The sequence below is a fragment of the Scyliorhinus canicula genome, chromosome 15 (genome assembly GCF_902713615.1).
Source record: "Scyliorhinus canicula chromosome 15, sScyCan1.1, whole genome shotgun sequence".
In the NCBI taxonomy this organism is placed as follows: Eukaryota; Metazoa; Chordata; class Chondrichthyes; order Carcharhiniformes; family Scyliorhinidae; genus Scyliorhinus; species Scyliorhinus canicula.
This window is the reverse complement of record NC_052160.1, coordinates 4,584,680-4,814,566: the sequence shown is the minus strand read 5'-3', so window position 1 is coordinate 4,814,566 and position 229,887 is coordinate 4,584,680. Positions and strand designations below refer to the sequence as shown.

General features: G+C 46.3%; 2 protein-coding genes across 5 annotated transcripts; one reads left to right on the top strand and one right to left on the bottom strand.

Annotated features, from left to right (window-relative positions):
- The first annotated feature begins 23,615 nt into the window (after window positions 1-23,615).
- On the top strand, window positions 23,616-127,918 carry bmerb1 (bMERB domain containing 1). The gene is made up of 6 exons (XM_038820742.1): window positions 23,616-23,846; window positions 40,618-40,741; window positions 71,995-72,068; window positions 95,462-95,576; window positions 101,632-101,714; window positions 126,337-127,918. Exons 1-6 carry the CDS (start codon window positions 23,741-23,743, stop codon window positions 126,453-126,455), a joined length of 621 nt encoding a protein of 206 aa, XP_038676670.1. The 5' UTR covers window positions 23,616-23,740; the 3' UTR covers window positions 126,456-127,918.
- A 5,899-nt stretch (window positions 127,919-133,817) lies between these two features.
- LOC119979124 (meiosis regulator and mRNA stability factor 1) lies at window positions 133,818-194,842 on the bottom strand. 4 transcript variants are annotated; one of them, XM_038821135.1, is made up of 27 exons: window positions 194,812-194,842; window positions 187,858-188,071; window positions 185,466-186,131; window positions 182,535-182,706; window positions 181,041-181,264; window positions 180,526-180,643; window positions 180,008-180,180; window positions 178,891-179,325; window positions 175,417-175,577; window positions 174,387-174,545; window positions 173,953-174,136; window positions 170,765-170,943; window positions 168,125-168,205; window positions 167,183-167,419; window positions 166,720-166,845; window positions 153,792-153,967; window positions 151,029-151,249; window positions 149,690-149,832; window positions 148,863-148,996; window positions 147,218-147,420; window positions 143,883-144,110; window positions 143,558-143,788; window positions 141,138-141,350; window positions 139,563-139,623; window positions 139,135-139,278; window positions 137,754-137,924; window positions 133,818-136,094 (listed from the first exon to the last, which is right to left on the bottom strand). In XM_038821135.1, exons 2-27 carry the CDS (start codon window positions 188,008-188,010, stop codon window positions 135,853-135,855), a joined length of 5,235 nt encoding a protein of 1,744 aa, XP_038677063.1. In that variant the 5' UTR covers window positions 188,011-188,071; window positions 194,812-194,842; the 3' UTR covers window positions 133,818-135,852. The 4 variants fall into 4 exon arrangements, with proteins under 4 accessions (XP_038677063.1, XP_038677062.1, XP_038677065.1 ...); XM_038821134.1 differs by having other exon boundaries at window positions 194,732-194,840; XM_038821137.1 differs by having other exon boundaries at window positions 133,818-136,076; window positions 194,732-194,840.
- Window positions 194,843-229,887: the final 35,045 nt, after the last annotated feature.

Here is a 229,887-nt window from a genome sequence, read left to right as displayed (position 1 = left end):
TGTGTGGGGAGTGTAATGTGTGTGTGGCGGCTGGGATGAGTGTATGTGGGGAGTGTAATGTGTGTGTGCGGCTGGGATGAGTGTGTGTGGGGAGTGTAATGTGTGTGTGGGGCTGGGATGAGTGTGTGTGGGAGTGTAATGTGTGTGTGGGGCTGGGATGAGTGTGTGTGGGGAGTGTAATGTGTGTGTGGGGCTGGGATGAGTGTGTGTGGGGAGTGTAATGTGTGTGTGGGGCTGGGATGAGTGTGTGTGGGGAGTGTAATGTGTGTGCGCGGCTGGGATGAGTGTGTGTGGGGTGTGTGTAATGTGTGTGTGCGGACTGGGATGAGTGTGTGTGGGGAGTGTAATGTGTGTGTGCGGCTGGGATGAGTGTGTGTGGGGTAGTGTAATGTGTGTGTGGGGCTGGGATGAGTGTGTGTGGGGAGTGTAATGTGTGTGTGCGGCTGGGATGAGTGTGTGTGGGGAGTGTAATGTGTGTGTGGGGCTGGGATGAGTGTGTGTGGGGAGTGTAATGTGTGTGTGGGGCTGGGATGAGTGTGTGTGGGGAGTGTAATGTGTGTGTGGGGCTGGGATGAGTGTGTGTGGGGAGTGTAATGTGTGTGTGGGGCTGGGATGAGTGTGTGTGGAGAGTGTAATGTGTGTGTGCGGCTGGGATGAGTGTGTGTGGGGGGATGTAATGTGTGTGTGCGGCTGGGATGAGTGTGTGTGGGGAGTGTAATGTGTATGTGCGGCTGGGATGAGTGTGTGTGGAGAGTGTAATGTGTGTGTGTGGCTGGGATGAGTGTGTGTGGGGAGTGTAATGTGTATGTGCGGCTGGGATGAGTGTGTGTGGAGAGTGTAATGTGTGTGTGTAGCTGGGATGAGTGTGTGTGGGGAGTGTAATGTGTGTGTGTGGCTGGGATGAGTGTGTGTGGGCAGTGTAATGTGTGTGTGGGGCTGGGATGAGTGTGTGTGGAGAGTGTAATGTGTGTGTGTGGCTGGGATGAGTGTGTGTGGGGAGTGTAATGTGTGTGTGCGGCTGGGATGAGTGTGTGGGGGGAGTGTAATGTGTGTGTGGGGCTGGGATGAGTGTGTGTGGGGAGTGTAATGTGTGTGTGGGGCTGGGATGAGTGTGTGTGGAGAGTGTAATGTGTGTGTGCGGCTGGGATGAGTGTGTGTGGGGAGTGTAATGTGTGTGTGCGGCTGGGATGAGTGTGTGTGGGGAGGGTAATGTGTGTGTGGGGCTGGGATGAGTGTGTGTGGGGAGTGTAATGTGTGTGTGGGGCTGGGATGAGTGTGTGTGGGGAGTGTAATGTATGTGTGCGGCTGGGATGAGTGTGTGTGGGGAGTGTAATGTGTGTGTGCGGCTGGGATGAGTGTGTGTGGAGAGTGTAATGTGTGTGTGTGGCTGGGATGAGTGTGTGTGGGGAGTGTAATGTGTATGTGCGGCTGGGATGAGTGTGTGTGGAGAGTGTAATGTGTGTGTGTAGCTGGGATGAGTGTGTGTGGGGAGTGTAATGTGTATGTGCGGCTGGGATGAGTGTGTGTGGGGAGTGTAATGTGTGTGTGCGGCTGGGATGAGTGTGTGTGGAGAGTGTAATGTGTGTGTGTGGCTGGGATGAGTGTGTGTGGGCAGTGTAATGTGTGTGTGGGGCTGGGATGAGTGTGTGTGGGGAGTGTAATGTGTGTGTGGGGCTGGGATGAGTGTGTGTGGGGAGTGTAATGTGTGTGTGGGGCTGGGATGAGTGTGTGTGGGGAGGGTAATGTGTGTGTGGGGCTGGGGTGAGTGTGTGTGGGGAGTGTAATGTGTGTGTGTTGCTGGGATGAGTGTGTGTGGGGAGTGTAATGTGTGTGTGCGGCTGGGATGAGTGTGTGTGGGGAGTGTAATGTGTGTGCGGCTGGGATAAGTGTGTGTGGGGAGTGTAATGTGTGTGTGCGGCTGGGATGAGTGTGTGTGGGGAGTGTAATGTGTGTGCGACTGGGATGAGTGTGTGTGGGGAGTGTAATGTGTGTGTGGGGCTGGGATGAGTGTGTGTGGGGAGTGTAATGTGTGTGTGCGGCTGGGATGAGTGTGTGTGGGGAGTGTGTGTGGGGAGTGTAATGTGTGTGTGTGGCTGGGATGAGTGTGTGTGGAGAGTGTAATGTGTGTGTGTGGCTGGGATGAGTGTGTGTGGAGAGTGTAATGTGTGTGGGGCTGGGATGAGTGTGTGTGGGGAGTGTAATGTGTGTGTGGGGCTGGGATGAGTGTGTGTGGGGAGTGTAATGTGTGTGTGCGGCTGGGATGAGTGTGTGTGGGGAGTGTAATGTGTGTGTGCGGCTGGGATGAGTGTGTGTGGGGAGTGTAATGTGTGTGTGCGGCTGGGATGAGTGTGTGGGGGGAGTGTAATGTGTGTGTGCGGCTGGGATGAGTGTGTGTGGGGAGTGTAATGTGTGTGTGCGGCTGGGATGAGTGTGTGTGGGGAGTGTATTGTGTGTGTGGGGCTGGGATGAGTGTGTGTGGAGAGTGTAATGTGTGTGTGCGGCTGGGATGAGTGTGTGTGGGGAGTGTAATGTGTGTGTGCGGCTGGGATGAGCGTGTGGGGAGTGTAATGTGTGTGCGGCTGGGTTGAGTGTGTGTGGGGAGTGTAATGTGTGTGTGCGGCTGGGATGAGTGTGTGTGGGGAGTGTAATGTGTGTGTGCGGCTGGGATGAGTGTGTGTGGGGAGTGTAATGTGTGTGTGTTGCTGGGATGAGTGTGTGTGGGGAGTGTAATGTGTGTGCGGCTGGGATGAGTGTGTGTGGGGAGTGTAATGTGTGTGTGTGGCTGGGATGAGTGTGTGTGGAGAGTGTAATGTGTGTGTGTGGCTGGGATGAGTGTGTGTGGGGAGTGTAATGTGTGTGTGTGGCTGGGATGAGTGTGTGTGGGGAGTGTAATGTGTGTGTGCGGCCGGGTTGAGTGTGTGTGGGGAGTGTAATGTGTGTGTGGGGCTGGGATGAGTGTGTGTGGGGAGTGTAATGTGTGTGTGCGGCTGGGATGAGTGTGTGTGGGGAGTGTAATGTGTGTGTGGCTGGGATGAGTGTGTGTGGGGAGTGTAATGTGTGTGTGCGGCTGGGATGAGTGTGTGGGGGGAGTGTAATGTGTGTGTGCGGCTGGGTTGAGTGTGTGTGGAGAGTGTAATGTGTGTGTGCGGCTGGGATGAGTGTGTGTGGGGAGTGTAATGTGTGTGTGCGGCTGGGATGAGTGTGTGTGGGGAGTGTAATGTGTGTGTGGGGCTGGGATGAGTGTGTGTGGAGAGTGTAATGTGTGTGTGCGGCTGGGATGAGTGTGTGTGGGGAGTGTAATGTGTGTGTGCGGCTGGGATGAGCGTGTGTGGGGAGTGTAATGTGTGTGCGGCTGGGTTGAGTGTGTGTGGGGAGTGTAATGTGTGTGTGCGGCTGGGATGAGTGTGTGTGGGGAGTGTAATGTGTGTGTGCGGCTGGGATGAGTGTGTGTGGGGAGTGTAATGTGTGTGTGTTGCTGGGATGAGTGTGTGTGGGGAGTGTAATGTGTGTGTGGGGCTGGGATGAGTGTGTGTGGAGAGTGTAATGTGTGTGTGCGGCTGGGATGAGTGTGTGTGGGGAGTGTGTGTGGGGAGTGTAATGTGTGTGTGTGGCTGGGATGAGTGTGTGTGGAGAGTGTAATGTGTGTGTGTGGCTGGGATGAGTGTGTGTGGGGAGTGTAATGTGTGTGTGTGGCTGGGATGAGTGTGTGTGGGGAGTGTAATGTGTGTGTGCGGCTGGGATGAGTGTGTGTGGGGAGTGTAATGTGTGTGTGGGGCTGGGATGAGTGTGTGTGGGGAGTGTAATGTGTGTGTGCGGCTGGGATGAGTGTGTGTGGGGAGTGTAATGTGTGTGTGTTGCTGGGATGAGTGTGTGTGGGGAGTGTAATGTGTGTGTGCGGCTGGGATGAGTGTGTGGGGGGAGTGTAATGTGTGTGTGGGGCTGGGATGAGTGTGTGTGGGGAGTGTAATGTGTGTGCGGCTGGGATGAGTGTGTGTGGGGAGTGTAATGTGTGTGTGGGGCTGGGATGAGTGTGTGTGGGGAGTGTAATGTGTGTGTGCGGCTGAGATGAGTGTGTGTGGAGAGTGTAATGTGTGTGTGGGGCTGGGATGAGTGTGTGTGGAGAGTGTAATGTGTGTGTGCGGCTGGGATGAGTGTGTGTGGGGAGTGTGTGTGGGGAGTGTAATGTGTGTGTGTCGCTGGGATGAGTGTGTGTGGAGAGTGTAATGTGTGTGTGTGGCTGGGATGAGTGTGTGTGGGGAGTGTAATGTGTGTGTGTGGCTGGGATGAGTGTGTGTGGGGAGTGTAATGTGTGTGTGCGGCTGGGATGAGTGTGTGTGGGGAGTGTAATGTGTGTGTGGGGCTGGGATGAGTGTGTGTGGGGAGTGTAATGTGTGTGTGCGGCTGGGATGAGTGTGTGTGGGGAGTGTAATGTGTGTGTGTTGCTGGGATGAGTGTGTGTGGGGAGTGTAATGTGTGTGTGCGGCTGGGATGAGTGTGTGGGGGGAGTGTAATGTGTGTGTGGGGCTGGGATGAGTGTGTGTGGGGAGTGTAATGTGTGTGTGCGGCTGGGATGAGTGTGTGTGGGGAGTGTAATGTGTGTGTGCGGCTGGGATGAGTGTGTGTGGGGAGTGTAATGTGTGTGTGGGGCTGGGATGAGTGTGTGTGGGGAGTGTAATGTGTGTGTGCGGCTGGGATGAGTGTGTGTGGGGAGTGTAATGTGTGTGTGGGGCTGGGATGAGTGTGTGTGGGGAGTGTAATGTGTGTGTGCGGCTGGGATGAGTGTGTGTGGGGAGTGTAATGTGTGTGAGGCTGGGATGAGCGTGTGTGGGGAGTGTAATGTGTGTGTGTGGCTGGGATGAGTGTGTGTGGGGAGTGTAATGTGTGTGTGGGGCTGGGATGAGTGTGTGTGGGGAGTGTAATGTGTGTGTGCGGCTGGGATGTGTGTGTGGGGAGTGTAATGTGTGTGTGCGGCTGGGGTGAGTGTATGTGGGGAGTGTAATGTGTGTGTGCGGCTGGGATGAGTGTGTGTGGGGAGTGTAATGTGTGTGTGGGGCTGGGATGAGTGTGTGTGGGGAGTGTAATGTGTGTGTGGGGCTGGGATGAGTGTGTGTGGGGAGTGTAATGTGTGTGCGGGGCTGGGATGAGTGTGTGTGGGGAGTGTAATGTGTGTGCGGGGCTGGGATGAGTGTGTGTGGGGAGTGTAATGTGTGTGCGCGGCTGGGATGAGTGTGTGTGGGGAGTGTAATGTGTGTGTGCGGCTGGGATGAGTGTGTGTGGGGAGTGTAATGTGTGTGTGCGGCTGGGATGAGTGTGTGTGGGGAGTGTAATGTGTGTGTGGGGCTGGGATGAGTGTGTGTGGGGAGTGTAATGTGTGTGTGCGGCTGGGATGAGTGTGTGTGGGGAGTGTAATGTGTGTGAGGCTGGGATGAGCGTGTGTGGGGAGTGTAATGTGTGTGTGTGGCTGGGATGAGTGTGTGTGGGGAGTGTAATGTGTGTGTGGGGCTGGGATGAGTGTGTGTGGGGAGTGTAATGTGTGTGTGCGGCTGGGATGTGTGTGTGGGGAGTGTAATGTGTGTGTGCGGCTGGGGTGAGTGTATGTGGGGAGTGTAATGTGTGTGTGCGGCTGGGATGAGTGTGTGTGGGGAGTGTAATGTGTGTGTGGGGCTGGGATGAGTGTGTGTGGGGAGTGTAATGTGTGTGTGGGGCTGGGATGAGTGTGTGTGGGGAGTGTAATGTGTGTGTGGGGCTGGGATGAGTGTGTGTGGGGAGTGTAATGTGTGTGTGGGGCTGGGATGAGTGTGTGTGGGGAGTGTAATGTGTGTGCGCGGCTGGGATGAGTGTGTGTGGGGTGTGTGTAATGTGTGTGTGCGACTGGGATGAGTGTGTGTGGGGAGTGTAATGTGTGTGTGCGGCTGGGATGAGTGTGTGTGGGGTGTGTAATGTGTGTGTGGGGCTGGGATGAGTGTGTGTGGGGAGTGTAATGTGTGTGCGGCTGGGATGAGTGTGTGTGGGGAGTGTAATGTGTGTGTGGGGCTGGGATGAGTGTGTGTGGGGAGTGTAATGTGTGTGTGGGGCTGGGATGAGTGTGTGTGGGGAGTGTAATGTGTGTGTGGGGCTGGGATGAGTGTGTGTGGGGAGTGTAATGTGTGTGTGGGGCTGGGATGAGTGTGTGTGGAGAGTGTAATGTGTGTGTGCGGCTGGGATGAGTGTGTGTGGGGGGGATGTAATGTGTGTGTGCGGCTGGGATGAGTGTGTGTGGGGAGTGTAATGTGTATGTGCGGCTGGGATGAGTGTGTGTGGAGAGTGTAATGTGTGTGTGTGGCTGGGATGAGTGTGTGTGGGGAGTGTAATGTGTATGTGCGGCTGGGATGAGTGTGTGTGGAGAGTGTAATGTGTGTGTGTAGCTGGGATGAGTGTGTGTGGGGAGTGTAATGTGTGTGTGTGGCTGGGATGAGTGTGTGTGGGGAGTGTAATGTGTGTGCGGCTGGAATGAGTGTGTGTGGGGAGTGTAATGTGTGTGTGGGGCTGGGATGAGTGTGTGTGGGCAGTGTAATGTGTGTGTGGGGCTGGGATGAGTGTGTGTGGAGAGTGTAATGTGTGTGTGTGGCTGGGATGAGTGTGTGTGGGCAGTGTAATGTGTGTGTAGGGCTGGGATGAGTGTGTGTGGGGAGGGTAATGTGTGTGTGGGGCTGGGGTGAGTGTGTGTGGGGAGTGTAATGTGTGTGTGGGGCTGGGATGAGTGTGTGTGGGGAGTGTAATGTGTGTGTGGGGCTGGGATGAGTGTGTGTGGGGAGTGTAATGTGTGTGTGGGGCTGGGATGAGTGTGTGTGGGGAGTGTAATGTGTATGTGCAGCTGCAGCTTGTCAGCCTCCCGAGCGTCAATCACGGACCCAGCGAATCCCGCACCGTTTCTCATTGGAATGGATTGTGTTCCACGCGGCACCAGTGCTAACCCCTCAACGGTAGCGGGATCGGTCCAGGTGCAGCACCGGTTTCTCTGTCGTAAAAGTTCACGGATTCTGCGTTGGCATCAACACCTAGTCTCAGAAATGGAGAATCCCTCCTTTAATTACCGACTCACTTCCAACTCCTTCACAGATTGCTTGCTGGCACGGCCCCTGGGTTTGTCTGAACTGGCTGCACCGAGCTGTAAATGGCTCCCTGGACTTTGCTAAACCCTCAGGGTTTCCATCATGGAATCAGAAACCTTCTGCCGCCTTCTCCCTAACTGCTCCAAGTGGCTCTCAGGCTATCTCTGAGATCTCCAAAGCAGCTGAGGTCCAAGGTGCAGCTAATAGCACCTCTCCGACAAAGCACACAGGTAAATTCAAGCCAGGAAACCATTTTAAACTCCTCCCATCTTAATGATGATATAACTTGCTCCGGTCTATCCTGCCGCTTACCTCCAAGCCAATTATCCCTCCTTACCCCAGCAAAGTCAGAAAAGCAAAATGATTTATAATATCTCTTTTATACTTTAACATTCAGAATTAACATGAGGTACATATGTTCCAGTTTTACAGCTGTGGAGGGCACAGCGTAGTACGACAAAGCGGGAGACCCTGTAGGCAGTGTATGGCAATCCACCTTCACAGGGGTCCAGGCATTGGAAGCGCTCTCTGAGCAGTCTGCTGTGCCGCTTAATGACCACACAGGGGCAACATGGGCCTCGTTATATTGGGTTTCCACATTGGTCTCCGGCCTCTGCATTGGTGACATCAGCGAGGATCACAGCGGGTACATTTATCCCCCATGAGCCAAATCGTCATCCTGAGGTGGTCCTCAAAGTGGCTGGGGATCTCCGAGTGTCCCAGGATGTAGCTGTCATGTACGCCCCCTGAGAAGCGTGCACAAGCGTGCATGATCCGGAGGTGGTGGTCACACACAATCTGAACCTTCAGCGAGTGGAACCCCTTCCTGTTAATGAAGGGCACTCACTATTAACCCCTTGATCTGGAGCATCCCAGTGATAGTGGAGACTTTTGCTGCCCGGCCATCTTGGTGGGCCTGGTCCAGCTCGAAGTTGATACAGACAGCTGCCTGAGCGATAGGGCATCCACGACCTCACGGATGCACTGGTCGGCTGTAGATTGAGAAATGCCACAGAGGTTCCTGCTCGAGCCCTGGAATGAAATGGTGGCATAAAGGTTCAGGGCTGCAGTGGCCTTCACAGTGAAGACATGGCACATGTGCCACACCATCTCCTTGTGTAACATGGTGTCTCCTGAAGCTATCCACCATCTCCTTGTATGACCAGCGATGTCTGCACACCTTGGGCCAGCACCAGTGTCCCCCTCTGGGTCCCTCCTCAGCCTGATGGGGGGCTGGGTCATCAGGGTATGTGGCTATCCCTGCACATGGGGTGTCTCCTCCAGTCTGCGTTGACACTGGTGCCTCATGTGGCGTCTGGCTGCCTGGGCTGCCACCAGAACCTTAATGGCTGCCGCTGCAGGTTGACAACACCAGTTATTGTTATGTCTGTAAGGATTTGGAGGAGAAAGACCAATAATCAATAGAGTTTCCACTCGGGGAGCCTCACGGTAGCATTGTGGATAGCACAATCGCTTCACAGCTCCAGGGTCCCAGGTTCGATTCCGGCTTGGGTCACTGTCTGTGCGGAGTCTGCACATCCTCCCCGTGTGTGCGTGGGTTTCCTCCGGGTGCTCCGGTTTCCTCCCACAGTCCAAAGATGTGCAGGTTAGGTGGATTGGCCATGATAAACTGCCCTTAGTGTCCAAAATTGCCCTTCGTGTTGGGTAGGGTTACTGGGTTATGGGGATAGGGTGGAGGTGTTGACCTTGGGTAGGGTGCTCTTTCCAAGAGCCGGTGCAGACTCGATGGGCCGAATGGCCTCCTTCTGCACTGTAAATTCTATGATATCCCTCAAGCCTCCCCCACCCTTGCATGTCCCGCCTTCCCTCAAAGCGCCAACCATCGAGCCAGTTGTGCTGGAGAACCCCGTCCACAGCAGGAGCCCCAGACCCCTGCTGGAAACATTAGGGTGACCGTGCTTGTGTACCCTTCCCTGTTCCACACACTCACTCTCTGGTTGCGGGGATATCCCAGTGCTGCGGCCCAGCTCCTGTTGGTCGCTGTGGTGTTGACAGCCCCAGGGTTGATGCAGAGTGTCCAGGCCTCACAGTTTGATTGGAATGCTCGTCAATAACACTCGTCTGAGTCAAGGCACATGCACACGCAAGAATACACTTGAGTATATTTTGTTTATTAAAAGGTCAACAATACCTTAATACAAAAAGATGAAAACAAACTACTGAACAATCCATATAGCACACCAACCATTGATCAACAAGGAAAGGCACCGTCCCACACACACAAATACTTGTTCAGTTAAATACTGTTAAAGGCCATTATGAATTTCTCCGCTGTTTTTGGTAGGGTATGCCATATCCTAACCACACTTTTCATAATAAACGCACCGCGTTGCTCCAGGCGCGATGGGTGAATCCCGAGAGAGCCCCAAATCATGCTTTGTGTTGGGCATGCGACTCGCTACACCTGGCACGATCTGGATTTCGCCCTCACTGGGCGTGATCCAGATGATGATGTTCAAGTGAACCATTAGGCTCATTTAAATATCCCAACGCCGCTTTCACCTGGTGCCCGAGAGTCAACGGTCACACCTGCAAGGCCTCAGCTCGATGCCATTTAGCACTGGTTTCCACAATCGTGGGCCAGGCTTGATGGCACTTTGTGGATTCTCGGAGGCTGGGAACAGGGCAGTGTAGTACCCTGTCACTCCCCCGGCACCCAGGCAGTTCTATGGTGCCCGGGTGCCAGGTTGGCAGTGCCAAAGGTCAGTGCCTGGGGGGTGGGGCCATGCCCCTGAAAGTGGGGTGAGGGGGTCGCAGAAAGGTTGGTTGGTGAAGGGGAGGCCCTGAAAGCAGGGGGGCCTGAAAGAGAGGGGTGTCGAGATTGAGGCAGCCTTTCAAATGCTGCCCCGATCTGTGAGGAGCCGGTACCGCTGCCGAATTCAGCTCTCTGTGCTGGAAATATTTCATAGTGTGGTCTCATTGGGAAGAAATTCCCTGAGACCCAAAGTAATGTCTGAGTGCTGGTGAATAGCAGCCTCCATCTCGACATTACAGCCATTATAAAACACCCACCAAACTCTCCCAAAACCCGACTTTCACATTTTTCCAGTGAATCACGCCCAAAATCTCCTGAGCTATCTCTATATTTTGGTTATCTTAAATGCATGTCCTCCAGTTACCAATACACTGGCCCTGGAAAGACATTTTCCTCACTTACCTTGTCAAAACCCTCTCATGTGTTTGACCACGTCTCTAAGATCTCCTTTTACCCCCTCATTAATTCCAATGAAAACAACTCCTAGTTTTTCAATCTCTCATCATGACCTAAAGACCTCACTCAGCCTTTGTAACATCTTAGTGATTACTGACACTCCTTCCAATGCCTTATGATGTTTAGTAAAATAACTTGCTGAAACTTGGATACCAAACTGTGGTATTGATGTGCACTGTTTTCAGATTGAAAGTACACAGGTGTATTAATGTTAGGGAAGACGCCATTGCTGTGACGCCCCGGCAGTTAACTAGCCTACCTAATGCAATTGTCCAGACTTACAGGTGTGATGATATGATCTGCATACTCGTCTGCCATTGGGCCAGAACGTCGGCTTACCATTGGCCCTGGTCGGTCATGTGCCTCTCGACCGATTGGCCGAGAGGCTGAGTTAACCACGCCTCTATTAACGAGGTATAAATGCTCAAACGCCTGACGATCGTCCCTTTCCACTGTAGACGATCGCAGAGCTGTGTTCTAGTTAATTAAAGCCAGACTTTGGTAAATCACTCGCCTCGCGTGCAATCGATGGTACATCAACAGGTAAGAAAGGTCACTTGGCCACATTGCTGGGGAGCTGTCCAAGCTTTTGAATTGAACCCCAGTAGAAGATGGTATCTTCAGGAGAATGAGAGAAGATAAGAAGAGCAATCAAATTTTTAATCTTTCATGTTGTAAACTACAAGTTCAAAAAATATTTACCATCGCGTGGTAACGGGTAAGAGGACGTTTTGTGCACAGTGGGTGGCAGCCCTATCTGTGGACGAGGAGCTCATGGTTCAAGTCCCACTTCAGGAATTGGTGGCCATTGAGAATGAGAGAGAGATGAAGAGGAGCCATTCTTCATCCAGCTTTCAGTGTGTATGGTGATGACCATGCTACGCAATAGCCAAACAGAAAATTTACAAATAGCAACTTTGCCTGTAAATGGTGAAACAGGAAAACTAAAAAGCACTTTCACAGCTTTAGTCTGAGCAACTGTGCTTCTTGGGATTTGTGTTTTTTGGGAACAAATGGATGGTGTTCAGGAACTGTCGTTTTGCGGAGTGTTGACACTACACGCTGGACTTTACAGCCGTAAATCGTGAGGTCGGCCGCCACTCTACTCCCCCCCCCCCCCCCACCCCCCCACCAGCAATTCCATGAAATACGGTGTGATGGTGTCAAGCTGACAATCCAATGGCATCCTGACCATGACTGGCAACTTGCCAGGTTCCAATATTGATAACAAGATCAGTAGCTCACCGCCATTTTAAAAGGAAGAATTATTACTCATTTGAGCTTGTTAAAAAGCCAATCAGCTGCAATTTCTGATTGCCCACTCCATTTTTCGCTAGTCGCATGGGAAATCTGCTGGGAGTGTTTTGTGCCAGGTTTGAGGAGGTGGGTGAAAAGACCTGCAAAATGGAACCATGGCTGATTGTAGACTCTGTTGCTACAGCTGGCGTCTTAGATTCCCAATTGGGTATGGCGCCCTCCGTTTCACAACAGTAATTGGCCGACGTTCCCACTGGCCGGCCACTGATTGACCAGCTGTTGCGTGATTTTACGTACTGAAATGGCCGGTGGGGGGGGGGGGGGGGGGAATGGAGAAGGTCGATTCCTGCCCCACCTCCCTTACCCCAGCAGAAACTGGAAAATCCTGTCTCATGATGAGTGGATCAGTCAGCTCAGTCTTGAGCAGGTTGAATATCTGCTCAAGGTGCTGGTCATTGGAAACTTGACATTCAGACTCTGTTGCAATGTAACTAACATAAGTGACCACTTCAGCCAAAAGGACAAATTCATTGTAGGAACCAAAGGGAAAAATACATCTTTGAAACATATAAAGGTCTGGTTGGGGAGTCTAAAACATGAGAGCACAATTTCAGGATAAAGAGAATCATTTAGGGCTGAAATAAGGAGAAATGATTTCACTTAATTGTGAATCTTTGGAATTCTCTGGAATTGTGAAATCTATCATGCAGCAGTAATCCAGTAATGGAAATCCTCAGCCTTATGAGGATTGAATCAAGTAGCAAGTAATTATATTTTTCCCAGACATTTATCTCCAGACATTATATTCAAATATTTAAAGGGCAGGACTTTTAAATGCCTCAACAGCTTGACAGCTCTCTTTGACAGATGTATTTGATAGGCTCTCTTGACAGTTTTGGCAATTCATTTTGACAGGTCTGTTGACAGTTCCATTGAGCTTGACGATTAATGAGTTTATGCACTTTTTACAAACATTTATCCATTAACAATTCCAAAGGGCACCTAACCTCCCTCAAATGGCGGCTGACCTCCCTAAAGGTATCCCAGGATTATGTCCAAAGTGGTACCCTATCTCTCCAGAGGGGTACCCTGGCAACAAATGAATCCAGAAAGTTTGGATGTGCTCTTACTTGGTCTAATCTGCACACTTTGGGTTTCAGGCTCTTGGCCTAAGTAAACCCTATGTTAATGGTGGAGCTGTTGATTTATTATAAATGGCCAGCTGCCCCCTTAAAATGTGCATGCGCAAAACATGAACCGCCCCCATTCCTGCCTCTGCAGAAATAGGAAGTGTTCAGGGGCAGCACTTTCTGGGCCCATCCATCGTTTTCACCATGGTTACGGGGGGGGGGGGGGGGCGGCGGATGTCACAGTATAAGGACAATCCGCTTCCCCGTTACCTCCACGGAATATTAACTTCCCCGGTAATGGCGCGGGATTCCCCCTTAACTAGGGGAACCCCGGGCAGCATAGTGGCACAGTGGTTAGCACTGCTGCCTCACGGCGCCGAGGATCTGGTTCGAATCCGGCCCTGGGTCCCTGTCCGTGTGGAGTTTGCACATTCTCCCCGTGTCTGCGTGGGTCTCACCTACACAACCCAAAGATGTGCAGGGTAGGCGGATTGGTCACGCTAAATTGCCCCTTAATTGGAAAAAACATAGGATGCTCTAAATTTAAAAAACCATCGAGGGGAACCTTCACTTATATATAAACCACAACCTGGAGATGCTTCAGGGAGTGGAGACTTGGGGGGCGATTCTCTGAGTCCCACGCCGGGCCAGAGAATCACCGCAACCACGCCATGACGCCACAACGGCGGCGCGCAATTCTCCGAGGTGCGGAGAGTCGGCGCCATTTGCGCTGGTGCGTTTGGCGTGGCGGCGACCGCTGGAATTGGCGAGGCTGCTGATTCGCCAGCCCGGATGGGCCAAGCGGCCGCGCCGATACGACAGAGTCTTGCCGGCGCCGTTCACCCCGGTTGCTGCCGGCAAGAACACTGTGGGAATGGACAGGGGGGCGGCCTGCGAGGGGGGGGGGGGAAGGGGGGCTCCTTCACCGGGGGGGGGTCCTCCGATGGGGTCTGGCCCGTGATCAAGGCCCACCAATTGGTGGGCCGGCCTCTCTCCCCCCCCCCCCCCCCCCCCCCGGCCTACGTCTGGCGCGGCTGGCCCCTGAACACCGACCCTATCATGAGTCGGGGCCGGCGCGCTAAAGAAGTCCCCCGCGGATGCGCAGGATGGCGCGGCCCAACTGCGCATGCGCGGGTTGTCATGGCGGAAAGGAGGCTGGAGCACCGTGAACCGCTCCAGCGCCGTGCTGGCCCCCAATCGTACATCACCGGGCCCGGTTCGCGCCAGCGTGAAACTACGGCATTCACGACGGCGCAAACCCTTGGGCCCAGTATGGGAGAATCGCCCCCAGATTGTATATCGAATAAAGTTAGTTATTGTTTCCTACCTGCTGGGTCATGTGTGCTTTTTGGCAGAATCTACGGTGGGATTATTATCAATACAGATTAACCAGGGTTTTTCTCCATATGGCTTTATTCAGCAGTAGTAGCAATTATTACCAATATCAATTGCACTTTCATACAAGTGTTTCTTTTCACGAGGAAAGTTTAAAGGATTTCCATTAATTACAGTTCCTAATTGTTTTATTTCTTAGATGTGAGGTTTAATTTTCTCAAACTGTGTGTTCCTTCGCACGCATGAGGAGGTAGAATTTGCAGCTGGCGTGCAGGGATTACCACCCACAACTATTTATAATCTTTATTAATGTCACAAGTAGGCTTACATTAACACAGCAATGAAGTTACTGTGAAAATCCCCTCGTCGCCACACTCCGGTGCCTGTTCAGGGAGAATTCAGAATGTCCAATTCACCCAATAACATGTCTTTCGGGACTTGTGGGAGGAAACCGGAGCACCCGGAGGAAACCCACGCAGACACAGGGGAGAACGTGCAGACTCCGCACAGACAGTGACCCAAGCCGGGAATCGAACATGGACCCTGGAGCTGTGAAGCAACAGTGCTAACCACTGTGCTACCGTGCCATGAGGTTAGTGTTATTCCAATTTAGCACAGTGGTCATTACAGTGTGGACATAGCGTTTCAGCAGCAGCTTTTACTGCCTTCGAAATGTGACTTTGAGTTTGCTTGGGGGGGGGGGGTGATTTCATTTCATTTTTAAATGAAATTGTGCAACAACATTTGATTATGAAGCTTGCCACTCCTGAAGTTTCATTCTTCACGGGGCATTGCAATCAAATTGCAAGGACTGATCTGTGGTCGTTGAGCTCCCATATTTCCTTGCCTGAAGAAAGAAATTATCATAAAATATAACTTCATTTCCTTCTCATGTTCTTGTCAGACTAAAGGAAAATAATATTCACCCTCAGTGCAATGTGCTGCGTACTTCCTAATAGGACATAATAATTGTGTTCTTTGGTGTTTAGGTCCAGGTGGAAGTGGCCATTTCGTAACTGAATTCAAACCTGCAGAGAGCCAAATAACTTCGAGGCTCCTCTTCTAATGGAACAAATTCCGAATTTGTGTCAGAGTGAGCAATTATTCCTATTAATCATTTCAAACATTTAGTTCTGAAGCTCAAGTTAATGAAAATATTCTGAGCCATTCATCATAATGTTGTTGATTGGAAAGGAACAGAGGAACAAGGGTAGGCCATTCAGCCCCTCAAGCTTCTTCTACCATTCAATAAGATCATAGCAGACCTGCATCTAAACCAGGGGTGGGCAAACTACGGCCCGCGGGCCGCATGCGGCCCGACAAAGGTTTTTATGCGGCCCGCCAATGAGGTGCCCGGAATCATTTTTTAAAAATAAATTTAGATTACCCAATTATTTTTTCCAATTAAGGGGCAATTTAGCGTGGCCAATCCACCTACTCTGCACATTTTTGGGTTCTGGGGGCGAAACCCACGCAGACACGGGGAGAATGTACAAACTCCACACGGACAGTGACCCAGAGCCGGGATCGAACCTGGGACCTCAGCGCCGTGAGGCGGTTGTGCTAACCGCTAGGCCACCGTGCTGCCCTGGTGCCCGGAATCATAACCGGCATTTTTGAAAAGCCGCCGGGGAAAAGCCGCTGAAGTAAATGCGCTTATTCAATAAGCGCATTTACTTCAGCGGCTTTTCCCCGGCGGCTTTTCAAAAATGCCGGTTATGATTCCGGGCACCTCATTGGCGGGCCGCATAAAAACGCGCGTAGTGGGGTGGATGAGTGGGGCTGTCTCATTGGTCGGTTTAGTTGGGTGTGCGACCAATAGGAGTCCAGGTTACAAACAATAAGCCTTATTATTGTTTGTAACCTGGACTCCTATTGGTCGCACACCCAACTAAACCGACCAATAAGGCAGCCCCACTCATCCACCCCACTACGCGCGTTTTTATGGTTGACTCGGCCGGGCTGTGCTTCTGTCAGTGTTAAGGATCAGCACAAGCAACTTGACACCTGATTTCAACAAACTGGTAAATGACTGCAGTCAGATGCATCATTCTCATTGACATTGTTCTGTTACTTACTGAGTTACTTTGTTTTTCAAATAAATGTGCTTTTTTTTCTTTAAAGACCTTTTATTTTGGCTATTTAAAATATTAATTATTTTACTTAATATACTATGCGGCCCTTTAAAATTGTGAATTTCTGAATGTGGCCCTTGCACGGAAAAGTTTGCCCACCCCTGATCTAAACTCACGCTTCTCTTTGTCTAGCCAATCAAATCCTTTAATTTTCTGAAACACCTCAATTGGCTAGCCCCATAATCTTGTGTGCGCAAGTGAGTGCAAACTGTGCTCATAATGTTACCCTTTTAGCCCTGGCATGATGCTGCTAAATGTATCTGGGCCTCTCTGAGACTAATATATCCTTCCAGAGATGCCCCACCTGAATACAGTAGCCCAGATGTGGCTTAACCAGAGTTTTAAACAATTGTAACTGAACATGCGCGCCTCTGCATTCTAGCCCCATTGAGTTAAAGACAAAGGGCAGGGTTTCACAGAATTGTAAAAAGTACAATACAGAAAAAGCCCGACAGCAACCTGACTGTCTCTCCCCCTCTCCCTCTAATCCCTCACAGGTCACCGAGCGACATCAGTATGCAGCCAGTGGCTATTCTTCTTATCACTGTGCTGGAGGGGCAGCAACGCGGGGCGGCACCCAGGGAAGGTCCAACGACAGGAGACCGGGGAAAGCCGGGTTGGCCCAGGGTTAAACTCCTCATCTCCCCCTATGGGCAGGGCCGCGCGATTACACACAATCCGGTACAGAGTACAGGCTCAATACATGTGGTACAATACAGTGTGAATTACTGAGGTTTATAATTCACCACAAAGGTCACCCGCTCCTTGTGGCTGTGAAGGTCATGGCAGCTCTCAACTCTTTTTTTAAAATTTAGAGTACCCAATTCTTTTTTTCCAATTAAGGGGCAATTTAGCATGGCCAATCCACCTAACCAGCACATCTTTGGGTTGTGGGGCCGAAACCCACGCTAACACTGGGAGAATGTGCAAATTCCACACGGACAGTGACCCAGAGCCGGGATTGAACCTGGGACCTCGGCGCCGTGAGGCAACAGGGCTAACCCGCTGCGCCACCGTGCTGCCCCCCCAGCCCTCAACTCTTACACATCGGGTTGGTTCCAGGGTTCCACAGGTGACATCGCACAGGCATTCACCCATAAATGCAAGCCCAAGGTCACGGAAAAGAAAGCAAAAAATATCAGTGACTAAAAATTCAATCAGGCAGGTTTGCAGGCGCGCAATTAACCCACACTAGAACAAGCTTTGTGAGCCTGCTCATTTTCAACAGAGTGATGTGCAGCTCAGCTCTCAGCATTCTGTACACCAGCTGTGGGCTCAGCAGGAGGCCTCCATGATCTTGTGAGGCTAGAACCACTTCAAACCAGCCTGCATCTCTTACAGAACAAAAATAGAGGAAGATTCCAGCTGCAGCAATCCCTGGAAGAGGTTCAGGAAGTGTCCTAGAAAACGCTGAGAAATGGCACAACACGAGAGCAAGTGGGCCCTCCGATTTTCAGATTCAGCACTTGAAGCCCTGGTTCAGGAGAGGAACAGGAAAAGAGATGTTCTGTATCCACGGGAGACCAGGCCCTCTGAACAATGAAAGGGATATAAAAGGACCTGGTTGCGGTGCGGGAAGAAGTTCAATGACCTCACGATGAGTGGTCAAGGTCAGTAATTACCTCTTCACTTGTCATTTTCTACCCAGTGGGTGTGACACCAATCGGGGGTGGGGGTGGGGTGGGGGGGAGGGGGGGGGGGGCAACGTGGACATTAAGAATCATCAAGCATCAAGTGGGATTGAATATTGTGGTGGGTTGGACATGAGTGAGTCAAACATCCGGGAGGGCGTGGCAGTCTGGCATCGAGCGGCAGACACCATGGAGGTGCATGCATCAGGGTGTTGGGGCGAATTGGACGTTGCAGAAGAGTTGACTAATTATGTATGGCGTGGAGGTCAGTCAATCGGGGCGGCACGGTAGCATAGTGGTTAGCACAATTGCTTCAAGGGTCCCAGGTCCTATTCCCGGCTTGGGTCGCTGTCTGTGCGGAGTCTGCACATTCTCCCCGTGTCTGCGTGGGTTCCCTCCGGGTGCTCCGGTTTCCTCCCACAGTCCAAAGATGTGCAGGTTCGGTGGATTGACCATGCTAAATTGTCCTTAATGTCCAAAAAGGTTAGTTGGGGTTACTAGGTTACGGGTTAGGGTGAAGGAGTGGGCTTAGGTGGGGTGCCCTTTCCAAGGGATGGTGCAGACTTGATAGGCCGAATGGCCTCCTGCACTGTAAATTCTATGATTCTATGATTCCTGGGGTTCTGATCACATGCTTCGGGACCTACAAGCAATAAAGAAACTAAATGAAAGACCTGAACCTTCTCATCTCCCCTTAACGGCTGGATTTTCCCACAGGGAGGCGGTGGGATAATGGTATTGTTGTGGGACTAGTAATCCAGAGACCTAGGATAATGATCTGTGGACCTGGGTTCAAATCCCACCACAGCAAGTAATGGAATTCGTGCTCAAAAGAAGATCTGGAACTAACAGTCTAATGATGACCATTATTGTCAGGAAAACCCATCTGCTTCACTAGTATCCTTTAGGGAAGGAAATCTGCCATCCTTACCCGGTCTGGCCTACATGTGACTCCCAGACAATATGGTTGATGTTTAAATGCCCTCTGAAATGCAAGCCGCTCAGTGAAGGGCAGCTAGGGATGGACAATAAATGTTGGCCCAACCAGTGACCAACACGTCCTGTAAATGAATAAAAAATAAAATAAAAATCTGGTCAAATTGCTTCCTTTAAAGATTTCAGTGACTGACCCAGAGTGGATTCACCCCCCACCTCCCAACTCCTTTCAATCCGGAGGTGGTTTGGATTTGAAGATGGGTACTGTTGGGTTTGAGAAGTTTACAATTTTTACCTTCCCATCTACCCCCAGCCCACCCACCTTTGGGGGTTAAATGTTCCCACCATATTCCCATTCGGATATAACAATTGGAGAGGTTTTGCAAAAGCATTTGGAAACAAGCAGATTTGCTTCTAATTCCTGAAGATATAGATATAATCATGAAACATTTCCCTGCTTATTAACCTCATTTCTATGGACACATTTTTGGGAATGAGATTGCAAAAGCTGCAAATCCTAATAAACAGAGGTGTCAATGATACTGATGCTCATTTTGTTCAATATTAATGTCCTAGCTGCAACAATAAGTTGCTTTTTCATTACAACTGAATTCCTGATTCCAACAATTCATGCAGACAGCATTCCCTCTGGCAAAATATTACATTGCAGAATGTCACAAGCAAACTGAGAAATTACTGCTAAGGAAAACAATTTCGCAAATAGTGGGCGGGATTCTCTGATCCTCCGCGCGAAATCGCGCTCGGGAGGAGAATGACCCAAAATAGGCTCCCACGCCGGCACATGATTCTCCGGCACCCGGGGAATCGCTGGCAGTTGCACACGCGCAATCGATGCGGCGCCAGTTGGGGGCTGTTGAAAGCGGCCCCCGCCTAAATTCTCCAAGCTCGAAAGGTTGAGTGCCCGCCAAGTTCCGCCGAATACCGCCAACGTGGATGCACCCGGCGGGACTTCGGCGTTCTGGCTGCGGGGGCCGTCCTGGTTGGGGGGGGGGGGGGGGGGGGGGATCCGACTCCAGGGGGGCCTCCACGGTGGCCTGGCCCACGGTCGGTGGCTACCGATCGGCGGGCGTGCTCATTACGGAGGGGGGGGGGGGCATGTTCCTCCCCGCCGGGCCCCTGTATGCACGGGGGTAACTGCAGGGCACCGCCAGCAGCCGGAGGTGCGGGATGCACGGCGGGGCCCTGCTAGCCCCCTTGAAGACGGGGAATCACTCCGGACTTTCTAGGAAAAAGTCTGGAGTGATTCCTCCCCGTTTTCCGGTGGGTGTGGGGACTTTGTCCCCAGAAGGGAGAATCCCGCCCTAAGACTTTTAGCATCCAACAATCTTGCAGTGATGGCACCTTTATGACAACATGCATAAGCTGAAGAGAATTCACTTTTATTTCATTTTAGATCTGTGGGAGCACGGAGCACAGTGGTTAGCACATTTGCTTCACAACTCCAGGGTCCCAGGTTCGATTCCCGGCTTGGGTCAATGTCTGTGTGGAGTTTGTACGTTCTCCCCGTGTCGGCAATTTATCATGGACAATCCACCTAACCTGCACATCTTTGGACTTTGGGAGGAAACTCTCGATTCCCAAAATATATTAAAATGACATTTAACATTTCATCTACCTCTGAATTCAACTGTCCCATTTTAAATGTAGTTACTGTAATTGTGTCTTTAGTTCCACACTTTATTCCTTCTCGGCTTTTTGGCTAAGATCGAGCGTAGATTGAGCCTTTTGGCTCAGATCTGGTATGTCTCTCTTGCGGGGACCATGAATTGGATTCAATTTGAATTGGTTTTTGGAGCAGGTAAGGAGCTGGATTAGGGGTTTGCCCCTGATCCACACTCTGAGCCCTGGCTTTGTAACTCAGATAAAGTAATAAATAAAAATAGTTCCACACTTTATTTACTCTTCCTTGGATTCATTAGAACAATACCTTGTTCTCTGTTCTCTTAACTTTAGGTGTCTTAAACATTCTTTCTGTCCCAATTCCTTGGTTATCTGGACTGTAACTTGGACTTTAGGAAGCCTGTCTCTTTGCAGCTCCCTTACTATCCAGTCTTTCGTCTGGCAGGGTTAAGAGATGTTCCCTCCCCGAAATCCTCTCTCCAACTCTTCTGGCTTTCAGTTAAAACTATGAACAAAGGAAGGTTGCCTCCTGTTGCTATATTCATTCTTCACTCCGTGGCCCGCTCTAAGCACAACAGAAACACAGTTGGAACTTAACACATACAAAACACCTTTATTCAGCATGAATCTAACTCCACGTTTTACCTTTCTAATGTTTGCCGATACAAATATAAATCCCTTAAAACTACCTTTGTTTTTGCTAACAACTGCCTTTGTGTTGCCCAACTGTCAAAATTGGACAACACAAATGGATGAACCAAACCTTCCTCAAATTAAACATTGGGAAGACCAAAGCAATTGGTTTCAAACATTAGCTGTGTTCCCGACCCATCAATACCCATCGCTTTGCCTGGCAACTCTCTGAGGCTGAACCACACCCTTTACAACATTGATGTTGCACTTGGCCTTCAAGTTAAGCTGCTAACTCCAGGAAGAACATCCACCTCAGTAATATCACCTGTATCAGCATATCTGCAGCTGAAACCCTTGTCCATGTTTTTGATACCTCCAGAGTTAACTATTCCAATGATCTTCTGGCCAGTTGCTCACCTTCTTCCCTCTGCAAACGTGAACTGAAAATTAAGCAACAACACAATTTAAAAATTATTTTCTTTGACGCTACCATGACAGCTAGGAAGACTGACAGGGTGAAATAGAGAAGGAGCCCAATTCCATGTTCCTGGAATGCTTTGGGACAAATACTTTTTCAACAGAGGCCAGGACAGAGTCTCCTCTCTCTCTGCTGACTGGAAATGAAGGTTCAGTACCTGGTCGTCGTGAGTCCACAGCTCAAAGCTGTTCATGTTTGGATTCTACTTTTAAGCAAATTAGCAGATTTGGTTATTATATAAATAACTAGTAATGAGGAATGGAATATTTTTTTCATTCAATCAGGGTGCTTCATGAGATGAGCTGAAATAGTGGTCAGAAAAGTTGGAAAACGTGGGTTCAGTAATGAAAAGTCTTAGTTTGCTGAATACATGACTGACCAAGAACTTCGGAAGACTTTTGTTTTGGTCCCTGTAAATAAGTAATGAAATGAAAATGAAAATGAAAATCGCTTATTGTCACGAGTAGCCTTCAATGAAGTTACTGTGAAAAGCCCCTAGTCGCCACATTCCGGCGCCTGTCCGGGGAGGCTGGTACGGGAATCGAACCGTGCTGCTGGCCTGCTTTAAAAGCCAGCGATTTAGCTCAGTGAGCTAAACCAGCCCCAGATGAATTCTTGGTGATCAGACGCACTTATTGAGAGTTGGTTGGCAATTGTTGCCTTGATGAGTGGACCCAGTGGGACATCAACCCCCAACTTCCTCACGGACTGAACTCCCTCCCAGACTAAGCCCCCTCCAGGAATGAGCCCCCTTCAGGACTGAGTCCCTCCAAGACTGACCCTCCCCCCTGGGTGCGACTCCAGCCCCCTGCCCCAGGTCTGACTTCTGCCTGCCCCCCCCGAGTCTAACCAATCCTTCCCCCATTCCCTAAACTATAACTTATCTACTCCCTGTAAGTTGTTCCTTTAAACCTCCTCTTCACAGCAGCTAGTGCTGTAAAAAGGGGCAGTAAGTTAACTCTCTGCACCCCAGTTACTCCACGCCGATGCTTGCTGGGTGCGAACTTCACTGCTCCTATCTTTCCCAGACTGAGTGAGGAAAGTTGTGCGAGACGGGGGCTTCGGAATCCCAACATGGATAAATCCATCGGGAGGGGCAATCTCCGGCAGATTGCCCTGACCTCGAACCTATTCCTGACCTTCCCGTTTTGCTGCACAGGAACCTTCCTTCTTTTCCAACAGCCCATTTATGGGGCGATGATGGCGGACTGGTAATGTCACTGGACTAGTAATCCAGAGGTTAAGGTCCTGGGGCCATGGGTTCAAATCCCACTTGTGGCAATTAGTGGAATTTAAATAAACCTGGAATATAATGAACTATAACCGATCCTCGCAGAAACCCATCTGGTTCACTAGTGCTGCTTTCGGGAAGGAAATCTGTCGACCTTGCCTGGTCTGGCCTCTATGAAAATGAAATGAAATGAAAATCGCTTATTGTCACAAGTAGGCTCCAAATGAAGTTACTGTGAAAAGCCCCTAGTCGCCACATTCCGGCGCCTGTTCGGGGAGGCTGGTACGGGAAATGAACCGTGCTGCTGGCCTGCCTTGGTCTGCTTTAAAGGCCAGCTATTTAGCCCTGTGCTAAACCAGCCCCTATGTGACTCCAGATCCACAGCAATGTGGTTGACTCTGAAATAGCCTCTGAAATGGCCACACAAGTCATTCAGTCCAAGGGTAGGGGCAGGCAGCCAATGCTGAGCCGGGTAGGGGCGGGCAGCCGATGCTGAGCCGGGTAGGGGCGGGCAGCCGATGCTGAGCCAGCCAGGGCCACCCACATCCTGTGAAAGAACATAAGAAAAAATAAATAAAACCCATCACATGTGCGCCCAGCTTCAGAGATACTGGACTTGAAAGGTTTGGGGGAACTCTGCTGATCCCACCCCCACCCCCTCCCTCCCCATAGATGCTGCCAGAGCTGGTGAGTGTTGCTAGAGCTTTCTCCCATTGTGTTATCTTCCCCAATATGGGGACACAGGCACAGGAGAACAGGGGTGATGTGGGAGACATGAGTCTCCCTGGTCTGGGTGTGTTTCAGGGAGGTGGGTGGTACAGATGCTGGGTCTGCCCCTGCTACATCCTACACATGCGCACTGGCCAGCAGCCCTTTGCAAAAGCGCTGACATCAGCGAGGGGAGGTGGGTGGCAGGATGGAGTGAGAGAGAGAGGGAGCAGAGAGAGAGAGAGAGCAGAGAGAGCAGCGCTGCCCACACACACTCACAAAGCCACAGCAGCAGCAGCAGCATGGAGCTGAAAGCCTCACCCACAGCATCCCTGGACAGCCGGAGCTCACTGAGGAGCTACGGGGCAGTGCAGGAGACAGAGTGGAACAGACTGACCGCAGCCCAAGGCAAGTACTCGCTTCCCAGCTGCTGGGGGAGGGTGGCAGCTTGCTGCCTGGGGGTGGGGGCAATAGGTGTGATACAACCTGGGGTGGGCAGGAGAGGCAGGTTGCATCGCTATCCCTGTACAATCCAACAGCAATCTCTGATCTCACCTTCCCCCTGAGTGCCAGAGATAGTCACAGCGGGGATAGATGATACAGAGAGAGTGAGCATTACAGCAGAGGACTGTGCCTCAATGAACAGGGGTAGGGGGGTAGGAAAAGCTTCCCCAGCACTGTAGTCAAATACTCCTTTCCCAAGCAGACAGTCTAAGGTGCAGATTTTAAGTTGCAGTGTACAAATGCAATTATTCTGATGGGTTGATTTTGCAACAACAAAGCCACATTTTGACGCTAATTTGGGCAAAATGTTGGATTCTTTACCCATCATATCCACACACACACACACACACACATATCCAAGTTAGATTGACAATTTTAAAAAAAATCACAGTGGAGATTGCTAAATGTTCTGTTACATCTGACACGACAATGCCACCTGGGAATGGGTTTTAGATTTGGGGGTTTTGCTGACTAAGATTGTACAAAACCTTCCCCCAGGGTAGTTGCTTCAATAGAATATTTATTGCATTTAAAGTGAAGTAGAAACAAACAAAGATTGCCGGAAATACACATCAGGACCACCAGCATCTGTAAAAGGACAGGTTAACATTCCGGGGTTAGATATTCCCAGTGCTCATGAGGAATACAATATGGTCATGCCAACATGGAAACTGAAATTTTGCACAAACTTATTCTGATAATTGAAATGAGCTCATTAATTTCCATCACCCGGTTCACGTTATGTAATAGTAAAACGGTCGAAGCATTCAGCAACATCGGGTGATGAGAGGCATACCTGAGTCAACAATTATTAGTCCATTTAAAATGCTGGCACACTTCATGAATAATCCAGCTCCACGGTCAAATCCCTGCTGTATCCCGGGGCACAATACATACATAAAACAAAATAGTAACCAAATTATTGTTGAGTGACATTGTGCAGTTGTTTGGTCCAGAGCAGCTTGATAGAACAACAATAGAGTTTACTTTAAGACAGTTGTTTTGCAAAGGTTTGCAGAACAATGAATTTCTCTGCACAAAATCAAACATTGCATCTCTAAGATTGCCAGCTTGAATGATTCCACATCCTTCTAGAACCCAGTGTAATAGAAATATAGGGAGGAAATTATTGCTAACGCTAATCCATAAATTACCATACTGCTTATTTACATGAAATCGAATCTTATGCAAGTGTAATTTTTTTCAAAAGTGGATGTATTTTGAATTGCCTGCACATGATATTGAATTTTACATTAGGTGGATTCCTGTGTAACTTTCTCAATAAGGGTAGCACGGTGGCGCAGTGGTTGGCACTGCTGCCTCATGGCGCCGAGGACCCGGGTTTTATCCCGGCCCCGGGTCACTGTCTGTGTGGAGTTTTCACATTGCCTGCGTGGGTCTCAACCCCACAACCCAAAGATGTTCTGGGTAGGTGGATTGGCCACGCTAAATTGCCCCTTAATTGGAAATTTAAAAAAAAACTTTCTCAATAAACCATTCAAATAAAATTAAGTGTAATACCTTAAATCTAGTGTATAGTAGATCTCTAACAAAGCGTTATTTTTGCCTAAGGCCCAGTGTTTGCGTGGGTTTCGCCCCCACAACCCAAAGATGTGCAGATTAGGAGGATTGGCCACGCTAAATTGCCTCTTAATTGGAAAAAATGAATTGGGTACTCTAAATTAAAAAAAAAATTTTTTTGCCTGAGGTGACTTTATCTACATGTCCCTACCCAAACAGTTTGATTAAAGTAAAATTATTGCAGCTCCCCCCCTAATATAGTCTGCAGTGTTAGACAATGCTGAATGTTGCGACTGGCAATGACCAATTGTTTCACACATTCAATCTGGATCAAATGAAAATTTCTGGTCAAGTATCATTTTGTAACATGCTGAGGAAATGCACACACAGACCTAGTCAGTTTTTAATATAGTCTTATCTCAGATGGAAATTCACTTCCTTGTAATATATTGATGTAATAATCACATTTTGCCATCTAGATATTTGAATAGAAAAATGCTAATTTATAGCACAGAAGGAGGCCATCTGTTGCTGACCACTAAGAAGCTAATCAGCCTAATCCCATTTGTGCTAACCAATAAGGAGCTCTCCCGCTTACTCCCACTTTCCAGCTATTGGTCATTAACCCAGTAGGTTACAGGTCTTCAAGTACATATCCTTTTTCAGAACACACTGATGATTTCTGCCTCCACCATCCTTGCAGCTAATTCCAGACCCCAACCATCATCTCAGCATTCAAAATGCCTAAATAAAATGGAATAATCTTTCTTTTTTATGCTGCAATTGTATAAGGTGTTAGTGAGGCCACACCTGGAGTATTGTGTTCAGTTTTGGTCTCCTTACCTGAGAAAGGACGTACTGGCACTGGAGGGTGTGCAGAGGAGATTCACTAGGTTAATCCCAGAGCTGAAGGGGTTGGATTACAAGGAGAGGTTGAGTAGACTGGGACTGTACTCGTTGGAATTTAGAAGGATGAGGGGGGATCTTATAGAAACATTTAAAATTATGAAGGGAACAGATAGGATAGATGCGGGCAGGTTGTTTCCACTGGCGGGTGAAAGCAGAACTAGGGGGCATAGCCTCAAAATAATGGGAAGTAGATTTAGGACTGAGTTTAGGAGGAATTTCTTCACCCAAAGGGTTGTGAATCTATGGAATTCCTTGCCCAGTGAAGCAGTTGAGGCTCCTTCATTAAATATTTTTAAGGTAAAGAAAGATAGTTTTTTGAAGAATAAAGGGATTAAGGGTTATGGTGTTCGGGCCGGAAAGTGGAGCTGAGTCCACAACAGATCAGCCATGATCTCATTGAATGGCGGAGCAGGCTCGAGGGGCCAGATGGCCTACTCCTGCTCCTAGTTCTTATGTTCTTAGGGAGGCTGGTTACCTCATTGGCTGGGTGGCTCATGTGTGGTTCGGAATAATGCCAACGGCATGGGTTTGCTTCCTGCTCCAGCTGGGATACACTTGGAGGCTGCCGCCTTACCCAGCCCCTGAGAGTGGAAGGCAGTGGCAAACTGCCACTGATGAAAACTGCCAAGAAGACGGCCCAGGATGAAGTATTGATTGATTCACAGATTAATAGCCGTTTACAGCACCATGGGAGCCATTCGACCCACCCTGTCCATGCCAGTCGACAAAGATCTGATTACACCAGTCCCATTTTCCAGTGCTTTGCCCATAACTTTGGCAGTCATGGCAGCGCACATGAATATCTAAATGCTTATTGAATGTTACGAGAGTTTCTGACTCCAACAGCCCTTTCAGGAAGGAGTTCCAGACCCACACTACCCTCTGGGTGAAAGAGCAGCAGCAGACAATGAGCTAAGAATATCCCTCTGGGCAGAGGGAATGGAATCTATTTTACATATAATCGGAAACAGATAATCAGTAACAAAGCCAAGGAACATATTTATATGATTTGTTTAAGTCATTAATGGTGAAAGCACTCACACAAGTGGCTCAAGTCCCACTTCTGAGACTGGAGTACAAAAATCAAAGTTAACTCCCCAGGGAAGTGCTGACCAATGTTCCCCCTAAGCTGCTTGGCAGTGCAGCAACTCAAACGGCCTCGCGCAAGCTTGGCACAAGTTGGCTCCTTTAAATTAACCATAAGTTAAAAGATAACAGTGGCGCACACTTAAACAACTCGCCCACGCATCTGAAATATATTGGCGGGAATGTTGGTACTAAGGGAGCGTTGCACTGTGGGAAGTACCGGCTATTTACGAAGGCCCCGTCTTCTCAACCTTGCCCCTCGCCTGAGGTGTGGCGATCCTCAGGTTCAATCACCACCAGTCAGCTCCCCCCCTCCCTCAAAGGGGAAAGCAGCCTATGGTCATCCAGGACTATGGTTACATTACTTATATTTTACCTGTAGGAAGTGCCATCTGTCAAATGAGATGTTAATCTGAGGCCCAGTCGTCTCTTTCAAGTAGATGTAAAAAGATCCCAATGCTATTATTTCTAAAAAGCTGAGGAATCATCCCTGGCGTCCCAGCCAAAATTTAACTCTCAACCACAATCTCCAAAAGCGATAATCTGATCATTATCACATTACTGAAAAGCGCCTTGGGACATTGAGATCTTGCAAGGCACAAGTCTTTTCTTTCTTGATAACATTTCTTATTCACTTCCCTCAGTGATGATATATATAAAAGCAAAACTCGAACATTATCTCTTTTTAAAATAAATTTAACGTACCCAATTCATTTTTTCCAATTAAGGGGCAATTTAGCCTGGTCAATCCACCTACCCTGCACATCTTTGGGTTGTGGGGGTGAAACCCACGCAAACACGGGGAGAATGTGCAAACTCCACACGGACAGTGACCCAGAGCCGGGACCGAACCTGGGACCTCGGCGCCATGAGGCAGCAGGGCTAACCACTGCGCTACCGTGCTGCCCAAAACTCGGAACATTATCAACAGTCAGCTGGTGGTTTTAATCGTGTGTTTTGAATAGGTCTATATTTTTGCCAATTGCACTCATTGTTTCTGATAAGAACATCAATTTACGTTAGCAACTTCTGCTTTGTACCAGTCAGTAAGAAGCGACAGTACATCGCAGTACACAGTTATATGATGAAGCAGGCAAAGTACCTTTATTACTTCAAAAAGTAACTGAATGGTCATTTTCAGCACAGTGGTTAAGAAAATATGCTTCCTTGCCTAGACTTTGAAAATGCAAGTTGCTGTGGAGCAAGATATCCACAATTTGCACACTTCTTACAACAGATATTAATGTCAGAGAAATTCCCAAAAGTGGTTGTGAGGAAGACATCGAGACCAGGGTGCTTTGGCAGAGATGGTCTATTGCTCGCAACTCCTCCGCTCGAACACAATCTCCTCCTTGTGCTTGCTGACACTTCTTTATATACATATATGAGTATTATTAACTAATCAATACCAACACCTGTTCACTTTACTACCTTAAAGTACAAGGGATTTAACATCCATGAACAGAACCTATTGGATACTAACAGTTAATAACATGGACACAAAGCAATAACAGACATCAGGAAGATGCAGCCATACTGGTCAAATGGGAAGACACATGACATGTGAAAATGAATGTAAAAAGTGTGAAGTGATTCATTTAGATAGGGAGGATGAGAGGTAATATAAACTCAGTGGTATAATTCTAAAGGGAGTGCAGGAATGGAGAGAGAGCTGGTGGACAGATCATTGAAAATGGCAGGAGATGTTAAAAACGTACAGGATTGAGATTTTCTTAAGAGCACGATTAAGTTCAAAAACAAGGATGTTATGCCAAACTGGCCCGAGCTGGAGTAGTGTGGCCAATTCTGGGCACTACATTTTTGGAAGGATGCCAAGACCTTGGAGAGGAGATTTACCAAACTGGATACAGGGATTTAAGACTTCTGCTATGTGGAGAGATTAGAGAAGCTGGGGTTTTTCCCCTTAAGAGCAGAGAAAGTTAAGGGGAGATTTGATGGTGCTCACAGCCATGAAATGTTTTGGTGAGTAAGTAAAGAAAAAGTGTTTCCAGAGGCAAAATGATTGATAACCAGAGGTCATAGATTTGAGGCAGTTGGCAAAATGGCGAGAGGCGTCATGAGGAACAAAATGACTAAGTGTGTTGTCATGATCTAGAATGTACTGCCAGAAAGATGATCAATAATAATAATAATCTTTATTGTCACAAGTAGGCTTACATTAACACGGCAATGAAGTTACTGTGAAAAGCCCCTAGTCGCCACATTCCGCCGCCTGTACACGGGGAGAATTCAGAATGTTCAATTCACCTAACAAGCACGTCTTTCGGGACTAATGGGAGGAAACCGGAGCACCCGGAGGAAACCCACACAGACACGGGGAGAATGTGCAGACTCCACACAGACAGTGACCCAAGCCGGGAATCGAACCTGGGACCTTGGAGCTGTGAAACAACAGAGCTACCCACTGTGCTACCATGCAGCCCAAGCAGATCCCATAGTGACTTACAAAAGGAAATTGTTTTGATATCTGGAAAGGAAAGAGTTAAAGGACTGAGGGAAAGAGCAGGGGAGTGGGGCTAATTGGACAGCATTTTTCAAGAGCAGGTATAGTTAGGATGGGCCAAACGATTACCTTCCAAGTTATATTGTTCTATGATTTTATGAGATCTGATATAAATACAACAAGTGTGTCAAAAACATTCAGCTTAAAGGGCATGTGTATTAGCCATTACAGCAAAGGCTGAAATCTGAGCATGATTGAGAGATAAATATTCCAGATTTTGTAAAGAATCTTTAAAAAGGTTAGGGGAATTGGTAAAGGAGCAGTATTGATAAAATACACAATTACTGCCGTGGAAAGTAGCGATCTCAGTAAAGCTGATTTAACAACTCAAACAGTGTAGGCCACTAATGGGCAACCTAGGCTGGTGTGTGATCCTCCTTCTACTCTGTGAGCCACAAGATCAAAATCAGCCTTGTTCACTAACCATGACCCCGTGAATAAGACTCGATACGTTTTAGACACGCCGAATATTTCATGACGAGCTGTGGAAAATGGTTAATTATTTATATATTGATAGAATTCTCAGCAACTTCAAATGGTAAAAACAGCAGGTATCTGCTGTCCTTCAAGATGTTACCAGTCTTGGGTTTGGTAGGTATTGTCTGAGGAGCCATGGTGAGTTCCTGTAGTACATCCTGTAGTTGGTACTCATGGCTTCCATTGTGCATCGCTGGTGGAGGAGGTTGTGGAAGGGGTGCCAGTCAAGCGGGGCTACTTTGTCCTGGATGGTGCCGAGCTTCTTGAGTGTTGTTGGAGCTGCATTCGTCCAGGGAAGTGACTTGCAGATGGTGAAGAGGCTTTGGAATTGAGTTACGTGCCACAGGATTCCTAGCCCCTGACCTGGAGTTTGATTTCTCGGTGTCAGTTCAAAGATACTGCTTGATAATGTTTGTTTGGTAAGGGTACCGAGGGATCTGGAACAAAGGCAGGTGGTAAGTACAGTCGAGGTACAGCGTAACGATGAGCAGCCTCAAGGTTCCTATATTAAAATCCTTGCATTGATAACATCAATGTGCTTCCAGATTGAACACTTCCGTTACAGTTACTTATTCCTAATTAGTTGGAGCAGCACGGTAGCATAGTGATTAACACAGTTGCTTCACAGCTCTAGGGTCCCAGGTTCGCTTCCCAGCTGGGTTACTGGCTATGCGGAGTCTTCACATTCTCCCCGTGTCTGCGGGGTTTCCTCCGGGTGCTCCGGTCTCCTCCCACAGTCCAAAGATGTGCGGGTTAGGCAGATTGGCCATGTTAAATAGCCCTTAGTGTTCAAAAAGGGTAAGTGAGTATTACTGGGATACGGGGATAGGGTAGATATGTGGGCTTGAGTAGAGTGCTCTTTGTAAGGGCCGGTGCAGACTGGATGGGCCGAATGGCCTCCTTCTGCACTGTAAATTCTATGATACAACTATGAGTTTTCATGTTATTTCCTTTTTGTTATATATGATTCAAACTATTTTGATAGCACGCTAATGTCTGGAATTGGCAACTATTGTAAAGGTTGTTGCTTATAATTTTTCTATTGTAAAGCATAACACAGTATGTAATTATTATTGACTCATGGTGTTTTAATGTGGAGTTACAGAGTGTTGGTTGCTTTGGCAGTTTTGTATTGCAGTGCTGATCGTCAACAAAAATATGGTTAACTCTTTAGCGACCCAAATAGCAAATAATTCTCCATTTTTGTGTGCATGGCAAATTGAGATTTCTTTTCAGGGATTGCAAACACAAATATTATTCCAAATTATAGTACCAGGTTCTCTTGGGATTGTATTGCATTGCTCTGTCTGTCTAAGGCAATTGTTGAGAATTTTTTTCACAGTTGTTTCTTTTGTTGTTTCTACTAAAGTTGTAGATGGCATACTTAATTTTGGGTGCTACCGTGTCGCAGTGGTTAACACTGCTGTCTGACAATACCGAGGACGGGTTCAATCCTGGCCCCGGGTTATTGTCCATGCGGAGTTTGCACATTCTCCCCGTGTCTGCGTGGGTCTCACCCCCACAACCCAAAGATGTGCAGGGTAGGTGAATTGGCCATGCAAAATTGCCCCTTAATTGGGAAAAAAAATAATTGGGTACTCTAAATTTATATTTAAAAAAGTATACTTAATTTTTCATCATAGAATCATAGAATCCCTACAGTGCAGAATGAGGCCATTCAGCTGTCTGAAAGAGCACCCTACCTTGGCACACGTCCTCACCCTATCCCGTAACCCAGTAACCCCACCTAACCTTTTGGACACTAAGGGGGAATTTATCATGGCCAATCTCCTAAACTGCACATCTTTGGACTGTGGGAGGAAACTGGAGCACCCGGAGGAAACCCACGCAGACACAGGGAGAAGGTACAAACACCACGGTAGCACAGTAGCATTGTGGATAGCACAATGGCTTCACAGCTCCAGGGTCCCAGATTCGATTCCGGCTTGGGTCACTGTCTGTGCGGAGTCTGCACATCCTCCGCGTGTGTGCGTGGGTTTCCTCCGGGTGCTCCGGTTTCCTCCCACAGTCCAAAGATGTGCAGGTTGGGTGGATTGGCCATGATAAATTGCCCTTAGTGTCCAAAATTGCCGTTAGTGTTGGGTGGGGTTACTGGGTTATTGGGATAGGGGGAGGTGTTGACCTTGGGTAGGGTGCTCTTTCCAAGAGCCGGTGCAGACTCGATGGGCCGAATGGCCTCCTTCTGCACTGTAAATTCTATGATCTATGACCACACAGACAGTTCTTGGGAATCGAACCTGGGTCCTTGGCACTTTGAGGCAGTAATGCTAACCACTGTGCCACTGCATCGCCCCACATAATCCCTTAATAATCACCATATAATTTCTTACCAATGTTGATTTACGTGGCCTCATGATTGGCCCAAAGTACATAGAACCTTTACTCCAAAACTTTAACTGGTGATTAGTATTCGTGACAATCATGGTGGCCTTATTTACTATCGATCCCAACACTTCATTAAGTACACAGGTACATAGGGGAGGCAGCATCATAGTGGTATTGTCAGTGAACAACTAACCCAGGCGAATGCTCTGGAGACCTAGGTTTGAATCCCACCATGGTAGATGGTGAAAGGTGAAATAAGAAGAAAATTTAGAATCAAAAGTCTCACGATTACCATGGAACGGTTGTTGTAAAAACCATCTGGTTCACTGATGTCCTTGAGGGAAGGAAATCTGCCGTCCTTACCTGGTCTGGCCTACATGTGACTCCAGATCCACAGCGATATGGTTGACTCTTAAATGGCCCTTGTCCCATGAATGAATACCAAAAAGAGTCTGTGCGTGCAATCTTCATGAGAAATTAATAAAATGTTCTGTTTACTGCAAATGGAATTCCCCATTCACTAACTGTAGCTTTAAGCTCAAGCACCACTTATTTGAATATAAAGCTCTTGGCCTGTTTCTATTTATTTGGGCAAAATTTTAAAATATTTTGAGCCATTGATCACATGATTTTTCTTAACCCTGCCTTTGAGACATTTCCAGACAATCGGTGGAAGCATGTGTACCTTCAATTCTGGTTTTGGTTTATTTTGTCATTCAAAATGTTAAACCAAAACTTACGTCTCATTCATACATTGAAACTTTCCAGTTCTTTATCTCTAAAGATGTGTTGGTTTCTCACACTAAGTATTATCCATGATATTTTGGGTGCCAAAATAAGCTTTTTGGATTTATTATTAAATAACGTATGAATATTTATTGTGTTGATCATGTAGAATTTCTGAAATCCTGCCTCAGTGTTGCAGAGGTTTATCTAACTTAATTATTTTGATGTTACAAACACCATGAAAATACAACATATTTGTCACGGATAGTTTTTTTTTCCCTATGCATCTTGCACACACGATTAGATTTATAAGGTTGTATCTGTATTTTGTTTTTTGCATGTTTCCTGTTTTTTGAATACATACCTTGATTTCTATTAATATTCTGCTCCATTTTTGACTTTCAGAATCAACAAACTTAGAATTCAGCTGAAAAGTGACAATGATTGTGGGCGCGATTTAATGGCAATGAAATAGAGTGCTGTTTTGGGTGCGCTTAGCAGGGGTTTTCCCCCAGCCCTTGCAGCCCGAGAACGACCCCACTATTAAAATTTTAAAAAAATAAAAAATTGCTTATTGTCACGAATAGGCTTCAATGAAGTTACTGTGAAAAGCCCCTAGTCACCACATTCCGGCGCCTGTCCGGGGAGGCTGGTACGGGAATCGAACCGTGCTGCTGGCCTGCTTGGTCTGCTTTAAAAGCCAGCGATTTAGCCCAGTGAGCTAAACCAGCTTCATTTTCGGTCCTTGGCGCGGAGCGCACCACTGAGGCCCCACTGAGCCTCAATTCCTGCACTAACAAGCTGAGCTTACCAGTGTAGGAAGAGATCGGGCCCCCATCCCCCCCATCCCCACCGCAGTCTCCGGACCCCCGGTGCCCCAATTTGCACACATCCCGCCTCGTCGGGGAAGGGCACAACCTGGGCCTGAGACCCAGCAAGGGCAAGGTGCCACTTGGGCCCCTTGCCACTGTGAGACTGGCTCCCTGGCAGTGCCCAGATGGCATCTTGAGCACCAGGGTACCACCCTGCCCAGAGCCCTGGGGGGTCCTGTTCATCTAGGAGACTCCCTCCCCAAATGCCGGTACGCCTGGTGCATCGTTGTGCAAACCAATGCCAAACGGTGCCCGCTTGAGGTCTCCGAGGCAAGACTGTTAGGTACTGTGCCTTGAGTAACTGACATGAACATATTTATGTGAGCTTAGCTGCGCAGTTAAATATGCAAATCTGGACCCCGCCCATTGAGGCCTCTCATGAGATTAAAAAAAAAATTTAATTTAGAGTATCCAATTCTTTTTTTTCCCAATGAAGGGGCAATTTAGCGTGGCCAATCTGCCTAACCTGCATGTCTGTTGGGCTGTGGGGGTGAAACCCAAGCCGCAAACATGGGGAGAAAGTGCGAACTCCACACGGACAGGACTGGGTTTCGAACCTGGGACCTCAGTGGCGTGAGGCAGCAGTGCTAACCACTGTGCCACCGCGCTGCCCTCCTCTCATGAGACTTACCGTCCTCGTCACGTCCCGAGTCAGTGGGACAAAGCTGTGAGATCACATCCTTTATGTTCCAAAATAAGTTCACAATTTCAAGACTGCCATGTCAAAACATATTTTATAATCAAAAATATCTTTATACAATATTGCCCATTATGTTAATATCGAATTTGCTTTTAACACATTCAGTTATTTAATTAGTATTAAAATGAGGAGACTTTAAATACTTCATTGAGCTTTTAATTGCTAATGCCTTTTATATGTGATGCTTTTGAGCTTCTCATTGTTATTTGATGGCCTTTTTGTTTTGTGCAGTGTTTCCGTTTAGTGTTTACACTCGAGAAGGCTATTTAAACCACGTGTAGTCTCTGTACACCTTTTATCAGAAGAACGATCTGTCTGCTTAAGTTACAAAGACTGATGAGCTGAATGGAAAGAAATGGCGAACTGACATTTGTATTAACTTCCTGTAACTTCAGAATATTGGAAAGGGCGAGGGAGGTCTTGTGGCACAGTGGATGTCCCAAACTCTGGACCAGGTGATCTAGGTTCAAGTCCAACACCAGGACTTGTCGGCCACGGAGGGAGATTTGCAATGTGGTTCAATGGGATAATCAGCTTGGGGATCCTTCCACCATTACCCCACAGGGTAAAAGGTGTGTGAAGATAGGCTTAAAGAATCTGAAAGAGCTCTCCTTCCAATGAGTTACTTTTGAAACCTAGCCACTGTTATACACACAATCACAACCACCAACGTTGCACACAAACAACAAATAAACAAATAAGGGGCGGTTCTCCGGCCATGTTGCGCCTGGCGCAAATCCCGCTATGTTGAGAGAATTCCGGGAGAGGCCCGAAATGGGATTTGCGCTCGGTGTTAAATAGTTTCTGATGCTCCCGGCCCACTCCAGCTGGTGTGATCAGGATCTCACCCAGACTAGTGAGATTAAAATTGAGCTGGAGGGGGCTAGGTTGGGGCTATTCCCAGAATGGGATCATTTTGGCTCTGTGAAGCCTTGAGCCTGTTTTCTTTCATGTTTAACACCTTGCTGCAGCTTGTCTGCCCAAACATCCTCTCACAGGACAGAGCATTCTAAAGCCTATCTGTCCTAAAGCCCTCTCACAGGACAGAGCCATTCTGCGGCCTGTCTGTTCTAAAATCCTCACAGGACACAGCCATTCTGCAGCCTGTTTGTCCTAAAACCCTCACAGGACACAGCCATTATGCAGCCTGTCTGTTCTAAAACCCTCTCACAGGACAGAGCCATTCTGCAGCCTGTCTGTCATAAAACCCCCTCACAGGACACAGCCATTCTGCAGCCTGTCTGTTCTAAAATCCTCACACGACAGAACCATTCTGCAGCTTGTTTCTTGGAGAAACATTTTACACCGGAGGACGGGTTGCTGGGGGAACGGCGTAGTTTGCAGGCCAAACTTGACTTGTTGACCACCAGAAAGGCGGAGACACAGTGGAGGAGGTCGCACGGTGCGGTATTTGAGTATGGGGAGAAGGCGAGCAGGATGTTGGCGCATCAGCTCCGCAGGCGAGATGCGGCTAGGGAAATTGGTGGAGTGACGGACAGCGGTGGGAATGTAGTACAGAAGGGGACAGAAGTAAATGGGGTCTTTAGGGACTTCTACGAGGAACTGTACCGGTCAGAACCTCCGATGGGGAGAGGGGGGATGGAGAGCTTCATGAACAGGCTATGGTTCCCAAGGGTTCAAGAGGAGCTGGTAGAGGGGCTGGGGGCGCCGATAGAGTTGGAGGAGCTAGTCAGGGGGATTGGACAAATGCAGTCAGGTAAGGCGCCGGGGCCGGACGGGTTCCCGGTGGAATTTTATAAAAAGTATGCGGATCTGGTGGGTCCCCTGTTGGTGCGAGCCTTCAATGAGGCATGGGAGGGGGGGGGCTTTGCCCCCGACGATGTCGTGGGCACTGATCTCTCTGATCCTGAAGCGGGATAAGGACCCCTTGCAGTGTGGATCATACAGGCCAATCTCGCTCCTCAATGTTAACGCTAAGTTGCTGGCGAAGATCCTGGCCACCAGGATAGAGGACTGTGTGCCAGGGGTGATACACGAGGATCAGACAGGATTTGTCAAGGGACGGCAGCTCAACACAAATGTGCGGAGACTGCTAAATGTTATTATGATGCCGGCAGTGGAGGGGGAGGCGGAGATAGTGGTGGCGCTGGATGCGGAGAAAGCGTTTGATAGAGTTGAGTGGGGGTACCTGTGGGAGGTGCTGGAGCGGTTCGAATTCGGGGAGGGATTCATCAAATGGGTGAGGCTGCTCTACGCGGCTCCGATGGCAAGTGTAGTTACCAATGGAAGGAGATCGGAGTACTTCAGGCTCTACCGTGGGACCAGGCAGGGGTGCCCCCTGTCCCCCTTGCTCTTTGCATTGGCGATTGAACCTTTGGCTATGGCGTTGAGGGAGTCAGGGAGATGGAGGGGTCTGGTGCGGGGTGGGGAGGAACATCGTGTATCGCTGTATGCGGACGACCTGCTGTTGTATGTGGCGGATCCAGTAGGGGGAATGCCGGGAATGATGGAGCTGTTAGCGGAATTTGGGGGCTTCTCGGGCTATAAGTTAAATTTAGGCAAGAGTGAGGTATTTGTAGTACACCCGGGTGATGAGGAGGAGGGAATTGGGAGACTCCCATTTAAGAGGGCAGTGAAGAGTTTCAGATACCTGGGGGTGCAGGTGGCCAGGAGTTGGGGGACTCTCCATAAGCTTAATTTTACCAGGTTGGTGGAGCAGATTGAGGAGGAATTTAAAAGGTGGGACATGGTGCCGCTATCGCTGGCGGGCAGAGTGCAGTCCGTCAAAATGACGGTTCTCCCGAGGTTCTTGTTCCTCTTTCAGTGTTTGCCCATCTTTTTCCCTAGGGCCTTTTTTTAGAAGGGTGACTTGCAGCATCATGAGCTTTGTTTGGGCGCATGGGACCCCGAGGGTGAAGTAGGTCTTCTTGGAGCGGGGTAGAGATGGGGGGGGGGGCTGGCGTTATCCAATCTCTCGGGGTATTATTGGGCGGCCAATGTGTCGATGGTGCGCAAGTGGATAATGGAGGGGGAGGGGGCAGCATGGAAACGGATGGAGAGGGCGTCCTGTGGAGATACAAGCCTGGGGGCCCTGATAACGGCGCTGTGGCCACTCCCTCCTACGAGGTATACCACGAGTCCGGTGGTGGCGGCTACCCTCAAGATTTGGGGGCAGTGGAGGCAACATAGGGGAGAAGTGGGGGGCTCGATGGAGGCTCCGTTAAGGAGGAACCATAGGTTCATCCCAGGGAACATGGATGGGGGATTTCAGGGTTGGCACAGAGCGGGCATCAGACAGCTGAGGAACCTGTTTATCAACGGGAGGTTTGCGAGCCTGGGGGAGTTGGAGGAGAAATTTGGGCTCCCCCCGGGGAACATGTTCAGGTATCTGCAGGTAAAGGCATTTGCTAGGCGGCAGGTGGAGGGATTCCCTTCGCTTCCTGCGAGGGGGGTGAGCGACAGGGTGCTTTCGGGGGTCTGGGTCGGAGAGGGGAAGATATCTGATATCTACAAGGTTATGCAGGAGGCGGAGGAGGCGTCAGTAGAGGAGCTGAAAGCTAAGTGGGAGGGGGAACTGGGGGAACAGATCGAAGACGGGACATGGGCTGATGCTCTGGAGAGGGTTAATTCTTCCTCTTCGTGTGCCCGGCACTGGAGGAGTTCTGGAAGTGGGTGGTGAGGACAGTGTCGAGGGTGGTGGGATCCAGGGTCAAGCCAGGATGGGGACTCGCGATTTTTGGGGTTGGGGTGGAGCTGGGAGTGCAGGAGGCGAAAGAGCCGGTGTGCTGGCCTTTGCGTCCCTAGTAGCCCGGCGAAGGATCTTGCTACAATGGAAGGACGCGAGGCCCCCAAGCGTGGAGACCTGGATCAATGACATGGCGGGTTTTATTAAGCTAGAGAAGGTCAAATTCGCCCTGAGAGGGTCGGTACAAGGGTTCTTTAGGCGGTGGCAACCTTTTCTCGACTTTCTGGCTCAACGATAGGGTACAGGGACAGTAGCAGCAGCAACCCGGGGGGGGGGGGGGGGGGGGGGGGGGGGGGGGGGGGGGGGGGGGGGGGGGGGGGGGGGCGGACAATGACTATGTTTGTTTATTTAATTTTAATTTATTTTTAAGTTCTTCTGTTGTTCATTGGGGTTGGGGGGTGGGGGATGTGATACATGCGTCGATACGGTCTGGGGGTGTTACAGTTGTTATGGGTTATTTTGTTGCATTTCATTGTTTGTCGTTATGTTTTATATTTTCTGTAAAAAATTCCAATAAAAATTATATTAAAAAAAAGATAATGGGGAGGGGGAGTTGGGTCACCCTGATGCCTGTGTGTGGGGGGGGTAATGACTTGAACATTTAGTGGTGGGGAGGAGAATTCTGCCCCAGCTTTTTTCCCGCTGTTACCAGACTCCTGAATGGCCCTCGTATAGACTGAACTGATATTTCTCTGCAGCTTCTCTGCAGCTACAGCACTACACTCCGTATATTTCACCCAATATCTGTGTCTATGTATATACTTTGTGTGTTTATGTATGTCCTATGTTTTTTCAAGTATGGAATGATCTGTCTGGACTGTACGCAGAACAAAACTTTTCACTGTACCTCAGTACAGGTGACAATAAATCTAAATCTAATAGAAAGATTTTTTTAAAGGCTCCAAATTTTGCTAAATAAACTAAATGCAAACTAAATAAATGACTAAATCTGTAAAAAGTGCTTTGATTCCTTTGTGATCTGGGCAGGTGAAACATTCTCAGGGAAGTCACCATTGCTAAATTATTTGAGTAAGCCATAAATAGCATTGTGGAGTACAATTTAATTGTGCCTCTTGAGTTAGCATACTGATCTAATATGGAGCCAGACGTCACACAATTGCATGAAATTAGTGCTCCTGCCTCCCAGTCGAAGTGGCTATGTTCCGAATTTGAGCTGCAGTGTACACACCATAGGCTCCCACTTGTTTTTGCTTGTAGAGAATCAGAATGCCATTGTGTACCTCTCGGAGAATCAGCAAAGATTGGGGCAATAAGGAAACCATTTGACCCTCCTCTCAGCAAAGCAACAAGGCCTGGGAAGAATTTTAGTGAAGACTTAGAAAAAAGGCCTTCCTCAACATCCTTGCGAAAATAACTTTAAAAGATTAATTCAGAAACCTCTCACTGTGAATACACAGTGGAGCGGATTTGGTATTTGCGCCGTAAAGGCAGCATTATAGGTTTCAGGTGGATTGCGGCTACATGTGAATTTTGGTTACGTGTGAATTACAGCCTTCATTTTAAGCAATCTGATTTAGAATGTAACAGAGCAAGAGAACGACTGCTTCAATCTAATAGTGATTGATGATGCTCAAATTATTTTGAATTATTTTGGGGAAGAAAATATTCCGTTTGCTGCTTAGTATGTGCGAATTGGTGAAACTGGTTTGATTTGGTACCAGTCAACATTAGTGGGCCAATAGCCCGTGACACATGCAATAAAGATGGTTTTGGTTGATAGGCATGGCTAGAGTTTGGAATGTTTCCAGTTCATTTACTGTGGCTTCACTGTGTGTCCACACTTCCAGATCAACTTGACATCATCTCGATGGCTGACTTGACCATGATACCTGATGAAATTGAAATAGAAATGACACGAATACAGCGGCTTCGAGAGGTATTGGTCAGGAGGGAATCGGAACTCCGATTTATGTAGGTATTTGGACGTTTAATTCACTATGAAACCGTGTGAATAATGGCTGTATTGTTTGTCCACAGCATTCTGTGCACAGTGTTTTAAGGTGTGTTAACACTGAGATGCAGCATCTTCTTTATTCGTACTTCATTTAAAGATTTTACTGCTTTATATCCGCAAAACAGAATTTTTAAAAAATTTAGAGTACCCAATTATTTATTTTTTTTGTTTGTTTGCTTTTTGCAATTAAAGGGCAATTTACCATGGCCAATCCTCCTAACCTGCACATCTTTGGGTTGTGGGGGTGAAACCCATCCAGACACGGGGAGAATGTGCAAACTCCTCACGGACAGTGACCCAGGGCCGGGATTCGAACCCGAGCCCTCAGCACCGCAGTCCCAGTGCTAACCACTGCGCCACCGTGCTGCCCTGCAAAACAGCATTTTAAATAGATAGTTTAATGGTGCCGTGTTTTCAGTGTCAAGTTACTTACCGTGAAATGCTAGAACGTGAGATCGCTACTGTAGTACATAATGTTTGACATACTCAGTACTGAATGGATCCCAGCAATTTCCCTAAATAGAACCAAGTTAAAGAAATTAACTGTTGAACGTGATGAATTGTATCAAAATGTACTTTTACGGGTGGCATGTGGCGCAGTGGTTAGCACTGGGACTGCGGCGCTGAGGTCCCAGGTTCGAATCCCGGCCCTGGGTCCCTGTCCGTGTGGAGTTTGCACATTCTCCCCGTGTCTGCGTGGGCTTCACCCCCACAACCCAAAGATGCGCAGGTTAGGTGGATTAGCCACGCTAAATTGCCCCTTAATTGGAAAAAGAAAATTTGGTACTCTAAATTTATGAAAACAAATTTAAAAATATGTACTTTTAAAAAAAATGCTCAAACAAATAAGCAAAAGGTGCTTTAGGCGTACGGTTTGAACATAGTTACTTTGCTTACTGATGCGTTTATGCCTCATATGTGTCAGATTAAGGGGGCGAGCGCCGAAATGAGGAGGGATTTCTTTACTCAGAGGATGGTGAATCTTTGGAATTCTCTGCTCCCGAGAACTGTGATAGCTCAGTCACTGAGTATGTCCAAGATTGAGTTCGATAGGTTTCTACATGTTAAAAACACCACGGGATACGGGGATAGTGCAGGAAAATGGTGTTGACGGAAAGGATCAGCCACAATCTCATTAAATGGCGAATTGGCTTCGAAGGGCTGAATGGCCTCAGCTTGCTCCTCTTTCTTATGTTCTTACATCAAGTCACGCTGTTCTTTATTCTGACTGAAGCAGCTAAATTTAACATTGATGTATTTTTACCTCATCACTAACGAATAGGTTGACATATAATTAGAATCTTGAAATTTAACCTTCACAAATGGTCAGATTTTGTCATTCTAGTTGAAAGCAGACCTTAAATTGGCACAGATGTCTACTTGTACGTATAAGCCTAGACTTATTTAGTTTATTAAAAAAAAAATTTAGAGTTCCCAATTCATTTTCTCCAATTAAGGGGCAATTTAGCGTGGCCAATCCACCTACACTGCACATAACGTAAGAACTAGGAGCAGGAGTCGGCCATCTGGCCCCTCCAGCCTGCTCCGCCATTCAATGAGATCATGGCTGATCTTTTGTGGCCTCAGCTCCACTTTCCGGCCCGAACACTATAACCCTTAATCCCTTTATTTTTCAAAAAACGATCTATCTTTATCTCAAAAACATTTAATGAGGGAGCCTCAACTGCTTCACTGGGCAAGGAATTCCATAGACTCACAACCCTTTGGGTGAAGATGTTCCTCCTAAGCTCAGTCCTAAATATACTACCCCTTATTTTGAGGCTGCACTTCTTTGGGTTGTGGGGACGAAACCCACGCAAACACGGGGAGAATGTGCAAACTCCACACGGACAGTGACCCAGAGCCGGGATCGAATCTGGGACCTCGGCGCCTTGAGGCAGCAGTGCTAACCACTGCGCCACCGTGCTGGCCCTAGCCTTATTTAGTTGTCATAAATAGTAACCACATGGTGTCGTAAAGCCTCTGTTAAGGAATTTGATAAGCATTCGTAGAGTAACATCACTCTCAATAAATTCCAGACCACGTTTTTGCTTCATTCATGAATATTTTATTTCTTGAAAATATTAATCGGCAGAAAAGACACAATTATAGGATTTCAGCTCTTTATCAGTGTTGACCAGTCGTTACGACCACCTAGGCTAGTGCAGGGTCAATTCCAGTTTCATTTGACCCTGAGTTGTGACACAATTGAAATTAACAAATTAATTCTTAGAACAACACCCAAAGTCTTTGGCTGCTCAATAAGTACGTCACCAGGTTTGTAAATTTAAACACAATTAATATTTATTAATAACAATAACAGGCACCAACTACAACTGATTAACTATTCTAGTTCCTAAGCCTCCTCTTTAACTTGCCCCACCCTCTACACATACATAAGACGGACAAACACAGAGGGGAAAGAGGGGTGTAAAGGAAAATATAAGAGAAGTTAAAAGGATAATAGTCTCTTTTGCAGATGGAGTCTTCCAGTCCACCTTTTTTCAGTCTAAACCTCTAGTTGGAATTTTAAGTTTACAGTCTGTAATGGTTTTCACTGTTGATTAATCCAGGTCTCAACAGCTCTCTGCAGATTCAGAAAACAGCAGCTCGGCAATATTTCTGTAGAGAGAGGGAGAGACAGCCACTCACAGCTCCTCCTCTTGTTATCCAGAATCTGACTTCCCAATCCTAGGGGCGCAATTCCCCCCCCCCCCCCCCCCCCCCCCCCCACCACGCCGGGAGGGAGAATCGCGGGGGCGCCGGGAGAGTCCCGCCACGCCGCCCCGGCACCCGCATGTGATTCTCCCGCCTCCCCAAATCGGCACTGTGACATTTATGGCTGGCCGCTCGGAGAATTGCCACTTGCCGTTTGCAATGGGCGAGCGGCGATTCTCCGGCCCGGATGGGCCGAGCGGCCTGCCCAATACGCCGTGTTCCCGCTGGCGCCGACCACACCTGGTCACTGCCGGCGTGAACAACGCGGGAACTCTGCAGGGGCGGCCTGTGGGGTGGGGGATCCAGCACCCGGGGGGGGGGGGGTGCTCAAAAGGGGTCTGGCCCACGATTGGTACCCACCGATCGGCGGGCTGGCCTCTCTGAAGGAGGCATTCCTTTCCTCCGCCACCCCGCAAGATCGCTCCGACATTTCTTGCGGGGCACCCGCGGGGAGGACGGCAACTGCGCATGCGCGGGTGATGTCATTTACGTGGCGCTGGCCGCATAATTTACATGGCGCCAAGGCCAGGCGCGCGTAAATGACGCGGCGCCGCTCCTAGCCCCCCGGGGGTGGGAGAATAGAAGGCGAGGAGCGGCCTCCGATGCCGGAGTGAAACACTCCAGTTTTCACTCCGGCATCGGCACTTAGTCTCCCGTTGGGAGAATCCCGCCCTAGGTTCTCCAAAAACCATCCAACAAGGTTTGGACCCAATCACCGCCTGTCGCCAGGCAGAATATGACCTTTTGTCAATTCTTTGGCCACCGGCCAAACAATCAAACTGAATCCCTCCGATCTCTCGGGTGCCAGAAGGTCTGAGTTTTTTCTGTTCAGAAGCTAAACCTCCAATAGCACGGTGTACTATTTTTGCGACTTTGGAGTTCTTCACTTCCTCTGCTCAACTTAAAGCTATATGTCTATTAAATATCCATGGATCGAAATCATGACAACAAAGTAAAAGAAATAGAAAATGAGGGAATCAACAGGAAGGTCCTTACAAAGTCAGACAGTTCAGTTACTAATCTTGAGTAAACAAGCTGAATCTGTAAATCTGTCATTTTTATGTACACATTTCTACAGGTTTTGGGCCTTAGATATTCTCTTGGATTGGTCAAGCCCTCTGTCATCTTGTGTTCAGAAGTGTGCCTGGACTGCACATTATTTCATTAAACAATAATGTAACTCGGAGCGTGGAATAACAACGCACAGCGGTGCGGTCTGATCGTCCCTTTCCGATAAGTGCCCGTGCGTGCTGCTCTAATGTTTTGAAAATGGACCAAGAGGCACTTTGTAACCTGATGCCAGAAACTAATCATGGAGCTGCTTTATTTTACAGGCAGCAAGGGAATGTACAGAGTAATAGTCAAAACACATTTCACTTTTGCTTCACTCAATCCCGCCTCCCTTCTGGGGAAATAAAGAGATGGCAAACCAGCTCTGTCCTTTTGGAACTGCTAACTTGATTTGGGCATTAACTTCTCATTGCACAGATTGAACTTTTATATTGTAGCTCCTGGGCCTGGGTCCAAGACTTATTCCTTGCAATCTCTTGTGTGGAACCTGATTACATCCATTTGTCATTCCCTGACGGTTTCTAGCCAGGGGAGGGGGCTGCTAAACCAACTTACTCTTTGTTCACCTTCTGCTGTTCTCAAAGTGAATGGAGCTTTCATGGATAATAGGCTTTTGTATCAGTTTAATACAGATGGCGAGCTGTGAATTTCATAAACTGTCTGACTTGATGCCTGCAGCCTATGGCTTTTTTTTAAAGAAAACTCTGCTTGGGTTTAAAACATGTAACATTAAACTTAATGCAGCCCCAACATTTTATAGAGTATTAGAATGGTTACAGCATCAAAGGTGGCCGTTGGGTCCATCACGTCTGCGCTGTTCTCTTCAAGAGCAACTCAGCTCGTTCCACACCTCCATCCTTACCTTGTAGCTCTGCAATTTTGTTTCTTATGCCCTTTCACTGGCCCATCTGTGTCCTCTTGAAGTCTCTCACTATTCTCCTCGCTGTTCACTGAATTTAAATGAAATGAAAATCGCTTATTGTCACGAGTAGGCTTCAAATGAAGTTACTGTGAAAAGCCCCTAGTCGCCACATTCCGGCACCTGTTCGGGGAGGCTGGTACGGGAATTGAACCGTGCTGCTGGCCTGCCTTGGTCTGCTTTAAAAGCCAGCTCTTTAGCCCAGTGTGCTAAACCAGCTGTGTCACCTGCACATTTTGAAATTGTGACCCACACACCCAAGTACCGGTATTTAACATAGATGAAGAAAAGCGGAGGTCCCAGTGCCGGTCCCTGAAGAACACCACTGTATACTCCAGTTCACTGCCACTCTCTTCCCTGTCACTCAGCCATGCTGCTAGTGTTCATGTTATTCCATAGGCTTTAACTTTGCTGACAAACCTGTTGATCAGCACCTTCTCAAACATCTTTCGAAAGTCATATGCACTTGATTGTTGTAAGATGTTCTATGTAGGTCAAAAAAGGGCACAGAGCCTTATATAGCTTAACGATAAGTGTTCGTTGACTACTTATAACTATATACATCTTTATAGTATAAGGTCGAAGCTAGGAGTTGTCTCCATGCTTGCCTCTACATGCGTCTCTGTTCAATGACTGCCCTCTAGACTCAGGCCAAGGCGTTCCTTTACATCAGACTGTGGGTGGTACTGTACCCAGTGGCACATCAGTGCCCTCTATACCAGGTGCTTATCTACCTCGTTCCCCTCATCTACCCTCTCCATCATTGCAAAACAGTCGAGGTAGTTAAACACGATTTGCTTTTAATAAACCTGTGCTGGCTTTCTTGCCAATTGACAATGAAGAAAAAGATTGTGTAAACTTCTTGACATGTTGTTCAAACTAAATTGTATTATTTTAAATCCCAAAAAACTGAGTGTCAGTTTCAGCTACGAAATGGGCCTGTATCTCTTCAGCCCATAGCTATGTTTTTACTCCAGATTCTCAGGCACTCTGTGCACAGGGAATCTGGGGTTGGTTGGGATGCGGGAGGGCCTGAAAGACCGGGCAACGCTGGCTCCACAGAGATCGGGGCGCCATCCTTAAAGGACACCCCAATCTGCATTTGAAATATGCTCCCCTCCCACCCCCACGGACAGAGGTGTTGCCACCCCAAGCATCGGGGTGAGCGCTCTGTCATAACCATCGGGGGTGATCCCTCCCCCCAGGCATCAGAGCGACCCCCCCCCCCCCACACACACATAAGGAGAACCCCCTCTCAATGGGGCTCCCCAGAGGGTATAACCCTGGCACAGCCCCCTGACAGTACCGGGGGCAGTGCCATGGAATGTTCCTTTCCCCTCAGGGGCTACACTTACCTTTGCATCCCCGGCGTGTTCCCATTGACTGCCTCCAGCGAGGTATGAATATTCAGCGAGGGAGGAACATATGGCGGGGAAGCCCTTTAATTATATTTAAATTTATTACAATATATTGAATTGAAAGGTGGGAACGTCATTACATCACCGACGAGAAAACGAGACTTCGCTGGTGAGAAAGTCGTTTTTGGATTCTTGCGAGATATTGTATCCTCGTCGCCATTTGCGCTCAAGGCAAAATGCCCCCAGTATGTGAATTAGGACCCTGGGAATCCAAGACTTTACTGAGCAGTTTAGCATCGTTGGCATAAGCAGTGTTACATCGTGTAGAATGTGCATTGTTACTTTCTTTAATTCGGTCATGGACGGGGGCGTCGCAGGCTGTGCCAGCATTTATTGCCCATTCCTAATTGCCCTTGAGGGCCATTTATGAGTCACCCGCATTGCTGTGGGTCTGGAGTCACATATCGGCCAGATCAGGTAAGGACGGCAGATTTCCTGCCCTAAAGGACATTAGTGAACCGGATGGGTTTTTACAACAATCGACAATGGTTTCATGGTCATCGTTAGACTTTTACTACCCGATTTTTATTAATTTCAAATTTCACCATCTGCAGTGGTGGGATTTGAACCTGGCATCCCAGAGCATTACCCTGGGTCTCTAGATTACTAGCCCAGTGATAATACCACCAGGTCACTGCCTCCCCTATCAAAAGATTGTAAACAGGTAACGTACGTTTTCCAGGGGATACATGTTTCCATCTGGTGTAAGACAAGCGGCGATGCAGAAATTTAGGACTCTTTCTGTTACTTGTTGAACATATGAGAAACTTTTATGTTTTCTAATATATTATATAGTTCTCAAAAGTGCTGGGTAACCAGATCTTAACCATTTGTTGAAAATCAGCTGCACCAGATGGTTGCATTTGAGGAGTGTGATTAAATTTGGAGACATTAATGGATTAATGGATAATGGTCACCACATTATAGGAAGGATGTGGAAGCTTTGGAAAGGGTTCAGAGGAGATTTACTAGGATGTTGCCTGGTATGGAGGGAAGGTCTTACGAGGAAAGGCTCAGGGAATTGAGGTTGTTTTCGTTAGAGAGGAGAAGGCTGAGAGGTGACTTAATAGAGACATATAAGATAGTCAGAGGGTTAGACAGTGAGAGTCTTTTTCCTCGGATGGTGATGACCAACACGAGGGGACATAGCTTTAAATTGAGGGGTGATAGATATAGGACAGATGTCAGAGGCAGTTTCTTTACTCAGAGAGTAGTAGGGGTGTGGAACGCCCTGCCTGCAACAGTAGTAGACTCGCCAACTTTAAGGGCATTTAAGTGGTCACTGGATAGACATATGGATGAAAATGGAATATTGTAGGTCAGATAGGCTTCAGATGGTTTCACAGGTCGGCGCAACATCGAGGGCCGAAGGGCCTGTACTGCGCTGTAGTGTTCTATGTTCTATGATTTCCCTCTCCATTTAGAGTGAACGTATTTGATGCTGTTCAGTTTAACGGTCTCCTTTTTACAGTTAAGGAAAGTGGGCAGCCAGGAGAACCATGTGTATCTTTTATCATAATGATGACTTGTGGCGTTGCAGCGTTTTTTTTCTGCCCATCTTAACCCTGCCACGTTTCTCCCCATCCCTCCTGAAAATGTTAATTCCACGTTGGGGTTCAGGCACCTGAGTTCTGAGTGTCTCAACCAAGTGACCGTTCTAAGTCGAGACAGTGAATGTGGGTGGGCTATTCAACTGTGGAACCATCACAGTCAACCCTCCTCCGGTCTTCGTGCAGCAGCCGCACGCACAGATACAGTATTTGAAAACAAGCTGATTTGCCTTCCGTGAGGAGAGTCAAGACCAATTGCATCTTGTCACCCAGCAGAGATCACGTAATTCAACATTGATTGGATTTAAGCTGGGACCTCATTTATCGTATGATTCAGCAGCTTATTATCGTAATTAACTGAGCATTTGTGGGGGAGACCAGTGAAGCATTTCAACGCGAGTTAAATTACTGCACCATATGGTTACCACCAAATGGCCGTGTATTTTCTTTCGCTGAGGACAGACCTACTTTAATCACCAATTTTATTCTGCTTGTTCTTATTTTATTTGCACCACCTTGAGTGAATATTAGTAAAAAAGTCTGCACATTGAAATTTGGTGGAGATGGTGTCGCAATGGTGAGAGGTCTATCAATCCAGATTGGCAGGGTGGGTAATAGTGGGGAAGAATGTCTTAGATACCGTCGGGTTGGTCAGGTGGCAGATAGAATTTAATTTAATTTAACCCTGAAAAGTATGAAGTGATGGACTTTGGAAGGAGTAACAAGACAAGGGAATACTCAATGAATGGTAGGACTCTAACAAGCACAGAGGAACAGAGGGATCTTGGGGTGCTTGCCTGCAGATCCCAGAAGGCAGCAGGGGTGGTTTATATGGTAGTTAAGCAGGCCTACAGGACACTTGCTTTATCGGTCGTGGCCTAGATTATAAGAGCAGAGAGGTTATGTTAAAGCTGCACAAAACTTTGGTTAGACCACAGCTGGAGCACTGGGTGCAGTTCTGGTTGCTGCACTATAGGAAGGAGCTGATTGCACTGGAGGGGGTGCAGAAGAGATCCACTAGGATGTTGCCTGGGATGGAGCATTCGAGCTATGCAGAGAGGCTGGATAGGCTCAGGTTGTTTTCTTTAGAGCAGAGAAGGCTGAGGGGGGGGGGGGGGGGGGGGTGGGGACGACCTGATTGAGGTGTATAAAGGTGTGAAGGGTATGGACAGGGTGGATAAGAAGCAGCTGTTCCCCTTAGTTGAAGGGTCAATAACAAGGGGGCATAGTTTTAGGGCGAGGAACAGGAGGTTTGGAGGGAATTTGAGGAAATTGTTTTTCACCCAGAAGTTGGTGGGAGTCTGGAATGCTCTGTCTGGGAATGAAGTAGAGGCGGGAAATCTCACATCCTTTAAAACGTACGTGGATGAACACTTAGAATGTCGGAACATTCAAGTCCATGGGCCAAGTGCAGGGAAGTGGGTTTAGTGTAGATTTAGTCTAGTTTTGTCAGTACAGACTCGATAAGCCAAAGGGCCTCTTTTGAACTGTATGACTATAATCCAGAGGCCCAGACTAATGCCCTGGGAACTTGGATTCAAATCCCATCATGGAGCTGGTGGAATTTAAATTCAATTAATAAATCTGGAATTGAAAGCTAGTCTCAGTGATGGAGACCATTAAATTATTGATTGTTGTAAAAACCCATCTGGTTCACTAATGTCCTTTAGGGAAGGAAATTTGCCGTCCTTACCCGGTGAGGCTCTCTCAATTACGACGCGAGAGTGAGGTCGGTAATCAAAGGCTTTAATATACAGAGAACAGGACAGCATTCAAGAGAAGTGTGCTCGCCACATGGAGCCTTATCCTATATACTGTTTCCTGGGGGCGTAGCCAGAGGCGGAGTCCCCCAGGGTTCCAAGCCTCTTAAAGGGGCAAGGTATTAAATGTCAGGTACCGTTTACGGCAGTTATTAATACCATTCATCGCACTCGGCCTGGGATACATGTGACTCCGGACCCACAGCAATGTGGTTGACTCTTAACTATCCTCTGAAATGGCTGAGCAATTAAGCCACTTAGTTCAGGGGCAGTTAGGGATGGGCAACAAATTCTGGTCTTACCTTGAAAGAATAAATGAAAAGAAAGATTGACTTGGGTGAAAATATTTCTACGGCTGCCCATAGTGATTGATTAACTTCAAAGTTTTTATAATGGATATCAATAATAAGGCCACCATTTAATGGAGCCAAAATTAAATGAGTCAAATTCACTATAATTAACAGCTGTATATATGAACAACAGGGTTAAGCAAATGCAGTGTTTTATCTACACAAATTGGGTGCTTCTTGAGGTGAATCATTGGATTCAGAACTATTAGAGACTGATAGGAAGAAGCTGCGATACATAGAGATGGAGCTGATTACGGAGATTGCAAGATTAGACCCACAGTCAATGGGTAGAAAATCCAGACCTAATTTAATCTCTCCATGCAGTTGTGAAACTAGTCTTGTCGGTCAACAAATAGATTATGTTTGTACTCATGAGTAACCAACTGGTGAAATAAACTAGTTAATCTTGTACCAGTGAAGGAACCAGATGTTTGAGTTAAGAAAGTATTAAATTAACCTTCCAAAATCTGCAGAATGGAATATAGCAGCACCTGGACAGAGTTCTAATGTGCTGAATTAGACTGTTTGAAAAATATACCAGCTCTTAGCAGAAAGGTCCTTGTAGCTTCACCAGTTCCCAAGATTGATTGAAGTTATTGTGTATCATTTATCACTTTATCCAGACTGGAAATACAGATTCTTGGATTTACAGGTCTCTTTAGCAAAATGAGGATTTTACAGCCACTTGTTAAAAGTTCAAATGTTTGGACTGTCTTAACGTGCTGATACAACAAGGCATATTGATATGGGTAAAGTTACTGACTGCAACCAAACAATGGAAAAGGTGGTCTTTACAAGAGGAAAGGAATTGTGGGAGTGGGAATTAACACCAAGGCTGGACGAATGTAAGAATATATGGATTGTGAAAAGGCCATTCAAATTATCAAGACATGCAAGCTTTATCACAGCTTCTAATTTAATTAATCAATTATTAGTCTAACAAATAGCTTTAACTAGTAATATGTATTAGTTACTGCCGACCAGTTGTGCACTTTTTCGAAGCACAAGAGGATTCATTATGTTTTAACTGAATATTTAATCAACACTCAATATAGACTGGAGGACATATCTTATGAAGAAAGGTTGAGGGAGCTAGGGCTTTTCTCACTGGAGAGAAGAAGGAAGAGAAATGACTTGATAGAGGTGTACAAGGTGATGAGAGGCGTGGATAGCCAGAGACTTTTCCCCAGGGCGGAAATGGCTGTCACGAAGGGACATCATTTTAAGGTGATTGGAGGAAGGTATCGGGGAGATGTCAGAAGTTCTTTACACAGAGAATGGTGGATGCGTGGAATGCACTGCCAGCAGAGGTGATGGCGTCAGAGTCATTAGGGACATTTAAGCGACTCTTGGACAAGCACATGGACAGCAGTAAATTGAAGGGGTGCAGATTAGGTTGATTTTAGATTAGGATAAGTGGTCGGTACAACATCGTGGGCTGAAGGGCCTGTACTGTGCTGTACTGTTCTATGTTCTATGGTTGTAAGCTTAAGTTAGTTTAATTATCTGCTTCTATCTGCCCTGGGGGAAAAGAGAGTTACATGTATTCACACACGAGGCCCTGTCATAGAGTCATAGATGTTTACAGCATGGAAACAGGCCCTTCAGCCCAGCTTGTCCATGCTGCCCAGTTTCTATCACTAAGCTAGTCCTACTTGCCCGCATTTGGCCCATATCCCTCTATACCCACCCTGCCCAAGTAACAACTGCTAACTGTCTAACTGACATTTATGGGGAGGTGGTGATGTAGTGTTGTTATCGCTGGACTAGTAATCCAGAGACCCTGGATAATGTGATTGACTCTGAAATGGCCTAGCAAGCCACTCAGTTCTCGGGAAATTAGGGAGAGGCAACAAATGCTAGCCTCGGCCAGTGACACCCACATTCTACAAAAGAATAACAGAACAAGCTTGTGCCCTTTTCAATGGAGCACATTCCCTGGTCCGTTCCCCATGGTAATGACCTGATGAGTCAGAGTCAGCCTGGTTTGAATCTAAACAAACACTTGGCGGCTCACTGGAGCATTCTCCGTGGCAACACCTCGATCAATCAGAATCCTTTTGCCAACTAATCGGCACTCTCTTCTCATGCGGTATAAATTGTTGTTCCTTTTAGATTTGGTATTCTTTCAAATCTGTCCTGTTGAGTCCAGGATAAAAAGCTTCAGCAGCATTTCTCTTTTCTGCAATACACGTATTTATTTTAATGTTTGGCATAACTTGAGGCATCTCATATAGTACCAGTAGCTTTGACAGGGAGATGATCTTTTTAAACAGAAACAGAAATGTTGGAAATCTTTAGCAAACTTTGGAAATCTGTGGAGAGAGAAACAGAGTTAATGATTCAGGTCAAGGACCATTCATCAGAACTGAGAAAAGTCAGAGATGTAACAGATTCAGTGAAAAGGGGAGTTAACCCATGGTGCAGAGGCCAATATTTAGCTCTGACCCAATATCGCAATGGCAGATTATCCGGTCATTGTCCAATCGCTGTCTGTGGGAGCTTGCTGTGTAAAAATTGGTTGCTGTGTTTCCTACATCACAACAGTTACTATACTTCAGAAGTTCTTCTTTGGCTGCAAAGTGCTTTGAGATGTCTGGCGCCATATAAATGCACGTCTTTCTTATTTTTTGGAACAAGCTTTTGGGGGGGGGGGGGAAGTGCGGTCAGAGTGAGGTGGGGGATGAAAGAAGTGAGAGAGGACTGGGAACTCAGGGATATGCTTGTGGTCTGAGCAGACATATTCAGCAGAGTACTCATCCGACCTGCGTTTGGTCTCGCTAGTGTGGAGGAAACCACATTGTGAGCAGCAAATATCAAATACTAAATTGAAAAAAGTACAAATAAGTCATTGTTCCACATGCAATGAGTGTTTCGGGCACTGTCTAGGGAGGGGTTGCCTCTCCTGCTCTTGCATGGGTATGTGCCGATGGGAGGGGGCGCGGTGTTGGAGTGGAGCAGGTTGTGTGGATGTGATGCTGAGAAGGGACGGAAGGAGGTGGTGACACTATGCTGGTGGTGGCACTATGCTGGTGGTGACACTATGCTGGTGGTGGCACTATGCTGGTGGTGGCACTATGCTGGTGGTGGCACTATGCTGGTGGTGGCACTATGCTGGCGGTGACACTATGCTGGTGGTGACACTATGCTGGTGGTGGCACTATGCTGGTGGTGACACTATGCTGGTGGTGGCACTATGCTGGTGGTGACACTATGCTGGTGGTGGGTGGCACTGTGCTGGTGGTGGCACTATGCTGGTGGTGGGTGGCACTATGCTGGTGGTGGCACTATGCTGGTGGTGACACTATGCTGGTGGTGGCACTATGCTGGTGGTGACACTATGCTGGTGGTGGCACTATGCTGGTGGTGGCACTATGCTGGCGGTGACACTATGCTGGTGGTGACACTATGCTGGTGGTGACACTATGCTGGTGGTGGCACTATGCTGGTGGTGACACTATGCTGGTGGTGGCACTATGCTGGTGGTGACACTATGCTGGTGGTGGGTGGCACTGTGCTGGTGGTGGCACTATGCTGGTGGTGACACTATGCTGGTGGTGGCACTATGCTGGTGGTGGGTGGCACTATGCTGGTGGTGGCACTATGCTGGTAGTGGCACTATGCTGGTGGTGGCACTATGCTGGTGGTGGCACTATGCTGGTGGTGGCACTATGCTGGTGGTGGGTGGCACTATGCTGGTGGTGGCACTATGCTGGTGGTGGCACTATGCTGGTGGTGGCACTATGCTGGTGGTGGGTGGCACTATGCTGGTGGTGGCACTATGCTGGTGGTGGCACTATGCTGGTGGTGGCACTATGCTGGTGGTGGGTGGCACTATGCTGGTGGTGGCACTATGCTGGTGGTGGCACTATGCTGGTGGTGGCACTATGCTGGTGGTGGGTGGCACTATGCTGGTGGTGGCACTATGCTGGTGGTGGCACTATGCTGGTGGTGACACTATGCTGGTGGTGGCACTATGCTGGTGGTGGCACTATGCTGGTGGTGGCACTATGCTGGTGGTGGCACTATGCTGGTGGTGGCACTATGCTGGTGGTGACACTATGGTGGTGGTGGCACTATGCTGGTGGTGGCACTATGCTGGTGGTGGCACTATGCTGGTGGTGACACTATGCTGGTGGTGGCACTATGCTGGTGGTGGGTGGCACTATGCTGGTGGTGGCACTATGCTGGTGGTGGCACTATGCTGGTGGTGGCACTATGCTGGTGGTGGGTGGCACTATGCTGGTGGTGGCACTATGCTGGTGGTGGCACTATGCTGGTGGTGACACTATGCTGGTGGTGGCACTATGCTGGTGGTGGCACTATGCTGGTGGTGGGTGGCACTATGCTGGTGGTGGCACTATGCTGGTGGTGGCACTATGCTGGTGGTGGCACTATGCTGGTGGTGGCACTATGCTGGTGGTGGCACTATGCTGGTGGTGGGTGGCACTATGCTGGTGGTGACACTATGCTGGTGGTGGCACTGTGCTGGTGGTGGCACTATGCTGGTGGTGGCACTATGCTGGTGGTGGCACTATGCTGGTGGTGACACTATGCTGGTGGTGGCACTATGCTGGTGGTGACACTATGCTGGTGGTGGCACTATGCTGGTGGTGGGTGGCACTATGCTGGTGGTGGCACTATGCTGGTGGTGGCACTATGCTGGTGGTGGCACTATGCTGGTGGTGACACTATGCTGGTGGTGGCACTATGCTGGTGGTGGCACTATGCTGATTTTGGCACTGTGCTGGTGGTGGCTGTAGGCAGCAAATCCGCCCAGGACCACTGGAAAATTGCCTTATTTGGGGATGAATGTATTTTAAGCTCACACGCAGTTCGGGAGACAGCAACGTGAAATTGTTGTCTTTGTCATTGAACCTGCTCTGAGCCCAAAAGCTGAAAGTTCAAACCACTGGACTTAAATATTGCACTTTTAGTGAAAACCTCTTTCCAAATTAAGGGGGAAAAATTTGAGGGTTTGTTGCAAATTAAGGATAATGAAGTGAAAGATGGACATTAAACAAGGATGATTTTGCAGAAAGGAATATGCAATGTCACAAATGCTGTCCGTGGTGATTTAATAGAATGTGAAGAAAAAGCGATCACAGTAACATCTTAATGATAAAGTACCTCATTCCCAGTTAATGGACAAGCTGCGACTAAAAAAAGGTTATTAGTTGTTATGGTATTGGGGTTGAAAGGGTTAACGTGTAGCACTGTGTAAATAGCACCTCCCATAGTGATGATGTAATAGACAGTGTCGTGTGGAAGAATGTTTCTAGCTTCAGTATAGGAACACTTTGTTGTGTATATCTGTATAGAGTTTAGTTCATCAGCTAGTTATTGTTTCGACATACCCAATGTCTCAACAATCATTCCTCATTCAATGGCTGTGCTGTTAGCAACAAACAATGTGAGAAGGAAAGTGTCAATGGAACATTGTGGCTGTAGGAGAGACAACCTAGACTGGGGAGACAACCTAGTCTGGGATCCACGAATGGAGAATGAAACATGAATCTGCCTGGGATCTGTCCAGATTGAAATCACAGAAAACTCTTGAAGTGACTGGAAAAATATTGTTATTATCTCCTCCTCCGTATACTTAGAAACTGTGGGGTGTCTTAAGTAGATAAAACCATCTGGAAAGGTGGCTCTATCCTTAGCCAAACTTCTATCAAAGTGTACAAAGCAGTGAGATAGGTAGCTGCATGTCGAGGGGTGTGTGAACCCATCGCTGAGAAGTTATAGTTAAAGCTTTGAGGTGAACTCCTCTTTCAGGAAGATGGCTTTTTGCTTCCTAGTTGATTATTCATATCCCAGATATTGGAAATCCCTATTTTACATCTCACGATAGCCCACCTTATTCCTCAGGTATAACTGCTGCTGCATAATGATGTGTTGTGTATGCTGGGTCTGTGAGGACTGCGTTTACCAGAGCAGTGAGAGAGACAAGCTACCAATACTTGTAGAAGTACAACTCTATTTTATTTAACTATGAGCTGTTAAACATACTTGCACTGTGGGTTGACACTATGTTAAGTTGACTGGAGACCTGAGGCTAACCTGACCAGACTATACTGCAAACACATGGTAGATGTTCGTGTTGCTGATCATGGGCTCTGGCTGTCTCAGAGGCTGCATCCCAAGAGAGCGGGAAAACTAGTGCACTCTGGCTTTATAGTGGCCGTGTCCTGTCTGGTGATTGGCTGCTGTGTTCTGTGTGTTGATTGGTCATTCAGTGTGTCAGTCAGTGTCTGTCTATGCACCATCATATACTTGTGTGTATATTATGACACATAAATAGCCACGGCATCGTCAACATAAATTATGTTAATGAGTTTAAGATGGAGTTTCCAATCTAAGTTAGCTCAAGCTAGGAGCATACAAAATGCAACATTGAACTAGAGAACTATTGACATCATATATCTCCAACATGTCCACATTTTGATCAAGCTGTGTGTAGGCCAGGTGGTCACGTGGATTTTGGGATGATGTGGTTGCAAAATGGGTCATGTGTCAGGAGAGCAGAGTGTGGCAGACATTCAGCATGTAAGAGTTGCTGAGTTGCTGTTAATAAACACCTACTATTGTTAGTCCCTGGTTGCCAGTTATTGGAAGCCAATACTTCCACACTGTATAAACTGAATCGGCTTTTACTAAAATTTATTGCAATAATTAAGGGGCTAATGTTCCACTTACATGTGATGATGCTGCAGGTAGATACTAGAGAGGATCTTGGCCAGTTGCCTGTGTTCCAATGATTGGATTTTACAATGGGGCCACAGTGGGAACTCCCTGGTACATTTGTTTCAAGGTGTCGGGATTGCTGGTACCCACTGTATTCTGAAATGTCGCTCCACAGTGGGAGAACTGTTTGTGTGTCCTTAAAAGTTGGAAGTAGTTTGAAAACAATCCAGCTGACGGTTTTGATGAGATTGGTTCCCGATTGCTGCAATGTTTGGTTTCTTGCTGTTTTGACGTTGCTTCTGTTTTTCGATCGGACGCTTATTTGCCCCTATTATAGAATTTCAAAATTCTTCTGCCAGATATAGACGGTCCTTGTTACCCTCCTGTTCATTAGCAGCGCATCTCTCTATTGTACAGAAAATAACAACAAAACACCTTGCAATTATATATAGCCTTTAATGAAGTAAATGTCCTATGGTGCTTAAAAGTGCCCAATTGCAACCAACAGGAGGTAAAGATTTAGGAAGTTGCATCCACTGATTTCTGATCCTGTCTATGAATATCAATCTGTCTGCTTTCTGTGATGCAAATCTTACCGGGAGCAGCAATTTACTTGTTTGTACCATGATACTATAAGCGAAAGCTAATCAGACTATCCTGACGTCTACTTACGTTATCGTGCAAATGGCCCATAATTTACAGTCAATAAAACGGCAAGAGTAACAGCATTCACGGTTAGTTATGTACAAATGCTACAGCACTTCAAGCAAGGGCAGATGCTTAATTAGACACGGAAATCCATAGTTGCTGTCCGAGAAACTCTACTGTTAGTTTAGAGAATAGGATCTCACACTCTGCCTCACCATTTAAATGCATGAAGCTGTACATGCACAGGAGATAGATGCTGAAAATGTTATAAATGTTAGAGCTGGGTTGAGGTGACACGAGGAACCTGTTTAGGAGCCATTTACATTTCATACACACAGCGTTTAATGAAGCTGAGATTAGCCATTCTTCTATATTTTCTTCAGATCATAGTGATAGTGACTTTATAAGTTTTTTAACTTTTGTGTTAAGTCAAAAGTGGAGTGAAATAAATGGAAGTTGCCATAGTCCCCGATGTGATGAATGTAAGCAATTGTTATATTTTATATTTGTTGCAGGAATGGTATTAAAAAATGGTTTAAGATGCATCCAGCCAGTATGTCTGCTAAAGCTGTGCTCAAAGGGGTTGTAAAAGTGAGGTCATTCTTGATTTTGCATGGGGGAGTATTCTGCTGATAGATTTGAGAAACATTTATTTGTTTACAGATAGGTGGCTAATGGAATATTGTTGTGGTTTGGAGGTCCTTGGGATGTAGATAATTTATAAGAGATATTGGCCTGAATTCTTGGGTCGTTGAGATTCTCTTTTCCCACCGGCTGCGCACCCCACCTGTGGGTTTTCCAGCTGCGTGGGATGGCTTCAGTGGAAAAGCCCATGGACACGCGGCGGGAGTAGAGAATCCACCACCAGTGAATGACGCGCCACTGGGAAACACACGACTGGGGGACTAGAAAACCACCCATTGTGGTTTGGTCCTGGCTAAACATGTAATTGAACATCTTGCAGGAGGAGACAGAGAAATACCTTATGCTTTGACTGCAGGTTATGTAATTAAGGGGAGGAGCCAGGTCTTTATGTAGTTGCATAGAATTTTAATCTGAGAAGAAATGGTTTTCAATTTGCTCCTGAAAGGTTCTCTCCAAGGTCTCTACGCAGAGAAAAACAAGTAACATCTGATTGTTAACTTTATTTATAAGTGCTATTTGAACCATATTGGTTTGCTTAACTGGAATATATAATGGCAGGCGTAAGGAGTAAATTGAAGTTTTTCCTTTTGCTTGTTGTGACTTTTATCTGGTTATTTCTTTGTGCTATTGTGGTTAATTCTGTGTTTAAATTAAAGTTTGTTTTAACATAAAAGATTCCTATTGGTTAGAGTCATCAGTCCTTCCTTCACAGTTTTACAAATTGCAAATAGTTGGGTTCGCATCCGGCATCCTAACACCGAGGAGGATAGGCTGCTCTCCCCTTTTGAGAGCGAGCTGACTGATGTTCATTTAACCTGAGGGCCACCAAATCTCAGGCGGGGAGAGCAAAGGTTGAGAAGGCTTCATGAATAACTTAAGCCGGTACAGGAATTGAACCTGTGCAGTTGGTGTTGTTCTCCATGACCAATTGAGCTAACCGACCCACCAGTACTACTGGGCTATTGAGCGAGGACTGATATTAAAATAATGGCTTGCTTAGTTGTTTTAATTAACCAGTTAAAGGGCATGGCAGGGCTTAATTATTCATACATTTCAGAGCAGTTTAATAATAATAGCTTATTGTCACAAGTAGGCTTCAATGAAGTTACTGTGAAAAGCCCCTAGTCGCCACATTCTGGCGCCTGTTCGGGGAGGTCGGTACGGGAATTGAACCCGCGCTGCTGGCCTTGTTCTGCATTACAAGCCAGCTGTTTAGCCCACTGTGCTAAACCGGCCCCCTAACGAGTGCAGGAGGTGGTTCTGCAGAGGGAAACATCATCTTTTTAAATTGGTGTTTCTAACAGGACATTGGCAAAGAATATTGGTTAATCAAATTCAGATATTTAATTAGGCTTCCCTTGGTGAAATAGCAGTTATTTTTAATAAGAGTGAAACTATTGAGGAAAGAAAGACTTACATTTATATAGTGTCGTTCATGACCAAAGGTCATCACAAAGCAGTTTGCAGCCAATTAAATACTTTTGAATGCAGTCACGGTTGTAGGAAAAGTGGCAGCTTATTTGCGCGCAGCGATCTCCAGAAATGGCAATGCGGTAATGACTAGTTAATCTGTTTTTTAATGCTGGCCAGGTCACTGAAGGGATCTGCCCTGCTGTTCTTCAAAATAGAGCCATTTTACCTTTTCCATTCCCGGGAGAGGGCTTAGGTTCCACACCACATCTAACTCCCTCAGTGCTGCAGTGTCGGCCTTTTCATGCTCAGGTCCTCGTGTCACTTTGAGCTCACAACTCGCTTCTGTAGACAGAGTGCCACTCAGTCTGGGGAAAATTATCTTGTTAAACCAAAGTTATCGTCAAGGGTTATGAAAATCAAATTCTCCTTTAATCGAGCGGTATGTTAAATTTTATATAATTACAAAATGCAGAATTGTGTGGATTGTCACATGGATAGGGGAAGAGAAATGGTATGAGAGGTGACCTTATTGTGTGATGAAAGTCGGAATTTCAGATGCACCAAATACCTACAATACAATACATCTGAAATCGCTACAGTCTTTAAAGCACTGCAGACTTGTCTGAGAACAATGGGAAGCCAAAGCAAGTTGAGAAGCACCTCCTGAAGACATGGAGGCAGAGTTTCTGCATGGGTCTGACAGGAGTCAGATCTTGTCTTTAAAGCAGTATCAAAGGATCTCTACTTCTCAAACAGCATCTCTGTAAAGCAAGTATCCCTGTGCGCCAGTAGTAGTTAAAGTGGATTGAGAGCTGAGATCGTCTTTCTTGTTGTTTAAGTGGGAATAAAGATCGCAGTTAAAGCTATTGTATTCACTGTATTGAGAAGCATTAGTTATGGGGTAATTGTAAGCTATTTTCTGGTGTGATGTTAAAGATTTTAATACTGTGTTATTAATAAAGTTTGTTTTAATGTATCATGTTCCTATTTTTCGTGCAATCACGCCTGAAGTGAGGCATCCTTTCCTCATAGTCTTACAAAATTAAAATAAAATATTGGGGTTTCTGTCCAGTATCCTGCCCACAGTTGGGCTCTGCCCTCACAAAATAATAATTGAGTCTGGATGGGACTGAATGGCTTCCTCCTGCTTCTATTTTCTGAGACATGTAAGATTCTGCGGGAGCTTGCCAGGGTGAATGCTGAGACAGTGTTTCCTGTTATGGTGGCCACGAAGGACACGGGGGATTGTCAATAGATCGCCCGGTGGGCTTTGTGGGATATGAATTCCTCTATAAAGCGGGCGGTTGCTCACCCGGTAGGAAATGTATGGCGGGAGCTTAAAACCTGCTGTCCAACCTGGAGTGACATCTCCGCCTGTCCTCAGAATTGGATGTGTGAATTGTAAGTCACGGAAGCTGTCTTTTCATATCATATCACAGAATTTACAGAGCAGAAGGAGGGCACCCCACCAAAGCCCACGCCTCCACCCCATCCCCGCAACCCCATCCAAACCTTTTTGGACACTAAGGGCAATTTATCACGGCCAATCCACCGAGCCATCTTTGGACTGTGGGAGGAAACCGGAGCACCCGGAGGAAACCCACGCAGGCACGGGGAGAACGTGCAAACTCTACGCAGACAATCACCCGAGGCTGGAATTGATCCCAGGTCTCTGGCGTTGGGAGGCAGCAGTGCTAACCACTGTGCCACTGTGCTGCCCTGGTGAACTTCGACAATTCAGACAACTAACCACGACTAATATTGTGTGTCTCTGGCTACCGAGTCCTAATAAAATCGGAGAATCCAGCTCATTGTTTATGTGACCCCCATTATAACTTCTGTTTATACAATGGTGATAGTTTTAGCTGCAGTCACTTTTTAAGTTTAAATTATATATTTGGAAGTTCTTTATAATTTTGCTATTTGACACTTTAACCCAATGTGGGTTAGAATGTGCTTGGAATTGGCGTTTGGATTACTACTATAGGTTTCGTATATCTATAGATGCACAAGGTTTATGATTCCTGGAACCGTCACCAGCCTGTCTATAGTTTGAGGAACGTCAAGCATGACTGAGCGGGAGATCCTCCTGCTCTCACAGTGTGCCGTGGAATTATTGGTAGGATTTACTGGTCAACTTGTAAGGCTGCGCAATTGTTGCTCGTTATGCTTTCCTTAATTTGCTCTGTTTTAATTACCTTTGCTCAAGAGTCGCCAGGTATCTTTCTGATACCACCACAAGGTTCCAAGCCGAATACTGATCAATGACTCGGTACACCAGTTAGTAAGTTTGAAATCAAGGCACATTTATTTACACACACAGCCAATTATTACTCATGCACAAACTCTACTCACTAAACTACAACTACTACTAAAAGCCTATACTTAGCTTTGGGCGCCCACTCAGTCAGAGGAACAATGGCCATTGTCCGGTTCTGATACTGCTGGCTTCGAACTGGTATGGAATAGTAGCTAGGAGCGCCTATCTCGTAGCGTGCGTTGACCTTAGACTTACTAGGCTGGTGCTTGGCGGGCCTCTCGTCGCTGAGAGCTAAGGCCAAGGTGAAGGTGACGAAGAAGAGAGCGAGCTGACCTTGGGGACTCTGTTTTATACCCCAAAGGGTTTCGCGCCCTTCTGGGCGGTTCCTAAACTTGGCCCCAATTAAATGGACCATGTCCCAATCATTTGTATTGATTCTCTCCAATAACGGGGTCGTTCCCTGATCATTGGGCGGGCCCTAGGTGACCGTTGGTCTGCCTTTGTTTTAGTCTCCACTGGCGCCGGGGAGTCTGCTCTGGTACCGATTGCTTAAATGTTTCTCTTTTGTCCCCAGAGATAGCTCATTACTACGCTAATGGCTTGTAGTATCAGTTCTGTCTGGGATCTGCAAGTTCCAATCCACAGGCAAACCTTGCACCTGCTTGGTTTCCTAGCACTGTCCAATTTTCCCTGTACTCTTTGCGAATGTCCATTTTGGAATCGGGACGTGGCCCCCCCAGGTGGCTACACAATGCATGCACCTTCCGAGGCTGCAGTGGCTGAGAATGGGATTGGGAATTCTGCAAGTCGTTCCACGAGTGATGGTAACTATCCCGTACTTCATACACTTGTAACCACCATTTCCGGGCAAATCGAATCAGGAAGCATCGGCTTGTTGTCATCCGTAAGAGCATCGCAGTCAATCCTCACCCCGACAACACCAACTTATATTTATGCAGTGCCTTCAATACAATAAAACATCCCGGCTCTGGGTCACTGTCCGTGTGGAGTTTGCACATTCTCCCTGTGTCTGCGTGGGTTTCGCCCCCACAACCCAAAGATATGCAGAGTAGGTGAATTGGCCACGCTAAATTGCCCTTTAACTGGAAAAAATAATTGGGCAATCTAAATTTAAAAAAAAAATACAACGAAGCAACCCGAGGCTCTTCACGGGAGAACCATAAAATAAAACATGAGACTGCGGCGTAGAGGAGATATTAGAACAGGTGTCCAAAGACTGGTCCAAGAGTTAGATTTTCCGGAATGTGCTGAAGGCCGAAAGCCAGATTGCGAGGTGTAGGGTGGGTATTCCAGAGCCTCCGGCCTCTGCGACTGAAGGCGCGACCACCTGTGGTGTAGCGGTTAAAATCGGAGATGCTCAGAGATGCTCAAGAGGCCGGAATTAAAGGAGTGCAGCTATATCAGAGGGTTGTAGGGTTGGAGGAGATCAGAGAGATAGGGAGGGGTGAGGCCATGGAGGGACTTGACAGCAAGGAGTGTGGAAAAAAACATTTGATAGCTTAGGAGGAAGAAGGAAAATAAATCCGCCGTGATAATTAATCTCAGCTCCACGGATGGTATAAATTGGTTGATTACTGGACCTGCCCTGGTACCATCCCTTAGCTATTTGTGTTGGAATAAAATTCCATGTCGCAGTCACTGATAATCATCAGTGTATATCTGAGAATGAGATCATGTTCATACAGTCAACAGTGATGTCAGGTTAATATTCTCATTGGACATTCAGATCCAGCTCCAGAGAGAGCCATTTAGTCTCTCCTAAGGCCTCATGCCAATCATGGACATTGTACTGTAGTGCCTCAATTTACATCAGCCAAAGCTTAATTCAGTATGGGACCTTGGAACCTCTCTGATTTTGTACTACACTGCGATGTCCCATCACCAACTAAACTATCTGGGCGGCTAATGATGCATTTCTACATCCTTTATGGATAAAAAAAATAATTGAGTCGAATGCATCATGAACTTTTATTGAAATGACGCATGGATAACAGATTGGAGAACTGAACCAATTGTGTCATCACAGCTAATGAACTAGAACTGAAGGCTGCAGTCACTCAGAGCCCACGGCGGCCCATCACCTCAGCAATGTGCCTTGAAATGTGTTTGGAAATACCTAACTTAATTAATATGACAGGCCTGCTGTTCTCTTTGCTTGGCAACGGACGCAGAATCCCAGGTGCTCGGTGGCAGCGATGGCTTGTTGTGAATTCGTAATGAATGCGTTAGGATGGGCGTGTAAGGGACTTCTGCCACTCTCCTGGTGATAGAGAGGCAGAAACTCCGAGGACATTCTTTCTCTTGATGAAGGGTAAACACTTACTCACTAACCAATTGCAATATTGAAAAGATGTGAGCACACCGTCTGTTCATCAATCTGGAGATATATTGTTCGTCACTTCAACTGAGCGCAAACCCCCGAGGGCAAAACCATATCTCATGTGAAACGAAATGATTCCATTAAAGTACGTAAACATTTCCATTGCTTTAGGAGCTGGTGAATGTGGAGCTAATAAAGATGCAGCAACTGAGCGTTGGAGGTTTAAACAGTCGGTGAAGCATGACAGGATTATGACTGAAGTTGCATTTAACCAGTTAATTGGATGGTTTAAAGATAAGTCCGCGTTTGTTTATCAGAAACACATTTAGAAATCTAAAACTAATTTTTTTAATGTACAAACAACACAACTAACCCTCAAAGCTGGTATAGTGCTGTATAAATGCTCCTGTGTACATGAATACAGAGAAGGACAGGAGAACAGCAGCTCTTCCAGAACTACCCTGTTGTAATCTGTGTAATATCAGCCAGGGTGCTGGGCCTGTGTCGGCACTGTCATTGGGTCAGTGTACAAGGTAGGAGAGTGATGATCGCTCTCTGTGAGGAAAGCTCTGGTCCTCCTGTGGTGAATTATAAATACTAATAATCCACACTGTATTGTACAACATGTGTTGAGCCTGTACCTTGTACTAGATCATGTGTAGTTGCGCGGCTCTAGGGGGAGATAAGGAGCTTGTACTGGGCTGCACCCTTGGCTCCGCCCATGGCTCCACCCATGGCTCCTCCCCCTAACCAGTAGTACAAAGGTTGATGCTGAGAGCCTGCCTGCCAGTTCATCTGGAGTTCATCTCGTCACAGGCAGGCTCTGTTGTAAGACGATTAAAACCACTGTTCACTTCTAACCACGTATCGCGTGAATTGATGGTCTCATCAATTTAATCGTCTTAAGAAACAGTAAGGAACGACTATGGAATCAGCCCTCAAACCTTTTTATTTGACCAAGTTACCTATCTTTGAGCCAGGAAGTCCAGAAAAGGCTGCCATCGTTTATAGAACCCTTGTATTGATCCTCTCAGGGCAACTTTGACCCTTTCCAATTTTATAAATCCCGCCATGTCACTGATCCAGGTCTCCACACTTGGGGGCCTTGCATCCTTCCACTGTAGCAGAATCCTTCGTCGGGCTACTAGGGACGCAAAGGCCAGGACACCGGCCTCTTTCGTATCCTGCACTCCCGGCTCTACCGCAACTCCAAAATTCGCGAGTCCCCACCCTGGTTTGACCCTGGATCCAACCACCCTCGTCACCGTCCCCGCCACCCCCTTCCAGAATTCTTCCAATGCTGGGCATGCCCAGAACATATGGGCGTGGTTCGTTGGACTCCCCGAACATCTGGTGCACCTGTCCTCACCCCCAAAGAACCTACTCATCCTAGTCCCGGACATGTGGGCCCGGTGCAGCACCTTAAATTGGATGAGACTAAGCCTCGCACATGAGGAGGAAGAGTTGACTCTCTCCAAGGCATCCGCCCAAGTCCCGTCCTCTATCTGCTCCCCGAGTTCCTCCTCCCATTTAGCCTTCAGCTCCTCCACTGACGACTCTTCCACCTCCTGCATTACCTTATAGATGTCAGACACCTTCCCCTCTCCGACCCACACCCCCGAAAGCACTCTGTCCATCGTCCCCTGCGACGGCAGCAAAGAGAATCCCTCTACCTGTCGCCTAGCAAACGCCTTTACCTGCAAGTATCTGAACATGTTCCCTTGGGGAAGGCCAAATTTATCTTCCAGTTCCCCCAGGCCCGCAAACCTCCCGCCAATAAACAGGTCCCTCAATTTGCTGATGCCCGCCCTTTGCCACCCCCTAAACAGCCCTCAAACCTGATCGACTGGAACTCGACCCACAGGATGCAGAGGCGAAATAAATCTTTTCACACTGGCTCGGATGTTTTAAGGCCTACCTGGCTGAAGCAAGCACTACAGAAACGACGGAGGAGCAGAAACTCAGCCTACTGCACACAAGGGTGAGCCATTGTTTATCTACTCAGTTAAATTGTACCGGCTCATATACAGAAGCCCTGGCCCTACTCGACAGAATGTACGTGAGGCCCTTCAATGAGGTCTACGCACGCCACGATTTTACTACTCGCCGCCAGCGCCCCACAGAATCGCTTGAAGAATTTCTAAGAGACTTAAAAGCCTTATCCCGGGACTGTAATTACCAGGCAGTAAATGCTGCTGAGCACAGGAAACTTGCTGTCCGCGATGTCTTTGTTGCAGACCTCAGATCCAATTACATGCGCCAGCGACTGATTGAGAAGGGGGCCCAAAATTTAGAAGACACTGTTGAACTCGCTACTACTATGGAGGTCTCATTCCGCAGCCTCACCTCGTTCCCCACGGACTCCGCGACCCCGTCATGGGCCCCCGACCAGCGACTGCCCCAGGCCTGTGCCGCACGGCCACCCAGCTACTATGCTGCCCCAGCCTGCCACTTTTGTGGCCAGCCCCAGCACCCACGGCAGCACTGCCCGGCCCGCAACGCGACCTGCAGCAGCTGCGGTCGCAAAGGACGCTATGCCAGAGTATGTCTGATGAAGAGAGCTCCAGCCTCAAACCCTCCCCCAGCCCAGAGCACTCGCTCCCTGAATTCGCAGGCCCGCAGGCCCCGTAACGTGGCCTGTACTCCGACTCCGCCCCCACCCACCACGTGCGACCCATGGGGGCCGCCATCTTGGACACCATCTTCCTCGCCGCCCACCACGTGCGATCCACGGGGGCGGCCATCTTGGGCTGCATCCTCTCCAAATTCAGAAAATCTGATCGAAGACTGCGACCTCAGCGGGCAGTCATCACGGGGCCACCCCAACACAGCGGACCGAGCCACCGACTACCATCGGCGCAGTCAGGTTGGACCAGTCGCATCCAAAACACCTCCGCAACTCGATGACGACCGTTCAAGTCAACGGGTACAGTACACCGTGCCTCTTCGACTCCGGGAGCACCGAGAGCTTCGTACACCCAGATCTGGTAAGACGCTGTTCGCTCCCCGTTTTCCCTGCACGGCAAACTATCTCCCTCGCTTCGGGCTCCCACTCTGTTCACATCCAAGGGCGCACCGTCGCGACCCTAACGATCCAAGGCGCTAGTTACTCTAATTTTCAACTATACGTCCTGCCTGAACTCTGTGCCCCACTTTACTGGGACTCGATTTTCAATGTAACCTCAAGAGTCTCACCCTCAGCTTCGGCGGACCCTACCCCCACTCACCATCTGCAGCCTAGCCACGCTGCGAATCTCCCCCCCTCCTCTCTTTGCCAATCTCACTCCGGACTGTAAACCCGTAGCCACTCGCAGCAGGCGGTACAGCCTGCAGGACAGGGTGTTTATTAGAACCGAGGTCCGGAGGCTCCTATGTGAGGGGATCATAGAGGCCAGTAACAGCCCCTGGAGAGCTCAGGTTGTGGTCGTCAAGACCGGGGAAAAATTCCGCATGGTCGTAGATTAGTCAGACTATTAATCGGTTTACGCTCCTCGACGCGTATCCCCTCCCCAGGATTGCAGACATGGTAAACCAGATCGCACAGTACCGCATCTTCTCCACGGTGGATCTGAAGTCTGCATACCACCAGCTCCCAATCCGCCCGGAGGACCGCCACTACACGGCGTTCGAGGCCGACGGCCGCCTCTTCCACTTCCTCCAGGTTCCCTTTGGCGTCACTAATGGGGTTTCGGTGTTCCAACGAGCAATGGACCGAATGGTGGACCAGTACAGGCTGCGGGCCACGTTTCCGTACTTGGATAACATCACCATCTGCGGCTATGACCAGCAGGACCACGATGCCAACCTCAATCGATTTCTCCAGATGGCCCAGAAGCTTAATCTCACTTACAACATGGAGAAATGCGTTTTCCGCACGACCAGACTAGCCATCCTCGGCTATGTCGTGGAACTCCCTCTCCCTCATTGTCCCAGGGTCCTCAAACGGTGCCTGGGATTCTTTTCATATTATGCCCAGTGGGTCCCTCAATATGCGGACAAAGCCCGCCCACTCTTTAAGGCCACACTTTTCCCCCTGTCGGCTGAGGCTCGCCAGGCCTTCAGCTGCATCAAGGAGGACATCGCCAAGACAGCCATGCGGGCGGTGGATGAATCCGTCCCCTTTCAGTTTGAGAGCGATGCCTCAGGAGGTAGCTCTTGCAGCCACATTAAATCAGGCAGGGAGACCAGTCGCATTTTTCTCCCGAACCCTCTCCGCTTCGGAACTTCGACACTCCTCGGTCGAAAAAGAAGCACAAGCCATTGTGGAGGCTATACGACACTGGAGGCACTACCTCGCAGGTAGGAGGTTCACCCTCATCACCGACCAAACATTGGTTGGCATCATGTTTGACAACTCGCAAAGGGGCAAAATTAAAAATGATAAAATTCTGGGGTGGAGGATTGAGCTCTCCACCTACAAATACAATATTATGTATCGACCGGGGAAGCTCAATGAGCCCCCAGATGCCCTGTCCCGCGGCACGTGTGCCAGCACGCAGAGCGACCGCTTAAAAGCCATCCACAATGATCTCTGCCACCCGGGGATCACCCGGCTCGCCCACTACATTAAAGCCCGAAATCTGCCTTTCTCTACTGAGGAGGTAAAAGCCGTCACCAGGGACTGCCCGATCTGCACAGAGTGCAAACCGCACTTCTACAGACCAGACAGGGCCCACCTGATCAAGGCTTATCGGCCCTTTGAATGCCTGAGCATCGATTTCAAAGGACCCTCCCCTCGACCAATCGGAATGTGTACTTCCTAAATCTCATCGACGAGTTCTCCCGATTCCCTTTTGCTATCCCGTGCCACGATATGACCTCCCACACAGTCATTAGGGCCCTGCATAGTATCTTCACCCTGTTTGGTTTCCCCAGCTACGTGCACAGCGACAGGGGTTCGTCCTTCATGAGCGACGAGCAGCATCAGTACCTGCTCGACAAGGGCATTGCCTCGAGCAGGACTACCAGCTACAACCCCAGGGGGAACGGGCAGGTGGAGAGGGAGAATGTGACGGTCTGTAAGACCGTCCTACTGACCCTCCAGTCCAGGAATCTCCCGATCTCCCACTGGCAAGAAGTCCTCCCAGACGCGCTCCACGCTATTAGGTCCCTCTTGTGTACCGCCACCAATCAGACCCCGCACGAGCGGCTCTTAATTTTACCCAGGGGCACTACCACGGGGGCTTCGCTCCCGGCATGGTTGAAGACACCGGGCCCAGTGCTCCTCAGGAAGCATGTCAGGGCACACAAAACTGACCCACTCATAGAAAAAGTGCTTCTACTACACTCGAACCCCCAATACGCCTTCATAGGGTACACTGACAGCCGTCAGGACACTGTATCCCTCCGGGACCTAGCGCCTGCAGGATCGAATCCCACCACTGCCACCGCCGAGGTACCCCTCACACTACACCCCACCCAACTCGCAGCGCCCCACGCTCCCGCGCCTACCAGTTCGCTACACATGTTCCGCGCACCCACACCCGCAAGCTTCCAGCGCCCCAAGTCCCCAGTCGAACCAGACGGGTACGAAGCTCGGACAGAATCACCCCCGAAGCCCGCCATCGTACCCCAACCGACCGTGATCATCCGGCCACCAGAAGGGGCTGCAACCCCGGTGCTTCGCCGATCACAACGGACAACTCGACCACTGGACAGGCTCAATCTGTAAACCATCACCCCCGCCGGACTTGATTTTTTTTACAGGGGGTGAATGTGGTGAATTATAAATACTAATAATCCACACTGTATTGTACAACATGTGTTGAGCCTGTATATTGTACTAGATCATGTGTAGTTGCGCAGCTCTACCCATAGGGGGAGATGAGGAGGTTGTACTGGGCTCCACCCATGGCTCCACCCATGGCTCCTCCCCTAACCAGAAGTATAAAGGTTGATGCTGAGAGCCTGCCTGCCAGTTCATCTGGAGTTCATCTCGTCACAGGCAGGCTCTGTTGTAAGACGATTAAAACCACTGTTCGCTTCTAACCACGTGTCGCCTGAATTGATGGTCTCATCAGCTCCTCAGTTTATGCTGGAGTCTGACTCCTGTCTCCCTGCTGACAGCGAGTCACACCCATCCTCTGAATCAAACTTGGTTTGTGCTCAAGTCTCAGGCGTGAGACTCAAAACCACGTCTTTCTGAAGTGAGAATATCAACACTGACCAACAGCTGGCAGAAGGCACCCTTCCATGTTAGAGTCCAATCTATAAATGATGTGACCGACTTTGTTCATCAGTTCATTCAGTGCAACTTCCCTGTATGGCAATTTTTAAAAAAGCCTAAAAATTGAAACACAAAGTACATTTAAATATCTTTTCTGAAAAAAGAAACTTTTCGACTTCGACTTATCAGGACAGAAGCACAGATACCAAATCTCAAGAGTGGCACAGTGGTGCAGTAGTTATCACTGCTGCCTTGCAGCACCAGGGACCCAGGTTCGATTCCAGGCTTGGGTGACTGTGTAGAGTCTGCATGTGCTTCCCGTGTCTGCGTGGGTTTCCTCCGGGTGCTCCAGTTTCCTCTCACAGTCCAAAGATGTGCAGGTTTGGTGAATTGTCCATGCTAAATTGCCCCTTAGTGTCCAAAGATGTGTAGGTTAGGTGGGGGTTACGGGGGGTGCTCTTTCAAAGGGTCGGTGCTGACTTGCTGGCCTCCATCTGCACTGCAGAGGTTCTATGGAGCAACAATTGAGATTAAATTGGAAATTGTTGCTCCCTTTGAAAGTTGGTATTCTTGGGTGGGATTCTCCCCTACCCGGCGGGGCGGGGGGTCCCAGCGGGACGGAGTATCGTGAACCACTCCGGGGTCGGCCCGCCCCAAAGGTGCGGAACCCTCCGGAACCCTCCGCACCTTCAGGGGCTAGGCCAGCTCTGGAGTGGTTTGCAACCCATCGGCCGGCGAGTGGCCGCGCATGCGCGGGAGCGTCAGCGGCTGCTGATGTCATCCCCACGCATGCGCAGGGGGGTTTCACCAGATCGCCCCGGACCCCGGAGCCCGCCCATGTCGCCAGGTCCCGCTGGTAAGGGACCTAGTCTGATCTACTTCAGCGGGACTGGCAAAGAACCAGCGGGACTTTGGCCCATCATGGGTCGGAGAATCGCCGGGGGGGGGGGGGGGGGGGGGGGGGCTGCGAGCGGCTGCCGACCGGCGCGGCGCAATTCCCGCCCCCGCCGAATTTCCAGTGCTGGAGAATTCGGCGGACAGCGGGGGTGGGATTCACGCTCCCCCCCCCCCCCCCCCCCCCCCGGCGATTCTCTGACCAGGCGGGGGGGGGGTCGGAGACCCTTGCGTCTGTCCTGACGACAGTTTGTCTCTTTCGTTTCATCAATACTGGAGTCCTGTAGCGGCAAATGAGTATAAAATATTTTTCTTGACACGCTGACTTTCTGTAAATAACTAATACCACTTCTGTGATGTTGAACTGCAGGATGGACGACATTCAACTCTGTAAAGATATCATGGATCTAAAGCAGGAGCTCCAGAGATTAGTATCAATTCCAGGTAATTCCACACTTTAAACCTCCAACAGTATTTCCTTCAATACTTTGGTTTTCATTATAGTTGATTTTAGTTTTCCTTTAACTTCTGTACAACTATAAAAGATTGCTAACTTGCAATGAATGGTGAGTCAAGAGTCCCTGTAACATATTTATCTTCAGCTGCTGGATTTGCATGCATATTCTGAGTTATTGGCAGGTATCTAGATGGGACTGGTCGCTGGTCTGTAAACGATAGTACACTATTATAAAATGCCAAGGTATTTTCAGATGGGGTTGCAAAAGCAATTTACACCAAGGCAACACTTCTAGCACCAGTGGAGGACAACTTAGTTGAGGAAATTATTGATTTTGATCTGTTCCCCTGGAATATGACACCCCTGCCCAGTGAGATGTGAGGTGAGGCAGTGCACAAAGTGTTGATGCAGTGACATGTGAGGTGTGGAAGAAAATATTTGATGTCCCTGTGGGCTGTTTGTTTGCTAAGTTATTTGCTCAGCCTTATAGCTCTCCTCACTCACACCCAGTATCCCAATTGTCCCGGGAAATTAACATGTTGTAATATTTGAGCAGCAGTGGGCAAAAAACAATTGAGGATTATATTATCCGTTGTGGGATTTTGGTAGGAAGTGAGGTCCATTCCCTGAACCTTCTGCTCCCATAAGTGTCTGCACCTGTCTGGTGTCCCATCTGACCCTCCTTCACCAAGAATAATTCAAAACTATATACCCAAATACAAGAAAAATCCATCCAATCAGGCATCTGCTACACTACTCTGCAATCCTCCCAACCATGGGACCAGCAAGTTCTGTGTCCAGGCCTTCTGCACCCAACCTGTTCTTTAGCTGTGGCAACGAGCGTACCCTGTGCTTGTTTACTTGTCCCATGACCATAGTGCAACCCAGGATCTCGATGACATGTTACCACGGCCTCTTCGAGGTAACATTCTGTTCCCCAATCCCTACAGAGGAGAAATAAGGCTATTTAAAGCAAATATGATTTCATTCCTTTCAAGAACTATGAACTAGCTACTGTTAAACGGCAGTCAAGCGAAGCTTAATACTGGAAATTAGTTGGTGGCATATCAATTGGTCAGGTACTGTTCGATTCCCACTGAGTTAATCAGATAAAGCTGAGGCAGCTCTGAGTATCGCATGTCCTTGTCCCCTAATCGAATAAAACAAGTGACATTTTGCCAAACATTGAGCCACTCGTGAGCACCAGCACTTGCATCAACAGCAAGTTGAAGGCAGGGGCTCCCTGAGGAAAGCTTAGCTTCATTTTACCCTTATGTGGCCTGATCCCTCAAAGGTCCATACAGGTGAGGGTGCCATGCTACAACACACACCCAGAGGAAATAACTCCTGACGTTTTGAAGCAAATGAAAGAGGTTTGATTGTTTCTCTTTTAAAAGGGGGTGACTTACAATTGCTTGGATTTATCTTTAATTGAATGCCTAATTTGTCTTGTCAGCAGCTGTAACTTGCTGTGTCACAGAGCAGTTATGTAGCAACGCCAATCATGTCCTCTTTCTCTCTCTCTGCTCTCATTCTGAATTTTGGATTGTTTTAGTTGGAGGGGTTTATTCTCATCCAGCATTCGAGAATTCCAATTCCTTATCCGCACCTGGTGGTGTCCGAAGACAGACTTTTGTCTGTTTACATACGTTGCAATTCCCGGAACAGGTCGCTAGTCCGTCCCACAGCGTACGGGACCAATGTAAATGTTCACCTTTTCCAATGGTTGAAGAAAAAATTCCTCTCTGCCCATAATAAAGTCATGATGTGGAGATGCTGCCGTTGGACTGGGGTGGGCACAGTAAGAAATCTTACAACACCAGGTTAAAGTCCAACAGGTTTGCTTCAAATCACTAGCTTTTGGAGCGCAGCTCCTTCCGTTGTCGTATAACAATCTATATTGACTATTTATTAGTCTCAGCCTCCAGCCGTACCAGCCTCCCCGGACAGGCCCCGGAATGTGGCGACTAGGGGCTTTTCACAGTAACTTCATTGAAGCCTACTCGTGACAATAAGCGATTTTCATTTTCATTTTCATTATTAAAGTAAAGCAAAGACAAATACACACAAACTGAACAACTCTTCGACAATTATGGTATATAAATTACTAAACACACAGTTTATGTAAACTGTGCTCCAAAATATATCTACGATCCCTGAACTCCTTAAGACTTCACCATTTCCCCAACCAAATTTAATAAATCTCTAAGTTAAACCCAGCTTATAGTTACCACCCAATACAGGGATGATACTTAAATCTAGGAAATGTCTTGACCTAGTCCAGCAAAGATATTTAAACTGCCTTTACAAAGGTTTTCTGCACTGCCTTCTGGTCTGCCTTGACTCAAAGACTTTGAGGCTGTTGGAGGTAAAACGTGGCCTTCGGGCTTGGTGGCTGGAAACTGGCTTGTTTGCTTCTGTCTGCTCAGTGTTAATTGGCCTGTCCTGTCTCTGAGGGTCTGGCCAATTATACCTTTGGTCCACTTTGATTTTGCTTTCTGTGTGTATGTCTGCCCCAATCAAATTCCCTGACTCTAGACATCATATGTATACATCAGTGATTATCCCAATCGTCTAGGTAAACTGTTTCTTCTCAGATCTGATCACACCTAATTCTTATTTAAAATGTCTTCTAATCTCGTTACTGGGACAAACGCATCTCATCCAGCCTTTTGAATACTGGCTACTGCTGTCTCCAGGCAGATTTCTACCTGTCGCTGGGCACGTCACATCCCATTATGTTTTATTAAATTTGTTTTACTGCAGTTGCTAGGAAAATTCATGACAATTCATGTACAAGTTGCACCAGTTGATGGGACATTCCCAGTAGTATTGCTGTTTCTTTTTCTTTTTAAAAAAAGTCCAGCATCTGTATGAATGTTATTAAATTGTGGGCTTTTTCACTAAACTGCTCTTTTAAAAAAAATGTTTTTATTCCCCATTTTCACATTTTCCTTCAAAATTTACACCCCACCCACAGACAGTAAACGGTAACAAATACAAAATCAATCCCCTTAACATTAACAACGATCCCATCCTCCCGCCACCCCAAACAACGGCCCACCTGTCAATATATCCATCCAATAAAACAAACCCTCCCACGGTGGAAACAAAAAGCAAAGGAGAAAAAGAAAAAGGAGTCTGGGACCGTCCATGGTCACCATAGAGTCCACCTCCCCCCACAAACTCCACACTCAACGCCCATCCAACCTCTGAAAGAGTGCCGTACATGATACCCACGAGTTGTAAACACCCCCCCCCCCCTCTCCAACTCCTCCCCTCCACTGCCTCTTGTAAAACTCCTTCCCCCAACCTCGGTTCCTTCCCCCCAACTTTCCACCCCGGCTGGACCACTTGGACCCTGTTCTGCCAGGCTACGTTGGCCATAGCCCCTCCCCCCAACTCACTCCCGTTCACTGGCCGGCTTAAACCAGCCAGCGTGGAGGCCCCCGCCTGGGTCCCTTTCCCCCTTGCCCAGCCCTAGGAAAGCCCAGAAATCCCCTTTCAGCACACAAACCTCGCATATCCACCTACACCCCAAAGAGCCCTCACTTCGAGTGAGAGTCCCATCACTTCCCTTTTCCAAATATATACAACATTCGCTCCTTTAGCCCATACACCCGCATGCAGTGAAACAAAAAGAAAATACAGTCATGAGGTTCCATCGGCACATGACCATTTCTCAATTTCTAAGTTCTGCCACAGTCTGCCTTCGCAAACTCCTCCGCTGCTTCCGCCATCCCAAAATAAAAGTCCTTGAGCTTGTAGGTCACCCTCAGCTTCGCTGGATATACAATGCCGCACTGCACCTTGCTAATGAACAGTGCCCTCTTCACCGGGTTGAAAGCAGCCCGCCTCCTCGCCAGCTCCACCATAAAGTCCTGGTATATGCGTATACCAGCTCCAGCCCACTGCACCACCCGCTTCTGCTTAGCCCAGCACAGGACTTTCTCCTTTACACTGTACCTACGGAAGCACAGAGTCACTACCCTTGGCGGCTCACTCGCCTTTGGTACAGGCCTCCATGACCGATGAGCCCGATCCAGTTCATATCGGGAGGGATCCTCCCCCTCCCCCAATAGTTTCGCCAGCATCGCGGCAAAATACTCAGTCGGCCTCGGTCCTTCCACTCCTTCGGGCAGCCCCACAATCCTCAAATTCTGTCACCTGGATCGGTTTTCCAGGTCTTCTATTTTGCCTCGCAGATCCTTGTTAATCTCCATCACCTTCCGCATCTCCTTCCCCATCGAGGTAAGTTGATCACCGTGCTGCAGTAATGTCTCCTCCACTTCCTTCAGTGCCTCCCCTTGCTTCCGCACCTCCGCCACTGCGCTCGCCACCGCCGTCGTCACCGGGGAAATCGGCTCCTCCACCAGCACTTTCAAAACTGCCCCATCTCCTTCCTCGTTGTCTCCATGTATTTTGTAAACTGCCTTTCGAATTCCGCAGCCATCACCTTAGTTATTTCTTCAGCCGTAAGCAATGCGGCCTCCCCTGGTGCTCCAGCCGCCATTTTCCTTGGTGACCCCGCGGTGACGTTTCCACTCCCCGACGGACCTTCAGCTGTTTTTTTTACGGCCGTTTTTTTGCTCACCCTCGACATTTTTCTTTACTGTGCCTCCTCTGTGCCTTCACTGTGCCTTCACTGTGCATTCACTGTGCCTCCTCTGCCTTCTCCCTGCTTTTGCCGTCTCCGTGGACCTTGGGACCGGGCTTAAAGCCCCGACAATGCCGTTCCCGAATGGGAGCCCTCCATTGTGCGGCTGCCTCCTGCCCGCCGTCACCGGAAGTCCGCACTAAGCTGCTGTTGTAGTTTATTTGTAGCGGGGATATGAGCAGGAACTCAGTGTTCTGACTTCGATGTTGGGCAGGATGCTGGGCCTTGTCCAGTGTGGGACTTTGCCTGCTGGGCATTACCGGTTGCGCATTCCTTTGGTTCCTCGTCTATCTTGTTTTTTCGTTCTTAACTTACTCCTCGTTGCTGGCCTCGAACAGGTTTTGGAACTGGCCGACGAACTGCCCCCAAGTATCCAGGAAGCCTTCCTCTGACCCTCGGATGGCGACCTTAATCTTCTCCAGGTGGAGAAATTCCGAGAGGTCAGTGAGCCAGTCTGCAGCTTTGGGCGGTGCTGCCGATCGCCAGCCGAGCAGGATTCTCCGGCGTGCGATTAGGGAAATGAAAGCGAGGGTGTTGGCCCCCTTCCCCATGTGTAACTAGCTGCTCCATACCCCGAAGATTGCCACTATTGGGCATGGCTTCACCCTCACCCCCACAAACTTGGATATTGCCTCGATGAAGGCTGTCCAGAACCCAGCAAGCTTGGGGCAAGCCCAAAACATGTGGGTGTGGTTGGCCGGGACCCTCTGACACCGCTCACATTTATTCTCCACCTCCGGGAAGAACTTGCTCATTCGGGTTCTGTACAGGTGCGCTCTGTGCACCACTTTGAGCTGCATTAGGCTTAGCCTTGCGCAGGAGGAGGTGGAGCGCACCCTGCTCAGTGCTTCGCTCCAGAGTCCCCATCCTGCCTCTGTCCCCAGTTCTTCCTCCCATTTCTGCTGGTCTCGTCCAGTGGTGCTCGAGCTCTGTCCAGTAACTGTCCGTATTTTCCCACATAGTCCCCTGTCCGAGGAAAGCAGAGTTGACTCCTGGAAGCACAGTGCCAAGTTCCTGCTCTGCCCCTCTCCAGAAGGGCCATTGTTGATGTAGAAAATCACACTGCCCGCGAATGGCACGTCGCCGAGAAACACTTGGCTGGGGGAATGGAGAATCCTTCCCAAAGCATCTTTGGTCGGTTATTCATTAAACCCGTAAAATCCAACCGTACACTAGGTCTAACCTATGGAGCTCCAGGACAGCATTAACAATGGGACAATTTGCTTTTGCGAAGAGATTGAAAGAGAATGGGAAAGTTGGGCGCGATTCTCCGCTCCCCATGCGGCGTGGGAGAATCGCGGGAGGGCCCCCCAACAAAATTCACGCCCCCCTGGCGCCCCCCGCGATTCTCTTCCCCCCCCCAACTCGGAAGAATCGGCGCTCGCCGTTTTTCACGGCGAACGGCGATTCTCCGACCCGGATGGGCCGAGCGGCCTGCCGTTCGCGACTGTTTCACGGCGGCGGCAACCACACCTGGTCGCTGCTGTTGTGAAACGGGTGAGATGCCCGTTTGGGGCCCGTGGGGGGAGTACAGGGGAAAGAGCACCACGACTGTGCTCGGGAGGGGGCAGGCCCGCGATTGGTGCCCACCGATCGTTGGGCCGGCGTCTCAATCGGACGCACTATTTCCCCTCCGCCGCCCCGTAAGATCAAGCCGCCACGTCTTGCGGGGCGGCTGAGGGGAAAGACGGCCACCGCGCATGCGCGGGTTCGAGCTGTCAGCGTCGTGACGTCAGCCGCGCATGCGCGGGTTGGAGCCGGCCAACCTGTACATGCGCGGCTGACGCCATTAGGCGCGCCGGCCGCGTCATTCCCGGCGCGACACCCCGCGGCCGAGATTTACGGAGCGCCGCTCCCAGCCCCGTCAGGAGGGGAGAATAGGGGGTGAGGAGCGGCCTCCGAGGCCGTCGTGAAACTCGGCCGAGCTTCATGACGGCCCTCCCGATTTTTCCCGGGAGCGGAGAATTCCGCCCCATATTTTGCTGGAAGTCTTCAATCAATTCAATATAATGGGGAAGACCACATTGGTTAGAATCAGAGTTGGTAACGTAGCGTATCATTACGTCTTCACTCTGAAGGTAAGATAAAGTCACCAGGGTCCCAGATGACCTCAGGCTGCTTTCCCCTTTGAGGGGGAGAGCTGACTGGTGGTGATTTAATCTGAGGGTCACCACACCTCAGGTGCAGGTCTGAAGAATTTGAAATGTGCCAAACATTTAAACTCCTTGCAGACAAACATGACAACTTTACATTATTAAAAATGTAGTAATAGTTTGAATCTTGTTCTGTAAAGGACAAGGTAAAAGTGTACTAAAGCCCTCATTCTGCACATGAAACAAAATAGGTACCATAGTGACAAAATTGTGATACTTGAATGAGATTCTTAATTTTTTAATTTTTTAAAATAATTTTTATTAAGATTTTCACAAAACATAAACAACAAAACAATATTAACAAAACAGCCATGGTAAAAACCCAAGAACAACACCCACCCAACTACAAAAGCAACTACAAAAACAAAAAAGAAGCAAACAACAAAAAAGAAAGAGATAATACCCGCCACATCCAACAAACCCATGTACACAATTCTCCTCCCCCCCCCCCCCCCCCCCCCCCCCCCCGCCCCGGGTTGCTGCTGCTGCCGGCCTATTTCCCTACCGTTCCGCCAGGAAGTCCAGGAAAGGCTCCCACCGCCTAAAGAACCCTTGTACTGATCCCCTCAGGGCAAATTTCACCCTCTCCAATTTGATGAACCCCGCCATATCATTGATCCAGGCCTCCACGCTTGGGGGCCTCGCATCCTTCCATTGAAGCAAAATCCTCCGCCGGGCTACTAGGGACGCAAAGGCCAGTACACCGGCCTCTTTCCCCTCCTGCACTCCCGGCTCCACTGCAACCACAAAAATTGCGACTCCCCAGCCTGGCTTGACCATGGATCCCACCACCCTCGACACCGTCCCTGCTACCCCCTTCCAAAACTCCCCCAGTGCTGGGCACGCCAGAACATATGGGCATGACTCGCTGGGCTCCCCGAGCACCTAGCACACCTGTATTCACCCCCGAAAAACCTACTCATCCTCGTCCCAGTCATGTGGGCCCTATGCAGCACCTTGAACTGTATGAGGCTAAGCCTCGCACAGGAAGAGGAGGAATTCACTCTCTCCAGGGCATCCGCCCACGTCCCCTCCTCAATCTCCTCACCCAGCTCCTCTTCCCATTTACCCTTCAGCTCCTCCACCGAGGCCTCGTCTACCTCCTGCATTACCCGGTATATGTCCGAAATCCTCCCTCCTCCAACCCACACCCTCGAGAGCACCCTGTCCCATACCCCACGTGGGGGCAACAAGGGGAACCCCTCCACCTACCGCCCTAACCTGCATGTACCGAAACATGTTCCCCGGGGGGAGCCCAAACTTCCCCTCTAACTCACCCAAGCTCGCGAACCTCCCATCCACAAACAGGTCCATCAACCTCCTAACCCCTACCCTGTGCCAGCCCAGAAATCCGCCATCAATGCTCCCTGGGACAAACCGGTGGTTCCCCCGTAGCGGGGCCTCCATCGAGCCCCCCACTTCTCCCCTCTGTCGTCTCCATTGACCCCAGATTTTGAGGGTAGCCGCCACCACCGGGCTCGTGGTATACCTCATTGGAGGGAGTGGCATTGGCACCGTTACCAGCGCCTCCAAGCTCGTGCCCACACAGGACGCCATCTCCATCCTCTTCCATGCTGCCCCTTCCCCGTCCATTACCCACTTACTCACCATCGCTGCGCTGGCAGCCCAATAGTACCCACAGAGGTTGGGCAGCGCCAGCCCCCCCCCCATCCCTGCCCCGCTCCAAGAACACCCTTCTCACCCTCAGAGTCCCATGTGCCCACACAAATCCCGTAATACTCCTGTTCAGTCTCCTAAAAAAGGCCTTTGGGATAAGGATTGGAAGGCACTGGAACAGAAACAAAAACCTCAGGAGCACCGTCATCTTAACGGACTGCACCCTCCCCGCCAGTGACAGCGGTAACATATCCCACCTCTTAAACTCCTCCTCCATCTGCTCCACCAACCTTGTGAGGTTGAGCTTGTGCAGGGCCCCCCAGCTCCCCGCCACCTGAACCCCTAGGTACCTGAAGCTCTTCCCTGCCTGCTTCAGTGGGAGCCTACCAATCCCCTCCTCTTGATCCCCCGGGTGCACCACGAACAACTCGCTCTTGCCCAGGTTCAGCTTATACCCAGAGAAGCCCCCAAATTCGCTGAGAATCCTCATCACCTCCGGCATCCCCCCCACCGGGTCCGCCACATACAGCAACAGGTCGTCCGCATAAAGCGACACTCGATGCTCCTCCCCACCCCGCACCAGGCCCCTCCAGTTCCCTGACTCCCTCAATGCCATGGCCAGGGGCTCAATCGCCAACGCAGAGAGCAAGGGGGACAGGGGGCACCCCTGTCTCGTCCCCCGGTACAGCCGAAAGTACTCCGACCTCCTCCTATTCGTGGCTACACTCGCCATCGGGGCCTCGTAGAGCAGCCTCACCCACCGGATAAACCCCTCCCCAAACCCAAACCTTTCCAACACCTCCCACAGATACCCCCACTCAACCCTATCAAAGGCCTTCTCCGCATCTAATGCCACCACCTCCCCTTCCACAGCCGGCATCATAATAACGTTGAGGAGCCTTCGTATATTAGTATTCAACTGCCTTCCCTTCACAAACCCCGTCTGGTCCTCGTGAATGACCCCCGGCACACAATCCTCTATTCTTGTGGCTAAGATCTTTGCCAGCAGCTTTGTGTCTACATTTAGCAGCGACATCGGCCTATATGACCCACACTGCAGAGAGTTCTTGTCCCGCTTCGGGATCAAGGAAATCAGCGCCCGTGACATAGTTGGGGGCAAAGCCCCCCCTCCCTTCCCTCGTTAAAGGTCCGGACCAACAGGGGGCCCAACAGGTCCGCATACCTTTTATAAAATTCGGCCGGGAACCCATCCGGCCCCGGCGCCTTCCCCGACTGCATGCTCCCTATCTTTTTAACCAGCTCCTCCAGCTCAATCGGCGCCCCCAGTCCCTCCACCTGCCCCTCCTCCACCCTCGGAAATCGCAGCTTGTCCAAGAAGCGCCCCATTTCCCCCCCTCCACCGGGGGTTCCAACCGGTACAGTTCCCCATAAAAGTCCCTAAAGACCCCATTAACGTCTACCCCCCTCCGCACCACCTTCCCATCTCTATCCTTCACTCCCCCAATCTCCCTGGCTGCGTCCCGCTTTCGGAGCTGGTGTGCCAGCATCCTGCTCGCCTTCTCCCCGTATTCATACACCGCCCCCTGTGCTTTCCTCCACTGAGCTTCCGCCTTTCTGGTCGTCAGTAGGTCAAATCTGGCCTGAAGGCTACGCCTCTCCCCCAGCAATCCCTCCTCTGGAGCCTCCGCATATCTCCTATGCACCCTCACCATCTCCCCTACCAATCTCTCCCTCTCCCTCTGCTCCCCCCTCTCCCTATGGGTTCGGATGGAAATCAACTCCCCTCTAATCACCCGCCTTCAATTCCTCTCAGACCGTCCCCACTCGGACCTCCCCGTTATCGTTGGCCTCAAGGTACCTCTCAGTACACCCCCGAACCCTCCTGGCCACCTTCTCATCTGCCAGCAGCCCCACCTCCAAGCGCCAGAGCGGGCGCTGGTCCCTCTCCTCCCCCAGCTCGAGGTCGACCCAGTGCAGGGCATGGTCCGAAATGGCAATGGCGGAGTATTCAGCATCCTCCACCCTCAAAACCAACCCCCTGCTCAGGACAAAAAAATCAATCCTGGAATAGGCCTCATGCACGTGGGAGAAAAACTCCCTGGCCCTTGGCCTCGCAAACCTCCAGGAATCCACCCCTCCCATCTGATCCATAAACCCCCTCAACACCTTAGCCGCCGCTGGCCTCCTACCCGTCCGGGACTTGGATCAATCCAATGGGGGATCCAGCACCGTGTTGAAGTCCTCCCCCCCCCCCCCCCCCCCCCCCCCCCCCCCATGATCAGGCCCCTCACCTCCAGGTCCGGAATGCGGCCCAACATGCGCCGCATAAACCCCGCATCGTCCCAATTTGGGGCGTAAACATTCACCAACACCACCAGCTCCCCCTGCAGCTTACCACTCACCATCACATACCTCCCGCCACTGTCAGCCACCACCCTCAACGCCTCAAACGACACCCTCTTCCCCACCAGGATCGCCACCCCCCCTACTCTTCTCATCCAGCCCTGAATGAAAGACTTGGCCCACCCATCCCTTCCTAAGCCGAACCTGGTCCACCACTTTCAGGTGTGTCTCCTGGAGCATGGCCACATCCGCCTTCAGTCCCTTCAGGTGCGCAAATACCCGGGCCCGTTTGACCGGCCCATTCAGCCCCCTCACATTCCAGGTTATCAGCCGGCTCCCTGCCCCCCCTCTCCCCTGTCGATGAGCCATAACCCCCCCCCCGGGCGGGTTAGCTCCGTATTGCCGCCACCGGAAGTCGAGATTCTTAAATATAACTAGAAGTATGGCATTTCCTGCTTGTGTTTTTTCTGATTTCACCATTTACTCTGGAATATGGACAAATCACATCAAACATATAAATGTTTATAATACTAACATGCATTAAAGATAAATGGCAGGATTACCTTCCCTTCTAGACAGCTTAAAATTGATTTCTGAGGAAATCTCTCTATATTGATGGCAAATATTCAGCCTGGAGCCCAGTTACCAGTGGCGTACCGCAGGGATCAGTTCTGGGTCCTCTGCTGTTTGTGATTTTCATTATTGACTTGGATGAGGGAGTTGAAGGGTGAGTCAGTAAATTTGCAGACGATACGAAGATTGGTGGAGTTGTGGATAGTGAGGAGGGCTGTTGTCGCCTGCAAAGAGACATAGATAGGATGCAGAGCTGGGCTTAGAAGTGGCAGATGGAGTTTAACCCTGACAAGTGTGAGGTTGTCCATTTTGGACGGACAAATATGAATGCGGAATACAGGGTTAACGGTAGGGTTCTTGGCAATGTGGAGGAGCAGAGAGATCTTGGGGTCTATGTTCATAGATCTTTGAAAGTTGCCACTCAAATGGATAGAGCTGTGAAGAAGGCCTATGGTGTGCTAATGTTCATTAGCAGAGGGATTGAATTTAAGAGCCGTGAGGTGATGATGCAGCTGTACAAAACCTTGGTCAGGCCACATTTGGAGTACTGTGTGCAGTTCTGGTCGCCTCATTTTAGGAAGGATGTGGAAGCTTTGGAAAAGGTGTAAAGGAGATTTACCAGGATGTTGCCTGGAATGGAGAGTAGGCCTTTGAGGAAAGGTTGAGGGTGCTCGGCCTTTTCTCATTAGAACGGAGAAGGATGAGGGCCGACTTGATAGAGGTTTATAAGATGATCAGGGGAATAGATAGAGTAGACAGTCAGAGACTTTTTCCCCGGGTGGAACAAACCATTACAAGGGGACATAAATTTAAGGTGAATGGTGGAAGATATAGAGGGGATGTCAGAGGTAGGTTCTTTACCCAGAGAGTAGTGGGGGCATGGAATGCACTGCCTGTGGAAGTAGTTGAGTCGGAAACATTAGGGACCTTCAAGCGGCTATTGAATAAGTACATGGATTACGGTAGAATAATGGAGTGTAGATTAATTTGTTCTTAATCTAGGACAAAGTTCGGCACAATATCGTGGGCCGAAGGGCCTGTTCTGTGCTGTATTGTTCTATATTCTATGTTCTATGGTTGAGAAGGCGGGGCCTTCATGAATAAGGTTTTCACTCGTGTCCAGGAAGCGAGAAAGGCTAATGCCCAGCTTGATCTTTGACGTGTGGGATGGGATGAGAATCCAAGTGGAGTGTGGTAATCCAATGACATGGTCGACCTCAACTTCCAAAAGATTTTTTCGCAAAGTTGCACACAAGAGGCTGTTCATTAAACTCAAAGCTGTGGATGTTCAGGGTAACCATAAGAATTGATGGCAAACTTAAGAAGGATAACATATTCGTGATGTCAAACTGGGAGAGAGAGTATTAAGTGGGCTCATTCAGATGTCAGTGCTGATACCATTCACAAGCTCCATGCAAAGTGGTCAGTTTGACATTGATACGTGATAGGTTGATAGTAGAGGTAATAGAATTGGGAGATTCGGCTCAGAAATTACAGAATGATTCAGACATGATGTGTCAGTGGGCAGTGTAATAGGAGGTGGAATTAAATATAAATGAAACATAATGTGCTGCACAATATGAAGAAAAAGGAGATGTGACACATACTCCATGAATGGTGATGCTGTTGAAATGGTTGAAATTGAAAGGGACAGGGCAGCACGGTGGCCTAGTGGTTAGCACAACCGTCTCACGGCGCTGAGGCCCTAGGTTCGATCCCAGCTCTGGGTCACTGTCCGTGTGGAGTTTGCACATTCTCCCCGTGTCTGCGTGGGTTTCACCCCCACAACCCAAAAATGTGCAGAGTAGGTGGATTGGCCACGCTAAAAATTGCCCCTTAATTGGAAAAAATAATTGGGTAATCTAAATTTAAAAAAAAAAGAAATTGAAAGGGACTCGGGGAGCCTAAGTAAAGCCAATGTGGAAAGTCCAAACATCACACAGCAGCAATCAATAAAACTGGTTGGTGTTGAACTACAAAGTCAACTCGGTAGTTATATGAGTCAGAAGAGGTATTGACCAAACTTTATCATGTTGTAGTCAGACGACACCATGGATACAGCTAGAGTTCAGTTCTGGTCACCAGAAGAGTGATGTTTAAGTGCTGGAGGCAGTCCAGGAAGGATGCCCAAGTCTGAGCTTGGGTTTCTGCAAACTTGAGTTATGAGGAGAGACTTTTGCTTCTCAGCTTTGAAGAGATGCCTCAGAGATGATCTTATAGAAAATATCAGATTGTTCAGGCCACAAAGAAAGTTAACCTGGAATTGTTTTCCACTTATTTTTTGATGGGATGTGGGTGTCGCTGGATAGACCAGCATTTATTTCCCACCCCTAATTGCCCTTGAGAAGGTGGTGGTGAGCTGCCTTCTTGAACCGCTGCAGTTTCTGTGGTGTAGGCACAACCACAGTGCTGTTAGGGAGGGCGGTCCAGGATTTTGACCCAATGACAGTGAAGGAATGCCGATATATTTCCAAGTCAGGATGGCGTGTGGCCTGGGGGTAACTTACAGGTGGTGGTGTTCCCATGTATCTGCTACCCTTGACCTTCTAAGGTGGGAGAAATTGGAGATTGGATTGGATTTGTTTATTGTCACGTGTACCGAGGTACAGTCAAAAGTATTTTTCTGCGAGCAGCTCAACAGATCATTAAGTACATGGGAAGAAAAGGGAATGAAAGAAAATACATAATAGGGCAACACAAGGTATACAATGTAACTACATAAGCACTGGCATCAGATGAAGCATACAGGGCGCAATTCTCCGCACTCACGACGGTGCGGAGAATAGCGGGGATCGTAAATTTTTATGATCGGATGAAGCATACAGGATGTAGTGTTAATGAGGTCAGTCCATAAGAGGGTCATTTAGGAGTCTGGTGACAGTGGGGAAGAAGCTGTTTTTGAGTCTGTTAGTGCGTGTTCCCAGACTTCTGTATCTCCTGCCCGATGGAAGAAGTTAGAAGAGTGAGTAAGCCAGGTGGGAGGGGTCTTTGATTATGCTGCCCGCTTTCCCCAGGCAGCGGGAGGTGTAGATGGAGTCCATGGATGGGAGGCAGGTTCGTGAGATGGACTGGGCTGTGTTCACGACTCTCTGAAGTTTCTTGCGGTCCTTGGCCGAGCAGTTGCCATACCAGGCTGTGATGCAGCCCGATAGGATGCTGTCTATAGCGCATCTGTAAAAGTTTTGGAACGTATATCGTACATAGGGAAAGGAGAGACTGCAGAATTTAATGTGTTTTTTTAAATTTCGAGTACCCAATTATTTTTTTTCCAATTAAGGGGCCATTTAGCATGGCCACTCCACCTAGCCTGCACATCTTTGGGTTGTGGGGGTGAAACCCACATAGACACAGGGAGAATGTGCAAACAAAAGAGATTTGGAAGGTACTGTTGAAGCAGGGTTGGTGCGTTAATGTGGTGCATCTTTTCAATGGAGCAAATGATGGGGGTTATCCTCAATGTGAAGATGGGACTTTGGCTCCACAAAGATTACACAGTGGTTCTTTGTAACAATACTGTCATGGGCAGATGTATCTGTGACTGATTGGATGGTGAGTTACTTTATATTAAACCGGCAGTTGACCAACATAAACCTGTAAAAGTTAATTGTAGGAGGGATTTTAAGAACAGCTTCTTCCCTGCTGCCATCAGCCTTTTGAATGGACCTACCTCGTATTAAGTTGATCTTTTCTCTACACCCTAAATTTGACTGTAACATTACATTTTGTGGGCGGCATGTGGCGCAGTGGTTAGCACTGGGACTGCAGCGCTGAGGACTCGGATTCGAATCCCGGCCCCGGATCACTGTCCGTGTGGAGTTTGCACATTCTCCCCGTGTCTGCGTGGGTCTCGCCCCCACAACCCAAAGATATGCAGGGTAGGTGGATTGGACACACTAAATGGCCCCTTAATTGAAAAAAGAATAATTGGATACACTAAATTTAAAAATACACATTAATTCTGCAGTCTCTCCTTTCCCTATGTACGGTATACGTTGCATGCAAGAAACAATACTTTTCACTGTACAATAATGCATGTGACAATAATAAATCAAATCAAATTTCAGAGAAAAGCTATTCACAGGCAGAGTGATTGTGCAGTAAATAGCACAATGGTTAGTACTGTGGCTTCACAGCTCCAGATTTGATTCCCGGCTTGGGTCACTGTCTCTGTGGGTTTCCTCCGGGTGCCCCTGTTTACTCCCACAAGTCTCGAAAGACGTGCTATTAGGTAATTTGGACATTCTGAATTCTCCCTCTGTGTACCCAAACAGGCGCCAGAGTGTGGTGACTAGGGGATTTTCACAGTAACGTCATTGCCGTGTTAATGTAAGCCTGCTTGTGACAATAACGATTATTATTTATGTTTCCCAGGTAGCATAAAGACAACAGAAACTTTGAAATTATTTAAGAATGAAGAATAATATACTGGATGAATGTAATTGTCTCCCTAGATGGATGAATTTAGACGGACCAACTGACTGTCCTGATCTGTAAAGTGACTGCTACCTTGTGCTCAAAGCCCTGTGGTACTAAAAACTAAAAATGTTGCAAATATTGAACAGGTCAAGCAGCAACTGTGGAGAGAGGAAAACAGTGAAATAAGCCGGAATGTTAGGGGACTGTAATAGATTTTAACAGTTGTTGCCAGCCGGAGGGCTTTGGAAATTTCAAAAAGGTCATTTCAAAATTTGCTTTCTAAAGCAATAACGTTGCAACAGAAACTCATTATGTATCTGCGATGCTGCAATCCCTCATAGAAAATGGATAAATTATTGCACTGGAGAATATAACTTAGGAAACCTATATTGAATAAAAAGATACTGCAGATTTCCAGAGGTCTATTAAAACATTCCACTTCAATGATTCAGATACTTTAATCAATACGCAATGGTGGAAATGTTGAGCTGTTTACGTAAAAAATAAATTAATATCTAAAACAGGAATAAAAATAAAGGTCACCAATGTTGATGCAGCGATATCACAGTAGCAGGCCTTTGAATGAGTTTGAATAACATTCTTGTATGAGCCTTGTGCTTTAATCATTTTTTAATACATTATTGTGAATATGATTACATTTTCCCCTTGTTGTCTGGAGGCTCCTTTGAACCTAGTTCTTCCCATTCTCCGGGACCCGAGAATCGGTGTGATCGCGGAGTACGCCGCTTGGCTAGGGGCCCATTGGCAGCGATCCTGCGCTCCCAACCTGCTGAGTTCCCAACGGTGTACTGCCAGTCGGGATGTTGGTGTGGTGGCTGCGGACTCAGTCCACGGCCGCTCTGGTTGGGACGGGGGGGGGGGGGGGGGAATCGGACACCGGTGGGGGCCTTAAGGCAGCCGGGGGTTAGATCCGCGCAGTTAGATGATCAGGCGGGGCGGCGAGTCCAATTTTTCTGCCGCCTCCGCGGTCCAAGTCCGCCATGGAGCATGGCGAGGCTGCTGGAGGCCGCCGCAGTGCGAATGCACGGACTCCAAACCGAAAGTACGGGGGCCTGTATCTGCAGCTAAAGCTGCGAGAATTACTCCGGGTCCCTGCCAGCAGTCCCTGCAGGGCAGTGAATTAGCTGATCTTTTTTCCAGGCATCTCTGGAGTAAAACGCCAGCATTTATACGTCAGCGTGGGATCATACTCCCATTTTGGGAGAATCCAGCCCCAGAACTCTCTCTCTCTTTCTAAAAAGGTTGTGAGTTCTGTATTCCTGAAACTACAGAGGCCTGCATTAATCTACAATAAAAACATAGAACTGGAAGCAAAATCTGTAAAGGAGTAAGGTGCTGAAAACAAAGTTCTTTTTTCTCTTTTACTTAATTTTTTTTTAACCTCTTTCTTCCCCTCTGTGTTGGTCTGCCTTGTGTATGTGTGTAGGGTGGGGATGGGTGGTGGAAATTAAAGTGGGGAATTAGGATTAGATAAAAGTTAACCGGATTTCATTGTTGTTTTTGTTATACATGAACAGAAATTTGTGTTCATTACAAACCTGGTGACTATAATAATTGGGTAGTCAAGGGCCAAAGACTTTGAGTATTTTTCTCAGAATAGTTGGTTAATTAACTTGTTTTGCGACTTAGGGTCAAGTGGGGCTGGAATTGACCGACACTAGCCCAGGGTGTGGTAACACCATTTCCATTCAGGTGAATAGGTACAACAGATGTAATAATGAGTTCGCCAATTTCCCATCAGTGCAAACTAGCAAGTTAGCAAAACTTAATTTAAAAATTATTGGATGGGCTCTTCAGGGAAATAAACTTTCAAGGCTACAGAGATAGAATAGGGGAAGGTTACCCATTGGCTTGGTCTTCACACAGTGATGGACTTACACTGCTATGTGGAGCCCTGGAGAAAAACCATTAAAAAGGGATTTTTTTTTGGACAATTTCTTAGACCATTTCTCTTTGCCAGATACAAAAACATTGAAAATAGGAGAATGAACGGTTGTCTGGCTGACAGTCATACACCATCCTATTGGGTAATGAGTTTGCTTTCCCGTTGGTGTAGGAACACCGTACGTCACCGGGATGGATATGTTGGCCGAATAATAGCTGGAGCGTGAGGGGGTGAATCATGAGCTGAAACTTCCAGGAATACATTTAGTCACAGTTGGCAGACCTGGCCACTCCCAGTTACAGTCTATCACAGTCATCTAATAATAATCTTAGCTGAAAACAGATTTAATAATAATAATCTTTATTGTCACAAGTAGGCTTACATTAACACTGCAGTGAAGTTACTGTGAAAAGCCCCTAGTCACCACACTCCGGCGCCTGTTCGGGTACACTGAGGGAGAATTCAGAACGTCCAATTCACCTAACAGCACATCTTTCAGGACTTGTGAGAGGAAACCGGAGGACCCGGAGGAAACCCACACAGACACGGGGAGAACGTGCAGACTCTGCACAGACAAGCGTGAATCGAACCCAGGTTCCTGGCGCTGTGAAGAAACTGTGCTAACCACTGTGCTACCATGCATCTCCACTGAGAGAGCCTACCTGGAGCGCTGTTACACTTGACTATGATGTAAAAAGGGAAGCAGGGCAGCATGATGGCACAGTGGTTAGCATTGCTGGCTCACGGCACCGAGGTCCCAGTTTCAATCCTGGCTCTGGGTCACTGTCTGTGTAGAGATTGCACATTCTCCCCGTATTTACGTGGGTTTCGCCCCCACAACCCAAAGATGTGCTGGCTAGGTGGATTGCTAAATTGCCCCTTAATTGGAAAAAAATAATTGGATACTCAAAATTTCTCTTAATAAAATGGAGGGAAGATTTAACTTTTCAGGCTTATCCGTTTTGGAGAGGTAGTGGCGTAGTGGTATTGTCACTGGACTAGTGATCCAGAGACCCAGGTTAATGCTCAGTGGACACGGGTTCGATTCCCACCACGGAAGATGGTGGAATTTGAATTAAATTTGTTTTTTAAAAATCTGGATTAAAAGTCTAATGACGACCATGAAGCCATAGTTGATTGTTGTAAAAACCCATCTGATTCACTGATATCCTTGAGGGAAGGAAATCTGCCATCCTTACCTGATCTGGCCCACATGTGATCATGTCGTTGACTCTTAAATGCCCTCAGGGTTGGACAACAATTGCAGGTCCAGCCGACGACCCCCACATCGCATGAATGAATAAAGGAAAACAAATTCTTCCCCTGCTATTTTCAAAATGACAATCAATCACCAAAACAACTGCAAACAACCTGTAGATGAGGCAGTATTAAAACGACTGAAAACAGAAGGTCAATTTGTTGTCTGCTAGATATGGCGTTGTGCAGGTGGATTTGTCGCTTGTTTGTTTTGAGAATTTTACTTGACCCCTCGGGCAGAGTGTGGAGTGTTGGAAGGATTCGCTGGCTGGTTAACAACCTGATAGGTTGCATTGTAAACACTCCTTTCATGGCCATCTTCACGTCTTGGAGTTGGGCTTGACCCTGGAGCCTACTGGCAGGAATGCCAACTGAGCCATGGGACCTCCTTATTTGTGACTGATCAGAAAGCGAGTGAGAACACGCGTGGAGGAAATACCCTCAATCCCACTTTCCAAAGTGATGTCACCTCTGGGCCTTTGATTGAGGGCAGGAATACTGGCAGTGATCACCCACTCCACGTTTGGACCTTGGCTGATTTGGTTCAGAAAGCCCCAGCCACTGAGAGGCCAAGGAGGAGTTGCAGGTTCACAAGTGAAGTTTGATTCATTCTTTCGAGGACTATCAGACAATATAAAAGATCAGTTAAGCCACACAGTTCTGATCACCTCATTACAGAAAGGATGTAATTACTCAAGAGAGGGTACAGAGGAGATTTACGAGAATGTTGCCAGGTCTGGGAAATTTCAGAGTGAGGAATTGTAGCAACGGCAGAACAAATTTACCAACAGCTCACTTGATAATGTTTTTCTTCAGCGCTGCTGATGGGTCCTCCCTGCTGCTGACCTCATGATTAGCTGGGCAAGGTTAAGAGAGGGCATGAGCTGGAGAATTGAGGTCCAAAATGGCGCCCGCTGGCTTCGAACACGCGTTGTTGATTGATGTCATGATTTGTCTGCTCAGGGTGGGCATTCACAACATGTGCGCTAAAGCCTATCACAAGATGGCGTCTGGCTGACTCACCTCACAAGTGTGCACACCGCCACGGGTGCCATTTTGGAGCTCTGGGACCACTCAGCGCACCCAAAAAAATGTTATGCCCAAAATATTTTCCTGTCACATCTGTGCTCCTAATTATAAGAATTATAATTACCTCGGTACATTTCCTTTCCCACTGTGGTCAGCTCCTGATGATGTATGTGACTTCTGGATGTACTTGATTGTAAGTATATTTCTGGTCACCAATGCTTTGTGCATTGCCAGCTGCAGACTCCCTGATTGGCTGCAGGTGGCTCCTGAAACAGTCAAACAGACACAAATGCATAAGGGTAACTTCCAGCAAATACTTTAAAAGAATCAAAGTGGAGGAAGTATAAGAATTGGCTTGATGTGAAACTTTACTGCATTATGTTACGCAGGCATTGACCTTATTAAAATGCTTATGCGCCAAGCTACATGCAGCTGGAGGTGTAATTCAATCAACCTCTATCCCATATATCAGAGTTGTTTGTATGAGGCAAGAGGGAAAAATTATTTGACCAAACGTTCAACAACGTTTAATATGTTCTATTTTTAATATATGGTAACAGAGATATGGTTCTCAGGAAAGCTATTTGCTGAATCTTTTGTTTGGAGACGGGCAAAAGGAAATGAGTCAGAGGAGTGGATAAGGTGCACAATATTTTCATATTGCACAAATAACACGGTGATGATCCTTAATTCAGTTTACATCGCTGCATCATATGTTTGCACTCAGATGAAACGAGGATTGGCAAATGCATTTACAAAAAATGTATTTACTGGATGAGGGCGTCGCTGGTTAGGCCAGCATTTATTGCCCATCCCTAGTTGCCCTTCAGATAGTGGTGGTGAGCAGCCTTCTTGAACCGCAGCAGTTCTTGAGGTGTAGGTACACCCACAGTGCTGTTAGGGAGGGAGTGCCACGATTATGACCCATTGACAGTGAAGGAACGGCGATATATTTCCAGGTCAGGATGCTGAGTGACTTGGAGGGGAACCTCCAGGTGGTGGGGTTCCCAGATATCTGCTGTTCTTGTCCTTCTAGATGGTAGTGGTCGTGGGTTTGAAAGGTGCTGCCTAAGGAGCCTTGGTGAGTTCCTGCAGCGCATCGTGTAGATGGTACACACGGCTGCCGCTGTTTGTTGGTGGTGGAGGAATTGAATGTTTGTGGAAGGAGGAGCAATCAGATGGGCTGCTTTGTCCTGGATGGTGGCTTCTTGAGTGTTGTTAGAGCTGCACTCATCCAGGCAAATGGAGAGTATTCCATCACACTCCTGACTTGTGCCTGGTAGATGGTGGACAGGCTTTGGGGGGTCAGGAGGTGAGTTACTTGCTGTAGGATTCCTAGTCTTTGACCTGCCCTGGTAGCCACAGTATTAATGTGACCAGTCCAGTTCAGTTTCTGATCAATGGGGGCTGGTTTAGCTCACTCGGCTAAATCGCTGACTTTTAAAGCAGACCAAGCAGGCCAGCAGCACGGTTCGATTCCCGTACCAGCCTCCCCGGACAGGCGCTGGAATGTGGCGACTAGGGGCTTTTCACAGTAACTTTATTGAAGCCTACTCGTGACAATAAGCGATTTTCATTTTCATTTCATTTTCAATGGGAGCCCCCAGAATGTTGATTATGGGGATTCAGCGATGGTAATGCCATTTAATGTCAAGGGGCGATGGTTAGATCCTCTCTTGTAGGAGATGGTCATTGCCTGGCACTTGTGTGTCGTGAATGTAATTTGCCACTTGTCAGCCCGAGCCTGGATATTGTCCAGGTCTTGCTGCATTTGGACAGGGACTGATTCATTATCTGAAGAGTCGCAAATGGTGCCGAACATTGTACAGTCACATCCCACCTTTGACCTTATGATGGAAGGGAGGTCATTGATGAAGCAGCTGAAGATGGTTGGGCCTAGGACACTACCCTGAGGAACTCCTGCAGTGATGTCCTGGAGGGACAATGGCCCTTTTCTCTCACTACTGAAAATTAGTCTAATTGCCATGAAGCTGTTCTGTGGATGTACCCTAAATGTTGATGGATTTCATTTCAGTTTGTAGCTGGAATTCTATCCAGCTCATAATATAACGGGAAATTTCATTGAACATGGAGCTGGCTATTATTGTGAATGAGTAAGAGGTGTCTTTGGCATTTCTGTGTACTATAATCACTCCAAGACTAACTCTGCAATAGTCACTATACTTCAAAGTATTTAATTTGTTTGAGCCCTTTGGGACATACTGAGGTTGTAAAAGGTGCTGTAGAAATTCCAGTTCTTTCCTCCAATCGTTGGATTCATCAAATTCAATGCTGTAGGTGACTTCACTTTTCCATAAATGATAACCTTAAATGGGGCAGCATGGTGGCACAGTGGTAAGCACTACTTCCTCACAGCGCCAGAGACCTGGGTTCAAATCCAACCTCGGGTGACTGACGGTCTGGAATTTGCACGTTCTTGCCATGGCTGCCTGGGTTTCCTCCGGGTGCTCCGGTTTCCTCCAAAGACTTGCAGGTTAGGTGGATTGGCCATGCTAAATTGTCCGTGGTGGGTTACAGGGATAGGTTGGGGTGCTCTTTCAGAAGGCTGGTGCAAACTCGAGGGGCTGAATGACCTCCTTCTGCACTGTCGGGATTCTACGATCACACTGTCCTTTCATGTTAGTGGGAAATGACAAGTAGAAGGCAGATAAACTGCAGTCGCTTTATTCCATAATTAAGCACATTTTTTGATTGTAATCTTGGTCTTTAACATTCAAATCTAATGAAAACAATGTTTGCATTGTGGCACTCGTCATTGTCAAATGATGAACTAAATTGCATTTAGAACAATTTATATCCCTCCTGAGGAAGTAAAATGTATTTTATTTTAGGTAATTTATTCTGAACAAGTTGATGCTGACTTCACTAAACGTGGTACAGAATAGCACTGCTAACTATTCTGAGGAAGGTTCACACCTCATCTAGAAGTGGAATGTTGCTCGAAGCCTCTCAGACATGACAATGACAGTGCAAAATATCACTAACAAGACCTGAGCAGAAAAGAGTGGCGATAGGTTTAAAACATTTTTCGTGGGCGATGGGCATCATCAGCAAGGCCACCATTTGTTACCCATCCCTAATTGGCCTAAGAGTCAGCCATATTGCTGTGGATCTGGAGTCACATGTAGGCCAGACCGAGTAAGGACGGCAGATTTCCTTCCCTAAAGGGGCGTAAATAAACCCATTTGGTTTTTACAATAATTGACATGATGTGGAGATGCCAGCGTTGGGCTGGGGTGAGCACAGTAAGAAGTCTTACAACACCAGGTTAAAGTCCAACAGGTTTGTTTCAAACACGAGCTTTCGGAGCGCAGCTCCTTCCGTGAGGGAAGTTTAGAGTGGTCAATTTTGGATTTATGTTAATTTCCTCACAGTAAATTGAAGTCCGTGTTGAAGAACAGTGCTGGCATGGTCATAACTTCACCTTCTGATCAATATTTACCACAGAAAATGAAAAATACAAAGAAGATAAGGTGAAAGAGGATATACTGATCCACAAAATCCAGAAATTAGTGGAGAAACGGGATTTCCTGGTGGAAGATGCAGAGGTGGAGAGATTAAGGTAAAAGAGTTGGACACTGATAGAGCACCTTGGTTTATTTATGATTCGTTTTCTCGATGTTTGCTTTCATCACCTTCATGGGGACAGAGGTTCTAAACTGCTAAAGGAGAAAGAAAGAGATTCAGTTATTCTCAAATGATGTCATGCATTTAAACAGACACTTCAGGAACATTGAGCAGTAGGACCAGTGACTCAATCTCATGCTGTTGTTGCTCCATCGAAACTTGACATCAGTAGAAGTGTAAAGATTAGTGCTTGAATGTTATTCATGTGTAGACAGTCCAGGTTACATGTTAGAACATAGAACATAGAACATTACAGCGCAGTACGGGCCCTTCGGCCCTCGATGTTGCGCCGACCCGTGAAACCATCTGAAGCCTATCTGACCTACACTATTCCATTTTCATCCATATGTCTATCCAGTGACCACTTAAATGCCCTTAAAGTTGGCGAGTCTACTACTGTTGCAGGCAGGGCGTTCCACACCCCTACTACTCTCTGAGTAAAGAAACTGCCTCTGACATCTGTCCTATATCTACTACCCCTCAATTTAAAGCTATGTCCCCTCGTGTTGGTCATCACCATCCGGGGAAAAAGACTCTCACTGTCCATCCTATCTAACCCTCTGACTATCTTATATGTCTCTATTAAGTCACCTCTCAGCCTTCTCCTCTCTAACGAAAACAACCTCAAGTCCCTGAGCCTTTCCTCGTAAGACCTTCCCTTCATACCAGGCAACATCCTAGTAAATCTCCTCTGAACCCTTTCCAAAGCTTCCACCGTATAATTCTGGGGGCTTTATGATTTTAATTTTTATTAATAAGATTTGGATCACTTCTGAAAGATGTTGGTTTGAACATTTCTATCCTAACCAAATATTCGATTTTTTCTGACCTATTGTCAGAAAGTCCTTTATCTACAGCTACCTCATGTTAGGTTGGTGCAGTTTATTGTGAGTTCTGAACGTGTTGTTGGATTGTGCTCCCTGCTGGCGAGCTATAAATTAAGTTAGTTAAACAAAGGCTGCTTGCTCTGAATCCACATTGTTATGGGCCAGGGCGTAGAAACTCCAAAGTGTATTATGAAGCTCACCTGATCTATAACTTTTATGTTGAATTTGTCTAGGATGAGCACAACAGCCTTCACTTCAGGTGTGATTCATCAGACTTCCTCGGTACTTTTATCAAAATAAAGTTTATTAGAAGAATGTAGTTAACCTATATAAAACACAGCAAGAATTTGTTATTAATTAAAAGCATGAAAAAACACACAACAGCTACAGTAATCGATGTATATAATTCTTAATGAATCCCCTTAGCTGTTCCAATTCAATACAAAATCCAATAAACCAAAATCCCTTTCAAGGGCGTGGCCCAGCACACTGTAATCTCACTCCAATGGGACGGGTCCTTTCCCTGAGATTCTGGTCCCGTTTCCAACCAGCAGATTCAAAACTCCTCCCGGAAAGCAACTCTTATCTTTAAGGTTACCAAGGCAGTTTGCCGCACCCAAAGTGCTTTCAGTTCACTGGAACAGCTTTTAAATAAAACAGGGAAAACTTCCTGCAGCTTAACTCCGTGCTTTCCAACATTCCAGTCTTCTTCTTCAGTCCAAACCAACAAACCGGAAATGAAACCAGAAAACTAAGCCCCCCCCCTCACCTGACAGCCACAGCCCAGCTCCACCCACAAATGACATCACTCAAGCCATGCTGCAAGTCATGTGGTAAATCAAAATTAAAGGGACAGTCACATGACAACATGGTGAGTGTGTCTCAGTGCGAGACACAACAAAAAGATATTGTAATATCCCCACACTTGGTGCACAATTGAAAGACTGTAGCCATGACCCAGATTCTCCAGTCACCATTTCGAATAAAAATTTGCAATAGAATTTATTCCTGTAGCTTACTTCACAATGATGTGGAGATGCCGGCGTTGGGCTGGGGTGGGCACAGTAAGAAGTCTTACAACACCAGGTTAAAGTCCAACAGGTTTGTTTCGAATCACTAGCTTTTGGAGCACTGCTCCTTCCTCAGGTGAAATTACTTGACTCGTAAAATACGGTGTGTGTCCCGTCCTCCACGATCCCGTCTGCCCCCTGACCCATTTCCCATATTGAGTGGAGTGGTGGAGGCAGCAGGCAGCCCCTTGGACGTCTTAAAACCCTTGTGGCCAATCACTGGCCACTTGAGTGCCAGGTAAGAATGGGTTGTGCGGCGCCGAGGACCCGGGTTCGAATCCAGACTCTGGGTCACTGTCCGTGTGGGGTTTGCACATTCTCCCCGTGTCTGCGTGGGTTTGACCCCAACAACCCAAAGATGTGCAGGTTAGGTGGATTGGCCACGTTAAATTGCTCCTTAATCGGAGAAAAATTATTGGGTACTCGGAATTTATATTTTAAAAAAAGAAAGGGTTGTGTGAGGGACCTCCTTTCGGTTTCTATTTTACTCAGAGGTAATCCATCCCCCCCCCCCCCCCATTCGGTCCCAGGATCGCACTTCCCCTTTAACCCCTACCCTGGCCTCTCGAACACAACCTCCCTCTTGCTGGGGCCAGCCGGGGTCCGGACTTAACTTCGGTCGAGCCGCCATAACCTCTTTGGGGACTGACTGTAGTTCCAGCAGTGGCCACCACATTCACTTAGCGCCGTTGGGACCATAGCCAGCCAATCTGATTGATTGGCAGCTCTCCAAGGGAGGAGCCCCCCCCCCCCCCCCCCCCCCCCCCCCCCCCAAGATGGGGGTGAAGTCTCTCCCTGAACCAATTAGTTCCCACCAAGCATAAAATGGCTGCTTTAGAGTTCGGTGGGGGGGGGGGGGGGGGGGTGTCACTGAGCCCCAGAAAACTCATTGTTACAGAAGGTAATGTTGTGGATTGTTACTCTACAATGGGCTAAATTTTAAGGAGACAGGAGGCACACGTAAGATGCTTGCAGGACCCTGGGGAAGTCCTGACACAGGGACTTACATGGGAATAGCCCAGAAAATGTAAACGTCCTCTGCAATTGCCTCTGAGGTGGAGTTAGAGCTGGCAACTCTAACTCTGCAGGACTTACCTGGATATGTCAGACAGATTTGGGCGGTATGGTAGCATCATGGTTAGCACTGTTGCTTCACAGCACCAGGGTCCCAGGTTCGATTCCCGGCTTGGATCACTGTCTGTGCGGAGTCTGCACGTTCTCCCCGTGTCTGCGTGGGTTTCCTCCGGGTGCTCCGGTTTCCTCCCACAGTCCAGACGTGCAGGTTAGGTGGATTGGCCATGATAAATTGCCCTCAGTGTCCAAAAACGTTAGGTGGGGTTACTGGGTTAGGGGGACAGGTTGGAGGCATGGGCTTAAGTAGGGTGCTCTTACCAAGGGCCTGTGCAGACTTCATGGGCCGAATGGCCTCCTTCTGGACTGTAAATGCTATGATTAAAACCTAGTCTAACTCCTGGGTAACTACACAACTGGCACCCCCAATCAACCCCCATAATCTCCCGACACCCCCACCCTCAACCTGACTAACCCCTGACCAACCGACTACCTCACAGACCAGACCTGACGAGCCACCCAACCAGAACTGACTACCCCCCCCCCCCCCCCCCCCCCCCCCCCAACCATGCGATTACTCCTAACTTGTCCAGACCAAGAACCACCCAACTACCCCCCAACCATCAGGCTCCACCACCCCCAACCCAAGCCAGCAGCCTCCTAGACCCAACTACCCCTCTGGCCACACCTACCCACCCTCCTGACCACCCAACTACACCCATAACCAATCACCCCTTCACCACCCGACTATTCCTCCAACCAACCGGTTACCCCTGCCGGCCACCGACCTCATGTGACAACATCCCCCTCACAACCCACCCACCAACCCATCTACCTACTCACCTTACCCACCTGCCCACTTACTCATTGACTCATTCGACCTTTCGCTGATATTGAGACTGGATCTTTAAACTTATCCTATGGCAGCTGACGCTGTATAAAGAGGGCATGTCCTGTGTTACTCCGACTCTCCTGCATTCCGACTGAGCTTCCCGTTGCACAGTGTGTTACACATTTAGGCTCTTGGGAGAAATGCGCAGCAGCTTCGAGTCAGGGGCATTCCAGAGCGAAGGGGCAATCTGCTCATTACCGCTGTGAATTGGAGGATCTGGGCTGTTGTGTTTCTTGGGCTCAGCTTCATTGATCGTTCTGGAAGTGAACCCTCAGACTGCCTGTGAGCGGGGGTTTGTCTGCACAATACGTGGAGCAAGCGCAGAGCTCAAACCCAGAGCTGTGTTTAGGCTGACCAGGGGGTTAATGTGCTGTCACAAACTTTCCTCAACTTCAGTCAATTAACATGCTCAGAAAATGACTTCGAGTATAAACCACTGGAAAGATTTAATGATTTTTTAAAAGTGAAAATACAAATATAAGCAGAAGATTTACATTTAATTCTATTATTTGTAATTATTTTTTGTGATGATATGCCAATGGGCCATATCACAGTTGGATGGTGTGCGACCTCCAACCTACAGATGGCAGTACAGACACACCATGCGGTGTCAAGACCAAGGTCATGTGTCCTGGGGGCCTGTATATAAAGAGATGCTCATCTGGCCATCTCCAGAAGGACACGAGGTAGAAGGTAATAAGACGTATATAGAACAGGTCAGCAGAGGTTGTGAGTTGCAGAGGAGTAGCAAGACTCCATGATAATGTGCTCTGTATCAGATTGCCATCCCACTGCATGAGACACAATAAAAGGATGTTGGTTGGACAGATCAGAGTGTTTGGTGAGTTCATCATAAAGTACAAGGGACCAAACCCAACATTTCCGTTTGAAAGATCAAAATTAACAAGGTATTTAGTCGACCCTACATTAATCTTCAGTATAAACTTGATGGTGATGATGTAGATGTTCATTGTTGACTGGTCAATGGAATTTCAGGACTCCCTGCACTATAGTGAGTTCATCAATTATAGCTTTCATAAAATGCACCTCTCAAACCCATTCAGATCAGCAACTCAAACATCAGCTCAAAAGAAACATTGCACTTTTATGTTCAAACTAAGTGTCTGATCACAAATATGGCACCGCATTCCTCGAAGAATGAACAATGGCATGAGAGGACACAATGATTCTTTCTTGGATATGGTTAAGATATGAGGGAAGAGAGAAAGTTTGAACAGCGTACTTGAACTCACAATGAATTCAAAGGGAGTGTTTGGGAAAAGGGACATTGAGAAAATAGAGATGGAAGTTAAAATATAAATATATATTTATTAGAGGGTGGCCTGCTGGGAGGGCTGATTATTGGGACTATGTAGATGGCTGAAAATGTGAAATTCAGTGTCTTGTATTATCGCAACTTCCAAAGAGAACAAAGAAAATTACAGGACAGGAACAGGCTATTATGGCCCTCCAAGCCCGCGCCGACCATAGCTAATCATTCCTGAAATTCCCGAAACAGGTCACTAGTCTGTCGCAAGGGGCTTATAGCTTGAGGGACGCCACTCCACATCAAGCGTGTCTGACGAGGAGTCTGTCCCTCTCGTACCGTCATTGCTACATTTGGAAGGATTTGGCATGTTGACGTTCAACCTGTTTGACCACGTCACGAACGCACCTTCCTCAGCTGTCAAATCCTGGGGTGATACTCAAACCTGGAGCTTCTGTCCCAGAGGAAGGGATGCGACCCACTGCGTCACAAGACCAGTTTAGAGGGCTGCCACTTTCCAAAAATGAATGGAGAGTTGAGAGAGTGTTTACTGTTCTCAGGTGATGCATGGTAATTGTTTTGAGACTGAAGCAGTGGATGGTAAGTTCTAAATTAATGTCTGATCTACCTGCTTCTACAAGTGTTAAATACGTTGCTGCACTGAGCTTGGATCGATGTTTTGGCCTGCACTGAAATAAGGCAGCACCCAGCCCCACGGTGCTGATACTGGGTACAAACCGTTCCATTTACTGTCATCGATAGTCCACATCTTAATGAACAAAGAAATTCACCACAAAATCAACTAAAAAAAACACGTTCTTATATATTTTGTGAGAGGGGTAAACATGATTCACTTTCTACAGGGAAAGAGAAGAGGACAAAGAAATGGAAGAATTTCTCCAATCTAAGTTAAGACCACTGAAAAATGTAACTAAAGCACCTGCAGGTAAGTCATTCCAAGTTCTATACTTGAATTAATAAGAGGCTGATAAGAGTGGGGAACGTCAGGTCATTACTATCAATAAAGTATTGGGGAAGCTTCAGGAAACCAGACCTCCTGCACCTACTAGTCTATATCCTCAGCTTCTAAGACACCTGCAGAGATAGTGGATGCACAGATTATAATTTTCCCAACTATCCCAAATTCTCCCAGTGGAATGGAAATGAACAAATGTAACATTACTATTCAAAAATGGAGGGGGAGAAATAAAACAGGGGCTACAGGCCTGTTTGCAGGCATCAGTCATCGGGGAAAGTATTGGAATCTATTATTAGAAAGTCTTAAGAAAGTACTTAGGAAATAATAGTATGTTTAGACAAAGTTGACATGGAAATTATATTTGATTAATGTATTTATTTTTTAGAATGTAATTGGTAGGATAGATGAAGGGGAACCAGTAGATGTAGTTCTCCTCTTTCGGATACAGGCCCTAAGAGGGTGTTGGCAGCCATGGACTTCCATTGAATTGGTCCATGATGATGCATGGCAAAGTACTGCAATGCCTTGTCCTTTGCATTATGGCTGCTCTTTACTGCCTGCTGTCAGGCCTATTGGAAGGATTGACAGGCTGATAGTCAATCTATTTGGCCACATTATGAACACCCTTTCAGTTGCCAGCAAGTCCTGGAGTGGGACTTGAACCGGGTACGTCTAATCCAGAGGCAGGGACTCTACCACTGAGCCTCAAGGCCTCCTGAGTAGATGTACTGCACCTGGATTGCCAGAAAACATTCTGTGAGGGGTCACACAAAATGTTAGCATGCAAGGCAAGGGCTCATGGAATTGGGGGTGAATTGAAATGAAAAATGAAAATGGCTTATTGTCACGAGTAGGCTTCAGTGAAGTTACTGTGAAAAGCCCCTAGTCGCCACATTCCGGCGCCTGTCCGGGGAGGCTGGTACGGGAATCGAACCGTGCTGCTGGCCTGCTTGGTCTGCTTTAAAAGCCAGTGATTTAGCCCAGTGAGCTAAACCATGTATTCGCGTGACTACGGAAATGGTTAACAGACAGAAAACAACGACCGGGGATAAATGGGGCACTTTGAAGTTGACAACCTGTGACCAGTGGAGTGTCATATGGATCATTGCTGGGGCCTTAGCTAGTCACAATCAATATTAATGAGTTAAAACAAGAGATCGAGAATAATATATTTAAATTTGCAGATTATGTAAAGTTAGGTGGGAGTGTAAGCTGTGAGGAGGACACAAAGGGGGTACAAAGAGGTATGAGGAGGTCAATTGAGAGGGTAACAAGTATAGTGTGGGAAAGTGTAGGGTTATTCACTTTGGTCATAAGAACAGAAAAGCAATATTTTTTATAACGCAGGAAAGTTTTACATTTCTGAGTCTGAAGAGACTTGGGTGTATTCATACAAGGAACACTGAAAGTTAGCATGCAGGTACATCAAGTAGTTAGGAAGATCATTGACACATTGCCCTTTATTGCAAGGGGACTGGAGTATATGAAATAGGAAGTTTTGCTCCAACTGTATAGAGATTTGCTGAAATCCCACCTGGACCAGTGTACAGCATTTTGATCTCTCTATCTGGGGAAAGAGATACTTGCCTTGGAGATTCACTGAGTCAATTCCTGTGATGAGAGGGTTGTCCTATGATATGAAGCTGAGTAAATTGGGCCTGCATTCTCTGGAGGTCAGAAGAATTTAGAGGTGATCACATTGAAACATATAAAATTCTAAAGGGGCTTGATGGGGTGGACATTGAGATGTCATCTCCCCTGGCTGGGATCTAGGTCATAGGGCACAGCCTTAGGATAAGGACTGAATCATTTAAGACTGAATTGTCTACCCTGGAGGTTGCGTATGCTCCAGCATTAAATATATTTAAACTGATATCAATAGATTTTTGATCCCTCAGGGAATCCAGGGATATGGAGAGCAGGCAGGAACGTGAAGTTAAAGTAGAGGATCAGCCATGATCATATAGAATGATGGAACAGCTCAAGGAGTTGAATGGTCCACACTTGTTCCTATTTCCTATGCTCTGAAAACCATTTAACATTTTAAAATAATAAATTTAGTGTACCCAATTAATTTTTTCCAATTAAGGGGCAATTTAGCGTGTTCAATCCACCTACCCTGCACATCTTTGGGTTGTGGGGGTGAAACCCACGCAGACACGGAGAGAATGTGCAAACTCCACACGGACAGTGACCCAGAGCCGGGATCGATCCCTGGGACCTCAGCGCCGTGAGGCAACAGGGCTAACTCACTGCGCCACCCGTGCTCCCCTTACTATTTAACATTTTGATAGGAAAAACATTCAAAAGCATGGAAGGATAAGACCTCACTTAGTTTATCAATCCTGCGACTGATCAGGACAAGAGAGAGAAATACAGCACAGAACAGGCCCTTCGGCCCACGATGTTGTGCCGAACTTTTATCCTAGGTTAATCATAGAATTTGGGACACTAAGGGCAATTTATCATGTCCAATCCACCCAACCTGCACATCTTTGGACTGTGGGAGGAAACCGGAGCACCCGGAGGAAACCCATGCACACACGGGGAGGATGTGCAGACTCCACACAGACAGTGACCCAAGTCGAAATCGAACTTGGGACCCTGGAGCTGTGAAGCAATTGCGCTATCCACAATGCTACCGTGCTGCCCTTAAGAAGAAATTAATCTACACTCCATTATTCTATCCTAATCCATGTACCTATCCAATAGCCGCTTGAAGGTCCCTAACGTTTCCGACTCAACTACTTCCACAGGCAGTGCATTCCATGCCCCCACTACTCTCTGGGTAAAGAACCTACCTCTGACATCCCCCTTATATCTTTCACCATTTATCTTAAATTTATGTCCCCTTGTAATGGTGTGTTCCACCCAGGGAAAAAGTCTCTGACTGTCTACTCTATCTATTCCCCTGATCATCTTATAAATCTCTATCAAGTCGCCCCTCATCCTTCTCCGTTCTAATGAGAAAAGGCCTAGCACCCTCAACCTTTCCTCGTAAGACCTACTCTCCATTCCAGGCAACATCCTGGTAAATCTCCTTTGCACCTTTTCCAAAGCTTCCACATCCTTCCTAAAATGAGGTGACCAGAACTGCACACAGTACTCCAAATGTGGCCTGACCAAGGTTTTGTACAGCTGCATCATCACCTCACGACTCTTAAATTCAATCCCTCTGCTAATGAACGCTAGCACTCCATAGGCCTTCTTCACAGCTCTATCCACTTGAGTGGCAACTTTCAAAGATCTATGAACATAGACCCCAAGATCTCTCTGCTCCTCCACATTGCCAAGAACCCTACCGTTAACCCTGTATTCCGCATTCATATTTGTCCTTCCAAAATGGACAACCTCACACTTGTCAGGGTTAAACTCCATCTGCCACTTCTCAGCCCAGCTCTGCATCCTATCTATGTCTCTTTGCAGGCGACAACAGCCCTCCTCACTATCCACAACTCCACCAATCTTCGTATCATCTGCAAATTTACTGACCCACCCTTCAACTCCCTCATCCAAATTGTTAATGAAAATCACAAACAGCAGAGGACCCAGAACTGATCCCTGTGGTATGCCACTGGTAACTGGGCTCCAGGCTGAATATTTGCCATCCACCACCACTCTCTGTCTTCTATCGGTTAGCCAGTTCGTTATCCAACTGGCAAAATTTCCCACTATCCCATGCCGCCTTACTTTCTGCATAAGCCTACCATGGGGAACCTTATCAATTGCCTTACTAAAATCCATGTACACCACATCCACTGCTTTACCTTCATCCACATGCTTGGTCACCTCCTCAAAGAAGTCAATAAGACTTGTAAGGCAAGACCTACCCCTCACAAATCCGTGCTGACTATCCCTAATCAAGCAGTGCCTTTCCAGATGCTCAGAAATACTAACCCTCAGTACCCTTTACTTTGCCTACCACCGAAGTAAGACTAACTGGCCTGTAATTCCCAGGGTTATCCCGATTCCCTTTTTTGAACAGGGGCACGACATTCGCCACTCTCCAATCCTCTGGTACCACCCCTGTTGACAGCGAGGATGAAAAGATCGTTGCCAATGGCTCTGCAATTTCATTTCTTGCCTCCCATAGAATCCTTGGATATATCCCGTCAGGCCCGGGGGACTTGTCTATCCTCAAGATTTTCAAAATGCCCAACACATCTTCCTAACAAGTATCTCCTCGAGTTTACCAGTCTGTTTCACACTGTCCTCTCCAACAATGTGGCCCCTCTCGTTTGTAAATACTGAAGAAAAATACTTGTTCAAGACCTCTCCTATCTCTTCAGACTCAATACACAACCTCCCTCTACTGTCCTTGATCGGATCTAATCTCGCTCTAGTCATTCTCATATTTCTCACATATGTGTAAAAGGCCTTGGGGTTTTCCTTGATCCTACCCGCCAAAGATTTTTCATGCCCTCTCTTAGCTCTCCTAATCCCTTTCTTCAGTTCCCTCCTGGCTATCTTGTATCCCTCCAGCGCCCTGTCTGAACCTTGTTTCCTCAGCCTTACATAAGTCTCCTTCTTCCTCTTAACAAGACATTCAACCTCCCTTGTCAACCATGGTTCCCTCACTCGACCATCTCTTCCCTGCCTGACAGGGACATACATATCAAGACACGCAGTACCTGTTCCTTGAACAAGTTCCACATTTCACTTGTGTCCTTCCCTGACAGCCTATGTTCCCAAATTATGCACTTCAGTTCTTGTCTGACAGCATTGTATTTGCCCTTCCCCCAATTGTAAACCTTGCCCTGTTGCACACACCTATCCCTCTCCATTACTAAAGTGAAAGTCACAGAATTGTGGTCACTATCTCCAAAATGCTCTCCCACTAACAAATCTATCACCTGCCCTGGTTCATTACCAAGTACTAAATCCAATATGGCCTCCCCTCTGGTCGGACAATCAACATACTGTGTTAGAAAAGCTTCCTGGACACACTGCACAAACACTACCCCATCCAAACTATTTGATCTAAAGAGTTTCCACTCAATGTTTGGGAAGTTGAAGTCACCCATGACTACTACCCTGTGACTTCTGCACCTTTCCAAAATCTGTTTCCCAATCTGTTCCTCCACATCTCTGCTGCTATTGGGGGACCTATAGAAAACTCCCAACAAGGTGACTGCTCCTTTCCTATTTCTGACTTCAACCTATATTACCTCAGTAGGCAGATCCCCCTCGAACTGCCTTTCTGCAGCTGTTATACTATCTCTAATTAACAAGGCAACCTCCCCACCTCTTTTACCATCCTCCCTAATCTTGTTGAAACATCGATGGCCAGGGACCTCCAACATCCATTTCTGCCCCTCTTCTATCCAAGTTTCCGTGATGACCACCACATCGTAGTCCCAAGTACCGATCAATGCCTTCAGTTCACCCTTAAGACAAGGTGAATCTACGCTGTCTTGAACCCAGCCCAGGGGCGCGATTCTCCGCTCCCCACGCCAGGTGGGAGAATCGCGGGAGGGCCAGGCGAGTCACGACGGCCTTCCCGATGCCACACGGGAGCGGAGAATTCCGCCCCAGCTATTTCATCCCCTGGGGGAAAGATTCCACCATTGGAGTTCCTGATCCTCAAAAATAATCACTCAAATTTCTGGAATATTCTTTCTTCCTCGCATTTCAATCATGATTTGTTTGTCTCCGAATAGATCACCTTTCAAACGCAGACTAACAGCATAAGACACAACATTTGGGCAGCACATTGGCACAGTGGTTAACACAGTTGCTTCACAGCTCCAGGGTCGCATGTTCGATTCCCGGCTTGGGTCACTGTCTGTGTGGAGTCTGCACGTTCTCCCCGTGTCTGTGTGGGTTTCCTCCGGGTGCTCTGGTTTCCTCCCACAGTCCAAAGACGTGCAGGTTAGGTGGATTGGCCGTGATAAATTTCCCTTAGTGTCCAAAAAAAAAAGGTTAGGTGGGGTTACTGGGGGTTGCGGGGAATAGAGTTGAGGTGTGGGCTTAAGTGGGGCGCTCTTTCCAAGAGCCGGTGCAGACTCGATGGGCCGAATGGCCTCCTTCTGCACTGTACATTCTATGAACCATCTCCCGAGGAAACGTGGAAACTCAGAAAACTAGAAACTAGGACCAGGAGGAGGCCATTCGGCCTTTCGAGCCTGTACTGCCATAACTGATGCTCCATCTCAATGCCATTTTCCCGCTTTCTTCCCATGCTCTTTGATGCCAGTAAAATATCTTTTAAAATCTATCTCTTTCTTGAGTATATTCAGGGACTTGGCCTCCCCATCCTTCTGTGGTAGAGAATTCCCCAGTTCACAACCCTTCGAGTGAAGAAATCTTTCCTCGTCTCAGTACTAAATGGCCTCTCCCGTATCCTGAGACTGTGTCCCCTGCTTCTAGATTCTCCAACCAGGGAAAACATCCTCCTGCATCGGGTCTGTCCAGCCCTGATCGAGTTTTATAGTTTGTAACCTCAAACTCTCTAATGTCCAGTTCTGTTAACAATCATAGTCTTACCCGACTCATTATTGAAGGAATTGATCAAGGCAGCATCAATCACTTTTTCAGGGCGTCTGCACATGCTGCAGCTGCTCTGAAGGGCAGGAGGAATCTCTACTTCCTATCTGGAAATGGAATATACAAAATGTGACATATAAATCGGGCGTTGCATGGATTCCGAGTTCAATTCCCGTCTGTGCGGAGTCTGCACGTTCTAACTTGTCTGTGTGGGTTTCCTCCGGGTGCTCCGGTTTCCTCCCACAAGTCCCGAAAGACGTGCTTGTTCGGTGAATTGGACGTTCTGAATTCTCCCTCTGTGTACCCGAACAGGCGCCGGAGTGTGGTGACTTTCACAGTAACTTCGTTGCAGTGTTAATGTAAGCCCAATTGTGACAGCACGGTAGCATGGTGGTTAGCATAAATGCTTCACAGCTCCAGGGTCCCAGGTTCGATTCCCGGCTGGGTCACTGTCTGTGCGGAGTCTGCACGTCCTCCCCGTGTGTGCGTGGGTTTCCTCCGGGTGCTCCGGTTTCCTCCCACAGTCCAAAGATGTGCGGGTTAGGTGGATTGGCCATGCTAAATTGCCCGTAGTGTCCTAAAAAGTAAGGTTAAGGGGTGGGGGGTTGTTGGGTTACGGGTATAGGGTGGATACGTGGGTTTAAGTAGGGTGATCATGGCTCAGCACAACATCGAGGGCCGAAGGGCCTGTTCTGTGCTGTACTGTTCTATGTTCTATGTGACAATAATAAAGATAATTAAATCTGTTTTGATAACAAGCGGGAAAGGACTGGGGTAGGGGTGGGTCTTCAGCGTGTGCAGTTATCTCATGCGCATGGGGTGCCGCCTCTAGCCTGTGTCAATGCTGTTGCCTTCTCCAGCATCGGCTGCCAGATCTGTCACCAGCACAACGGGGGCATCCTCTGCGGGATCGGCACCACCATCCATTTTGGTATCTGTAAGGAATTGGAGTAGGAGAAGACCGACAATCAATTCAGGCTTACACCCGGGAACCCCAAATCCCTCAAGCCGCCCCCACCATTATTTGTCCCGTCTTCTCTCAGAGCGCCATCCACCGAGCCAGTTGTGTTAGAAACCCTCGCTCTGCACCTCACCCCCAGCCACAGCAGCAGCCCCTAGACCCCAGATCCCTGCTGGGAACATTAGGGAGACCGGGCTCAGGCGCCCTCCCCTGATCCACACACTCACCCTTTGGTTGTGAGGATATCCCCAGGGCTGAAGCCCAACTCTGGAGTGTTTGATTGTTGGCTGCAGCCTCTATGGTGCTGGTGCTTCTAGAGTTCAGGCAAACTGTTCAGGCTTCAAGGTTTGATTGAAATGCGATGCAATACTCATCGTCTGAGACATGTCACGTGTACCCACGAGAATCCACTTGAGTAATATTTTATCGGCAATGCAGTCAATATTAACAAAGATTTGAACTTAACTACGTAACATTCCACATATCACACTAACCATTAATCAACAAGGTCAGATTATAGTGTATAAGGTACATGTGGATGGGGAGGAGCAACAGAAATTGGTGGATGAGATTCTGGGGTTGGATTGTAGAAATGCGAGAGACCCAATGGTGTGCAGGAAAAAACTGCAAATGCAGTTTGACCTGCTGTCCACAGCCAAAGCCGGTCGGCCACCTGAGGCAGGTGAAAGGGCGGTTTATGGGCATGGGGAGTAGGCCAGCCGTCTTTTGGCTCACAAACTAAGGTGGTAAGAGGCGGCCAGGGAGCTTGTTGAGGGTAGGCTGATCTCCGTCCGGGTGAAGGTGAATGGAGTGTTTAGGGCCTTTTACGAGATCATAAGACACAGGAGCAGAATTAGGCCCATCGAGTCTGCTCCGCAGAGGTTATATAGGTTGGAGCTGCTGAAGGACGAGCGTGGAATGGCAGAGTTCCTGGAGGTTTGGAGTTTCCCAAGATGGGGGAGGAATTTCGGGAGGATCTGGTGCTAGGAGGAGATTCAGGTAGTGTTGAGGCTCTTACAGGCAGGGAAGGCACCGGGGCCAAATGGGTTCCCGGTGGAATTTTATCAGATGTTTTCGGATCAGTTGGGTCCCATGTTGCTGGGCATGTTTAGGAACTTTTGGTGTGAGGCACCCTCCTGGAGACGCTGGGGCAGGCATCTATCTCTTTGCTTCTGAAAAAGGATAAGGACCCCACAGAGTGGGTTGTATCGCCCAATCTCCCTATTAAATGTAGATGCCAAGTTATTGGCCAAGGTGTTAGCATTAAGGATGGAGCCTTGCCTCCCGGAGGTACTGGGGGAAGACCAGACGGGATTTGTGAGTCGACAGAAGCTTTGTCCAATGTGAAGCGATTGTTGAATGTGGTGCTTACCCCTGCGGCTGGGCTAGAATTGGAGGTAATGGTATCATTGGGGGCGGAGAAGGTGTTCCGGGTTGAGTGGGGTATCTCTTCGCAGTATTGGAGAAGTTTGGGTTTGGCACTGGGTTTGTATTATGGGTGTGGTTGGCGTGTGCAGTCCCATTTGCCAGTGTCTGTACCAATACCATGAACTCGAGGTCTTTCTGGTTACATTGGGGTATGAGGCAGGGGTGTCCGATATCTCCCTTGTTTGCATTGGGGTATGAGGCAGGGGTGTCTGATATCTCCCTTGTTTGCATTGGGGTATGAGGCAGGGGTGTCTGATATTTCCCTTGTTTGCATTGGGGTATGAGGCAGGGGTGTCCGATATCTCCCTTGTTTGCATTGGGGTATGAGGCAGGGGTGTCTGATATCTCCCTTGTTTGCATTGGGGTATGAGGCAGGGGTGTCTGATATCTCCCTTGTTTGCATTGGGGTATGAGGCAGGGGTGTCCGACATCTCCCTTGTTTGCATTGGGGTATGAGGCAGGGGTGTCCGACATCTCCCTTGTTTGCATTGGGGTATGAGGCAGGGGTGTCCGATCTCTCCCTTGTTTGCGTTGACAATTGAGCCGTTGGCCATTGCTTTGAAGTCCTTGATTGTGTGGAGTGGGATTATTAGAGGTGGGGTGGAACATAGGGTGTCATTATATGCAGATGATTTGCTATTGTATGTGAGGGACCCAGGGTCGTCTGTAGGGAATATTATGGGTATTTTGCAGAACTTCGGTGCCTTCTCTGATTACAAGTTGAACAGAGGGAAGAGTGAATATTTTGTGGTCGGTGCGCCGGGAAGGGGAGCCAGATTTGGGGGGGGGGGGGTTTGCCGTTTCGGTTAGTGAGGGCTAGTTATCGATGGTTTCTGGATGACGGCGTTGGACTAGGGTGAGCACAATAAGAAGTCTTACAACACCAGGCTAAAGTCCAACAGGTTTATTTCTAATCACTAGCTTTCTGATGAGTACAGCCTCAATCGGAATCTTGGATTCATGTTGCATTACATTCACCCCCCCCCCCCCCTCCCCCCCCCCTACTGTCTGGCCTAGGCTGGTGAAATCCTACCAACTGTTCTGGCTTGAGACAATTCACACCTCTATAACCTGTGATTATCTCTCTCTCCAGTTGCATCGTCTGGACCTGTAAAGACTTAATTACCTTCAAAGACTCGCTTTCAAAGTATCATCATGCATCTTTGACTTTGTCTATATATGTGTTTGTGGAACCCATCTCTTCATTCACCTGATGATGGAGCAGCGCTCTGAAAGCTAATGATTCCAAACAAACCTGTTGGACTTTAACCTGGTGTTGTACGACTTCTTACTGTAGTTATCGATAGGGGTCCAGGTAGCTGGGGATTGGGCGCGGCTCCAGTGGTTGAATTAAATGAGCCTAGTGAGCAGAGTTAAGGGGGACTTAAAGAGGTGGGACAGTCTTTATCTTTGGCGGGCCGGGTCCAATCGGTTACGCTAAACACCTTGCCGAGATATTTGTTTCTATTTCAGTGTCTCCTGGTGTTCCTGCCCAAGTCTATTTTCTGACAGGTCGAGCAGCTTATCTCCAGCTTTATTAGGGCAGTTAAGGCCACAAGGATTCGGAGAGGGTCCTTCAGAAGGACCGGCAGGCAGGTGGTCTGGTGCTGCCAAAGTTGCTATTTTGTTACTGGGTGGCCAATGCGAAGAAGGTATTGGGGTGGTGCGGGGTTCTGGGACTTTCTGGGTTCAGATGGAGTTTGGGTCATGTCGAGGGACAAGCTTGGGGGCATTGGTAATGGCGCCACTTCCATTGGTGCTGGCAAGGTATTCGGCAAACCCGGTGGTGGTGTCCACATAAAAAATATGGATGCAACTCCGCCAGCATTTAAGCTGGGGTCAGCCACAAGGCTGGCTCCCATTTGTGCTAATCGCCTGTTTGAACCGGCAAGTTTGGACACCCCATTTGGTGCAGGGAGTGGGTGAAATATCCCCTGGAGGGGCGGTTTGCCCACTGGAGGAATTTGTGCTGACAGACTCGGTCATGTTTAGATGCCTCAGGGTGCAGAGCTTTGTCAAGAGGTTGTTTGCGGTGCTGCCACCATCTTTATTGGCGAGGATTCTCTCCTGTTTGGGCTTGGAGGAGGGCAGCACTTCCGGCATTGGAAGGGAAGAGTCGAGTTGAGTGGAAGGGGTGAAGGCTGAATGGGTGGAGGAGTTGGGGCCGATACTGGAGGAGGAGGAATGGAGTGAGGCATTGCAGAGGGTGAACGCCACGTTACGCATGTGAGACTGAGCCTGACCCAGCTGACGGTGGTGTTTCAAATGCACCTCACTGAGGCTCGGATGAGTCGGTTTTTTGAGGGGGTGGAGGATGGGTGTGAGTCCTGGTCGAGAGGGCCCACACATCACACACACATGTTCTGGTCCAAGCTGGTGGGAATTTGGAGGTACTTTTTTACCGTCATGTTGGCGATCCTAAATATTGAGCCGGAGCCCTGACCTTTAGCGATTATATTTGGGGTTTTGGATGTGTCAGAGCTGCGGATGGGGGCGGAGATGGATATCCTTGGCTTCTCCTCATTGGTGGCACAGAGGCGGATCCTGTTGGACTGGAGTCCAGCAACGCGAGGTAGGGGACTTAATGGAGTTTTTGCACTTCGAGAAGGTCATATATACCGTGAGGGAGTCGAGTGAGTGGTTTTACAAGAGGTGGCGGCCATTTACATTGTATTTCAGTGAGATGGCCACTGTTAGCTGTTTGGGGGGGAGGGGGGGTTAAGAAAGAGTGGGGAGGAGCTACAAACAGTTACGTGCAGCACTCACCACACCAATTTTTCAATAGGTCACTCATCCTTTCCTAACATCTGCTGCCTCAGACAAAAGTTGGGGGTCTGGTGGGAGGGGGTCTCAGTTGTGGAGATCTGATGTGGGGTCTGTTGGGGGGGGGGTCTGATGGGGGTCTCTATTGGGAGGGTCTGATGGGGGGGTTCGTGGAGGCTGTAGGGTCACTCTCATGCGTGTGTGCTGTGGGGGGGTGACCGGTAATTCCCATGATGATGGGGGGGAGGATTTGCATTGTGGGTAGGGAGGGACTAGCCGCCGGTCCGCAGTACCGCGCTGCCTGAACAAAATGGTGGCCCGAAACTAGTATTCTGACAGAATCCCACGTGTTCTCCTCCATGTATAAATTTACAAGGAGAAGGTGAGTGAATCGGGGTCAGTCACCAGGGGGCATAAGTTTAAGGTCCGTGAGGCAAAGTTCAGAGGAGATGTGCGAGGCAGTTTTTTTTACACAGGGTGGTGAGTGCTTGGAATGTGTTGCCAGGGGAGGATGTGGAAGCAGATATATTAACGGCGTTCAAAAGGCATCTTGACAAACACATGGAAAGTATGGGTATAGGTGGATAGGGCACAAGGAAGTGCTGAGGGTTTTGGCAAAGGTTGCAGGCTTGGAGGGCTGAAGGGCCTGTTCCTGTGCTGTATTGTTCTTTGTAAAGCTGGGCAGCACGGTGGTGCAGTGGTTAGCACTGCTGCCTCACTGCACCGAGGACCTGGGTTCGATCCTGGCTCTGGGACACTGTCTGTGTGGAGTTTGCACATTCTCCCCTGTTTGCGTGGGTTTCACCCCCACAACCCAAAGATGTGCAGGGTGGGTGGATTGGCCACGCTAAATTGCCCCTCAATTGGAAAAACTTTAAAAGAAGAATTGACGGAAAGGATCGGTCTCTTGGTTTCAAATTTATTTAGATATCTTAAAGTTTGCAACTTTGTGAAACTGATTTTCCCGCCATTCCCCGAGGCCCCGCCAACGTCTCTAAAGGAGAGGGTTCTTTCACTCGCAGGGTCGGAGAAAGGCAGCACTTTTGGTATTTATGGACGGGTTATGTCAGAGGATTAGGTGTAAATGGAGGGGGTTAAGGTTAGGTAGGAGGAGGAGCTGCGGCCCATACTGAATGCTGAGGTGTGAACTCCATGTCGTCGTGGAGGAGGCTTGGTTTGATCCAACTCAAAGTAGTTTTTAAGGCACACCTGACTAAGTGCAGAATGAGTCGCTTCTGTGCAGGGGTGGAGGACACATGTGAGTGCTGTTCAGGAGGTCCGGCTAACCTCACGCACATCTTCTGGCCTTGTCCCAAGCTCGTGGTTTTTGGATCTCCTTCGTTAGCAACATGTTGGCCATTCTGAAGATTGACCTCAGGGGACCATATTTGGCTGGGGGACCTGCTGGAGTTGCTATACCTCGAGAAAGTTACGTACACCGCGAGGAAAGCAAGCGAGGGTTTCTATCAGAGATGGCAGCCGTTTATTGTTTATTTCAGGAATTGGTCACTGTTCATGTTGGCGAAGGGTGAAGATGGGACAGGGAAAGGGTAAGGTTGTGCCAGGGATTGCGTGGAATATTTTAATGTGTGTAAATTGTTCTGTCGTGTTATTTTGTACTGCAGAAAATGAAAAATTTGAATAATTTATTTTGTAAATTAATTTAAATGTTGAATTGAGTAATTTCGAACTAAACACCATATTATTTGGACATAGTTTGATTTTATGTTTTGCTTGCAAGAAACTCCGAGCCGGGGCAGCACGGTGGCGCAGTGGGTTAGCACTGCTGCCTCACGGCGCCAGGGTCCCAGGTTCGATCCCAGCTCTGGGTCACTGTCCGTGTGGAGTTTGCACATTCTCCCCGTGTCTGCGTGGGTTTCACCCCCACAACCCAAAGATGTGCAGATTTGGTGGATTGGCCGTGCTAAATTGCCCCTTAATTGGAAAAAAAAATTAATTGGGTACTCTAAATTGAAAAAAAAACCCAACTCCGAGCTGGCCTAGGCTGATAGAAATATGTAAATTTGCAATTAGGACAATTCAGAGACTAAACAGATGGAAGTTGATTTTGCCCAAGAGGATATTTTACAATTTTGAAACCTGATTTTCTTAAGTGGCTCGATTAAAGACACTTATCGTCTCATAGTTTTCATTCATTCTTGGGGTGAGTTTTAGTTGCATTAATAGAACTACTTTGTGATTATGTGGAGATGCCGGCGTTGGACTGGGGTGAGCACAGTAAGAAGTCTTACAACACCAGGTTAAAGTCCAACAGGTTTGATTCAAACACGAGCTTTCGGAGCACAGCTCCGAAAGCTCGTGTTTGAAACAAACCTGTTGGACTTTAACCTGGTGTTGTAAGACTTCTTACTGTACTTTGTGATTCAAATGGAAGAAAATGAAACTGAAATTATCCCAATAACGTCACAGCAAATTCGAGAAACAGACAGAAATGTTGCCGGGGATATTATGGAGCTCACAATCCACGGCCTTGCTACAATTCTAACAGAGGGCCGTCTTCCGGTTGCTGACTGACCTATGGAAGCACTTACACTCGGCACAGCGGAGTGCTGAGAAGTGTAGCAGCTGTCTCCCAGGATGTGATTTAGACTTAAGACGTTGTCAACAGCTTCCCTGAAGTGTTGCAAAAAGAACAATTAAGGTGCAGTTGTAGATCCAACTAAATCCCACTTGTTCTCCACAAGCTCTCATGTGATCCCTTCTCTCTCCATAAATGTATCGTCCCTCTGGTAAATGTATGTCTCCAGATTGCTGGAGACTGGACATAGAACCTGGACATGAAGTCCCAATCGGCTGACCTCTGTGGGAATTGCCCAGGAAGTTTGAACTTCCGATGGACGATTCCCCTGCTCCCTGGGACCCTCCGAGCAGGTTGAGTTAGAATTGGAGGCTTTGAACGGTTCATTGAGACTCAGCTGAATAGTAACCCAGGAAATGTTAGATTAAAACCTAAACTAACTCCTGGGTAATTACAAAACTGACCCTCCAATCACTCACGCTGATGCCCCCCCCCCCCCTCTCCGACTTACCCCTTGACACCCCTACTACCCCAACTAACCCCCCTACCATCTGACTACATCTGACCTGATCAACCTCCGACCTGACTACCCTTCCTAACACTGATGATGATTATGAAACCTTTGTCGATTGTTGTAAAAGCGCAACTGATTCGCGAGTGTCCTTTAGGGAAGGAAGTTAACTCTCCTTATCCAGTCTGGACTCAATGTGACTCCAGATCCATTGCAATGTGGGTTCACCCTTAACTGTCCCCTCAAGGACAATTATGGATGGGCAATAAATACTGGCACAGCCTGCGATGCTCTCATCCTGTGAATGAATAAATAAAAAACCTACCCACCGTATTAATTCACTCATTCACCCATTTAACAAAATACACGTTGAACATTTGCACTTACCTTACGGCAGCTAATCCCGTTAAAAGGGGGCGTTTCCCTCCGACGCTCCCGCGCTGGACTTCTCCGAAAGGCACTACGCTTTCACATTTCTGGAGAAGTTGGAAGAGGTAAGAAATGAGGAGCAGCATCGAGGCGGGGGAACATTCAAACAGAGCAGCAATCCGACAATGATTCCCGCTTTGCGAAAGATCCGGGCCATCGTTTACACAGATACATTTTGAATATTTGTTCTCTACTTCTGTTGTTGGGGAGAGTGTGAAACTGCTCGTCGTTGTCTAAATATCTCGTTCCTTTCGAATCCTGAAAGCAGTCAGCGGATCAACTCTCCAGCTTGTCAGTGTGAAAATGCTCAGTTTATATAATTGTTTCTTACAATCCAATCCCCCTGTCAGGATCCCTCAGTGATTGTGATCATTAAAGAGGGTTGAGTACGTGTGAAATGAAAAATGAAATGAAAATCGCTTATTGTCACGAGTAGGCTTCAATGAAGTTACTGTGAAAAGCCCCTAGTCGCCACATTCCGGCGCCTGTCCGGGGAGGCTGGTACGGGAATCGAACCGTGCTGCTGGCCTGCTTGGTCTGCTTTAAAAGCCAGCGATTTAGCCCAGTGAGCTAAACCAGCCCCTGTGATGTGTGGAGTTTGGGTATCCTTGGGAACATTAACAGGTACAGTAAGCAATGAGGAAGGATAAGGAATGGTTTGTTAACCCTTATTGCCAGGGGTTGGAGTGCAAGAATAAGGAGCTCTTGCTGCAATTGCATGGTGATTTGGTGAGACCATACCCGGAATACCGTGTGCAGTTCTGATTTCCTTGGCTAAAGGAAGATAGGTGAGATTCTCTGTTTGGGAGACTATGGGCGCGATTCTCCGCCCCCCACGACGGGTCGGAGAATAGCGGGAGGGCCTACCCGACATTTTTCCCGACCTCCTGCTATTCTCCTCCCCCCACGGCCGCCCCACGACACGAATCGCTCGCCGTTTTTTACAGCGAGCAGCGATTCTCCCCTAGCCGATGGGCCGATTTCCCAGGCCTTTACGGCCGTTTTCACGAACGCCAACACACCTGCTCTCACAGTTCGTGAAAACGGCCGCAAAGTGCTGTTCTGGAGAACCATGCCACCGATTGGCACGGCCGCACCACGGCCGTGCCAAGGGTGGCATAGGCCCGCAATCGGTGGGCACCAATCGCGGGCGGCGGGTCCGAACCCCGCGCACTCTTTGTTCCTCTGCCGCCCCGCTGGATCAGTCCGCAGGGCGGCTGAGGGGCATAACGGCCCGCGCGTGCGCGGGTTTGACGCATATGCGTGATGACGTCATCCGTGCATGTGCGGATTGGAGCCGTCCAATCCACGCATGCGCGGCTGACGTCATCATTTGCGTCAGCCGCTGTTAACCTTGGCGCGCGGGCTTAGCGGAGTTCGCTAAGCCTGCGATGCCGAGGTTCACGGGGCCCCGCTGCTAGCCCCGACCGGGGAGCAGAATCGGGTCCCGGGAGGGGGCGCGGAGGCTGAATTTGCGGAGAATCGCGCCCTATGTTCTCCTGCTGGAGGAGAATTGCAACCGGTTAAGATCCCCCTGGGAGTGTAAATCAGATAGCAGTTCTGTATCCCTGGCATTGTAAATTTATGCACGGCGAGGAATACGAAGGATTCCTGAGGGAATCCTACTATTGGGTCACCATTTTGAGTGGGTGGCCCAAGTTCATCCCGAACCTTGCGACCACGTTGGCCCCCATACACCTCCATTTGAAGAAGAATCAAGAGTGGGTGTGGAGAAAACTGCAGGAAACGGTCTTTTTGCCGGCCAAGTTACTGTCTTCTAGGTTACTGACCCAATAGTATCCCACTAAACACTTACTTGTCACGTGCAACGCATCGCCGTACGGTATTGGGACCGTCCTGTCACAATCGGATGGAGAATCATGGGGAATGGCCGATTGCTTTCACCTCTCAGAGGCTGGCTGTGGCAGAACACAAATCTGCACAGATCAAGGAGAGTCTGGTGGTGATCTACGCAGTGGAAAAATGTCACCAGTACATTTACAGCGGCCATTTTACAGACCATTAGCCTTTACTTGGTCTATTTAAGGACAAGGCCATCCCGCCCATCGACTCTGTGAGGGGCCAGTGCTGGGCTCTGCTGCTGGCCGCCTATGAATATTCTGTCAAAGCATCATCCGGGAATCCAGATAGCGAACGTCGATGCACTAAGCCGTTTGCCTTTGCCAACTAGCCCCACATTGCCCCTCCTGGGCGGACAAAGTGGTCGCTGTCGTGTTAGGTACACTGGTACTGGCTACAACTGGATGCAGCTTAGATCAAAAAGATACTCCAGACCTTGAAGTTAGTTCAATCAGGTTTATTGAACTAATAGCACAGTTAGCACAGTTCTCTGTGAGTTCGACTCTCTGCTAACTTAAGTGTTGTTACTCTATCTGACTGAACCAGACTAGCTCTTAGCCACGTGGTGGGGGTGTGAGATTGTAACAACACCTTTGACTGACTCTCTAGATGTACATCAGTGGAAAGAGGCGGAGTGTGAGTGACTTGTGTCTTTTATAGTCAGATCCCACCCCTGAGTGTCCTGTCTGCTCATTGGCCATGTCCTGTTCTCTATCCATTAGCTGCTTGTCTGTATATCATTATGTCTGTGTCTGCATATCATGACAGTCGCCACTCTAAACTTCATGGATTCTTTGTCTGCCACGGTGTCTCAGGTCTGTGAATGGACTCTGAACAGACCTGGGTCTCTCAACATTCCGGCACATTGTTACATGGAGGCCAGCATCAACAGCTACCAAAACGTCCAAACTGTCTGAATTTAATGTGGAGGATGATATCCTGCTATGGGGCGCGTGCGTTGTCATTCCAGAAAAAGGTCAGGAGTTGATATTGAAGGACATTCACAATGGACATCCAGGAGTGTCTAAAATGAAGATGTTGGCGCAGAGTTACATCTGGCGGCTGGGCCTGGATGCAGACATTGAGAAGATGGCCCAGCAATGCTCCGTCTGTCAGGAGCATAAGAAGCTCGCACCAAGGGCAGCACGGTGGCACAGTGGTTAGCATTGCTGCCTACGGTGCTGAGGACCCGGGTTTGAATCCCGGCTCTGGGTCACTGTCCGTGAGGAGTTTGCACGTTCTCCCCGTGTCTGCGTGGGTTTCGCCCCCACAACCCAAAAGATGTGCAGGATAGGTAGATTGGCCATGCTAAATTGCCTCTTAATTGGAAAAAATAATTGGGTACTCTAAATTTATAAAAAAAAAGAAGTTCGCACCAGCGATACCCCTTTACCCGTGGGAATGTCCATGGGCATGTTTGCATGCCGACTTTGCCAGCCCATTTCAGGATTCAATGTTCCTTCTCTTAATTGTCGGCCATTCAACAAAGCTGGAGGTCCACAAGATGGCAGTAACCACCCCAACGGGTGACTATCGAGAAATTGTATTTGTCGTTTCACACACACAGCAACCCTGAAGTGCTGGTCACAGACGGTGGGACCCCTTTCAGCGATGAGTTCTTGTATTTCTTGAAGGCGAATGGGGTTACGGCACATTCCTCCTGCCCCGTTCCTCCCGGCTTCTAATGGTCCAGCAGAGGGGGCAGTACAGCCGTTCAAACGAGGTGTTCAAACGAGGCCGGTGTACTTAGCCCCCTACTCTACCCGCTGTACACACACGACTGTGTGGCAAAATTTGGTTCCAACTCCATCTACAAGTTTGCTGACGATACGACCATAGTGGGCCGGATCGTGAATAACGACGAGTCCGAATACAGGAGGGAGATAGAGAACCTAGTGGAGTGGTGTAGCGACAACAATCTCTCCCTCAGTGCCAGCAAAACTAAAGAGCTGGTCATTGACTTCAGGAAGCAAAGTACTGTACACACCCCTGTCAGCATCAACGGGGCCGAGGTGGAGATGGTTAGCAGTTTCAAATTCCTAGGGATGCACATCTCCAAAAATCTGTCCTGGTCCACTCACGTTGACGCTACCACCAAGAAAGCACAACAGCACCTATACTTCCTCAGGAAACTAAGGAAATTCGGCATGTCCACGTTAACTCTTACCAACTTTTACAGATGCACCATAGAAAGCATCCTATCGGGCTGCATCACAGCCTGGTATGGCAACTGCTCAGCCCAGGACTGCAAGGAACTTCATAGAGTGAACACAGCCCAGTCCATCTCACAAACCTGCCTCCCATCCATTGACTCCATCTACACCTCCTGCTGCCGGGGGAAAGCAGGCAGCATAATCAAAGACCCCTCCCACCTGGCTTACTCACTCTTCCAACTTCTTCCATTGGGCAGGAGATACAGAAGTCTGAGAACACGCACGAACAGACTCAAAAACAGCTTCTTCCCTACTGTCACCAGACTCCTAAATGACCCTCTTATTGACTGACCTCATTAACACTACACACTGTGGGCGAGATTCTCCCAAACCGGGAGAAATCGTAAGGCTGGCGTCAAAAACGGGCGGGTTTGACGCCAGCCTCCGCCCCCCCCGACCGGGAACCGATTCTGGTCCCCGGTCGGGGCTAGCATGCTGCTATTAAGCCCGCTTGCCAGAGTTTGCGACGGCTGACGCGTCACATGACGTCAGCCGCGCATGCGCGGATTGGAAGACTCCAACCCGCGCATGCGCGGATGACGTCATCGCACATTTGCGCGAAACCCGCGCATGCGCGGGCCGGGATGCCCCTCAGCCACCCCGCGAATGGATACAGCGGGGCGGCGGAAAGGACAGAGAGTGCGCGGGAATCGGACCCACTGCCCGCGATCGGTGGGCACCGATCGCGGGCCCATGGCACCCTTGGCACGGCCGTGGTATTGCCGTGTCAATCGGTGCCATGGTTGCCAAGATCCGAAATTTACGGCCGTTTTTACGAACGGTCAGACCAGGTGTGTTTGACGTTCCTAAAAACGGTCGTAAAGGGCTTGGACCTCGGCCCATCGGCCAGCTGAGAATCGCTGCTCGCCGTAAAAAAACGGCGGCAGCGATTCGTGTTGGGAGTCGGGCGTGGGGGGGGGGGGGGGGGGGGGGGAGAATAGCGGGAGGGCGTCAGACTAGTGTGGCCGTAAAAATTTACGATCCCCGCTATTCTCCGCACCGTCGTGAGTGCGGAGAATTGCGCCCTGTATGCTTCATCTGATGCCAGTGCTTATGTAGTTACATTGTATATCATGTGTTGCCCTATTTTGTATTTTCTTTTATTCCCTTTTCTTTCCGTGTACTTAATGATCTGATGAGCTGCTCGCAGAAAAATACTTTTCACTGTACCTCGGTACACGTGACAATAAACAAATCCAATCCAATCCAATCCAATCCAAGAAGCAGTCTTCAGGTTTGATGAGCACCAGAGTGGCTCCTTTCTTATTTTGCTGCAGGATCATTCCGCACGCTGTGACCAGGATGGTTCCTGCTGAAATGTTGATGGGGCGTAGGCTTCAAAACCGCCTTCGTATGACTTTCCCGGGCATAGGTGGGAAAGTGCGCCACAACCAGGAGCGGCAATGGCGTTGCCCCATTTGGTGCCGACCACCTTGATGTTTTGTACCAGGTGATCTGGTGTTTTTTAACTTTACAGACAGCCCTGTGGGTCTCTGGGACTATTCTCCTCCAAACAGGGCCGGTTTCCGATCAAGTACAAGGGTGGGTCCTGCGAAAGCACCTCGATCATATTCGGTCCAGGTGACTGCTTCTTTTATACCTTCCTCGCGAATGCCATATCCTCAACCAGCCACCTCTGATGTCGAAGCAGATGGTAACGGGACCCCAAAGGGGGGTTCAAGACGCCGAGACGACTGAGATTGTGGACACCGTTTGAGAAATGGAGACTCAAACATCGGAAATCTCCGATGGGGAGTCAATAGCTCAGCAGTCATCCGCGGAGCAACCGCCACCATGTTCAAAGCGGAAACGTCGTTTGCCTTCCAGGTACATGCTGCCCGATCCATCACCTCTGAGAGGGCTTGAAGGGTCGATGCTGAGGGTATCTTCTCTTGGACAGTGAATCAAGAAACAGGGGGTCATATTCTCTGGATAAGAGACAGAGATATTTTCAATTGAGGTGAGGAGGAATTTCTTCACTCAGAGATTTGTGAATCTCTACCCAGAAGGCTGTGGGTGCTCAGTTGATAAGTATAATCAACATTGATTAAATACTTAGAGGTTAGGGATGTAGGATAGAGAGGAAAAGTGGAATTAAAGGTGGAAGGTCAGCCGTGATCTTGATGAATGCCAAAGCGGCTTGAGGGGTTGCAAGGCCGATATCTAATGCTTTTACTTCTTTGTCTTGAGTAGAAGTGTCTGCGTTTCTTAATTGACAGAAGCAAATTAGATGGACGCTTGAGGGCAATAAACTAGCAGGGCTGCAGAGATGGAGCAGGGAATTGGACTGACTGGAATGGTCTCGAGAGCTGGTAAGCTGCTGTGGCTTACTCTATTCCACTTGTCAGTCTGCCACCTTCATTCGCTTTGTGTCATCTGTACATTTAGCCAGTGTGCTTGAACCTCCTCGATTCAGATCACTTTTTAAAAAAGGAGGCCCCAAAATGCCCCTTCAATGCAGCCCACGTGGAAGTTTCTCCAAGGATGATGCCAATCCCTGCGCCACACTCTGGGTTCAGTTGCTTAACCCAGTACATATTGTCATGTTGGGAGATATTAGGAACTTGGATCCAGAAATGGGGTTCAAGATGTAGCGGGCAATTTAGGGGTTAAACAGACTGAGGGAAAAGACTGCCAGCAGCAGAGTCAGAGGGATGCACCCACAGCCTGAGTTACCCTTGTCCAATTCATACATAACCTCATTAGTGGGAATACATAGGATACCCGGTTCAGCCAGGATGATCCACATCAAGATCCATTGTCATTCGGGACAACTTTGTTTGACCAGCCATCAGCCCCTCACACAGACTGATTACCTATTTGTCCATCAATGGAAGGTTAGTTGTATATGAATGGCATAGCTCTGTTGTTTTGTATAAATGGGAGTCGGTAATCAGCCAAGATAACGATAATAGATTCAAGTCTGACCACCTCAGGGAAGAACCTTTGTTTGAAGGGATGAGCGGAGCTTAAAGAGAGACAGAAAATGATGTTTGAACGGTTACAGAGAAGGCTGTGGAAATCGACCAGGGAGGTCATGAATGTTGTAACCGAGGCAGGCTTTGGAAAAAGATTCTGACCAAATGTCCCGAACGGAAGAAAATGGCTTCATAAATGCAAGTAGTGCCTTTGTCTTCCTGTGAAAGTGGCATGAGAACTGTATGGTCATGTACAGTGTTGTTTAATGGGAACTTTTGTGTTAAGGTTAAGAAACTGCATGTAATCCTTAGCGTTAGAGATGCATGTTTAAAAGTTCAAACATTATTTTCTTTTATTTTAATAATATTTATTAGAAAATAACTAAGCCGTATTTCTTATGTTATCACCTCTGGAACAAATCGATCTTTCCACACTGTGTTAAAATCTAATAAACCTTGCACATCTAGTTCATTATCTTTGCCATGGTTGAGGGCTGATCAGGCGTCCGTAACAATATCCAATGTGAAATATTGCCCCTGATTCCTGCTCTTTATAATCATTAGTACCATCCTCTTGAAAGTAAGTGTATCAACGGTCTTTCTGAAATTTAAGTGCACTACCTCAACTATTTTAAAGATATTGGACCCCTGAAAGAAAAGCAGTAAATAGAATCATACAATGGTTGCAGCACAGGCCATTCAGCTCATCATGTCTGTGCTGTCCCCCAAAGAAGGGAGTGCCAGCCCCCATATTCTCCCCATAACCCTGGACATTCAGCCTTGACTGGACATGTCTCCAGCACATTCTCAGATAGGGCATTCCAGAACCTAACCACTCGCTTTTCCTCATGTTGTCATTGCTTCTTTTGCCAATTACTTTAAATCTGTGCCCTCTGCTTCATGATCCGTCCACCAATGGGAACAGTTTGCCCCTATACAAGCTGTCCAGACCCCCCTTGATTGACAAGACCCTGCACCCTTTCCGGATTAATCCAGTTTTTTGTTTCCTCCTTGTCACTGAGGCAACAGAATCATATTTGGCGTTTTTTCAGCCCGAGTAGAAGCAGCTGTCCATGTCCTCACGATTCCACTTTCAGCAACCCAGCTCCATCCTTTGCTTTTATTTTTTGCTTTGTATAAATTTTACTATAATTCACGTTTCTTGCCAAATAACTTTTAATATTTTTCTTTGCCATTTTATTTTTTTAAAATTTAGAGTCCCTAATTATTTTTTTTCCCAATTAGGATGCAATTTAGCATGGCCAATCCGCCTACCCTGCACATCTTTTGGGTTGTGGGGGTGAAATCCACGCAGAACACGGGGAGAATGTGCAAACTCCACAGGGACAGTGACCCCGGGCCGGGATTCGAACCTGGGACTTCGGCGCCGTAGGCAGCAGTGCTAACCACTGCGCCGCGTGCCGCCCCATTTTGTTGTTTTTCTTACACTCTTCACATACCTTATGGATCTGAGTTCATCCTTCGAGGTTATAAATTCCTTAAAATCATAGAATCCCTACACTGCAGAAGGAGGCCATTCGGCCCATCGCTTCTGTACCGTCCCTCCGAAGGAGCACCCCACCTAGACCCCCCCCCACCTTATCCACGTAACCCCACCTAACCTTTTTCTTTTGGACACTAAGGGGCAATCTACACCTAACTTGCACGTCTTTTGACTGTGGAAGGAAACCGGAGCACCCGGAGGGAACCCAATTATTATTTTTCTCCTTTTTTAAGAGTTGCTTGGAAGTCCTGTCCAACCGGGCAGGTGTGCCGACAAACTTTGTACCTTTCACTTTGCATGAGTACATATTGGCCCTTTGCATCCATATCACCACCTTGAAGGAACCCCATGGCTTCCCCACTCCACTAGCCACACAGTATTCACATTTGACAGACACACTTTTAACAAGACAACATAAAGTTAATCCTTTCACCTGGGAATCTATAGCAACCCTCCCGGTAATGGTCTACCTCTGTTACCATCCATTAGTTCTACCCAAAATGATCCTGTGTCTGCCTTTTTATTTTAAATCCGCACTCAGTTTGTTATCGTTGACAGGTATCCGTGTGGAGAGTTCAGGCACCAGAGGGGATCGATTTCCCAGGTGGACTATGTTGTGTTTTAGTTTTAATGGCTGTGAGAGGCTAACAGTCATTGACGCTACGAATCTAGGCTGATAACTTGGGGAGTGTTACTGTATGAAGTTGGAGATTTGGGAATGTCTGATAAGGAGAATCCTCAGAAGAGTTCAAAGTTCCATCTTAATTGATGGACTTATTTGGGGATGGCCGATGCCCCAGCATAGCAGACAGAAATCCTCAACCAGTGGCCTTTTCTGCAACCTTGCCTCCAGAATTATTGTGGGAATATGGTGGAAGGACTATGGATTTTTGCACCCGAATTTTTCTACACGATAATATATTGTGCACTTAAAAACAATACGGCATTGCTTTATTTTCATTGTTTTGATGTTGCAGAGTCTGTAAAAGAGAAGCCTGTGGTTACCGAACCTCCTCCAAACAAGCCTTCAATGACCAAAGCCGGAATGGCATTAATAAGGGATTGCTGTGGATCTACACAATGCAACATCATGTAGCGCTCACCACTCAAGTCCGACACTTGTCTGCAAAGGATATTTTAATGAAAGAGAACCTTACCCAAGATGGAAGAAAAATGTCTGAATGGTAACCGTGCTCACACAGACTATGACCTACCATATTCAGAGTGGTGATAAAGACTTATTGTCCTTCATGCATGGATCACAAACTCGGCATGCTGTAAGGAAAATGCATCACATGTTTCCACTGGTAAAATGCAAAGATTTTAATACCTGGCATGTGTGACATCAAAGCAGTTTCAGGAAATTGTTTCAGTGGTCACGATAGAATAAAACATACCACTTTTAAAATTTCCTAACTACGCCGTAAGGATTTTACAGGGTTTTTCTTGAAAAAGCTTCCCCCCACCCCCCAAAGAGTTATTTATTAACATCCTCTCGTCTCTGCCAGGCCTCACAAACAGTTGCAACCCTTTATTGCTCCAGCGCACAGGCGGGTAACAAACTTTACAAATTTAAACTCAGCGACTTTCAAACAGGGATGGAGTCAAATTCTGACTCCGAGAAAAAACGTACAAAGTTAATAGAGGTTAATGCCCGAGTGTCATGATTGTTCTAATTCTTTGGGCGGACTTCTCCAACCGTTTGGATTCTCTGTTCCCGATGGTTTCATGTGATGGCTCCGATGGGAAATCCCATTGACAAGCGACGGGAGTATAGAATCCCACTGTCAGTGAATGGCTGCTGCTGAGATACACGCAACTGAGGCAGCAGGAGTCGTGCCCTTTTGTGTTACAATCGAGTGTTTCCTCATTGATAAATAGGATATTACTAGTGTAATATAATTGTAAGTCAAGGTTTGTCAGTAATCATGTGAAGCAGATATGTTGGTAGAATCTAGCAAGTTGCGTTTAGAGAGTGTCAGTGTCACTAAAAGGTTCAAGGGGGTGAAATTCATCCTTGGCAACAGGCATTCGCAAACCAACCCACCTGTTATACACCCAGCCAAAGTTGAGTTTCATCCCAAGACCTTCAACGCACATGTGCACATTATTTGAAGCGTACACATGTCTTAACTTAAGTTTCTCATTTGGTAGGCTTATATCTTGCTCTGTTCCCTTTCGCGCCTGTTTCACGGCGTCAGATGTAAACTACCCCAGTGATACAAGCTGACAAAAAGTGGTGTTGGCGGCTAATGGCTTAATGAAAGCTGATGAATACAGAGCTGGCCAGGCCAGCACTGAACTTAAATCGCTGAATGAGATGTATAAACAGCAGCACACATCTATAGAATTTGAAAGGAAAGTAAACCTTTGTCTCTCTTCCCTGACTCAAAGTAGTCCTACATCCTGTTCACTAATCTAATATTGTCTTCATTTAATGTTGAATCTTAACCATTCGGCAGCTCAATTTTAAGTAAATGTGTAAATATTGAAATGTCACCAATTAAACAATTGTGTATGTTTAGGTCTTGAACACAATAAAGTTATTGCTTCTGAGTGTTTGTTTACAGTGGAGTCTGCAGTATTTAATTACAGTATGTTGTACCCTATAGGCATTTGTTTAGAAGTTTGGAGAAATGTGAGTTAACACAAAAAGACTGAGAAAATGACTTTATTGAATAATCACTCAGTTGCCAGAAGTTGCTCCAGAAGAGTTTTGAACATAAACTCTCAAAAATCTTGCAAACTTATTTTATTATTTCACCCAGGCCTGATTTGATCAGATTTATTGATGTATAAAAGGCTGGGAAGGAATATCCCAAAATATGGGGTTGCACACATTCAGAAAACTGCACAATTTAACAGAACTTTCAGATAAAAATAAATTACTGTAGAGGCTGGAATCGGAAACCAAAAAGAAAATGCTGGAAAATCTCAGCAGGTCTGGCAGCATCTGTAGGGAGAGAAGAGGTACCGTTTCAAGTCCAGATGACCCTTTGTCAAAGCTCTTCATCTTTAATTAAGATGTTCTGGAAACAATTTACTGATTAACAATTATCTATAACTGAGGTGGAACCCAATTTCTAGTGAAAATCATGGTGTGGAGGCTTGAGGAAAGAGTTCTCTGCCCAAAGACAGGTCCCTAGGTTTGTGATCTTTACCAAGGACATAGATCCTGAATCCACTGCATACACAGTCACGGACCCGGCCATTCTCTGGCTATATCCGCAGGTAAAGGCGGGGCCCCCTCCACCAGATGCAGGATCGGTGCAGCTTTTGCGCCATTTATTCTGGCGCAAAACGCCACTGTCCCCACGCCAGCACTTGGTCTTCAAATCGGAGAATTCAGCCTCCCCCACCCACCCAGTGTCTGCGTGGGTTTCACCTCACAACCCAAAGATGCAGGGTAGGTGGATTGGCCACACTAAATTGCACCGTAATTGGAAAAATCTTTAAAAAGAATTGACAGACATGTTGGGGGGTGGGGGGGGAAAGAGGCAGGAGGAGTTTTTGGTGCTCCTGGCAGTGTGCATGTTTTACCAGGCCACCACAGAGGGTGTCTGCTATGGATCTCTTGCAAAATTGCTCCCTGGCCACATTTGAGGATGACCATCTGGGAACCCCACAGCAGGATGCTATCTGCCACATTTGAGGTAAAAGCCCTCGGGTTCTCTGGGAGGGCATGATTGTGGGCGCCACACAGCACGTGGACTCTGTTTCCAAGTCTTTACTTGGGCCACTGTTCCCGGTCCAAGAGTCCATAAAATGGAAGGTTGCGACTACTTCATCCGATGCTGTTGGTGTTGCCGTGCTGGTGGGTAGTGGGAGGTGGATGAGAGTGTAAACGTGGTTGGATTTTTGTCCTTGGGTGACGTTCCAAAACATATTTACGTGCCGCCAAGAGGAGGAGAGCTCAATGCTGAGTGCGGGCAGACTCCACTAGGGGAATTGCCTTATCCTCTTTGAACAACGCCAATAGGGGTTATGGTCTGTATACTCTGTGAATGCATGTCCATAGCAGACTGATGGAAACGTTTTACGCTGAACACAAGCGGCAATCCTTTTTCTCTCCAAGTGTAATTACTCTGCTGCCAAAGTGCAGAATGTCAATCCCAAAGTGAACATAATGGGTCACTCAGTACCATCGCCCATCTTGTGTGCCAGGACAGCTCTGATTCCGTACGGCAAGGCGTCACATGTAACCAACAACAGCTTTGATGGGTCAAAGTGAGTCAGCAGATGTGAGGACGACAGTCGCCGTTTCACTTTACAGGTGCAGTGGGGCCAACACTGTTGCCAAGTTCAGGATGAACTTCCCATCATAGTTTATAAGGCCCACGTGGAGTTCTGTGGGATTCTCCAGCACCTTGTCTACTGGGTGTAGTCAGTGCCTGTCCACCCTGTAGTCTAAATAGACCACCACCTTTGCATGGAAAATGCACTTTTGAGCGGCAGACAAACCCTAGCTTCTTCGAACCGATGTAACAGATCCTCCAGATTTTTCAGGGGTTCTTGGTTGGATTAACCGATAATCAGCCCATCGTCCAGGTAGTCTGCCACCTGTGGCAATCCTCGGAGGATATTTTCCATCACCCTTTGGAATGTGGCACATACTGAAGAGACTCCGAATGGCACCCAGGCGTACTTATACAACCCCCTTTGCCTGTTGGTGGTCAGATATTTGCGTGAGGACAGGTCCAACACCAATTGATTTTTAAAAATAAATTTAGAGTACCCAATTCATTTTTTCCAATTAAGGGGCAATTTAGCATGGCCAATCCACCTACCCTGCACATCTTTGGGTTGTGGGGGCGAAGCCCACGCAAACACGGGGAGAATGTGCAAACTCCACACGGACAGTGACCCAGAGCCGGGATCGAACCTGGGACCTCGGCTCCGTGAGGCTACAGGGCTAACCCACTGCGCCACCAACACCAATTGATGATAAGAGTGGTTCATGTAGAGCTTGATAAAAATCCTTCCTCCGCTGAGCATCGCGCATGGGTTCTCAATCTTTGGCACTGGGTTAACGATCCAAACGGACGCTCAGTTGACGCTCCCAGCAGAGGCAGATGTAACAGTCAAGTTTCATAACTGGCGCACATTCTCCCCGTGTTTGGCACATTCTCCCCGTGTTTGGCACATTCTCCCCGTGTTTGCGTGGGTTTCGCCCCCACAACCCAAAGATGTGTGGGCTAGGTGGATTGGCCATGCTAAATTGCCCCTTAATTGGAAAAATGAATTGGGTACTCTAAATTTATTTTAAAAAAAAGTTTCATAACTGGCATGTCCGGCACAGCCCAATCCACAAATTACACTGGGCGGATGATTCCCAACTTCTCCAAAAAGCTCCAGTACTGCATCGACTTTGGGTTTTAAAGCAGAGGGAATGGGGCGGGCATGAATATAGCATGGTTGGGTTTCTGGGTCCATGATATCTTGCTGAAGGCCCCCCCCCGGTTGGTGCCAAGACCATCTGGAAAACCCACAGGAAACATGCGAATACCACGTCCAGCTCGTCAGGGTACATCTGGCATACTTGCTGCCAATAACACCCGGAGACTTTTCAGCCAGTCACACCCCAGCAAATGTGGGCTTAACCCAGCAGTGGCAAGTTTGCCGACTGAGCCCCATATTTCACCGGGAACTCTGAGGTGCCTGAGATCTCCGAGGCTCTATGGTGTATGTTGCCAGCCGGATATCGCTATCTCTTATCACCAAGACCCATATTCCTGTGCGAATATGGTCATACGTCTGATCACAGAAACTGCGGCTCCGTTATCAAGCTCCATCCGTATTGGGAAAACATTGACCTGGACCGTAACTTGGATAGGCACCACCCTTGGTGCCGAAATGCCGTAAAGGCAGTGAGCCTTCTCTGGCTTGTCATTGATGAAGGGCGTCCACCCTCTGGGACGGTCATCGGGGGGCGTAATGTTTCACTGCCGTCTGTCCTGTTGACTCCCTCTGGTTCTGGCGCGCTCATCCCATGCGCCAGGAATCTCTGGTGTGCGGGAAACACAATGTCCCTCGGCAGGAAAATGTTGCTGTCCGGCCTGGTCAGCCTACTGCAGCTCCACCTTCTCATCACCAGTGTAACGTCTCAGGCAAGTAACCACTCGGAAGCAATGACCGTGGAAACGGGGGAAGTCTTTAACTTAAATCTTCTGGAGAAATCAAATTTTGTTTGCAGTTAAAACATAGAAAGTTCTAAAGTTCACAGAAGGTTTTAACCAAGTCTCCACTGGAACAGCTTAGCTCAAACTGGTTAGTGTGCAACGGACTCCGCTAACCTCCATCTTAGCAGCAAATAGAGCCAGCTAACCTAGTGTGGCTTGGCACTTAAGTGCAACTTAGAATGCTGGGAGTTGGGTAATTAAGGGAGTTGGAGGAAAGAGGTGCTCTTTTGTTTTCTAACTTTCAGGAAGTGGTCTTCCTCTGCTACTGGAGAAGAAGCTTGTTACTTGGTGAGTGATTACGGTTCATTCTATTCCCAAGAGAGGTATGGACAAGGTGGATAGCAACAAGCTTTTTCCAAGAGTGGGGGTGTCAATTACAAGGGGTCATCATGATTTCAAGGTGAGAGGGGGAAAGTTTAAGGGAGATGGGCGTGGAAAGTTTTTTTTTTTAAAACGCAGAAGGTGGTGGGTGCCTGGAACGCTTTGCCAGCGGAGGTGGTAGAGGCGGACACGATAGCATCATTTAAGATGCATCTGGACAGATATATGAACGGGCGGGGAACAGAGGGAAATAGATACTTGGAAAATAGGCGACAGGTTTAGATAAAGGATCTGGATCGGCGCAGGCTGGGAGGGCCGAAGGGCCTGTTGCTGTGCTGTAATTTTCTTTGTTAAAGGTTCAAAATAGCTGGCTTTTAAAGCAGACCAAGGCAGGCCAGCAGCACGGTTCAATTCCCGTACCAGCCTCCCCGAACAGGGGCAAGAATGTGGCAACTAGGGGTTTTTCACAGTAACTTCATTAGAAGCCTACCTGTGACAATAAGCAATTTTCATTTCATGTATAATAAAAGTAAAATATATAATTGAATAAAATAATTAATAAACGGTTAATGAATTAGAACACATTAAAGGATGTCAGGATAGGTGATGTGTCACAGCTGCAGCATGTGGGAGCTCCTGTATTTACTGACATTGAGCCAAGTTACTCTCAGAGAGTAACTCACTGAAAGAGAAGGCATTTATTCAACTTACTGACAAGTTTACTTCTCATTCAACCTGATTAATGACTCTAAAGAGACCCGGATTGGAAATGAATGAAAATGGAAATCGCTCGTCACATGTAGGTTCAAATGAAGATACTGTGAAAAGCCCCTAGTTGCCACATTCCGGCGCCTGTTCGGGGAGGCTGGTACGGGAATTGAACCATGCTGCTGGCCTGCCTTAAAAGCCAGCGATTTAGCCCTGTGCTAAACAAGCCCCAGTTTACCAGATTTAAATGCATATATTAGTTCTAAGATTTAAAAAAAAAATGATATCAATAAGATCCTACTGGCCCCAGTGATCAAGTTAACGAAAGCTGTGCATTTTGCAGAGGGAACTTTATAATAATACGAACATCTACGAAAACGATGCAATATTCATACTGCCACTGACTACAGATATGGCTGTAAATCGTCTCAACTGAGATTGGAACGAGATGCTTAGAACTTTCTTTAGTGGCAGCTGGTGAGAATAATGCTTTGTGTTTTTGCAGTCTCTGAAGTTTCCACTACCACTCAAAACGTTTTAAAATTTGAAAACATTTTAAACATATTCAGATTGAGATCTTTAGGTGCATCTTCTGTATTTAGTGCAAATTAAAAAGTGTTTCTGTTCCATTGCCACGTTTGAAGTGGTGTTCCATGACATGCACGCAGTTCAGGACGTTTACATAACTTTGCAATGCAAAGGTGAATCCGAAATTAAATGCAGATATGTAAAAAAAAACAAATAGATACGTAAACGTATTCAGTAAATCAGAGGAGCGAACAGGAGCTGCTAGTTAAGAAGCCCCCCTGTTCCTCCCTTCATTGAAATTCAATACAAGCATATACCAATGACTTGGAACGCTGCTTACTGCAACTATCCATTCTCTAGTCTTCCCTACACACCCATCATTTCTGCAAGTTTAAGTGCAATATCCATTCTTTCAACAAAAAGGGGCCTGGAATTTGCTCTGCCCTTCACCTCATTTAACAGTTGTCCATAAACAGACTCGTCACCAAACAATTCTGGTACTCCAGCATGGTGCCCAGTACAAGGGTACAAGTGTCTGTAGTGTGTATGAACAGTTTAAAATACAGAATGCATTGTAAACGGAGAAAATTAGAACTTTGTAAACGGAGAAAATGAGAGCTACCAAGTGGCCTTCCTACAATCTCCAGAGATTCCAGCCAATCGTGTCTCATCTACCCGCCCCCGAGTAATGTGCAAATTTAAACCAAAAATGACAACAGAAATATGCTTGCTGTAAAATTTTATTCATGGCAAAATAAATTTGGTCCCAAACAAAGCAGCCAGCATTTGATAAGCCATTTTTCTTGTTGAAAATCCATCGACAGGAAACAAAGCAGGAGCCCTCGTCATATTTTCAGATATATTCAACACACAAGTCAACATAATAATGTTCCTCAAACAAACGCATCTCTACCAGTTTACATCAGTTGTACGAGGTCTGTTACTTATATCAGCCTAGAGATTACCAACACAAATTTATGCAGATCTGCATATATAAGCCACCATTTCAGAACAAGTTATAACATACTGTGGGTTTTAGACATCACAAAACCAGAAACCTACTATGAGTGACTTGATTGGCTTGTAATAAATCAAGAATATTTCTGTTCCTCTTTGCTGATGTTCCAAGCAGGAGCTATTAAAAAGGTGTTTGCCAATAGTTACTGCACATTAACTTCTTTAGCATCTAAACTGCCACCATTTAATAAGATTTTTTTAAAAAACCTTTCTGTGTACTAATGTACAGACATTAAACACCTTGTCAAAATCTTCAACATTGCAGTTCCAGTTTTAACTTGGAACAGATTTTCCCACACAATTGTTCAATTTATCCCAGTTTTGCTACTTTCTAATATTTCTGAAGCTAATATTTCAATATTTATGCACATTATAAACCTGCATGGTCACAAATGCAAGTTTGCAGAGAAAGATAGTTTCAGCAATTGCACATTTTACTAACAAACTCAATCTCCGGCACCAGTGGAGAATTCTGTTTTCCAAAAATAGGTTATTGTAATCTAGAAAGTGTGCATTCTGGCAAATACAACCCATTGTAAAAGCCAGGTTCTGCCCAGAAGGCCCTAGTGGACCTCCTGCCACACAGTATTAAATCCTTCTAACCTTGTCCAAGGTCGTCACACTGGCACGAGTCACCAACTCTGATACTTAAAACTTCCCAATAGTAACCACTCAGAACACAATGGAATAAAAGCAGTTCACATTAAAACGCCAACCTTCTGCAACTGTTAGCTTTATGTACACAGCTCCCCAATGAAACATGGCTTTTTAAAAAAAAGGTTCAACAACAAAACCTTGACATTTCCACTCTTTCAAGAGGAAATTCAGCTCCATCAACTGTCAAGTGGAAATGATAAGCTTTTAAACCGTTTTCCTCATCTGACCCATGACCTGTGATTTATGCAATACATGCATATTTCACAATGAACTCCCAATTCTACACTAGTGCCTCTCACATTAGACTGGAGGTGCACCATAAGTATAGCAGATTGCTAAGGCAAATGGTCAATTCAATTTCTAGATGTAATTCATGAAGACGAGATTACAGATAACTGATTAAACCAACTTGCAGTAAAAACTCAACATAAACCTTCTGGGAAGCCATCACATCCCAACAGAATTTGCATTATTAGGGAGGTTCTTTAGTTCCACTCTTCAACTACAGGACATTATAAACAACACAACCATGGAATGCAATCTGTTCTTTCTATAGAGAGGTGAACAAAACCAAAGATTGGATTCTAATTACAAGCCATTCAAGTGACATTCTAAACATTTCAACTACACTTGTACAGTTAGATTATACAAGACTTACTTTACTGCTGGTCTGTAGGATCAGAAAACCTCAACTATCAGATTTTGAGACATGCATTTTACTGAGAAACCTTAGAAATTGGGAGAGATAACATGAATAGGCTTTTGGTGCAAGACGACACGGCTCTGACTTTCTTAAAAAACAAAAACCTTGATCAAACATTACAAACTTTTAAATTATAACAACCTACACACAAATCTTGGAATCTTAATTGCAGCCAGGAAAGACCATGGACTACAGCAAATTAGCTCCAGATACAGACTCTGTTCTCTTCCTAAACGTTGTGGCTTTTCTTAAATATTTTAAATACAGAAGTAGAAGGTGGAGATAAAAAGGTGTTTAATTCTTTGGATTTCGCACTTTGGAATCTATTTTAGTGCTTTTAGTAAAAATCATAAGTATACAAAGCTTTTTCTTAAATTAATTTAAAGATTAATGGGGGATGCCAGTGAGAAATTTGCTGCCAACTTCACTTTACTTCTGGGCTTCTTGATAGGACTGTCAGTCACGTCCACGTGCAGTGGCCTGGTTTCGTGTACATCCTCAGGTTGACACACAGTCGCAATATTTTCCTTAATCTGGTTGGTAATACTGCCGCTGGTAAAAGCCTCTTCGGTCATAGCTGCAGGAAGGACAGTTTTCTCCTCCTCTGTCAAGATCAACATGTCTGTTTAGAAAGTTGTACAGCATTACAACACCATTTTGAAAACTTGACGATTCAATGTTAAAAGTTGCATTCTACTCCTTGGCATTAAAACTTCAGATGCCAATTAGCTAGATAGTTTGAGTCTTACATTTAAAAACATCTCTCAGCAACTGACCAGCTGCTTTTATAACTAGCCAACAGCTTAATTTATTTTTTCATGGGATTTGGACATCACTGGTAGGAACAGCATTTATTGCCCATCCCTAATTGCCCTTGAACAAAGTGCCTTGTTCGGCCACTTTTAGAGGGCAGGCAAGAATGAGGAAGGCAGATTTTCTTCCCTAAAGAACTTTAAGGTAGTCGGTAGATGATAGTTTTATGGTTATCGTGATTGAAACTAATCAATTTAAATTCCACCACCTGTTGCGGTGGGATCTACATCAGTGTCCAGAGCATTAGCCTGGGCCTGTGGATTATTTGTCCAATGACATTACCACCACATCACCGCCTCCCCCTACCTCCTCTCCAGGTGATTGTTATTGGTATTTTAAGTGCTGCAAACTACGCAAAATTTAAGTGTGTAAAAATGTAAAACCAATTTTGTCCCATGGTCACTTTCAGACAAATAACTCAATTGAGAGCTTGGGTAACAGCTAGTTATAATTCCCTGTGATTAGCTCAAATCCATATGGCAAAATGCCTGTATCTAAGACAGCACTACTGTAGTCTATCCAACACTGCTGAGGTCATCGCTTCATTATTCTGCTTCATCAAACCAAATCTTCCAACCACCCCATTGCAAAACTAATTGCTGGTATTATGTGCTACTCAGCCCATACGTCCCTTTCCTGAGCAGAGCCAATGGGCTAGATCTGGGAAATCAGAATAACTAACTAGCAAATTAGAATCCACTGAGTGTCAAGACAAGTTTTTTGAAGGGATTATTCTACAAGCATGGAATTTATACAAAGAGTTGGAGATAATGTGAGAGGGTCAGATTGAGAAGGAAAGACAGAGGTAGATAACAGCAATGAGTAAGGTGATGCAAAGTCTTTTCTGTCCAAACTGAAGTCGCATCCCAGAGCTTTGAGCACAAAATCTAGACCGATACTCTCTGATGCAGCAGTACGGAGGGAGTGCTGCTTTGTTTGACGTGCTGTCTTTTGGCTGAGACGTTAAACCAAGGCCTTGCCTTCCCACGGTTAGCAGAAAAGATCCCGTGCTACTACTCTAAAGAGGAGGCGTCCTGGCCAATATTTATCCCTCAATCAACAGCAGATTACCCGGTCAAATCTCATTGCTATTTTGCGGATCATTGCTGTGAACAAATCGGTTGTAATATTATCTAACATTAAATAGTCTTTTACTACTTATCAGTTTGTGAAGGATTTTAATGCATACTTAATACTTTGCTTTGCAGAGATTTAATCCATTGTCTGGAGAAACTTTGACAGCATCTTAAAAAGGAATGACAAGGACCCGGGTTTGATGCCGGCCCCGGATCACTGTCCGTGTGGAGTTTGCACATTCTCCCCATGTCTGCATGGGTCTCACTCCACAACACAACGATAAGCAGGTTAGGTGGATTGGCCACGCTAAATTGCCCCTTAATTGGGGAAAAAAATAATTGGGTACTCAAATTTTTTTTAAATAAAGGAAAGACAAAGGTTTGCTCTCAACCTGCAACATTAGGTGACTGTTCCTCAAACTGAATAAGATCAGCCTTTTCAAGAATAACCGGGTCTGGTCTGAGCTGAGGGGACGGCAAGCATGATGGGACGGGTCCACACAGCAAGTCAACGGGAGATTGGTTACTAAGGCAGAGAAGTTCTTGTTCAGGCTGGTTTGAACCTATGAAAAAGTGATACGTATTACAGGTTGTGCACATTACTGAACATATTTAACAGTCAACACCCCATCATGCAATAGCTTCCCATAAAAACCTCATACAACACCTGAATTTTGGAACAAAGGGTCCATTTGAAAGCTTCATATCTGTATTACATGTTACGAGTTTAAATAGCAACAAAATACCACTGTATATCATAAAACTGAGTACAACAAACATTTATGGTTTTAACAGACATTTTTCAGTCACTGCTTCGTTGAACATGTGATGATTTGGGGACTTTGCAGGATTCGGGTGCATCTAGTAGCTTCTTGAGATTTGCCTTTGGCACTATGATCCCAAAGAATATACCCGCCGTTACAATTTCAGTTACCAAAGCCCTACATTCTGCTACTTGGAGAGAGGGTTGCATATTTCCAATATCTAAGTTGCTCCACAGATTTCCAACAGCAACTCTGGTCATCATGGAGCAACTTGGCCAGCACTTTGTGTAGTAGAACTAGTGCTCTTCGTAAGCATCACCTAGTTCTCAAATAATAGCTATTGTGGGATTGCACCTATACCAGTGCTAGGAGAACTCACAGGACTAAAAAATTTTCTTTTGCATGTTTATGAGACTTACTTCCAGTTTTAAAAGAGTATTTACTTTCGGGATGTGGATGATATTGGAAAGACTGGCATTTATTACCTGCTCCAAGATGCGCTAACAGGCATCAATCTTGGAACCACTCCAGAATTCATAACAACTGTTATAGCACAAGAGGCCACCTGACCCATCGTGTCTGTACCCAGCTCATCAAGTGACCAATTCACCTAGTGTCATTCTTCCGCTTTCTTCCTGTAACAGTCCCCCATTCTTCCTTTTCACAAAACAGCCTAATTCCATTTGATTTAACCTGCCGCCACCACGAATGCGTGGTGCATTCCACACTTTACTACCCATTGCGTGAAAAAGCTTTTTCTATTGTCACTTTTATTAATTAATTTATTATTCCAGATCCTGAGCGGGAACAGTTTCTCTACTCTGTCCAGACTGCTCTGATCCAGGCTACCTGGCGAATTTGCTCTCAGAATTCTGTTTTAAGTTGCTGAGCCAGTGACAATGAGGGGTCACAATGGAGAAAGAGTTGGCGGTGACGGTATATGGGGTTCCTGAGCTAGAAGGGCAACCAATTGTTGCAACACGTTGACTATGAAATCTATTACACTTACAGGGGCTGGCAGTTTCAAACTCCTGTGTCTCGTTGTCATTGGAGTTGTTTACAGCCAAGGTTACTGGTCGCTTTGGGTCTTCTGGTGTCTGTTCATATTCTTCAACCAAAAACGCAGGGGAACAGCAAGTAGAGCTATTACGAACTGCCAGGGACAAAGGGAAGAAGAAGAAAAATAAGATCATGAAAGCACGGTTAAAAAAACACCCGAAAAATTAATTCACAGTCAGAAGGACTATTTAAATGCACAGCAATAGCATTTATTAAACACTTGATTTTGCTTTCCTGGTCTCCAGAGTTAGTAATTTTCAAGCAGAGCAGCTTTAAAATGTTTCTCCACACTTTCCTTTCAACAATTACCGTAAAACAAAAATGGAAAAAACATGACTTAAAAAGCAGAAACCTTGTTAAATTTAAAATAAACTCTACCTTTCATATCATTTTTTAAAACTACTATTCTTTTGTGTCCATGTCCTTTTATCCAGATGACCTGTTAAAAATAAGAAAATATTGTTAAGATAAAACTCCTCCGATATTGTACGGAAATATTATCTAAAAAAGGTGTTCCTTGAAATGCTGGCTGACATTTCATGTCTTATATTGGTCAGCATTGTGTTTATGTTCTTTTGTGTAGTGTCACTCTTGGCCAAGATCTAAAGGACTAAGTGGCAGAATTTGCAAGAGCTATCTGCTCAAAGTTATTAGATCTCCGGCTCAAAATGGAGCTGGTCGCCAGGGACAAAATTCAGTTTAAAAACTGCACAAAGGTTACTTCACAGTGAGGCAGGGGGCTTTCATTCCATTAAATAAGCAACTTTTGAATCCATGCCCAGGGGAGTGCATTGTAACCCACAAAAATTACAACCAGCGTGGCTTCAGAATGAGTTATAGTATCAGCCATTCCATAATGGCCCACATATTGGGGCCGAGTGATGAAGGAGTGGCTCTTGCCATTCACCTCATGTACACTCGCCTATAGGTTTAGTGCACTTCTCATCTGGCAGCACCCTCTACTGACTCGTGTCTTGAGAAAAACTAAATAGAAACTACATTCAAAACATTATACAGGAAGGATTGGAAAATACATAAGAGCAAACTAAGAAAACTACAGTGAAATACAAATCTGAGACCAGTCACATTAATGTGTCAAGGCTAGAGGGGCTGTTCCGCAGGAACCATCAATTACTTTGCCATTAAAAGCTTAAGTTACTGAACATGCCCCGGCCTTTTCAGCCATGTATAGCAAGAATAGGGGACAATTTACCATAATTTGCCCCATGAGTGTATATCAGTGAAGACTGCAACAGCACAATCTGTGTGGGGCAGCGTAGCACCGATTTTACTCTTGGATTTTCACATTTAACTGCACATCTGTGGCTGCATTTAGACCCCTGCACATCCTGTTTTACCAATGTATAAAAAAAAAAATCTCCTGAACAGGCTATTACAATGTTGCAGATTTAAATGGATCTTGATGATTGGCAGACAGCTGATGAATATAATGATCACCATTAACCCTCACAGCGGCACAGTTAGATTTGATCTGTCATATGCTATTTAGTTCAGTTAACACAGCACTTTCCAGTTTTGATGGAACCTTCTACTAACTGGCTAAAATAGCCAATACATATATTTTAAAAATGAATTCCCATCCCCAAGACCTAGTCTCACTAGAGACAGACAGAACAGTAAGAAGGATAATGTTGAGCATTCGAAAGGGGGGCGTGGGAGGAAAGAGAATAATAATAATAATCGCCTATTGTCACAAGTAGGCTTCAATGAAGTTAGGGGAAGGGATTGAATTTAAACTTTTTGTATTTTCGGGTTCATTTAAAAATAATGGGGCATTTATCACTGCAACTTGTCCCACAATCACAGTGTGCCAAAAACAACCAGCAGTCCTCAGGAGACTAACGTGCAGCAGGTCTCTGGAAAGGGTTAAACAAAAAGACTATTTCACAGTTTAAGAGCAACAGATAACTTGCAATCAATGGGCACACTTACCTGTGGTATAGCAATAAGGAGATCCTCTATGCTTGCATACCCATATACTTTAGGCTGTAGTACTTCACCTGTGTACTTGTGGTAAGTAGAGGGAAATTCTGCCAGGAAAATCTGCTGGTAGTGGTAGGTGTGTAGCAAGGCTCGCACATTTTTAGCAAACTGGTATACCTTGGTAAGTTTCACAAATTCTTCTCCTGTGTCCTCAGTGACTATCTGTCACAAATAAACCAAAAAATGTAATGTTCAATAACCAGCGTTACTCCCCATCCAAATCCTGTTTACATTGCTGCAACACTACTAAGAAAACGGGACAAACTACACATGTCAACAACCATGAAATTAATCTTTTTAAAAATTTTTTTACAGCCCTCTTTAAATGCTATATCCTTGAGGTAGACTCCAATGTTAGGGTTATGAACTTTACTTTTTAAATTCAGTGAAGATTTAATTCCAGCTCACATTGTAGAAAGGAAGATGTTTATTGCACTACATGATACAAAATGATAGCACATTCCATACAAAGCCAATGTAATTACTCAAACTGGGAGATGACACTGCAGATGACACTAAGATGAGTGGTAAAGCGAAAAGTGCAGAGGATACTAGAAGTCTGCAGAGGGATTTGGATAGGTTAAGTGAATGGGCTCGGGTCTGGCAGATGGAATACAATGTTGACAAATGTGAGGTTATCCATTTTGGTAGGAATAACAGCAAACGGGATTATTATTTAAACGATAAAATATTAAAGCATGCCGCTGTGCAGAGAAGACCTGGGTGTGCTAGTGCATGAGTCACACAAGGTTGGTTTACAGGTGCAACAGGTGATTAAGAAAGCAAATGGAATTTTGTCCTTCATTGCTAGAGGGATGGAATTTAAGACTAGGGAGGTTATGCTGCAATTGTATAAGGTGTTAGTGAGGCCACACCTGGAGTATTGTGTTCAGTTTTGGTCTCCTTACTTGAGAAAGGACGTACTGGCACTGGAGGGTGTGCAGAGGAGATTCACTAGGTTAATCCCAGAGCTGAAGGGGTTGGATTATGAGGAGAGGTTGAGTAGACTGGGACTGTACTCGTTGGAATTTAGAAGGATGAGGGGGGATCTTATAGAAACATTTTAAATTATGAAGGGAATAGATAGGATAGATAGATGCGGGCAGGTTGTTTCCACTGGCGGGTGAAAGCAGAACTAGGGGACATAGCCTCAAAATAAGGGGAAGTAGATTTAGGACTGAGTTTAGGAGAAACTTCTTCACCCAAAGGGTTGTGAATCTATGGAATTCCTTGCCCAGTGAAGCAGTTGAGGCTCCTTCATTACATGTTTTTAAGGTAAAGATAGATAGTTTTTTGAAGAATAAAAGGGATTAAGGGTTATGGTGTTCGGGCCGGAAAGTGGACCTGAGTCCACAAAAGATCAGCCATGATCTCATTGAATGGCAGAGCAGGCTCGAGGGGCCAGATGGCCTACTCCTGCTCCTAGTTCTTATGTTCTTAAGAGGAATAGCAATGTGATTTGGAATATCCTCTTCAAAACAAGGCACTGTGTAAACAAGCACTTTGATCAGGATTTCCCAGACTTGGTCACATCACTAAAACTTTGGCAACCTAAAGAAGCCAGCTTTGTGTAGATGAAGGGTACATAATTAACATCAGCACCAGTCTGGCACATCCTGACAGTCCAATGCTGGAGGAATTTGCAGGTCTATTGTTCTCTCACTTGTGCAAACTGAAACAGAAACAGTATCGTTGAGGCGATGAACCTTTAATACATAACCATGCAAAGGAAAACAGAAATTGTACTATTCATATGTCCAATGCGATTTAGATAGGAAGTGTCCTCTGCCCCCCTCACCCAAGGCAAAGCCCCCCCCCCCCCCCCCCCCCCCCCCCAGCCCGGTTGTATATCCTTAGGATACCGAAGAAAACTAACTCAAGTCAAACATTTTCAGATGGGTCAAGGTTATTCTCATCAGAAACCTCAGGAAAGGACACATCTGTTCTTCAATTTAGTCATGGAGCAGATAGGAGTATAAAATCTACAGTGTAGAAGGAGGCCATTCGGCCCATCGAGTCTGCACCAGCCCTTGGCAAGAGCATCCCACTTAAGCCCAAACCTTCAGCCCATCCCCATAACCCAACCTAACCTTTTTGGACACTAAGGGCAATTTAGCATGGTCAATCCACCTAACCTGCACATCTTTGGACTGTGGGAGGAAACCGGAGCACCCAGAGGAAACCCACGCAGGCATGGGTGAATGTGCAAACTCCACAGACACATAGGAAGTGAACATCTTAAGGACAGGGTCAGGAGGTGAATATGCAGCAATTTCTATTTGCTCTATTGTGATATGAAATAAAAGATGCTTTTATACAGTGCCAGAAATAATCCTATAACAAAGCTTAGAGAATTTCAGAATTCGTACCTCAACCAGGTACGGCAAACTCTTCAACAATTCTGACAAAGACATGAAACCATATTCAGATGGGACAAGAGGATTTCCGTATGAAGCATCAAAATGTTTCTTAAGATCGTCGACTTTGAGGGGTGAGACATCATCCAGAGACATCAACAGCACTAGAAGTTGAGCAGTTAGAGTGCGGAGGGACTTCCTGTTTATCAGCTGGAGCTGCTTTCCTGCTGGTGTGCTGGCAATCTTTTGGTTGAGGGAAGAAAAGTTATACTTAATTAGGAGATGCTCAAATAAAAATCTCAACGGGGGAAGTCACTAAAGTAACCATATAACATACCTTTGCAACATGGCAGAGTTTCTGCATAAGCTCTGCCACAGTGTTAACGTCATAGTCTTGAAGGCGCAGAGTATATCCATAAGTATTGTTATACTCCAGGAGGAAATCCGAAAGTGTCATACAATTGTCCTTTTGTGATCTGAGCAATTTAACAAGTTGGGCCGTCAATGCTTTAATTTGCTCATTTTCTGTTAAAACAAGGATTTTTTCATCCCCACACTCCAGAACCTGTAGACAACATCATTTGCATAATTAACATATTTAGAGTTCACAAATGCAGTGCGCTTTCTGAAAGTATAATCTCGGGTACTCAACTGCTCGCTATCGTCAGATTAGAACATCATCGATATTACGATGCCGGACCGGACTGACAGGGGCCTCAATCCCTTTTTTTAATCATTTGTAATACTGTGAGGAAAGAGTACTTCACTCCAGTAACGATTCCACACATAAATAGGGATATGGTATATTAAACAAACATTATTATTAACACAGTATTAGACTATCTTTAACAGCACAAAAATGTACCTTACAATTACCAATTAAACAATGCTGAACACTAAAATGAAACACTTGTAATTCCGAACTGCTACTTTCTTCATCTCCAATCAAGCAAAACCCATCATAGGTCAAAACCCATTTTTCAATAAGTTAGCAAACACAAGATTATTTGACAACCTCTGGATAAAGAATTCCTTTAAAAGACTGCTTGGAGAGAGTGGAGAAAGAGAGAGATCCTGTCAGATTAATGCTTAATCTCTGACAGCCTTCTGCAGAAACTGTTCTTCAGCTCCCAGCAATACTAACAACTATCTGCTAGAGACCTGGTTCCTCCCATTCATTACATCATCCCCATTCCACTCAAATCTTTATGATCTACTTGCTGAAGTTTTAAACACAATGTCACTAATTATCTACTCCCTGGAAATCATTTTTGTAAACATAAGCATGGCCTGAAATAACAATGATCTAACTTTCACAATACCATGATTGCACTTTCTGCAGCCAGTGTCTTTCTTTTAATCCAGGATTTTAAAAATCATTACTGCACCAGATGCACATAATACAACATATATAAGAAATTCCTACATTCATCACACCATTATGGTTAGAGGAACACACAGGGCTGAAATCTCATCTAAAAACAGCTGCATGTGGGTGTGAAAAGCATTAAATTATTATTACAGATATTATAGAATTTACAGTACAGGAGGCCATTCGGCCCATTGAGTCTGCATCGGCTCTTGGAAAGAGCACCCTTCCCAACCCCACACCTCCACCCTATCCCCATAACCCAGTAACCCCACCCAACACTAAGGGCAATTTTGGACACGAAGGGCAGTTTATCATGGCCAATCCACCTAACCTGCACATCTTTGGACTGTGGGAGGAAACCAGAGCACCCGGAGGAAACCCACGCACACACGGGGAGGATGTGCAGACTCCGCACAGACAGTGACCCAAGCCGGAATTGAACCTGGGACCCTGGAGCTGTGAAGCAATTGTGCTATCCACAATGCTACCGTGCTGCCCAGATTAAATTAGCCAACCAAAGCACCATTATGCAGTAAAATTCACATATCTTAGCATTTAATTACATCGATATTTGTATATCATTTAATAAACACATGAAAATAGTATAGCAAATGCAGCCTCTTGACACAGGATACCGAATGTGCATGTCCAATTCAAGAAAACATCAATAGAGATGGGCCTGAATCAAAGTGGACCATTTCAGAGTTACAGACACAGCTCTTGAGAAAATGAATTTAAACAAGGCCATTTTTTTTAGCTTATAAACTTTACTGGTTGGTCAAAAAATATCTGTACTCATTCTATTGTCCTAGGCTTAACCATCTTCAGCTTCTTCCCTCCACAAGGACAGAACTGAGGATATTCGCTGATGATTCCACAACGTTCAGCACCATTTGGGTGTCTTCAGATACTGAAGCAGTCCATGCATATATGCAGCATGACCTGGATAATAGGCTTGGTCTTATAAGTGAGAAGCAATATTCACAACACCCAAATGTCTGGCAATGACACCTCCAACAAGAGAGAATCCAACCAGCTCCCATATAGCATTATAGCATTACCATCACTAATCCTCCCTCCATCAACATCCTGGGGCGACCAGAAACTGATCCAGCCACATAAATGCTGTGGTTATAAAAGCAAGTCCGAGACTGGGAATTCTGCAGACAGTAACTCACCTCCTAACTCTCCAAAGCCTGTCCACCAGCTACAAGGCACATGTCAGGAATCTAATGGAATAGTTTCCATTTGCCTGGATGAGTAGAACTCCAAAAGATCAACACCATGCAGGACAAATTAGCTCACGTGATTGGCATCCCTTCCACAAACATTCACTCTCCCGACCACCAACGTACACTGGCAGCAGGATGCAGCATATACAAGATGCAATGCAACAACTTACCAAGGCTCCTTCAACAACACCTTCCAAACAGTGACCTCTGGCACATAAAAGGACAAGGGCAGCAGATGCATGGGAACACCACCATCCTGCAAGTTCCTCTCCAAGCCACACACCATCCTGACATGGAACAAAATCGCCGTTCCTTCACTGTCGCTGTGTCAAAATCCTAAACTCCTTCCCAAACAGCACTGCGAGTGCACCTACACCATATGGACTGCAGCTGCTGAAGAAGGCAGCTCACCGCCACCTTTGAGGGAAATTAGGGATAGACAATAGAAATGCTGGCCTACATACAGAGAACAATTAAAAAAAAATTATAATGAGTGGTGACCATATTGAAGCATATGAGATCCTGAAGGGACTCAATCAGGTGGGTGCTTGACCTTGTGGGAGACTAGAACTAGGGACAGATTTTAAAAATAAAGGGTGCCCCATTTAATTTGGAGATTAGGAGACATTTATTCTCTCTCAAGAGCATGGTGAATCTTTTGAACTTTTCCCCAGGGAGGGGTGGAGGAAGGGTCAATGAATATTTGTTAAGGCGGACGTAGATAGATTCTTGGCGATCGCGAGTCAAAGGTTATCGGGGGTAGGTGGGAATGTGGAATTGAGGTCACAATAATCCATGCTCATATTGAATGGTGGAGCAGGCTCAAGGAGGTGAATGACCCAATCTTGCTCCTAATTCATTGGATCATTATTACAACTTCAGGCTCCTGATACTGAGTATGCATAAATGACAAGCCAGGGTGACTTAAAAGAATGGGCATCATTTTAATTTAACTGCAATGTCAGAGCATGGTTTGCATTTCGAGAACTTGTTTAAGTCCTGTTTGAATGCCAGCATATTCCGGACTTACTGCAGTTAGCTGTCAAGTTCACATGCCCGTGCACTCACCTGCAACACATCAGGTATAGCTTCAAACAATTCCATGAGTTTGTTAAATCCGTAGTAAGTTAGCTTGCACTGACGTCCAAAGTGGTGGTGGTATGCGGGTATAAATCTACTGAAGGGCATACGGCAATGCGACTGATGGCGCAGTAAATCCACAACCTCTTTTGCAAACTGCTTTGTCCTCTCTATTTCTTCTGGTGTACGTTCTAGAATAAAATTCAATAACTTATCAAAGATTGAACCAGTTTGCAGTTTTCTAAAGCATTAAATTTTATTCAATAGCAACATTAAACCAACAGCATACTGAAGTGAAACTACAAATAGAAGATGTACAACCTGGACCAGTTCTAAAAACATAATGAGCTACCTTTGATTTAACCCAGTCAATTGATGAATGCAAATTTTTAAATTTATTTTTTCAATGTGTGTGTATATATGTATATACCATAGTACAAAACACAAATTTTGAAATAAAAGATAATTTCAAACACTTTTCGACACCATCTAGTGGTCTGAGGCTGTAATCTGCCTTGTTACAGGCATCTCAATACATTCAGATTTCCATTCTAAACGTTATATACCATTTATGAAGCTGTTTATGTAGCTGTATGGCAACTGAAATTATGGCACTGGACTTGGAATCGAGGTTGCAAATTCAAATCCTTAACAAGATGCGAAACTGAATTCATTGAACTAGTTCATTTGTGGGCATGATAAAATGAAGATTGCTAGATGGTTAGTTCGCCAATTTCCTTCAGAAAATGGAAAATTCCACCTCTACCCACGACAGTCGGCATCAGCTATGCCAGACTATATGGTTGATTCATGGCATTAGAGTAACCAGGAATGCTAATAAATCCCAACATATGAAAATCATAACAGGAAATGTGTGCATACAAGACAAGACTATAACTTCATCAGCTGTTAAGGATAGGTTGGGTTAACTTTTTTCTTCATGCCATTACAGCTCAAAATTCTACTTTTCTATACTTTCCCTGCACCCAGAGGTCCACAATCCTTTTAGAAGATGAGGAAGGCATAAAATACCATAGAGGTAACTTGGGAGTGGGCAACTGACACACGTTACCGCCCTTTTTCCACCACCTCCCTCCCTCCCCGCGGACTATGGCCACATAGCAAACTTTTCACAGAAATACAGGATTGTGAACAATCACGTGACGCAATCTACCGTTACTCCAAAATATTGTTCCCTACTTCATGAAACTCAGCACCAATCTATCCACCCATGAACAGCATGAAGTCCTCCCCAGCCTGTGTCAGCAAAGTAAATCTCAGGAGGCGGAATTAAAGTGGTCAGAGACTTGCTACTCCTTGCATTTTACACACAATATTGGTGGAGTACCTGGTTTAACAGGAACTCATTTTTATTTAAATTAAACATGCCAAACATAATTCTTACTCTTACAAGGGGCTGGTTTAGCTCACTGGGCTAAATCGTTGGCTTTTAAAGCAGACTAAGCAGGCCAGCAGCACGGTTCGATTCCCGTACCAGCCTCCCCGGACAGGCGCCAGAATGTGCCGACTAGGGGCTTTTCACAGTAACTTCATTGAAGCCTACTCGTGACAATAAGCGATTTTCATTTTCATTATGACAATATAGACCAGTTTTTAAAAAAAAAATTAGCACCTCGCTTTGGGATAGAAATCACAGTGTCATCATCTTGTTGCGATACGCAAATTGTAGTATCTGACATTTCTGAAAGAAGATCAGCCAGTTCACACACACCATAGTCGGTGACATTCCAGTCCTTCGAAAAACACCTAGCAGAATCAAGACATGTAGAAAATTTAATCCAATATAGGCTTCCCCACAGTACAATCTTTATCTCACCGTTACTTGATTGAGCACCTTCATTCAGGAAGACTGTTCTGAGTTACCAACTGCCACACAAGAGTCATTTGAAGTGTCACACAACACACATGGATGTTCGACTGAATTGCGACAGGCTGATGCTTCAGTATCACGTGGGGCCAGAAGGCCTTCTCTTGCACATACTTTGCAAATGAAGACCATCATGCCCACCCTGAGGAACAACCTATCTAACAGGTCTAGGTTCACTGTTCAACTCTCCGTCTTTCATACACAAAGGCACGAGTCAACAACATGAAAGATAATTAATTAGGTATGTGGAAAGAAAGGGCCGAAACATGTTAGCAGTCATTTAGTGACAAACTTTTTTTTTTTGAAAAGTGATTTCCATTCAGATGAAAATAAGGAAGGATTCAGAATACTAAACTGTCCAGATGTGGCACACACACACAAGAAAATGTAACAAAAAGGATATAATTCACCACCGTGCTGAAGATGATCTGGTTAGGCTGGGACAGACAGAGGCAGTTAGATGTTAAGGTGCCAAGATGGAAACATTCCATTCCTCATTAAAATAAATCACATGAAAATAACTGAAATTTAAATAACTAAACTGAATTGCAGAATTTTAGGATCACACGTACCAATGATATGCTTGTCCAAATTCTTTTATGAAAACCTGTTTACTGGCTTGAGATTTGAGAAGTTTAAGTAGATCTTGGGTAAAGCGCTTTACTTGTGCTCGATGAGTCAAGGTAAGTAGACGTTTAGCACCCAAGCCAAGGATCTATAATAAATCATACGACAAAAGTGATTCAGACTGCAATGGTTAGTTCCTTGAAGGGCAGACCCAAAAACATGCGTGACTTACATTAACAAGTTATGGTCAGAACATTTCCAAGAATATCCGCAGGTTTTCAATACATTTTGTTTATTCATTCAATTAACCAACAACATTTAGCTCAATTAAAAAATTTTTTTCATGATATCACATTGTAATCCCTTTTCAGTTTAGATACATTGTTTGTGGATTTGGGAGACTACAAAGGGCAGCAGCACAGTGGTTAGCACTTCGCAGCGCCAGGGTTCAATTCCCGGCTCGAGTCAGTGCCTGTGCGGAGTCTGCACGTTCTCCCCGTGTCTTTGTGGGTTTCCTCCGGGTGCTCCGGTTTCCTCCCACAGTCCCGAAAGACGTGTTGTTAGGTGAACTGAACATTCCAAATTCTCCCTGTGTACCCAAACAAGCGCCGGAGTGTGGCGACTAGGGGCTTTTCACAGTAACTTCATTGCTGTGCTAATGTATGCCTACTTGAGACACCAATAAAGATCATTAAAAAAAGCACATACACCTTCACGGATATCAGAAATCAAGGTCAAGCAACTCCATTACAGCCAGCTGTATTGAAGAAGTTGTCAAGAGGCCGAGAATGAGACAAGTGCACCATCAAAAAAGACGGTAGCAGTGATATAGAAGAGGCCAACCAACACTGCAGGACAGGTAGAGATGGACAAAAGCCAAGTCCTTACAATTCTAAGATTGTAACACAGGAAGTAAGGGTAAACGTGAACAGGAAGAAGTAGTGCAGGCATCCACAAGACTTAATAGACAGAAACACAAAAACTTTATAGATGGAAATTCAATTCCCTATCTTTCCAATAGTAGTTTCAGGACCAATTAGCTTCTCTTTCAATCATAAGAACCGTCTAAAATTATTCAATATATCATTTTAGATTTTTTTTTAACCTTCCAAGATTTAAAAGCTCAGACTACAAAAAGTGCAATTTTTGCCTCCACATCTTAGCTCAATCTCACCGAAAATGTGGATTACAGGAACTAGTAATACACATTTAGCATTTTTAAAAAATTCACTGCATTCATTAAAACAATAATCTAGTAAGCATTTTCAAAACTCTGCCGACTGGTAGAAAGAGCCTCGAACTGTGGTTTACGATTAAAACTAATTTCTGTGACACAAAGCTCACCTGCAAAACATGAGGTACTGCTTCCAGCAACTCCACTAGTTTGGAATAGCCATAGTCTGAAACTCTGCACTGCTTCCCAAAATGATGATGGTAGATTGGGATGAATTTATGCTGACAGATGAGACAGTGAGCCTGGTTCTTTAGGAGATCGATTACTTCTCTACTAAACTGAATAAGCTGAGGATTTCCTACTGGACTCTTACAGCGCAGCAACCAGGGATCTATAGAACAGAATACAGAGTGTTCACTGGATTCAGCACGTCAGGTGTGAGAATAGGAAAAAGTACGATAATTAAATTATTAGTTCTGATGAAATTGTTCCACAGTAATAGCTCAATAGCAGAGTTAAAAACCCCAAATTTTACCAGAGTCCGCTCAGTTTTCATGATGAAAACTGATAGCAGCATCTTGTAATCAAGACTTGGTTAACAAACAAATATATTTTCTATGCAAGGTGCTTGCCATTTTATATGGACGTTTTTCATTGCAAGTGGGGGTTAAAGTTGGAGACGGGTTAAGATATTAGACAACTTAAAAAGATCTGACAGCACCCCTTCAAATCAGGTAGCTGATGTGAGCTTGAACTAGTTGATACAGCATACGCTTGAAATCCAATTTAAAACAGCGAATAAATTCTGTAGTAACGCAAAAGCACCATAACAAAGATACCCTAATACCTTAAATTCCTGAAATGAGGTCATGATCCAGCCAATTTCAAATGCATATTCTGTCACGGCATCTAACCACACCTCGAATGTATTGGGTTTTCGTCTTCATGGTTCACCCTAGCAGTAACAAACGTGCCTTCCAATTGTGCCTTCAAGGTGGCTGTGCCAGATTTTAATCTTACTTGCCTCTATAAGGTCCTCTCCAATGTCTTAAATGGCGAAGAATCTTTCTCTATCTCCACGTAACTCAGTTTCTCTAACCGTGGGATAGAATTTTATAGCATTTTGCTGAACCAGTTTCATGCACAGGCAATTTATTGGTAACTAGAATTAATGAAACATTTTAAGATGCTCAACTAGGCCAAAGTTGCTGTACACCTTCAGCATGGTGACTTTTATAGCCTTGTTTGCTGCTGTCTAATGCAGGATATGGAATTCAAAATCACAGCCATTTAATTGTTCAGGTTTCACCCTTTAGAAGATGTTAGAATTCAGGAACAAGGGAAAATTGGACACAGCAATCCAGTGTAATGCCCAAATGAGGGGTAGGGTGATGCTCGTAATTATTCACAATAGATCAAAGCACATCCATAAATAGACGAGCATCATTTCTCTCTTCCCCACTGTCTCACAAAACCCTCTTCTAAATATAATGTTGACATGTTGGTTTGTCAAATGCTACCAGTGTCTTCTTAAAAAAAATAGCCATTACTTTAGTGATTCAATTCTATGTCAGCTAACTAATTATCCATCAATTAAATGCCTTTCATTTGTGTTTATTTTCCATTAAAGTTCCTATATCCACATCCATAAATGAAACGTTATGCTGCTGTGTCATGGGATCATACAGTGCCACAATAGCAGTAGGTGCAATTACAATGCAGCACCTCTGCTAGTTTGTTACAAAGGTGAGACTTATAAACCTATATTAGAAATATTACGATAAATGCATGGCTAAGATGGGAGTGAATTATATCCATCTTGGACCGATTATCCACCGTGCCCCAACTCTATTCTTGGTTTTGACTGGAGAGCAATTCCACAGCAGAAGACTAGTTCAAAGATTTAAGGTGAAAACTTTATATGAAAATTATAAAATTAGTACAGATGCACAGGTGGTGGAAACATTCACAGAATAAATCAGAATAACCATAGCAGTGGGGGTGGCATGGTGCGCAGTGGTTAGCCCTGCTGCCTCACGGCACTGAGAACCCGGGTTCGACCTTGGGTCACTGTCTGTGTGGAGTTTGCACGTTCTCCCAGTGTCTTCTGGGTCTCACCCCCACAACCCAAAGATGTGCAGGGTAGGTGAATTGGCCACGCTAAGTTGCCCCTTAATTGGGGAAAAAACAAATTGGGTCTAAATTTATATATATTTTTTAAATAACCAAAGCAATTATGCTTGCTCTCTGAAGACAGCAGGACAAGTAGATAAGGTGGTTTAAAGGCAGCCTATGGAATTCTTGCCTCTGTCAACTTGAATACAAGAGCGTGGAGGTTATACTGGAGCTGTACAAAATACTGGTTCGGCCCCAGCTAGAATACTGCGTACAGTTCTGGTCACCACACCATAGAAAGTGATTGCACTGGAGAGGGTGCAGAGGAGATTCACCAGGATGCTGGCCGGGCTGGACTGCTTCAGCTTTCGAGAGAGAGGCTGGAACAGAGAAGGCTGAGGGGAGACCTGGTTGAGGACATAGATAGGGTGGATAGGAGGGTACTTGTTCCCTTAGTGGAGGGGTCAATAATCAGGGGGGCAGAGATTTAAGATAATGGGGAGGAGGTTTAGAGGAGATGTAGGAAAACCTTTTTCACGTAGAGGGTGGTTGGAATGTGGAACTCACTGTCTGAAAGGTGGTAGAGGTGGGAACCCTCACAACATAGATGAGCAGTATTGAAATGCCACTGCATACAAGGCTAGGGAGCAAATGCTGGAAAACGCGATAAGAATAGTTAGGTGCATGGTGGTCGGCATGGAAGTAATGGGCGAAAGGGCCTCTTTCCATGCTGTAAAATTATATGACTATATATATCTTACAGATTAATGTATACATTTCCTTTGCTTACTTTAAATAGTGAACTAGTATCAGCTTACCTGCATTAGGAGGTGGTGGCTTGTTCTGCACCCATTTTACAACTTTAATGCCATCCTGCGTAGTAACAATGTTAACACCAGGGACACAGGTAATGAGGTGCTCCAAAGGAACACCGCCCTCCCCCTCTTCCACTGTCCTCAGAATGGTAAACTCTGCAGCATAGCAGTCCAGGAAGCTAAAGAAATCAGTTAAGTCAAATTAAATAGTATTTATATATTGTAATAAAGCTAAAATTGAAATAAATCAACATATTAATTGAACAAATAAAACCCTGCACACTTATACAGAGCAAGGAGGCTTAGAAAGTTCATGTGAATACTGAAATTAAGTATGCTCAAAGCATGGGCTCAGATATTTTCAATCCTACTCGCTGCCCCTAGTGAGCAGTTCATTCTGTAACTGAGCTGGGGAGTCAGCGATGAGACCAACCTCAAAACCACCAGTGAAGAGATAGATTAGGGGCAGAAGTTTCCCTTTTTTATGCAGAGTATGGCAGCGGGCGGAAAAAACAGCATCGACGCCACCGGCCCCGGCTTTATCTGCCATATTGCTCAGAAATTAGTTTAAACACCTTGAAGGGGTGGGTCCCAGACGACACGCTGGTGGGGTGGGCTGATCAAGCTCCCCGCCAGCAACTCAGGGTGCTGTGTTTAGAGACCACCTGTTACACAAAAGTTGGAATGGACCCCCCAAATCCTCAGGTCCTACCTAATCATGACGACGCCCCCCCCCTCAAATCAGAATTTGTGTTATGTTACTGAGGCAGCGTAGAGATCGTGACGAGACTTCCTGATAATGTAAAACACGTTTTGGGCCTCACATGAGATTTTGAAGCTCCCGTCACCAACCCGCCTGAGAAACAGGAGTGAAATCCCAGCCTAGATAAAATTTACTTAAATAGAGAGAGCTCATGGAAAGGGAAGGCTTTGCTACAGGGAATGATTAATGGAGAAACGACTGCATCTAAAGGGAAAATGTAGATAAGATTTGTAGCAACGGGATAGAAAAGGCTAGAGGGAGAAAGTGAGGCAGTGGAGAACCTTGGAACTGCCACAATGAACAGCCAGTATGCACATGGGCCAAGTGGCTCCTATGCTCTCAACTTCCATGGGTTGATGAGTGGGATTGATCAGGAATTGTAGGTTTGATTCTCAACTAATCAGCCAAGTGGTTTCAGCTGGGACTGCAAAACTGCAATAATTGGCCTCAACATTCCTGGGATTGGGGAAGATGGGAAGAGGCCAGCAAGCTCCCAGTTCCTGAGTGATTGAGATACTCGCAAAATGTGTATTAATAGTTGAAGACGTGACTGGGTCGAGTAACAACTGTTTTAACACAGAGGTGGCATTAAATATTGTCGCCAACCTTGCGTGCAGGAACACAGTGGATGTGATTTAACGGGGAGGTTCTAAGTGTCATATCAGGCGGGACTTCCCGGCTGCGAGCGGATCCGGCTGCCCCGCCGGCTGCGAGCGGATCCGGCTGCCCCGCCGGCTGCGAGCGGATCCGGCTGCCCCGCCGGCTGCGAGCGGATCCGGCTGCCCCGCCGGCTGCGAGCGGATCCGGCTGCCCCGCTGGCTGGTTCACTGGAACTGCACCCGGCAGCTCCTAGCTGGGAGAGCTACTTAAACACTCTCTCCGGACTCACTCCCAGGCAGCACACGACCATGGTACCGTGTGGACCTGCTCCACACTTCGGCGACACCAACCTGGCCAGGCCACTGGACTCCATGGAGACGAGATGTGACACCCTGTTCCTGCGAGGGGGTTGGAAGACCAGCAACAGGGCCAACAATGTCACCTGGGAGGCAGTGGCAGTTTGGGCAGCGTGACCAGGAGGACCGCTGTCCGATATCAGGAGACGATCAACAACTCCACCGGGCCACTGGGGTAAGTTAACACCAGTCCCCTGGCATCAGTCCCACCTGCCACCACCTTGACCTCCAGCCGCATCAAGCATACAACTCACAATGCCCTCTTTACCTCCGCAAGAGAACATGGCCCATAACAGGTGGGAAAGGGCCCAGATGGGCGCAGGGGTTCCGGACCTATGAGCCCTCACCTGCGAAGAATGAGCTCTGGAGATTGTGGGGTTGACCAAGGAGAGAGTGGTCACCGACAGAGGGGTTGGCCTGCACCACAGAGGTGAGGATCCATCCAGATGACCTGCCTCAAGTGAGGGAGGCTCAGTGGAGACCACCAGCGACTCATCACAGCTATCCCCAACCTTCCACCAGTGCAGAGACCCACGCCTCAGTGGGCGACATTAGTGGACAGGCTTCTGGGGCACAATCTGGTGAGTACCCCACAGTTGCAGATACACATCAGGTGGAGGCAGGAATATCCAATGGAGTCAGTAGTCAGAGGTCTGCTGGATCCCAGTACTGAAGTCCCAGTCAGATGCCGAGCCTCTGGACAGGGTTGTCCAGGAGCTAACGTAGACACTGGGGCACAGCCACGAGATTCAGGAAGGGATGTCAGTTTACTCCAGCTAGTGCATAGCTGATTGGAGGATGCCCAAAGGCTACGGGCACAGGAGATGGCACCAGCAATGAGTGGCACTGAGGCCAACACTGCTAAGGCAGTGACCACAGTGGAAAGCCTAGAGCTCGACATCAACATCATGTCCCCATCACTGAGGGACATGTCCCAGACCGAGGAGGACATTGCCGAGGCACTGCATGGCATGCCCCAGTCACCGAGGAGTATCGGCAAGGGCATCATCGCCATGGTGCCAACAACAGGGAGGGTCCCGGACCAGCTGAGCCGGATGATGCAGAGGCCTTTGGAGCTCACAGCAGTTGCCTCTCCATTCCATGGAAACCCGCAGGATTCTACGAGCACCAACCAGAGGCGGAAGAGCTAGAGGCGGACCTGGGGCCTGCCACCAAGGAGCCAACAGCGGTCTCTACCTCTCCCCTCCTGACACCAGCACGTCTTATGGTCAGCAGGAAGAACAGTGATGCCAGTGACACTGGAAAGTCAGCCGAGACTCTGGCTCCAGGCCCCCAGAGGACACCTGTTAAAGGCATCAAAGGCCACAGGGCAGGTGAAGCAGCATGCTGCCTCATCCTCTGATGTGCATCCTGGGGATACACCTAGACCTAATGGTAAAGCACAGAAGATGCAGAAGATTGAGGAGCACTGAACGGGCATGGGGGTGAGGGGTTACACCATCTATAGCTTTTGAGCAGTCTGATGCACCGCTCAATGGCACAGACACATTTTTAAAAATAGCAGCAGAAACGGTGCCTGTGCGACCTCCTGCTGGAGAGGCCATTAGATTGGCCTTCCATCTCGTTAATGAGATGGAGATTACTCTTCATTGGTCTCTATTGGTGTCTCGCAACATCTACGAGGTCCTGGAACCAGTGGAGATGGCCGGTTAGATCGCTAACCGATTCAAGCCCACTGCAAATCCAAATTTCGGTATCTCCCGCAATTTAACCGACGGGCCTGGATCTGCACCGGGCACACGCAGTTGTTGATTGCACCCAGTTTCTGTGTCCCATTTAATTCCAAGTGATCTGCTGACACTACTGGTCAGTCAGGGAACTGCAGCAAAGCTAAAATGTTTAATCATCGCCAATCTCAAGAAGGAACAAGAAATAATTGAAGGAAAGAATTATGGAACGCTTTTTGAACAGTGAACATATTTGAGCTTCAGATAGTCAAGATTTTGGCCGTATACAAAAATTCTTTCTGGCAATTGCCTGCGATGCTATACGTCACTGCTCGGGTTTTAAACAATTTAAAATGGAAAGCACATTCACCCTGTGTTTGCATGGGTTTCGCCCCCACAACCCAAAGATGTGCAGGTTAGGTGGATTGGCCATGCTAAATTGCTCCTTAATTGGAAAAAAATTAATTGGGTACTCAAAAAAAAAAAAAAAAATTTTTTTATTAAAAAGAATTGACATTAAAAATTTAGATACATCCTTTATTAATGCCTAACAAAAGTCTGCATTACTTTGCCTCGAATAAATTCAAGGACCCAACCTGCACTACCTCTGGGGAAGAGAATTTCACACACCAATAACTAGAAATAGGATAATCAGTTAATTAACTTAAAAGTTGCTGTTTGGTCTATAAGAAGGTGAATTTTGAATCAGCTTTAAACAAGGTTCTACTTGGACTTATTTGCAGCTGGAGCTTGTTAATTAGTTAATTGCATTAGGCCAGTTTTCAGAAGCTAGAGTCACAGTATAAATAGGAGCTAGTTACAGTGCAGACTTTGTTTGCACTGGAGTGCTGAGCTTGTGGCATTGGAGTGCTACAGTGAGAGTTTGGTGACTGAGGGAGTGCTGAGCTTGTGGCATTGGAGTGCTACAGTGAGAGTTTGGTGACTGAGGGAGTGCTGAGCTTGTGGCATTGGAGTGCTACAGTGAGAGTTTGGTGACTGAGGGAGTGCTGAGCTTGTGGCATTGGAGTGCTACAGTGAGAGTTTGGTGACTGAGGGAGTGCTGAGCTTGTGGCATTGGAGTGCTACAGTGAGAGTTTGGTGACTGAGGGAGTGCTGAGCTTGTGGCATTGGAGTGCTACAGTGAGAGTTTGGTGACTGAGGGAGTGCTAAGCTTGTGGCATTTGAGTGCTACAGTGAGAGTTTGGTGACTGAGAGAGTTAGGTGAGGAGGGAGTAAGGTGCTCCTTACATTTCATTTCCTATATTTATCAAAGAGCGTGAAGGGAGCCAGGAGTTTAGAGTACAGCTGACTGGAAGTAGAGTCGGAGGGCGGAGGTCCAGTTGGTCCAAGGGGCAGCTAATTCTGTAAAGTAAGAGGGGATGGAGGCTAGGGCAGTTGCATGCTCCTCCTGTAGGATGTGGGTGGTGAGGGATACCACTGGTGTCCCCGCTGACTATACCTGCGGGATGTGCACCCAACTCCAGCTCCTCAGAGACCGTGTTAAGGTACTGGAGCTGGATGAACTTCGGATCATCCGGGAGGCAGAGGGGGTCATAGAGAAGAGTTACAGGGAGGTAGCCACACCAAAGGTACTGGACAAGAGTAGCTGGGTTACAGTCAGGGGAAAGAAAACTAACAGGCAGACAGTGCAGGGATCCCTCGTGGCCATTCCCCTTCAAAACAAGTATACCGTTTTGGATGCTGTTGGGGGGGGGGATGACCTACTGGGGGAAGGCCCCAGCGGCCAGGTCTCTGGCACTGAGTCTGGCTCTGGGGATCAGAAGGGAAGGGGGGAGCATAGAAAAGCAATAGTAATAGGAGATTCAATGGTTAGGGGAATAGATAGGAGATTCTGTGGTCGCGAGGGAGACTCCCGAAAGGTATGTTGCCTCCCGGGTGCCAGGGATGTCTCTGATCGTGTCTTCAGGATCCTGAAGGGGGAGGGTGAGCAGCCAGAAGTCGTGGTGCACATTGGTACCAACGATGTAGGTAGGAAAAAGGGTGTGGAGGTAATAAACAAGTTTAGGGAGTTAGGCTGGAAGTTAAAGGCCAGGACAGACAGAGTTGTCATCTCTGGTTTGTTGCCGGTGCCACGTGATAGCGAGGCTAGGAATAGGGAGAGAGTGCAGTTGAACACGTGGCTGCAGGAATGGTGTAGGAGGGAGGGCTTCAGGTATTTGGATAATTGGAGTGCATTCTGGGGAAGGTGGGACCTGTACAAGCAGGACGGGTTGCATCTGAACCAGAGGGGCACCAATATCCTGGGGGGGGGGGGGGGGGGGGGGGAGGTTTTCTAGTACTCTTCGGGAGGGTTTAAACTAATTTGGCAGGGGAATGGGAACCGGATCTGTAGTCCAGCAACTAAGTCAGGAAGCCAAAGCACGTAGTGATGCAGTGGGGAAGGTAACAATGAGAAAGGAGAGTACTTGCAGGCAAGGAGATGGGTTGAAGTGTGTATACTTTAATGCAAGAAGCATCAGGAATAAGGTGGATGAACTTAAGGCATGGATCTGTACTTGGGACTACGATGTGGTGGCCATCACGGAAACTTGGATAGAAGAGGGGCAGAAATGGTTGTTGGAGGTCCCTGGTTATAGATGTTTTAACAAGATTAGGGAGGATGGTAAAAGAGGTGGGGGGGGTGGCATTGTTAATTAGAGATAGAATAACAGCTGCAGAAAGGCAGTTCGAGGGGGATCTGCCTACTGAGGTAATATGGGTTGAAGTTAGAAATAGGAAAGGAGCAGTCACCTTGTTGGGAGTTTTCTATAGGCCCCCCAATAGCAGCAGAGATGTGGAGGAACAGATTGGGAAACAGATTTTGGAAAGGTGCAGAAGTCACAGGGTAGTAGTCATGGGCGACTTCAACTTCCCAAACATTGAGTGGAAACTCTTTAGATCAAATAGTTTGGATGGGGTAGTGTTTGTGCAGTGTGTCCAGGAAGCTTTTCTAGCACAGTATGTAGATTGTCCGACCAGAGGGGAGGCCATATTGGATTTAGTACTTGGTAATGAACCAGGGCAGGTGATAGATTTGTTAGTGGGGGAGCATTTTGGAGATAGTGACCACAATTCTGTGACTTTCACTTTAGTAATGGAGAGGGATAGGTGCGAGCAACAGGGCAAGGTTTATAATTGGGGGAAGGGTAAATACAATGCTGTCAGACAAGAATTGAAGTGCAGAAGTTGGGAACATAGGCTGTCAGGGGAGGACACAAGTGAAATGTGGAACTTGTTCAAGGAACAGGTACTGCGTGTCTTTGATATGTATGTCCCTGTCAGGCAGGGAAGAGATGGTCGAGTGAGGGAACCATGGTTGACAAGAGAGGTTGAATGTCTTGTTAAGAGGAAGAAGGAGACTTATGTAAGGCTGAAGAAACAAGGTTCAGACAGGGCGCTGGAGGGATACAAGATAGCCAGGAGGGAACTGAAGAAAGGGATTAGGAGAGCTAAGAGAGGGCATGAAAAATCTTTGGCGGGTAGGATCAAGGAAAACCCCAAGGCCTTTTACACATATGTGAGAAATATGAGAATGACTAGAGCGAGGGTAGGTCCGATCAAGGACAGTAGCGGGAGGTTGTGTATTGAGTCTGAAGAGATAGGAGAGGTCTTGAACAAGTATTTTTCTTCAGTATTTACAAACAAGAGGGGCCATATTGTTGGAGAGGACAGCATGAAGCAGACTGATAAGCTTGAGGAGATACTTGTCAGGAAGGAAGATGTGTTGCGCGTTTTGAAAAACTTGAGGATAGACAAGTCCCCCGGGCCTGACGGGATATATCCAAGGATTCTATGGGAAGCAAGAAATGAAATTGCAGAGCCGTTGGCAATGATCTTTTCGTCCTCGCTGTCAACAGGGGTGGTACCAGAGGATTGGAGAGTGGCGAATGTCGTGCCCCTGTTCAAAGAAGGGAATAGGGATAACCCTGGGAATTACAGGCCAGTTAGTCTTACTTCGGTGGTAGGCAAAGTAATGGAAAGGGTACTGAGGGATAGGATTTCTGAGCATCTGGAAAGGCATTGCTTGATTAGGGATAGTCAGCACGGATTTGTGAGGGGTAGGTCTTGCCTTACAAGTCTTATTGAATTCTTTGAGGAGGTGACCAAGCATGTGGATGAAGGTAAAGCAGTGGATGTAGTGTACATGGATTTTGGTAAGGCATTTGATAAGGTTCCCCATGGTAGGCTTATGCAGAAAGTAAGGAGGCATGGGATAGTGGGAAATTTGGCCGGTTGGATAACAAACTGGCTAACCGATAGAAAGCAGAGAGTGGTGGTGGATGGCAAATATTCAGCCTGGAGCCCAGTTATCAGTGGCGTACCGCAGGGATCAGTTCTGGGTCCTCTGCTGTTTGTGATTTTCATTAACGACTTGGATGAGGGAGTTGAAGGGTGGGTCAGTAAATTTGCAGATGATACGAAGATTGGTGGAGTTGTGGATAGTGAGGAGGGCTGTTGTCGGCTTCAAAGAGACATAGATAGAATGCAGAGCTGGGCTGAGAAGTGGCAGATGGAGTTTAACCCTGACAAGTGTGAGGTTGTCCATTTTGGAAGGACAAATCTGAATGCGGAATACAGGGTTAATGGTAGGGTTCTTGGCAATGTGGAGGAGCAGAGAGATCTTGGGGTCTATGTTCATAGTTCTTTGAAAGTTGCCCAGAGAGTAGTGGGGGCATGGAATGCACTGCCTGTGGTAGTAGTTGAGTCGGAAAAGTTAGGGACCTTCAAGCGGCTATTGGATAGGTACTTGGATTAGGGTAGAATAATGGAGTGTAGGTTAACTTCTTAAGGGCAGCACGGTAGCATTGTGGATAGCACAATTGCTTCACAGCTCCAGGGTCCCAAGTTCGATTTCGACTTGGGCCAGTCTGTGTGGAGTCTGCACATCCCCCCCGTGACTGCGTGGGTTTCCTCCGGGTACTCCGGTTTCCTCCCACAGTCCAAAGATGTGCAGGTTGGGTGGATTGGCCATGAAAAATTGTCCAAAATTCTATGATTAACATAGGACAAAAGTTCGGCGCAACATCGTGGGCCGAAGGGCCTGTTCTGTGCTGTATTTCTCTTAAAAAAAAAACAAACAACCATTTGGGAGAAAACGTTTCTCCTCATCTCAGTCTGAAAGAGTCAGACTTCTTACTTTTAAACTAGGTTTCCTAGTTTTAATCTCCCATACCAGAAAAAACACGATCCAGATATCCACTCTATCAAATCCCCTCAGGATATTTTATGCTTCCATACGATCGCATCTCATTCTTCTGAACTCCAATGGGTACATGACTAACCCACAAGAAAACCCCTTCATCCCAGCAATGGATCCAGTGAACCTTCTCTGAACTGCTTCTGAAGCAATTATATATATTTTAATTAAGGAGGCAAAACTGCACGCCATACTCTTGATGTAGTCTCAGCAATGCCCTGTACAGCTTTAGTAAAACTTCCCTACTTTTATATTCCATTCCTCTTGCAATAAACCCCAACATTCCATATGAACATACAGTGCAGGAGGCCATTCGGCCCATTGAGTCGATTCTAGTACTCTTCGGGAGGGTTTAAACTAATTTGGCAGGGGAATGGGAACCGGATCTGTAGTCCAGCAACTAAGTCAGGAAGCCAAAGCACGTAGTGATGCAGTGGGGAAGGTAACAATGAGAAAGGAGAGTACTTGCAGGCAAGGAGATGGGTTGAAGTGTGTATACTTTAATGCAAGAAGCATCAGGAATAAGGTGGATGAACTTAAGGCATGGATCTGTACTTGGGACTACGATGTGGTGGCCATCACGGAAACTTGGATAGAAGAGGGGCAGAAATGGTTGTTGGAGGTCCCTGGTTATAGATGTTTTAACAAGATTAGGGAGGATGGTAAAAGAGGTGGGGGGGGTGGCATTGTTAATTAGAGATAGAATAACAGCTGCAGAAAGGCAGTTCGAGGGGGATCTGCCTACTGAGGTAATATGGGTTGAAGTTAGAAATAGGAAAGGAGCAGTCACCTTGTTGGGAGTTTTCTATAGGCCCCCCAATAGCAGCAGAGATGTGGAGGAACAGATTGGGAAACAGATTTTGGAAAGGTGCAGAAGTCACAGGGTAGTAGTCATGGGCGACTTCAACTTCCCAAACATTGAGTGGAAACTCTTTAGATCAAATAGTTTGGATGGGGTAGTGTTTGTGCAGTGTGTCCAGGAAGCTTTTCTAGCACAGTATGTAGATTGTCCGACCAGAGGGGAGGCCATATTGGATTTAGTACTTGGTAATGAACCAGGGCAGGTGATAGATTTGTTAGTGGGGGAGCATTTTGGAGATAGTGACCACAATTCTGTGACTTTCACTTTAGTAATGGAGAGGGATAGGTGCGAGCAACAGGGCAAGGTTTATAATTGGGGGAAGGGTAAATACAATGCTGTCAGACAAGAATTGAAGTGCAGAAGTTGGGAACATAGGCTGTCAGGGGAGGACACAAGTGAAATGTGGAACTTGTTCAAGGAACAGGTACTGCGTGTCTTTGATATGTATGTCCCTGTCAGGCAGGGAAGAGATGGTCGAGTGAGGGAACCATGGTTGACAAGAGAGGTTGAATGTCTTGTTAAGAGGAAGAAGGAGACTTATGTAAGGCTGAAGAAACAAGGTTCAGACAGGGCGCTGGAGGGATACAAGATAGCCAGGAGGGAACTGAAGAAAGGGATTAGGAGAGCTAAGAGAGGGCATGAAAAATCTTTGGCGGGTAGGATCAAGGAAAACCCCAAGGCCTTTTACACATATGTGAGAAATATGAGAATGACTAGAGCGAGGGTAGGTCCGATCAAGGACAGTAGCGGGAGGTTGTGTATTGAGTCTGAAGAGATAGGAGAGGTCTTGAACAAGTATTTTTCTTCAGTATTTACAAACAAGAGGGGCCATATTGTTGGAGAGGACAGCATGAAGCAGACTGATAAGCTTGAGGAGATACTTGTCAGGAAGGAAGATGTGTTGCGCGTTTTGAAAAACTTGAGGATAGACAAGTCCCCCGGGCCTGACGGGATATATCCAAGGATTCTATGGGAAGCAAGAAATGAAATTGCAGAGCCGTTGGCAATGATCTTTTCGTCCTCGCTGTCAACAGGGGTGGTACCAGAGGATTGGAGAGTGGCGAATGTCGTGCCCCTGTTCAAAGAAGGGAATAGGGATAACCCTGGGAATTACAGGCCAGTTAGTCTTACTTCGGTGGTAGGCAAAGTAATGGAAAGGGTACTGAGGGATAGGATTTCTGAGCATCTGGAAAGGCATTGCTTGATTAGGGATAGTCAGCACGGATTTGTGAGGGGTAGGTCTTGCCTTACAAGTCTTATTGAATTCTTTGAGGAGGTGACCAAGCATGTGGATGAAGGTAAAGCAGTGGATGTAGTGTACATGGATTTTGGTAAGGCATTTGATAAGGTTCCCCATGGTAGGCTTATGCAGAAAGTAAGGAGGCATGGGATAGTGGGAAATTTGGCCGGTTGGATAACAAACTGGCTAACCGATAGAAAGCAGAGAGTGGTGGTGGATGGCAAATATTCAGCCTGGAGCCCAGTTATCAGTGGCGTACCGCAGGGATCAGTTCTGGGTCCTCTGCTGTTTGTGATTTTCATTAACGACTTGGATGAGGGAGTTGAAGGGTGGGTCAGTAAATTTGCAGATGATACGAAGATTGGTGGAGTTGTGGATAGTGAGGAGGGCTGTTGTCGGCTTCAAAGAGACATAGATAGAATGCAGAGCTGGGCTGAGAAGTGGCAGATGGAGTTTAACCCTGACAAGTGTGAGGTTGTCCATTTTGGAAGGACAAATCTGAATGCGGAATACAGGGTTAATGGTAGGGTTCTTGGCAATGTGGAGGAGCAGAGAGATCTTGGGGTCTATGTTCATAGTTCTTTGAAAGTTGCCCAGAGAGTAGTGGGGGCATGGAATGCACTGCCTGTGGTAGTAGTTGAGTCGGAAAAGTTAGGGACCTTCAAGCGGCTATTGGATAGGTACTTGGATTAGGGTAGAATAATGGAGTGTAGGTTAACTTCTTAAGGGCAGCACGGTAGCATTGTGGATAGCACAATTGCTTCACAGCTCCAGGGTCCCAAGTTCGATTTCGACTTGGGCCAGTCTGTGTGGAGTCTGCACATCCCCCCCGTGACTGCGTGGGTTTCCTCCGGGTACTCCGGTTTCCTCCCACAGTCCAAAGATGTGCAGGTTGGGTGGATTGGCCATGAAAAATTGTCCAAAATTCTATGATTAACATAGGACAAAAGTTCGGCGCAACATCGTGGGCCGAAGGGCCTGTTCTGTGCTGTATTTCTCTTAAAAAAAAACAAACAACCATTTGGGAGAAAACGTTTCTCCTCATCTCAGTCTGAAAGAGTCAGACTTCTTACTTTTAAACTAGGTTTCCTAGTTTTAATCTCCCATACCAGAAAAAACACGATCCAGATATCCACTCTATCAAATCCCCTCAGGATATTTTATGCTTCCATACGATCGCATCTCATTCTTCTGAACTCCAATGGGTACATGACTAACCCACAAGAAAACCCCTTCATCCCAGCAATGGATCCAGTGAACCTTCTCTGAACTGCTTCTGAAGCAATTATATATATTTTAATTAAGGAGGCAAAACTGCACGCCATACTCTTGATGTAGTTTCAGCAATGCCCTGTACAGCTTTAGTAAAACTTCCCTACTTTTATATTCCATTCCTCTTGCAATAAACCCCAACATTCCATATGAACATACAGTGCAGGAGGCCATTCGGCCCATTGAGTCTGCACCAGCTCACTTAAGCCCTCACTCCCACCTATCCTCCTAACCCAATAACCTCCCCAAACCATTTCTGGACACCAACGGCAATTTAGTGTGGTCAATCCACATAACCTGCACATCTGTGGACTGTGGGAGGAAACCGGAGCACCCGGAGGAAACCCACGCAGACACGGGGAGAATGTGCAGATTCCACACAGACAGTGACCCAGCAGGGAATCGAACCTGGGACCCTGCCGCTGTGAAGCCACAGTGCTAACCACCGTGCTACCCAAATCGCCTTCCTAATCACTTGCTGTATTTGTTTACTATCTTGTGTGAACATGTACGAGGATACCTGGTACTATAAATATCTACATATTGCAATATTCCAGTATCAACTAGGATTACCTAAAGTCCCTCAGGTGCTGCAGCTGTCAATTGGGAGATACTGTCCCAGGATCTCAGCAGCAGAGAGAGGGACTGTGGGGGGTGGGGGGAGAAAGAGTGAAATAAGAATCATCTAAGAGAGAGGGCACGCAGAGGGTGAATTGCTGTGATGAGCAGCTAAAAAAAGGGGTGGGGGAAGAGAACCCTTTTTAAACATTGTTCGCCAGCATAAAGTAGGTTTACACATTGACCCAACAAAGTGAAGCAATTAGAGTACAGGAGTTCTGAAAAGTTTATACCCATCACCAGGTGGGGATGAGAGTTTTGCAAATATTTTTCAATTTTCTCCCCAATCCATCAAGGAATTGCATCATGCAAATAATAGGTTAGCAAGTACTCACCTAAGGAGGGGCACAGTACCCTCATGGATATGTAACAGGCTATGTACCTGTGGTGCAAATGTTTTCAGGGACAATATTATGAATGGCATTTTGTAAGAATCCGGATCAAATTCATTTTCACTGCAACTGAAAAAAAAAACCCAATGTTGTTTGGCATGAGCTTTCTACATTCATTTAGTTCAAAGATTGTCATTGATTTAACAGAACAAAATACTGCTAAAATGATTAAGTGGCTTTAGGATGTGCAAAAGTGAAGTCTTACTGGGCTTGTACAAAACAATTACTGAAATATTTGCTCTCATATTGTACATCTCTATTACTCCCTGAAATAGTGTGGTATATTACAGACAATTATTAAAGGAGGCAGCAAAAGCAATCATGATGCTCATTCTCAACTGTTTAATATACCTGAAGAGCTGTTGCTGGAATTATAGACAACTACGAAAGGAAACAAGATTCTTACCTATAGCTATTATTGGAGCAGTGCTGTTTGCAGATTGGTTCATGGTATTCCAGTTCTTCAAATATCACTGGGCTGCAATTGGACGACGAACCATCATGTGATAATACGGAACCCAATGGGCTCAGCCGAGCCTGACTGCTGGGCAGGAGACAAACCATTCTTCCATTTACTTGGTCGCGAATAGCCACTGTGTCCGTTAATTTATACAAATCAGACACAATTAATTTGTGTCCAAATCTGGAGGGAGGTAGATTAAAGTTACTTAAAGAGTTAACGAATTTTCGGAAATGTGTTAACCAGTTATACCAAATATTATGTATAAAATACAAATGTGCTCAGAAATTGGAACATAAATATGGAATTGAGCAAAATAATTTGGCAAGTAAACCAGCAACAGTAATAAACTTTCCATTTTGCCAAACATAATATTCATACCTCAACAAAGGGTTCACTTTTCCGTCCCCCCCTTTTTTTGCGACCCACCTCAGCAGCTCTCTCTCCTCGTGCCCTCTCTTAGGTGGTTCTTATTCCACCCCCCTCAACCAAATATGAATCGTCACACAGCACAAAACAAAATTTTAACCAATTCCCTACTTCAGAATAATTGCATTTAAAAACTTCGTATCATTCAATATCTATTAGTACAGAACTGAAGATATACGAACATTCTTGTGAAAGACAGCAGCTTGCAAATTTAGTGTAAATCTGCCAATAATAAAAATGCATTAGTTAATTTCCATGCAAAAATAAATCAATTATTTTACACTATGGAAGACAGTGCAAAAGGGAGAAGGGGTACCTGACTCCTAAATCAGTGGATGGACAAAGCAAGTCTCCACTGCTAAATTCACTGCCCTTTCCCTCATACGCTGCTCACATCAATCAGATATTGTACAGAATAATTGGTAAACTAAGTGCAAAGTTCACAGAACTACAATCTACCTTTTCTCATAAATCTCTGTCAATTTGAACAGTGGCAAGCAACATGCTGGGGAATCCTGAAGAATGGATATGGCTTCAGAGCTGTAATCAAAAATAAAATCAGAGTAAGATATTCATGACATTTCTGGACATTACACAAGCCATTATTGCCAAGTAGTTTTGTAAGATTTATTTTTGACTACTCAGCTAATGACAGCAATCCAAAAACAGGTGGTGAAGGGAGCATTTTAATTTCTGAAACTATTTTAATGAACAAAACAGCTTGGGAACGATCAAACTTCCTCATCGCACCCGACTCAGGTGATGCGGTGAGGCCTTTAGGCTCTTGCGAGATTTACGCTCGGAGCATTGCGATGTGGATCTCTCCCTCGCTGGGCGAGATCCAGAATTACATACTTAAGTGGGACATTGGGCACATTCAAATATGTGGCCGCCGAATTCTCGAGGCCCAGGGAACACCCACGCCTGGGAGACCTCGCCATGATGCGCTTAGAACTGGTCCAAAACATAAAGGGTTGAGATATCGGCGCAGCAGATAAAAATGGCGCCCCGATCTCTTTCTGCACTAACGAGCTGAGCTGGTCAGTGCAGGAAGTACGGCAAGAGCGACCTCAGTGGGGTGTTCACTGCAGAGGGCAAAAAAAAAGTCTTGTTTGATAGCAGGGTCGTTCTCAGTGTCAAACCCCACTATTTGCGCCCAGAATTTCGAGGACAGATTACTGGAGCTTTTATCAGTACTCCATTCAAACAGATGTTTCTCCTCAGAAATGTTTTGTTTTTTTCTTTGCTATAAATCTATAAAAGGTGAATTTTCCATTGTAATCTATTACAACACTATTTTGTTAAGTTAAATCAGGTCAGCATTGGCATGAAAAACACCCAAGCTTGCAGGTGTAGCCATGATGGAGTCTCAAGCACACTTTTTAATTAATTAGGGGCTGGTTTAGCACAGTGGGCTAAACAGCCAGCTTGTAATGCAGAGCAAGGCAGCAGCGCGGGTTCAATTCTTAACTGTGAAATAAGTTAAGAGCTCATGGTGTTCAGGGTAAGATCCTGGCATGGGTAGAGGATTGGCTGACTGGCAGAAGGCAAAGAGTGGGGATAAAGGGGTCTTTTTCAGGATGGCAGCCGGTGACTGGTGGTGTGCCTCAGGGGTTGGTGCTGGGACCACAACCTTTCACAATATACATTAATGATCTGGAAGGTACTGAAGGCACTGTTGCTAAGTTTGCAGATGATACAAAGATCTGTACAGGGACAGGTAGTATTGAGGAAGCAAGGGGGCTGCAGAAGGACTTGGACAAGCTAGGAGAGTGGGCAATGAAGTGGCAAATGAAATACAATGTGGAAAAGTGTGAGGTTATGCACTTTGGAAGGAGGAATTTAGGCATAGACTATTTTCTAAATGGGGAATTGCTTCAGAAAGCAGAAACACAAAGGGACTTAACAGTCCTTGTTCACGATTCTCTTAAGGTTAATGTGCAGGTTCAGTCGGTAGTTAAGAAGGCGAGAATACAAGACCAGGGATGCACTTCGGAGGCTGTATACGGCTCTGGTCAGACCCCATTTGGAGTATTGTGAACAGTTTTGGGCCCCATATCCAAGGAAGGATGCGCTGGCCTTGGAAAGGGTCCAGAGGAGGTTCACAAGAATGATCCCTGGAATGAAGAACTTGTCGTACGAGGAACGTTTGAGGACTCTGGGTCTGTACTCATTGGAGTTTAGACATATGAGAGGGGATCTTATTGAAACGTACAAGATACTGCGAGGGCTGGATAGAGTGGACGTGGAGAGGATGTTTCCACTTGTAGGAAAAACTAGAACCAGAGGACACCATCTCAGATTAAAGGGACGATCCTTTAAAACAAAGATGAGGAGGAATTTCTTCAGCCAGAGGGTGGTGAATCTGTGGAACACTTTGCCGCAGAAGGCTGTGGAGGCCAATTCACTGAGTGTCTTTAAGACAGAGATAGATAGATTCTTGATTAATAAGGGGATCAGGGGTTATGGGGAGAAGGCAGGAGAATGGGGATGAAAAATTATCAGCCATGATTGAATCGCGGAGCAGACTCGATAGGAGCAGAATTAGGCCACTTGGCCTATGTTTTATGATGGTCTTAATTCCCGTTCCGGCCTCCCCAAACAGGCGCCGGAATGTGGCGACTAGGGGCTTTCCCCAGTAACTTCATTGAAGCCTACTTGTGACAATAAGCGATTATTATAATTAATACAATACCATGGAATTTGTGTGTGCATCAAGGTTCGGTTCGGAGGGGTTATTGGGTTAGGGAGACAGGATGGAAGGGAGAGCTTAAGCGGGTCGGTGCAGACTCAATGGGCCGAATGGTCTACTTCTGCACTGTATGTTCTATGTGAAGAATGCACAGCTTAAGGTCAGGCAAAAACAATGCACAAGTAGTGTTAATTTACCACATTTATGCTGTCTAACAAGTAGCAATTTCAATTGCTCAAAAAATCATTTAAATATATTTTAAAAAATCTTTATTTTAAATATAGCGTACACTATCACTTCCTTCGCACCACCCCCAAAATAGTCAGTTTGGTAAATATAGTTTATAAATATCATGGAACAAGAAAACTTTAAACATGTGTTAGGTAAGAAACAGAAAAAAATCTTACCCAAGTAAAGCTAGAGGTTTATTGATGCTTCCGGTAGCCAATGATACTTGGACTCGCTTGCTTCCTATTTTGTACCTGTGCAGACTATTTACAGCCGAGATCGCTTCCTGGAGGTTCCCCATCTGAACTGTTGCCTTCAGCTGATAATCCGTATGAGGACTTAGTTCCACATTTTTTACCTACATATCCAGAGTTGGGACAAACAAAGATTCTGTTATGGCTCATTTTCAGGTAATTATGAAGTTTTGATGTTTTAAATTAGCCTTGCCAGAGATGTACTAATAATGAGTACATACATCTAACTGCAGTCCATTAATTAAACTTATAGAAACTCCAAGAAATAGGTCACACTTACTCCACTCATGGCTAAATGTCAAACGAACCTGGTGAGCTACTGAGTCATGTAGACCATGCTGGGCTTACATTTATGTGCCAAGCTAATGTAGCCAGTGTGGTAGCACAGGAAAAAAATGTCAGGGTTTTAGTCCTCAGCCCAGCAATTGCTCCCATTCAACAGCACATGATCAGCAACCTGGGAAGAAAACGTGCTTTAGATCCAACTTGCTTGCTCACTTCCCAAAAAAAAAAGCAGCTTGTCTGGTTAACTTGTTGAGATTAAGCAGATCAATTAAAACAGAATTAAATTCATCATTAGGAAGTTGGGAGGCATTAGGAAGTTGGGAGACCTGTTTATCGACGGAAGGTTCGCGAGCCTTGGTGAACTGGAGAAGAAGTTTGAGCTCCCCCGGGGAATATGTTCAGGTACCTTCAGGTCAAGGCGTTTGCTAGGCGACAGGTGGAGGGGTTCCCTTTGCTGCCCCAGCGGGGGGGTAAGGGATAGGGTGCTTTCGGGGGTGTGGGTCGGGGATGGGAAGGTGTCTGACATCTACCAGGTAATGCAGGAAGTGGGGGAGGCGTCGGTAGAGGAGCTGAAGGCTAAGTGGGAGGTGGAGCTGGGGGAGCAGATTGGGGAGGGGACATGGGCGGACGCCCTGGAGAGGGTGAACTCCTCCTCTTCATGTGCAAGGCTTAGTCTCATCCAGTTCAAGGTGCTGCACCGGGCACACATGTCCGGATCTAGGATGAGTAGGTTCTTTGGGGGCGAAGACAGGTGCGTCAAGTGTTCGGGGAGTCCAGCGAACCATGCCCATATGTTCTGGACATGCCCGGCACTGGAGGAGTTCTGGAAGGGGGTTGCGAGGACGGTGTCGAGGGTGGTGGGATCCAGGGTCAAGCCAGGCTGGGGACTCGCGTTATTTGGGGTTGGGGTGGAGCCGGGAGTGCAGGAGGCAAAAGAGGCCAATGTCTTGGCCTTTGCGTCCCTAGTAGCCCGGCAGAGGATCTTGCTGCAGTGGAAAGATGCGAGACCTCCGAGCGTGGAGACCTGGATTAATGACATGGCGGGATTCATTCAGTTGGAGGGGGTCAAATTCGCCCTGAGGGGGTCGGTACAAGGGTTCGTTAGGAGGTGGCAGCCTTTTCTCGACTTTCTGGCTCAACGATAAGGTACTAGGTCAGCAGCAGCAGCAACCCGATTGGGAGGGGGGGTTTTAGGGGGATAGTGTTTAAGTTAATTTGCTTATTGTTAATTTATTTTGTTGTTTATTGGGGTTGGGGGGGTTTGTTATATGCGTTGTTACGGGTGCCGGGGGTTTATTACTATTATTGTTATTGTTATTATTGTTTTGTTGATACTTATTTTTCCAAAAATTCCAATAAAAATTATTTTTTTTTAAAAACAGAATTAAATTCATAAACAGACGGGAAAACGTATGCTGAAGCAAAGCTCCTGGGGAACACCAGATTACAGAATCAATTTAGGTAAACAGATCCCTTTTATTCTGACACTGCATCTTAGCATAAAGTTAGTGATCGTAAAGAAGCATATCAACTACGGTAAAAATGATTTGCATCTTGGCTCCTCTCACTGAACACTCCTCCTGTCCCCAGGGAGAGGACCACAAACATCATTACAAGTATAGCTAATCTTTAATGTGACAGGCTGCAAAAAAATGATTGCTACTCAGACTATCAGCTTCACAGAATGTTTTAGGTGAACTTTTGAATAGGACTAAAAACAGAATCACATTCAAAATCTGAACCTGAATAATGGCAAAATAATTTGTGGCGAAGCAATTACTTTTTATTTTATTAAAATGTTTCCAATTAAGGGGGAATTAAGCGTAGCCAACACACCTACACCGCACATCTTTGGGTTATTGGGGCGAGACCCATGCAGACACAGGGAGAATGCCACATGGGGCCGGGATTGAACCTGGGTCCTCAGTGCTAACCACTGGACCATCATGCCGCCCTGTGGCTAAGTAATTACAAGATGCCACAACACAAATAACTTTTCTAACAGGGAAGAGAGAATCCATAAGGACCTGAAAAATGCAAGTCATTACGCTCACAGTATGGAGGCAGACATTAAAACATGGACATTTTAATAAGCATTGGGCAAGAGATGAAAGAATTAAGCACAATCACGAAATGCAAACTTTAAAACTTGAAATTCAGTTTATGGTCACTATCTCATTCTCTAACAGCAGCACAACCCAACAGTTAAAATGGTGCAAATCTGCAATTAATGTTATCATATTCAATGCAAAGAACAAAGAAAATTACAGTAAGAAGTCTTACAACACCAGGTTAAAGTCCAACATGTTTGTTTCAAACACTAGCTTTCGGAGCACTGCTCCTTCCTCAGGGGAATATTCACCTGAGGAAGGAGCAGTGTTCCGAAAGCTAGTGTTTGAAACAAACATGTTGGACTTTAATCTGGTGTTGCAAGACTTCTTACTGTGCTCACCCCAGTCCAACGCCGGCATCTCCACATCAAAGAAAAGTACAGAACAGGAACAAGCCCTTCGGCCCTCCAAGCCTGCACCGACCATGGTGCCCGTCTGAACTAAAACCCTCTACCCTCCCGGGAACCATATCCTTCTATTCCCATCTGAGCATTCCGGGGTTTAGTTAGAAAAGTATATTCCCAATCAATGGCTAATCAAATAGAATTATTTCAGAAATAAATCTGCCTCTAAATACAGGACATTATATCAAATAAAATAGGTCACAACTTCTACTGGCCTTGAAATTTAGAGCTCTGTAATTTCACTGTACTGGAGTGAAGGCAAAAAACAATGTTCAGCCTGAAACCTTACTCTTTAAGCAATTAGCGAATTTACCTTGCCATGCCTGAAGAAAATGTCAAGCAACGTTTGCTGTAGTTCCTTTCTGGACATCCTGTAATCCAAGTTGTTGACCTGTATGTCTGCTCCATTTGCAAATGGGCCAGTCCGAGAGTCAGAATAATGAGGTTGATTTGCATTGATAGAAGGGGATCCATTTGAAAGGCTTGGGGATAGACTCCTAGGATAAAGTGTCAAACAATGTATACATTAAACCTTTACCAGAATTATCTATCAAAGCAGTGCTCATGCAGCCAAAGTTCCCATTACTGAATTTGCACTCTCAAGCTCCTATTACAATACAACTCAGCAAGCTCAGATTTCCTGTTCTCTACCAGTGGTGGTTTTAAAGGTCTGTCTGAAACTAACTCTTTTGATGACGTATGCTTTCTTTAAAACAAAGGAAATAGAAGTTACAAAAAGTAAGCTACCTTGTAGACCAGATACCATGGCCTGGAATAGGAGGGGTGTTATGTCTTGAAACTGGCAGCTTAGAAAAAGCAGAAGGAGAACTGACATGGAAGTCAACTTTCTTCTCAATCTTATCTATGGGTGATTCCAGGGAACTTCTGGATGTTGGGGTTTCTCTCCTATTAAAAGAAAAATGTAGATTTTAAGCAGTTTGTTCAGTTTACTTCCTCCAAATATTACTTGAAACATGTCTGTTATAGCCGAGCACGTTTAACATTAGAAGCGTCTTTCAGGTTAATTTATTTTGCATACAAAGAGTGGCATTAGGAAACAGCAAATTCTCCAGAAATATTTGGCATTAAGAACTTTCCTATTTTGACAGATTTGCTGAATAAGAATCCTGTAACCGGGACTTCCGACCGACTAAATTCACAGGCAATTAAGTTAACATTTAGATACAACTAAATTAGCCATCACTACTTGCTCACTCTCAGATGCAATTAGGGTTAGTCACTTTATTTGGGTAAATTGTTGATACTAACTGCTATCCCACCCAACATACGGTCGTCAGTTTCTCAGATTCACATTTGGATAGACAAATAATAGCACTTTATCCATTGTAGTTATTATTCCTGTAGTTCACACTCCCGGGTTGTAAATTAATATTGTACCACCAATAACAGTTTGTGGCATCCTAGATTACGCATACTTGAACAGGCAAAGTGTGCTATTTAATCAAGACTTTGTTTCCAATTAATATTGTGCTCAAAATATTGATTTTCCTTCAAATACAAAATTACCTATGAATTTCCAGTATTAAGATAAAAATTAAATTGACAAAATAACAGGCAAACTAGTCCTTGAACAATGCCACTTAAACGAATTTATGCAAAGCAATTCAAACATGTCAATTCCTTAACTCAATAATGAAATTACAATTGTTTGGTTGTGTTTAAATAATTCCAGAAAGTACATTTAAAAAAGTGTTAATCAAAATTTTTAAAATCAATTAAAAGCCTGCCATTTTATAAATGTTAAATATAAACTCACTTAATGTTTCCACTGAACGAATCACCATTTTCTATATTTTTGGCAGAGGCCAGGGGGTAAATGGAAATGCAATGGCTGACTGGTGGAGATTCTGTTCCTTGCTTTTTAATCTTCTGGGTACATACACCTTGCTTTGTTTTGGATTCCATTCCACAGAGCTCCTTACAAAATAAATAATTAACTGCTTAAATCAATGCAATTTAACGCACAAAAAATGGTTTCAACAACCCAAATCAAATAGAGAATAAAGCCAGTCTTTAATTAGGATTTGCAAATAAATTGCAACTAATATTCAAAATCGAAGGAGTTAAATTTAAATAAGGCGGAGGAGGAACCTTTGTTCTCAGGGCCAGGAAGTGCAAGTAAGCAGTAAACAGAGAAGGGATTGATCCAATAACATGTTGTTTCTGATCTTATAAAGCTGGGCTTTATCAAAAGTTTAGTTTTCCAGACCAAGCTTTCAGTTACTACAAATTGCAGCAGTAAACACGGTCAAGTAATCTCCCCGTCAACTTCAAGGTTTACCTATCATTTATTAAAAGGTTGCGATAGATATTAAACAAACTTTTGCTGCCAACATCCTACTTCTACAAAGCCAAATGGCTACTTTTTCCCCGTAACCTCCTAATGCCAAGTGCCTTCACTCTGTCAAGTAAATAATTTCAGGAAATAACTCCTCAGCTTAAGAAATCAAAATACATTTTGTTCCATCTTCATGAAACTTGGCCTATACCCACTAAGCTACTCATGTGAAAACTCACAAGACCATCAGATGCATATATTTATAAACAAATATTGTCGTTGAACTGTAGCCCATTTTAGAAATCTACCACTGATGTTTCCATTTGTCTATATTATTTGGCTCAATTCTACAGTGTCAGATATACAGATACCAAGACAAAGTATCTACTATTATTTCAAAAAGACATGATTGGGAATGAGATAGCAAAAGATACCTTGCTAAAAGTATTCCATTTCTGTGTTTACTGAAACCTAATAAGCTTTAGTAAACTAGTAGAGACATTGGTAAAACTCAGTATTCCTATCCTGAAAAGCTGCTTAACAGCAACCCCTGCTAGGTTTAGCATAATGACAGGTCTCCCAGAGGACCAAAAGCTTCCAAATTAAACTGTTAAGCATTCTGCTCAAACACCACATTGGACTCTAAATTAGAGCTTAAACTTCCATACTATAGGCAAACAAGATGAACTAAGTTGCTTGACATGGATGAGCAGAAAGAAGGCTAGATTGTCTAGTCAGGCTCCTTTTCTATGCCTTGTGAGGCAGTGCACCTGTAACACATTATTAACTAATCAATCAATTACTTATGGGTTACATTCTGCATTAACTGTCTTCTAAGCAATTGTTTTGTCTGATTAAGGACTGAGTGACCTGAATTTAAAATACATCCAGATCTAAAGGAGGTAAATCAGTACAATGCTATCCTTTCTTTCAAACTATCTTCTTTTGTACCGATAGTTAATGTCGGTTTGGAAAGAAACTGGTTACTAATTACAGAAATAAAATCTGTTTAGTCATCAATACAAAAGTGATGGAAAAAAATAATGTATTTTAAAGTTACCTTCAAAAAATGTTAAATGCATAATTTTGTCCATCACAATTTACAAAACAAACTTATTTCAGTGGCCCTTCACTTCCACCTCAGTTAGGTGAACACCAATGTAGAATTCTATCCCAATTGTACCTCAACTCACATTTAAAAATGGAACTAATACTCTATGACACTAGACAGCAATCCAGTATAATGCACATTTGAAAATATTATGTACAAGATTATCAACAATATCACATCTTTTGGCAATACAAAATTGTTTCCAATCCTCTCCCAATAAACTATGAAGCTATTGGTAGCTTAGATTGACAATCAGACAACATTTTTATGGGTACCTAAGCAATAAGGTTTTCAATTTGCACAATATCCAAAGAGCTGGATGAAGAAAAGTTTCAAAGTCTGACAAACAATAAGTGATGGCCATGAATGAAGAAACTGCACTTAATGTGCCTTATCAATCATACACAATTAATTATTTTGAAGTGCAGTCATGTAGACAAATATGGCACCCATCTAAACACAGCAATATCGTGCAAAGTCCAATTTAATTTTTTTTTTTGTTGGTATGGTTTGAAGGAGGAATGTTGCATTGACACAGAACTCCAAATAGTTATTTTTAACATTCCACTGCACAGGCAGAGGCTTATTAAACATGTATTTCCTTTGAAAAAATGCAGTAAAAGCAATTGGTACTTGGCTAATCGCATCCTTTAAAAGGGACTGGCTAAATTATCTAGTTTATAGGGTTAACTATTGAGAGCCAATCAAAATAGTTGGGACACAATTGTTGGGAGTCAGGGAGAGGTCGCCAGAGTTGAGAGGGGGATGTATAGTTCAAATCTTCTACACTTCCTGGCTCTGTATCCCTCTATTCCCATCCTATTCATGTATTTGTCAAGGTGCCCCTTAAACATCACTATCGTCCCTGCTTCCACCACCTCTTCCGGCAGCGAGTTCAAGGCACCCACTACCCTCTGTGTAAAAAACAAACTTGCCTCGTACATCTCTAAACCTTGCCCCTCGCACCTTAAACCTATGTCCCCTAGTAATTGACCCCTCTACCCTGGGAATAAGCCTCTGATTATCCACTCTGCCTATGCCTCTCACAATTTTGTAGACCTCTATCAGGTTGCCACACAACCTCTTGTCGTTCCAGTGAGAACAAACCGAGTTTATTCAACCGCTCCTCATAACTAATGCCCTCCATACCAGGCAACATCCTGGTAAATCTCTTTTGCACCCTCTCTAAAGCCTCCACATCCTTCTGGTAGTGTGACGAACAGAATTGAACACTATACTCCCAAGTGTGGCCTAACTAAGGCTCTATACAACTGCAACATGACTCCAATTCTTATACTCGATGCCCCGGCCGATGAAGGCAAGCATGCCTTCATTCCACTTTCTGTGTTACTTCTTCCTTTGCCGGTTTTTCTGCCTTGCCTCTTCCTTGACAATGATGACTACTCTTTAGGATTGCTCGGCAGTGCCTTTCCCAGGTGCCATTCATTTTAACAGTGAGGGTTGAGAGACTTTGTAAGTGTGTGTGGGTGGGGGGTTTCTTCTTTCAGGTCTTCCAACTGGCTATTTGATTGCAATGAAGAGCAAGAAGTGGGGATTGAACCTGGGACTTTACAAATTTGTAAGTATCAACAACTCTCCATCAAAACATGCCCAGATTCCTCCATTTTTAACCTCCATTCCATTTCAATGCCAATTTGTGTATCATGAGAAGCCTCCGAATCACACCCAATGGTTTTGATTGCTTTTGTAATTTTGTCCAGCCAGATACACCAGGATTTTCTGTTCTTTGTCCATTTTATACAGAGATTGATCACAGTAATATTTTATTGTCTTTCCTCTGGTCCCCCATGTAACTTGAACTGCATTAGTGAACAATTTACCTGTAAACTTCTGACATTGCTGTCTTTAACTGCTGATCCTTGTGGTGTCTGTGAATTCTTTACTGTAGAACTTTTACCATTCTGCAACTGCTCATCAAGGCCTTTGTTCCGCTGTGAGGGTTTTGTCAGCTTGTTTGCCTTTTTGGGGGATTTGGCTTTTTCAACGGTAAAGCAGTTATTTTTGCTCTCACAAAAATCTTTGTTTTTTGGGATAAATGATACTAGGATCTTATTGCCAAAGACATCTTCATTTTCCATACGTTTCTGGGCACGCTCAGCACTTTCCTGGCTTGTAAAGCGAAGGATTGCGCTGCTGCCAGAAATGCTTAAAACTTTTCCACCACAATTATCAGACAAACGACGCAGTCTGTTGCTTACTTGCTTGCTGTCTCTGTTGAGTGGTAAATTGTATGCATACAAAAGTGTGTGGCATTGCTGGAAAGCAAGAAAACAGTTGAATCAGCAGGAGTACATTTAAGAAAACAAATTAAATGTGCTTTTTTAGTTAAGAATAAAAGTACAACAATACACTTTTATTGCAAATACATATTTGTATTTAATATACAAATATTGAATTTGTAGGGTCAAATTCCTACAGAAATTGACAGGTTCTGTAGGACTAAATCCTGCAGACAGGACTTGTAGGGTCTTCCAATTTAATTATTTCCATCTGAAGGGTCACCAGAACCCAGCTACCTTTCATTTCAGTGTGAAAACCTAAATCATTGTTCAATTACAGGTGTTGCAGGAGAAAGGCAGCCGTACTAATGGGAAAACAAATTAACAAGCAGCACCTGTCAGTAAAGTACTGAAATCTATGAATATTAAGAGTTCTCATTAGAATCTAACTAAATGGAAAAAGGTGGAGAATAAAAAAATATATATTTTTTTTAAATCTAACTAATCTAGCCTCTTTGGGAACAATTTAAGATGTAACATTTTATGTAAACCATTTCTGATTATGGAAACGATTTCAGAATAGGGTAAAGAGCTTGTGTTAGACAACTGAAATGCTGCAAAGAGAAGAAAGGGTAAAATTGCCTACTCGGCTAAGTCTCAAATAAGATTTCCTCATTTGTTAATTTTAGTTTAGCCCATTATTTTAGAAGTTACTTACTGGTGTTTTTTCTGGCAATCTTGGTGGTAAATTGGAAACAAATTCCTCAAATTTGATATGCTTATTTGCATGTTGTAAAAGTGCATCTGAAACTTGATTCTTATGCAGCAAAATAATGTGAAAACCATGTCGATGTCGAAGGTCGCTCAGTTCTAAGGCAAAGTTAACATCAGCTGCAAAATGATAGTCGCAAGTATTAGAGAAAATAAATTCTGACAAATCAAATTTTTACCCTTTTATTTCAAAACCCAAAGTTTCCTCAATGTTCAGTGAAATGTTTGTAAGGTACAAAGTTAAACTGTGAAACAATTAATACTTTGCAAAAATTTGGCTTGATCTCCACAAAGAGAATAAATGCTACTGCTATGTTACACATTCATCCATTATCAATACTATATTCTGGATCTCCAAAACATTTTTATATTTAATGGTGACGACATCAGAGTTGCTTTCCAGATCTGTTCCTTTCTGGTGTTTCAAATGAAAATTTAAGAGTTTTGTGGTCATCGATTACTTACAGGACACCAAAATAACAGTGGACGGAGCTGTGTGAGTGTCAGCAAATCGCCTCAAACTCTGTCTAAGTTTGTCGTCTGCAGCATTCTTTGCTGTTGCATTGATATGTGCAACAGTTACCTGCAACACAGAAGTTCTAAAATAACACACATCTTCAATTACTAAACCTCAGCTAAAAGGTACAAGTCTCATACACGTAACCCAGGGGATTGAGTCAAGAACAGGGGGTGACGGGTAGAGATAACATAGCCCGACAGATCAGATTGAACATCCATTTTACTATTTTGAAGTCAATGAAATATTACAAATTGAGGAGGTATTTACTTGAATGCGAACAACAGCATATATTTACTAACCGTCCAAAAGTCTAAAATGCAAGAAAAATCATAATCCCTTTATTTTAAAAACCCTTCATGACAAATTGCTTGTCTCTCTTATTTAAGTAAACAGCACATTATATTCCTTCGATTCAGAAAGTACAGTTTACTAGTATTAATACATTACACAGCTGTCTTACCTGGCAGTTGTTAAGTTCCTGGATAACTTCCTTGTTCTCTTTGCTAATATCACACACACACATGAATTCTGCCTCTCTATGGCCCTGAAAAAAACGTTGACGGATTCGCTGTACTATTGTCGTGGCTGATCTTCCTGTCGGGACGGAGCAGTTTTCTATATCCCAAAATACCCCAATTGGAGGTAGATTCTCCTGTTGTGCAAGCGTAACAACATCCGGTGATCCTGTAAAAATTCATCCCAGAATTAGAAGCACATTTTATAGTGCAGTTTCATTTTGAGTAACTGTTACAGCTAACAATTAAAGTTGCATTCGCCGACCATTTTATTTTTATTTAAAGCTAACATAAAAAATAGAATAGTTCATTGAACCATTACCGACACCCATTAATCAGGGTATCAGAAACATTTTGATATAAACAAAAACAATCACAACAGTATTAGATCAGTACATTGAGAAATGCAAGTCAATGTAAATAACATTCTGGAAGGGATACAAAAGGAGTAAGAAAGCCGAAAACTACTTTTAAATCAGTCTTATTTGCACATCTGAAAAGTTTTAAACTGGTAAACAGGTATCCATTTGAAAGAATTGGTAAGCAGAATTTTCCATTCTGGAGTCTAAGTTCAGTGATCGGTGCGCAGAAGTGAGAGTGAATTCCACTGTGTGGGGGAATGGCTGACCCACGCCTGGTCTTGTGCTGTTCAGCTCATTACATACACATCCACAATCCAAAGATGTGCAGGGTAGGTGGATTGGCCATGCGAAATTGACCTTTAAATCGGAAAAAATGAATTGGGTACTATAAATTTATTTTTAAAAATTATTAAAATTGACTGCACAATCTTCTTTAGCCTGCTCCCAAGATAGCTCAACAAATATCTGCACCTGGCACTGTGGAAATTAAGGTCCTACTTTTGATTCTATTCTATGCTGAGCTGTGCTCAGGCAGAGTGACAATAGAGGTGCTATAATTGCCCGACGCAATCCTGCACTGGGGCAAGGTGAATGGAATGGTAGAAATGGGTGGGTGGGTAGGAAGGTCTGTCGTGGTTCATTATTCAGTAACTTCCCTTAAAACTGTGCATATTAGGTGAAGGAGGATGGTGTTTGGTTGTGATGGCGTCCTCATGTTTGTGCTGCTTGCTTATCAATGAACAACTCTCGTTCGGCAACCACATGAAAAGTTTGGTTTCCTTGATGTATATACACAAATATATGGCTTTTCTTAGTAGTCAGTTTATGATTCAATAGCTTTGCAGATGGCTGATCATAAGCAATGTAGCAGAGTCTCCTGAAGCTTGAAATACTACATCTACCTACTTCCCAAAATGTAATTAAACTTTGTTTGGGGGGACGGGGGTGGTTTCAGCATAGATGTATACAATGGTTGATAATGAATTATCATTTTTTTAAAAAGAAAATGTTAATATCTATGGGAAAGAGTAATAAAGCATAAGTTAGGATAACACTATAATCACTATTCACACATACCATATTTTTGCGGCTGGAGACCCAAGCTTCCTGTTGTTAAAATTGGTGGCTCTGAAGTTTGACCTTCCATTTGAACACCATTACACAAAGACATGGGTACTGGAACAGGCTGAGCAGGAGGAGCAATATTTGGCCAAATCTTTGTTACGTCGATAACAGGGTGCCTAGGTGGCTGCAAAATATTTTTTTTTTTTTTTAAAACAAACTCTGACATCTCTTCAGATTACATGCAAAGCAACCTGTTTTAATTTTAAGAAATTCATACAGAAGTATTATTTCTGCAAATAAACAGGCAACGGATATTCTTTCTGCTAGCTAAGTTACATTATTCTATGCATTTCAACTTTTACAATACCGACAAAGTCAGTCATACTTGCAGAAAGAAGTTCGTATTTCAATATCAACTGCCAACTCTCGTTTGAAAGCACAATATCTGAAAATGATTTCACCAAATTATTTACCCAGTAATAGGGTTATGTATTAAAACGCATTTATCTTTTAACATGGCTCAGTACATGTTGCATATTTAAGGAGAAAGTAATTACAGATCAGGCGCTGACAATGGCACCCACTGGGTGATTTTTTGAGGGAGTTGTCATGTATGGCCACTTCTGAGAGCCAATTATGCCAGGTCCCAGATTTGTAGGGTCAATAGGAGGCAGTTCAACCCTGGAATTTCATGAGCACCACCAAGAGGGATGGGTGCTGCTACTCGAGGTAGGGGAACAAGAGGGTGCCTCGAGATGGAGACAACTTATGACTTTTGCATGTGTGAATCTAAAATGTGGCCACAGCTGTCAGGCCATCACTGGGGAGGGAAGCCACTCCAAACTGGGCCTACCGGGGCAGCTGCAGCCCTCTGGGAGCAAACTACATGATGTACACTTGGAGATGGACTGACTGGAATTCCTTCCCAGTTTCAAGAGAGGTTATCACACTTTGCTCCTGCACCTTTTTAGCATCCAATTGGAGATATATTGAATAAAAGTTTTATTGCACTAGGCTCAGCAGTGAATAGTGGCCAAAAGATAAGAAAAAATAGGGCGGCATGGTGGTACAGTGGTTGGTGTTGCTGCCTCACGGCGTGAGGTCCCAGGTTTGATCCTGGCTCTGAATCACTGTCCGTGTGGAGTTTGCACATTCTCCCAGTGTTTGTGTGGGTTTCGCCCCCACAACACAAAATGTGCAGGGTAGGTGGATTGGCCATGTTAAATTGCCCTTTAATTGGAAAAAAAAATGAATTGGGTACTCTAAATTTATAAAGAAAGAAAAAAAGGTAAGAAAAAATGTCTCTGTAAAAGGTTACGCTGCAGACTGGTGTAGTGGGTAGACATCTGGGACTGTGAAGTTGTGAAGTCACACAGAAGGGTTCTCGCAGCTAATTTCAATCCACCAGCAGTAGTCCTTACAATGATCCTTGGAATTTCTGGATCATGAAAGTTTAAAAGCATTTCAACTTGGGTTCCCACTTAATGCCGGAATTTTCTGGCCGTTTCCACGGGGTTCCCGATGGTGGGGATGCATACAACAGGAAACGCCGGCCAACAGTATGCCGCGAAACACACCACGGGGGTGCGTGGAAAATCCCGTCTGTAATTTCTGCTCCTTCCTACAAGACGTGCACATATGGACATCATCATTAGAATTGGATCAAGCTTGAACATAATGGCACCCCTACCGAGCTGGTTGAACTGCCTGCTATTAACTTGACTGGGTTGATCAATACAATTGTACACTGATGTTTATTTTGGAATAGTGGAGAATAACATGTGTGGGGGCCTGGGTGATAAAATAAGGTTTCACAAAGGCCACTGAATAAAATGCACACATTGGAGAAGGTGAGGAAACAAATTACCAATCAAAACCAAGTATTTCATGTATACGGTATTACAATTTTAATTATATCTATTTAGATAGGTATGGCTTGTGTATGATCCACATGTAACATTCATGTAATAAAGTGACTCTTTGGGGAGGCCAGATGATGTTCTCCCAGTGACAATTAAGAGGCAGCTGGGAGGAATGAGACTGCACAGAACAGTAAAAACAAGGGAAAATTGATTGTGTTTTGTTTTTGCATAACCATAATGTTGATGTGACTGTACTATTTTCTGTGCTATCATATTTTTCACATTTGCAACATCTTTTCTGACACAGCAAAGTGCCACAAATACATCATATAAATACTCCACTGGTTACCTGCAGACTGCATAAATAATGCTAGAAGTTACACATGCTATAAACAAATATATCTCAGATAAGCTGAACATTCTGCTCATGTGCAAACGCGTCAGCATTTTAAAATTGAGTTCAAGCTAGAAAGCTAAAGAATTGAATTTCTTTTTTTTTTAATAAACAATTTTATTGAGGTAGTTTTTGGCTTTATAAACAGTTACAGACATCATCAGAAAGGAAGCAAAAAAGGCTAAAATGTGCAAACATCCACGTACTTTCAATACTTCCATCGTACCGTATTGCACAAGCCCGCTCCCCTCCCACCCGTACTACCCGCCATATTTTCCCTCCTACTCTACTCTACCCCTCCCCCCTGCTGACGCTCACTCTCCCGCAAAGAAGTCAATAAATGGTTGCCACCTCCGGGTGAACCCCTGCACAGATCCCCTCAAGGCGAACTTAATTTTTTCCATCCCCAGGAAACTTGACATGTCCGCAAGCCACCACTCAGTCTTCGGGGGCTTTGAGTCCCTCCACGCCAATAATATTCGTCGCCGGGCTATCAGGGAAGCAAAGGCCAGCACATCGGCCGCTTTCTCCCCCTGGATGCCCGGGTCTTCCGAAACCCCAAAAATTGCCACCCCTGGACTCATCACCACCCTTGTTTTTAGCACCTGGGAAAGAATTGAATTTCTAAACGTTCACTTTTCATTCTTGTATATCTTTGAATCAAACAAAATGTAAAATTATACTAACCTTGTTGAAACAATCATCACAGTTATGATGTGAACCCTTCAGAAACATAGGTGCCATGTGAAAATGTAAAGCGTTAGTGCAAACACGTTTAGGTAGCTCAGATTGATTCACACGATCTTCCAAGTGCCCACTAATCCCACCTGTGAGTTCCATGCAGGAAAAGAAGCTGGATGCATTGTAGCTCTGTTTCATAGGGGTTTGATGCTGCTTGTGGACACTGCTGTGGAAAGGCTGCAGCTGTTTGAAGAGATTGCCACAACAGGACAGATGCTGGGAAAGAGGTGGCTGAAGCTGATAACCAGAGACAACATTCTCTACACAGGGACCAGCTAAACGGTCATTAGTTACAGCCACCGTACAAGATTTTGAGTGGAAAGTAGGCCTTGCACCTATCTGACATGTGACTGTTGCAGTATTTGCGTGTTGTAAAGCTCCAGCTTTTACAGAGTGAATGCAACCATCACCATTGGAAATTTGGAGGGAGCAAGAAGCCTCATTGCCACCATGAGGACAGCAGCTTACTTTAGTGCCAGTTGACTGCTGCTGTTGAAAGGCCTGAAGGCCAGATGGTGGAGCACTTGCAAATAAATTAGAAATAGCATGACAGGAGGGAGGTGGAAGATCCTTCAAATCTAACATGGGTTTGTTGCTCTCCATGCAATTTTTCTGAAAGAAAAGACAAAATACTCATGATTAGTATCTAAATTTTTGATACTGGAATGGTAGACAACTATTGCTCCCAATACAAAATACACATACGTTTCATACACTAGTTATAGAATCTGCATTTGAAAATAATGCAGTCATTTCCTTTCACATGAGCAAAGATTGTTACAAAAGGATTCACACATACTAAGATATTTACAATATTATGGAAATGATTGTAATTGTTAATTATACTGTCCTACTTTAAATGTCCATAACAATTCACCATTAAAAGTATCATTTACAAAGCAGAATATGCAACAATACAATGAAACAGATACAACAGATTAGTTCATGTTAGGATTTATTTATTTTGTTTCCTTTCAAGTTAGGGCACTGCATCTGTGTGCCAATAAATGTGCCTTCTTGCATGGGCGGGGGGACTATAATCAAAGGCCAACATTACAAAGGGTATTCCACTGCTTTCCCTGATTTTTAGCCGTAGCAATTTTTAGAACTCTTGAGGTTTCATCTAAAGAGTCCCAAGTTCCTAAATATTTTTCTACGTTGTAGAGCCCCGATTGTGTAAAATTATTCTTTTCATCGCAAATCATTATCGTACACAAATCATCTTGTGAGCATGCATCAATTTCCAAGCTTGGGCAGCAGTGCAGCCATTCAATAGCTCACATGTAAAAAATATATTCTGACCAAGTGCCCATTTCAAACTTCAGCTTTTGTTCCAGCAGATAGTACTATACGATAATTCACACTCCCAACTTCTAACACATCTGCAGGTATTACACAGAATTCTGTAACCCACTAACTTGAGATGAAATGAAAATCGCTTATTGTCACGAGTAGGCTTCAATGAAGTCACTGTGAAAAGCCCCTAGTCGCCACATTCCTGCGTCTGTTCGGGGAGGCTGGTACAGGAATCGAACTGTGCTGCTGGCCTGCTTGGTCTGCTTTAAAAGCCAGCGATTTAGCTGAGTGAGCTAAACCAGCCCCTATGGAGCAGCCAACATAAAATAAAATTTAGTCAAAACATCTAATTTCCTTGATCTATTATGTTGAGGGAATTAATGTATTCTGCTTGTGACAAGTGGAAATTTTGCTAAACAAAATCTGTTACACGGTGACAAACGCTGCCCATAAATGGACAATGTCTCTGCTACAATGGAGGAGAACGCTTACAATGACCAAACATTAATTTACACAGCGAACACCAAGGAAACTCATTAGATTTTCAACAAAATTTCAGTGATGGGCAGCACGGTGGCGCAGTGGTAGCACTGCAGCCTCACGGTGCTTAAGGTCCCAGGTTCGATCCCAGCTCTGGGTCACTGTCCGTGTGGAGTTTGCACATTCTCCCCGTGTCTGTGTGGGTTTTGCCCCTACAACCCAAAGATGTGCAGGCTAGGTGGATTGGCCACACTAAATTGCCCCTTAATTGGAAAAATGAATTGGGTACTCTAAATTTATAAAGAAAAAAGAATTTCAGTGAAACAAATTGAAAATGATCCTAGTCAATGTTGCAGGATATCTCATCCATTTAAGTGAATTATAATCAACCATTGCTATTTTCTAACTGGAGTGTGCAACTTCAAAATATGAACTTGTAGGAAGTTGAAAAGCCTTGCTTGCACTGAATACAAAATCTTACCACTATATTTTAGAAGCCAATCTATTTGCTGTTACAATGTCTGGAAAAGTAGTAAATATAATAGGCTGTAATGGGAATTACCGTTTTGCTACTCGTCGGCAATATCTGTTCAACTGTTGAAAAGCAATTGGAGATTTTCCAGAGCCACGGTTTGGAAAAGCTGCCATCATCTTCTGGTTGATTCAGCCATCCAGCTGGCCTACTGCAGACATTCTCCTTTCTGTTGCCATCCATTATATAGCTTTACATACTTCCTCAGCATCCTTTTATCTGTACTTCCTTTCATTCTTCCTTCCTGTACTTACAAAAATATAAGAAAATATTGTTCAGAAGGAAATGGTGAAGCAGCTGCATCAGCTTTTTGTCTTGCATTTAGCTTTCCTCAGTCTCCACTACTTCCATCTACATAACATGCAGCAGCAAGTCAACATTATTTGGTTAACTTCTTTACATGGTTATTAGAACCACAACGCAAATTAGTAACTAAACGCAGCTTAGACACTCACAAAGGAACAATGGTACAAATTAGTTACCTCCTCCCAGCCACAATGTTAGGATGGGAGATAGTTTTGTCCACAAGATAAACTTTTCGACGTAGATGTGAAGTAACAAATGAAGTTAGTGAGTCAACTAAATTTACGGGTGTGTGTCTATCAGGCAGTCTATCATTCAACAGGGTGTAATTAATACCAGGTTTGAGACTCTGCAATACACAACATGCAGTCTTTTTGTGATCTTTATTCAACAGATAAGAGCAGATCATATATTCCTGCAGCCCGAGAGACACCAGCAGTTTTGCAACTTGAATCAATTATATCTCGCATGTTCCCAGGGGTATATAATTGAAGCTGCTCATACGACTACTTAACAATTAAAGTCACAAAAATACATTCTTAGCACTGGTGCATTGGTTCCTCACTGGATCAGATCAAATAAGAGGCAGCCCTGCACAAGGCAAAACTAAAACTAATATACTTCAGTCCAAAGTACACTCATTAAAACAAAGACTGCTCTTGGTTTCAGTTATCTTGTCTCTGACATATTCTACAGTTAATGTTTTATTAGATTAAAGTCTGCTGATTCTTCTGCTCTGTGTTTTTTGGTAGTACATCATTCATACTGCATGAGCAAAGGGCTGTTGATTGGTTGGCATGTCGGCTGATTAGTCGAGGTGTTGCCATGGAGAATGCACCAGGCATTATTGTCCTCCACACTTTTGTTTAATTCAAAAAAGGCACAATGCCTGGAAAATGTTCTTTTAGTTTGCCAGTATCCCTTTTCTCATACAGTATAAATTGTTGTTCCATTTGAAATTTGGTATTCTTGCATCTGTCCTGACAAGTACAAAAAGAAAAGTTTCAACAGTATGTCTCTTTTTTGTGCAATACTCAAGTTCTCTGGTTCCTTGAGCCTTTATTAGGTAGTAACCAGTGGCCTGTTGACCCTTAGATGTACCGGTAAGCAAAGGATTCAATTATTTAAATATTTATTTCTCCAGTCAGCAATAAGCTGACATAACTAGGGTCTTTTTTCCTTTTTTTAATGCAGAGTGTGGCAATGGGTGGGAAGAACAGCATTGATGCCACCGGCCCCAAAGGCAGCTTTCTCTGCAGTATTGCTCAGAACGTAGTTTTTAAAAACTTGATGGGCTGGGTCTCACAACTTTGCGCTGACAGGAGCCTACCAGCTACTTTGTTTTTAAAGATCGGCGCACTATTTAAAGGCCGCCCGAGTACACAAATGCTAGAATGGGCCCAGAAAAATACACACCTGAGCTCCTCCGGTGGGTCTGCCTCCCAGCGTGGGAGACCAGTCGTAATTAATGGTGGATGGATAATCTAACGGGGGTGGTAAGACATAAAGGCCTGATAATTTGATTCAAATTTATTACAATGGAATTCCCAACATTGAACGTTGGGATTCGAAAAGTTTATCTTGTTGGGGACAGCGAGACTCCGTGTTGACGTAAAACATGATTTGGGCCTCTCACAGGATTTTCCACTCCCGTCTCCAAACCACGTAGAAGAACGAGAGCGGGAATCCTCAGCCAAGATTTTGTGGGCAACTTTGAAAATAACACAAACTTTTAATTAATGGCTTTTGTGATGCATTTACAGACATAAAGTATGCTGTACTATTCAAGCCTTTAGATGTGTTAGTGCAGTTTTAATTGAAATTCTACACTTTTCTGGGGAGTTTGCCAAGACGATCTGGCGTAATGATGCTTTAATCCTGGCAAATTAACGGAGCTGAGCCAGGGTTGGGGCTATGGAAGTGACTTGCAGGCTGAAAAGATGATTGAAGAACTTTGAAAGATTTGAAGAAAATGTAGGTGAGGAACCTAGTCTATGCAAATAAGTCTGCAGAAGCAAAAAATTATATGTGCACGATATTATTAAAAAGCCTGTTACTGAACCATGAAAATATAAAGCTGTTTTATAAACTGGTTAAGGGTGTGATACTTTAATATGAAACTGGGTCATGCTGTATTAAATGTAATGCTGGTGTAATTCCGAATCCAAATTATTGTAAATTTTGTAATAATTAAGTTGCCAATCATATTACTGTTGCCTATGTAGAAATTATAAAAGAAAGTTAATAAAATGTCAAATTATGTCCTTTAAATTCTTAACACCTTTAAAGGTGACCTAAAAATGAAGTGGTCCTTTAGCAATGTCGCATTCTTAATGATGTTCAAACTATTGCAGGATTTGTTTAATAGTGTTTGGTGTAGAACAATTCAAGAGCAGATTCAGGCATCAGAAATAAAGCTAAACTTAACAAATATAACACGGATTATGAGTGGTAGACAGCAAAGTGGAACTGAGACCACAACCAGATCAGGTATGATCTTATTAAATGTCACAGCAGGTTCGAAGGGCTGAACTGCTGCTCCTAACACCTCCAGCGAGAACCACCTTTGTGAAGACGGGCCAGAGGAATTCCAGCAATCAGACCCACAGCCTACCAAGCCATCTTTGCGGGCAGTATACTTGAATCTGGGGTATCCTCTTGTTTTATGTGGGTAATATATGGGTTAATTGTGTTAATAAATATTGTTGAGGGCAGCACGGTGGCGCAGTGGATTAGCCCTGTAGCCTTACAGCGCCGAGGTCCCAGGTTCAATCCCAGCTGAGTCCCTGTCCGTGTGGACAGGGCACTCAACCATGTTTGATCCATTTCCTGCATTTCTGCCCTCACCCCTTAACACCATTCTAGGGTTCTCCTTGTCCTCACTTTCCACCCCACCAGCTTTTGAATTCAAAGAATCACCCACTGCCATTTCTGCCAACTCCAGCATGATACCAAACACATCACCCATCAGCACTCCAAGGGGACTGTTCCCTGTGACAATTTGGTCCACTCCTCCATCATGGCCAACATCTCATCCCCTCCCCATGTAATTACAGGTGTAACACCTGACCCTTTACCTCCTCACTGTTCAAGGCCCCATACACTCCTTCCAGGTGAAGCAGTGATTTACTTGTACATTCAATTTATTGTACTGTATTCGCTGCTCCCAATGTTGTCTCGCTACTTTGGGGAGGCTAAACAGTCTGGGTCACTGCTTTGCGGAGGCTGGTTTAGCACAGTGGGCTTAACAGCTGGCTTGCAATGCAGAACAAGGCCATCAGCGCGGGTTCAATTCCTGTACCGCCCTTCCCGAACAGGTGCCGGAATGTGGCGACTAGGGGCTTTTCACAGTAACTTCATTGGAGCCTACTTGTGACAGGTAATTATTATTATCATCTTCAGTTGACAAGCATGACCCCGACCTTCCTGTCGCTTTGCATGTCAATTCACCGTCTTGCTCTCTTCTCTGTCCTTGACCTGCTGCAATGTCCCAGTGAAGCCGAGCACTAGTTGGAGGAACAGTACCTCATCTTCCCATTAGGCACATTACAGTCTTCTGGATTCAACACTGACTTCAACAAATTTAGTCCATGAACCATGTCCACCAAATTTCTCCTACTCTTATCACCTGTCATTAGCATTTGGAAGGACTGGCAGATTGACAATCAACCTATTTGGCTGCATTATGAAAGCAACTTCCTGGGCCATTAAGCCTTGGGTTGGGACTGGAACACCTTCGGATTCAGAGACAAGGGCGCTACCATGCACCACAATATCTGAACTTTAATCCATCGAGTGCCATTAAATTTATTTTCTTTACATTCAAATTTCCCCATGTCTGCGTAGATTTCCTTCCACTAGTCCCAAAAGACGTGCTTGTTAGGTGAATTGGACATTCTGAATTCTCCCTGAATGTGCCCAGACGCCAGAGTGTGGCGACTAGGGGATTTTCACACTAACTTCACTGTATTATTAATGTAAGTCTACTTGTGACACTAATAAAGATTATTATTATTTGAATTTGGCAGGACTACATTTGTGCAAAAACAAGTCAGATTTAGTTGTTACATGTTAGCAGAGTAACATATCTGATTGCTCAGTGTGTTAATCAGCTACCACGGTTCACTCCTATTAGGACACAATTTGACCTCCAGTGACCTGGTTGCCTATTGTCAAATATGAATACAGGTACTGTCCTGATCATCAACGAAGGAGGTAGAGAGGACAGAAACTGACAATGGCAGAAGTCTCAACCACGTGCCATCTATATAATTACTTTTAGGCAAATGTCTCCAGTAAGAATTGTCTTGGTCATAATCACAGCACAGAAAGAGGCTCCTTGGCCCATCATGTATGCACTGACCATCAAGCACCTATCCTAATCTCATTTTCCAGCATTTGGTTCATGGCCTTACATACTATGGTGTTTCAAATGCTCATCTAAATGCTCCTTAATTGCTGTGAGGGTTCCTGCCTCTACCACCCTTACAGGCAGAGAGTTCCAGATCCCACCACCCTCTAGGTGAAAGTTTTTCCTCAATCCTCTGCCCCTTATCTTAAATCTATGCCCGCTGGTTATTCCCCTCTACTAATAGGAAAGATTTCTCCCTATCTACCCTGTATATAATCCCTCATAATTTTGTACACAGTAATCAAACCCCCCTCGGCTATCTCCGCCCTAAGAAAAATAATTCCAGTCTAACCAGCCTCTCTTCATAGCTGTGGCACAGTGGTTCGCATGGCTGCCTCAAGAGCACCAGGGACCTGGGTTCAATTCCGGCCTCGTGTGACTGTGTGGAGTTTGCCCGTTCTCTGTGTCTGCGTGGGTTTCCTCTGGATGCTAGTTTCCTCCGACAGTCCAAAGATGTGTAGGTTAGGTTGATCGGCAATGATAAATTGTCCCTTAGTGCTAAGAAATGCTCAGGTTAGCTGTGTTGGCCATGATAGGGTGGCAGAATGGTCCTCGGTAGAGTGCGCTTTTGGAGCGTTGGTGAAGACTCAATGGGCTGAATGACCTCCTTCTGCACTGTATGGAAATGCTCCAGTCCAACCAACACCCTAGTGACTCTCCTCTGCATCCTTTCTAGCGCAATCACATCCTTCCTCTAATGCAGCGACCACACACAGTACTCTAGCTGTGGCCAACGTGCATTTTATACAGCTCCAGCATAACCACCCGGCTCTTAGAAGTACAATTTGAAAAGGAATCAGTGACACTTTGATTCTTTGACCATTATTCATGTATTAAACGTGGCAGATAGACTATGCAACTACACAAGATATCACAATTGAGCCTCATCCTGTTCTCATTAGAGATCCACATAATCTTCCCAGCACAGATCACAGGACAGCACTGCGAAGGAAAAGGCAACAACCCTGGCCAATCTTCCTTCACTAACCCAAGTTCCCAACCTGTACGGGTGGGGGGGTTGGGCGTTTATTTCTGTGATGTCCCTCAACAAGGACCTGACGAAGCTCAACTGCAGAGGAGGGCGGGCTAAAGAGAAAAGAAAATCCCTCGATTTATGCAATTCATAACAAGGAGGGGGGAATAAATGGGCCAAGATTCATTTCTGAGGTCAGGATTGGAAAAAGATAAGCAAACCACAGGTGATGAAAAGGTGTTTACATGTCTGAAAGGACATCTTTGCAATGAGTGCAGTTAAAAGATACACACCACACACTCACAGACAGAGACATAGACAGAGCTGTAAGCGGGTGATGCAGACAGGCTGGGCCCCGGGATAGGATCATCCCTAAGCCCACACTATCACCACCCCATCCCTGAGCCCACACTACCACCACCCACCTGCCTGAGCCCACACTCACCACCCCACCCCATGGCCCACACTATCACCACCCTCACCCCCCTGAGCCCACACTATCACCACCCCACCCCTGGGCCCACACTATCACCACCCTCACCCCCCTGAGCCCACACTATCACCACCCCACCCCTGGGCCCACACTATCACCACCCTCACCCCCCCCCCCCCCCTGGGCCCACTATCTCCACCCTCACCCCCCTGGGCCCACACTATCTCCACCCTCACCCCCCCTGGGCCCACACTATCCCCACCCCCCTGGGCCCACACTATCACCACCCCACCCCTCTGGGCCCACACTATCCCCACCCCACCCCCCTGGGCCCACACTATCCCCACCCTCACCCACCTGGGCCCACACTATCTCCCCCCTCACCCCCCCCCCCCCCCTGAGCCCACACTATCCCCACCATCACCCCCTGGGCCCACACTATCACCACCCCACCCCATGGCCCACACTATCACCACCCTCACCCCCCCTGAGCCCACACTATCACCACCCCACCCCCCTGGGCCCACACTATCCCCACCCTCACCCACCTGGGCCCACACTATCTCCACCCTCACCCACCTGGGCCCACACTATCACCCCCCTCACCCCCTGCGCCCACTCTATCCCTACCCAGCCGCGGCGGGCGGGGTTTACGATGGAATCGGGCCTTTCTCGCCCAGACAGAAACCGAAACCCTTTGACGCAGAAACATTTGTTGACTTCCCCGATCCACAGGAAGATGGTCGGAGCTGAAGGGCGGCCTGGCCGCAGGGACGGTGTTTACCTGCTTCAGCCGCCCGACATTCCCGCTGTCCCTCAATCCGCCTCCGCCCCTCACCCCCTCACCCTCAGCCCCTCACTCACTCCCGCTCTGCCCGCGCTCGCCGCCTCCGCACCAGCTGCCGCAAAGCGATTCGCTGTCGCAAAGCGCAGAGACGGGGTTTCCCGCGCTTAGCTGCAGGGGCCTCGCTGGCGGTTGGTGGGAGCGCGAGATGGGGGGGGGGGGGGGGGGTGAGGAAGAAGTGGGGGGGGGGTGAGGAAGAAGTGGAGGGGGGGGTGAGGAAGAAGTGGAGGGGGGGTGAGGAAGAAGTGGAGGGGGGGTGAGGAAGAAGTGGGGGGGGGTGAGGAAGAAGTGGGAGGGGGGGTGAGGAAGAAGTGGAGGGGGGGGTGAGGAAGAAGTGGGGGGGGGTGAGGAAGAAGTGGGGGGGGGGGTGAGGAAGAAGTGGGGGGGGGGGTGAGGAAGAAGTGGAGGGGGGGGGTGAGGAAGAAGTGGAGGGGGGGGGTGAGGAAGAAGTGGAGGGGGGGGTGAGGAAGAAGTGGAGGGGGGTGAGGAAGAAGTGGAGGGGGGGGTGAGGAAGAAGTGGAGGGGGGGGTGAGGAAGAAGTGGAGGGGGGTGAGGAAGAAGTGGAGGGGGGGGTGAGGAAGAAGTGGAGGGGGGGGTGAGGAAGAAGTGGAGGGGGGGTGAGGAAGAAGTGGAGGGGGGGTGAGGAAGAAGTGGAGGGGGGGTGAGGAAGAAGTGGAGGGGGGTGAGGAAGAAGTGGGGGGGGGTGAGGAAGAAGTGGAGGGGGGGTGAGGAAGAAGTGGAGGGGGGTGAGGAAGAAGTGGAGGGGGGGGGGTGAGGAAGAAGTGGAGGGGGGGGGTGAGGAAGAAGTGGAGGGGGGGGGTGAGGAAGAAGTGGAGGGGGGGGTGAGGAAGAAGTGGAGGGGGGGTGAGGAAGAAGTGGGGGGGGGTGAGGAAGAAGTGGGGGGGGGGGTGAGGAAGAAGTGGAGGGGGGGGTGAGGAAGAAGTGGAGGGGGGGGTGAGGAAGAAGTGGAGGGGGGGGGTGAGGAAGAAGTGGAGGGGGGGGGGGTGAGGAAGAAGTGGAGGGGGGGGGGTGAGGAAGAAGTGGAGGGGGGGGTGAGGAAGAAGTGGAGGGGGGGGTGAGGAAGAAGTGGAGGGGGGGTGAGGAAGAAGTGGGGGGGGTGAGGAAGAAGTGGGGGGGGTGAGGAAGAAGTGGAGGGGGGGGTGAGGAAGAAGTGGAGGGGGGGGTGAGGAAGAAGTGGAGGGGGGGGTGAGGAAGAAGTGGAGGGGGGGGTGAGGAAGAAGTGGAGGGGGGGGTGAGGAAGAAGTGGGGGGGGGGTGAGGAAGAAGTGGAGGGGGGTGAGGAAGAAGTGGAGGGGGGGTGAGGAAGAAGTGGAGGGTGGGTGAGGAAGAAGTGGGGGTGGGTGAGGAAGAAGTGGGGGGGGGGTGAGGAAGAAGTGGGGGGGGGTGAGGAAGAAGTGGGGGGGGTGAGGAAGAAGTGGGGGGTGAGGAAGAAGTGGGGGGGGTGAGGAAGAAGTGGGGGGGGGGTGAGGAAGAAGTGGGGGTGGGTGAGGAAGAAGTGGGGGGGGGGTGAGGAAGAAGTGGGGGGTGAGGAAGAAGTGCGGGGGGTGAGGAAGAAGTGGGGGGTGAGGAAGAAGTGGGGGGTGAGGAAGAAGTACGGGGGGTGAGGAAGAAGTGCGGGGGGTGAGGAAGAAGTGCGGGGGGTGAGGAAGAAGTGGAGGGTGAGGAAGAAGTGGGGGGGTGAGGAAGAAGTGGGGGGGGTGAGGAAGAAGTGGGGGGGGTGAGGAAGAAGTGGGGGGGTGAGGGAGAAAAGAGGGCGGGTGAGGGAGAAGAGGGCGGAGGAGGGGGAGGGAAAAGAGGAGGGGGTGAGGGAGAAGAGGAGGGGGGTGAGGGAGAAGAGGAGGGGGTGAGGGAGAAGAGGGTTGAGGGAGTGGGGTGAGGAGAAGGGGTGAGGAAGAGTGGGGTGGGGTGAGAGATGGGGGTGAGAGAGAGGAGGGTGGGGGGTGCGAGAGAGGAAGGTGGGGGGTGAGAGAGAAGGGGGTGTGAGAAAGAGGGGGTGTGAGAAAGGGGGTGAGTGGGGGGGTGAGAGAGAGGGTGGGGGGTGAGGAAGAGAGGGGGTGAGGAAGAGAGTGGGGGGTGAGAGAGAGTGGATGGTGAGAGAGGGGGGTGGGGGGTGAGAGATAGGGGGGTGAGAGAGTGCGAGGGGGAGTGAGAGAGAGAGGGTGGAGGGTGAGGGGGGTGAGAGGGGAGGTGAGAGAGAGGGAGGTGGGGGGGTGAGGTGAGAGAGAGGGGGGGTGAGGTGAGAGACGGGGTTTGCGAGAGAGAGGGGGGTTAGAGAGGTGGGGGTTGAGAGAGAGGGGGGTATGGGAGGGGGGTGAGAGGGGGAGGAGGACGGCATGAGTGGGTGTGGGGGAAGGCGAGTGGGGGGGGAGGAGGGGGGCTGGGTATGGGGGGGTGAGAGGGAGGAGGGGGCAACAAAAAAAAACGCTCTGTGGATGTTTTAATAGATGGCATTTCTGCACTAGACCTTTAGCAATATTCCTGTGGACAGTAATCTAGTTTCTCCCTGCCCCACACCTCCTATTCCACCCACATCCCTTCCCAGCATACACGCCATATTCCCCTCACTCCCATTCTCCCACCCAATTCCCCCTGTCCCACCAATTCCCCCACACCCCCGATTCCCATTTCTCTCTGGACCATTTTACCACCTCCTCCTCCCTGCCAGCCCCAGGGACCAAGGTTCGATTCCCGGTCACTGTCTGTGCGGAGTCTGCACATTCTGTCCGTGTCTGCATGGGTTTCCACCGGGTGCTTCGGTTTCCTCCCACAAGTCCCGAAAGATGTGCTTGTTAGATGCATTGGACATTCTGAATTCTGCCTCTGTGTACCCAAACAGGTGCCGGAATGTGGCGACTAGGGGCTTTTCACAGTAACTTCATTACAATGTGTAAGCCTACTTGTGACGATAAAAATTATATTATAGATAGAGAGAATGACTTGGTGCAGTAAGAGTAGATTAGGAATCAATCATCTCAAAGTCCCCGACTGGGGTGGAATCAGTTTGCATGTCTAAGGAAATTAGGAAGTGTTACTTTTATTCTTTCACAGGATGTGAGCGACGCTGGCCAGGTCAGCATTTATTGCCCATCCCTAAATGATCTTGAGAAACTGGTGGTGAGCCACCATCTCAAACCACTGCAGTCTCTGTAATGTAGGTACATTCACAGTGCTGTCAGGGAGGGAGTTCTAGGATTTTGACCCAGTGACAGTGAAGGAACAGCAATATATTTCAAAATCAGGATGGTGTGTGATTTGGAGGGGAACTTGCAGGTGGTGGTGTTCCCTTGCATTTCTAGATGGTAGAGGTCATGGATTTGGAAGGTATGGTACCATCTATGTATGCAAGACACTTCCCATAACCTTTTTCTGTTGCAGTTCATCATAGTCACATATATTATAATCAGCCTAGATTTATTCTACCACCCCTGATTGCAGAATTCTTCCCACACGATTCAACAGTTACAGTACATCTCTGCAGAATGAGTAAAAGAAACAATTCTGGAGTTCCAGTCTAGATGTAACGTCGGGAAGTTTAAACCTTTCAACAATGATTTGTTACAATGAAGATAATTGTTCATTCTCCATCCTGCTTACTGATTATCCTGCAGTACAGCATCAAAATATTGTTATAGTTTCCTCTCTCAGAAATGACCAATTGTACAATGATTAAGTTAATTGGCCTTTCAAGCAAACAAAGGCAGGGTTCTTATCTAATTTGTAACTGAACATGCCAATTTTTTCAAGCAGGTGGAGCAAATATATATTTTTTGGTCTTGTGATACATGCCTCTGCTTTATTTTACATGGCATAACGTCCAGTTGTTACAAGATAGTGTATCCTGACTTCTGGTCTGAAATACTCTGGGAAATTCAGTTGTTTGTGTATTCATACTGTACAATGCTACTTGAATATTCCAGCTAAGCAATTAACTCAAATATATGCTGAAAGCAAAGCCTGTGTAAACAAAGTTACTCTGGGTCTAAATTTTGGCTGAAAACACTTAATTCCACTGACCAACAAAAAAGATTCAAACTGCACTGTTTGCACTGGAGTGCTGAACTTGGTGCATTTGAATGCTATAGTGAGAGTTTGGTGACTGAGGGAGTTAGGTGAGGGTGAGTGGGGTCTCTGTTCTCAGATCTTTGAAAGTTGCCACTCAAGTAGATAGAGCTGTGAAAAAGGCATATGGTGTGCTAGCGTTCATTAGCAGAGGGATTGAATTCAAGAGCTGTGAGGTGATGATGCAGCTGTACAAAACCTTGGTAAGGCCACATTTGGAGTACTGTGTGCAGTTCTGGTCACCTCATTTTAGGAAAGATGTGGAAGCTTTGGAAAAAGTGCAAAGGAGATTTACCAGTTTCCTCCCACAGTCCAAAGATGTGCAGGTTAGGTGGATTGGCCATGATAAATTGCCCTTGGTGTCCAAAATTGCCCTTAGTGTTTGGTGGGGTTACTGGGTTATTGGGATAAGGTGGAGGTGTTAACCTTGGGTAAGGTGCTCTTTCCAGGAGCCGGTGCAGACTCGATGGGCCGAATGGCCTCCTTCTGCACTGTAAATTCTATGAACCCCTGTACAGCTCTTTTAGAGCTATCAAACCTAGCCCCCGCCCTGCCAAACTCCAGGACCATCCCTATCCCTGCCACTAATTCCTACAGCAATTCCCTGTGTTGCATAACCGTAGCAACATTTGTACATTACTGTCCAGAACTCCCACCTCAGATCTGCCAAAATCACCCTTACTGTTACAAAATTCCAGCTTCTGCCCCGTTCTCCACCCCACCTTCAATGCTTGTAACCAATGAGTATACACGTTAAATTTGTTGTAGGATCGAATGCAGGCAATAGAGTTTTCATTTGTTGCATTTTCCAGAGAATGAAGATTTAGGGGGCAGGCAACAATATTGAAATAGTTGAGGTTGACATTGACAGAGACACGGATGAGGGTTTTGGTTCCTGATGAACCAAGGTAGGAGTAAAGATGGGCAAGAAGAAGTAGGAAGTCTTTGTGATGGAGAGGATACAGGGTGATAAGAAAATCGTGGAATAAAGGAGGTCATTGATGTGAAAAGTATGGTTCAGGTTCAGACTTTCAGCAGTAAGGCCTACTCTGGTGATTTCTTCTCCCAGCCTCACCAAGGCATATCTTCCAATGTCCTTAAATTGCTGCAGGTTTCTTCTCTTCAACCGGTTGTCAATTATTCCCCAGCATCCTGCCAGATCTGTTCCTGGGGAGGAGGGCGGACGCCCTTGCCTTTGTCTCCCTGATCGCCCGCCCTAGAATCCTGTTCAGCTGGCGGTCAGCAGCACCACCCAAAGCTGCAGACTGGCTGTCCGACCTCTTGGAATCCCTGCAAATGGAGAAAATTAAATTCGCCATCCGAGGGTCAGACGGCGGCTTCCACAGAACGTGGGAGCCATTCACGCAATTGCTCCGGGACCTGTTTGTGGCCAACAAACAAGCGGAAGAATAGCCAGGTAGCCAAGAATCAGGGGAAAGTCGCCAAAGCACGAGAGGGAGAGATAGACCGGGAGGGGGGGTGGGGACAGCTAAACCTAAGAGTAAAGAAAGGCAAATCACAGGAGGGGGGGAGGGGGTGAGAGAGAAGAGACAGGGAACGAGAGGAGAATCAGGGAGGTGGGGGGGGGGGGGGGGGAGGGAGGCTGGGAAATGAGAGCCGGAAGGAAGGCACAGGATACAATAACAAACATGTCATCTCCAGGAGCAGGGAACGAAGAGAATAAAGACGGGAGGAACGGCAGAAACGAGGTGAGTGTGAGACGGCATCGAGATCCGTCCAGGAGCAAGTGACAACACCAAACCCATTTGAGTATTGTCCACTGTAATTGTTTCTCCAGCACCCAAATGTCTATTTACCTCCCCAGTCTCCACCCCCTCCCCCTCCCACCACCAACAGTCGCCCACTAATGTGTTGTAAATAATTTTGCCAGGTGTACAGAGTTGCGTCTGTTGAGCTGGTGCACAATACCCCACCAGTTATTCTATTTTTTTTTCTATTATTTACTATTTTCTTTTCTTTGGATATATATGTGTCTCTTATCCTGTGTACATAACAGTAAATATACTGTGTTCAAAAACCCAATAAAAACATTTATAAAAAATAATATTCCGCAGCATTCCACTTGGTAGTTAACAGCTTTTTCCCTCTACAGACTGTTTTCGAGGTTGGAATGGAGTTGTCAGCATGTGCACAAAGTTTGCATTGGAGACTGAAACCATGGTTTGAGCAGTGGCGGACTGGCCAGGGTGTCAGCTTGCCCGATGGCAAGTGGGCCCCCTATATCAAATAAAAATGCAATAAAGAAACAAACACAGACAACTGTTTTAGTAATAAAAAGGAATAAGAAAAAAAAGAACAGGACACAAATAAGCAGTGCATGAAAAGGAACGAAGCAGGGGAGGTAGTGGAAGGATGTGGAATAGGGGGGACGGGTCGGGCATAATTAAGGAAATTCCATGTTTTCAGCAAGAGTGTGTGAATTTAAAGATAAAGTTACAATTCATGATTTGAGATGGTCGGCAACTTCAAAGGATATCAAGCAGTAGTCTTGGTTCAGCCGGTACATCGGTCCGGGGCCCGGAGAGCCAAGAAGGGGCCCGTGTATCTCTGAAGGGCCCTTAAAAATTATAATTAATTAGATAAATAAATCTCCAACTTCTTTCCTGAGATTTGTATTCTAACTTAATAAAATATAATTGTTTTTAAAAAGCGCAATACCAAATAAAAATGCAATAAAGAAACAAACAAATAATCACTCAGTGTATGAAGGAACAAAGCAGTGTTAAATGGATGTGAAAAGGAGTGGAGGGGGGGGGGGGGGGGGGGGGGGCTGGTTCACCCAGGTCAGACATAGTTGGAAATCAACGTTTTCAGCAAGAGTGTGAATTTAAAGATAAAGTTACAGTTTGTGATTTCAGATGGCTGGCAACTTGAAAGGATATCAAGCAGTACGTAGGGTTGTGAGGTCACCGAAAAGGAGAAGCGGTACCTTTAACCGTGAATCATGAGCCATGATCGGTAAACTCAAAGGGTTGCGACTTGTAACACTGGTATCAAACTGGACATGTTAACTTTGGTCGTGGGACCATTTTTAATGTCTTACTATAGTCGGACCAAACTTCTAAGTTTCAACAGTTGTCTCAGTTGCTTGCTGATGTGAACACTGGACAGTGGATTGTCTCCTCTTCTGAAGCTGCATAGGCCACAGTAGTATTGACTAATGAACATAGCCTATTGAAGTGTAAGTAAGTTATTTTATATTTTTTATCAAGTAGGGGTTTATCTGGCGTTCCTTCAAGTTATTCTTGCAATCATCAATATTCATTTTTCCCAATGTGGGCTATTTTTAATTAAGTTTTTATTTCAGGAATATTACCCCTACCAGCATGGAAAAGAAAAAGCATAAATCTGGGTCACTAAAACGCAAAGAACAAAAAGAAGCAGAAAGGAAGGAATCAGCCAAGCGATGCAGGCCTATTGCAGAGTTTATAATACCACAAGCACAATCCACATCAATATCCAGTTCTGCAACAAATAATCAAGAAGCAAGAAACAATGCTCATGGTGATGATGCAATGACATGCGAGTTACAAGAACAGAGGAGAGCTACTATGAATGTAGAGACAAATACAAGTGCATCCATTACTAATCAACCCAGGCCCAATTTTTCTTCTGGCTTCCTTGTTCCGGTATCTGTACTGCCTGTAGTTGCAACATCTGAACACATAGCTTCAACTAGTGACAGGGAATCAGATATTCCTTCAAGCATATTTATTTGGTATGTGCTTAAAGGTATTATCTGTGAGCGACTACTTTCAGTTGTGCCAAGTAATGATGGTACAGGACAGGGACTTTTTGATCTATTGATTGAAACATTACAACATCTTAAAATTGACCCCCAAAAATGTTTAAAATGTGTGCCTGCAGTTTCTTTTTTCAATTTGCTCCAGAATATAGCAACTTTTGTGAAAGCATCATACAAGAGAATGGCTGCATGGATAGAAGTTGTTGGAAAACATCTAGGACAAGAAAAAATGAAACGATTAAAGCTAATTGGTGAGACCAGATGGTCAGGAAAACCCAATGCAGCAACAACTATATTGGGACGTTTTGATGATGCCGCTGCCAGTACTTTCGTAAATCTATTTACATGCTTATGAATGATACAAGATTCAGAAAAGTTTGATGCAAAAACAAAACAAGCAAATGTTTTACTGCAAAGTCTTCTAAAGTTTGAAACCATATTGACAGCATTTACTTACTTGTATATATTTGAAACTATAACCCCGTTATCAAGTTATTTACAGACAAATGGTTTAGATATGTTTACTGCATGGAGTTTGGTAGATTCAGCTACAACAAAGTTGAAGGAACAGACAACATTTGATAACGTTCACAGCAAGGCTTTGGAATTTGTAAATAAATGTAATGATAGGATTTCACAGATGAATATGGATGAAAATCAAACATTGGAAATTGATGCGTTGGAAACAGCATTGCCAGTTAAGAGGCAGAGGAAGAAGAAAAGAATGGCAGATGAGCTTATTGATGATGAAAGAAATTCCTCAGATTCTCTAGCTGATTTTCGAGTAAATATGTTTAACCTAATAATGGATCGCATTGTCCAGTCACTAGAATCACGCTTTGTACAACACAAACAATTGTATAAAGATTTGTCCTGCTTGGACCCAGCAAAGTTTAAAACTATTGCAGAGAAGGGCCTTGAAGATGAAGCATTGGAAGGTATTATTAAGCTGTTTCCACCAATCAGCAAAGATCAAGTAATATTGGAATTGTTTTCTTTTGCTTCAAACTTTGATGTATTAAAGCTATTGCTTAATGATGGTGAGAATATGGATTCCAGTTGCAACAATTGTAAAATTTGCAACACTTGCCCATCATGTGTACTAAAAATTCTGGCATCCAACAGACTTCATGACAAGGCATATGATAACCTTTATAAAGTCATCAGTTACTCAAGTCCAATGTGAGGACATTTTCAAAGCTAAAGATCATAAAGACAAGGTTAAGAAATTCACTGTCTGAGGAGAATTTGGAATCATACATGTTGCTATCCATTGAAAAGGAATTGTTAGATGAATTGGATGCAGATGCAATTATCTGTTAATGTGTAAATTGTGCAGTAAACTATTTTAAAATATCAACCAATTAGTTAAAAAAAAAATTTAAATTAAAAATTCAATTATAACATTCTGTATTTACATTTGGTATCTACTGCCAGTAATATGTACAGTACGTGTACACTGTAATTGCTAAGAAATACACATTTTTCCCACAAAAATTTAAATTGTACCCTTTTTTCCATATGTATCATTTGAAAATTTTATTTATTCGTTATGAAAATTCAATGATAGCATTGTTGTTGTGGGTGGGCCCCTTTTGTCTCCTGGCAACCAATATTTTTAGACCCAGTCCGCCACTGGGTTTGAGTATTATGAATCACATAGAGACTTTTATCTCTACAGACATTTTCTCTCTGGACTGTTCTCTCTCTCTCTCTCTGTAATCACTGCCTGGCAGTCTGCAAATCTACAAAAGGTAAAGCACTTGAGAAAGATGGTGGAGTATGTGTTGTTCCTCGTGTCTTAATAAAGCTCGTAGTCTCAAAGTTGGAGAAGATGCTTTATTGTGAATTTGTTCTCTCTTCAGAGCTTAACTTACAGCTACCTCAAATGCTGCCTGCTTGTGTCTGTGTCCTGCTACGAGTTCTGCCTTCCGTGAAGTGTGTTGTCACTTCCTGTCCCTGTGTATATATAGCTCTCCCGTGCTCCCTCTAGTGCTTGCTCAGTTGTATTGCATCTAGTCAGATCTACAATCACCACATCCCCCCTTTTTTCTTTACATATATTCTGTACATAGTTAAAGAAAATTGTACAAAACTGTTAGATTACTTATGGTATGTGTATCTGTACAAGAGATGGTGCTTTTGCATATTTTACAAAGCCAATTAATATTTATGAGTCCAATCTTAATAAAAACATTTATGAGTCCAAACTTGATGAATTTGTTCAGAGTTTTTTCGTTTGTTGTTGTTGACGTGGTGAATGTTGTCGGTGTTCTTGTCATTTTAAGTAACCAATGCGTCATCCCGAGGTGTTTACATGGTCGAACCACTGATGTTGACTGACATGGACTATTTTCTGTGCTTGTGGTATCGATTTATTATGTCATCCGCCTTGAAAGCTGGTGTGCTTGCTTGTTCTGGAGCAGATGTGAGTTTGTGTGATTCGTTGTCATCCCATGGCATGTTTGTAGTCTTGTCATTGTTTTGCAGTGTGCTGTGGCATTGTCCTTCATGTGCAGAGTTGTACCATTTTGTACAAGTCGTTGTTTCATTGCTGTTGTTTCTGTCGTTCCTGTCTTTGTTGTTTTCGTTGCCGTTCTTGTTGCTGTTTTTGTCGTTTCTGTCTTTGTTGTTGTCGCTATCTTTGTTATGCTTCTTGTTGGTTTTGTAGTTCTTCTTGTAGTTTTTGTCGTTGTGCTTGTAGTTTTTGTTGGTGCTGTTGTTGTTCTTGTTTCTGCAGTGCTCTTGCGATTTTTGTTGTTCTTGTCGCGCTTCATTATGCTTTTGTTCTTGCTGTTCTCGTTTCTGCTGTGCTTCTTTTGGCTTTTGTTTTTCTTGTTATGCTCAATGAGTGTCCCGTGTGGATAATTTGAGTCATTGAACGTTTCGTCTCGAGAATGGTGAGAATGATTTGATGTTGCATTGATGCTGGTGACATCAGTCATTTGTGGTGGATTTGATTCCTCGTCTTTGCTTCCTTTGTGCTCCTCTTCATTTGACGCGGTCTCTCTGGACTCTTGGTGCTCCTCTTCCGGAGTCAAAATCTTCATGGTTTCTGTTGATGTGGTCTCACAGGACTCTTGGTGCTCCTCTTCCGGAGTAAAAATCTTCATGATTTCAATTGACGTGGTCTCTCTGGACTCTTGGGTGGCCCTACTCTGTGCTTTTGTACAGACAAGCTGAGAATTGTCCGTCTGGCTGTGATCCTGTACCTCCTGTATGTCGAGTGTGATCACCTTGTCACTGTTTTCGCATGCAGTGGGTAGATGTACATTGTCTTCTTCTTGATTATGTGAGCTTGGTAGACTTTCATAGTCTGCTTGCGGTTGCTCAGATACGGCGGGTTGACCTTCATGGTCTTGTTCATGCATGGTGTTCGCCAGGGAGTGTTTGCTTGCTTCCCTTTTGGAGTCTTTCATCACTCTCACTGTGGAGCCTGTCATCGCTCTCTCTGTGGAGTCTTTCTGTGCTCTCTGTGTGGTGTCGTCTTCGTCTTGGGTATTGCTGTCATCCAATGTATCGACGATCTGCCATGGCATCATGGTGTTGAATTCATCTACCACGAGTAGATTCGTGTTGAGCTTTGCGACCGTGTCGCTGATGCTGTGATCAGCATATCCGAATAACTCAGCCATGTTTGAGTAATATTCTTCGAAAACCAAATCATCTTGGTTGGATTCATCTACCACGAGTAGATTCGTGTTGAGCTTTGCGACCGTGTCGCTGATGCTGTGATCAGCATATCCGAATAACTCAGCCATGTCTGAGTAGTAATCTTCGAAAAACAAATCATCTTTTTTTGTTTTTGATTTCTTTTTGTTCTCTTCACTTTGGGTGGTGCAGACTGCTTTTTCCAGGGTGTTGTGCGAGTTGTTTTCAACTGCTGGTTTAAGTTCAGGCGTTTTTCTGTGTTCTGAGGCAAGAAAATTTGGTTTTACAGCTTTAAGTATTTTGTTTTCAATTTTCGGGCATTTCCCTTTTAAGTAGGCGTGGTCCGGATGCTCAGACGTCATGACGCTCGTGACGTCATGCGTAGGAATCAAATGCGCATGCGCAAATCGGCCTTCCTTTACTGTGCGGTTTTGTGTCCAATGCGCATGCGCATAACGATCCGCGACCAAAACGTTTTGAGACTGCGCATGCGCGGCTTGCGCATGCGCATAACGATCAGCAAGGCAAACTTTTTTTAAACTGCGCCTGCGCGGTTTGCGCATGCGCATGACGATCAGCAACACAAACTTTTTAAAACTGCGCATGCACGGCTTGCGCATGCGCAGAACGCAAAACGGGTGATTGTAACTGCGCATGCGCGGCTTCCGTTGAGCTTAACTTACGGCTACCTCAAATGCTGCCTGCTTGTGTCTGTGTCCTGCTACGAGTTCTGCCTTCCGTGATGTGTGTCGTCACTTCCTGTCCCTGTGTATATATAGCTCTCCCGTGCTCCCTCTAGTGCTTGCTCAGTTGTATTGCATCTAGTCAGATCTACAATCACCACAGAGTAGAACTGAGGCTTATTTGTGGAAACTGACATTCTCTGGGTGATATCATCAAGCATAGCAGATTAGGAAGAGAATTGGGGTGGGGATGGTTCCAGGGTTGGATACTTGGGGCACTCCAGAGCAGTGTTCTTCAAAGTCCATGACGTTCCCAATCGCGCAAATCCCCGCGCAGCAGCCAGCTTTTAATAACGCCGGCTGCAAGGGGCCGCGAACATGTTAAAAAAACTTACAACACCAGGTTAAAGTCCAACAGGTTTGTTTCAAACACTAGCTTTCGGAGCACTGCTCCTTCCTCAGGTGAATCCTCAGAAAGCTTGTGTTTGAAACAAACATGTTGGACTTTAACCTGGTGTTGTAAGACTTCTTACTGTGCTCACCGCAGTCCAACGCCGGCATCTCCACATCATGTTAAAAAAAAAAGTCGGCCGCATTGCGCATGCGTGCACGATGACCGGCGCGCATGCGCATTCTGCTAACGTAAAAAAATCGGCCACATTGCGTATGAGGCCGATTTTTTTACATGTTCGCAGAACGCGCATGCGTGCTGATAACGGTATTTTTTTAAACCGTTGCAACTTTTTGTTTTATAAGTTCTGCAGTGGTTTTTATTCATTTTATTTTTTTATTCATTTTATTTTTTTTTACAAGTTCGGAGGGGTTTTATTCATTTTATTTTTTTTTACAAGTTCGGGGGGGGGTTTATTTGAAAAAAAGTTTGAAGAACACTGCTCTAGAGATAATGGTGTGTGGACTCGAAGCACTGCGATTCTTGGAGGTGCACTGCCAATGACCAGAATGGTAAGAGTTGAAACAAGTCAGGGGGTTTCATTGAGCTGGAAATGGGAAGAATAGAACATTGGAAGAAGGCGGTCCAGTGAGAGGTTTGAAAGGCTCCAGAGAAGTCAACAAGAAACTGTACACCTTTTGCTGCTGGAACCTAGAACAAGAGTTTGTTAGGAGAGAGTGAGGCCTGGCAGAGCTTGACATGGTCCAGCCAGATCAACATTTAGGCTTAGGTCTTAACGGTGAGAGCCATGCTAAGGGGAATGACCAGGAAGGGAGATACGGTGGTTAGCACAGCTGCCTTAGTGCCAGGAACCCAGGTTCAATTCTGGCTTGGGTCACTTGTTTGTGTGGCGTTTGTACGTTCTCTCTGTGTCTGCGCGGGTTTCCTCCCACAGTCCAAAGATGTGCAGGTTAGGTGGATTGGCCTTGATAAATTGTCCCTTAGTGTCCAGGGATGTTGGGGTTACGGGAATAGGGGGGGGGAAGTGGGATGGGTAGAGTGTTAATTTGAAGGGTAGGTACGGACCCGATGGGCCGAATGGCCTTCTGCACTGTAGGGATTCTATGATTCTATAAATTGTTGGCCCAAATAGTCTGCTTAGCATAAGGATGCATCTTTCTGGCACTGACCCAGACAAAATAAAATGACCCACTTCCCTTTCTCCGATTTTTCTGGGAAATGTTCCAGTGGAGGATCCTTCTAAACTAACTCAGTGCAGATAACATTGGGGACATCAGCAAAGGGAATCCATGCAGAAGCCATGCCCCCTTTTACAGCACTAGCCACTGTATTGTGCTAAGTAAAGTTTAAATGTCCCAGTGTGTTAGTAAATCGGGGAAAGAAAATTACTACAAAATATAATTCAAAAATGTAAAAATCATGGAAAGTGACAAATACATCACATTAAACATATAGTGATACAAATCTAAGATAGCATTAATTGAATTTCTATTTTACTGTATGAAATATACAATTACAACGTTCCAGCCTTGGATGTTAATATCTATGGCCAGCCTGCGAGTGATTGAGAAAGCCAATACTGATCAAAGAAAGAGTTCTAGGAAATTGCAGTCATAAGTTATTAGCACAAAATGATTATACTTCTACATGGGCCATCCATTCACAATTAGCATTGAAATGAATTTGTAACAGGATGTCTAAAAGGAAATGCAGTCACTGTGAGAATCCCTATTCCGGCTGCCTCACCCAGTTGGATATATGTTCTTTCATGGCCAATTGTGCTTCGATTTCCCCTTTCACATTACCAGTCTTGAAAGACCCTTCAGACCTCATTCTACCCCCAGATGTGTTCTGACACAAGTTTGCCAATGATACGAAGTTAGGTGGTCAGGCAGGTAGTGCTGAGGAAGTGGGGAGGCTGCAGAAGGATCTAGACAGTTTGGGAGAGTGGTGCAGGAAATGGCTGATGCAATTCAACGTGAGAAAATGTGAGGTCTTGCACTTTGGAAAAAGAATCCAAGCATAGACTACTTTCTAAACGGTGAGAAAATTCATAAAGCCAAAGTACAAAGGGATCTGGGAGTGCTAGTCGAGGATTCCCTAAAGGTAAACATGCAGGTTGAATCTGTGATTAAGAAAGCGAATGCAATGTTGTCATTTATCTCAAGAGGGTTGGAATATAAAAGCAGCGATGTGCTACTGAGCCTTTATAAGGCTCTGGTTAGGCCCCATTTGGAGTACTGTGTCCAGTTTTGGGCCCCACATCTCAGGAAGGACATACTGGCACTGGAGCGTGTCCAGCGGAGATTCACACGGATGATCCCTGGAATGGCGGGTCTAACATATGATGAACGGCTGAGGATCCTGGGATTGTATTCATTGGAGTTTAGAAGGTTAAGGGGAGATCTAATAGAAACTTACAAGATAATACATGGCTTAGAAAGGGTGGACGCAAAGAAACTGTTTCCGTTAGGCGAGGAGACGAGGACCCGTGGGCACAGCCTTAGAATTAGAGGGGGTAAATTCAGAACAGAAATGCGGAGACATTTCTTCAGCCAGAGAGTGGTGGGCCTGTGGAATTCATTGCCGCAGAGTGCAGTGGAGGCCGGGACGCTAAATGGCTTCAAGGCAGAAATAGATAAATTCTTGATGTCGCGAGGAATTAAGGGCTACGGGGAGAATGCTGGTAGGTAGAGTTGAAATGCCCATCAGCCACGATTGAATGGCGGAGTGGACTTGATGGGCCGAATGGCCTTACTTCCACTCCTATGTCTTATGGTCTTATGGACACATATAATTAATGAATTAAAGCTAGGATATTGTAGATTATTAAAAAATAATTAACAGTATAATATCTCAAGCTGTCGAACTGTATTGCTTGGACTGATGAGGCTTGGATGGATCTGGTATGAATATTTAACCAACATTTCCTATCATAATTGGCAATTGCTAGATTTTACCAGCATCAGAGTTTTTAAAATCGTTAAATAAACTGAGCTGCTTTCAGTCACTCTCGATAGTTCCCCATTTAAACCATGCTGCAGTGAGGTGTGTGGATAGGGGGAAGGAAACAATGAGAAGGCCTGGGGGAGAGAGAATTTCCAGAGCAAAGATCTTGTTTTTTCCTCTCTCTTACCTGTCTGGATCACTGAGTTTTAATTAATCTTCAGAGGTTTCTGAGAGGTAAGTGGGTAATGGGGTACGGTGACAGGTAGGGTGGTGAGGTTGGGTTGGGGGGGGGGGGGGGGGTCAGTTGTATAGTTACCCAAGACTTGACTAAGGTTTTTCTGTCTAGCATTTTCTGAGTAACTATCCAGGTAAGTAGAGAGCCTGTGAGAAGGGATTGCAGATGGTGTCAAAGACAGGGACCTGGGGCATTGCTGTTTAAAATTGACTTTCTCGTAGTGCAGACTGAACAGCCAGAGCCTCACACCTGACAGACCAGCTTTAAAACATCGGATCTATCTGGCTGAGAGTTCCAATCTTTTTAAACCTGGTTTGCCAATGCCATGTCACTTTCTCTAGTTGGCACACTGCAATGCTGGGGGAGGCACAGTGGTTAGCACTGCTGTCTCAACTCCAATGACCCAGGTTCAATTCCGACCTTAGGTGATTGTGTGGAGTTTGCATGTTCTCCCCGTGTGTGCGTGGGTTTCCTTCGGGTGCTTCGGTTTCCTCCCACAGTCCAAAGATGTGCAGGTTAGGTGCATTGTCCATGCAAAATTATCCCTTGGTGTCCAAAGGTTGGGTGGGGTCACATGGGATAGGGCGGTGGATTGGGCCTAGGTAAGGTGCTCTTTCAGAGGGTCGGTGCAAACTAATGGACCGCATGGTCTCCTGCATTGTAAGGATTCAATGAACTTCGATATTCAGGCAAGAAAAGATCACCAGAAAACCACAAAGCTGCCCAAAGGTCAGCAGTAGTGCCGCGACTGAGTGTTCTTGCTTGAAAAATAGTAAGGTTGGGGAGAAGAGGTTGGAGGGATGGTTGAGGAGTTTGGAGGGGTTATGGGGAGTAGGGAGGGCTGGTTGAAGGGTGGGGAGGTTGGAGGAGATGTTAGAGCGGGCATTGGGAGAGGTTGTATAGGGCTAGGAGGGAGTTTGGAGCTGGGTTGGGTGGTGTTCGGGAGAGATTAGAGGGGAGGGGTGTTTGGGGTGAAGTTGGAGGAGGGATTAGGAAGGGGTTGGGGAGGTTGATTGGGGATTGTAGTGTAGGTTAGCTCCAGAGTTAAATTGTTTTTGTAAATGTGATTTCTTTGTAGCCACTTTCTCAACATCAATATTTTGTCTCTGTCTTCATGGTAGAGGATAATAAACACTTTCCAAAAGCTTCTGTTAATGCAGAGGAACTTGGTGCAATAACTATCACGAGGGAGAAGATATTGAATGAACTAATGGGAGTAAAGGCAGATAAGTCTCTGGGACCTGATGACCTGCACCCTAGGCTATTGTAGGAGGTGGCAGCAGATAGTGGATGCATTAGTTATATTTTTCAAAATTCCCTGGATTCTGGAAAGGTCCTGGTGGATTGGAAACATGCTAATATGTAGCCCCTATTCAAAATGGGAGAGGCAAAAAGTAGGAAACTATAGACCGGTAGGCTTGACCTCTGTGGTGGGGAAGTTGCTGGAATCAATCATTAAGGAGGAGATGACTGAACATTTGGAAAGACACATGTCAATCCACCGTTGTCAGCGTGGTTTTATGAAGGGTAAATCATGCTGGACAAACTTGTTTTGAGTTCTTTGAGGATGTAACCAGCAAGGTGGATAATGGGGAACCTGTGGTACATCTAGACTTCCAGACAAGGTGCCGCATAAAAGACATACAGAAGGTGAGATCGCAGGGGATTGGGTTTGGCTGACTGATAGAAAGCGAAGGGTCGGGATAAATGGGTCCTCTGGCTGGCGAACTGTAACTAGCGGGATGCTGCAAGGGCCAGTCCTCGGACTTCAATTGTATACAATCTACATAAATGATCTGCAAGCAGGGACAGCGTGCAACAGCAAAATTTGCAGATGATACTAAAATAGGGGGAAAGCAGGCAAAATGGGCCAAAATTCGGCAGATGGAGTTTAATGGATAAGTGTCAGGTTATTCATTTTGGTTGAAAAAATAGAAAGGCAAATTATTATTGAAATGGAAAGCGGATTCAAAATGTGTCTGGGCAGAGGGATCTGGGTGTCTTTGTTCATGAATCGCAGAAAGTCGGTACGCAGGTGCAGCATGTAATAAAAAAGGCAAATGGAATTTTAGCATTTATTGCAAAAGGACTGGAGTATAAAAGTAGAGAAGTGGTGCTGGTTAGATGGATTGGCCACGCTAAATTGCCTCTTAATTGGAAAAAGAAAAATAATTGGCTACTCTAAATTTATTTTTAAAAAGTAGAGAAGTGTTGTTGTAATGGGGTGTTGGTGAGACCACAGCTAGAGTATTGTGTGCAGTTATGGTCTCCTTATTTGAGGAAGGATGTAGTGACATTGGAGGCAGTTCAGAGGAGGTTCACCAGATTGATACTGGGGATGAAGGGTTTGTCGTATGAGGAGAGATTAAACAGTTTGGGTTTATACTCATTGGAGTTTAGAAGAATGATAGGGAACATAAAATACTGAAAGGGTTTGATAAAGTACAGTAGATAAAATGTTACCCCTTTTGGGGCAATCTAGAATGAGAGGTCACAGATATAGGTTGAGAAGCGGTAGATTTAAAATGACTTCTCGCAGAGGGTGATGAATTTGTGGAATTCACTGCCCCATAGTGCGGTGGAGACTGAATTATAAATAATTTCAAGAAAGAGAGAGATATATTTCTGATTTTTAAAATGGATTAAAGGGATATGGGAACAGGCAGGGAGGTGGATTTGAGACCAGGAATAGATCAGCCATGATCTAATTAGGGGCAGCACGGTGGCGCAGAGGTTAGCACTGCTGCCTCGCAGCGCTGAGTACCTGGGTTTGATCCTGGCCCCGGGTCACTGACTGTGTGGAGTTTGCACATCCTCCCGGGTCTGCGTGGGTCTCGCCTCCCCCACCCAAATAGGCGCAGGGTAGGTGGATTGGCCATGCTAAATTGCCCCTTAATTGGAAAAAAAAAGAATTGGGTACACTAAATGTACTTTAAAAAAGCGCCTTGATCTGATTGAATGGTGGAGTGGGCTTGAATAGCTGAATTGCTTACTTCTGCTCGAAATTCCTATGTTCCTATCAGTTGATTGCTTTGTGATTAATTACCTAGAGAATCAGCAGTGGGCCTCCAATTTCACTATTGTTGCAGACACTCTGCCCACTGCAATGCAGGTGTAATGAAAGTAGGACAAAATCTATCTGTACTTAGACAGCGTTTTTCACAATGTCTCCAATTACTTTGCAGTCAATTATGTACTTTTTGAATTGGAGTCACACAGATAACGTAGACGATGTTATCAAATGGCAAGAGGGGCCAAATGGCCTACTGCTCGTACTATCTCTTTGCATGTCATTCTGGGATGGATGAGATGAACCAGGCAGATGACCATTGTCATCCATAACATCTTGTGAGTGGAGGATGGAATCATGGCTGGAGTTCTATTTATTTTGTTGCTAATGAAAGTTTACTGTGAGTGGGTTTAGTGGGGTAAGATTTCCAGGACAGGAGTGCATAATGAGCTGAGTGAACTGGTGACCTGTTTTACACTGCATATGATTCTCAAGTTCTCCATTGACTTCAGTCTTATCCTTTTGGTCTACTTTCCTATTATCACCGCATCTTGATGTTTTTTTCTAAGTGTTTTGATGTCTTTAAATGTCGTGATTAAGTATTGCACAGTAGAACGGCAGCACGGTGGCGCAATGGTTAGCCCTGCTGCCTCACGGCGCCGAAGTCCCAGGTTCGATGCCGGCTCTGGGTCACTGTCCGTGTGGAGTTTGCACATTCTCCCCGTGTCTGCATGGGTTTCGTCCCCACAACCCAAAGATGTGCTGGTTAGGTGGATTAGCCACGCTAAATTGCCCCTTAATTGGGAAAAATGAATTGGGCACTCTACATTTATTTTAAAAAATATTGTATTGCCTCCAAACATGAAATTAATGCCTTTTCAGAGATTGCTTGCTTGATATCTGTGGCATTGCCTCACCTAGAATTATGGAGATTTTGTATGAGTTTACTTATCATTTGGCCAAGGTGTGGTTGTTTGGATAGCTTTTGCTAGGTCTTTTTAGGACTAAGAACAATTTCAATTAAAAAATCTGTCTTTCCCAAATATTCACTTCCTCACCTCCCATCTGTTTATCAGTTAGTTCCCCCTTACCCTTGAGATTGCATCCCTCATGTAATGAAAGGGCACTATGGACAAGAAAATTAACCATTTGCACAAAGAAGCTGTTCCCCTGACCCACGCTGGTCTGGATAGGCATGTATTACATATGCCTCACCTACCGCCACTGTCCATTTTAACTCTGGGTTGTGACCCTCTCCCTGTTCCCCTCTGCTTGAAATCTCGGATAGGTCCCTGATTTTCCATTGAATTAATGTGTATACATCGATGGTGGAACTTTACAGAAATGACGGTACAAAATTCTGATTTGTTGCAAATATACTGAAATAAATGATTAGAGCTTGAGAGCCAGAAACTAGTTGCTTTGAAACTTACTTTGAACTAAAGGCTTGCAATACTGAGGTGCAGCCAGTAAATGCTACTGCACTCAAAATGCACAGCATCCTTGAACAATGTATTGACCTTCAACTTTCCTACCTTTCTTTCATTTGATAGTATAGTTCAGTAGAAATTTGATTAGTAGAGACTTGATTGTCCTGGGAATAGACATGAATATTGTCAATAGCCACTGAATTATTCTTTCCTCATCTTCACCCTCGCCAGAAAGTTGAGATTATTAATTTTCATAGTGAGAAAAGAAAGCAACTTACATTTCAGTAGTTTATCGCAACATCAGAACATCCCAAAGCATTTCACAGCTAGTTAAGTGCTTTGGCAGTACAGTTACTGTTGCAATTTAAGGAAATGCTGTAGCCATTCGTAACGACAATGAATAAATAACCAGATAACCTGATTTACTGATATTGGATTTGGGATAAATATTGGCCCAGACACAAGGAAAATGCAACAGTGTGTCTTCAAAAAGTGTCATAGGCCCTTTTATGTGGGGCGGCATGGTGGTGCAGTGGTTAGCACCGCTACCTCACGGCGCCGGGGACCCGGGTCACTTGTTGTCACTTTAATTGCCAATGTCCCCTTTGCCCACTTGCTTCTGTGTCATAAGGTTGTGGGTTCAAGTCTCACTTCAGCAGAACGATCAAGGCTGACTTTTCAGCGTGGTATTAAGGGAGTGCTGCATCTGTTAGAGGTGCTATTTTCAGATGAGACCTTAACTCAAGGTTCAGTCAACCGGTGGATGTATAAGGTTTCCTCAGCAGTATTTTGGAAAAAGAGCAGGGTCCAATTAATATTTATTCCTCAATCAATATCACAAAAGCAGGTTAGTTGGTCATTATCATGCTGCTGTTTGTGGGAGCTTGCTTTGCCCCTATTGGCTGCCATGTTTCCTACGTGACAACAGTCTTTGCTCTTCAAAGATACTTTGAGGCAACCTGTGAGTGTGAACGTCTAAATGTATTTCTGAAAGATGTGTCCTTTTAACTTTTATTGAATTCATTTTATTCCCGGTCAGTGATGGAGGCCATGTGCCTAGCAGGCTATTATCCTGAAAAACCAACATTTCTAGAAATAATCAGCAGATATGTTAGCATCTGAAAAGACAACACGATGGATTTTTGGATGCAGAACATTAACCAGAATTGAAATCTGGAAGACAAATGCTTTACAAATAAGACTAAACAAAATTAAGTTGGTGTGTAAGGGTGGGGGAGGGGTGGCATTGGTGCTGATAAAATAGCACAGTATTACAACACCAGGTAAAAGTTATTTGGAATCATGAGCTTTTGGAGCGTAGCTCCTACATCAGGTGAGTCATCTCCACATCATGGATAAAATAGCTGACAGTTGTGCTGTCACATGAAGCAGTTAATGGATTTAATACAGTGCACAGTAATCCAAAACCAAAAGGAATCTTAATTAACCAACCACACTCAAGAGGCATGACACCATCCAGGGCGAAGCAGCTCGCTTGATTGACACTCCAACCACAAACATTCACACTCTCCACCATCAATGCACAATGCCAGCCATGTGTGCCATCCACAAGGTGCATTGAAAGAACTCACCAAGGCTCCTTAGATTGCACCTTCCAAACCCACGAATGCTTCATGTAGATAGAAGGACAAGGGCAGCAGATACCTGGGAACCCCACCACCTGGAAGTTCCCCTCCAAGCCCCTCACCATCCTGACTTAGAAATGTATCGCTGTTCCTTCACTGTCACTGGGTCAAAGTCCTGGAACTCCCTCCCTAACAGCACAGTTGCTGTATCTACAGCACATTGACTGCAGCTGTTCAAGAAGGCAGCTCATCATCACCTCATCGTGGACAATTAGGAATAGGTAATAAATGCTGACCTCATCAGCAAAACCCACATCCCTTGAATGAATAAAAAAAGTAGCCACAGCAATAAAAGGTGCAGTGAAAATATATGCTCTTTAATTGTCAACACCCATCCACAACTGGACTGCACATATCAAAATATTATGACATAACTGCATGACAAGGAGAAACCGTAACAAGGACAGATACCTTGCAGGTTGTAAATGGGTACAGTGAATCTGGATCTGAATGTCAACAGACAAGTAACATATTTTCTACCACCCACTACTAGCCATTCAAGTTCAGTAAGTAAGAATTAAATCATTTAAACTTCTGTATTAGGATTTGAATTCCAGATTGAGACTCAATTGAGAAGAGCATTTTAAGTGACACTGCTGACATCAACAACATAAAGAATTTACAGTGCAGAAGGAGGCCATTTGGCCCATCGAGTCTGCACTGGCTCTTTGAAAGAGCACCCTACCCAAGCCCACACCTCCACCCTATTCCCATAACCCAGTAACCCCACCTAACACGAAGGGCAATTTAGCACGGCCAATCCACCTAACCTGCACATCTTTGGACTGTGGGAGGAAACTGGAGCACCCGGAGGAAACCCACGCACACACGGGGAGGATGTGCAGACTCCGCACAGGCAGTGACCTAAGCCGGGAATCGAACCTGGGACCCTGGAGCTGTGAAGCAATTGTGCGAACCACCATGCTACTGTGCTGCCCAACATCATGATGTTTGCTCCTGGTTTGTTTCCCTTCCGGTGAACTGGGTTTCTCACTGGAATAAGGAAGTGGATTATAGAACATAGAACATAGAACAGTACAGCACAGAATAGGCCCTTCGGCCCTCGATGTTGTGCCGAGCCATGATCACCCTACTCAAACCCACGTATCCACCCTATACCCGTAACCCAACAACCCCCCCCTTAACCTTACTTTTTAGGACACTACGGGCAATTTAGCATGGCCAATCCACCTAACCCGCACATCTTTGGACTGTGGGAGGAAACCGGAGCACCCGGAGGAAACCCACGCACACACGGGGAGGACGTGCAGACTCCGCACAGACAGTGACCCAGCCGGGAATCGAACCTGGGACCCTGGAGCTGTGAAGCATTTATGCTAACCACTATGCTACCGTGCTGCCCATTATGTGGGAGCTTTCAGATATTGACTGATTTAGGCAAGATTGGTTTGACTGAGCTGGGAAAATGGGCCTGGCTATGCTTTGTGTACAACTCACACACACAAAACATAACATGCTGCATTTTGTGGCAACACTCCTCATCGCAGTTTATTATCGTAAAAATGTTAAGACTTTTCCATTTTCTACTGAGAAGAGGGTGGATCCAGGTGATAAAAAGGAAAATCAGTTAAAAGAACAATGCATTGTAATCAAATGTAGAAGAATAATGTTAGATCTGTGCTGTTTGCCTTTATTCTGCTGAATTCCAGCTATGTGCCTTTACATTTGTCTTTATTTTGTAAATCCTTCGAGCTAATAAAAGTGACTCTGTGCTAAACTTTCAAATTTGCTTCTAACATCTTATCAACTGCTGGAGAGGGATTAGGGCGCTTATTTACTCATGCACCTTTTCCTAGTTTTGTAGCAGGGTGTCAGGATGAATGTTTTAATATAAACTATTCTCTTGCATGATGATGGGAAATTAGGATCTGAATTAAAGCCACTACTCACGACAATAAAGGAGCTTGGTGGGAACCACATTTGCATTTGAATTTGCTATTTGTGGTGATCAGTAGATTCCTTTGTAAAATGCACCCATTGTAAATGGCGGGTGAGAAAAGGGGTTGTTTGCAGAAGGCGCTGAAAGGTTTCTTTGCCTGAACCAAGTAACAATTTCTCACGGAAACAGTGGGGTTCTGAGAGAGCTGACCATGCATTAAGGGAAAACCTGCCATAATTTCAAAAATGTTGACATTTATGCCAGCTTGTTCATAACAGGAGGAAGAACGTGAGTGTTGTGAACAAGTGTAAGACTAACTCAATGCTCACTTGATTATTTCTGAAAGCATATTTAGACATTTGAACATATTTTTTACTTGTGATTTGGAAATAACATTTCAGAACATTTCACATGTTTGCAAGTTTCCAAATTCAAAGTGCAGCTGCTGAAGCTCCCTCGACCACCAGGGAACTAAAACCTTACCAATAGATCTGCTGGTTTATTAATTTTCCTGCTGCAGATTGCATTTTATTACACGCACACTTAATTCAGACGGTTTATGTTGTGCCATTTTATTACCTTTATAATATGACAGATTATGGCTTGAATGATATCAGAACAAAATCAAATAGAAATGCCTATCAAGCAGGCATTGGATCACTTGCCCATTATATAACTTAGCCAATTTTCATCTCATAGTGGGATAAGTTTTTCTTTATTCATTCATGGGATGTGGGTGTCCCGGCTGGGAAAGCATTTGTTGCCCATCCCTAATTGCCCTTGAACTGAGTGACTCGCTAAGGCATTGTCAAACCCGGGTCCTCGGTGCTGTGAAGCAGCAGTGCTAGCCACTGTGCCACCGTCCTGGCCCCGGGATTCTATGATTCTAAAACTACATGTCTGTCTTTCTCTGACTCTGACCTCGAGGGCATCTTCCTTATCTTCAGCCCAGCTTTGGCCGTTGTGCCATCAAATATGCTCTGGATTTCCATCCCTAATCCTCTCTTCCTTACAGTCCACCCCTTTCAAAAATACATGTCTCAGTGATTATGCTTCTGTGTAGTATAAAAAAAAGATAATAAGTTGCCTTTTTATTCCTCCGACAAAAATGGATAACCTCACACTGACATTAAATTTCAGCTGCCAAATTTTGGCCCACTCACCTAACCCATCCATACCATTTGGAAATTTCTTACTTTCTCATCGCAACTTGGCTGTTCCACCTATTTTAGAGTTGTCTGCAAATTTGGCTATAGTACCTTCTTTTAAAAAAAATTTAGTGTACCTAATTAATTTTTTCCAATTAAGGGGCAATTTAGCGTGGCCAATCCATCTACCCCTCAGATCTTTGGGTTGTGGGGGTGAAACCCACGCAGACATGGGGAGAATGTGCGAACTCCACACGGACAGTGACCCGGGGCCGGGATCGAACCTGGGACCTCAGCGGCGTGAGGCAGCAGTTCTAACCACTGCGCCACTGTGCCCCCTGGCTATAGTACCTTCTATCCCTTCATCCAAGTCATTAATATAGATTGTAAATAGTTGGGGCCTGAGGACCGAACCCTGTGGCAGATCACTTGTTACAGCAAGCCAAACGGAAAAATACTCATTTAACCCCACTTTCTGTTGGTTAGCTGATCCTCTATCCAAGCTAATATATTACCCCAACCCCGTGGGCTCTTACCTTGTGTAGTAACCTTTTGTGTGGCACATTGTTCAATGCATTTTGGAAGTTCAGATACACCACATCTACAGGATCCCCATTATTCACTTTGCTTGTTACATCGGCAGCACGGTAGCATTGTGAATAGCACAATTGCTTCACAGCTCCAGGGTCCCAGGTTCGATTCCGGCTTGGGTCAGTGTCTGTGCGGAGTCTGCACGTTCTCCCCGTGTGTGCGTGGGTTTCCTCCGGGTGCTCCGGTTTCCTCCCACAGTCCAAAGATGTGCAGGTTAGGTGGATTGGCCGTGATAAATTGCCCTTAGTGTCCAAAATTGCCCTTAGTGTTGGGCGGGGTTACTGGGTTATGGGGATAGGGTGGAGGTGTTGACCTTGGGTAGCGTGCTCTTTCCAAGAGCCGGTGCAGTCTCGATGGGCCGAATGGCCTCCTTCTGCACTGTAAATTCTATGATTAATCTATGATTAATCTTCATAAAACTCTGGCAAATTAGTCAAACACGATTCACCCCTCATAAAACCATGCTAACTCTGATGGACTGCATTTTGAATTTCCAAATGTCCCTTTAGTACTTCCTTAATAATGGATTCTAACAGTTTCCCAACGACAGATGTTCAACTGTTCCTGATTTCTGCCTTTCTCCCTTTTTGAACAGAGTGTTAGAATCGCCTTTTACCAATCCCCTGGAAACTTTCCAGAATTCAGGGAATTTTGGAATATTATAACCAATGCCTCCACTATCTCTGCTACCACTTCCTTTTTTTATATAATAATATTTATTAGTGTCGCAAGTAGGCTTACATTAACACTGCAGTGACGTTACTGTGAAAATCCCCTAGTCGCCACACTCCGACACCTGTTTGAGTCCACTAAGGGAGAATTCAGAATGTCCAAATTACCTAACAAGCATGTGTTTTGGGACTTGTGGGAGGAAACTGGAGCACCCAAAGGAAACCCACATAGACGCGGGGAGAACGTGCAGACTCCGCACAGACGTTGACCTAAGCTGGGAATTGATCTTGGGTCCCTGGTGATGTGAAGCAACAGTGCTAAACACTGTGCTACCATGCTGCCCTTTATTGTGATTGTTTTAAGTTCCTCCTTTCCAACACCCTCTGCATGACCTGGACTCATCGTCTAAGGAACCAATGTTGACTTTAGCTACTCTCTTCCTTTTTATTTTCTTACAAAATCCTTTGCTATCCGTTTTTATATTTTGCGCTAGATTTCCTTCATAATTTACCTTTGCACTCTTTATTACTCATTTAGTAATGCTTTTTTAATAAAATGCGAAACATTTATTTTCCCAACATCTGAAATGTAAACAGCCACTCCCCAAACATGCAGGCACATAAACACGCGAGAAAGGGTGATTTTCTAGACATGTAACATGCACTTAGATTACTAACAGAATAACAAGAGACAAGTCACCAGTGCTTCAGATGGAGTTGAAAATAGTGCAGACCAATGGAATCCTCTCCTGGTTCTTTGAAGACAAATGCAAATTGGATATTTCTGGCTTTTCCAGGAAAATCTGTAGCCAAGCTTCTGTAGTGAACAAATATATTCTTGCAGGTTAAAATTAATTAGCCCCTTTTCACTGCCCGCGATGACTGACCTTTTGAGGCAGGTTACTTGCCTTTATCAGGGTGTGATCGTTCTCTCATAGAATTTCATAGAATTTACAGTGCAGAAGGAGGCCATTCAGCCCATTGAGTCTGCACTGGCCCTTGGAAAGAGCACCCCACACCTCCATTCTACTCCCATAACCCAGTAACCCCACCTAACCTTTTTTTTTGTGGACGCTAAGGGAAATTTATCACAGCCAATCCACCTCACCTGCATATCTTTGGACTGTGGGAGGAAACCGGAGCACCCGGAGGAAACCCACGCAGACATGGGGAGAACATGCAGACTCTGCACAGACAGTGACCCAAGCCGGGAATCGAACCTGAGACCTTGGAGCTGTGAAGCAACTGTGCTAACCACTGTGCTATCGTGCTGCCCATCTCTCCTGAGATGATGATCCCAAACTGTCTTACTGGTTTGTCTTTCAGCTTAAAAATGTGTCAAGCCCCTCTCTGGCTAGTTTTGGCCAAGGGTTGGCCATATCGAGATCTTCCATTGTCTATGCAATGCGTTTGGTCAATATAATCGGAACAAAATGGGGACGGGGAGGGGCAGTGACTGATATCCTATCTACATTCCAGTTGGACAGCACGGTGGCCTAGTGGTTAACACAGCTGCCTCACAGCGCTGAGGTCATCTTACTTCCACAAGAATCCTGCAAGTTTCAGGTTCTGTCGACAGATTTCGGCTGGAATTCATCTTATTTTTGTCTCTCCTGGGCATCTCCATAAGGTAGAAGCTCTATTTTACTAGAGAACGTGCAGACTCCGCACAGTCAGTGACCCAGCGGGGAATCGAACCCGGGTCCCTGGCACTGTGAAGCCATAGTGCTAACCACTATGCTACCCGTGCTGCCCAATGGTCTTCGCCTACTTCTACATTCGATGTATGTTTCCATCTAACAGCTCCCTCTTTCCCCAGTACTGCTACCCATGTTCCATAAACTCAAATCCATTTGTCCCACACCAATCTCTGAGCCATGCATTTACCTGTTTAATTTTATTGACCCTGTATCAATTAGCTCGTGGCTCAGGTTAAAATTTGGAGATTATTACCTTTGTGGGTCAGCTTTTTAATTTAGCCAGTAGCTGCTCATATTCCCTCTGCAGAACCTCTTTTCTCGTTGTCCCTATAGCATTGGTAAGTACGTGGACCACGACAACTGGATCTTTCCCCTTCCACTCCAAGTTCCCCTGCAGCCCAGTACTGGCACCAGTAGGGAACACAGCATTTGGGACTCTTGACTCCTCTGACTATACTTTCCCTGACTACGACTACATTTCTCTTTTCTGTCCCCATTCTCTGTACCATGGTGCTGTGGTCAGTCTGTTCATCTTTCCTACAGTCCCCATTCTCATCCACACAGGGAGCAAGAATCTTGAACCTGTTGGACAAGGACAGGGCTGAGGCTCCTGCAGTGCTACCTCTTAGATCCCTCTTCCTGCCTCACACCCTCCTGTCCCTGACCAGTGGCCAAATTTAAGTAGCTAACCTCAGGGGTGCAACAGCCTCCTGAAACACAATGTCCAGGTAACTCTCCCCTCCCTGATGTGTCGCAATGTCTGTAGCTTGGACTCCAGCTCATTAACTCTGAACCAAAGGTCATCGACAACCAACACTTGCTACAGATTGGTCACTTTGAACCACAATGGGGCCCATCAACTCCCACATGCTGCAGCTGCAACATTTGGCCTGGCCCTGCTTCCCTATCTTATTTCAATAGATTGTCGATTTGGTTTTAATTTTACTACTAAATTTTAGTTTTCGCTCTGAAAGTTTCCCTACCTACCCTTCAAGCTTAAAACAAGTCAGAAAAGGTAGAAAAAAGACACCTACCGATCATTTCCCTGTTATATGAAATGAAAATCGCTTATTGTCACGAGTAGGCTTCAATGAAGTTACTGTGAAAAGCCCCTAGTCGCCACATTCCGGCGTCTGTTCGGGGAGGCTGTTACAGGAATCGAACTGTGCTGCTGGCCTGCCTTGGTCTGCTTTCAAAGCCAGCAATTTAGCCCAGTGTGCTAAACAGCAGTGTGATGTGACCATCAATTCACACGAGACGATTAGTAGAAGTGAACAGTGGTTTTAATAAGCTAGATCCGTGCCTGCTGTGGTGATGTGCATCACTGTAAATACACAAGGGGTTAATGTAAATACACGTAGACTAGCTCAACACTAGAGGGAGCACCAGAGACATGACACACAGACACTCAACCAATAGAACAGTTAGATAGGACACGACCAATGGCCATTCACGATACACACAGAGGTGACATGACCACAGGAGGGCATTACACCAACCCATATATAAAGGACACCACACACATGATCTGCCTTTTTCCAGTGGAGACAGTCAGTGAGTAGAGACACAGGGTTGATTCAATATCACTCCCACCATGTGGATTGTAGCAGACTGGTTTGTCAGTCTGAGTAGCTATAGAAGGATTAACAGTAGTGGCGAACCCGAGTAGAATTGTAAATAGTGTAATAAACGTGTTGAAGCTATCTCCACGTCTGAACCTTCCTTTGTCAGAGTGAACATCAAGGAAGCAGCTTATGCTACGTCAAGAGCATAACAAGACACCTGCCTGCGACTGCTCTGTACTGAGTGCTGCCTACAGTCGGCAGGTTTATATACCACCCCCGAGGGGGCGGAGCCACAGGCGGAGCCCACAAGGGCATCAACATAATACAACACAATACAGTGGTGAATTGTAGTAGCAATACGTTCACCACATATCACACGGGCATGTTCGCTCAGTGTTGTGGGACTGTTGTGATTTATCTCCCAGCTTTCCGGCCCTGGTCTGCTCCTGCCCCCATTGAATGGACGTTAGGAAAACAGGACAGAGCAATAGCTCCCTCCCCCACTTCCCTCAACCCCCACACTTCCCTCAAATCCCAAGCTCCACTCTCTGCAGTTTGCACTCCGTTACACAGATAAAACAGCAATGCTGAAAGCATACGCTAATTGCTGAAGGTACCGAGTGGAAATGATCAATTTACTATGTGTATTTCATGGGGATTGATTTACACTGAGTCACTCAAGTGGTGATGAACTAACTTCAAAACAACATCCTGGTTGTTCGAAGATGTACTGAAGGGTAAATTGAAAAGGTTGCTTCTAATTAACAACAGGGAGGGGTCACAGGTTCAAAGTAGTGAAAAGCTAATTTCAGACTAATGTCTGGACAAAGTAGAAGTGCAGAATGGTTTCAGGAACAGTTGGATGCTACGATAGAAGGATTACAGAGCACTCTGGGTGGATAAGGTAAAATGACCTGAATAGCCTTCGTCCGTACCCATCTTGTTACTTAAAGAAGGATATCTTGACTTAGTGGCCTTGAAATTGTTTGGAGACACTGGGTGGCATTGATGGCACCGCATGGAAATTAATTGGAGCAACATTGAAAGGCCCTGACGACATTGTATAGAAAATGCATTCAAAAAGTGTCCTTGACTGTAGTGACTGGAAGATTATGGGTATGCTTTGATCAAGTGAGATCGGCAGTATTGCATGGAAACACAGTGACATGTAATGATGGTTTCCACACACCGACACTCAATCTGAATAACATTGTCTGTATTGCACAAAAACTCCTTGGCGTACTGTGGAAAAGGCATAGACCCTATGAGTTTGTGCCACGGACTGGACTGCTTGGAAATGCTTACAGGTACGGCGCAGAGTGAAGAAAAATAAACAGCAGATTTTCTTTTGGAAAGAAGCAATGTTAGAAGTGCACAGCTCCTGAAAGACACATTTTTAAAACAGTCAATATATTTCAGGTTTCATGGAAAAGATCTTTGCCCTCCAAGAATATAATTTCTTTCCCCCAAAATATACTTTATTTGTAAAGTTTATAAATGTACATTTAACATTCCGCTGGTTAGGATCCATCCTCGGGGCAAAGGAAGGTGGTTGTGGTTATTGGAAGCTCATCATTTCAGTCCCAGGAATCTCTGCAGGAGTTCTGCAGGATAATGTCCTAGGCCCAGCCATCTCCAGCTGTTTCATCAATGACTTATCCTGCATCGCAAGGTCAGAAGTGAGATCGCTCGCTGATGGTTGCGCAATGTTCAGCACGATTTACGACTCCTCAGATCCTGAAACAATCTGTGTCCATATGCAGCAAGACCTAGACAATATTCCTGTTTTAGCTGAGGACTGGGAAGTAACAGTCACACCAAAGAGTCATCGAGACCCGAAATGTTAGCTCCCTTCCCTCTCCACAGATGCTGTCAGACCTGCTGAGATTGTCCAGTATTTTCTGTTTAGGTTTCAGATTCCAGCATCTGCAGTAATTTGCTTATATCCTGCTGTCAGGATTGTTAGTTCAGCTATAGTTGAGATCAGTTCCATTGCCATTCACCTGGACACTGCTGTCAGCATATTTACTTCTATTAGGTAAGCCACTGTCTAAGACCTTTCCTCCAGCGTACAATTAGGGCCTGGAAACTATGTCAAAACCCCAGGCTGTGTGTTTAACATGGAATAAATATTATAAATATTAACTATATACTTTTAATTTATTATTTCACTGGATGTGGCCATTGCTGGCTAGACTAGCACATATTGCCAATCTCTAACTGCCCTTGAGAAGGTGGTGGTCAGGTGTGAGTGCATTCGCAGTGGGTTAGCCCTGCTGCCTCATGGCGCCGAGGTCCCAGGTTCGATCCCGGCTCTGGGTCACTGTCCGTGTGGAGTTTGCACATTCTCCCCGTGTTTGTGTGGGTTTTGCCCCTACAACCCAAAGATGTGCAAGATAGGTGGATTGGCCATGCTAAATTGCCCCTTAATTGGAAAAAAATGAATTGGGTACTCTAAATTTATTTAAAAAAAGGCGTGAGTGCATTGAGGCAGGGTGTTAGTGTGAGTTGAGACAGTGGGTGTGTGTAATGAGGGGGAGAGTGTAGTGAGGGTGAGGGTGCAGTCAGGGTGTATCAGCTGTGTGTATTGCGGCAGAGGGTGTAGTGAGGGTGTACTGAGGGCAGGGGTATATCTACTCTGTGTGTATTGAGGCAGAGGTTGTAGTGAGGGTATGCGTATTGATGGTGTATCTGCTGTTTGAGCATAGTGAGGGTGATGAGATTGAGGGTGATTAGGTTTTTATTATTTGTCCATGTGACATGGTCGTCGCAGGCAGTGCCAGCATTCATTGCCCATCCTTAATTGCCCTTGAGGGGCAGTTAAGAGTCATCCACATTGCTGTGGGTCTGCAGTCACATGTAGGCCAGACCAGGATTGGACGGCAGATTTCCTTCCCTAAAGGACATTAGTGAACCAGGTGGGTTTTTACAACAATGATTTCATTAGACTTTTAATTCCAGATTTTTATTGAATTCAAAGTTCACCATCTGCAGTGACGGGATTTGAACCTGGGTCCACAAAGCATTGCCCTGAGTCTGGTTTACTAGTCCAGTGACAGTGATGGTGATGAGGGAGAGGGTGAGGATGATAATGGTGAGGGTGATGGTGAGGGTGAGGATGTATCTGCTGTGTAAACGTAGTGAAGGTGTTGAGGTTGTGAATGATGAGGGTGTTCAGAGTGATGAGGGTGTATCTGCTCTGTGTGTAGTGATGGTGATGAGGGTGATGAAGATGAGGGTAATGAAGGTGATAATGGTGAGGCTTATGTGGGTGAGGGTGTATTTGCTGTGTGAGTGTAGTGAGGGTCAGGGTGATGAAGGTGCAGGCGATGAGGTTGATGACGGTGAAGATGATGAGGATGATGTGGGTGAGGTTGATGATAGTGAGGGTCATGAGGGTGCCGTTGGTGTATCTGCTGTGAGAGGAGGGTGAGGGTGAAGTTGGCGAGGGTGATGGCACTGAGGTTGGTGAGGGTGAGTGCAGTGAGCGTGCATCTGCTCTGTTAGGATGATGAGGTGGATGGTGAGGAGTGTGATGAGCATGAGGGGGTAACTCTCACTATCTATGTGAGGATAGTGAGGGTGATGAGGGTGAAGGTGTATCTGCTGTGAGAGAAGGGTGACGGTGATGGGGTGATCAGTGTGAGGGGATGAGGACAAGGGTATATCTAGTGCGAGTGTAATGAGGGTGATGAGAGTAATGGATGTGAGGATGATAAGGTTGAGGGTTAAGAGGGTGAGGGTAGTGAGGGTAATGAGGGTAGTGAGGGCAGTAAATGTGGTGAGGGTAGGGTACTGAGGGTGGTGAGAGTGAAGATAGCGAGGATAGAGTGAGAGATGGTGATGAAGGTAGTGTTGGTGAGGGTCGTGAGGGTGGGGTTTGTGTACCTGCTGTGAAAGGAGGATGAGGGTGGTCGATGAGAATGATGGCAGTGAGGTTGATAGTGAGGGGAATGAAGGTGAGGAGGGTGGTGAGGGAAGTGAGGAGTGTGAGAATGATGAGTGTATTGAGGGTGATGGGGATCAGGGGAATTAAAGGGTGAGGAGAGTGAGGACAAGAAGAGTGGGGGTGAGGGTAGTGAGGATGATGGGGAGGGTGGTGAGGGGAATGAGGGTGAGGGTAGTGAGTGGTGGTGAGGGTAGTGAGTGTGAGGGGAATGAGGGTGGTGAGCAGGGTGGTGAGGGGAATGAGGGTAGTGGGGTGGAGGGTAGTGAGGGTGAATGGAGTGGGTGAAGGTAGTGAGGGGAATAAGGGTGAGGGTTGTGGGGGTGATAGTGAGGGTGAGAGGAGTGAGGAGGGGATAGTGAGGAGGGGTGAGAGGAGTGAGGTAGCGAGGAGGGGGTGAGGGTAGTGGGGGTGAGAGGAGTGAGGAGGGTTGTGGGGGTGAGCGTGATAGTGAGGGTAGTGAGGAGGGGGTGAGGGTGGTAGTGAGGGTGAGGAGTGAGTGAGGGTAGTGAGGGTGTGAGGAGGGGGTGAGGGTGAGAGGAGTGAGGAGGGTGAGGAATGAGGAGGGGGTAGTGAGGAGAGGGTTGTGGGGGTGAGGGGTGATAGTGAGGAGGGAGATAGTGAGGAGGGGGTGAGGGTGATAGTGAGGGTGAGGAGTGACGAGGGGGATAGTGAGGGGTGAGGGTGGTGGGGGTGAAGGTGATAGTGATGAGGGGGTAGTGAGGAGAGGGTGAAGATTGTGGGGGTGAGGGTGATAAGTGAGGGGTGAGGAGGGAGGTAGTGAGGAGGGGGTGAGGGTTGTGGGGGTGAGGGTGATGGTGAGGATTGAGGAGGGGGTGAGGGGGGTGAGGGTGAGGAGGGGTGAGGGTAGTGGGGTTGAGGGTGATAGTGAGGGTGAGAGGAGTGAGGAGGGGGTATTGAGGGGTGAGGGTTGTGGGGGTGAGGGTGATAGTGAGGGTGAGAGGAGTGAGGAGGGGGATAGTGAGGAGGGGGATTGTGAGGAGGGGGATAGTGAGGAGGGGTGAGAGGAGTGAGGTAGTGAGGAGGGGGGTGAGGGTAGTGGGGGTGAGAGGAGTGAGAAGGGTTGTGGGGGTGAGGGTGATAGTGAGGGTAGTGAGGAGGGGTGAAGGTGGTAGTGAGGAGTGGGTGAGGGTGAGAGGAGTGAGGAGGGGGTAGTGAGGATGAGGAGGGTGATAGTGAGGGTGAGGAGGAGGGTAGTGAGGAGAGGGTGAGGAGGGGATAGTGAGGAGAGGGTGAGGGTTGTGGGGTGAGGATGATAGTGAGGTGAGGAGTGAGGAGGGGTGAGGGTTGTGGGGTGATAGTGAGGGTGAGAGGAGTGAGAAGAGGGTGTGGGTTGTGGTAGTGAGGAGGGGATAGTGAGGAGAGGGTGAGGGTTGTGGGGTGAGGATGATAGTGGAGTGAGGAGGAGGGTAGTGAAGAGAGGGTGAGGGTTGTGGGGGTGAGAGGAGTGAGGAGGGGGTGAGGGTTGTGGGGGTGATAGTGAGGGTGAGAGGAGTGAGTGAGGGTTGTGGGGGTGATAGTGAGGGTGAGAGGAGTGAGGAGGGGGATAGTGAGGAGAGGGTGAGGGTTGTGGGGGTGATAGTGAGGGTGAGAGGAGTGAGGAGGGGGATAGTGAGGAGAGGGTGAGGGTGAGAGGAGTGAGTGAGGGTTGTGGGGGTGAGAGTGAGGGGGTGAGGGTTGTGGGGGTGATAGT

What these genes read in the sequence shown, in the direction of transcription:
- bmerb1 (XM_038820742.1), top strand. Translation starts at nt 23,741, where the DNA reads ATGGAGCTGAAAGCCTCACCCACAGCATCCCTGGACAGCCGGAGCTCA. An exon ending in GAATCGGAACTCCGATTTAT is followed by an intron (nt 40,742 to 71,994) that starts GTAGGTATTTGG and finishes GTTGAACTGCAG; the next exon opens with GATGGACGACATTCAACTCT. An exon ending in GCAGAGGTGGAGAGATTAAG is followed by an intron (nt 95,577 to 101,631) that starts GTAAAAGAGTTG and finishes CACTTTCTACAG; the next exon opens with GGAAAGAGAAGAGGACAAAG.
- LOC119979124 (XM_038821135.1), bottom strand. Translation starts at nt 188,010, where the DNA reads ATGGATGGCAACAGAAAGGAGAATGTCTGCAGTAGGCCAGCTGGATGG. An exon ending in ACAGAGATTTATGAGAAAAG is followed by an intron (nt 167,420 to 168,124) that starts GTAGATTGTAGT and finishes ACCTCCCTCCAG; the next exon opens with ATTTGGACACAAATTAATTG. An exon ending in GTTTGCCGTACCTGGTTGAG is followed by an intron (nt 141,351 to 143,557) that starts GTACGAATTCTG and finishes TATTTGTGACAG; the next exon opens with ATAGTCACTGAGGACACAGG.